We start from the raw sequence: 288,358 nt of genomic DNA, 5'->3' as shown, positions 1-288,358 counted from the left end.
CTTTCCGGAATTTCAGGAAGCAAAGTTCAGAGTGCAGAGATTGGGGTAGGGAGTTCCATAAAGAGGGCGCCAACAGCGAAAACGAGCGTCCTCCCATTTTGGCTCTGTTGACACGAGGAATCCTACATTTGTTCTGGGTGGAGGACCTAAGTGTACGGGGGGGAGTGTATTGCTGAACCAGAGCAGAAAGGTAATGAGGGGCTCTACCTGTCATAATCTTGTGCATATAGCAGAGTGCTTTGAATTTAATTCTACTCTCGATGCATAACCAGTGCAGTTTACGCCTATGCTGTGAGACCGAGGATCTCGCAGGGAGGTGACAGATAAGGCGGACTGCCATATTCTGTACCACCTGAAACCTCCTGGTCACTTCCTTGCAGGCACCTAGGAGTAAGATGTTCCCATAGTCCAGGCGTGAGATGACAAGCGCCTGGACTACAGATCTCAGGGTGTCGGCAGGCAGCATCCACGTAATTTTCCTCAGCCACCTGATGATGGTGGTACAGGTGGCTGAGACTTTCACCGCGTGTATTCTGCCAGTAGAGATTTGTAGGTGGAGAATTTGCCGGGATTGTAGTTGTTTCTCCAGCATCTTTCATGTCACCTACATTCTTAATTCTTAGCCCTGAGGGTTTCCGAAAAACATGGAGCAGGGGGTGAGTTTCTTTTATCTGTGTGTTTTTTTATAAGGGGTTCATTTGTAGGCCGCGTGTGAGAGCCAGTTATTGAATTGTAGTGAGGCTGCTTTCACATCTGTCAAAAGCTTATTTTGAGTTTTAGACAGTTGACCATTGAGCATATTACAGTCAACCTGTTTCCATCTACGGTAGGTCCCAGTAAGTTGCTTCGGACAGGTGACTGTGGACGGGTAATGCAGATCGAAAATAACAGCTGAGTGATCCGTCCATGTTAAAGGCAAGATCTCCTTGACTGAAATGAATTCATTATTGGTAAAAATGTCATCAAGGGTATGCCCAGCTTGATGTGTAGGGCCTGTAAACTATTTGTTTTAAACCTGCCATAGTCATGAGCTCAATTAGAGTGACAGTGTTTGGGTCCAAGCTATCTTACAGATGAAAGTTAAAATCACCTAAAGATGTATTGAGTTCTCTATCCAACACGATTCAAGCAGAGATCATTTTAAAAGTAAAACAGTTGCTTATTTTTAAATTAAAGGAGAAAGCTTCACAATTTGGCTAGGTATAGGCTTGCAGGATGCTTTCAAGGTGTCACTGTAGATCATCTCAATACCACCCCTTTTTTCACTGTTTCGTCGGGCCTAAATACCTTAATACCTTGAGGAACAGCAAGATAGAAATCCAGGCCTGCTGCTTTGACACCCCAAGTTTTGGTAATAAAGAGTAAATCTAATTGCTGAGCCTCAATCAACTCAGCGATCTCTAGCCTATGCTTAGGCAGAGACTGGGAGTTAATGAGAGCGCAGCAAGTTATAATAGATGTTTTTAGCTTTAGTGGTGAGGGGAAAGATACATGGGGTGCCAGGTCTGGCTGTAATACAAATCCACAGATAGGAAATTTTTCTGCTGGTTTTGCAGGTAGTTTGCTAAAATCTAAACATATACAACCGTAAGGCCTGTTTGTTGAAAAGATATTTAGCTAACGCAGGTCCCTACCAGAGTAATGGTGGCATTCCCTAGAACAAGTGGAAATTTGGACAGCATCCCTGGCGTTTAGCGCGGTCTTAGAACAGACGGGTGCAGACAGGCTTGACTTTGGCACGCCTTTTGCGCGCCCACTGAGCACGTCCTCTGCGCATCTGGTTATTATTATTATTATATATGAGTTTATTCAGCGCGCAGCTACCCGTAGGTTTCCCGGCGCTAGAGAAGCAGAGGCAGAGGAGTGAGAAGGAACAGGTTACAAAGAAAACAGCCAGGTCTTCACTCCTTTGCGGAACTTGAGATAACAAGTTTCCGACCGCAAAGGGCCGGGTAGCGAATTCCAGAGCGAGGGCGCCAAGTAGGAGAACGAGCGCCCACCGACTCTAGCCCGTTTGAAACGGGGAACACAGAATCTGCTTTGAGTTGAGGATCTGAGGGTGCGGGAGGGACAGTAGAGATGGACTAAGGAGGATAGATAGTGAGGGGATTTTCCAGCTTTGATGCGATGCATGAAGCATAATGCTTTAAATTTAGACCTAGACTCTATGCGCAACCAATGCAGGCTGCGCAGGGAAGCAGAGACAGAGGCAGTTCTAGGCAGATTGCAGAGTAATCGGGCAGCCATGTTCTGGACCACTTGGAGCTTGCGGGTGACCTCTTTGCAGGCACCTAGTAGAAGTACATTCCCGTAGTCCAGCCGAGATGTCACTAAGGCCTGGACTACTGACCTCTGGGTGTCTGAGGGAAGCATCCATGTGATCTTCCTCAGCCACCTGATGATGGTAGTACAGGTGGCTGAGACTTTGACCACATGTTGCCTCATAGATAACTGATTGTCATAGAGGACACCGAGATTGCGTGCTGTTGTTGCTGGGACTGGCAGCGGTCCCATTTGCTGAGGCCAATGTTGTGGGCCCCAGAGAGCGGAGTCCGGCCCAAACAAGAGCAGCTCCGTTTTATCGCCGTTCAGCTTCAGTTTGTTAGTCAGCATCCAATTGGCGATATCAATAAGCCCAGAACGAAGAGAAGATGAGGGGGAGTGTTGATTGGAAGAAAGAGAGAAGATGATTTGAGTATCATCTGCATAAGAAAAAATAGATAACCCAGATTGTTCGGCAAGAAAAGCAAGAGGTCTAACATAAAGATTGAAAAACAAAGGACTAAGAATAGAACCTTGGGGAACACGACGAGGGGAGTTATGAACAGAGGACACAGAAGAGGGGGAGAAAACCTGAAAAGTGCGATCAGAAAGAAAATTGGAAATCCAAGCAAGTGCGGAGCCACCGATACCGACAGACTTCAGGGCAGAAAGAAGGATGGAGTGGGAGACGGTGTCGAAAGCGGCACTCAAGTCCAAAAGGATGAGTGCCACCGTCTCCCCACCATCTACCTGGCGTCTGACGGTCTCCGTGACTCCCAGGAGTGTGGACTCCGTGGAGAAGCCCGCCCTAAAACCTGACTGGGAAGGATGAAGGGCGTTCGCCGATTCGATGTGAGATGTAAGTGGTTTCCCATATGATATATATTTCCCCCTCCCCCGACATGCTGATTGGAGCTGGACTGCTACCACCACCACAAAGATGGCGACTGTCACAGCGCAATCCCCAGAAGAAGAGAGACACTCTCTCCTCTCAATCGGAGCATGTGGCAGATCTTAGAGTGAAGAGCTCAGTGCAGGTACGTAGGGCAAAGTGCAATAGTAGTAGTTAAAAATTCAATTTGAAATACTAAGTTACATTAAAATAGTAAAAGCAGTAAAAGCAGTAAAATGTAGTTTAGAGAACTTGCCGCACACCTTTAGATTTGTTTCTAAAATCCAAACACAGGAGTTTTTAAAGGAACTTGTGGGTAGCCCAAAACATGAGCAAGGGCATACGGTATATTATGTTATGTTATCTTAACTTATACCGCGCTCAGCTGCCCCAGCAAAGGGGCGTCCCGGCGCAATGCAAGGCACCCAAAACACAACACTGTTAAAGAGCTGGAAAGATGAATCAAAGAAAAAATCAAGTAAAAAGAACTAGACAAATAGAATAGTCTTGATAGCCCGTCTAAACAACAAAAGATCTTCAAGGGCCCGAATGTGAGGGGGGAGAGCGTTCCAGAACTTCACCGCTAACACCCGGAAAGAGCGCCCACCGGCTCTGCTCAGTCTGAAGCGCGGAACCGCGGCCAAGTTTTGGCCCAGGGATCTAAGGGTTCGTGAGGGCACATATGGCCTCACCAAATTCTCCAATATTTGGGGAGATGAGCCCTTCAGGATTTTGAACACGAGGCATAACACCTTGAATTTGATTCTCTGGTTTATCGGGAGCCAATGGAGAGAGCGCAACGAATTGGCAACCGACAGTACCTAGGCAATCCAATCACTACTCTGGCTGCAGCGTTTTGAACTCGCTGCAGTCTGGTGAGTTCCGACTGATTAATCCCTACCAGAAGCGAGCTAGCATAATCCAGCCGAGATAGCACTGACGCTTGGACCACTAGCTGCCTAGTGGGGGCATCGAAGAATTTCATAATAGGTCTTAAACCTCTGATGATACCGAAACAAGTAGCCGCCACCTTCCTGGTATGGCACATGAAACTGAGAGTCGGCTCCAGCCAAACCCCAAGATTTTTTATCTCCGATGCTGAAACCGGGGTCACCCCCAACTCAGGAGGCCACCACCTGTCCCCCCATAACTCCGCCTGCTTGCCGACCACCATGACCTCGGTCTCTTTAGCGTTTAGCTGGAGACAGTTGGAGGTCATCCAGTTGGCCACTGCTAGCAGTCCGTCACGGAACCTGGGAGCCTCCATGTCAGGGTCTCCACTCAACGAGACCGCCAGTTGCGTGTTGTCTGCGTATGAGACCATCATCAGGCCCCATTCCTTGACGACCGCTGCCAGCGGCCTCACGTAGAGGTTCGAAAGAGTGGGGCTTAACGAAGAACCCTGCGGGACACCCAGTTCCAACGGATAAGATTTAGACTGGCAGGGCGGAATCGACACCTTAAAAGACCGATCGGCAAGAAATGAACAAAACCAACATAGGGCAGACCCCACGACACCTACATCTTCCAGGCGCTGAAACAAAATCCTGTGCGAGATCGTATCGAACGCGGCACTAAGATCTAATAATAATAGTGCCGCCGTCCGACCCTCATCAAGCACAGAGTGCAGATGTTCAACCATGGCAAGTAGGGCAGTCTCCGTGCTGTGGCCCGCATGGAACCCATTCTGGGTAGGGTCAAGGATGTTAGCCCTAGTAAGATGGTCAGAAAGAATTCCGTTCACATGGGCCTCAGTTATTTTCGCAGCCCAAGGTAGGAGGGAGACGGGGCCGTAGTTCTCCAGTTTAAGGGGGTCTAAAGTCGTTTTCTTCAGGATCGGTTTTACTACAGCTTGTTTCCACCTAGTGGGAACTACACCTGAAGATAGAGACAGGTTAATCAAAACGAGCACAGGGGCACGACATAGCAGGGACATACTCCTGAGCTGAGCCGGTTTCATCGGATCTGCGGGAGAACCCGATTTGATTTTAATGCTCAAGGAGTTAAAGGTCTCAGTCGATAAAAGGGGCAGAGGAGGAGAAGCTAACCTCCACCCAAACTACCACTGACCGGCTCCAGGATGTCAGTGCCCTTCGGGAAAGTTCGGTAGATGGCTTGAACTTTCTCGAGGAAAAAGGAAGCCAGGTCCTCGCTGTGAGATTCCGAGCAGATTTCCGCCACCGTAGCTCGTTTGGCCATCAGGTCCTTTAGTACCTTGAAAATGAGCTTCGATGGATTGGCACTGTTCTGAAATTCTTGGGCATAAAAGGTAGCACGTGTTCTGCACACTGCCCTATGATATATTTTAGTTCTGGCGAGGTGACATACCTTTTTCATCGGATCATACGACTTTCGCCACTCCCTCTCAGCCTGTCTACAGGCTTTTTTAGACGTGCTAGAGAGCTGTCATACCAGGGGCTGGGCTCTTTTGTGCGACACCTAGACCAGACCATGGGGATCAGAGAGTCAAGAGCGAGGGTGATCCACTCACAGAAGCGATCATAGCCTCGCTCCACCTCTGTTAAGGGGCCCAATGGAGTCTCTTCCAGCAATGGTAGAGATTAAAAGTGATAATAAGGCTAGAAGTAGGAAAATTAATTTGTATTGGATAAGGAAAGGTAATCAAAAATGTATTAACAGTGGATATCACATAGGTGGGGGGAAGGGTGGTGTATTTTGTTGCTATAAACGTCTATCACGCAGACTAGGCCTGATTGCTCATATTTTGGGGGAGGAGGAAAGGTGGATTGAAGGGCTTAGCAGGGACAGTTTTTTGGGGGGGCTCGGGGGGACCCACATGCTGGCAAGAGAAGATTATAGAGTAAGGGATTTCTTAAGCTGAAAAACGTAGGGTTCTGCCTCTTAATGATCCTAATGCTGCTCAAAAGTTGTACACAAGGTCCCGTATTTAACATGATTTAATGGGAGGTCAAGAGAAGCTGCGGATTGCTACCATTAATATATGTCCGCTGAAAGACGCCAAGAAAAGGTCAAGAGTATCAATCAGTCTTCAGACTTTGAAGGCAGATGTTGTCTCTTTTTATGAGACGCACATTGAAGGATCGCGGAGAGATGTAATAAATTCATTTAGATGTAGAATGATTAGGAGGACCTCACAAGGTGCGCGTATAGGGGGTGAGGACACTTTAGCGCAAAATATTGATATACACTTCTCTCAAGTATGGGGAGATAAACAAGGTAGATGAGTTATGGCGGAATGTTATTCTACAAATGGAGTTAAATTCACATTGTGTTCTGTGTATGGGAGCATACTGGATGATTCCTATGTTGTTGATGAGTTATCCAATGAGATGGCACACTGGTTGTTACCAATTATTTTATGTGAAGAGCTGAATATTAATCTACCCAGTAATTGGAATATGGAGAGCATCACAATTATATCGGTCAGGAACCCAAAGTATATCGAGGCCTAGAACATATCTGTAGCAATCATGAACTAGTTGATATGAGGAGTAAGAAGAGAACTTTAGAACATGGGTGTACATATTACTCAGCACCGCATCAATCACATGCTCGATTATATACATTTTTAGTGTCAAATGTATTTACATACAACTGTAAAATTGGGCGATACCCTCATTTTTCATTGGATCATAATCCTCTAGTATTAAAGGAGTAAATGGGTTTAAAATTAAAACCTCATGTAGCTTTGAAAGTACCCTAATGGTAAACGAGGACTACTGTAGACATATGAGTAATTGGATTCCTATATTTTTAAGGAGAACATAGGAAGTGCTCCAATGGGTGTGGTCTGAGACACATTGAAGGCATGGATACAGGGGGAGACATTACGGTTAAGTCTGACCTGTGGGAAGGAGGAAAAAATAATTACTCAGGTTAAATAAGATAGCTTATCTGCAGCAGAAGGAAATCTGGTAACAGCAGTTCAACAGGGAGGAGAAGTCTGCAAGTGCAGCATTAAATGAGATCTTCTCATTAGGGCAGCAGATAAGCTAAGGGCATGGATGGAAAAAAAACATGAGTGTAGTGAACAAGCAGAGCAGCTTTTAGCTGTAAGAACGAGACAGAAAAACACAGCTAGTGAAGTGTGAGAAATGAAAGATTCCTTAGATGGCTTAGTTTCCGACCCTATTAGGATTATGGCTGCATTTCAGAGTTATTATCGACATTTATATTCCAAAAGTACTAAAAGTAATATCGAGCAAACAGCTGACTTCCTAAAGTCAGTTCCCTTCAAAAAGTTTACAATAGAAGAGAGGGAACTTCTGGAAGGGTCATTACAATGGGATTGGTAAGGCCGTAGGCACTGACTCGTCCTTCAAAATTTTATAGAACGTTTGCGGGCCAACTGAAAGAACATATCATGATAATATTTAATCGAATATATTGTGGAGCTCTCCATCCCAAGAGTCTAGGACTATGGCAAAATTGTTGTTTTTCATAAAAAGAACAAACCTGTTGTAGAACTTGGGTTACATTGCCTGATAACTCTAATTAATTGAGATTCAGAAATCTATTTTACAGCCTTAGCCATGTGGCTAGCGCAGGTGATACCAAATATAGTCTCTAATCGACAACGACTTCATCTCTGGGATAAACACTACAGATCACATTAGGAGAGATATCTCTTTTCGCTTCAGTGCAAGTGTCAGGGGAACCTATGGCTTTGATTTTGCTTGATGCAGAGAAGGCTTTTGATGGGGTCTCCTGGCACTACCTTTGGGACACAATGCAAACAATGGTTATCAGACCAAGGTTTATATATGCAGTAAAGACACTGTATTATAAACCTGTAGGTAATATTTTTGTTTCAGGTGATATAACTGAACAATTTGAGATCTTACAGGGGACCCAGCACTGATGTCCGTGTTCTCCACTTTTGTTTGCATTATACATTGATCCATTTATACAGAAATTAGAGAGAAATGCGGAATCTCACTGGTCATAGCGCAAAAATATGAAACTAAAGCCTTAGCATACGCAGATGATATTGCTCTTGTGACCCCCAAACCAAAAATAGCCCTTAAGATAATTTAGTAAGAAACATTATAAATTAGGGAGATTTCAGAACACTCATTAAACAAGGACAAGGCCCAAATTCATACTAATGATAAGATATTAATGGTTGATAACCTAGTGGTAAAAAATGCTGTATAGTTGGGCGTTAGCATTACAGGTGATTTAGATGAACTTATTAAAGAACATTTGGATACTCTTATTGGGAAGAGCAAAAAGGAGCTGCTAGACTGAGAAATTTACACCTTACAATAGTGGGTAGATGTAACATAATTAGGATCTTCTTTCCTAAAATTGTGTATTTCTTTAGAGCTACTCCCTTAGAATTTCCAAATTATGGACTGAAGATATTTAATGGTATATTTACCAGGTTTCTTTGGGCTGACTCCAAAATTAGAAAGGCACCAAAATACCTTTGATGAAGCAAAGCTTCGCATTTGCGATTTTGCTGTAGTCATGAACCTCGCTCATGTGTAACCAAGTAATAATTTGTACGTCTTACTAACCTTTATTTCATGTTTGAACGAGGTAAATGAAGCTTGCACATGTGTATTTCTAATACGATTAATTCGAGTCAATAAAATGGCCGCTGCTTTGAAATAGCTTCTGCGCATGCGTCAGTCACACTCACGTGTCCTGACGTGTTTGCAGGTTTGGAGGGAAATAGTTGCGCATGCGTAATACATAGCTTTGGCAATAACGTGGTACTGCTCGTGCCATTGCTCTTGTGCCTGTGTATATGTAGCTAACATTTATACTGCATGAGTATATTTTTTGTGATAAGTTGAAAGTACAAAACCAATGATGTGTTTTCATAACGTTATTTCTATGTATTAATTTGTTCTCGCTTACTTTTCATGTACCGCGGGAAATGGGGGTCTGACTGAGCCGAAATCCATCTTGGAGGTCCTTTCTGCGCAGGACCGTCCGCCTGGGGAGAAGTCAACCTTGGCTGGTGGAACTCAGCCAGCTGGCAGGGATGGGCAAGATGCTCCTGAGAAACTGACCTGCGAACTCAGCAGGACGGAGTCATGTGTCCCTATTCTGAAACAATGTTAATTTGTCATTGTATTTCCCTGGACTTTCTCATGAGAACCCCAATCTCGCTAGGCGGTACCCAGAGATGCAAAGAAGGCATCGAAATAGTGTGTTCTGATTGGTGTGTTACCCAAATCCTATCTTAGGACCAATCCAAATTGAGGGATTCTGACACTTTGCAACATTGGGGGGTGGTACACCGTCCCTAAACTGTATATCTACCCTGGGTTCACCTAGGGAAATCGTCCGACTTGTCTGGTTTAGCTGACCTGTCACTGACCCAACGCACTCAATAGGTGACTGAAGATACAGAGCACTGCGGAGTACTCTGTCCGAAATTGACCATAGACTAAGGTTCTACTGAACCTTAAAGTGCTGGCAAAGCACTTTGCTGGGAGTTCGCTGACCCAATCGGGGTCTTGATCGATAGCTGCAGAGAGGGTGGAGCGCTGGCGTTGCTTCCGAACTGCGGGTGCTGGTCCTGTCCTGAGGGTTTCCTGTCCTGTCCTGAGGTCCTGTCCTGATTCCTAATCTGAGGGTTTCCTGTCCTGCCCTGGGTGTCCATTCTGCACCTGCTGTCCATTGAGGGGTATCCTTCTTTGAGGGTTTCCTGTCCTTAACTGACCCGTGGCCAGGGTTTGGTTTCCACACCAGTCTAGGTAAATATTGCTCTGAAATCCTTTAAATTTGCACCTTTCTATTTTTCTGTCTTTTGCTTCAATAAAGACACACCTTTGCATATGTTGATTTTTCCATGCTTTTTGCCGCAAATTATTGAAACGTAAAGTTATTGCATATTTCCATAACGTTTCTCATGTTACCCTACCTGTTAGAAATCATATTTTGCATTGCAGTTTGTCATTTCCTGATATGGTCTAGAACGGCCTTTCTTAAACTGTCCAAAGAACTTTTGCCCTAAATGCATAGCGTTTCCTGTTGCATCCCATATTAGCATTTCCATGATTACCCTGACTTTATTTCTCTATAGTTATGTACTTTTCATTATCTTGATTATCGATTGTCTTATCCTTGTAAATCTAATGCTTACTGAGAACGAACTTTAGATAAAGACTTTAAACCTTCCAGTTGTCCGTGGTCATTTTACAAAGGTATTGAATGTCATTTTGAGTTGTATTTTGCTGCCTTCCTTTTACAGCTAGCTCCCTGATCCATTGTGGTCATAGGTACCCGTGTCGGTCGATGGTAAGTCGGGTACGCTGAGGAATATCAGTAGGGAATTCACACAAATTGGTAGCAGCCCGTGAAGTCACCCGGTCAATGTATATGGTGAATTGAAATATATGGGCCCGAAGCGGCGAAATTATTGGTTGGGTGACCTCGCGCGCTCTATCAGTTTTTCTGGTAGCAGAGGTATGGTTAGGGACTAGTTAAAATTTTAGGTAGGACTAGTTAGTCTAGTCAAGTCGGTAGCTGCTAGTATATTAATGCTGCTACAAGAGCGGCCGTTCCGAGGGACCTGATCATTCTCTTGAGAATACGCTGCTTTGAAATTTATGAATTGTTTTATCATTGTTATTCTTGTTCTTATATTGTTATATGTATTAATCCATGCATTTGTAAATCATCTCGTTCAATGTTGTCCGAACTCCCCGGGGAATTGAATGGCAAAGTGGTGAATAGAATCCATTTGCCTTGAGGTCGCAGGCTCAAGGAAAGTTAGGTGCAGGTTAGGTACAACCGGGAAGCACTAACTAGGGTTTTTCTGAATACGTATGTGAATAAATGTCAGTAACGAGGTTCATTGGCAAAATTCCAATAGTGGCGTAACCTAGTAAGGGTCACATCGGAAGAGTAGCAGGTTCATCGGAGCTTGGGTGAAAGCAGAGGGGTCCGCTGGGAAACCTTAGACTCGGATATATCCCAGAGAAGTGGATGAGTTTAGGGAAGTAACAGGTTCACTGATGCTAGAGTGAAGGGTAGGCGGAAGAGATCTACCCGCAGCGTGTGAAAAGTAAATGGAAGTAGTTTACTTGCAGTAAAACAAAACTCTTTTCTGTCTAGACACTTGAGCACTGTGGCGAATGTGTATTCGTTGTAAAATAACCAAGCACTGAGCACTTTTAGAAAGAAAGAAAGTTTCCGTTACCTTGTGAAGGGAGGGAGTCAGTCGCGAAGCGTCTCTGACGTCACTCCGTGCCGCGCTGGGATTGGTAGAAACAGCGGGCGGGTAGCGGGGCTGGAATTGTGAAGGAGGGGTGAGCGCCGAAGCGTGAGAACTGTCTCACGAAGGGGCCGCGCACCCATTGGTCGAAACTATTTGAACGCGTGCACCCCATTGGTCGCACGGAATTGCAAGACGCGTTCTGATTGGAGGTAACTTTGTAAACAAGGTTAAGCGTAGAAATCGTATGTGGCACTCGTATTGTCCAGAGACTAGACCCGATCCAAGAAGCCAAGGGTTTGAAAGGGATCAGTGGAAAGCCAATAGATACGATATTATGTACGGAACTAAGAGAAAAATGTCTCTTGTAAATAAGGTAAAGAATTACTTCAAAACGGACAAACCGATTAAATCAAGAGAGGGCGTTATTGTTCCACCACCCAATACTCCCGCCTCTTTCATGATGTTTGATCGAGGGTACAATACCTGTGTGTGGTTGGAAAATTGGGTAAAGTACACAAAAGATGACGGAATATTGGCTTTTCCGTTAGACGGTACCTTCAATGGTAGGATTTTATTTAATTTGAGAACCCGAATGAATGAATTGCATCCCAGACCGAGACTAACGCAGTATGAGGCATTAGAGGAATGGGAAATTGAGGCTTTCGAAAGAGAGAAACCCCGAATGGACAAAGGTCTGACCAAGTGGTACCCAATGATTTATAAAAAAGGGGGTAACCCTGTGTCCCTCAGAACCTGGGTATATGCGATTAACAAACAAAATGGTTCTGTTGGGTAGCAAAAACAATTCCTTTGGTAGAGGCTGAAGACAGCTCCAAAACATACAACAAGCACACACTCTCTGATAGACAAAGTTTTTATATGTATTAAAAACAGAAAAAAGAGACAATATCCTGGAATTACTTCATTCCACTACATTGCTAGTCAATACGTTAAATTCGTGAATAGTGACAATAGTGATTAAGGTGACAAGTGCAATGTATATGGTGACACTTATATACACAACAATTATTTACAATAAAACCACAAAGGGAAAGGACCGGGGGAGAGGAGGAAAACGAGGTATTTTCTGTCGTTTATGAGGCCAGTCTTTTACAAGTAAATATTCCAAGGAAAACAAAATGGTTAATGTCCAAGTTCCTGGAGTTTAGCTTGGCCAAGGTAATAGCGTCGACGTTTCGACCCTGATAGCGCCCCAATTGGTGGTCGCGGCGGGTCTTTATCAAGACAAGGGGAAAGGAAACGGTCAGGGGACGAGCTGTCCGTGGGTAATGCTCGGATAATCCGAGCATTACCCACGGACAGCTCGTTTTTGGCGTTCGGTGTTCAAATTCTTGAACTTTACCGCGGATTCAGATCGCGGTTGACACCATTTCGAGGGTTGACCAACGGGCGACCCTCTGGAATAACTCACCACCTGACCGTTTCCTTTCCCCTTGTCTTGATAAAGACCCGCCGCGACCACCAATTGGGGCGCTATCAGGGTCGAAACGTCGACGCTATTACCTTGGCCAAGCTAAACTCCAGGAACTTGGACATTAACCATTTTGTTTTCCTTGGAATATTTACTTGTAAAAGACTGGCCTCATAAACGACAGAAAATACCTCGTTTTCCTCCTCTCCCCCGGTCCTTTCCCTTTGTGGTTTTATTGTAAATAATTGTTGTGTATATAAGTGTCACCATATACATTGCACTTGTCACCTTAATCACTATTGTCACTATTCACGAATTTAACGTATTGACTAGCAATGTAGTGGAATGAAGTAATTCCAGGATATTGTCTCTTTTTTCTGTTTTTAATACATATAAAAACTTTGTCTATCAGAGAGTGTGTGCTTGTTGTATGTTTTGGAGCTGTCTTCAGCCTCTACCAAAGGAATTGTTTTTGCTACCCAACAGAACCATTTTGTTTGTTAATCAAGTGGTACCCAAGGCTGAAACAAGAGACCAGGGATAAAAAGATGAAACAGTGGAGACAGAGCATGATTGTTGAGGGTCTGTTTCCCATGATGCCAGCATGTACCCCTTCGGGGGAAGAGAAAAAGACAGAAAAGTGTAAGCATTGGGGAGCTCTTGGGGAGTCAGACGATGAATTATTAGATGACATCTTTACGAGAAGTCCGCCCCCTTATAATGAGGGAGCCCGACCTTCCAGTGCAGGAGAAAATCCCCAGCGTCCATCTATTAAGGAGGAGGACAGATCCCTAAGTAGGGGGGGGGGTTGTCAGATACCGCCCTATTTTGAGAATCCCGGACCCGCGGAGGTAAGAGATATATATCCTAGAGTGCCCGTGAGCCCGGAAGAAAAATATTCCAGCAAGAGAGTTTTTTTCCCCAGACCTCTTTATGAAAATGAAGAAAAAACATTAAGTTCAGGAATGCCCTTTTTACAGCCTCCATATGAGGAAGAGCGCAGGTCATTTGGCACGGGAACTTTGTTCCCAAAACCAAATTATGGTGGAGGACCAAGTGAAACGCATCCTACTGCCCCGAGCTTTACCCCTCACCTGACCCCACAGATAATACCTGACCGAACATTAGGAAGAGTACTAGATGAAAGGGAGCAAGAGGTCTTAGCTAGACAGAGAACAGAAATAATTCAGAAAATCTCCCAGTTAAATAACAGTCCTGAGGCCTTGACTATTCCGGTAACAATTGGACCAGTGGTTCCGTTATATGGGAATAATCAGGGAAGTCCAAACCCTCCAGTTATTAACCCAATCATGGCCCCACCAAGGCAGGAGCCCCTACTGATAGACGATCAGTCCAGTGAGTGCGAGTCCGAAGTTGTGTTCTTGGACCTGCCAAACAAACAGACCGGGAAGGGAATGCAGAAGAGGCATAATCCTTTTAATGCGAAAGAAATTAAATTAGAATCAACGTCAGGTACTAGGAGTGTCTCTCTGGTAACTCCGGAGGAAATTGAAAATTGGAGTCGTGAATTAGAAAAACAGACTCCGCAAACGAAACCTTTAGACCTCTACAAACTGAGGGTAGAAATAGAGGAATTAATGGCAGGAAATGTGGGATTAGACAGATTAAATACCTACTCTGAAGAAGAGTTGCTGTTTATGTGTAAAAGCCTTACCAGAAGTACCAGAGTGCTCCACGAAAAGCTGACAGACACTGCAGCTAGTATGGGGGTAGATATTTCAAGGTCCAAGCCCTTGCAAAAACCTTACAGAGCTGAATTCTCAGACAAAGATATGGAGAACTTGAATGTGTCAGGGAAAAAGTTGCAGATTAAAGAGTTGCTAGCAATTTTGCAAAAATGGGGAGACGTGGAAAAATGGAAAAGCAGGTGGGCACGAAAGAAAGATGAGGCTCGATCCAGACAAGCGACCCCTGAGTTCGCTTTGAGAGAAGTAGACAAGCCCGAACAGTTATGCCCCATGCGTGAAGTACCAGGTGGGAGGTATGTGCACGTTCCATGGTCCAGACAGGATATTGTGTCCTTTACTAACGATTTCCCGAAATTGCGCGAAAAGCCAGTTGACTGGTACCGGCAGGTGGAAAGGTTCGTAAAGGTGCAAAAATGCCTGTGGAAAGACCTGGATGGATTTTTCGATATTGTGGTCCCGGTAGATCTATGGACCGAGTGTAAAATAGCCATAGCCTGGCCTAGTGAGGATTACCCGAGGGACTCTAACACAGGGGAGCCATCGATTGAAGTGATGAAAAAATATGAACAAGTAATTCAGCATTTGAAAAATAAGGTGCCCGCAAAGGAAACTGATTGGACCAGGATAGATAGAACGACGCAGGAAAGAGACGAGACAGTACACTCCTATTATGAAAGGCTGTTGCAGGTGTTTAAAACCTACAGTGGTATAGATAACATCGAGATAAAGGATATGACGCATTTTATTTACAGGTTTGTAAACGGTTTAAGACCCGAAATTTGTCAGTGGAAAAAGGATAATAAAATCTGTTGGCATACCAAGAAGGTAGACGAGGTCCTACGGTATGCAAAATACTGTGAGGACGAGATGGCAGAAAAGAAAAAGGCTCTCAAGGAGAAGGTTTTGTGGGCTCAAGTGAAGCTCGCAGAACAGCAGGAAAAACAATTGAGTAACATGGCCAAAAACACTCAGAACCAAGGTCCTGGGGGTGGGGGAGGAGGTAAGCCCCGGCCCAAAATGAGCAGAGAAGAGGCTATGAAGAAATTTCCCTGTCACCAGTGCGGAGAAATTGGACACTGGCGAAACGAGTGTCCTTATTTGCCTAACGATAACCCCAAAACACCTGATTTAACTCCACAGACGCAGAAAGAAAGACCAAGAAAGACAAATCAAATTCAAATTTCAAAGCTTTATTCGACATTTGTCATAAAAGCATCCTTCCTAACCATATTACAATAAATACTATATTTTAAAAATATTTCTAAAACACATATTAAACAATGACAGTCGAATATTATACAATAAGAATACAATAGATTTCCAATTTTTCTAAAATGTTTCTTTTAAAAGCAATCCATACAATAGACTAATTAGATTAGAGCAACACTATTTCATTTACATTTGACTTAAAGTGCGTGTGCGGATTGTCCATGCCCAGGCAAGAAATTTAGCTACGGCAACAACCAATGGTGTTGAACAATCAGATTCAAGTATTCTAAGAGCTACCGATTGACTGCGTGTGCCGATGTTTAGACACACTGGCTTCAACCATTTACGTCTAGGGCTAGCATATAAAGGACAACAGAACAGCAAATGGGAAATGTGCTCTATTTGGTCTTTGCAGTGATAGCAATGATCATCCCACATTGGAGACCAGTGTTTTTTAAATGCATTCACTGGTAAAGTTCCTATGCGAAATTGAAAGTATAGTTTCCTATCATATGGTCGTTCTATTATGTCCCAATATGTTTCACAAGATGGATACATTTTAATATCACAAAAGCGATTTGTCAATTTTGATTGGGAACCTTTACAGAACATTTTTACCTAGACCATCTCCCAGTATAAATCTTTCAATTTCGCTTTCGAAGGGAAGCTAGCCACATCGTGGTTGCCCCAAAGGTATTCCAGCTTTAGCAGTACAAGGAGCCCCCGTAGTTCTTTCAGCCAATCAATACAATGAAAATGATCGAACTCAACAACATCTTCTAGAGCTGTAACATAATGGCTCAGCTCTGGAGTGACCATCAGACGCCTCCAATAAAGGAGTGGCCGTAGTCTGGCTATATCCTCGATGTTTTTTCTGCCCAGGTCCAATTTTAGCGGGATTACAGGTGTGCTTTGGGGAACCATAACAAGCCCTCTTAGAAATCTGTTTTCCGCACGTCCCAACTCACCCAAATTAGAAAACCCCCATAATTCGGATCCATATAAGCAGGCACCTAATACTTTCATGTTATATATTTCTAATGCACAGTTAACCGGCTTTGTTAGTGATATGCGATGTTTTAGGGCTACTGCACCAGTAAGCTGGTTAAACTTCAATAATGTCTTATTAATATGCGATTTCCACTTCATATTTTCTTGGAGGGTGATGCCTAAATGAGTAAAGGCATCCACTTTCTCTAAAGGGGTACCTTTGTATTTAATTACGCCTTTGAATGAGGACTGGTAGTTTAGGCACATGAATTTGGTTTTGGTGGTATTCAATTCAAGGCCCCTACTATCACAGAATTCGCCAAAGGCATCTACCACTTTTTGGAGACCGCTCGGTGTGCGTGAAAGTAAAAGCGTGTCGTCCGCAAACATTAGCACGGGGACGTGGGAGCCTGCTATAATTGGAGCATCGCATGGGGATTTCATTAGATGGGCGACAATTCCGTTTATGTAAATTGAAAATAGTGTTGGTGCAAGGACACACCCTTGCCTTACTCCTCGTTCTACTGGGAAAGGGTCTGTAACCTCTCCTTGCTTGCCCCATCTAATTTTAGCAAAGTTATTATCATGGAGGCGAACTAGGAGAGTGAGGAGTTCTTGGCTTAAACCTACATCAGCCAGGGTCTGCCACAGTTTTTCTCTAGGGACTAGGTCGAAAGCTGCTTTTAAGTCTACAAAAACTGCATACAACGTGCCCTTTTTAAGTGTGACATTTCTCCAATAGATGGTCATGAAATAGAGGACTTGGTCAACACTACTGGTCAATGGCCGAAACCCTGCCTGATAAGGGGACAATATGTTCTTCTCATCAATCCATTGCTGCAGCTTGTTCTGAACTAGGCGCCCCATCAGTTTTTGCGCTGTGTCTATTAGACTGATGGGTCTATAATTTTGGGCTAGTGTTTTATCTCCTTTTTTATATACGGGGATTATTTCTGCTCCCTTCCATGAAGGGGGGACTACCACTCCCATTGCCACAGCATTTGCTAACATTTTAAAATAGGAGCACCAGGCAATCCGGTCCGATAAAAATACATCAGCTGGGATACCGTCCATGCCTGGTGCTTTCCCCCCCGCTATACAATCCAACGCTATACTCACATCCTTCTCGTCGAATATTTGAGTTTTGAAAAAAGTAAATGAGGGGGGTTGGTCAAGAATGTGTGCAGGATTACGGGCATACTGTGGTTTAAAAAACTCTATCCATTGGTTTATGGGAACATTATTATTTGGCTGGGCCGCTATTCCTCCCCTCTCCCATTTTACTATAGCCCAAAAACGCCTAGAGTCTTTAGCTGCACAGGCCTCCTTCAGATCTTGCCAGCCTTCTTCATCCCAGCGTTTCCTGGCCAACTTTTGGGTTTGTCTATATACATCTCTTGCCCTCCTAATTGCTATTGCATTGCCTGTTTTCAATTCCAGGCTCAGATTATGTCGTGCCACCCTACAACTCTTGTCATACCAGCCTTGCATTGGGCGATTATTTCCCGCTTTACAAGGAACTGCGCTTTTAATGAAAAAACTTTGTATTTTAGAGAAAAGATTTTCATGAGCCTCCATCACATAGTCTTGATAGTTGGGCATCCCTTGGTGCGACTCGATGATATTTACTTCATCGACTACCAGTTTTTTAAGTACCTCTAATTTTTCTACATCCTCTATGAGCTTTCTCCATTTAAGGTGGCGTGAGTTATTCGAGCATACTACATCCTGCGTCATCATTCCGGTATTATTAGTTCGCACTATAGACTCATAGTGGGAATAGAATGTCAATCGCAGGGGATTATGATCGCTTTCTAGTCTGTCTTCTACAACCATATCTAGCATTTTACTCCAGATCCTTACGTCTAGAAGTATATAATCAATTCTGCTAGCTGATCGGCCATTGTCAAACGTATTGTGTCCTTTTTGGTCGGAAGGGGAGCGGCCATTTGTCGCTCTCAAGCCTCTAGCTAGACAGAGACTTTTTAGCTGGATTGCCGCACTACTCCATTTTTTAATGGCAGGCAACTCCAGCTGGGGTATTCCCCATTTATCATCCTCTTCCTCAGACAAAGCCCCGTCCTCTTCTCCCAGAGGCTCGAAAGTGACATTGAAATCACCTCCCACAATTATTTTACTTTGTGTCGGTAACATTTCGATGTTCTGCTCTAAGATTGTTACAGTATTAGAAGAAGAATTGCCGCTAGACACTCCTCTGGCGTAGACATTATACAGAGTAAGCTCTTAGCCATTATCCCATCTAACGATAAGTGCCATAATATCATTAGTTGGTATGGATAGTTGTTTTATGGTGCAATTCAGGGACTGCCTTATCCAAATTAACAAACCTCCAGAGGGGCGTCCCTGCCGGCTTCTAGTCGCTGGGATATAAAAATTAAGAAACCCCTCTCTAAAGGTTGGAGTAAGTGACCATGTTTCTTGCAACATGATTATATCATGTTGGTCAATATAATCGACCCATTCCAATGTGGATATCTTACTTGCTATTCCTGCTATGTTCCAAGATACAAGGGAAAGCAAGATAGAATCTTGTTGGAGCAGTCGCTGGCCATTTTCAAATTTCCGGGTTATTATTTGACTTTCTGATATTGCTATTTTGCCCTCCATTAATGTGCCCTTGGGCTCTGCCACCTCTGCAGCGCAAGCGGAACCCTCTGTAATTATTTTTTGCACTTCAGGGATAAAGTTTTCCTGTACCATATGGAATGGTCTCTCTTTGTCCATGTTCTGGTTTTCCTGGTCAGTGCATATCATGTTTCCTCTACTTGCTTGCTTTAGCAACATCGGCCTATCATGGCTTGTGAGTCAATCACATTCATAAGTCGGATAAAGCCGAGTAGTGGTTTTCCAAATTTATCCCCCAATTACAGTTTTGTTCACCCCTAGCCCTTCTAGTTCCCACTACTGACCACTTTGTCCTTAGGATGCTTGGCTTTGCCACTAGGCCTCTTCTGCTATAAAAAAAAGTCCAACGTTAATGGAATTATTTCTGCCATTCTACGTTGTGGTGGAAAAATGTTAAGCAGAATATCCGATAATACATCAGGGCCCTTAAGATTCAATACCACACAATCCCCAGCAAATTTCTTTGGTTTTGTCCCTATCCACTTTACTCTTCTTGCTGTTAGGAGATCTTCAGACAACTTTACCCTACCCCATGGAGATATTTGCATGTTGCTACCTAACCACTGCAAGGATTTATTTAAGAGGGAATCAGGGGTCTCAATCTGATCTTTTTCCAGTGGTGGGACATTAGCCAGTACTAAGACCAGTGGAGGGGCTTCCACGATCAGTTCCACAGGTTTTGATTCTAGGTGGGGGTTGGGTGTTAAGGTATCCCCTTGGGTTGTCGAGCGTACTGCAACTGTGGGATTACCAACATCATCTCTAACACAGGATACACCTGTCAGAATAGGGAGGGTTGATGGTTGTGGGATAGCAGTCATATTCACCTGTTTTTCATCTATCTTATTCATAATTAGATTTGGAATTTCGCCCATGTTATCATTTGTAGTTTTTAAGAGGGACTCCAATTTATGAACTTTATCAGACAAATGATCTATTTTGGATATGAGCGGCTTGATTATACAAGATATCTTAGCTTCTAACGTGGCCATAAACTTGTTTGATAGCAGCTCTTCAATATTTATTGCGTTGCTCCTTTCCTCCCTTGTTTCATCAGTGACATTTTTGTGTTTAATTTTAGGGGGGGTTGCAGGTTTTTTACTATTGGACCGTAGACCTAGCCTTTTCGGGGGGACCCTAGTGGATCTTTTGACCGCTCTAGGGGCCGGGACTGGCGTTGGCGGAGAAATACTCTCTTCAACTACCTCTAGGTCAATACAGGACCTATGTAGCTCCTCCCCCGTTAATAGATCAACATTTATGTCGTGATGTAAAACATTTTTAGGGGAATTTAATACTGAACAATCATTATTTCCAGCAATTTGAGATACTGTTGAGTTCACTGCTTCTAGATCCAGATCAATTAGATCTAAAGCATCACTTTGGGAACAAGGAGAAGAGTCACTAAGCCCCAAAGAAGACCTCCGGTCACTAATTATTTTTGCCACCCTGTGTACTAGATAATTGTCCATGGTGTTGGCAGGGGTGCTAGGTGTTTTTTGCTTTGACATGTTTCAGCACGATTTTGAACGCTGCGAGTTTAACGGGCAAATGTTAACAAATCAATGACCGGGAGAACAGGCGAAAGACTCACAGTACTGGAGATGTTAATATCCTGGTCCAGTCCAGTCGTGGCCAGTCTTGGACTGTCTTAGACTGTCCGCCCTTTGTCCGGGCTTCGTCCCAGGATTAGTCCCGCACACGCGTCCCGCTAACGCGCGGTCCGCCCAGGTTAAATGCGAAGCCAGGTGTAGGGGCGGAGACACGGGAAGAGGCAACAGGTGGGACACGGGAAGAGGCAACAGAGACCAAGAAAGACTCAACCACAGGTAAAAACGATTCAGGTGCCCCGAGCTCCAAAGCAAGTATATAAGGGAAAATCCACAGAGGGTGATGAGGTAGAAGTCTGGGAAAGCAATGAGAACAGAAATGCAGCAACTTCGCAGTATTTGTTAAATGATACCTTCCTTTGTGATGACCAGTACTGACGGGGCCTGAGAGGGGAGGACGAGGAGTGCGTACTTGGCGCCTCCTTGCCGGTAGACCAGTCCGGACCATACATTGAAGGAAAGGTTGACGGAAATGATGTCACTTTTCTGTTGGACACTGGTGCTACCCGTTCTACTGTGAGAACAGTGGACGTTCCAAACCTACCCCTCTCGGGAGAAGCCATCCAAGTAGTGGGTGTATCTAATCAATTGATTAGTACTCCTGTTACCAAACCAATGGAGATATCAATTGGAAACTTTAAGGAAATGCATAGATTTGTCGTTTGTGACACCAGTCCAGTGAACTTACTGGGACGTGATTTGCTGTGCAAAATGAACTGTACCATCTTTTGCACACCAAAGGGAGTTGAAATTCAGACCCCAGATGAAGATGGCATCTATAAATTAATGCTAATCAGACCTGACTCAGAGATTAAACGAATGACTATGCAGGATTTGCCCAAAGAACTCCAAGAAGCAGTGAAGCCAGAAGTATGGGACTTTACTGGGAAAGATGTAGGGTTAATGAAAAACGTGGACCCCATACAGATAGCAATCAAGGACAATGCAGTATACCCCAATACTAAACCCTACAGAATGAATGCAGAAGTGAGAGCAGGTGTTACCCTGGAAATACAGAAATTGCTAGAAGGAAACATCATACAGGAAGTATTGAGTAGCCCATGTAACTCACCGATTATGGGCATCAAGAAGCCTAGTGGCAAGTACAGAGTAGTGCAGGACCTACGAAAAGTAAACAAGATAGTGGTCCCCGGCTGCCCTATTGTCCCGAACCCAGCAGTGATTCTGTATCAGATTCCCTGGGATGCTGAGTGGTTCACTGTGATAGACCTGTGTCATGCATTCTTTTCCATTCCCTTGCATCCAGATAGCAAATTTCTTTTCTCATTTGCCTTCAATGGTCACGTGTATGTCTGGAACAGGGTCCCCCAAGGGTACACAGAGAGCCCCTCTATCTTTAATCAGATCTTGAAAAAATGTTTGGAAACTTTGGTCTTACCTGAAACTCTGTCCTAGTGCAATACATTGACGACCTCTTGGTGGCGTCTAAAAGTCATAGGGATTGTGTGATTGACACCATTGCCCTACTGAATCACCTGAGTGAGAAGGGACATAAAGTGGCCCCTGAGAAATTACAGTTCTGTACAAATTCAGTGAAATATCTGGGGCACCAGATAGAGAAAGGCGTCAGAAAGGTAACGTCAGAAAGAGTGAGAATAATTCAAAAGATGCAGTTACCTCGTACTCAGAAAGAGATCAGAATGTTCCTGGGAGTGATAGGATACTGCAGGCAATGGATTCTGGGATTTGCAGTCCTAGCTAGGCCCCTGATAAAAATGACCAAGAGAGGAACACCGGATGTGGTACAATGGGATGATGAAAGCTTAACAGCCTTCACAAAACTACGGGATTGTCTGTGTACAGCCCCTGCGTTGGGAATGCCAGACTATTCTAAAGAATTTGCCCTATTCTGTGACACTCGCGATAATTGCGCGTTGTCAGTCCTAACACAAGAACATGGCACAACCAGAAGGCCTGTGGCATATTCCTCTGCCACCCTGGATCCAGTGGCTGCTGGATTACCAGGATGTCTGAAAGCAGTAGCTGCTACCTGCGCAAGTTTAGAGCAGAGTGAGTCCATTGTCATGGGACATCCTGTAACTGTGTATGTTCCACATGGAGTGGTAATTTTACTGACCAGAACGAAAACTCAGTACCTCACCCCTAGTCGGCTGACTAAATACGAGAGGATTCTTGTGGGTGCTGCAAATGTAAACATTGTCAGGTGCAGTATTCTGAACCCCGCCACTTTGCTCCCCGATCCAATGGATATGAAAGATGGGGTGGATGATGAGCATAATTGTATTGATTTAACAGAATTCAGCACCAAACCACGCCCAGACATTAAAGAAACACCATTGCCTGTGCATGACAAGGAATTATTTGTGGATGGTTCATGTCTAAGACATGAGCAAGGAGGCCTGAGTGCCGCCTATGCGGTAGTCTCCTTAACCAAAATTGAAGAAGCAGGTTATCTATTTGACGTAAAGTCTGCACAAGTAGCCAAATTGATTACTATGATAAAAGCTTGCAAAATTGGGAAAAACTTACGCATAACAGTGTATACTGACAGTCAGTACTGTTATGGAGTTGTGCATGACTTTGGCCAGTTGTGGCTACAGAGGGAGTTCCTGACTTCATCAGGTACCCCTATTCGAAATGGAAAAGTTGTTCAAGACCTTTTAGAGGCAATCCAGTTACCAAAGGAACTGGCAGTGGTAAAATGTGTTGCTCATAAGAAGGACATGGACACTGTATCACTGGGAAATGATTTTGCTGATCGAGTGGCCCAATGGTGCGCCAGAGATCGATATATCATAAATCCAAAACGAGGGGGGCCTGGAACCAGCTGCCAACTTCAAGTGTTTGAAGAAGTGCCTACATGGGATGAAGTGAAAGAGTGGCAGCAGGCGGCACCTTGGCAAGAGAGAGAGAAGTGGAAGGAAGACGGGTGTAGACCAAGACGTGTGGATGGTGTCATCTTGGGCCCAACTGGTATGCCTGTGTTACCTAGACACTTACTTGGCACAATGGCGAGATTGATACATGAAGGATCACACATTGGTAGGGACGCCATGATTCTAGTGTTCCAACAGACTTGGTACAGTAAAAAGTTCAGGAAAGTAGCAGAGTCCCTCTGCCAGAGGTGCCTGCCATGTCAAAGGATGAACGCAGGCAAAAGAACTGCGGTGGAACTGGGAAAATTGGGAGGTCAGGGGGTCCCTTTGTGAGAATACAAGTTGATTTCATCACCATGCCACGTTGTGAAGGGAAGCGATATGTCCTTGTCATGGTCTGCCTATTTTCGAAGTGGGTGGAAGCTTTCCCTACTCCCCAAAATGACGCACTGACAGTAGCTAAGTGTTTGCTGAAAGAACTGATACCTAGGTTTGGGGTTCCAGTCACTATTGAATCAGATAGAGGCCGACATTTTCAGAATGATGTAATCGACGAACTCTGTAAGGCCTTTGGAATCACACAAAAGCTTCACTGTGCGTACCGTCCAGAAGCTTCTGGAATAGTGGAACAAATAAATGGAACTATCAAAAACAGACTAGCAAAACTGTGTGATGCATCTGGCATGACCTGGGTGAAGGCCCTGCCCCTGGTCCTGATGGGACTCCGAAGTGTTCCTGACCGCAAGACAGGCCTAAGTCCCCATGAAATCCTGATGGGAAGAGTGATGAGACAAGCATGGGTACCAGGAAGCAAACTGTTGAGTATTACTGATGATTTGGTGCTTGAATACTGCAAGAGATTAGGTGACCAAGTGCATTCTATCTCTCGCCAGATCGGAGAAGACGCCATCCTCAATCCAACGACTCCTCTCCACAAACTGGTCCCGGGGGACTGGGTCAAGATAAAGAAGCATACTCGGAAGAGCTGCCTGGAGCCAAGGTGGGGAGAGAAGCGTCAGGTGATTCTGGTAACAACCACAGCAGTAAAGTGTGCAGGGGTTCCACATTGGATACACGCCAGCCACACCCAGAAGGTATTACCAGACGAAAAGCCTGAAGAAGAAGGGCGTCCAGCAGAGGACTCTGCAGGAGCCAGACCAGAAGTAGCTGACGACGTACAGCCCAGTACCAGTCAAGCTGCAGGATCAGCAGACGTTGGCCCAGGAATAGTTGATGACGAACTACCCAGAGTCCAGCCTGCTGAAGGGGTCCAAGAAACTGAGCCAGAAGTAGCTGAAGACGAGCTGCCGAGCATATGGCCAGAGGAGTGGATACCATTGATTGATCTCACCGAAGACCCCATTCGAACAAGAGAGCGACTTTGTGAAGGTAGAGAGTGGACTAGAGAGGAAAAGCAAGGCACAGGCGAAGAACCTCAGGATCTTGAGATTCACATCAAAACTGAGGAAGGAGAAGGTCAGACAGGGACAGAACAAGTGATTGATACTCCTCCACTGACTCCTGATGTCGAGAAGGGACAGACTAGACATAGCGTAATAGTTCGAGCAGAAGAAAATCAAGAGATCGAAGTGCTTGAACAGGATCAGATAGGATTAGAAGAACGTGTTCAGGAAACAGAGACTTTTGAAAAACAAACGCAAAACTGTCCTGAACAAGGCCAGATTAGTAACCAGGCAGAAGAAATAGATGCTAGCCCTGGAACTAGTCAGATAGAAGGGGAAGAAACTGAAACAGAATTGCCACAAACTAATGAAAACAAGAGGGCAAGAGAAGAAAACGAAGTCTCGGTACCAACTAAAAGACTTAAGAAAAGAAAGCACATTGAGCCTGGATACATAAAGAAATTGAGACTGAGAATAACAACAGTAGAAGAAAAACGTGCAGAAGAAAGAAGTGCTCGCATAGCAGAACAACCAGAAGATACTTCCAAGAGAAGGAGTGATCGAATAAAAAGACAAAACAAAAAGTACAAGTCTCCTGAATGGACGCTCGTTTTAGAAGAATTTGAAGATCTTGATATAACTGACGAGAGCGACGGAGAACCAGTCGCTGAGTACTCTGCCGAAGAAGAAGACGAGCCACAATTTGCACAAAGTAAGCTACTGGTGTAAAGACACAAAGAGGGGTCGAGAAACTTCTTCTGAGCCAAAATGTCTGATTCAAACATGAATGGTAGGCCTAGTTGCAGTCGTTGCAAAACATGCTGCAAGGTATGTGTATGTAGTATAGTTATACTGATATTAATTTGGATAGGACTAACAGTTTTCATTCCTTTTGCGGTGGGCAAAAATACTAATATTGACCCTACTGAAATTGTAAATACTGAGACTGAAGAACTAACAACACAAGGTGTAGCAATACATGAGAGAGCACTCAGACAAACAAAACGAGACCTAGAAGCATCAGATGAGGGAGGACTACCTTATCATGGAGTAAAGAATAAAACGCATTTAAATGTTTTCGCAAACTTGTTAATACACTATGTAGAGACTATGGAAATTGAAGATTGCTATGTCTGCATGAAGCTACCTACCTCTGTAGCTGAAGGCGTGACATACCATCACCTGCCCCTGACATATGGAATCTCCTGTAGCATTTTAGCAAGCTTATTTTACAAAAGAGGACCGTTACAGTACTATTACTCTAACAATGACGTGATCTTTTCTGAACTTCCTATACGTGGGAACTTGAATCCTGTACATACTAAAAGTGACGTTACTCGCTATATGGGCGAATACTTCCTGACTATAGGTAATATAGACATAGGTGACGCACACAGAGATAACTTGACCTGTTCTTTGCGTGAGCAGGAAAAGATGTTCCTGAACATGGCAGAGAAAAGGAGAATAAAAATAAAAAGAAAGGCAGATGACGAAACACAGAAAAGGCCAAAATGGGCTGAGAACATGGAAGGCACCTCAAATGGTGGAGCGGGTCCTGCTCTGTTGCTGGATTTTGAAAAGAAAGGCAAGCTATGTCTTCACCGCGAGAAGACTAGCTATTATAATAACATTTTCATTGGTTCCAGTGAATGCAAACATAATTACAAGGTAATTGGAGGTTGGGGTTTCAAAAATGGGTCAGAGCCTGTGTTTCCTGGAATTTATTATATATGTGGGGACAAGGCTTATTTCAAATTGCCGGATCACTGGTATGGAAGCTGCTATTTTGGCATAGTCTTCCCGAAAATATACCATGTGAACAAAGTTGCTGGAAGCAGTGAAAATACTAATGGCTTAGTGCGTAGTAAAAGAGAAAGCATAGGTGAAATAATGGGTAGTATTTTCAGTGCACTGATACCTGGAGTGGGAGTGGTTCTGAACACTCACAGAATTTGCAAATTGTCCACTATAGTGGATGTGTTGTCTACTGACACAGCTCATGGATTTCTGCTGGTCAATACCGAAATGGTTGCGATCAGATCAATGGTTTTGCAGAACAGACTTGCTCTTGATACCTTATTAGCAAAAGAGGGCGGAGTCTGCCGGATGTTGAAGGCGCAACATTGTTGCACTTATATTCCGGACAAAAGTGTACAGCTCAAAAGATACGTGAAAAACATTACTAATTTGGAAAGGGAACTCAAACCACTCGAGGTTGACAGTGCCTGGAAGAGACTGGTAGATGGTCTCTCAAATGTAGGTCATTGGTTTGCTAGCTTAGGTAAAAGCTTATTGTTTAAGGTACTGATGCCAATTGGAATTATAGGTCTTATCCTATTCTTCATATTTGTCTGTTGCAAATGTCGTAAGCACACCCGAAAGCATCAAGTGAATGCGAGAGGAGTGAAACGAAGTGTGGATGAACTTGAATTAGAGGAAATGAATAATCAGATATACAAAAGGGTGAAGAATTCTCACCCTACCAAAAATGAGAGAGAAATGCTGAATAGCTTGCTGGAAGAGATAGAGCTGTATAAGGTGTGAGAAGTTGGCATCTGGTTCCATTTATTTTGTGATGATAGTAAATATCATCAAAGAGGGGATTGATGAAGCAAAGCTTCGCATTTGCGAGTTTGCTGTAGTCATGAACCTCGCTCATGTGTAACCAAGTAATAATTTGTACGTCTTACTAACCTTTATTTCATGTTTGAACGAGGTAAATGAAGCTTGCACATGTGTATTTCTAATACGTTTAATTCGAGTCAATAAAATGGCCGCTGCTTTGAAATAGCTTCTGCGCATGCGTCAGTCACACTCACGTGTCCTGACGTGTTTGCAGGTTTGGAGGGAAATAGTTGCGCATGCGTAATACATAGCTTTGGCAATAACGTGGTACTGCTCGTGCCATTGCTCTTGTGCCTGTGTATATGTAGCTAACATTTAGACTGCATGAGTATATTTTTTGTGATAAGTTGAAAGTACAAAACCAATGATGTGTTTTCATAACGTTATTTCTATGTATTAATTTGTTCTCGCTTACTTTTCATGTACTGCGGGAAATGGGGGTCTGACTGAGCCGAAAGCCATCTTGGAGGTCCTTTCTGCGCAGGACCGTCCGCCTGGGGAGAAGTCAACCTTGGCTGGTGGAACTCAGCCAGCTGGCAAGGATGGGCAAGATGCTCCTGAGAAACTGACCTGCGAACTCAGCAGGACGGAGTCATGTGTCCCTATTCTGAAACAATGTTAATTTGTCATTGTATTTCCCTGGACTTTCTCATGAGAACCCCAATCTCGCTAGGCGGTACCCAGAGATGCAAAGTAGGTATCGAAATAGTGTGTTCTGATTGGTGTGTTACCCAAATCCTATCTTAGGACCAATCCAAATTGAGGGATTCTGACACTTTGCAACATTGGGGGGTGGTACACCGTCCCTAAACTGTATATCTACCCTGGGTTCACCTAGGGAAATCGTCCGACTTGTCTGGTTTAGCTGACCTGTCACTGACCCAACGCACTCAATAGGTGACTGAAGATACAGAGCACTGCGGAGTACTCTGTCCGAAATTGACCATAGACTAAGGTTCTACTGAACCTTAAAGTGCTGGCAAAGCACTTTGCTGGGAGTTCGCTGACCCAATCGGGGTCTTGATCGATAGCTGCAGAGAGGGTGGAGCGCAGGCGTTGCTTCCGAACTGCGGGTGCTGGTCCTGTCCTGAGGGTTTCCTGTCCTGTCCTGAGGTCCTGTCCTGATTCCTAATCTGAGGGTTTCCTGTCCTGCCCTGGGTGTCCATTCTGCACCTGCTGTCCATTGAGGGGTATCCTTCTTTGAGGGTTTCCTGTCCTTAACTGACCAGTGGCGAGGGTTTGGTTTCCACACCAGTCTAGGTAAATATTGCTCTGAAATCCTTTAAATTTGCACCTTTCTATTTTTCTGTCTTTTGCTTCAATAAAGACACACCTTTGCATATGTTGATTTTTCCATGCTTTTTGCCGCAAATTATTGAAACGTAAAGTTATTGCATATTTCCATAACGTTTCTCATGTTACCCTACCTGTTAGAAATCATATTTTGCATTGCAGTTTGTCATTTCCTGATATGGTCTAGAACGGCCTTTCTTAAACTGTCCAAAGAACTTTTGCCCTAAATGCATAGCGTTTCCTGTTGCATCCCATATTAGCATTTCCATGATTACCCTGACTTTATTTCTCTATAGTTATGTACTTTTCATTATCTTGATTATCGATTGTCTTATCCTTGTAAATCTAATGCTTACTGAGAACGAACTTTAGATAAAGACTTTAAACCTTCCAGTTGTCCGTGGTCATTTTACAAAGGTATTGAATGTCATTTTGAGTTGTATTTTTCTGCCTTCCTTTTACAGCTAGCTCCCTGATCCATTGTGGTCATAGGTTCCCGTGTTGGTCGATGGTAAGTCGGGTACGCTGAGGAATATCAGTAGGGAATTCACACAAATTGGTAGCAGCCCGTGAAGTCACCCGGTCAATGTATATGGTGAATTGAAATATATGGGCCCGAAGCCGGAAGCGGCGAAATTATTGGTTGGGTGACCTCGCGCGCTCTATCACCTTTCACTCCCGAAAGTGATGGGTGGGTGGGCTTTGCCACATCTTAAGCATTATTATTAGGCTACCATGTTACAGTACATCACTATTTTACTCCAACACACTAGCAACGTTTAAGATTGGGTCCCCTCCACATATGACCTGTTAATTAGTATGGAAGCCTGGGGATGTTTGTGGAGGCAGTTTGAGCTTAACTATTATAAGAAAGTGCAATCCAAGTGTCTTCTGGGAGCCTATAAGATATGGGTGTCTGGTTGCAGACTGATGGGGGTAGGTAGGTTGAACTTCGATACACCTCTCTGGGATAATAGGAATCTACCAGAGAGCTCAAGGGATCAGTATATCCAAAGGTGGATTAAAGCTGGGCTTTAAAGAATAGGTGTATTTTATTCTCCCATCGGTATTGTAGCATTCGACGTTCTTAAAAACAGTTTGGTATTAGTCAAAGGGAGTTTTTTAAGCATCTTCAAATAAGAGATTATAGACAGCATAAAGTGGATGGCTTTGCAGGATGTTTTTAAATGAATTGGTAGAGAAATGAATTGCGCAGAGCAAGAGTAGTATCGGAATATTATATCATCTATTGAACTGTGAAATGAAAGACGATCTTGGAAAGTATTCTTTAAAATGGCAAGAAAACTGACAATAACGGAAACAGATTTTTTTCAGCGCTTTTACATTATCACAAACTGCTTTAATGTTGGCGAATTTACAAGCACAGTTTTATAAGACTTGTTTTTTTCTATATTATACACCATCTAGGATTGCGAAATGGGTTGACAAAATGTGCGTTGTTTAACGTAGCCATAGTACATATGTTTGTTACATGCGACCCCAGCTGAGCGGCCCCTCTGTCCCCATTTTGGATCAGGCTCTCTGTTTGGGAGCTCCGGAGATCGTAGCCAGTCGACCCCAGCTGAGAGGTCACTCTTTTTCTTCCTCGGAGTCGACCCTCAGTTTGGGAGCTCCGGCGAGCGAGGCCAGTCGACCCCAGCTGAGCAGCTTTCCCCTTCCATCTTTGAAGGAGTTCGGCGACTTAGCTCTGACGATTTCTTCTGGCTCGCCTCTGGATCCTCTCCCTCCAAGACTATGGAGGGTGTTTCAAGAGGACCTCTTCTAGCCCCTGCACGCCATCTGCTGTCAGTCATTCGAGACAGCTACTGTTCCAAGCTGCTGGAAGAAGGCAGTGGTATCCCCGCTCTTAAAAAAACCTACGCTCGACCCTGCCTGCCTCTCTAACTACCGGCCAATTTCCCTGCTCCCTTTTCCGGTTAAAATCATGGAAAAACTGGTCACCCGTGCTTTGTCCAGCTTCCTAGAAGGGAACAGCTGGTTGGATGAGACGCAATTCGGTTTCCGCCCAGCGCATGGGACCGAATCTGCGTTGGTGACCGTGCTAGACAATCTGCGGGCGCGAGTCGACAGTGGTCGGGCAGCATTCTTGGTGCTGCTCGACATGTCGGCCGCGTTCGACACGGTCAGCCATCCCACCCTGATTTCTAGGCTGGAGGAATGCGGGGTCAGGGATAAGGCCAGGGAGTGGTTAATCTCCTACTTGGACTGCCGTCAGCAACGGGTTTCGTTACCCCCCTTCAGTTCAGAGGAGCGGAGAGTGGGACAAGGAGTACCGCAGGGCTCGGCCATCAGCCCCATACTCTTTAATGTCTACCTCCGCCCCCTAGTCCAGCTCATTAAAACCTTTGGTATCTCTGCATGCAATTATGCAGATGATACCCAGCTGGTCTTCTCTCTGGAGGGACAGGACGCAGTCACACTGGAGACTTTCCATCGGTGCATGCAGGCGACAGCAGACTGGCTCCGGTTGAACTCGTTACAGTTCAACGGAACCAAGACGGAGGTTTTACACTGTTCCACTGATCGAGTTCCTCGTGACCTCCCAGTAGACTTCTGGCCTCCGTCCTTTTCAGAGACGGTGTCTGCGGCACAATCAGCGCGCAATTTAGGTGTCATTTTTGGGCCTAACCTGCAGTTGGATCTACATGTGAATAAGATCTCTTCAACATGTATGATGCTGATTCGTATGCTGCGCAAGGTCCTTCCTCTCCTCCCTGTGCAAGCCAGACCAGAAGTAGTGCGTTGTACCATCCTAAGTCGACTTGACTATTGTAACGCACTACTTCTGGAGGCCCCGGTAACACTCTTGGGCAAGCTGCAAAGGGTGCAAAATATCGCTGCTAAACTCGCCCTTTCTCGCCCCTACCACAGCTCTTCCACGGCAGCACTGCGAGAACTTCATTGGCTGCCAGTTCATCTACGGGTGCGCTACAAAGCAGCGTGTATCGTGTTTAGGGCCATTCATGACCTGGGCCCCATTCCTTTGCGGCGAATGTTTGCCTGGTATTGTCCTTCTAGAGCGTTATGCTCCTCGTCATCTAGACTATTGGTAGTCCCAAGATTCCAGAGAGTGAGGATGGGGGGCCGCTCGTTTAGAGTAGCGGCAGCCAAACTCTGGAACTCTCTGCCTATATCCTTGAGAAGCCTTGGAGATCTCCTTTCTTTGTTTTCACTGAGTATGGGTCAAAGCGCCAGGATGCCCTTGGTGGTGACAGGTTGCGCTATATAAGTATGCCACAAAAAAAAAAAAAAACATGCCGAACCCTTATCCCTTTAAAAAATTAAATCACTAGTTTTTGTATTCAAAATTAGAGCTAAAAGTGCCTCTAACTCAAACATTGATTTTATTAGGAATACAAAAAGGAGAGATTGTGGAGGACCAATAGTTTTTTCACAGTGTCTTGATGGCTATTTTTAGATTAACTATTGCCTCTGCATGGCTGGACCTTAACCCTCCATCCTTTCAACAGTGACTGGCCCAATTATTATGAGTGTATAATCTAGAAAAAGCTGTGTATGCTAGAAAGGGTAATTGGGCACGAAAGAAAGGATTACAGTTTACAGATCTGGGCACCGTTAATCAAGTGGCTGAGGTGATCCTTTACTTTAGGGACTCAAGGACCCCTGGAGTGGGCACATGGTAACTTTAACTTTAACACTATGCACTTTAAATATGAGAAAACAATGGTTTATTTGATAAGCCAAGATTTATAATGCATTAGTATTTAAATGAAATGAAGTTATACCTTAATCTCTATGTATTTAAAGCTGAGATATGGTTCCCTGATATCATTGAGCATATAGCTTTGGGTGGGGAGTTTGGGGGTTTGCTGTGTACGTGCAAGCTAGCCTGGCTGATGAGTGGTGTTTTCCCAAAACTGGTCCCAGGATGCTTGATTCCAGTCCAGGGAAGACCTGGCTTGGCAGTACAGTCTAGACTAATCCTTTGAGTCACAGGGTCAAGACTGATTTGCATACACCTGGGTCTAAACTGGGGTGGCGAAGTGAGCTAAAGACCTGGAATGAGCTCCCAGTCAACATCAGATGCTCCTCCCCCCCCCACAGCCCCCCCCCAGTGCCTTGAGTCCCTCACGGGTGAGTAGCACGCTTTACAAACCCCTGATTGATCGATTGATTGATTGAGTGCAATATATATATATTTTTTTTAAAGAACATTACAGTGTATGATAATTTCTTTTACATTAGGTTTTAGTTTAAATTATCAATAAAAACATGATAATTTAGGAAGTTATTCAGTAAATAAGTATAATTTGTGAGTTGAATTTTCAGTTTTTACAAAAGTGGCTCTTCATACAAATGTATGCCTCAAAATGTATTTGATCGGAGTAACAGTAGCAAATATAACTTCTCTCCCCAAACATATGTTCTGTCCACAATGTTAGCTGAAGTGGAGTTAGAGAAGTATAAATGACCTCCAAAATACTTGCATTCCTCCCTAAGTTGGTTAAACTAGTATCTGAAGCCTCCCCAAATATATACACTTATCTCAATGTCGATTTGTCCTGGAATAAAACAGTATTGATGACCCCTTGAGCCCCAAACAAATGCACTTTGTATAATGGTATTTAAACCCTGATTGTGGTTCTTGATATCCTGAATATATTTGGCAGATACTCAGGATTCAGTGTAAACTGGCAGAAATCCCTTCTCTATGTCCTCAGGGGAGACCTGCCTCAAACACAGTGAGGTTGCCCACTTCAAATCACAACAAAGGGTTTTATATACCTGGGAATCTACATCTCCCTGGACCGTACGCTCCGTTACAACCGTAACTTCGTCCCACCGCTGCAAAGACTCAATCGAGACATAATGAGCTGGAAAACGCTCCCTCTCTCACTGTTGAACAAAGCAGCTCTTTTTAAAATGATGTTGCTACCCCGTTTCTTATACGCTTTGCAGAACTCACTTGACCCTGTCCATAACGCATATTTTAGAGAAATTGAAGGGGTTCAGAGAGTTCTCCTGTGGGACGGTAAACCGCGAATTGCACTACAAAAATTAACCCTCAACTGGTATGATGGTGGAATCAGCCTACATGACATTAAAAAATATTATTGGGCGACACACCTCACAGCTATAAACCATGGTATCTATGGCCGTCCAGATGACCCTGGTTATACTATGGACAGGTGGCTCCTCCCTTTGGGGACTTTCAGTCTGGTGTTATACTCAAAACCTTACGGGCCCTATTAAACATTCTACTGATGTATGGCACGCAACTAATAGGTCGCTGGGATGGGGAGGAAACTCACTCTAACAACCCCGTTGTGGGACGCCCAGATGCTGGGGGACCTTTGGAAATCGAAGAGATTTGACAAGTGGAAACTTATTGGGATTTCCCGTGTATGAGACCTCTGGGACAAGAGCGAGATAATGTTGTTTACCACACTTGAGCATCAATATGAACTAGCAGACTCGAAACACTTTCGCTTCGCACATGTATGTCACGCACTTCGACCGCTCCTTCCAGCGGGGTCCTCCCACCCTGACACCTGACGGTCATTTACCGGAGAAGAGCATCTCCCAAATATATAAAAAATTGATAAATAACATGAAAAACCCCCTCCAAGCACTACGAGAAAAATGGGTGAATGACGGTATTGAAATTGATGATGAGGAGTGGCAGGAGGCAGTGTCCTCCCCGAGAATAGTTGCTATCCCTGAGCGCCTGCGACTCATACAGCTCAAAAACCTTCACAGAGTCTATGTGAAGGGGCCCCAACTGCTACACATGGGAATAGCGGGAGTGGGGTACTGTAGGAGGGGATGCATTCAGCTAGGTACATTCATCCACATCATCTGGGACTGCACCTATATACAATCCTACTGACAAAAAGTACATGAGGTAATCAGCGAGGTTCTTGCAATTTCTCTCAGCCCGGAGGCGCTTAGATGCCTCCTCAAAATTTGGGTGCACACTGACTTAATCAATTACCAAACACTATGGATCACTCTGGGAATAGCTAAAAGAAACATAGCACAGCATTGGGGGGCCGCAAACGCACCTGCGCTTACAGACTGGAAAAAAGACCTTGAATGGTGCATGCGCAGAAAGAAGACAGTCTATATAGCCCAGGGCTGCCCCCGAAAATGGTACTAAATCTGGGACCCATGGAACTCTTATAGGGGGGAATATTTGTAGCTCACCCCACGGAATTGACCTTGATGTTGCCTCTTCCCCATGATTTCCAATGGAAAGTATTGCTTCATTAATGATCGCTGTTTGTCTCCACTGTAAACATATTTGCCAAATCCTACGTACTGTATGTAAATGTCAATGACTGTTAATAAAGAGATTTATAAAAAATAAACTAGTACTCCAATCACTTCAGCTTGTGTCTGGAAAGTTTTCAGGCTCATTCGTCAAGCAGGGGTGGACAAAAAGGGTGGATCCCAAAATGTGTTTTCCCCATGCAGTTTTTTTTAGGAAGTGCAGACACAACTATAGCTCGAACCACTGAACAGAATCAAACCATATTTGGCAGAACGCTAGATCCTGGTCCAGAAAGACTACTTTCTGTAATTTGGTGCAAATCTATTGAGTAGTTTTGGACTTATTAAAGAAAACATATTTATATATATATCTACGAACGTGTATACTTCGATAGATCTCAAAATGAGATCTGATTAGCTGCCCTCACTTCAACCAGTGTTGGCAGCCATCTTGAGACTCAGACTTAGCTAAGTTCCAAGAAACAACAACAAAAAAGACAAGGGGTCATGGTAGGAATACCCTAACCCCCAAGGCCTGGTGGTGGGGTCCCACAGGGACCAAAGATGCTTTTTTAGAATTTTCTGCAAGATAAAAAATGGAAAAAAAACATTTTCTGCAAGTGCAGTTTCCCACACTCTTTGTTACTAGCCCTCCGAGTGGGCCAGGTCCTGGAGGAATAATTCAGAATTGTAATTAGGGAGGTGGGTGCACACAGCTCCACTCCTCAGGCCAATTATGGTCCTGCGGACCCCATCCGCATATTGGAAGGGTGCATATGGCATTCCCCCCAGGGCTGATTTTGGCCCCAATGGGCTGCCACCTCCCCGGCAAAACAATGAAGGGGAGTTGGGGTGCGGCCCACCTCTTGGGCCAATTTTGGCACAGTGATCACCACCCCGAGGGCTCTGCCATGAAAAAAAGCAGGGGACCTCCCTCACACTATGTTGTCAGGCCCCATAAGATAGGGTCTCTGGGGCCAAAATCTGCCCAAGGAGTGGGGCTATATGGCTCTACTCCCCAAATATTCACTGGATAGGCCCAGGGGATGGGGTTCCTCAGGTCAATATTGCCCCCCTCCTCCTTCCTAATATGGCCTGGAGATGGGGTCTGCGGTGCCCTGCCCATTTACAATACTGTCATTTCAGATGTCATCAGTGATGTCATAAATGATGTCATAGAACATGTCATGAGTAATGTAATATGTGAGGTCATAAGGAGTGCATAGCGAGGTGCATGTTATATCTAGTGCCACTAGCTATAACTTCTGAAGTTGTTTATTTTTTTTAGTGTTGTCACTGAGAAATTCACCTAATTATAATGTTTCCCTAAACTTAAGTTTTTTCAGTGAATTTCCAGGGGCCTGATTGGGGGACTCCCTCAGTCGCATTGGGATCCCTCTGTGGCTGCAGTTTCAAATACTCCAGGCCCGATTATGATCTTGGCGGGACTTCCTCTGTGCCAGTGATTTCAAGAACTCTCTGGGGTGGGAGCCCTGCCCAGGTCCTGGAACTCTCCCTGTGGCAAAGCGGCTGGGCTGGGATGGGGTCTCCCCTGCTCGGTCATGCCCAGCAGCTCTCACCGGAATAACAAGTAAGTGCAAAGGCAAACCTTTGGCCAAGGCCTCCCTCTTAGTGTATGCGACCAGGGCTCCACTGCAGTTGGCCTCAAGCTTTGACTTTGTCCCCATCAAGCGTGACCACATGTCCCAATTTGGTGCTATATGTTTATAAGCACTAGAAAGTGTTTACTCCTAAAAAATATAACCTATTTTTATAAATTGTAGTTAAATTTTTATGTTGTGTTGTGCCTTACTTATTTATTGTATTGATGTTTTTAAATGCTTAACACACCTGTCTCCTAAGTTGTGCCTCCCTGCTTTATTGCCAGATACTAAGGGCTGAGCAAGGGAATAATTTATTGAGACCCTGACTGACCGCTTTATTGTGTTTTCTGACCTTATTAGAAGTAGTATGTCACTACTTATCATTACTAATAATACGCTTTCCAACAATAATAATCAATTAGGACCTGTTTTTTATGAATGACTTTGAATTTGTAAATACTACAAATCTATACTTTATCATTCAAAACAAAGAACACATCCCCAGTTTTACAATGTAAGATATGCCATCTCTTTGCAATCATGTACATTACATTTACGGCAGACAGACGTATGTTACAATGAAATGTATTTTGATAATTTGTCCTGGAGTTATAAAAAACCAAAAAGAGATACTAATGTAACAATTCATAGATTGCACTTTGAATACGTGTCGTCAAATTCCAGTTTTCCTTACTTTGCTGGTGCAGATATGTTTCAGATATTTATCAGCTCTCGCTGCCTGCACGCATTTGTGGTGGCAGTGTCATTAAGATGTACCATAGAAATAAAATATAAGATTATGAAAATGTCAAAAGCCTACTACATTCAGTAACGACATCATTTCTCATTGCACTCATTTCTTCGAAGTTCTAGTGAGTAGTATTGATGAAGCAAAGCTTCGCATATTTTGCGACTTGCTGAAGTCAAGAACCTCGTTTATGTGTAACAAAGTAATAAGTGTAAGTCTTACTAACGTTTATATTTAGTTTAAATAAAGATTAAGACGCTTGCCTATATGTTTTACTAAAATAATTTACTCGAGTCACTTAAAATGGCTGCCGCTTGTATTTAGTTACTGCGCATGCGTCAGCCACACTCACGTGTCCTGACGCGTCTGCAGAGTTGGAGGGAAAATTATGCGCATGCGTAATACATAGCTGTGCCCATCATGTGGTACTGCTCGTGCCACTGCTCTTGTGCCTGTTTCCATGTAGCTAACATTTAGACTGCATAAGTATATGTTGTGATGATAAGTTGAAAGTACAACCCTGTGAATGTGATTTCATAACGTTATTTCTGTGTATTAATTTGTTCTCGCTTACTTTTCATGTACCGCGGGGAATGGGGGTCCAAACTGATTGGGAGCCATATTGACGGTCTCTTCTGCGCATGACCAGGGAGCATTGAAAGGTGGCCACTTTGGACAGTGGAACTCAGCCAGCTGGCAGCCACAGTCAAGATGCGCCTGGGAAAGCCACCTCTGCGCTACGAGAACGGCGAATGTTGCTCCTCATGTGTTACAATGTTAATTTTCACTCGTATTTCTGCACAGTTTCTCATGAGAACCCCAATCTCTCTAGGCGGTACCCAAGTATGCTAATATAGGCTCAAATTAGCGTGTTCTGATTGGTGTGTTACCCAAATCCTACTTTAGGACCAATCCAAAATGAGGGATTCTGACACTTTGCAACATTGGGGGGTGGTACACCGTCCCAAAAGAGTATATCTACCCTGGGTTTACCTAGGGAATTGGCCGACTTGTCTGGTTTAGCTGACCTGTCACTGACCCATCGTACTCAATAGGTGACTGAAGATACAGAGAGCTGCGGAGCACTCTGTCCGAAATTGACCATAGACTAAGGTTTTACTGAACCTTAAAGTGCTGGCAAAGCACTTTGCTGGGAGTTCGTTGACCCAATCGGGGTCTTGATCGATAGCTGCAGAGAGGGTGGAACGCAGGCGTTGCTTCCAAACTGCGGGTGCGGTCCTGTCCTGAGCGGTCCGGTCCTGAGGGTTTGCTGTCCTGTCCTGAGGTCCTGTCCTGATTCCTAATCTGAGGGTATCCTGTCCTGTTCGGGGTGTCCATTCTGCACCTGCTGTCCTTTGAGGGGTATCCTTCCTTGAGGGTTTCCTGTCCTTAACTGACCCGTGGCCAGGGTTTGGTTTCCACACCAGTCTAAGTAAATACTGCTCTAAGTTCTTTAAACTTGCACCTTTCTATATTTCTACCTTTTGCTATAATAAAGTGACACCTTTGCATGTGTTGATTTTCCATGCTTTTACCGCAAACTATTGAACGAAAGTCATTTGCATATTTTTCATGATATGTTCCCATGTCTCTCAATCTTTTAGAGATTATATTTTGCATTGCTGTTTGTCATTTTCTGATATGGTCTAGAACCTCCTTACCTAGACTGTTTAAAGGTCCCTTTACTTTAAGTTTAGCGTGTTACTCTTTATAGGCCTTCCTATAGTAACCCATGCATAGTCTGTCCAGGCTTAAACATTTCTGAGATTTTAGTATTTTTCCCATTTGCATTCCATATTACATTTGAATGGTTACCCTGTCGTTATTTCTCTATAGTTATATCATTTACATTATCTTGGTTATTGATTGCTTCATTCTTGTGTATCTAATGCTTGATGATAACGAACTTTAGATAAACATTTTAAAACTTCCAGTTGTCCGTGGTCATTTAAACAATATTGAATGTTATTTGAAATTTGCATTTGTTGCCTTTCCTTTTACAGCTAGGCCCCTGATCCATTGAAGTCATAGGTACCCGTGTCGGTGGATGGTAAGTCGGGTACACTGAGTCATAACAAGTAGGGAACACACACAATTGATAGCAGCCCGTGAAGTCGCCTGGTCAATGAATAGTGTGAATTGAAAGTATATGGGCCCTGAAGCCGGAAACGGCGGAATCATTGGCTGGGTGACCTCGCGCGCTCTATCAGTTTTCTGGTAAGCAGAGGTATGGTTAGGGACTAGCTAAAGGTTAGGAGGATTAGTTAGACTAGTTGAGTCGGAAGCTGCTAGTACATTAATGCTGCTAAAAGAGCGGCTGTTCTAAGAGACCTGATCAATCTCTTGTGAATACGCACGAATAATATCTTGTAAAAAAAAACAATTCATGAATTGCTGTATTGTTATTATTCTTGTTCTTATATTGTTATATGTATTAATCCATGCGTTCGTAAACCGTATTGTTTCGTGTTGTCCGAACTCCCCGGGGAATTGAAAGGGCAAGTGGTGAATAGAATCCATTGTCCTGAGGTCACAGGCTTAAAGGAAATTTAGGTGCAGGTTAGGATAACCGGGAAGCACTAACTAGGGTTTTCTGAATACATGTGTGAATAAATGTCAGTAACGAGGTTCATTGGCAAAATTCCCAAAGTGGCGTAACCTAGTAAGGGTCACATCGGAAAAGTAGCAGGTTCCTCGGAGCTTGGGTGAAAGCAAAGGGGTCCGCTGAGAAACCTTAGACTCGGAACATATCCCGGAAAGAAGTGGATGAGTTTAAGGGAATAACAGGTTCACTGATGCTAGAGTGAAGGGTAGGCGGAAGAGATCTGCCCGCAGCGCGTGAAAAGTAAATGGAAGTAGTTTACTTGCAGCGAAACAAAGCTATACTGTCTAGACACTTGAGCACTGTGGCGAATGTGTATTTGTTGTAAAATAACCAAGCACTGAGCACTTTAAAGGAAAGAAAGTTTCCGTTACCTTGTGAAGGGAGGGAGTCAGTCGCGAAGCGTCTCTGACGTCACTCCGTGCCGCGCTGGGGTGGTAGAAACAGCGGGCGGGTAGCGGGGCTGGAATTGTAAAGGAGGGGTGAAGCGCCGAAGAGTGAGGACTGTCTCACGAAGGGGCCGCGCACCCATTGGCCGAAACTATTTTGAACGCGTGCACCTCATTGGTCGCACAGAATTGCAAGGCGCGTTCTGATTGGAGGTAGCTTTGTAAACAAAGTTAAGCGTAGAAATCGTATGTGGCACTCGTATTGTCCAGAGACTAGACCCGATCCGAGAAACCAAGGGTTTGAAAGGGATCAGTGGAAAGCCAATAGATACGATATTATGTACGGAGGAAAGAGAAAGATGTCCCTTGTAAGTAGGGTAAAGAATTATTTCAAAACGGACAAACCGATTAAATCTAGGGAAGGCGTAGTTGTCCCGCCACCGAATACTCCTGCCTCATTCATGATGTTTGACCGAGGGTACAACACCTGTGTGTGGTTGGAGAATTGGGTGAAGTACACAAAAGATGACGGAGTATTGGCTTTTCCGTTAGACGGTACTTTTAATGGTAGAATTTTATTCAATTTGAGAACCCGCATGAATGAATTACATCCCAGACCGAGACTAACGCAGTATGAGGCATTAGAAGAATGGGAGATTGAGGCTTTTGAAAGAGAGAAACCCCGAATGGACAAAGGTCTGACTAAATGGTACCCCAGGCTGAAACAAGAGACCAGGGATAAGAGGATGAAACAGTGGAGGCAGAGCATGATTGTTGAGGGTCTGTTTCCCATGATGCCAGCAGGTAACCCTTCTGGGGGAGAGAAAAGGACAGAAAAGAGTAAGCATTGGGGAGCTCCTGGGGAGTCAGACGATGAATTTTTAGATGACATTTTTACGAGAAGTCCGCCACCTTATAATGAGGGAGCCCGACCTTCCAGTACAGGAGAGAACCACCAGCGTCCATCTATTAAGGAGGAGGACAGATCCCTATGTAGGGGGGGAGGGGGCCAGGTATTGCCCTATTTTGAGAAGCCCGACCCCCCAGAGGTACGAAATATATATCCCAGTATGCCCGTGAACCAGGAGGAAAAATATTCCCGTGAAAAGCTCTTTTACCCCAGACCTCTTTATGAAAACGAAGAGAAACCATTAAGTTCAGGAGTACCCTTTTTGCAGCCTCCATATGGGGAAGAGCGTAGGTCATTTGGCACGGGAACTTTGTTCCCGAAACCAAATTATGGTGGGGGACCAAGTGAGACGCATCCTACTGCCCCGAGTTTTACGCCTCAACTGACCCCACAGATGATACCTGACCGAACATTAGGAAGAGTGTTAGATGAAAGGGAGCAAGAGGCCATAGCTAAACAGAGGTCAGAAATAATTCAGAAGATCTCCCAGTTAAATACCAGTCCTGAAGCTTTGACTATTCCGGTAACAATCGGACCAGTGGTTCCGTTGTACTGGAATAATCAAGGAGGTCTGAACCCTCCAGTTATGAACCCGATAATGGCCCCGCCGAGGCAAGAGCCCTTACTAATAGACGATCAGTCCAGTGAGTGTGAGTCTGATGTTGTGTTCTTGGATCTGCCAAACAAACAGACCGGAAAGGGAGTGCAGAAGAGGCATAATCCTTTTGATACGAAAGAAATTAAATTAGAGTCAGCAACAGGTACCAGGAGTGTCTCTTTGGTAACGCCAGAAGAAATTGAAAATTGGAGTCGTGAATTAGAAAAACAGGCTCCGCAAACGAAACCTTTAGACCTCTACAAACTGAGAGTAGAAATAGAGGAATTAATGGCAGGAAATGTGGGGTTAGACAGATTGAATACCTATTCTGAAGAAGAGTTGCTGTTTATGTGCAAAAGTCTTACCCGGAGTACTAGGGTGCTCCATGAAAAACTGACCGACACTGCAGCTAGTATGGGGATAGATATATCAAGATCGAAGCCCTTGCAGAAACCATACCGAGCTGAGTTTTCCGACAAAGATTTAGAAAGTCTGAATGTGTCAGGAAGAAAATTGCAGATTAAAGAGTTGCTTGCAGTCTTGCAAAAATGGGGAGACGTGGAAAAATGGAAAACGAGGTGGGCTCATAAGAAAGAGGAGGCCCGCTCCAGACAAGCTACCCCTGAGTTCCCTCTGAGAGAAGTAGACAAGCCCGAAACTTTATGCCCCATGCGCGAAGTACCCGGTGGGAGGTATGTGCACGTTCCGTGGTCCAGACAGGATATTGTGTCCTTTACTAACGATTTCCCAAAATTGCGGGAGAAGCCAGTTGAATGGTACCGGCAAGTGGAAAGGTTTGTAAAGGTACAGAAATGCCTGTGGAAAGACCTGGATGGGTTTTTCGACATTGTGGTCCCAGTCGATCTATGGACCGAGTGTAAAATAGCTATAGCCTGGCCTAGTGAGGAATACCCGAGAGATGAAAAAACTGGGGAACCATCGAAAGAAGTGATGAGAAAATATGAGCAGGTAATTCAGCATCTGAAACTAAAGGTCCCAGCAAAGGAAACTGATTGGACCAGGATAGATAGAACAACGCAGGAAAGAGAAGAGACAGTGCACTCCTATTATGAAAGGCTGTTACAGGTGTTTAAAACATACAGTGGTATAGATAACATCGAGATGAAGGACATGACGCACTTCATTTACAGGTTTGTAAATGGTTTAAGACCTGAGATTTGTCAGTGGATAAAAGATAACAAAATCTGTTGGCACTCCAAGAAGGTAGATGAGGTCCTGCGGTACGCAAAGTACTGCGAGGACGAGATGGCAGAAAAGAAAAAGGCTCTAAAGGAAAAAGTGATGTGGGCTCAGGTGAAGCTCGCAGAGCAGCAGGAAAAGCAGTTGAGTAACATGGTCAAAAATGCTAAGAATGAAGGCCCGGGGGAAGGGGGAGGAGGCAAGCCCCGGCCCAAAATGAGCAGGGAGGAGGCTATGAAGAAATTTCCCTGCCATCAGTGCGGCGAAATTGGACATTGGCGTAACGAGTGTCCTTACTTGCCCGAAGATAACTCCAAAACTCCTGATTTAACTCCACAGACGCAGAAAGAGAGACCGAGAAAGACTCAACCACAGGTAAAAACAGTTCAGGTGCCCCGAGCACCAAAGCAAGTATACAGGGGAAAACAGGCAGAGGGAGATGAGATAGAAGTCTGGGAAAGCAATGAGAACAGAAATGCAGCAACTTCGCAGTATCTTTTAAATGATACCTTCCTTTGTGATGACCAGTACTGACGGGGCCTGAGAGGGGAGGACGAGGAGTGCGTACTTGGCGCCTCCTTGCCGGTAGACCAGTCCGGACCATACATTGAAGGAAAGGTTGACGGAAACGATGTCACCTTTCTGTTGGACACTGGCGCTACCCGTTCTACTGTGAGAACAGTGGACGTTCCAAACCTACCACTCTCGGGAGAAGCCATCCAAGTAGTGGGTGTATCTAATCAATTGATTAGTACTCCTGTTACCAAGCCCATGGAGATCTCAATTGGAAACTTTAAGGAAATTCATAGATTTGTCGTTTGCGACACCAGTCCAGTAAACTTACTGGGACGTGACTTGCTGTGCAAAATGAACTGTACCATCTTTTGCATACCAAAGGGTGTTGAAATTCAGACCCCAGATGAAGACGGCATTTATAAATTAATGCTGGTCCGCCCTGACTCGGAAATTAAACGAATGACCATGCAGGATTTACCCCAAGAACTCCAAGAAGCAGTGAAGCCAGAGGTATGGGACTTTACTGGGAAAGATGTAGGGTTGATGAAAAATGTGGACCCCATACAGATAGCAATAAAGGACAATGCGGTATACCCCAATACTAAACCCTACAGGATGAATGCAGAAGTGAAAGCTGGTGTTGCTGTGGAAATCAAGAAATTGTTAGAAGGAAACATCATACAGGAGGTGATGAGTAGCCCATGTAACTCTCCGATTATGGGCATTAAGAAACCTAGTGGCAAGTACAGAGTAGTGCAGGATTTGCGAAAAGTTAACAAAATAGTAGTTCCCTGTTGCCCTATTGTCCCGAACCCAGCAGTGATTCTGTATCAGATTCCCTGGGATGCTGAGTGGTTCACAGTGATAGACTTGTGTCATGCATTCTTTTCCATTCCTTTGCATCCAGATAGCAAATTTATTTTCTCATTTGCCTTCGAAGGTCACGTGTATTGCTGGAACCGGGTCCCTCAAGGGTATACAGAGAGCCCCTCTATCTTTAATCAGATCTTGAAAAAATGTTTGGAAACTTTAGTCCTACCTGGGAACTCTGTCTTAGTGCAATATATAGACGACCTCTTGGTGGCGTCTAAAAGTCATAAGGATTGTGTGATTGACACCATTGCCCTGCTGAATCACCTGTGTGAAAAAGGACATAAAGTGTCCCCTGACAAGTTACAGTTTTGTGCAAAATCAGTGAAATATCTGGGGCACCAGATAGAAAAAGGTGTCAGAAAAGTGACATCGGAGAGAGTGAGGATAATTCAAAAGATGCAGTTACCCCATACTCAGAAAGAGATCAGAATGTTCCTGGGCGTGATAGGATACTGCAGGCAGTGGATTCTGGGATTTGCAGTCCTAGCCAGGCCCTTGATAAAAATGACTAAGAGAGGAACACCCGAGATTGTAGAATGGGATGATGAAAGCTTAACAGCCTTCACCAAACTACGAGATTGTCTGTGTACTGCTCCTGCATTGGGGATGCCAGACTATTCCAAAGAATTTGCCCTATTCTGTGACACTCGCGATAATTGCGCATTGTCAGTCCTAACTCAAGACCATGGCACGACGAGAAGGCCTGTGGCATATTTCTCTGCCACCTTAGATCCAGTGGCTGCTGGATTACCAGGTTGTCTGAAAGCAGTAGCTGCTACCTGTGCTAGTTTGGAACAGAGTGAGTCAATTGTCATGGGACATCCGGTAACTGTGTATGTTCCGCATGGAGTGGTAATTTTGTTGACCAGAACAAAAACACAGTATCTCACCCCTAGTCGGCTGACTAAATATGAGAGGATTCTTGTGGGTGCTGCAAATGTAAACATTGTTAGGTGCAGTATTCTGAACCCAGCCACCTTACTCCCCGACCCAAAGGATATGGAAGGGGGGGTGGATGATGAACACGATTGTATTGACCTAACAGAATTCAATACCAAGCCACGCCCAGACATAAAAGAAACGCCCTTGCATGAGCATGACAAAGAATTATTTGTAGATGGTTCATGTCTAAGGCATGAACAAGGAGGCCTGAGTGCTGCCTATGCAGTAGTGTCCTTCGAGAAAATTGAGGAAGCAGGTTATTTATATCACATCAAGTCTGCACAAGTAGCCGAATTGATTGCTATGATAAAAGCTTGCCAAATTGGGAAGAACATACGCATAACAGTGTATACTGACAGTCAGTACTGTTATGGGGTTGTGCATGACTTTGGCCAGTTGTGGCTGCAGAGGGAGTTCCTGACTTCATCGGGTACTCCTATTCGAAATGGAAAAGTTATTCAAGACCTTTTAGAGGCAATCCAGTTACCAAAGGAACTGGCAGTGGTAAAATGTGCTGCTCATAAGAAGAGCATGGACAAGGTATCACTGGGAAACGATTATGCTGATCGAGTGGCCCAATGGTGCGCTAGAGATCGGTATATCGTAAATCCGAAACGAGGGGGGCCAGGAACCAGCTGCCAACTTCAGGTGTTTGAGGAAGTGCCTACATGGGATGAGGTGAAAGAGTGGCAGCAGGCGGCACCTTGGCAAGAAAGAGAGAAGTGGAAGGAAGATGGATGTAGACCAAGACGTGTGGATGGTGTCATTATAGGTCCAACTGGTATGCCTGTGTTACCTAGACACCTACTTAGCGCAATGGCGAGGTTGATACATGAAGGATCACACATTGGTAGGGACGCCATGATTCTAGTGTTCCAACAGACTTGGTACAGTAAGAAGTTCAGGAAAGTAGCAGAGTCCCTCTGCCAGAGGTGCCTGTCATGTCAAAAGATGAACCCAGGGAAGAAGACTGTAGTGGAACTGGGGAAAATTGGGAGGTCCGGGGGTCCCTTTGTAAGGATACAGGTTGATTTCATCACCATGCCCCATTGTGAAGGGAAACGATATGTCCTTGTCATGGTCTGTTTATTTTCAAAATGGGTGGAAGCTTTCCCCACTCCCAAAAATGACGCAAAAACGGTAGCTAAATGTTTATTAAAAGAACTGATACCTAGATTCGGGGTGCCAGTCACTATTGAATCAGATCAAGGCTCACATTTTCATAATGACGTCATCGATGAACTCTGTAAGGCCTTTGGAATTGCACAAAAGCTACACTGTGCCTACCGTCCAGAGGCTTCTGGAGTGGTGGAACAAATAAATGGAACTATCAAAAACAGACTAGCAAAACTGTGTGATGCAACTAAATTGAACTGGGTGAAGGCCCTGCCCTTGGTCCTAATGGGACTCAGAAGTATTCCTGATCGCAAAACAGGCCTAAGTCCCCATGAAATAATGATGGGAAGAATAATGAGACAAGCATGGGTACCAGGAAGCAAACTGTTGAATATTACTGATGATTTGGTACTTGAATACTGCAAGAGATTGGGTGACCAAGTGCGTTCTATCTCTCGCCAGATCGGAGAAGACGCCATCCTCAATCCAACGACTCCTCTCCACAAACTGGTCCCGGGGGACTGGGTGAAGATAAAGAAGCACACTCGGAAGACCTGCTTGGAGCCAAGGTGGGGAGAAAAACGTCAGGTGATTCTGGTTACTACCACAGCAGTCAAGTGTGCTGGGGTTCCGCGTTGGATACACGCCAGCCACACCCAGAAGGTACCACCAGACGAAGTGCCTGAAGCTGAAGGACGTCCAGCAGAGGACTCTGCAGGAGCCAGACCAGAAGTAGCTGACAGCGTACAGCCCAGTACCAGTCAAGCTGCAGAATCAGCAGACGTTGGCCCAAGAATAGTTGACAACGAACTACCAGGAGTCCAGCCTGCTGAAGGGGTCCAAGAAGCTGAGCCAGAAGTAGCTGAAGACGAGCTGCCAAGCATATGGCCAGAAGAGTGGATTCCATTGATTGACCTCACTGAAGACCCTATTCGAACAAATGAAAGACTTTGGGAAGGTAGAGAGTGGACTAGTCAGGAAAAGCAAGGCATAGGCGAAGAGCCTCAGAATCTTGAGATTCACATCAAAACTGAGGAAGGAGAAGGTCAGACAGGGACAGAGCACGTGATTGATACAGAACAAGTGAATAAGACTGAACAAGTGCCCGATACTGAACAAGTGAAGGATCTTGAACAAGAGAGGAATACAGAACAAGTGATTGATACTCCACCACTGACACCTGATATCGGGAAGGGACAGACTAGACATAGTGTAATAGTTCGAGCAGAAGAAAATCAAGAGATCGAAGAGCTTGAACAGGATAAGATAGGATTAGGAGAAAGTGTTCAGGAAATAGAATCAGAGACACTTGAAGAGCAAACACACGGTATACCTGAACAAGGCCAGATTAGTACCCAGGTAGAAGAAACAGATACTGGCCCTGGAATTAGTCAGATAGAAGAAGAAGAAACTGAAGCAGAATTGCCACAAGCTAATGAGAATAAAAGGGCAAGAGAAGGAAACGAAGTCCAAGTACCAACCAAGAGACTTAAGAAAAGAAAGCATCTTGAGCCTAAATACATAAAGAAATTGAGATTGAGAATAAAAACAGTAGAAGAAAAACGTGCAGAAGAAAGGAGAAGTGCTCGTATAGCAGAACAACCAGAAGACTCTTCCAAAAGAAGGAGTGATCGAATAAAGAGACAAAACAAAAAGTACAAGTCACCTGAATGGACACTTGTGTTAGAAGAGCTTGAAGATCTCGACATCACTGACGTAAGCGACGGAGAGCCCGTCCCTGAGTACTCTGACGAAGAGGAAGAAGAGCCACCGTGAATTTACACAAAGTAAGATACTCGTGTAAGGTCACAAAGAGGGGTCGAAAAACTATTTCTGAGCCATAATGTCTGATTCAACCGTGAGTGGTAGACCTAGTCGCAGCTGTTGCAAAACTTGCTGCAAGGTATGTGTCTGTAGTGTAGTTGTCCTGATATTACTCTGGATAGGACTAACAATCTTTATACCCTTTGCTGTGAGTAAAGATACTAACATTGTCCCTACTGAAATTGTAAATACTGACAGTGAAGAGCTGACAACACAGAGTTTAGCTATACATGAAAGAGCACTGAGACAAACAAAACGAGACTTAGAAGCATCAGATGAGGAACTACATTATCATAGAATCAAAAACAGGACACGCTTAAATGTTTTCGCAAACTTGTTAATACACTATGTAGAGACTATGGAAATTGAAGATTGCTATGTCTGCATGAAGCTACCTACTTCTGTGGCTGAAGGCGTGACATACCATCACTTGCCACTGACATACGGAATTTCCTGTAGCATTTTAGCTAGCTTATTTTACAAAAGAGGACCGTTACAGTACTATTACTCTAACAATGACGTGATCTTTTCTGAACTTCCTATACGTGGGAACTTGAATCCTGTACATACCAAAAGTGACGCAATACGATACATGGGAGATTATTTCCTGACTATAGGTAACATTGACATAGCGGACGCACACAGAGATAACTTGACTTGTTCTTTGCATGAGCAGGAAAAGATGTTCCTAAACATGGCAGAGAAAAGGAGAATTAAAATACAAAAGAAGGCTAATGACGAAAGTCAGAAAAAGCCAAAGTGGGCAGAGAACATGGAAGGCACCTCAACTGGTGGGGCGGGTCCTGCTCTGTTGCTGGATTTTGAAAAGAAAGGCAAGCTATGTCTTCACCGCGAGAAGACTAGCTATTATAATAACATTTTCATTGGTTCCAGTGAATGCGAACATAATTACAAGGTAATTGGAGGTTGGGGTTTCAAAAATGGGTCAGAGCCTGTGTTTCCTGGAATTCATTATATTTGTGGGGACAAGGCTTATTTCAAATTGCCGGATCACTGGTATGGAAGTTGCTATTTTGGCATTGTCTTCCCGAAAATATACCATGTGAATGGAGGCGCTGGAAGCAGTGAAAATACTAATGGCTTAGTGCGTAGTAAAAGAGAAAGCATAGGTGAAATAATGGGTAGTATTTTCAGTGCACTGATACCTGGAGTGGGAGTGGTTCTGAACACTCACAGAATTTGTAAATTGTCTACTATAGTGGATGTATTGTCTACTGAGACAGCTCATGGATTTCTGCTGGTCAATACCGAAATGGTTGCGATCAGATCAATGGTTTTGCAGAATCGACTTGCTCTTGACACCTTATTAGCGAAAGAGGGCGGAGTCTGCCGGATGTTGAAGGCGCAACATTGTTGCACTTATATTCCGGATAAAAGTGTACAGATCAAAAGATATGTGAAAAATATTACTAATTTGGCAAAGGAACTCAGACCACTCGAGGTTGATAGTGCCTGGAAGAGACTGGTAGATGGTCTCTCAAATATAGGTCATTGGTTCGCTAGTATAGGTAAAGGCTTATTGCTCAAAGTACTGATGCCAATTGGAATTATAGGTCTCATCCTATTTTTCATATTTGTCTGCTGCAAATGCCGCAAGCGCACCGGAAAGCATGAAGTGAATGCCAGAGGGGTGAAACGAAGTGTGGATGAGATTGAATTGGAAGAAGTGAATGATCAGATATACAAAAAGGTGAAGACTTCTCACCCTACCAAAACTGAAAGAGAGAAATTGGAACGCTTGCTGGAAGAGATAGAATTGTATAAAGTGTGAAAGAAAGTTGGCATCTGGTTCCATTTAATTTGTGATGATAGTAAATATCATCAAAGAGGGGATTGATGAAGCAAAGCTTCGCATATTTTGCGACTTGCTGAAGTCAAGAACCTCGTTTATGTGTAACAAAGTAATAAGTGTAAGTCTTACTAACGTTTATATTTAGTTTAAATAAAGATTAAGACGCTTGCCTATATGTTTTAATAAAATAATTTACTCGAGTCACTTAAAATGGCTGACGCTTGTATTTAGTTACTGCGCATGCGTCAGCCACACTCACGTGTCCTGACGCGTCTGCAGAGTTGGAGGGAAAATTATGCGCATGCGTAATACATAGCTGTGCCCATCATGTGGTACTGCTCGTGCCACTGCTCTTGTGCCTGTTTCCATGTAGCTAACATTTAGACTGCATAAGTATATGTTGTGATGATAAGTTGAAAGTACAACCCTGTGAATGTGATTTCATAACGTTATTTCTGTGTATTAATTTGTTCTCGCTTACTTTTCATGTACCGCGGGGAATGGGGGTCCAAACTGATTGGGAGCCATATTGACGGTCTCTTCTGCGCATGACCAGGGAGCATTGAAAGGTGGCCACTTTGGACAGTGGAACTCAGCCAGCTGGCAGCCACAGTCAAGATGCGCCTGGGAAAGCCACCTCTGCGCTACGAGAACGGCGAATGTTGCTCCTCATGTGTTACAATGTTAATTTTCACTCGTATTTCTGCACAGTTTCTCATGAGAACCCCAATCTCTCTAGGCGGTACCCAAGTATGCTAATATAGGCTCAAATTAGCGTGTTCTGATTGGTGTGTTACCCAAATCCTACTTTAGGACCAATCCAAATTGAGGGATTCTGACACTTTGCAACATTGGGGGGTGGTACACCGTCCCAAAAGAGTATATCTACCCTGGGTTTACCTAGGGAATTGTCCGACTTGTCTGGTTTAGCTGACCTGTCACTGACCCATCGTACTCAATAGGTGACTGAAGATACAGAGAGCTGCGGAGCACTCTGTCCGAAATTGACCATAGACTAAGGTTTTACTGAACCTTAAAGTGCTGGCAAAGCACTTTGCTGGGAGTTCGTTGACCCAATCGGGGTCTTGATCGATAGCTGCAGAGAGGGTGGAACGCAGGCGTTGCTTCCAAACTGCGGGTGCGGTCCTGTCCTGAGCGGTCCTGTCCTGAGGGTTTGCTGTCCTGTCCTGAGGTCCTGTCCTGATTCCTAATCTGAGGGTATCCTGTCCTGTTCGGGGTGTCCATTCTGCACCTGCTGTCCTTTGAGGGGTATCCTTCCTTGAGGGTTTCCTGTCCTTAACTGACCCGTGGCCAGGGTTTGGTTTCCACACCAGTCTAGGTAAATACTGCTCTAAGTTCTTTAAACTTGCACCTTTCTATATTTCTACCTTTTGCTCTAATAAAGTGACACCTTTGCATATGTTGATTTTCCATGCTTTTACCGCAAACTATTGAACGAAAGTCATTTGCATATTTTTCATGATATGTTCCCATGTCTCTCAATCTTTTAGAGATTATATTTTGCATTGCTGTTTGTCATTTTCTGATATGGTCTAGAACCTCCTTACCTAGACTGTTTAAAGGTCCCTTTACTTTAAGTTTAGCGTGTTACTCTTTATAGGCCTTCCTATAGTAACCCATGCATAGTCTGTCCAGGCTTAAATATTTCTGAGATTTTAGTATTTTTCCCATTTGCATTCCATATTACATTTGAATGGTTACCCTGTCGTTATTTCTCTATAGTTATATCATTTATATTATCTTGGTTATTGATTGCTTCATTCTTGTGTATCTAATGCTTGATGATAACGAACTTTAGATAAACATTTTAAAACTTCCAGTTGTCCGTGGTCATTTAAACAATATTGAATGTTATTTGAAATTTGCATTTGTTGCCTTTCCTTTTACAGCTAGGCCCCTGATCCATTGAAGTCATAGGTACCCGTGTCGGTGGATGGTAAGTCGGGTACACTGAGTCATAACAAGTAGGGAACACACACAATTGATAGCAGCCCGTGAAGTCGCCTGGTCAATGAATAGTGTGAATTGAAAGTATATGGGCCCTGAAGCCGGAAACGGCGGAATCATTGGCTGGGTGACCTCGCGCGCTCTATCAGTATCAATAATGTGCTACTGCCTCACCAATAGTATTGAGTATTCATATTTCTACTATTGGTTTGCATCCCGGGCCCATCAAGATTATGAGTAATTCAGAAACACTGCAGCCCTGTACGTTTTCTTGGGGGCTCTGGCAGATCCAAGAATATGCCATCTCCAGGTGCATATGGAGTTGAGGATGCCAAAAAAAACAGTGGAACCTGATGAGATACATCCAATTCCCCAGGTTCTTTACCAATTCTAAGTGGGGTCTCAGCGTCACCTTTCTCTGGTGGCTGTATTGGCAACAAACCCTGCTCTGGTTCTGGTTGTGAGAACTATCTTTCCTATTACTGCGTACCTTGCCTTGAGGCCCAATTTGATATTGATTTCTTGTTTTCATGCATCTACATGCACAGCCTGTCATCAGTAGCGTTAGCCTCCATTTTGGCTGCATTTGTTGTTTTTTCCTGTCTTTCCTTTGTACTAACTTTACTACCACTTTGCTCACAGTAGTTCAAGAGAGTCTCAGGTCTGCCTTGACAAAATCATCACTTTGTTTGATCAGCTTTTGTCCGTAGTAAATCCTTCCCATTGTGCTGCACCTAGGTGAAGTAGGACAATTGGGGGCATATTTATCAATGTGTTGTGTCGCTCTTGCAAGAGCAACACAACACTAAAGTAAGATTTATCAAGCCACGCAAGCCCACTTTGCATGGCCCTGCATGACTTGATAAATCTGGAGTAACGCAACACAGAGCAAATCACTGCCCTGCGCAGTCATTCGTCAGTGGAGCGTGGGTGTTCCCACTCATCCATCCATGGATTTAGACACATTCCCAGATTTACCATCACTGGTGTACCTGGGAATGTGTCACACTGCTAAGCCTCATCAAAGGAGGTGCAACAAGGACAAATATCAGCAATCTTAGGGAGAAGAAAATGCCTCTGAGAAGTGGTTTTGTGCAGGAAGGTGCACCTTTCTGCACAAAAAACAAACTTGCCTACAGTGCAGGCACCCGTGTGATGTATAATGTTAAATGCAGTGCATTCCTGCATTTCCCTTTCTTGCAGTGCAGCAAGGTGGCTTACTGTGATGTGCTGTATGAAAAGTTTGAAAATATGCCAGTTGGGGTCTCATTCAGTAACAATTTGTCTACTGCTGTCATGTTCCATGAACTCTCTGTTTTCATGTATCCCCGTTACCTAGTTGGACTCTTCTGATCTGTTCTAGAACAATGTCTCTGCCATAAACTTAGGCAGTCTCTTTGCAGTTAGGAGGAAAATTATTTTACTTCAGCGAGACTTTGTGCTTTGTATGCTACAAAAATATTCAAATAATGACCACTTACACATTTTATGTTTATAAATGTATTTTTTTTAATGTATTCTGGTGCACTCTTGCTTAAATACTGTAAATATATATTGCACAACTCACCAAAAATAACAAATGGACAAGTGAAAAATTTCAAGCTAACCATCTCCTAGCAATTGTGTGTATTTACATTCTATAAAATTGTACGACGTTTTAGTCAAACATCTTCCCTAATAATCATTTATGTAACAATACATATCTTCCACTTTAAGTATAGGTTTATAAATGCTATGATATACTGTTTTATACTTTTTTGTTCTTTTAACCACTCATTACCGCCTCAAGGCACTTGTCACACAATCTAAACAATACACAAGACACCTTCAGTTCTTTACGATTTGACCCAATTATTGAGAAAGAGGGCTTTTTCCATTTCTGTCTCAAGTTGAGGTGACCTGCTACTAATTTAAGTTCTCTTTGCTGGCAGATGCAGGCTTCCACGTTTTGAACTACAAATAGAAGTTAAACAACAGGTCGTATATATTTGTGATCCTTAAATATTGTTCATTTTAAAATTGTCCTCATTTAGAAATAGGATTCTTTATCAAAGCCCTTGTTAATGTATGCAATTTTCTCGTCACTAAAACCAATTTCTTTTTCGTTGGTAATTTGATTGTTGAGTCCATTTCTGGATACTTGTTCATTTCCAGGTTTATCTGTAATATCCATCTGAAATGCAACGTCCTCATTTTTCTCCTGTAAAAAAAGTGTCACAATTAGTGGATGCATGCTACAACCAACCCGCCCACGTTATTCCGTTTTAAAATTGTTTTAAGATGGTGTCAAATGCTCCATGCTTCCAAACAGACAAGTCACTGGATTCTACAAAAAGTGAATCGACTTTACTAGACTCGTAGCTCACTTGGATCACCATACATAGATTAAAATATGAGATTTATACATACTGTTATTGAATACATAAATAAACGCATCTATAAAGTCAGCACTAAATAAACAACATAAATAAATAAAGGAATTTTCGACACTGTGATATACGTTTACCTTTTGAATACCAATATAATGGCAGCCACACACAGTGAATCTAACCTCACATCCTTTTAGGTCTCGGACCAGACTGTGCATGCGCTGTCTCGTCGAGAGATGCTGTATACAGTATGGTGGGGGAAGCTCCGCCCACTTTCTGGCTATCTTTTCAATTGGCTGAATTTGTAAAGGTTGCATTCTGATTGGTGCTCGGCAAGTTAGTCCCGCCTCCTGACAGCCATGATGTCATTTTTGTCCCTCCATGGCTATCGGCCCCTTTACTTTTAAAACAGTTCTGTTCCCTTGCCTCCCCCATTCCCTCCCGCAGTCTGTCACTTCTCTGCCCACCACACCCCCCCACTCACTCCCGTTCCTGCCTCTTGCACGATCGCAGTTTTGTTTACAATTCAATAGGGCTTGCGTAAATACGAGTCCTATTGCATTTGTAAATGCTTGTCTTCTCCTCTGATTGGCTGAGTAGATTTACACTCTTTTTTGCCTGATCTATCCCTCTAGTCTCTTGTTTAAGTCGTGATTCACACGGCTCGTTACCCGCAAGCGGAAGCATGGCGGCAATAATGCCCTCACCATCCCTCTGAGATCGCTGTTTTTTTTCACCCTTACTGCGCATGCACACCACTCATGGAACGCTATACTTTTATTTACATTAGATATGTTTCCTGTGACTCGGGCAGAGAGCAGCATGGCAGGGTTCCCGGGCCTGCATCATCTCTCCAGGGCCCCCTCCCTCCTGGAAACAAACATGCCACAGGTGGTGCCGGATCAGCGCAGCAAGTTTTTTAGGAAACAGAGCCGAGAGTGCAAGGTGAGACCCGGGAGTCTGATCCCCAGACCCCTCGGTCCCGGTGCAGTGGGAGGGGGTATCTTGAGGGAAGATGGGGCTGGCAGCAGCATGACGTGCTGTGAGGAGAGCCCCTCGGGGGCCCGGAGAACAAACCCTCTTCAATGGATGAGGGTCGAGGAGATGGATGGAGGGGATGAGAGAGCCTTCCTAAAACACATGGAACCTGGCACCAACAGAAGTGCCTACAGATGATTAGAACATGTCTAGGTTTGAACCACACAATTCCCACATACACACATTCATACATCCCTTTGAATTAAACATTTCACACAGCGGCGGGCGTTGTATTTCATTATTTCCTTCATCCACATAATCACCTTCTAAGCATAACGATGCATTTATATAGTGCAAGCATCAAGCTCAGCTGCAGCAGTGCCCTTTGTAAAGTAGCGATGGATTATGTTTCGGGGTTTCTTTTCCTGGCACACACCGCACTCTGGCGCACGGACAATTCTTAAGTGAAACTGGAAAGGGCAGCATTCCATGCTTGTTGGGTTTCAGCGCTAAATTCGCCGTCCCCTTCTCCCTACAAATACTTCACGGGACGAGAGGATATAATAACCTGCAGACCTGTTTGTGGAAGTAATGAGAAACCACTGGGTCACCTGGATATTTTATAGATCCCAAGATGAAGCCGTGATCTGATTAGTTTACGGCACGCATGCAAGATTCTGCACCCTGCCATTCCTGAGAGAGTGCTCTTGCAAGGTTCAGCCTAGCACTGCCCTAGACATATGTGGCACCTTCAGGCATTTCTGGTGTTTTATCCCTCAACCCTGCACATGCAGGGAACTGTGAGCGCATGCTTATTCATAGTTATAGAAACACTACATCTCCTAGAAGGCAATGTACTGCCAGGGCCGGGACTTGGAACCAAAACTGGCACTGGCAAAGTGCTCGGCCGGGCCACCCTCCCCTCCCCCCGGGGGGAGGGAGGGCCAGCTGCGCTCTTTGCCAGGGCCGGTTTTCGATATGCTGCAAAAACGGTCCTGTAACAAAAACGGCCCCCAGGGGCCCCAAACCGGCCCCCACCCGTGCGGCCCACCAGGGGATTGCCCGGTGCCCGCAACAGCCAGTCCGGGCCTGTGTACTGCTGGCTAAGAATCCTCTACTGCATGAATGTGTAAACCATGATGTGGTGCGACTTTGACAGATGTGTTTTGCCACATCCTAAAGTATGAAGACTTTCTTCCCTTAACATGAACGGAAATGTGCCTTACTCTCAATATAGCTTCTGAGGAGCCGTCACGTTGAGATGAAAGGGCAAGCACGTTGCGATGCCAATAGTAAAACAATCAGAGCCTACCTTGTAAACCAACAACACTTGGCATTCTGGGACTTGTAGTTTTACTGCTATTTTTAGGTCTCGGGTGCTTTGTCTGGGATGTGCAGGTATCGGAAATTAAACCAGCAGATAATAGGAAGCCAGCTGGAGTTGGTGCAGAGAGGAAGTAATGTGAACCCAGAGGCTAACGCTGTTGAAAGTCTTGTGGAGCATCTTGGACTCCATCATTGCAGGTCAGGGAACCTTGTCTATATTCTGAAGAATAGTTAATCTCATATTTAAAGTCAGGGGAAAGTTCTTTTAAAGTAGTTGGGAGAGAAAGGGGGAATGAACTGCGATCATAAAGTTTTTTTCTTTTCTATGGTCCGGCTTGACAGCGCAGCTATCCCCAGACAATTATGTGAGCATCTTTGGAGAGGGGTTTTGGCTCCACTAACATGTTGGGAGGCAAAAGTACATGGCCTGCCCTGTTCTCGTCACCATGTGACGCTGTTACAAAACACATGATGACCCTTGGGCAGGAGCTTCACACATTTCACTGCTTATATTAAAACTCCGTAGTCAACAAGTTGCATGACATGCTTTCCTGCAACATTTCAATGTGCCATGCATGCTTTTACTTTCCAATCAGCCTGGAAAAATGGTGGCCGCTTCATTGAAAGGAAATAGGTCTCGCATTTACAAGAGTTTGGCCTATCAGCATTGTAAATGAAAATGCTTTTTATTTATGAGTTAATTATAAAAACACATAAATAAAAGGCATTGTCATTTACAATGCCAATAGCTTAAACTCTGATAAATCCGAGACCTATTGCATTGTAAATGCTTGTTTATCTGGCAATCCACCACTGTGGAAATTTAATAAGTGTATGTGCGTACAAACATTTAAAGACACATGCAAACACATGTCTAGCTAATGCACAAAAAAAATCTGTAAAAAGTGTTTGCAAACTACCCACCGACTTCTTGCAAATTAATGCTGATTTTGCAAACCAACCAATGTGCCTGAATATTTATGAGGTAGGTCGAAAATTGTAACCCACTCCAAGTAGATGCCATTACATGAATGGTATTCTGCTGGAGTGATAGACCACCATGCCTGTGATTGTGTTTACATAAAGTACACTTATCTGGTTTCCTTAAAGGATGCATGTCTGCATTCAAGAAAAAAAACAAGATTTTTCATTCATAAATGTGAAGGGATTGCACAGGGCCCCTTTTCCCTTTGCAAATGGGTTGCCACCTGTTTGCTGATGAATCGTTAATTTATCAATGGTTTGCAAGTGAAAATTTGGTCACAACCAAATGATTCGTAACATTTAGGATTGCAGTTTTAAAGAGGTGGCCTTAATATGCTGCTTCCAAATTGAGATTTGGTAGGCATTTCTAAAACTAGTTTCCAATTTGGCAAGTACATATTGAATTACAAAATGGGTTTAATCCATTAAAAAAGCCATTGAGCTGTCACAAATCCTGTGATTTAGTAACTCATGGGATGTTGGTGACTGCTAAATGGCTTTGTACATGTGGCTCCTAGTTTGTTAATACATACATGATAGTACCAAATAAATTGATCATTACCACTGTATAGCATATTGGGCTAAATCTGATGTTCTAATCTATTCAGTAGCTAATTTTTTTGTTTTGTCGTTCTCACATTTTAAGTCCCAGACTCGCTATCTGGTTTGGAACCCTCTATACCTTGTTGATATGGATGTGGGCGGCTAATGTAGACAGTGAGGCACTACAACTCAAGATTGCTTGGTCATTGATAGTTAATTTTTGGGACAGAAAAACTTGGATAGTTGACACTCCGTTGCTTTACTACCATATTATCAATTGCTATTCCCAGTTTCTTCACTTTTTCAGCCTTGATTTGAACCTCATATCAGGACAAAGCCAATTTTATCTTGGTGATTTCCCTTTTATTTTCTAGTGGTTACACTCTGCCAATTGTGCTGGGCCTTTTAAAGTGCTGTTTTGCATGGGAGCGCCCTTTATGAATAGGCACAGCCACGTAAGACTCAATAAGCAATGAAATTCTACCTTTACTCATAGGCCTGTGTAGGGTCATCAGATTCTTCTGTCAGAAAATGGTGACCTAGTTATGTTGGAGAGTAACAGAGTGATCAATCCATGAATTGTTTGTTTGTTTAAAGTGAATGTTTTTTTCCCGCTGTAAATCAATGTCAAAGGCATGATTAGCTGACTATTGAGCAGCTCACTTCACTAAATCAACAATGTCCAGGAAGCATGGAGGTTAATTGGTTTCCTTACAGCCAACCTCTCCTGTACAAGTGCCACACCAGCAACATGTTGATGTACTGTACATGTGGTGCTAATATGAAGATTGTATTCCTGCATGTGGTATTGTGTCCTATTTTCTTTGATATCACAGCCATGAGGAGTTGTGCTGGTTGTGCAGCATATCTCGGGGTATTATATCAGAGTATGTGTACCAGTGATACCGGTGAGTAGCATACCTTCACAGTAATTCAGAACCAGGTGTACTTCTCTTTCAGACTTACTAGTGTTACAACTTATTTCCTTGCTTGGGGCTTAGCATTTCATCGCATTCATTGAGATTGAGCAAAGGTGAATTTGATATATGGGAAACCTGTTTGGGTAAATCAATATTTTAAATTGCAGAATTCTGGCAGAACATGTGAGATTTTAATATTGCTACAGAATGAGGTTTGAAACTGTGCCACAATTTTCTCAGGGGCTTAATGCAAATTCTTGGGATTGTTGGATTTTACTGATGTTGGCAATTTAGTCAGAGAAGGGTAAAATGTGTTTATTGTATGCTATTGTATGCTGGGATTGTAGGACTTTTGTTATTTGGTCCTATTACACAGTTTTCAACCTGCCAGGTTGAGTTTTGTCTTTTAAGGCTGCAGGAGATTGGAATTTGCCGTAGGATGTTAGGTTTGGATACAAGGGTGTCATGTTGTTTTCTACATAGGAACAAGCGGCTGCTTTAGGTATTTTCTTGTTGCAGGTGAGTTTTTGAAACTGTTATTGAATATTCCGTGCTTGATGGCTCCTGCCTCTCAGGCATCACAACATACATTTCATTTTTTCTTTGGTGTTGGTGGAAGCGCTTTGCTACTTATGACTGAGATTGTTGTTCATTTTTGCTGGCTATGTAAGCATTTTGTGGTCACTAAGCCATCTTCTGTCTTGCTGAAGATTATTTAAAGCCATCCCTGCCATGTTGATCATTCATATCAGCTGACTCACATGGTACAGGTTAGATTTCAAGAGACATGGACGAAAGTGTTTTCGGTCTACTCAATTCAAGATGAGATAGGAATGTTCAAATAAGTGACCTTTAAAATTAAGGCCCCAACGTGCGTGCCCAGCTTGCACTCTTCCTAAGAGCAAATCATTTTCCTAATACACAAAACACTTTACAAAAGCTACTCACATGGATGTCATCCTTGTCATGTTGCACGCCACACCAGCATAGAGTTTTCATCTTTGGAGACCAGAACCACAGGATATTGCAGACAGGTCGAATTAGTAAAGGTCTTACTTCTTCTGGTCGTTGGTAACCTGAGGAGGTAAAACATGTTATTAGACATTGATCAGGCAGGCAAAGAAGAAAGGAGTTTAGGAAGTGATTATGACATGAAAAGATACTAAATGCCTGATTTAGAGTTTGCAAGATACCCCATCAAAAATGGGAAGGGTATCTTGTAAGCCTAATTACAAGTGCATAAAGATGTAACCGTCCACTAAACTCTAAATCAGGCCTTACTTGAGTGAAGGTTGCCTCTAGTAACGTTCAATTTGTCAAAGGGGACATCTTTGAATGAGGGTGGTCCTGTAAAAAGTGCAGTACAGATACTACACCATTTAGTTGAGATAACTATACCTGAAAATTAAAGTGGCAGCGTGCACCAATGGACTATTTACTGCACTCCATGAGATAAGTGTGGGTAAGCAGAGTGGACCATTCACGTAGGCAGGTCCTCCAGCCCTAAACCCAGATGGATCAAAAAACAATGGTCCTAGACATTCATTTGAAAAATGACATGAATCAAGTATCCTTCTAGTATATTTGGAAGATAATTTCATGAGCATCTGTACAACGATTTATCAGCTCTCAGTACTCAATACATTATTTAAAAGTAAAGGAAGAAGTGCAACAACCATAGTCTACTTAACCAAGCTTTTTATTCTCATATCATATGGTGAGTAATCTATAAATTGACTGCATAATATTAATATTAATATTAAGAGGAAAGGTAGGTTGCTTCAGGTGGAACGTGCAAAAGAGAAAGTGTTCTGATGTAGAGGTAGTGAAAGAAAATTCCAAGGCAGTGACATAAGGGAAAAATTCCTTCCTGGCCTGGCCACGTTACAGTAACTAACCTTATTTAAAAACAATTTTGGTTTACACAGAAGTGTATTCTTATGTGGCACGTTGGGGATGGGCTCGTGGTCCAGGCTACTTAAGGGGGCGTCGACGTTTCCACCTGTCTTATGGCCACGAGGGTGGTTTGAACCTTGGCCTTGCGGGTCTTCTTCAGGACAGTCTGGGCAACCTGAATAGGTATGGGGCCCTGTCACATACCCGCAGTGGCTTGCGGGATGTGGATTCCTTGTCAATCTAAGGAATTCTAGAAAGAGACGGTCATCATAGGTTGCCAGGACCGTGTGAGCAATTCCGTGGGTAATTGCACATGCAGGCAAGGATTGCCAAAACTTCAAGTCAGCTAAGCCGTTGGTGTGTGCCGGATTAAGGGTTCTTGGCGAAGGCTGTCAATGTAGTTGGAAGACCGCTGTACATTGCCATCGGTGAATGCAGCAGTATGCAATGAATGCCGAAGCATCAAGTCGGCTGAGTCGGCGTCCGTGTTCCGCCTCGTACGGTGGGATGCTTCGCCTAGAACCCTTAATCCGGGATACACCTACCGGCTTGGCTCTAGCATCAGTGGTGCTGGGTGGGACAATCTTTGGAACTCCACCCAGAAAGACCTCCTTTTTCTCAGACAACTGTCCAGTGTTGCTCCTCGTCTCTCCTTAGCCCCTCTCACATTGATTTTATAGGGTACTCATCTCAATCTAGTGTCAGAGCGCTTTACATCACACACATATTGAACAGAGACATTGAGTCATACAAGCACATAAATCAATCTAGAGGCAATGTTACTTAAGACAAGAAAGAGGACAAGGTGTTAAGTCACGTCATCTATTCTGGTAGACAATATGTGTCAAGAGTGCTTGGTCTGGAGAAAAGAAGGGGCAGATTTACTAAGTTGTCACAAAGCACAGTAACAAAAGTTGCTGTACTGCGCTGCATGGAAAAGAGAGAGAACAACAGCAACATATCTACCATGATATGATGGTGTTGCTCTATCCTCTAGTACTTTAGGTTATCTTGCATCAATGTGCACACCCTTGCACCATAGTACAAGGTTTTGTATGTGTGATGTCAAGCATATGTTTTATACTGAAAGGATATGCTTGCAGCAGAAAATTCTATGCTTTTACAAAGTTTACCACTGTTCCACTTTGTATGTGTGCTAAACAGTGTAGCAAGCTTACAAAGTGTGAAAGATTTGGTGCGAATACATGTTTTCTCCAGCTTTATGCTTGTCTTGGAGGTGTAATTTGTGATGAAAATCCCTTTCTACCATGGTTAGTACATATGGATTAGCATCCAATGCCATGAGTGGGTGCATGAGAACATTAGCGTACCAACCAAGGAAACCCTCTTGGATACAAAGTACCCCAAAGTGCGTCCCCTCGAGCTTGGTGTCCAGTGCAGTGGCACCTGTTGCACCGCCTAGAAGCTGGCCTGGTAATTGATATGATGATATGTGTTCCCTTATATCACATCACAGTGGATCTCATTTGGGAAGGATAGAAGCTGTTATATTGAACCACCTGCATCTTGTGTGATATCCGAATGGATTTTCCATGCAAAAGGTCTCCCACCTATTTCATCTGGTGGTGGTGCTGCTTTCAAGGACAACAAAAGCACCAATAGTGCCTGACTCTATGAGTGCACTTCACCTGCACTACAAAGCTACTATCTAATGCAACCTTAATTATAACAAATGTCTGTAATCCTTCATCATAAGCATCCATCTTTTAAATGTATTCACCCACCTGTTATAAAGCTTATAAGGAGTCCTGCTATAATGCATGACAGGCAGCCCACAGCACTGTAGTACAGGTAAGATAAAGAATACCAGGTATCTGCTAGTTCAGGCCTATGAAGGAAAACAAAAAAGACAGACATTACAACTCTAGAACTCTTTATAAACAACGCATTACAAATAAATAACAAGAATTTTTATTAATGTTACATGTACACTATTTGACACTCAACTGATAGGTTTGATATGCTAACTCACACAAAGAAGCACTCAAGTAAAGAGATGGCAATTGTAACTTCACTAAGAGTTTTTTTAAATACTCTCTCACTCATCCATTTATTCACCATTCTTAATATATTAAAACGGTTCCTAAGTCACACTTTCAGCGTATGTGAGTGTGTGATAAATGCAGGGCAGCATAGAGAACATGAGCTGAGGTCTTGCTGGTGGCATATAAATATACATATATAAATATTTTGAGCACTGTGGTGCAGTATAATCAACAGTCTTTACTGCATAAAATAGTGACAGCCTCAAAACAATAAAACGAGCAGACCACAGGTGATTGATGTCAGTTTTTCTACCGAGGTGATGTGGTGAGAACCTTTGCACTTGACATCTTTATGGGCCAGACATCCAGCTGTGAACGACTTCCTTGATTGATCTGTGTACTAATAAGGCTAACTGAGTATGGCTGTAATTGGCTCAACTATCTCTAAGTACAAGTCGACGTCCTTGCTGTAGTTAGCTGCAGGACAACAAAGATGAAGGTAAGCAGGAGCTGAGCTGAGCCAGGGCCTCTCTGTTGCTCACTTTCTCACTTCTCCTCCTTCACTCCACACTCTCCTTCCTGCCTGTGCACCGTTTGGGAGGTCAGAAAATATGTACCACAATGGCAGGATGTTATTGCATGCCCCCAGAACTTACTTAAAAAAAAAAAATTCCATAGCTTCAATGAGTCAGGAAGAGTAGAGAGGAGAAAATAGGAATGGATAAAAAGTGCAACGTCAGAGCTGAATTCACCGGTTAGCATGGGAGTGGCTGCTTAATTGATGGGGTCAGCAGCTGCATGAGGTATGACACAAAGGTCTTCCATATCCTAGAACTCCTCGACCAATGATGGTTCACAGGAACGGCCACAAGGCATATGGAGTTATTAGTTGGATGTAATCACAATATTCATCTGTTCAACCAGTAATCATAGACCCTTTGCTTTAGGCTTATAAATATAGTTTTACATGGTATATTGGGATATTTATCTGGTGACAAGATCTCACAAGCGCCTGATCTCGGTGACAAAATCCGGATGACATTGCTCTCCTTTTTTGATTTGTCTACTTCTATATCTTCTCTTTTTGTGAAAGGTCATGGTGTCATACCGTATTTGTTGATGATAAATCTTCAGACATAATATATCTTGGTTTGAAGTTTCATTCCGAATATGAGTTCTGCTGGATATGGCCTCATTGTGCTGGGTGGCGTGTCCCTGTAGTCAGGCAATATCAGGAACAGGTGTTTCAGAGACTGGTTAACATGTGGCTTTGGAGAATTATAGCCTCTTTTATTAGCCTGTCACTAGGTACTCTACAATACCGTTGGGCGATGGTCATAGGGGTGTAACCTAGTGAAGCTTGAAGCTTAGGCTAACAGAAGCATCCTTGAAATACTGTCCATTGAAAGGAGACCTGTTGCCGGATATCAATATAGCTGTTATGTAAAAATGGATAAGACTTCGTTATGAGCAGATATTACTATTTCAGAGATAGTATTTGTAGGACCTGCAAGCCTTAAGGTAGTGTTCCCCAAACTTTTTACCTTTACCCTCCTATTTTTCTGAATACTTTTTGGGCTGGCATTATGACTCAGTGTACTTTACCACTGTAACAGTCATTTTGAATTTACATATGAGTCCCTTTTAAAATGCTTTATCATATACCCAGGGCCTGTAAATGAAATGCTACTTGCAGTCCTCCAGCACTTAGTGTGCCGCCCACTTAGGAAGCTCCGCAAACAAGTCCCAGGTCTGCCATTGTAGCCGGAATGCAGTTTTAAAGTGCCAATTCAACTTAACAAAAAAGCTGCTTGCCAAGTCCTAAACTCTCCTTTTATAACATATGAGTCATTACTAAGGTAGGCCCAAGTTTGCCTTCGGGTAGGATGCATTATAATTAAAAGGCTGGGCATGTATCTTTAAGTTTTACATGTCCTGTTAGTGAAAAACTTCTAAATTAATTTTTCACTACTGTAAAGTGCACCCCTTATATGTGATAACACTGGGTTGCCTTATTACATTTAATAAGTGCTATCCTTTGATTGGTAACAGGATACTATTTCATGTTTGGTGTCTGAGAAATTGTCATTTAAAACCCTCTTTAATGGTAAAGTTTGATTTTAAGTTAAAATTTAGAAAATGTCTCTTTCAGAAAGTTGGCATTTTCCCACCCTAGCTATTTGGTGCCTGCAGCCTGTTCCTGCACCACATGACTGAGTGCAGTTACCAACTTGGCAGTTGGAATTTGTTTATTCATCCCAGACAGCTACACAATAGAGGCATTACGTGTGTCTGGATGGCCATTACTGGCAGATCAGGGGGCAGAGCTGGGCACAGACCCACTTGCATCTGAAGAGGTTGTGCCCTGCCTTTACACAAAGGACTTGCTACCACTGCATTGTTCATGCAGCCAGCTTGGAGCCAGGGCAGGGGAGGGAGGAAAATTTCTCCTAACTCAAAGAAGGCACCAGATATTAAAAATAAGACCCTCCGAACCAGTCTTCAGTTCACCTTCTGCCTGCTACTGTGGCTTGATGTACTGCGGAAGACTGCTTTGATGCACCTGGAAGGACTGCTTTACTGCCTGAACTCTTGCGTTGAATCCTGTCCTGCTGTTTGAACCCTTTACTACTTCTTAAACACAAGACTACTAAGTGACTCCAAGGGCTAGTTGGCTTACCTACTGATCAGAGCCCCAGGGACAAAAAAGGATTTATCCATCTTGAACCTGCACCTGGACTCAGCCTAAGTGAGTCATAGCCCCCAACCCCTCAAGTGGTGTCACTCCAGTCCTGGAACTTTTGTGATGGTGATAAAAGGTGCCCAGATAGCCAAAACCCAAAACTTGGGAACCATGTTTTTCTATCCACAAAAGGGGCATCTTTCAAGGTGCAAGGAACATTCTTCTCTGCAGCAGCAAATCTTGTTCAGTGGTCTTTCCCACAGGCTCCCGCCACATTTCACTGAAGATTTTCGCCTTCCGAAAAAGAGACAAAATCTGAACATTGAAATCTTCACAGCGACTTCATACAATGGCTCCCCGATGATGACGCCTCCTCCTCGGATACCACCTGCAGTCTTGCCCCGCTGAACTTCTACCATCTCAGAGATTTTTTCTTCAACTTTCCACTAAGTTTGAAGGTAAGCGCTGACTGGACTCAATCCCTTTTTTGTTTCTGACTCTCACTCCATCGCAGTCTGCCATATTTTTCAACTTTGACCTGGACTCGTGCAATTAGATTTCTGCGGTTAGCGCTTTGATCTTTTAGGCGCTAGTTTTAAATTAAAATTAACAAATTCATAGCTACACAACTGATTGGGTTTTTCATGTCAAATAATACAGGACTTTTCTTGTATTTTTATTGTATGTCGCTTTGATCTTTTAGGCCCTAGTTTCTACCTTAAAATTTAAACATACATTACTCTGCTATTAGTGAATGGATTTTTGTCTTTTTGGTGTCATGTATTAAAATTAACTATATTTTTCTAAATTGGTATGGTATGGTATGGCATTTTTCTTCTGTTATATTTTTACTGTTATTACTGTTAGTGTGCTGCATAAAAAATGTATATATTGCCTGTAAGTCAAGCTTGACTTTGTGTCAAGGTACCAGAGGGTTAAGTACATCTTAATTTAGAAACTTTTGTGGTCCACCCTTACATTGACTGTGGTCATTGCTTGAGCAGTGTTAGGACCTTACTCAGCGAACAACCCATTTTCTCACAGTATTCAAAACAGCCATGATAGCACCTAGAAGCATTGACTCTCATCAATTACTATCTGTGGTTATAATCAGCGTTAAAAGTTATACCATGTTCTGAATCTCGCATATGTTTGATAAATCACTTCGAAAACGGACTAGCATTTTTTTGACTTTCCCCTATTCTTTAAATTAACGTTCTTAATGAGGCACTGTTGTATGATGAATCTGGTATGTAGCGGCAGAGTAACATGTTAGAGCAAGTAATGACCAAAGTGATCAAATATTACCAACCTATCCGGATTTATAAAGTGCTGCTAAACACCCAATAGGATATCCAAGTGCTTGTAGCTCCCAGAAGGCCTAATCGAACAGCCACGTCTTGAGGGTCCTTGGTAATTCTGGAAGTGAGGTGGTGGTCCGGTGCTGTGTGGAAAAGCTGTGACAGGTCTTTGCTGCAATGTAGGAGAACAAGCTTTTTCAACTTCTGCGTTGGTAGAGGCAGTGAGAGTGGGCAAGTGAAAGGGAGACTTAGTTTAGTCCTTTCAATGATTGGTGGCTGTACAGGTGGTGGTTGTGTGGAAAACGACAATGTATATGTACATAAGTGGCGTTCATTTGTGTTCACCCTCGCCACTGTTGAAGGTAAAGCGAAAGTCACGACACAGTGGCCCCGCCATCTTGTCCCCTTTTAGGCCCCATCACGAACATAGATAGTAGCCATTTTGTGTGTCATGACCTCTCAGGCCACTGCCAATAGCCTGCGTCTCTCTCTCTCCCCCCCTCCCCAGCCTCGCGAGTATTCCCCCGCGCCCCGACAGCCCCCGGTCTCTCCTGCTCGGGCCATAAACGCACCTCTAAACACGACCCTGTCTCCGTGCTGAACCCCTGCCCCCTCGCTCTTTCATCCTACCCATAGAACAGGCCCTTTTGGTAACCTCTTCCTCCCTGCCCGATTTCCCGGCCTGATCCCAGGCCATCACCTAGTCCAACAGATGCAGTTTATTGCTCCCTACAGTAGGACCTCGCCTCACATCAGAGGAGCTGTGATTAATCAAGGCCTTCACACCCCTAGATCTGACCGACACCCCTGCATTCCTCCCAGGAACACCCTTCCTCTCTTCTGATGACCCCCCCCCCGGCTACACCTGGCCTCTCGACCCAGTCCCATGTCATAAACCTAGGTCTCGTGGATGTACCCCCCCCCGGCCCCGCATAGCGAAACGTGATCTTATCGCCTGCCCAACCTTAGATCTGACCACCCCCTCTTGCCCTCGTGTCCAGTTGGAATGTCCGGCTGCAGATTACAATCACATGTTACATTTGGGAGGGGAAAACAACATCAGAGCGACCGGTATGGGAATAGGCCTGAAGCTGGGATTCCAAACATGCCTTTTCGTACTTCAAAGTGTCTTTATTACAATAAGGAATGTTTGTGCATCATAAACCTGTGTATAAAAGACGGAGCCGTAGAGAAACTTGTTAAAGCACCTCGAGAAGATACCCTGTTGTCTGATTTGACGTGTTCTGTTCCGTCGGAAATAAACTCCTGTTTCCTGCCTTCCAGTCTCCAGCGCCTGCCTCTTTATTTGGTAATTGTGAGTTGGGTGAGAAGCAAATATGGGAAAGGGGTAATCGACCTGACCTGCCTGAACCCTTGATTCCACAATTGGCGTCCCAAACGTGGGGCCCATCAGCGACACGTGGATCCAGTGAGAGAGGTCCCAACGACAGAGTGAACGACTGCAACGATCGGGAAGAGCTCCTGCCCGATAGACCCTTGTCTGGCAGCCGATCATCCGAACTTCACTGGTTCCGAACAGACCTCTCTTGAGTGATCTACGGTCCTGACTGGGAACCATCAGGAGTGCCACAACAATTACGGAGAATAGAGGACAATCGGGCGCTGGAAGCGGAAGACGAGAAACTGTCCATACGGTCCGGGTAAGGTCGTGTAACACGACGAATTGCGAATTGATTGTTTGATTGTCATTGGAAAATACTAGTATTACGCATTTGATTGTTTTGTCCTGAGAGATTCTCTGTCTACAAACGGGGAAGGATAGGAGTATTCTCCCTTTGCAGATAGTGAAGGGTGGGTAGCGCAGGCTTTTGCCCCCGTTGTAACCCGTCGCGCCTACTTCCCTCTCCATTTCATTGATTGTTATCCAAGCATTTATTGTTTTGGAATTGGTTCTCTTTGGATCATTCTCTATTTGCAAACAAGCACAGAGTCACCATACTCTGTTTAGTCTTTGCAGATAGTGAAGGATAGGTAACGCAGGCTTTTGCCCCCGTTGTAATCCGTCGTGCCTATTTTTATCCCCCACTGATTGATTGTTTGACCGGACATTAATCGTTCGGAATTGGTTCTCTGAAAGGATCTTCTCTGCCTACAAACAGGGAGGAACAGGAAGATCTCTCTCTTTGCAGATAGTGAAGGGTAGGTAGCGCAGGCTTTTGCCCCCGTTGTAACCCGTCGCGCCTATTTTATTCCTCATTTGATTGATTGATTGTTTGTCCGAACACTGATTGTTTGGAATTGGTCCTCTCTTTGGGTATTCCCTATTTGCGAATACTGTAGAATAGAAATATTCTATCTAGTCTCCGCAAAGTAGTGAAGGATAGGTAGTGCAGACTTTTGTCCCCGTTGTAACCCGTCATGCCTATCTTCTCCCCATTGTTCAGTAGTTGGTTCAGCCCGGACCATTTATTAGAGGTAGACCATCTGGCTCCACCGGAGGACACCCCTAATAAAAAGGACATATATAAAGAAAAATGCGGATTAGCCGCTGTATCGTGCTAGCAAATAAAAGAACATAAAAATCGTTAGGAATAACAAAAGGAATCGAGCAAAATCAGTAGGCCACTGATGAGATCTGTTTTCGACCTCGCTGAAATGGAACAATTAGGAACAACCCCTCAGGAAATATGAAACTAGTGAGAAGAGCCAAACTCGACGCTATGACTGCAAGACAGCTCGGCTCCACCGCCCACCCCGCCCAAATAAGGACAAACCCGAGGCAAATATTAGAAATATACAACACTCCAGCAAGGGAACATGTTAAAACGTTTTATTTTACAACTATATATTAAACAACAATTTACATGGCAAACGGCTGCAACACCAAACCCACAATGCAATTCGCCGCCTGCTTGACGCCGTTCCTGTCCCTCCTTGCGAAAAGTAGCAATGTTGGGCTACTTTGGGCTACTTTTTAGTAGGTTTTTGGGCGTTAGAAAGTGTACAAAAGCCATCAGCTGGCGAGGTAGCGTCGGTGGCGGCCTGGGGTAGAGGGCCATTGCGCGAACAGCCCGGAGGCGACACCACACGCCAAGGCCTGTCCCCAGGATGTCCGGAGGTGGCGCGGATGACCCCCCCATTCCCCCTCCGGGTAGGGGGTCGCCTCCAACACTCAGCTTGCCATCAGCCGGAGAAGCCGTGGGGTGAATGGCCCGGCCCGGAATGTACTGGTCTTCCCATTCTCTTCTTCTTCCGGCGCCTTGCAGGCCACGGGGGGGATGTCTTGCTTATGCCTCCGACCCCCCCCCTCTTTCATCGCCTGGTCCAGCCATAACGAATGTCAGCGAGATGGCGTGGGGTGCACTGGGAAGGAGAGGTGGCGCGGACGAGCCTCTCCCGCCTCCCCAGGTAGAGGCCCCTCAGCTGCACCCCCAACGCTCCACGCACCCGGCAAAGGGCTCGTCCACTCTTGCGGTGCAGCGACGCTCCACTCACCCAGCAGGGTCTCGTCCACTGTGGCGGTGCAACGACGCTTCGCCCGACAGGCTGGAGTCCGTCTGTTCTTGCGACCCACTGACTGCCGGTAGCTGCAGATCTCCTAAAAATGGCGGTCGACTCTGCAGGAAGGGGCCTGGCGTGCAAGGATGGCCTGGTCGCTGGCCAGCTAGAAAACGAATCCCCCCCGTACAGAAGCGTTCTCCTCAGCTTTGAAGATTGTACGAGAACTGCAGGGGCCCCAGGCCCCCCGATGGGGAACGACTGCCATGATTGCCCGCAGAACAACCAAGACGTAGCCACGAGACGTTGGCGCCCTCATGCTAGCGCCAGCCTCAGTTTGAATGACCAAAAATCCTGCAGACTACCGATTTGATCAGTTCCGGTGGAACACCAGTATGACCCGGTAAGAAAGATTGTTGCCCCCTCCCTTTTCTTTGATTGATGGTTCATGTCACCGGTCCCTTCTGTTGCCCCTTAACGAAACTTCTGGACTGCCGAAAGAGGTTCTGGTCCAACCCCGAGTTGGTGGAGACATTTTGACTCTACTTGGACCCGCCTGACCCCACCCAAAATGGCGCCGGTACAAACGAGACTCGCAACTCCCCGTTGTGTTCCGGATGCTCAGACTGGATATCATGAGATATGTATGCAGTTTTTGAAGCACATGGCGGGAGGGGATGAGTATTGATTGAACATTCGGACAATGATTTGATATTAAGTTCTGACGCGCCATTGATTACAGTATTATTGAAAGGTCGAATTTTCAACACTTATGGTACTTGCCCACAATGAATTTTCGATATGATTTTATTGCACTTATCGTACCTTTATGAAATAAAACGACCACTGACTCAGTTACGTTTCCCTCAAATAAATATGCCCTCATGTACAGTTTCAGTCTGCTCCGTGGCCGGCCCACGTGGTTGTAGGCCTGCATTTGTACGTCAACATTTTTTAATAAAGGTTTTGTGAAAAGCAAATATAGTCGTCGCTCTTGGATTGGTAAGTTCGAATACATGGCCATTGTTTCCGATATACGTAAAATACAGGCGAAATAAAGCAATTCGATTACTTAAAGGTTAAAAAGCAAAGTACCCAGAAATATTGAAAATGTGAATGGTTCAAGTTCGTTGCGTGTGTTTTTTTACTTTTGTGCAACATAAAGCAATCGATAAAGGTCCCGGTGTTCTGTTTTACTTTATATGCCACATATCTCAGGGAAATTGTTTCAGATGCCCCTAAGCCAGACCCGGTACCACTGTAAACCAACCCTCCTCCTCGAAGGAGAGCACGAGTTCACCCCACTTTACACTGACTGCCTTTTTGTTTCGACCCTCCCCTACACAAGATCCGCAACACCACACGTGGGCGATCTATGCAATATACAGTCCATCAATGATTATGCCTCCCGCACTACCAGTCCCTCTGGGCTTAAAACGCCAAGATGGAAGGGACTGCACCCCGCGGAGATAGGTCGAATACGTGGTAAGTAAAAGCCTTTTGGGTTTATGCGCGCGGATGTGTTTTAAAACGCTGCCCCCACCCCTTCCTTTTTTTCCCCTTCTTTCTGCAGGTCACATCGGAACATCGACTAAAGTATGGAGAAGACCTAAGCAACGCGCCATGGTTCCGCGGGGAAAAATGATACATTATCCATGGGGACTGCCCCTGAGGACATGACGAATTTGGGTGATATGAATGCACGCGTGTATGACCGGATGTGTATAACTCGACTGGATATACGTTGCATGCGTTGACTTGATAAGAGAGCTGTTTTTGTACGACTTGAGTGATGATCGAACGGCCGATGGAATGGGGAAAAAGGGGGGTCTGAACATGGTGCCTATACACGACGAACAAACATAGATATAACACTCCCTTACTTAGAAACGACCATCTCTCTCTCTCTGAACCCAACGACTGGAAGGGTGGCCCGAAGCAGAAACTTGACGGGTTATTGCAGTATGACAAAAATATGACTCCAACCGGCCCCCGAATAATGCAACCAAGAATGACGTGCACCTACGAGTAGGTTCATACGATAACTAAATAGGGGAAGGTTCAGGACTATTCCGGGGTGAGGTTTACCCAAGTACCCTCCTCCTGGAAGACTAAGAATATTGTCAATGTTTAAGATTTACCACCTCCTTCTTGCACCCTCATAGACATGAAACTCGAAGCTGCCCATTGTTCCCCCGACTGACACCCTTCGTTGCCTCAGCCTGGATACCCATTCGCTAAAAAAACGATTCAAAGATCCCACCGTAAGTACTAGCCCGACCAGGTTAGTTCCCGAACAATTGACGAAAGTGTAAGTATTTACAACAGAGGCCAACAGCAAAAGACAGCCAGGCGAATTAAATAGGATACTAAGGATGCGCAGCATGCAGGAGGAAATATCTTTGGCCAAGTACTGTTCTATGTTTTGTCTTGAGTTCTGTATATAATACATGTACCCCCCGCCTGAATTCATGTGTACGTAGTATATGGATTTACGTTGTCCCTCAGTCTGTGTTTCTATATAACATGACCCCTACTGTTTTGTGTTGTGTGCGCATTAAATGGCTTATTATTGTACACGTTTCTCTCTCACTCTCTCTCTCTTTTTCTCTCTCTTCATGTTGTACGTGTACCGAATAGTTCATTTAAAATGCGGACGACTCTCCCTCTGAGGGTCCCCCTGTTCCCTCTTCCTTTGTATGGTAACGTTGTGCCCCGCCGGCACGAGCCTAATTGGTTTTCGAACACAAAGGTGTTCGGCAAATTGACAGAAACTAAACCAATTGTAATTTGCCATATTACTACCTCTCCTTTCTGTAAAATAATGGAACTTGAATTGGCTATGAAGGAAAGGACAGGTAAGACGACTGAAGTCCCCTAATCTGGCCTTCTTATAGGAGGACTATATGTCAGTGGCTTTCTGTTCTCAGCTCGTTAGAAACGCAATCTCCAATGCCCAGATTGCCCCACCCCTCTGCACCCAAGCACGGATGTCCAAAACGTCCCCGTTTCTCCCGATTGACCCCAGCTCCATAACCCGAAGTATAACTGATGACCCCGATTAACTGTTGCTCCCCGAGAAAAGAATGTTTAGCCTCTATCTCTCTCGCTCATGATGATAGAAGACTGCCAGGGCTTGGGTTAGAAAGACGAGTCTCTACCGAAGGATCCGATTTCGAGATTCATGAAGTACACAGTCAATAGGAGTCGGATCTCTCCCTGTACGTCATGAATGAATGCCAAATAGGCTTAGTACATACTCAGTAGAAATGCCTGTTTACATGCTCCACAGTGATAACTTCTGACCGTGACCGATGAACGTACCCCCAACTACTTAGATTTGGGACAGAATTGAAATGTATAAATGTCTTCTCTTGCCAGTTCTCTAAAACCTGTTTTGTACCCATTCAAAGATACACAGTCACCGGAGGTGAGGGGCCGGACGTGACGCACAGCCTGGCCACAGATCATGAGGCACGTGTGACCTCGACCTAAGATGGAGCCGCAGAGCAACGGGACGCGGGACGATGCACCACTCTCAAACACAGAAAATGAAGGAATGGAGGGCTGCCTTGAAGCCCTCTACTTGTTGACCCACGCGTGCCAGAAGTCCCCGCCCCTTTGAGCCCGATTGATGGACCTGCCTGCGCATCACCCTTTGCTCCCTTGGTTTGTCTCAAAGATCTGGTCCCACTCCGCCCTCTCTTCCCTCGATTATCCGACAAAACCCCCTCTTTTCCTTTTCACGTGGATTTTGACTCAGAAAAAAAGAACAGCATTTAGGTAGAATAGGGTTTGCCGCGAAAGGAAAAAGAAATGCAGGTGCCCAGCATGAGGCACCCTTAAAAAGATTAGTTAGGAAACAGGACTGTGGTCTAACAGCAGAGGACAGATCACACCCTGCGACGTGTAAAGAAGGACCCGAGCTGGACCTATAGCTCCACCGCCGGTGCTCAACAGCGCCAACGGAAGAAAATGAACTACCAGAGCCTACCAGTGATGGCTCGCTACAAAAAAAAAAAAAAAAAGACACTGTGACGAAGACCCTCCCCCTTTTTCGGAACTTTCTACACCCCCTTGACTAATTGCTTGTATTGGACTAAATTCCTCACTCAACCACTTTTTGCCTGTAAAATGTTTCATCGGTCACTTTTTAAATACGACAAATGTAAATTTATATGTATTCCACCTCGTATGTCGCATCAACTGCACACGGTTATATGCAAATCCACCAGTATTGACAAACGCTATTTCATTGACAACACACGACTATATGTACACCCCGTCAGTTATGATAAACACGGAAATGACCTAACTTATGTTAAAAAGCGGCGACTGTGGAAAACGACAATATATATGTACATAAGCGGCGTTCATTTGTGTTCACCCTCGCCACTGTTGAAGGTAAAGCGAAAGTCACGACACAGTGGCCCCGCCATCTTGTCCCCTTTTAGGCCCCATCACGAACATAGATAGTAGCCATTTTGTGTGTCATGACCTCTCTGCCCACTGCCAATAGCCTGCGTCTCTCTCTCTCTCCCCCCCCTCCCCAGCCTCGCGAGTATTCCCCCGCGCCCCAACTGCCCCCGGTCTCTCCTGCTCGGGCCATAAACGCACCTCTAAACACGACCCTGTCTCCGTGCTGAACCACTGCCCCCTCGCTCTTTCATCCTACCCATAGAACAGGCCCTTTTGGTAACCTCTTCCTCCCTGCCCGATTGCCCGGCCTGATCCCAGGCCATCACCTAGTCCAACAGATGCAGTTTATTGCTCCCTACAGTAGGACCTCGCCTCACATCAGAGGAGCGGTGATTAATCAAGGCCTTCACACCCCTAGATCTGACCGATACCCCTGCATTCCTCCCAGGAACACCCTTCCTCTCTTCTGATGACCCCCCCTGGCTACACCTGGCCTCTCGACCCAGTCCCATGTCATAAACCTAGGTCTCGTGGATGTACCCCCCCCGGCCCCGCATAGCGAAACGTGATCTTATCGCCTGCCCAACCTTAGATCTGACCACCCCCTCTTGCCCTCGTGTCCTGTTGGAATGTCCGGCTGCAGATTACAATCACATGTTACATTTGGTAGGGGAAAACAACATCAGAGCGACCGGTATGGGAATAGGCCTGAAGCTGGGATTCCAAACATGCCTTTTCGTACTTCAAAGTGTCTTTATTACAATAAGGAATGTTTGTGCATCATAAACCTGTGTATAAAAGACGGAGCCGTAGAGAAACTTGTTAGAGCACCTCGAGAAGATACCCTGTTGTCTGATTTGACGTGTTCTGTTCAGTCGGAAATAAACTCCTGTTTCCTGCCTTCCAGTCTCCAGCGCCTGCCTCTTTATTTGGTAGTCGTGAGTTGGGTGAGAAGCGGCTAACGCCGGGCAAATATGGGAAACGGGTAATCGACCTGACCTGCCTGAACCCTTGATTCCACAGTTGATGTAGCTGGGTCCTTGTTTGTGTAGAGACATTTGTGTTTTTTGTGTTTATCGGGGGATGTTGAGGACGAGACTGGCTGTGGCGTTATGTATGGTTTGAAGTCTCAGTGGGAGGGATGCACCAATTACTATATAGAGAGTGTTGCAGTAGTCTAGTCTACTGGTGATGAGGGCCTGTGTCACAGTGCATCTCGCGTGCAGGGGTAGCCACTTGACGATCTTACGCTGTAATTGCAGAGCAAGGAAGCAGGTTGAGGAGAAGATATTGATCTGTGATTTCATGGTGAGCTTGTTATAAATGTTCATTTTCAGGTTTCTGGCATGGTCAGCAGGTGTGGGTGAGGATTTCTAGATCTGATGGACCCCATGAGTCATTTCATGGGTTGCTGTTGTTGCTGAAGATAAGTACTTCTGCCTTGTCTGTGTTCAGCTACTGGCAGTTGTTCTTCATCCAGTTAATGAAGCTTTTCATGCAACTGTGGAAGTTGGTCCTAGTGGTGGCAGGGTCGTTGGTGAGTGAGAGGATGAGTTGGGTGTCATCTGCATAGGATGTTATGTGGAGACCGTGACATCTGGTGATCTTGGGCAGCGGGTTCATATATGTGTTGAAGACCATGACACTGAGGGATGAGCCCTGGGGGACACCACAGACGATATCTTTGGGTACAGAGGTGAATGGTGGTAGGCGGAACCTCTGTGTTCTTCTAGAGAGAAAAGAGGTGATCCTTCTGAGGGTGTCCTTTTGGATGTGGATGGGTGGAATCCTTTGGGCAGCGTGCAGTGGGGTACAGTGTGGAAGGCTGCCAGGAGGCCTAGGAGGATCAGCGCTGTGTTTCTCCTTGGTCAGGGAAGGTTAGCATTCAGTTGGCTGCAATCATGGTGGCCTCAGTGCTTCGACTACTGCACATGCTGGATTTGGAGGCGTCAAGTATCTGGTTCTGCTCTAGGTCTGGCATCAGTTGCTTGTTGAGGGTCTTTTCCAGTATCTTGACTGGTTTTGGGAGCAAGGAGATTAGCTGGTAGTTTTTGAGTTCCCTGTGGTTGGTGGAGGTTTTTTTGAGTAGTGGAATTACTTTGGCGTGTTTCCAGGCATCGAGAAAAGTGATGTGCCAAATACTAAGAAGTTGTAACTGTAATTCCCAAAGCTTGGCTGCCTTATGTTGCTCTATGGATCTGCTCTTCGAAAACCTTGACCTCCAATATCAAGCAAATCTAATGTGCTGAAATCATAATAAAGCAAGATAGACTATAAAGTGTCAAATATAGCAGGAGTTGTTATCCAGTTCAAGTTAATGTTTACCTTTGTCATTGTTGTGAGGAGCCAAATGCCACTCTCTTTTGATGGCAATGTTTAATTTACACATGCTCACAAATATGCAGATGATACTGGCAGATTGGTACTTGGGCATAGAACAGTAGGCAAACCTTATAGTGAAAGTTCCTGTTCAGTTTCAATGACCTCTTGCTGTGAAAGATTTTTGGTGGAAAAGTGAGCTTTTATAAATGTACTTTTTGAGCCATAATTAGCTGAGAATCAGTTTTGTGTCTCATCTCACCTCTAGAGACCTAATAACACGCTCTCCATAGAACAGTAGCCTGGCCTCTATGCCCTCAAAGGCAGATATGGGTGTTGTCAACAGCTGCCCACTTAAAAGAGATTAGCAATCTGAGGGGGTGACAGGAACAGTTAGGCTTAGAATAAAACAGCCCTCCCACTTCTGCTTGTGACAATGAGATATCAAATGGAGCTGACTGGATCTGCATCCATACATTCTTATGGTCCTTCAGACTTCCTGGCTCCAGACCCACTGTGGAGGAAACAGTTCTTTGATCTATCAGAGACATCATCATTTAAATAAAAGAGTGGCGTAGGCATAGCTATAACCACTTTTGATGAAAGAAGGGGTTAGCCGTTTAATACTTATGGCTTCTGGGAACTTTTACAGTAAAGCAAAAAGGATTTGCTACAAAAGGAATGAGGACAAACCCCATGAAAATAGACAGGATTGGGTTATAAAAATTCTTCAATCACTTGCTAGTGCACAAGATAAGGCTACCTCCTCAGAACTTTGCTGAGCCTAAGATTACAACACCGGAAAAAAGAAGCATAGGCTGCATGGAAAGATTTGAAGGGCTTCTGACTTCCGCTGGTGGTTGAAATTCTGTTGGCCTGACCTAGGGGCACAAAAATCAGAAGGGTTCGACTCCCAGTGGGCCCATTTACTAAATGAGAATTTGACCCTGCAGGAGCCCTGACTGAAGAAAGATCTAGTGCAAAGGTGACTTCTAGATGGCCTGGCAGCTACAGGAGTGACCTCAAAGACCATTCCTACAAGTTAGAGGAAAGTGTAATTTTGTTTTTTTTTCACCTCCAGAGGACCGGTACAAAATGCTGAGGCTTTCCAAGGGAGGGTGCAACTTCAGTAGAGAAGAAAAACAGATTCCTACATCTCATAGCTTTTTGCTGTGTTGAAACTGAAGTCCGTGAAACCTCACAGTAAAGGGATCTGGCCTTTTGGGGCCCTGACTGACTATAGCTTCCAGCCTGAGTTATTTTGAGAACCAAAAAAAGGGTTAAGTCAAACGGTAAAACCTTGGACCAGGGAAATGTACCGCTCAAAGCTTTTGGTGCCAACACCAATACCTTCAGTAGGACCCTGACAATAGCATCATCAACTTCAAGCTACATTGTTGGGATTCAGCGTGAGTCTTGCTCCTCTAGAAAACTTTGACCACCTAAAAGTAGATTCAGTTAAAAGGTTAAAATCTTTGATTGGTGCAGCCAGCTTTGTATGTCTACCTCTTCTTCATCACAGTCGGCCTGCAATCATGCATATGTCCCAGTGAACTGTGAACTGAGACTTAACATTTGTGAAAGGGATTGGTATTTTTAAAACATTTGATCTTCTTCTTTCATCACTTTTATAATGGGTAATAGAGCACGCTTATTAAAGTGTGGAGCAATATTTACTATACTACTGTAATGAGGTGCAAGATAATTGATCTTATTTACAAGTTGCTGACATTTTTTACAATGTTGTTCATTGAACTACAAGAGTGTAATCCTTCTTTAAATTGCATGGTTTCAAATACATCTTTCCATCATCTCCTCATGTTGGTTCTTTGCATTGTGCAGCTACTAATTACTTTAGCCAGGTACAGTAGCATAGGTAACTTGCTTCAGAATGTTTACATCTTTCAAAAGTTACAACGAAGAAATTTGCTACTGAATCAAAATCAACTTGTATTCCATTTTCGTATAAAATAAAGTTCAATCAACATCTTGTTATCTCCCAGTGCATAGTTTGCCATTTAATTTTCAATGATGATTTAGAATTCAATTTGTGATAACTCATCGGACGAACCCAGTTGAAGTTGAATATTCATTCTGTTTTTCATGTACCTTACCTAAAGCCATATGTTCCACATCCTTATCTTTGACTTCCATCTGAACTTACACCAGTTATGATACAAGTACAACCTGTGCATAAGATACAATACATTTATGACTCTCTGTTTCGAGTTAAGTTTTAATTTATGATATACTAGCTGCCCATCCCGACGTTGTCCGGGTATAAAAAAGATTTACCTGAAGGACGGCAAACTTTACCGAACGCTACCCCACCGCTTTCCAATGCAGCAGGCATCTTAGAATGCACACGGCCACACACAACAATGCTGAAGGGCACGCACACGTCACGACGTGTACGAACGCTAATCTCATCACAGTGTGATTAGCGTTCGTGCACGTCATGAGGTGTGCGTGCTGTTCAGCGTTGTTGTGTGTGGGCGTGTGCATTCTGAGACGTGTGGGCGTGTGCATTCTGAGACGCCTGCGTTTATCCCCGGTTGAGATCGGTAACGCTTATGCCCACAAAGTTTGCTTCGCAACATGTGTTATTATCGCCGCCTGAATGGCAATGTGCGTGAATGCGGCGCACCTTGTGAATTCTATACGGACGTGATTATAACTCGTGAATGGAAAGGCGCTCTACTGAATGACACGGACATTTTTTTGTTATAAAATTTGTGGCACGCCCCTCTGAGAAAGCTGTTGTGGTACGCCCCTCTCACAAAGTATAATGTGTGTACTTTGACACGGCTACGTCCACACCCTCGACACGCCCACGGCCCTCTGAGTGTGTAGTTTGACACACCCACACCCCTCTGACAACGGTTACGGCCACAAAGTAAAATGTGTGTAGTTTGACACGCCCACGAACACGCCCCCGACACGCCCACGCCAACGCCCACGCCCACAAGGGACTACTTTATCCCTAAGGTTCTTTGAAGTTTCTAATATATATGGTGGCCACCTGTATAGCATATGTCCATCTGCTGCAACTCCCCTTTCCAATGCTGTATTGGGTGTTGTGATTGGTGCTGTACTTTTTGAGTTTACCCGCCTCAAAGATTTCAGCTCTCTCTTTATAATAGTAGTATAGACTAATAAGTTTACTCTCCCTTTTTGAGTGTTCTTGGGAATATGCTTCTTCATTCGATATCCTTTACTAAAATGCTGTTTTATTCAGCAATATCCTAATAAACACATAGCTTCGGGAGCGGGCATACTGTTACATTTATACCAAAAAAAGAGGAGAAGTGATTCACAGCCTCTTCTCCAGCAGTTTGTCAGACGCTGTACTCAAATCGCTGCTGAGAATCCTCATTGCCAGAGTCATTATAGCACTTCTGCCCTTCTGGAGACCCTGAGGGGTTCCTGGAAGCCCTATGGAGCATGGAGCATGAAGGGAGGAGGCAGGAGTGCAGAATTTTTCAACATGTGCAGAATGTCAAACTTGGGTGTCTTCTTCCTAATCAAATAAAGGTGATGAGCTCCTGAGAAGAGCTTGAAACTAAACGTACATAGCCCTCTGCGTGATGGTGTTCTGCATAGTGGAGGATATGTGCATTTCGCAATTCAGAATGTTTCGGAGTTTTTTCTTGTGATGTCAGTTCTGAGATGAAGATGCATCACAATGCATATTGTTTCTTTTTATTTTTCATCACACTCTTCACCTTTTGATGCCATTTTTGTCCCTGACTTTTTGTTTCTAGCAAGTTGGATCATTTTCCATCTGGCTTTATCTTTTGGTTTATCCTAGAAGTTTAGGGCCTCATTTATGAGGCTGTGCGTCACTTTTACGCCACTGGTGCATCACTTTTTGTGACGCAGCAGTGGCGTAAAAAATACGCCTTGTTGCGCCATATTTACAAAGTGACGAATCTAGGTAGATGCGTCACTTTGTTAACCCCTGCACCACATTATACCTGCGCTAGGTATAATGTATGCAAGGGGGGCGTATTGACGCAAGAAAGGGTCGTAGAAGTGATGCAGTGAAATCTATAAGAGTACACTGCGCCACTTCTAGGATGCAAATGCGTCAATATCTTACGCCTGCCTCACAGCAGGTGTAAGACTGATGCAGGCCCTTTCACATGGGGCTTGCCCCATGTGAAAGGACGCATTGCTGGAGTTGCGTCACTTTTGCGCCATACAGATACGTCAGAAATACTGACGTATCTGTAACTCCTTGCGCAATGATGCGTCATACTTGCGACTGGTGTCGCAAGGAGGGCGCAATGGAAAGTGACGCATCGCTGTTTTCACGCAGCGATGCGTCACTTTTCATAAATTAGGCCCTTAGTGTCTTGCTGATTTGTCTATCAGTATTTTTATCATTATTAGGACTAAAGATATTGGCAACGGTAGTTTTTACCACTTTGCAGGATTTTACTCTTAACTTTTACCCTCTTAAGAAGGAATTTGTCATTTTTCATGCATGTTATTCTGCACAAAGTAGTCCCGTGCCTCTTGTAAGGAGATATCCTTTCCATGCACAATCTAAAAGAATACTCAACTGCACTTCTCATTGTCCAGTCCTTAAAACACAAGACAAACTTCATCAATGAGCAAATGTAGGGAAAGTGTTCTGACCAGAGCTCGGGTACCCTTTGAGGCTTGAATTGTTCAAGAAAATATTACAGACCTACCTGCTTAAGACGACTTGCAATTGCCAGGTCAACGTTCCCACGTTTAAATAAAGAGATCAAATGGAATGCAAAATGATTTCATACAATTCCTGAAAATGAGTTGACCTCAATGAGGTGCCTGACCCACCTCAATCATGTACCACACCTCTGTCAGAAAGGGAAAGATTTTCCATCATTTTCTTACTACAAACTATTTTCTGCCAAAGGCGAGTTTTTAATAAAGCAAAAGTAATAAATACATAAATAAATATTTATACCTGAAAGGTTGTGCAGCTGTTGGTGCTACCACAGTGGAATACATCGACTCATTAAATACTTGGCACCCATCTGTGTCCAGGTCCAAAGGGAGTGATTTTGTTACCGGTGCAGGGTAAATGAAAGCCCCAATCGCAACCCAGAATGCAAGGGTTATTCCAGTGAGTAGACCACCAAGTGCGCCCTGCATATAAAAAGATAACTCTCAAATCAAAAACAGACAAATCTACATGACAACTTTTAAGCATTTACTCTGCATCCTAAACAGCATTCTGTTTCCATCATTTGGAATTATTGAAACGGATGGCGTATTATTAACCTCAATTTGCTTTTGCTTCAGTAGTATGCATTCTCTCAGAAATAAACTTTCCATTGTCCATTCTCTGCACCATAACGCAGGCTGGCTCTACCTAGGTACATTTTGATTAGCTTGAAGTCACAAACAAAGGGTAAATTAACACTTGCTTAACCCTTTGGTAGTTTGGCACAAGTAGTGAGGCTTAACTTAGAGGCAATGTGTAAAGTATTTATATAGCACTTCAAAACAGAAAGACAAAACACCACACAAGCAAAGTCCAACACTAAATTAGAAAATATCGTAAATGTATTTAATTATTTGACACGAAAATGACAAAAATCCAGTCAGTAGAACTGGAGATATGCAATAAAAAAAACAGTGCCTAGAAGCACAAAGCACCAACTGCGCCTATGTGGTAGCACCGAAAAAATTACAAGTTTAGGAGCTTAGGTCAGATACAGGGAACAAGTTTGGCCCCCTGAATAAAGTACCTTGAATCTTGGTTTGTGAAGCCTTGTAAGATCCTGCATTGAGGATGCGTCGCACAGAGGTGGATCAGAGGAGCTGCTGGGCTGCAATGTGGAGTCATGTATCATCATTGATGAAGCCATTGATGAGGGATTTGTGATGAGAAGGCCTGCATCGAAGATGTGTAGTGCTGTGGCAGTTCAGTAGAGGTTTTAAAATGCATCATGCTGCATTGGTTCTGCTCACAGGACCATCGCTAGGCTGGCAGAGCACCTTCAGGCACACTTTCAAGGTTCCAGGACTGGTGCAGTACCACGTAAGGGGCAGGACACATGGCAGACTGATTCCAGATGCTGGGTACAAGGTGGTTGGAGAGTTTTCTGTTCCCACGGCTCTGATTGAAAGGCCGGCTACCTAACCCTTGGAGTCACTCTGGAGATCCTGGGATCAAGATGCTAGTCCAGTCCTTCTTAGTCAGGCAGCAGGTAAGCAGGGCAGAAGGGGAACAGAGAAACAACCATTCTTGCAGAGCAGCACAGCAGTTCTTTTGAGTCTTCTACACGTTCAGAGGTGTACTGTAGAGTTGGGCCTGAGGGTCCACTGTTTATAACTGGTGCCCATTTGAAGTAGGAGAAGGTTCTGGAGGTATCCATCCCCTAAGGTGCTTGGGATGCCATGCCTCCCTGTCCTGGCCCCAGCTTATCTGGTGTCAAAACCCTTTGAGAGTGTTCTGGCAGACTCTTTATGATGTGCAAGTATGGTAGGTTACAGAATATTTTCCTCAATAAGTCAGAGATGGTCCATCCTGCCAACATCTATTCCCCCTTTGTCTCACTGTATGGGAGCAATACACATAGACCAACTGGCAGCTACACCTAGTCATGTGTTCCAGGATACTGGGTGCAGGCACAAAATGTTTGAGACAATAAAATGTCAACTTTTTAAAAGTGGCACTTTCAGAATTGTGACTTAAAATCTGACTTTACAATTAAGGAAGGTTTTAAATTACAATTCTTTAGACACCAAACTTGAGATTCCCACCTGCTCTCCATTGAAAGTTATCACTCATTAAATGTTATAAGTTTACCCAGTGTTTTACTATGGGAAAGGAAGGCCTTGTAATAGTGGAAAACAAATGTAAGTGTTTTTTACTACCAGGACATGTAAGAGTTAAATGTATATGTCCAACCTTTCATATGTAGTGCACCCTGCCTACCCTACCCTAGCGGTGCCGTGTGTATTAAAACGGGAGACTTAGGCCTGGCTAAAAGGTTCATTTAGCCTGGTCAAAATGGCAACTTTAACTGCACACACAGGCTGCAAGGGCAGACCTGAGTAATGTTTAATAGAACTACTTAAGTGGGGGGCATAATCAGTGCAGCAGGCCTACTAGTAGCATTTAATTCACAGGTCCTGGTACCACTTTACTAGGATCTTACAAGTAAATTAAATGAGCTAACTAGGTGTAAGCCAATTTCACCATGTTTAAAGGAGAGAGTACTTTAGCTCTTAGTAGCAGTGGTAAAGTGTGCATAGTCCTAAGGCCAACAAAAACAAAATCAACGATAATGGAAGAATAAGGCAAATAGTTTGGGGGAAGACCACACTTAGGCTAACAGGTTTAACTCTTGTCCTTATTTTTGAGAAACAAATAAAGAATGACAGCAACACCTTAGTCATTTTGACCACCAGGTATTCTGGTAGTGACAGACAGAAATAGGGTGGGCAGTCTCAAGTCATTACCCAGTTATGCTTCATAGACCATCATAGTAAACTTACTGATGGCAGATCCAGGGGATCACCGCTGTACAAAAACTGACGGTCTGCTAAATTCAGAATATGTTTGTGATAGAGTCCCAAACTCTAAATTGGGCAATTCCTTTAGCCACCCAGATTGAGGCCCTAGATCTTCAAGGTACAAGAATAATAAGATCACCCAGAAAATGATTACAGTATATAATGACATTTTTCACATATACCATGGACAGTTCCATCAATGAGACCAACTAAGAGACAATTTCAGATTTCTTTAACAGAAAGCTTGTTTATAGCGCTTTCATACAATTGAGTTAACTAGCATTTTATCATTTTGTCTGGGAGTTACCATTTTCTCACTTAGATTTCTCTACCTAGATTTGCATGTATGCAGTATGCCTGCTTATACATGCACCGGAGTACCCTAGAAAAATAATAGATGATTTAATTAAATGAGCTAATCAATTCACTGCACGAATGTTTTCATTTTACCACAGGCATGAGAATTGTGGGTGTTGATTCACTTAAGGAAGTGGCACATGCAATATAACTCAATATCTTTAACTAAGAGGCCCAAGAGACCGAGCACCGCCTCTCTTCGTAGAAGCCAGCGTCACTCCTACCCCACCGGCCGACACCACCCCATAACCACTAAGATGCCTCCTGATCAGTGCCAAATCACTCTGCAAACATGCCACCGTAGTCTGGGACACCATCTCCACCCGTGCCCCGATGTGACCTTCATCACAGAGACAGGGCTCAATCCCTCTTCAGCCCCCTACATCACCACGCAATGCTCAATGGCCACAAGATGAAACACTGGGACTGCACCAACAAACACAGAGGTGGCATCACCATCATCCACAAAGATTCAATCAGCTGCACCAACATTGAAGACGAACCCACGGCGATCATGGAAGACCTGAATTTCTAAATCCACAGTAATGCCAAAACAATCATCAAAGGCACCCTCATCTACAGACCCCCAGGACCATGACCCATCCTCTGGGACACCAACATAGACTTCATCACCACATTCACCATTAAATCCAAGCACTACATCTTCCTCAAAGACCTCAGCTACCACCTGGATAGCCACACGGAAACAAACTCCGCCAACTTCCTGGAATGACTGGACAACATCGGCCTCAGCCAGCTGGTCACAGGCCCAACACACAGAGCAAAACACACACTAGACTCTACATTCACATCCAGCAACAGAGTAAAATGCATCCACACCATGCAAATCAGCTGGACCAACCACTCCATTATCCACTTCACCATCACTGGACCACCTCGCACCACCTCCATCTCCCCAGTGACTCCTTCTGCAACTAGAGCAAAGTGACACAGAACCAATGGGTGGACATCCTCAACACCACCCAGTCGGGTGCCACAACTAACCTCAAAACAGGAAGTTTACCAATGCCGCCGACCGAGTTGCCCACACCAAACCAGCCAATACACGCAGATCTATCAAATGAGCTAGCTGGTACACTTCGGAACTCAGCACAATGAGATGCAGTTGAAAACAACAAGAAAGAAGATAGCACACCAGCAGACATGATACCGACTGAGCTACCTTCAAATCAGCCCATAATAAATACCACAAACGACTCAAAGACGTGAAAAAGAATGGTCTTATAGACCACATCAAGGCTAGCGTCAACCACACCAAGGCACTCTTCAGCATCGTCAGAGAGTTCTCCTGTCCATCAGCCACGATAACATGATCCCACCTCACAGGAATTCTGTGGCGCTCTAGCTGTCACTTCCACTACAAAATATCTACCATCTACTGGAACTTTGACCCCTAACCAACCGACCTCCTCAGCCTCCCCACTCCTTTGGAAGCCTCCCCAGACCGACATCTCACCACACAGGAACAGCTCACCGCACTGGACACAAGGCTACAATGAACTCCATCTACTCAGGAGCACCCACAGACCCCTGACTCCACTGCCTCTACAAGATTAGCCATATCCTCGCGGAACGTACACAGAGAATCCACCCCTTCACCTTGCAACCCAAGAGCACCATCTGCGGTGTCCCCCAAGCTCCATCCCTCAGCACCACCCTCTTCAAAATCTACACGAGACCGCTAGCCAAGATCATCAGAACCCACAACATTAACAATTTATCCTGCACCAATGTTACCCAGCTCATCCTCTCACTCTAAGCAAACCCCACTACAACAAAGACCAACAGAGACCAACTTCCACAACTGCATGAAGAATGTCATAACCTGGATTAAGGACAACTGCCTAAAGCTCAACACGGAAAAGACCGAAGTGCTGATCCCTACAACCTCTGCATCATCCTGGACAGCAAACTCACCATGAAACAACAGATCAATACAGTATCTGTAGTCTGTTTCCATACTCCCCACATGTTCCAAAGAATCTTCGTATGGCTCTAGAAAGCACTAGAAAAATAGTCATGCAAGCCCTTATCACCAGCCGTCTAGACTACATCAACGCACTATACCATCAAATTCATGAGAAGTCCCCAGAGGAAACAGAACTCAGTGGCAAGATTGATCCTCAACCTGCCCAGCACCTGAGGAACCACCACTGGCTCCCCGTCCAGAAAATATGCCAATTCAAACTAGGGTTACACGCCTACAAAGCCCTCCATGACCAAGTACCGGCATACATGAACCACCGACCGAACTTCCACCAACCATCCATAAACCTCCGCTCCGCCTCCCTTGCCCCGGCACAGACACTGTTAGAATTGGGGGTCACTAGTTTGCACAGATAGGTACCTGTGACAAATAGGCACCCTCTCCTCTAGTCAGAGTAAGGGGGATTACACTCATAAAATAACCCCTACTCACCCTCTAGGTAGTGTGGCGCGAGCAGTCAAGACTTATTTCAGAGGCAGTGTAAGTTAAGCATTTGTGACCACATACAGTAACCCAGGGACAACACTACAAATGGACACCACACAAGGTTGTATATTAAAAATAAGTCTATTTTATATAGAGTTACCACAAGACCAATAAACGACAAAAAGAATCCACAGTACTATTAGATTTCAAGAGCTCTTGTAAAAAGGCTTAAATCAAGGTTCTGTGCGAGTCGGTAGCCTGTACAGACTACAGTGTCGTTGAAAATAACAGAGTCTAGCAAATCCAGCGGACCCCGTCGGTACGGGCCCACTCAAATGTCGACAGACTCAGTCACAGTACCTTTTACTTGGGGTAGTCGGCAAGGATGTGCAAGCCAGTTCCGGTGATCGTCGCGGTGCAGAAAGGAAGCATTGCAGGACGCGTTGTCCCTCCATGCGGTGCAGGCAGCGGCCCATTGACAGAGTCGGTGGATCCAACGCTTGCGTTGCAGGGCGAGACGGTGCTTCGTTGCGGTGCTTGCAGCTTGCGGTGCAGCGAACGAGCCGGAGTTAGGGAGCTGGCATCGATCAGTCCAGACAGCGGTGCGAGATGGGCAGGGCGTCTCGAAGCGTGCGAGGCGGTACCTACTTCTGGTGCGGTCACAGGACTCAAAGTCAGCAGCAGTGACCGCGTCGGTCAGACCAGTTCGATTCGGTGTAGCGAGGCGACGGAGTTGGTGAGCGCAGAGCTTGCAATGTTCTAGGCAGACGTTGCTTGATGCAGTGCCTACAGGACACCGGCCGGTCGTGAGAGTCGGTCACAGCTCCCTGCCTCTGTAGCCACTTGTTTCCTGCAGCAAATCACAAAGGCTGGTGAAGTCCACTGTTCCTGGGACTTCAGTCAGGGGGCAAGCTCTCTTCCAAGCCCTTGGAGATCTTTGCACAAGTTGAAAGAAAAGTCCACAAAGTTCTGCAGGCCAATCCCCCAAGCAACACTTCAGCTTGTGAATAGTCTCTCCTCAGTTTCTTCAGGTTCCTTCCCCTCAGCAGAGGCATTGTCTTGTAAGTCCAGAAGTGATCTAATTTCATGGGATCAGGGTCCCAATACTTATACCCCAAAATCCTTCGTTCTCTGAGGGGAGAGGGGCCTGTGCCCAGTTCAAGCCAGTTTTGAAGCACTCTGTTTACCAGACTTCTTCTTTCCTTTCACAGCGCAGGGCAGGCACATCAGACGCCCCACAGGAGGTGGAGCCAGCATTGTGGAGGGCAAGTACAGTCCTGGAGCACTTTGTTGACAGTCTTCCTTCTCTTCTTTCAATGTGCAGGGCAGCAACATCAGACGCACCACAGGGGGTGGAGCCAGCATTGTAGAGGGAAGGCCCAGCCCTATTCAGGTCCCAGGTGCAACTCCTCCCACCCATCTAGATGCAGATCTCCCTATTCACCACCGGGCTGCCCCAGCCTGTCTCTTGGAATCCCCCAGCCCTGTCACTCACAAAACCAGACAAAGGAATACACAACCTCGCAGAGGCAGGCTCAAATTGTTAGGCAAGCAAACACCTACTTTCTAAAAGTGGTATAGGCACAGAATATTAAAATAAACTTAAAAGAAAACACTAAAAGATGTCTTTTATTATTCTGAGTCAAGGCATTCTAAACTCGAATTTCTAACATGTTCTCTGAGTCTGCTAGAATTATAAACATGTAACAATCCAGCAGTCCATTCTGGCCTATGGAGAACAGGTAGCCTTGCAATAGTGAAAAACGAAAATGGCAGTAATTCACTATTAGGACATGCCACACACATCAGGGCTTGTCCTACCTTATACTTACAAAGCACCCTGCCCTTGGGCCTACCATAGGGGTGACTAATATGAAGAAAAGGGAAGGTTTAGGAACTGGCAAGTGGGTGCACTTGCCCAGTCAGCATGACAGTACCAGACTGCATGCAGACTCTGTAATGGCAGACCTTAGACACATTTTACGAGGCCGCTTCTGTGGGTGGCACAACCAGTGCTGCAAGCCCACTAGCAAAATTTGGATTTACACGCCCTGGGCACACTCAGTGCACTGTAATAGGGTCTGACAAGTAAACCAAACATCCAATCAGGGAACCACTAATCAATACATCAATTTACAGTAGGGAGCACTTGCACTGTGGCACTGGATAGCAGTGGCACAGTGCCCAAAGCATCTAACACCAGCAAAAACCAATGGTGCCAGGTCTAACAGACACCATGCATCTGTCAAAACCACAGCGGAGGACGCTCTTTCTCCCTCAACACCTCCAAGACCTGAGACGCCCTCCCCCTTGTCCTTCCAACAACATTCTCGCTGACGAACGTCAGAAAGAAGCATAAGACCTGACTCTTCAACTAAGCTGAGCTACACAGCGCCTGGATACCCTCACAAGTGATAGATAAGCTGCGCTCTACAAATATTGAGTGATTGATTGAAAGGGCATAGGCATTTTATCAATTTCCTATATATTTTCGTATCCTAAAGATTTAAGCTGGAGGTGGGCAATATTCCAGCATTTCACGACAGCAAATATAATGAAATATAGGTTTTGCATGCCAAAGATCCAGACATGTACATTTGCTTTCGTCATCAAAACTGGTGAAGCAACCTAAATATTCCTAGTTTTTTGTGATAGATAAAAACACAGTACAAGCATTACAGTAACAATAATGGCTCATTTCTTCAATTTTACAATTGAAAAACCCATAGCCTTCCAGTCAACAAAATCAGTGTAACAACATATTATTAACCCCTAGCATGCTCATGACGTGTGTGCACGACGGCCGGGAGCCGTCCAAATCCCACCCACCGTTTATTTCTCCCGCACAGTGCGGAAAATCAACCCACGTCCAAGGGGTTAACGAAGAGAGCAGACAAGGTTCAATGAAGTTATGTTTAAGACTTGCAAAAACAACAATTTTTATGTTCAACCACGGAAATCATCTTACCTTCCAATTTGTCCAGGGAAAAACAATCCCTAACGTAAATAATCCCAGCATTGGGCCCCCGCACATCCCATGAATGCTTAGTGCAGCCTGTTAACACACAGGAAAAAATAATAATTTTTATGTGAAAAATACGGGTGGCATTTCTTATTGTATGATTCACTTTTTATTAATTTACACTACAGAATGTGTACAGTGGCTTCGTTCTCTTCAAAGGGTGGATTATGCAACCTTTCTCCCTTGTCTGTAGTTTTTGTACAGGTGTTGTATAGACAGAGATATATTTCTTACTGTTCTGACCAATATACCTGGAAGTGGGAAGTCAACGTTGGTTGGCAGCTTTGCTGAAAACTTGCAAAGATGCTCTAGAGCTTTCATCCAGAGCCTTTGTGTACACACTCTCCTTTTTCTTGCATTGTCTGATAAAATATCAGAAGTTAGTTTGGAAGTTTACAGCTATAGTTCTTGCCCCAATAAACTCTAGTAAACGCAATTTTGTTACACTAGGATGCTACTGAGTTGCAAACTTGCACTACGATGTTCATAAATTAGTTTTTATAATAATATATCATTTTAACTGAAGTTTGCCTCCACCTCTGAAAACAGGCCAACTCTCCTGTTCTGGACAGTGGCTTACAACAATATATAGATTATATGTGTTTTGTCAGTGTATGTTTTGTAGTGTTTATACCAACTCATTTTATCTGTCTGTGGGTGCAGATATGCATTAAAGTGAAGGGGGCTATGGTCGGACTGTTGGTTACTGAAGATAAGATATTTGATTGGTCGAAGTGGAAGTCACTCATTTTGTGCCACTTTTAAAATGGCCAATTAAGTCTTGTGTTATGATGAATTTGTAGTATGAATATGTATGCTGGCATTGAAAATACACCTCTTTGCATTACACATTCTAAGCTTACTTCATTTTCTAATTTTATAGAAAATATGGTGTGTGTGTCAATGGCACACTGGCGTGTTTATGGTGTTCAGGCAACATTCTGATTTTAAGAAGTGTCTACAGATGTCACAGAACAAGAAATCCAAGAAAATGTACCACACTCCATAAGATATGGCCATGGTCAGGAAAATCGCCTTCAAGTATTCACATTAGATGTTCATTTTGAATTTACCAGCTTTCATGGCAATTGACAAGCTATGGTGAGCATGTTCCATCTATAAAGCATACCCATAGTTTCCACCAATATTGACCAAAACTCATTTTGATCATGGGAAATAGGGCCAAACTAGAGTTTTCTCTGGATTTTCCAGCCACTATTGTTGTAAGAGTCGCTCATCCTGCAAGGCAATGTGGGACAATTGGCTCATTTTCTGTATTCTGCCAGGGTGGCACACACACTTTCCACTAAATGCCGCTACCTGTTTTGGGTTTACTGTGTTTTCTGGAAAACACTTCCAGATGAATAATTCACCAGTGTTTGTCTCTGCTGATGGAAACTTTTAGAAACCGTGCTAGCAAAATAGACACTAGAAATATGAGTGTGGGATATATTTTAGTAGGTACTTGTCTATATTCCCAAACATACTGGGAGATGTTCCACCATGTTAAGGACAGTCTTTCTTTAGTGAACTATAACAGGCATCAGATATAGTGACAGATCAGCCTCTCTGTATCGGTGAGTTGAACAGTCACCATGTTTGCTAGAGATACAGTTGTATCGTTGTGTGGATGTAAGACCCAGAATAGATGCTGACAGCATGAAGTACATCAGATTCAATGGAAATGGAGAACACATGCCACCAGAAGCCTGAAATATAAATACACAATCACTATGCTTCCCCTAGTCTCTAAGGGCACTATTGACTCAGCAATGTTTGCTTGACTTCGTAGGCAAGGTAACGCGCTAGGAGGAAGTTTAACAAAAGGGACAGAAGGCACAATTAGACAACTAGGAATATTGCAGTAAGCTATTAAAATGACAAGTCCTAGTTAACTTAAAGTGACGTATAATATCTTAAGATATCTTTGCTCATGGATAGCTGTGTCTAGAGCTTTGTGCTTCACTGTGTCTAGTTATTCGGATGTTCGGCTATAGCATTATACATCTTAATCCCTTTACCCTATCCGCACAATTCATAGAGTTTCTTGGTTACCACATTACATTTGAAACACTTTTTAGAACGTATTACTTTTAGTAAGAATAATATATTTGCAAAGAAAATGTATCTACTAACTATAAGGAAACATCAAAATAGAAAATGGAATGTATACCTGAACAACTCCACCCATAAATGAGGCGACCACAGCCATGGTTGTGCAGAGTACACCAAACAGAACACCTGGAATCGTTTTTACAAATTATTGTATGCATAAAATTTCAGCAATAAAAACAATTAATATGATGAATAAAAACAATTAATATGATGAATAAGACCCACATCCGTGGAAACTGTGATTCTAGAATTGCTAGACTAGCTATAATCACACATTTTCATGTAAGCACACATGGAAAGTAGAAATAACATCATACAAACAAGATAGATGCTGTAAAATACATAGATCCAAAATTGAAGCTGTAGTATGACAAAGGCAAATAATATTTTTTGACGTGCAAAAGAACAACAAATTAGACTGCACAGTTACAAAAAGTCAGTTTTCGCAAAGGACTAAAGACCTGGTTATTTGCAAATTAATACTGTTTTCTGATGTCAGAGTCTGCTGCAGGCACCATGAGACTTCCTGAAAGTGATTTGTGCGCCATATAAATATCCATGACTTGACTTGACTTGACTTGACAAAATGTATCAGCTTTTTATAGCTAAACATTTATTAGTGCTAATGCACAATTGAATTCGCAGTAAATATTGTGGTATACAAACCCATCCATAAAATGGCACCAAAAAGCCACGGACAATCTCCACGATAAGGAACTAGAGGCTATTAAGCCTCAATGGTGAGCCTCCTTGACTTTAGGGTGTGGGCCCGCTCTCTACCAAGCCGAAGTTTTTGGAGAGCTTGCGGATATTCTATGATGAAACATGACACCTTGAGGTGTGTGAGAACATCCAGCAAACTTTTGTGGGTGTTTAGGAAGAGTTTGGTAATCATGCAATAAAAAATGTTTATAAAGTTGTAAAATATATACATTCACTCAGTGGCTTTTTTGTGTGAGATAAGGTCCATGAACCTATTCATCTCTAACATCGCAACCGTTACTATTTAGAATACTAGCTTATGCACACCTACGTGAAAACACTAACAACCCTCCTTACAACTCCAGACACACCATCCCCATCTGCTTCACACCAAAGGCACCAGGGAAAGAGAATGTGATGTATCATACCAGTAAAGAAAACCTATGGAATTGCTGGACCTCCTTGATGTGCAACTTCAACTAACTCACATATTGATGCAGGAAATCAGATGATACAGGAGAACATAAAAGAAGGTTAATGCAGAGGGCTAACCAGGGCTTGGAGAAATGTAAATACTCTAAATATGGCATACAGGATATTTGCCTGTTTTTGATGATTGTCCGGCATCTGACAATCTCTAAAAAAACACAGCTAAATGGAAAACAAAAGCAGACATTTAATGGCCATCAACACATCCAAAAATATTATGTAAAAAAATCCATTCTGAACATTGCCCTGAACATATTACTATATACATACTTCTTTCACAAAATGTTTAAACTCATATTTTTACACAAAGTTCATTTAAACATTCTTTCAGACCTAGTTTCTCTTTACGCGGTTATTCAGGACTTCGCGACGATGCCGTTACCCATGACATTCAGCATTTTCCATTAAGTAAAAATACATCTATGCACACATATAACAGTATTTTACACACTAGGGGTTTATTGATGTACACTACAAACTCATGTTTTTGTGGTGTATTTTTAGAACAGCCATCTCTAAAACTTATTTTCCGTTTTCGCTCTGAGGCCGGAGGTCGCAATGACGTCGGTAATCGTGATCCCCGCGGTTACGTCATGAAAGCAGAAAGCAAAAGCAAGAATTCAATAGCCACCACCAGAGTAAAAAATTATAACTAAATAATTAATCCTAACCATCACAGTAGATACCTCACTATATAACTATGCATATTAATGATTCATTGATATATTTTTTATATTTCCCCCAATATTCACGACGACATTAATAGTTGTAATGTCCCTACGATGGTACACAGGGGGTCGCTCTGGCGATTGCGGGCGTTGTCGGCAATATCGCCTGCGATAAAAAAAAAAATTTAGCACATAACTTGGTCACTAAAACCCCCAGTATCTCCACCCTGACCCCTTATGTGGGCTTTCACACAGATTTTCAGCCCCGGAAGCCAATCCCAATAAAATTGCGCCTGCAACTTTCTATTTAGAATGTGTCAAACCAATCAGAGCTTTCCTGTTGGCGGGTGCATTCATGAAGAGGTCTCATTTTATAAGCAAAAATAAATATTTATATCTTAATATTTATAGCATACATTTTCATTTCTCCTCGTTTTTCTTCTTTCTATGCATTCTGTATTCTGCAGCACATATAGAACGAAGAAATTAACTCTGGCGATTGTTTATATGCAGGAATGTGTCCCTTCCTGCACATAAAAAATCATTTAAAAAATGACATTTTGCAAGTTCTATGTGTGCTAATGCAGCACACATAGAAGTTGAAAAACACAATTTCAGATTGTTTATGTGCAGGAAGGGACACCTTCCTGCACATAAACAATTAACCCTGTGACTCAGGCACCCTTAATCCATGGTGCAAGGGTGCGTGCATCAGCGCATGGCAGCAAATTGTGCACCAGAGCAGGGCAGAGCAAAGGCATCCATGATATCCTTATAGAAAGGACTCTCCCTGTGCTTTGAAAGTTCTACAGTGTGGCGCAGCCAAAGGGCTTGCGGTGCCGCTCTGTGGGACTTTCTTGTAAATGAGGCATGACATGTGTAATTTTTTAGGGGCTGCACGGGCAGCCAAAGAGCCCCATTCCATGAGCTCATGCCGGAGAGAGACACGCTTTTTAATTACATTTTTTTTTCATAGGGAAGCCCCAGTGCCCATCCCCATATCCCACAACATATTTTATGTTGGGGGGTGCAGGGACAGTTCCAGGGCCACTGCTGCCCCACTAGCTAACTGCTAGTGCAGAAGGTGGAATCTTTATCTATATTTTATGGTGTCCCCAGTAGCCATGTTGGAGGCTGCAGGTGGAGCACAAAGGCCCCTGTAAGTCTCCCCTGCCTGCACCCATCCTGGGTGCAGTGGAAGTTAGGAATAGTCCCACCCAGTGGAGAAGCTTTTCTTTTGCTCCCGCTGGGTGGGACTAATGCTGTGTTTCCCTTCCAGAGAACATTGGCTCTGAGCTTTCTGTTCTACAACCCAGTGGGAGCAGGTTTCTGCTCCTGGTGGATGAGAGCACATTATACTTCCCTGTCCGCTCTCTAGGGCAGAGAAAAGACAGTGTCCTGCGGTTTGCGGTTAAGGGACACCGTCCCTTAACCAGCCCAGGGGATCAGGTCATTAGGGCCGTATCATGGCTCAAGTAGAGGGGAGGCGCACATCTTTCCCTTCTTTGGAACTTCCAGCCCTGGGGATGCGGCCCTTTGGGATTTATTTAGGCTTGGGGTGGGGGCAGTACACCTCCCTCCCTGTTTTAATAATGCTGGGCTAAGACATGAAGTCCCCAGGGCCTCAATGAGGCTTGGGGTATAAGGGACACACACGCCCCTGCCTATTTATAAAATATTGGGCCCTTAGAGCCTAATGATATTTCGGGGAGGAATAAGGGACATCACCTCCTCAAAAAACACAATGCACCATGCCAGGCTCAATAAAAAAAGGCGGGAGGCCACCGGATATTGTTTTTTAATTGCTGCCAGGATTCACAGATTCTTGGCACTGATTAATAATAAAACCATTTTATGGCGAGGGAGGGTCCCTCTGGATATCCCTTCCAGGCCTGGGCGGTAGAGTATCACTACCCTGTCTCACAATATGTTCTTTTTTTTAACTTTCTTACAGGACAGGGGAATGAATACCCTAGTCCTAAAACCACAGCCATTACATTTTTGATGACCTGTCGGCTCCTCAGATCCTACATGGCATTACATATCTATATTTTTTAAACCTTAATTATTAAAAATCTACTGAATGGGTTTATTTAAAATCACAAAAAAGCAGTCTTTTTTGGACCAAGAACAATTTATTTGTCAAATTTGCCATAAATGCATTCAGCATTATTTTTCAGAAATGCTGTTCATGTTTCCAATGAGAAAATGAATAGGGCAAACACGTTTAGGGACCCCCTTTTTCTCGGACACCACTTAAGAGATCATCAAACACCACCAAAGGTTTAAGCAATCCAAAAAATGCTTTTCTTAAGGAACTGTGGTTCTAACCATAGCTACCCAATGGTGACCAAAATATCGATTGTTAAATATTGACCTACATTAATATTGAGTTTTTAATATTGTAGGGACAAAATATCGAAGTCAAGTATATCGTTGAAAAGAATATTGACCCCAAGGTAACTAATATCATTTTTTTTAACATCGAAGTAAGTAATATCGTCAGCAAAAATATTGTTGCCAATAATCTCGGGAAAAAAAATTGTGTTATGTATTTTATATGTATGTTAAAAAAATGTAATGTATTTTCATACTTTTCAAAATAAATGTTTAGAAAATAGTAATTTAATTAAAGTACATTTTGCGTTTTACTAGCTGGTTGTGGGTTTATAGGGGAATAGGGTGGGAAGTAATTTAATTACAATTAATTAAATATTATGTTTTTATTATTTGATTATTAATTAATTGTTAATTCATTATTTAATTGGTAATTAATTGTATTAATTAGTTACTTATATTAATTATAATGGATGTAATATGATTTTATTTATTTTTATTGTTAATTACGTTATTGTTAATTAATAATTAATTGGTGATTAATTTGTATTAAGTGATTAATTGATAATCACATTAATTATGTGATTTGTTATGGGTTGTGGGTTTATGGGGTGGGAAGTAATTAAATGAAATTAATTAATGAGATTGTTTTTATATATTAATTATAATTATAATTAACTTATTAATACTTTTTATTTACGGTTATTGTTAATTCATGTATTTTATTAATTTGTGATTAGTTATTAATTGGTAATTAATATTTGTTAATTAATTATTTTATAATGATATTCATTATTTTTAATATATTATTAATAGTTATTAATTGATTAATGTATAGGTAAATTAATTTTGTTTTCTGTATGTGTAATGTGGTGTCTGTTAAAAGGGGAATCGTTTGGGATGTAATTTAATGTTATTTTTGTAAAAAAATAAAATAATTTATTGATATTTATTAATAATAATTTTTTTGTAAATTAATGAATGTTATTTTTAATAAAAATTATTTAATTGATAAGAATGTTAATTTAACCCCTATGCTATCCAGCGCTTTCCCTACTGTTGCACTTACTGGAGTGGGAACAGTAATTTTTACCCCTACGCTATCCAGCGCTCTCCCTACTGTTGCACTCTCTGGAGTGGGGATAGTAATTTTTACCCCTACGCTATCCAACGCTTTCCCTACTGTTGCACTCACTGGTGTGGGAATTGTAATTTTTACCCCTACGCTATCCAGCGCTTTCCCTACTGTTGCACTCACTGGAGTGGGAATAGTAATTTTTACCCCTACGCTATCCAACGCTTTCCCTACTGTTGCACTCACTGGAGTGGGAATAGTAATTTTTAACCCTACGCTATCCAGCGCTTTCCCTACTGTTGCACTCTCTGGAGTGGGAATAATTAATTTTAACATTATATGTATTAGTTATTATGTTTTAAATATGTTTTAATATTGACATCTATCTTTTTTATATTTTATTTTTACATTATTATTAAAACATTTTTAAAAACAATATTTTTAACATTGATATGATGTCAGTATAAAAGGGAAAGGCAGGGATTGGTTGAGCGAAGGATTTCAGTTGCCTCCTCTTTCAAGTGATGTGGAATTTGGATCCTGTCATATTTACCTTTGCATGAGGAGAAACACTGTAGTAAAACAAAAGATTGCAATGCATACATACTACATATATATCCATAAACTAACCACACTGATACTCACATAAACCTTTGCTGATCCAGGCACCTTTTCTATCAGAGATATTCTTGAAGCAAGATTTTACAAAATCCTCATAAGTCACTGTGGCAAGAGCATTTATGCTGGCCGCAACTGTGCTATAATTACAGATAAAAATAAAATAAAAACCAAGCAACAAAGCATGCAATCACTGAAGTTCAGGTTTGTATGTTCAGAATTCCTTAGCATATTCTTATAGTTTTTCATTTATCAACAGAAATAACACAGTAAAACCTTCCCTCGTGTAAGTTAACTTCAAAAACGATATTAGTACACATTGGGCCTGATTTATAAAAGTAATTTACACATTTGAGTAATTTACACTTTTAGGTAAGTTTACTAATTTTCGGTATTCCCAAGCTCGTAGTGTAAATTTACTACAAAGGTTTATGTAACATGTCTCCACCTCCTGGGCCTGATTCACAAACTGAACTTTGCAGTATGTTTTGTAGAGCTACAAAATGAACTACAAAGTGTAAATTTGCATATATTTATTGCCACTTTCCAGTCGAGTATAACTCGACTGGAAAGTCTTCGCACATGTAAGTATAGATTTTAGTAGTAAACGTGGGACAGACACAGGGGAGTGGGTGGGAAATTGTGCAGGCTTACTCCTAAAGGTGGTGAGAATTGGGAGGAGTAAGAGGTATTTACTTACCTAACTTAGATATATTAAACAGGCATATGACAATTGCATCATGTTAAAAGATGGATACTACAGCACTTTATCACTGATTAGCAGGGGTAACGTACATAAAGTTCTATAACCAGCAAAACAGTCTAGGTAAAAACATTGAGTGGTGTGACATAATAGATCGCCATTAGCAAAATTAACAGTATGTATATTTATTTCATGCTTAATTCGGGGTGGTTAGCTTGAAGTGGTTTTCTTCAAACTGCAGTAAACATTCAGCACTTAGGTTTGTTTGCCTTCTTGAATAAATAGTGGGCAAGGGAGTGGTTCAGTGGATTTATTTGAACCCATGATTCGAGAGGTTATTGCATACTTATGGATATGCTGCATTTGCCACCACATAATTAGCAGATTTAACCAAAAACGTTTTTTGCAGCTCAAGTGGATTAAAATATTGCTGTATAGAATGAGGTGCATCATTTGTATTTTTTTCACATAATTTAGATAATCTTTCCAAATATTTTGTCTATGATGCTGCATAATCTTATTGGGCCAGAGAATGTTAGAGCTTTCAAGAGTGGTATGAGCTTGTCTTTGTGATAATGTATTACTTATTTCAGAGGAAATCATTCAATAATAAAAAGTAAAAGGTTATAGGGATGTTATAGTTAGGTTCAGAGTCTAAAAACATAAAACTATAGAGTTCAGCAATTATAGTTATAGTGATCTCAAAAAACTATAACTCTTGCCAAAAGGGACCAAGCAGCCAACTAAACAATGTGCATGTCCAAAGGCCGTGCACAGTGGGGTGTTGGAGACAAGGCATGGCCTGTGGCAAACACCCCACATGCAAAAAACGCCACACTACACCCAGCCTTCGGCTGTGCACAGTAGGGGTTTGGTCACAAGGCTTGCTCTGCATCCCGGCCCTGTGGCCAACACCCCCAAAGGCATCCAACTAGCAGGCTGCCTCTCCAGGCTGCTTTTGGCTTCAGGTACCACAGACCCTGGGGACCGGCAACATATTTCTGGTAGAGGGGGCCACAAGGCTCTCTTACCCAGGCTGATTTCAGGTCCGGGGACCCCATCCCCTATGGCCCACATCATATTTAATAGGAAGGGGGCACATAGCCTCCCTACCCAGGCTAATTTTAGTTTCAGGCCTGGCATATTTTGGTCCTGGACCATGACCTTTTGGGGTCTGGTGCATTTGTATGGGAAATGGGGCACAGGGTGGGTGCCCTGGTGCTGACTCAGGGCACCGACCGCACTGGTTGGGTGTCAAGGAAGGAGCCCCAAGCCCCCAGCTGCCTCTAGCGGGAGCCGGCATTGCTCCCGCCCGCGGGGAGCAAATAAAAATGCTTCTCCATGTGGGCTGGAGCAATCTTTTCATCAGTTTCCCTGTCCACTTATGTGTGGTCAGGGAAACAGATCAGAAGTACGCTCCTAGCTGACGGGAGAGGGGTATTTCTCCCACCTGTCAGGAGTTTTGAAATTGCTCCCGCAAAGTGAAAGCAAACACAGGTTTCCCTGCCTGCTCCAGTGCAGACAGGGAAACCACTAAGTCTAAAAAGTTGGCACCCCAGAGTATAACATATGAGCTGGCACTGGGTGATGGGTTTTCGCGGCCCAATAATGGCTAAGGGAGGGGGCCATGCAGCCCCCCTTTGTAAATGTTGCCGGACCCCAGGGCATAAAGGTCCCGGGGAATTAAATTGGCCCAGGGAGGTGGGCCGCATGGCCCCTCTTCTTACAATTGTCAGAGCCTGGGGGAAGCAGGTCCCTATGGCTGAGATCGGCCTTGGGGGATTGGACAATGCGCACCCCCTCTCCTGAAAATATATCTGTTGTTCCCCCCCGGGACTTCGGCCGCAAGAGGGGCATAAAAAACAAGCATGGGATGCAGATGGATTAGGGTATCTTCTGTGAATTTCCACCAAAATAGAAAGAAATTAGACCCGGATAGGGTCCCTGTGGGACCCGTTTGCCAGGCCTAGTGACTGGCAAACTTGTTATGAAAATTTCGTGAAGATTCATCAAACAGCGCTAAAGTAATTATTAAAAATAAAAAACGCTTTTCCTATGGAAAGTAGGTCCTAATTTGAATTACCTACTGGCGAACCCTGTGGAAAAAATCAAGGTTAAAGTAACGTTATAGTTAGGTGTCATAAAAAGAAATGCTTTCTTTTTTTTAAAACCTCAGAAATGCACTGAAAAAAGCAAAGGTTAAAGTAACTTTATAGTTATGTGAATTTTTCAATGACAACATTAATATTTTGAACACAAAAAAAAGAAATTCATTAGTGATAGTTAGCAGCGCTACCTAAAACTTGTGCCTTGCCCAGCCATGCACTCCTTATAACATATGCCAGAGATCCACAGAGTCTAACCGACTCTGTGGATCCCATCCCCCAGAGCCTTTTCTAAAAATAAAGGGCAGGTCGGCCCCCCTCCCTAAGCCTCCTTAGGCCCTAGTTATCCCAGCCCCAAGGCGTGTATTTTTTTAAGGAGAGGGTTGCCGTGCTGCTCACTTCCTGAGCCAATATCAGCCCCGGGTACCCCATCCACTGGGGTCACTTATTTGAATGAAGGGGAGGGGCAGTGTGGCTCCCCTCCAGAGTCTTGTTAGGAACAGAGGACCCCCTATCTACCAGGGTCACTCTTTTAAATAAAGGGCGGGTTGTGGCCCAAGGACCTAATTCCCCAGGGCACAGCATAATTTGTAGAACGAGGGGGCATGCATCCCCCCATCTAGGGCAGATTTTGTCCCTGGGGGACCTCATTCCTCATGGCCCGGCCTTCTGTTGATGAGGATGACGGTGCATATGGCCCCTCTCCCCCTTTCAAATTCGGCCCCAGGGACCCCATCTACCGGTGAGTGTCATCATTGTTAGGGCAAGGGGCATAAGGCCCCTACCTGGACTGATTTCGACACCAATGACTTCATCTGCCCGGGACCCAGTGTTATTTTTCGGGGGGGAGCATGCAGACCCCTCCCTGTATCGATTTCGGCCACATTAACCCCCTCACCTGGGGCTCAGCATAATTTATGAGGGGGATACCTGGCCTCCCTACCTGGGCAGATTTTGGCCCAGTGGAACCTAACCTTCCCGGTTAGGGGCCTCGCATAATTTGTCATGGGGAAAAGAACATGCGGCCCCCACCCCAGGCCGATTTCTGCCCCATCCCCGGGGGCCCAGCACAATTTTTATTGGGAGAGGGGCATGTGGCCTCCTTCCGTGGCCACCTTTGGCCCTGGGGACCTCGGCTCCCTGGGCAGGTGCAATAAAAGGTGGGTGCCCTAGTACCCATGCAGAGCACCCACCATACTGTCATTGGGGGGCCTCTGGGGGGACCCCAAGGACCCTGTGGCTCCAGTCGGCTTCATGTGGGCGGGAGCAATAGTTTCATCTGTTTCTCTGCCTGCTTCTGTGCAGGCAGGAAAACAGATGAAAAGCCTGTTCCTAGTGGGAGAGAGATTTTTTGAATCTCCTGCCTGCTTCGAGTGGTATTTGCTCCCGCTTTGCAGGAGTTTTGAAAATGCTCCCATCAAGCGAGAGCAAACACAGGTTTCCTTGCAAGGACCGCTGTAGATAGGGAAACCGATATGTCCAGGAGATGGGCTCCCAGGACATAGCTTGCATACCAGCCCCACTGGATGGGGTCCCGGGGCCATAATGGCTGAGAGAGGGGGGCTGCATGACCACATCCCTTCCAGTGATCTGTCCTGTGGGGTGGACTTCCCAGGGCCTTTCAGGCTTAGAGAGGGAAGTTGTGTGACCCCCCTCCTCACCTTTTTTTGGGTGCCAAAGGTGGGTGTCTCCGGCCCCCCCATGGGGCCTAACGGGTCAGGGTATCCCTACCCTGCCCCCTTATAATATATTTGTTTTACTTCAGGACAGAGGACTAATTGCCCCAGTCCTGTAATGGCTGAAAGCAACATATTTCTCATGTTGCTGACAGCCAATCAGAGCCCTCGCAGGAGTGTGCCTACTGTGGGAGTGATATGGTCCAAGGTCCAATGGTCCTTGGGCCAATCTGAGACTCTATTTGAAATTGGCGCCCCCATGAGAATATCTTGAGGCTCTCATGGAACCAACAGGAAAATTATACAATAATTTTTTACCCTTCATTTCTCAAAAACTACTGAAAGGATTTAGACCAAATTACAAAAAGCACAAGACCAAGATCTAGTTTCCTACCAAAGTTGGCGTAATTCTGTTCAGCAGTTTTTGCTACTGCCCGTCTTGAAGTACTCTATGGAAAATGCATGAGGTTTTTTGCATTTGGGCACTCTCTTTAATCTGTCCCTGCCTGACGAATTACCCTAAAACTTTCCAGGTAGATGAACTTTTTTTCAGAACTTGTTGTGGATATTCGCCAAACAGGGCCAAAGTTATTAGCCAACCATAAAACGCTCTTATATCTAATTACAACATAAAAAAATAAAACAATGCATTTTGACTATTGTGATGTGGCTTTCTTTCAAACGCATGCTCATCACCCTATTTCCAGTTTTAAGTTCATCAAGGTATTGCAGTTCATTAGAGTGCTCCATGTACAAACTAAAATGTGTTTCCTGAGTGACTTGCCTCAAAACTATGAATATATATATATATATAACTTACCTTAATGTTCCACTGAAAGCACATGCCACAAACAGCCCCGGGAGTCCAGGCATATTTGCAAAGATCTCCATAACGAAGTAGGGCATCAGCTAGAAAACAGTTTTAAAATACTTTTTTTATATTCAAGACACAGAATGTATTATAAATGCACATCAGATCTCTCCTCGAACATGGAGAAACGGTGGTCCTGATCCTCCTCAACTTCTCTGCTGCATTCAATATCGTCTCCCCCCACATGCTCATAACAGACTGTGCATCAACATTCAACAAAAGTAGGTGCATCGCCTCTTTCCTCACAGGTTGCACTCAGAGCATTCAACTGCCTCCCTTTAACTCTGAACCCAAGGACATCGTATGCAGCATTTCCCAAGAATATTTCTTTAACCCTACTCTGTTAAACATCTACATGATCCCCCCTTGCAGACATCGTCAGATATCAAGGACTCAACATAATCCCCTACGCAGACAAAGCTCAACTAACCCTCTCACTCACTGAGCATTCCTCCAATGTTGAAAGCAAGTTCCGCCATGCCATGACCAATGTAGCCAACTGGATGCAAGACAACTGCCTTAGACTCAACTCTGACAGAACAGAAGTACTGATCTTCGGAAATAGCACCGCCATTTGGGACCACAGCTAGTGGACAGCAGAAATCAGACCAAAACCCAAACCTACAGATCATACATGCAACCTAGGCATCATCCTCGACAGCAAACTGACCATGAAACGACAAGTCAGCGGAGTCACCTCCTGCTTCCACACTCTTCGCTTGCTCTGCAGAATCTTCAGATGGATCCCAGTCAACACCAGAAAATTTTTCATCCAGGCCCTTTTTAATCAACGCTCTCTATGCAGACATCTCCCATCAGTTCCTTAAAAGGCTCCAGACCATACAGAACGCAGCATCCAGACTCATGTTGGACCTCCCCAAATTGACCCACATCACACCGACCTCAGAAACCTGGCTCCCCATCCAGAATATATTCCAGTTCAAGTTCCTCATGCAAACCTATGAAGCTTTACACAATCAAGGACCGTCCTACATCAACCATCGATTGAACTTCTATCTACCCACAAGGCACCTGTGCACCTCCTCTGTTGCCTTTGTGCACAGTTCCCGCATTTGTCGCACCCACAGTGGGGGTCGCTCCTTCACCTACATTACTGCCAAGGCCTGGAACGACCTGCTCTGCCACCTCCGAACAGCACCGTCCCTGGCAGACTTCAGAAAGAAACTGAAGACTTGGCTTTCAGACTGAGACCTGGCACCATTAGCACCCAGATAACTCTAGGGGTGATAGTAATACGCGATATAACTTCTGATTGATTAAAGATTGGCTATTGTTTCAAATTAGTGCATCTAATCTTATCTTGAAGGCCTTGAAAAAGTAGGTTTCGAATTGGAAAGATAATGATTGAAAATTAATTCTATCACATTTTAAACATGTTTTATGCATTTCATCAAAGACACTTTCATAAAGGGAGTATGGTTTGAAGTCGCTATGAGAAGAGGGCTAGTACCTGATCAGGCGCTGATATAAAACCTGCTGTCCAAGGATCACAGCCTCTGAAATGTGCATACATCACAAGACCGGAAAATACTGCACAGATGAGGATGATCCAGAGCCCTAACAAATTTAGATATAAAGCTCTTAAGGGGAAGGAACAAAGAAAGAAAAATGGGTTAAACGTTGAGATAAAAATGCAAAGAATCAACGGTGTGCATCTTATTGCATTTATGTAGATGTGAATGCAAACAGATATATTATCAGACAAGGCTTGTGCAAAATATGTTTACATGAGCATAAACTTGTGTGAAACCCCTATGATCTTGTTACTCTATGTTCTGTGGATTCTAAACAGGTAACTTTTTCTCACTCACGACTCGGTTCCACCAAACAATGTCTTCATAGGAATATGAAGCAAAACTAAATCTGTGCTGTAAGCATATGCTCTGTGCTAACAACGCTTACCTTGTGACAGAAACTGGAAGGAGAACTTGTAATCTCACAAGAGTTGTTGTATGTGTGTGAATAACTCGCAAATGTTTGCCTCATGAGTAACTGAATCAGGGCAGGCTTGAGCGCTTGTGGCACCCAGTGTGACAATGTTTGGCGGCGCCCCCAATTGACCTCCTTCTCCATGGATTCCCTCATTGCCACCCTTTATAGTGCCCTTCAAGTCTCCACAAACACTCTCATGCATTTCTTTTCTTTTATGGCCCCACTCATGCCAGTGTAAGAAATTAGAGATTTACATCACATAGAGACAATGAATCATAAGCGAGTAAATCGGTGTACAGGAAATGTTAAATCAGACAGAGGACTACAAGGTGTAGGAGTCACAAGGCATCTGATCTGGTAGACAGTATAGTTTAATAGTGCTTGGCCTGCAGGAGCACAAACTCAGAATTTAAAATGTGGCAGCCCGGCTAGGGGATGGCTTTTCTAATAAGAATTGATTTCCACTCAAGTGAACCCTTTTTGCAACATTAGGGTAATGAAATAATGGAGGAAAATATCATAACCTCTAATATATACCTTGCAGTTTGCATGCAGCTCCTTGATGATAGTTAATAGCTCATTGTTCTAGATTAGGATTTAGATTTATGAACTGCACATAACAATAGAAGCTGACTGACAGAAGCAGTAACACACTGACTATTTACATTGTATGCACTTTGTGATCTGCATGGTGCATTGCTTTGAAGCAGGCATTTTAACCTCCTACTTTATGATGAGTCAAAACCCCGATCTCTCTGCAACAGGTCCATCAATCGCCATAATAATAATAACAATAATTATCAGAGTTATTTTGACATTTTTATGATTGCCTGAAATTTGCTGGAGGTAAGGAACAGCAGCAAGTGCTTTTATCACCATATTGTACCTTAAAACACAACATCTACGGTCAAAGTCAGCGCTTGGTGTAGTGGCACTGATCACACCAGCCTAGAGCCAGTCTTGAGCTGAACATTGGATGGTTGGAAGGAAAAGCTATGGCATAATATTGACCTGTGAGCAGATGCTGAAACTAGGGTAACCAAAAACATGGTAATATGTGTGCCTGCTTGCATGTGTTTGTGTGTCATGATAGAGATACAACAAAAAGGTAGACATAAAACACATAGGATTCTACAATCCCTGTAGTAAAAGCTTATCTTTAATATCTTTATAATCAGCAAATTGTGACGCACTCAGTCGCTAATTATGAAGAAATCATGTCAGAAGTCAACTGTTGTTACTGATGAATTCTGACATTCGACAAACAGTGACAGTCTTCTGCTCTATGTGTTATTTGTACAATGACAACCTGAAAGGGGAGATTTATGGCACATGTTTTTTACACTCCTAGGGGAGTTATAGAAAAGATAAATCTTTCTGTCTGTTTTCACTTTGCATTCTTTTTAAATTATTATCTCCTAATCGCAATTAGGACATGGGTATTCCTAATGTAGGAAGTACTTCTATTCCCAAATAGTGATTGCTAGTAGGCTGCAAATTGACCTACCTCCTGAATATTAAGGAGGTAGGTCACAATGTGCTACCTAATTGGAATCACAGCTATCACTGAGGTCAGCAGACCATCATGCCTGTGATTGTTTTTTAATAGAACAATCTTTTTTTAACCCACTGCATTTTCCTTAAAAGAAAGCAGGATGTGTTTAAAAAGAAAAAAATTAACTTTGAAGTTATATTATTTAAGATTAAGCAGTGGCTCATGGGACCACTTCCTGCGCTTCATAAAAAATATTAGCATTCTTAAAGAGGAAAGGGTACCACTTCCTATTTGAGAATTAGATACCACCTGTTGGAAATGGGATTCCTGGTTGGCTGAGGAAAGCCCCTAAGCTAGGCAAGAACCACCACTCTAGTCATGGTAAGCTTAGATACATACTAAAAGATAACCTGTGCTCATCCTCTGGTAGCTTGGCACAGAACAGTCAGGCTTATCTAAAGAGGCAGTGTGTAAAGTGTTTGTGCAACACACTCACACAGTAACACAAGGAATACACCACAAAAAGACCCCACACAGGTTTATAAAAATAGATTAATATATTATAAACAAAACAAGAGCAAAGCAACAAAAATCCAATGTAATGAAGTTCATATGTTGAATTTTAATAGAATAAATGCAATAAAATGCTTAGAAGAAAGTAGCTCTGAAAAGGTTAGTGTAGGTAGCGCTGTTTAGAGGAGAGAGCATATGCACTTTAGCACTGGTCAGCATTGGAAAAGTGCCCAGAGTCACAAAACCAACAAAATGGTCATAAAAAGAGAAGGAAGAAGCCAAAAAGTTTGGGGTGACCCTTAAGACAGGGCCATTTACCAACATCACCTGTTTTATACTGGTGGTAAAGTCTGTTTTGCAACCAGAATTTAGGCGCGAATGAGTGATACAAACCATACTGATTTGGTATTTGTAAGGGACGCCCACAACAAGCCCCCTCCAAATACTGAATTTTAAATGCGAATTGCAATTCCGTAACAAGTTACTGAATCAAATTTTGCATTTTGTACATTTAAAAATGTATTTTTTCTGTGAATAAGGCTATTTGCAACCACAAATATGCTTTGTACATCTGGCCTTAGTTACTACGCACAGTAGGATGACAGAGTTAATTTTTTTGTAGATGCTGCAGCAAGTCTCGAAAGTCTTGACAGAGCCAGTGTTATCCTGTCATATTTTCTATTATGTTATTAATTATGCGGTGAGTGTCATCTATAATATTGCTGGAGTAAGGATAATATGTAAAACATTTAAGCAAATGTCCGTGCCGCAATTATGCAAACACTTTAAGAGGAATAAACATCTCACAGAATGGTGAGGTTCAACAAGCAACTATGGTCAGTTGCCACATGGCTTGTGGTGTAATAATTTGTAATTACCCTTGGTAACAGAGATCATGATTTGGAGTTTGGTTGATTGGGTACTCCATCACAAATGAGACAGATATCCTGTCTGCCGTATTAATAGTGCCATAGGATACAATGTATCCTATGACGTTTATGAGTTGTCCATCTACCAAACTCTTAATCAGGCCCACAATCTGTAACACATTTAATGAGATACATGTTCCTCATTACTGCAGAGTACTCCATAGTTGATAGTAAGGAACAGCTCTTTCTATACTATAAATGCAGTTTCGCTCATTGGTTGGTAAAAAAGGGCCTCTTATGCCATGAGTGGCTATCATTGCGGGGATATCACAAAGCATGTGGTGGTCATCATAATGCTAAGAATGGTATAATTATGTACCCAATTAATCTCCATTTGCCATTGTATGGGGGTCACAAGCCGGAAAGACACATCTTTACCAATATCGAGTGCCAATATGTCAAATACTGAGATAAGAAATATAGATGATGCATGTGTGCTATTGAGAAGCTAACACTTGTGTCTCAGAATGAGTGTGCTTTGCTAAATTGTCATCGTAGGATGGCAATGTTTATAAAAAAATCGTGCTCTACTGCCATGTTCTAATGCTCGGGGATTCATATTGACTGAGTGGATGTGCAGCATCCTGACAGAGACCTTCTGTGGGCAGCCTTAGAAGAATTCATGCTTTAATTTAAATACGTCTTTTCTTTTGTTCCCACTTCCCTTACCGTCATTTAGCATTTCATTGTCTCACCCTTGATTGCAGTCGTGATTCAAAGGCCAGAGAGTGTTGTGGGTCCATGTTGCTACTCTGACAACCACACCACACATAGAAAATGCATGCCCACTATGTCGTCAGGTACTCAGTGTGTACCCCTGACAACGACTCCCACAGACAAGCAAGCATGCACACTCTCGCCATGCACCACATCCGTAAACTCCTGTGCATGCACAAACACACAGAAAAACACTCATACACACCAGGCACACATATAACCTCAATTATACACACATGCATACACGTGGACACATTCACACAATAGTGCCTAACTTTACCCTTCATGTAAATGAGTGATAGTAGTTTCAATGATTGTATTAGAACAGGAACAAACGGATGGTATGGATTTTATGCATTAATCACACATATGACACGGATTATAGTATATGTAATTGTCATCCACCCTTCGTTTTCTTGGAAAACACATATGGTGATGATTAGGTATATTGTTACTACTTTGTATGCATATTTGAAAATACATTGATCATGAAATTCCATAATTAGCTGTGGCTCGATTTTTCCCCCTGATAGGGACACGTTTTCAATGTAGTATGGAGAATATGACAACAACATATTTTTAAAGTTGTGTTATATTGTTTATTGCTTTCAGCTCTGTAAAAACTCTTTTTGACAGGTGTGAACAAGTTGGTGAAAATTTATAAATTAAGAAGGTCACATGGAATATCGCATTGGGAACATTCTTTTTTAAATCATTTGAAGGAGGATGGTTAACCTTATATGAATGTTTAACTATTAGTGCATCTTCTATTTTTGGTTAATTAGAAAGATTAAAGCTCAGGAAAACCAACTTTTGGAGATGGCCACATCAATTTACAAGGCAACATTTTGGTTGGTGCGGTTAAAATCCAGTAGTTTTTCAGTGGTAGTTGTTTTGTCTGGTGCCTGAAGACTATCTGAGGGTCTCTGAAATATTGTAATGGTTTTCAGGGCTTATTAGAGGTGCCTATAGGCCCAATATGGATCAATAAGGGCCAACTAAGGGAGTGTAAGGGCCATCGGTGGGTACGCTAGGGAATACTGAGGTCCTCCAATGGCAATGCTAGAAGTTTCTAGCCCAACCACTCCATGAGTCTCTGACTGTGGGTCTGTGTGGGTAAATAATGGCAAGTTGAGGGTCTCTGATGAAGTGCTGATGGTCGCTAAGGGAAAACCGGGGATGATTAAGGGCAAGTTGATAGAATCTAAAACCAAACAGAGGGTCTCATGAGTCCCGTCAGTGCTCTTTAATCATCCACTGGGGATTTGTAAAGGTGGACCAATAGTCGAATGGACAGATAAGGAAGGTAGGCTGAGGGCCTGTGAAGTTTGTCTAAGAACAAGCTGAGATTACTCAAAGATGGGCAGAAGGTTGACTTGGAGTAGTTATTGATCAATTGAGTTGACAGAATGATCATTTCAGAGAACTTGCTTGCAATGTCTAAAGGTATGCTGAGAGATACTGAGGGACAGCTAGGGGTGTCTGAATGAGGGTGGGTGAGCTGATTGTTTGAGGGCTCATTTTTGGGGATATTTATTGATCAAATTGGTTGTCTGAGTACTAGCTGAACATCTTTAAGGGGCTGCTGCCTGTGTCTCAAGGAAAACTGAGAGATTCAGTGGACATGTGGTAGGGTCTACTGACTGTCGAAAGAGGGCCTGTTGATTTGAAGGTCAGATGAGTCTTTTAGGTCATATTGGTGATCTCTACAAGCTTTTCCAGAATGTCTAGGGTGGCAAAGAAGGCATTGAAGTTGGCCAGCAATGTTCTGGATGAAGATAAAGGATATCAGTGCATGATGCAGGTGGTGTTCTCATTGATGATAAGGGATCTCTGAAGATCTTCTGAAAGTGTCAGAGACATGCCAAAGTTTAACAGATTTCGGAATATCTATGTGTGTCTATTGTATCAAAACACGTCTCTGAGCTTAAGTGCCATGGAATATTGAAGAATCTGCTAAGTGTGTTTGGTAGTTATGGGCCTCAGATGGTGACACAACTGTGTCTGGGGGCTATCTCGGGGTAACTGACAGCTAGGAGGACCAGGACAGGGTGTTTGAAGCATGGCTGTTCTAAGACAGCAGCTAGGTCATTTTTGCCAATGCTGGAGCCTTTTATGGACCAAGGTAAATGACTAATTACTATTTTCAGATTCAGCACAGCAACTGGAGATTAAAATATATGACTCCAGCCCTTCTCTGGTTCTCGGTCTGTGTTGAAAAAAAACGTGTCATAAATCAACAAATGTTGCTCAGACATAGGCTTTCAGTTTCTCTTTCATGTGGAAGCCCTTTGCCAGGGACGCTACTCCTCTGAGGTATGTTTCTATTTGATAAAATGTAATTTGATATATTTTAGCACTGAACTAATTCGGGGGGGAGGGGGGTCAGCAAGAGAGCTTCAGAAAATTAGTTCTGTATTTTAATTTGGATTTGTGTGCAATATAAAGTCTCCAGTGCATCCCTTTACTTCTGATTTTTATAATCTGATTACATATTTTATCTGTTTTAAAGGGCTGATGAACAAGTAGATATTGTTCATTTACATGGCATCACGAGCAATTTAGGTGTGAGAATCCCGATTCTTTAAATACGATGTTGTTCTAGCTTTCTCCCTCCTAAAATGTCCTCAACATCAATGCAACTTGATATCCTAATTTCCTTCACAGTGATCATACGGTTCCTAGATAATGAGACACATATGAGAGCTATACCTCTGTAGTGAAACCCTGTCCTGTTTAGATTTGAGTCCAGCAACTTTTGGTCTATTTCAAAAAGCACACACAAAATAACTGGTTATGGGGCACAATTCCACTTGCCAAGTGGCCACAATCCATATGCGAAACTTTCAGCCATGTGTGGCTTTATTTTAGTCAACATTTTTTTATAAACGTAGATTTTTTAGGTCATTAGTTATAATGACAAAAGTGACTGAACTGACCTGAATGCAGAAGCATTTGAAAAATAATCAGGACTGAGCAGGTAAGTGGCATGGTATTTCCGTGTCTTTGCAGGATCTTCTCTACAAAGGTAATTGCCTCATGGGAACATATCAATGTGTTTATGTGTGTACTGGGCTTTTTGCCATGATGCCAGAGTCCATGTGTATTAGGACCAGAGTAAATCTACTTGTGTAGCAAAGACACCTGTTTTAGTGGGAATAAGAGAACTACATAGCAGCGTTTGCATTAAATTCGCCCTTCTTCTCTGGTGATGCTTTTTCTGTAGTTGTTAGTTTGAGAACTGTTTTATCATTTCTTGTCATTGGATAACGTGGCAATGTCATAATATCTCCTCATTTGCTTGTGTATGCATTTAATCCTGATAATCAAATATAGGCCATTGTTGGAGAGGACTGTTTTACTCTAAAGAGCAACTGCTAGCAGAGAAAGCTATTTATATAGTTTGAAATGTTAGGTTCATGCCCGGTACAATGTAGCAAGGTGTGTGCATTGTGGCACCATGAAATGGCTCAAAATTAGAAGAATAGAGGCAACTAAATGTTGATTTATGAGTGAATGGGAATCACTCCAGCACCATACATTGTATGTATCAGAATTGTATCTGTCTCATTAATAGATAGTTATGGTTATAAAGAAGGATCTTTCAAACAGATGGCCATATTGTTTTAGAAAAGAGGTGTCTAGCCAGATCAGATCCTCGATAAAGATACCAGTGAATTTAGCGGCTGGTCCTTTTTCTTGCCAAACAAGTAGAACATGTAAAAATGTTGGCTGCCATGTGTGGTCTGTTCTTATAAAAAAGCTTTGGAAGAACTTGAACCCATATGCCATCAGGTGCTAATATTCACTAAGTCATCCTTAGGAGATCCACAGTGTGTCCTCAGACGCTTCCAGCAGGCCCTTGAAAGAATCTTTGACACACTCGGAGACCCTCCACCAGATCTCATATCGTGTCTCCGGACATACCCATATGAACTTTAGAGAGCATCATCCAGTGTTCAGATACTCCCATTTCACTAGGTCCTAATACCCCATCCCAGATCCAGTCCTCAACTGACCAATTATGTCCTGGACTTCAGTGGATTGAGATGACGACTGCCCCCGAGTCCCCTTCTACCTGCCTTTAATTAAAGTACATTGTTCTATAGCATTTTCAATTGTTGGGATTTTTTGTGATGCTATACAGCAATTACACTGCGCAAAAATCCAAATTCTAAAATCCACATATGTGTATTTGAGCATTTGATGACTGCTTATACAGCTATTAAATTTCAATTCAAATATCAGTGTTGTTTTACCACATTGTACTGGTTTACTCACAATTTAGCATGCAGTTCTGATTTGCAAGATATGCATCTCTGTATTGTTGATTGGTTGACTCCATAGATACCTAACCACGTAAATGTGCCTCCTACCGCAATTGTCCAAAATGTATGTCTTCTCAATGGATCTGTATCAAAGCTGAAATATTTTAAATGAGAGAAATATTAATAAAATAATTTCCAAGTTGCCACACATGATCTCTTTTAAAGCACTATCATTTTAGTTACATGTCTGCTGAATGCTTTTACTACAATCGCAAATTCAGATGTGTTAGTTATTTACCTGTATTGTTCTGCAGGATTGTGGTTTTAGTTTACTTTCACTTGGCAACATAATGAAAACAATGTTAATTCAATAACAAACTGGATGCAATTAGCATCTTTGCTGCACACATTTTTCAGTCTGCTAAAGTTCCCGACTTGGAGAAATTGGGTTATTGGTTTACTGGGGTGTGAGCCCTGGTCACACAGCAACCATAATCCTAGTCAGGGTAAGGCTACAAGCATACTCTAAATTAACCTGTAAGTATTTGTGCAACATTTCAAACACTAAAACAGTTGAAAAAAGCACACATAATGATCCCACACTAGGGGGCATATTACCAAGGGCCTTATCGCCGCTTTAGCGGGAATTTTTCACACTAAAGCGGCGATAATTTTATCGCCCTATTACCTAGCTGTCGCTAACACCAGTTAGCGACAGCTAGTAGGAGATAGCGAGCTTCTGGGGGCCCACTTTGCATGGCAGCGATATATATTGCTAATGACATGCAAAGTGGGCGTGCCAAGATGTTAGCGACTGGAAACAGTCTCTAACATCGCTAACTCCTATTACCAACTTTTGGAAATAATCGCGCTAAGCGCGATTATCTCCAAAAGCTAACACCTGCCCAGAGCAGTTCTTAGCCAAGTTATCCAATGGTAGGTGGATAACATGGCTAAGAGCATTGTCACGATAATGATGAATATCGCTGACTTTTCAGCGATATTCATGCATTTCCCACGATTTTTACCGCTTTTGAGATAAACCTTGATAATATCAAGGTATCTCAGCGGTAAAAATCGTCGGAGCGCGGCGATATTATTATACCCGCTAACCAAGCTTAGCGATAATTATCGCTATTGCTTGGTAATATGCCCCTAGGTTTGTAGAATAGATCTGAAATTAATAAATAAAACAAGACCAAAACAACAAAATCAGTAGAACCTGAGGTATACATTTTTAAATAATAAACTAAAAAATAGCTCCTAAAAGCATAAAGTACCAACTGTGGCTAACTGGTCGCGCTGGACCAGGTCAAAACTAATAGATGAGACTTACCAGGATGGACCGAACGTTAGATAAATGATCCAGAGTTGTCCAGCTGAAGGCTTACCTTCTCAAGTTTTGTGTCAAATGTCCTGTTCATATTAGAGATGGTCGCAGGGAGCAAGGAGAGCACTGTGTGTGGTGATGGCGAGAAGCAGATCGTGTGTCACGGAAAGGTGGGATGGTGCTTCGTGTTGACAGTCCAACTGCGATCGATGCTTGCTGCTCAAAGAAACGGGTTGGCAGTGGCTCACACTGAAATTTTGTGTGAGCGATGCAGTTCCGGTGCAAACTGGCCCATTCGGGGTAACAAAGAGCCCAAAAGCTTGATTTCAAGAGCATGTGAGCCACACTACGGGTCCAGGACCTGAAATGGCACCTCTTGGGGGTCAGTAACTTGCTGCAGCTGGATCCATGAGCTGGTTGTGGAAAACTCTTATGTCTCTGAGGCTCAGAACAGGAGACCAGTAGACTAACCCTTTGAGTCACAGGGCTCCTCGGTTCAAGATGAAGTTGCAGGTCCAGTTCCTCTTCCCCAGCAGAGTGGCAGTCCTTGTAGCAGCACAGCAGTCCTTCTTCCTGGCAGAGAATCCACGGGTCCAGCAGTGTTTTGAAGAATAGTGCCTGAGGTACTTCTTTTATACCTTGGTACACTGGCTCTGGGAGAAGCTTCTCGACCCTCGCTTTGAAGTGTACAGAATTTCCTGCCTCTCCTGCCCTGGCTCCAAGCAGGCTGCAGTGAAAATTGTGTGAAGTGAGAGCACAGTGTCTTCAGGTGTACGTAGGGCAGTGCGCAGCTCCGCCCCCCCATCCGGCCAGCCGATGGCCCATTCAGGCACGCCTAATACCTCTGTTGTGTTACTGTCTAGGAGGAATTCACATAGACTGTCAGATACACCTACTAATGTAACACAAGAGTCTACAGGCACAAATGTGATAAGGGTTGAAAAATGGCAACTTTCTAAAAGTGACATTTTCTAAATTGAGATGAAAAATCAGACTTTTCCCTTAAAGAGGGTTTATTATTGCTATTACATAGGCACCAAACTTGAAATAGCTACTAGCTCCCAATTGGAATTTACAGCTTATTAATTGCAGTAGGTAATCCTCAATGTTATCCTTGGGAGGGGTAATCCTCAAATCAGTAAAAAACTAATTTAGGAGTTTTTCATTATCAGGACAAGTAAAACTTTATAAGTACACGTCCAACCTATTAATTACACCACACCCAGCCCTACAGGCTTGAGAGGGCCTAACTTAGGGGTGATGCTTATTTAATAAAAGAGCAGTTTAACTCCTTCCATGCTTTTGATGGAACCACTCCGTCAGGAGCCACGGGTGGCGTGTGCTCATGACGGAGTGGTTCCGTCACGCCACGGCCACTGCGCCCATGCGGCACGGATTCCCCGCCTGTGCTGGGTAATTAGTGAGTGGGTGGAGCCGTGACGGAACCACTCCGTCAAAATCACAGCGTGCCCGTGGCTCGTGATGGAGTGGTTCCGTCACAAGCATGACTGCGCCGTGCGACCCCCCTCCCCCCAGCACCGAAGCCGAATTACTGCCACGGCCGAGGGGTTAAGACTTTGCGAGGGGGTTTAATGCCAAATCAACAGGACAGTTCAAGCTGCGGTTGCAGGCCTGGGACATGTTTTAAGCGGCTACAGAAGTGAGTGGCACAATAAGCGGTACAGGCCTAATAGTCACACAATTGATGGACATATGCAGAACAAATCAAAATATGCATTCACAGTCAAGAGATCTGTGTTAAATCCATCAATATTTTGCTCACCATGCCTCCCCAGTTTAGACCTGGCCATATGCAAATCAGTCTTTACCCTGTGCCTCATGGGAACAGTCCACCTCGAAGTGCCCTGGGTACGCCCAGACATAGGTCCCAGGCTCACTGCGCTACTGGAGTCAAGCTATCCTGGCTGATGAGGGGTGAAACCCTGAAACCGGTCCTATGATGCTTGTTTTCAGTCCAGGGAGGACCTGGCCTGGCAGTTCGAGCTGGGCTGTTCCCATTGGGTGCAGGGTCAAGACTGATTTGCATATGGCTGGGTCCAAACTGGAATGGCTTGGTGAGCACAAAAACCACAGATGAAGGCCCAGATATCTTGACTGGGGTGAATGCATGACAGTGTTCTGCATTCTGTCCACCAATTGTTCTTTTTGCATTTGTCACCCTGAGTGGGACGGGTATGCCCAGACGTGGGTCCCGTGCTCTCCAGGTCACTGAAGTCAAGCTATCCTGGCTGATGAGGGGTGAAACCCTAAAACCGGTCCTAAGATGCTTGTTTCCACTCCAGAAAGGACTTGGCCAGCAGTTCCGGCTGGACTTTTCCCATTGGACGCTGGGTCAAGACTGATTTGCATATGGCTGGGTCCAAACTTGAATGGCATTATGAGCAAAAAAACAATGGATTTAGGCCTAGATCTCTATACTGGGGTGCATGTACGACATTATTCTGCATTCTGTCCATCAATTGTTCTTTTTGCAGGCCCAATAGTAGCATTCAATTTAACGGCCTTGGGTATATGGTATACCTCTCTCGAAGGAACTTACCTAATCAATTAAATATGCCAATTTAACAATGTTTAGGAAGAGAGCACAAGCACTTTAGCACTGGTTAGCTGTGGTAGAGTGCCCAGAGCCCTAAAGCCAACAAAAACGAATTCAGCAAAAAGTGGAGGGCAAAGGCAAAAAGTCTGGGCATGACCCTGAATAGAGGGCCAATCCAACACACCCCAGCGCACACAATCACAACAATGATGGATATCTTACTGTATAAATGACATCAACCCATTTTAAACTCCACATTTGGTTTCAAGATAGAATCACCTGCTTTTGTGTGTTTAACCTCTAATCCCACTTTAAGGCATGAGCTGTATATTACACTGAGGAGCACCAGCAGCACTACAGCTACTAAAGATACCTCGTGTTACAAGGATAAATCTCAAACCCTGATCCTCTGGACGTTTCTGAGTTATCCTACACTACTGATGTCTTATGACCAGTAAACAATGCCAATCCTTCTGGATTTCCCTGTATTGTCCTCCACCACTGATGTGATAACTCCATCAAACCAGTGCGATGTTTATGTTATTTCTGGGTCTGTGTCTCCACCTCACCTATGCTTTACTTTCAAACCACAAAGCCATCAGACCTAATTCTGATGTGGTTTACGTATTATTATATTGGGTTAAATAGCTTTCAGCAGTATTCATTTCACACACAAAGAACTCTCCACAGAATAAAAACATGCAAAGGTGAGCACACAACACAGTGCAGTCTGCAAATATATTCAAAGAAACATGACTAAAATGTTATTGAAGAATCCACTGATTGCAGTTAACTCATTTAGGACCTCAACAGTCACTTTTAAGTTCTACCAAGGCCCCATCTCAAGTCTTTCCCCACCAAGTCTTCCAGAGTGGCTGTTTCATTTTCTGTAAATTTAATTTCCTACCAGTTTCTTTTCAGTTATTCTCTATGACACCATGTTCCTTCCAAATAATTAATGCAACAGTGAAAAAAATGTCTTTACATCTTGTTAACCAAACTGTCCTCATCACACAGCAGGAGAGATATTACTGTCAATGACTAACGCTTTTAAAAATTGGGGTCTCTTGTTGGCAGAGGTATAAACCTTTGTACAAGTAAGGACCCTTGTTTCTAGTCAGGGTAAGGGAGTTACACACTTTAGGTAATCCCAGTGTATCCCAAAGGCAATGAGTAAAGTAGTTGTACCCAAACACACAGTACAAAGTGAAAACATCACAAATGGATGCTACACCAGTTTGGAAAAATAAAGAATCTTTGTCTAAACTAAACAAGACCAAAACAACAAAAATACAACATACATGTATTAAAATATGACTTTTAAAACAGTTACTTTAAAAATAGCACTTGTAGAAACAAATAGCTCCACCTGGAGGCGATTACAAAGTTGGGACAACCATAAATGCAAAGTAAGGCGCCTATCGCAAGGTGCGCAGTGTTGGTCACAGAGTCACACGGACCCCCCCAAACAACAGTATCTTGAAAACAAAGTCAGCAGACGATGCACGCTGTCGTGGAGGTGAGGCGTTGGAGCTGAGGGGAGGGCAGTTCCTGGTTGCCACAGGGGAGGCGAGGCATTAAGTCCGTCAGGAGGCAAAGTGCCGAATCCAGGACAGGGGAAGTTAGGTGGCACCAGCGGTGATGTGATGCGACGTTGAAGAGTTTGTGAAGTCACTCTCATTGGTTATCAGCTCTGTGGTAACAGGATGCAGGCGCTGGCAGTGACGACATCAGAGCGAGTGCTGGCATCGGGATGCAGGTAACTGCAGGCGTCCGCAGGCATCAAAGGGTGTCAGAGCTGCGATGCAGGCCCTTCACGAGCAGTGTCCCCGGCCTTGGTGCAGCCCACGGCAGAACTGGTGGCATCGGTAATGGCGTATGAGTTGTTATTCTTGCTTTGCAGTACCACAACATAATTTTAAGGGCTCAGGTACTGGAATTGGTACCCTTTGAATGCAAGAGTCACAGAGGAGTCCAGGTGCTGGTCAGTGGGTTGCAGGTGAAGTCTTTGTGGCCCTGAGACTTTGGAACAGGAGGCCAGCACACACAAGCCCTTGCAGAGTCTTTTTCAAGCAGGTACACAGCAAAGTTCCAGTCTTTGTCCTCCTTTTCTTGGCAAAAGAAGCAACTGCAGGCCAACCCAACTAAGCACACACAGCAAAGGGGCAGTACTCCTCCTTACAGCGCTCCAGCTCTTCTCCTTGGCTGAGGTTCTTCTAGAATCCAGAAGTGATCTAATTTTCTGGGGTGTAAGGTCCAATACTTATACCCCATTTTTTCTTTGTGGCAAAGGTCATTCAGCCCAGACCAAACCAGTTCTGTCCTCACTGGTGCAGTATGACCACAAGAGGCGATACAGCCAAGGTCTACTCAGCCTAGCTATGAATCACCCAGGAAAAGCAGGCCATACCTCAGACCCAGTTGTGGCTGTCTACATTGAATGCAAATCCCCGCCCCAGCCAAAACCAGACAGTCAACACACAGCAGAGGCACACATGATGGTTAAACAAGAAAATGCCTCCTTTCTAAAAGTGGCATTTTCAAACACATAATTTAAAAACCATCTCAATGAAAAGATTTGTTATTAAATTCTGAGGTCAGAGATCCTAAACTCAATCTTGTCTCAGTGGAAAGTTATACTTGTAAGATGTTACAAAGCAACTCCCATGTTAGCCTATAGGACAGATAGCCTTTCTATAGTGAAAAACGAAATTTTAAGTTTTTCACTATTAGGACATGTAAAATACACCAGCACATGTCCTACCTTGTATATACACTGCACACTGTCCATGGGGGTATACTGGGCTTACCTGAGGGGTACCTTATATTTAGGGAAAGGGAAGGTTGGGGCCTGGCAAGTAGGTGCATCTGCCAGGTTGACATGGCACTGTAAAACTGTGTGCTCCGACATTTCAGTGTCAGGTCTGAGATACATTTACAAGGCTACTCATGTGGGTTGCACAACCAGTGCTGCAGGCCCACTAGTAGCATTTGATTTACAGGCCCTGGTATTAAACATGCCCTTTCTTAGGGACTTAGCAGTAAATCAAATATGCCAATCATGGATAACTAATCAAATCATAATTTACACCGAGGGCATATGCGCTTTAGTACTGGTTTGCAGTGGCAAAGTGATCAGAGTTTTATAGCCAACAAAAACAGGTGAGGAAAAATAGGAGGAAGAAGCAAAACTTTTGGGGATAACCCTGCAAATAGGTCGATTTCCAACAAGTGCTAAATGTGTTGAACAAGGTACTGTTCTTGTCTTACACGCTGCTTTATATTGGTCACAGAGCAAAAGGGAATGTTCAAAGCTTTCTGGCTGTTTTATTTGACACATAAAATGTCATCTCTATGTTACCTTCCATCTTTCAAGGTCATCTGAGAATTTAATACCATCTTCAAATAGGGCTGTTGATAGCTTGGTACATTGTTGCTACTTTCCATTCCAGATATAATACATTAAAGCTTTCTTCTGCTTCCGCTTTTGTACAGTGCAGAGTAATCAGTTATAGTTTAGTGAATTTAGAGCTCACTTTTGCTTTGATTTTGGGATCTTGTTGCTTTCAACAAATTTCGCTGGTGCTTGTGTGTGGATCGTTTCTAATGTTCTTTATGTTAAGGAATGTACACACATTTAAGCTGCCATCACCTTGACTATAAAATGTTTATTAAACTCTTCGCTCTCTCAAAAGAAGACTGGTATGCCAAGTCGGCTGCAAGTGAAATTGAAGAAAAGCTCTACAGAAGAGTCACTTGCAGAGCAGATCCCCATGAAAGTCAGTCTATTGAACAAAAACTCAAATGGGTGCAATGCTTAGAAGGCGCAGCTCTCATTATCTTTTTATCTTTTGTGGCCTGAAGTTCTACAAAGAAACATCACCTAGATGATGACTCTACAGTAACTGGGGACTACCAAACTTCGTTTGCAACCAAAGAGGATTGAAGCACAGAAAGATCTAGCAACCTAATAGTGATCTGCCCAGTCCCCACAAGATTCCACTTCTGGGGAAGTAACATCAAACAGCACAGCAGAGAAAGAGAGAGTCTCTCCTCAATTAAATAAAGAAGATATACAGTGCTGCCTGAGTAACTCCCATAGCAAAATCTCAAATATGGTAATTACACAGATGTAGGTATAGAAACGCGAAATGGCAGAGGCCCTTTTAGACACGCTGAAGGATTTACAAGCACGGGATGAGCAGCTGTCAGCATCTGTAGAAGAAGCATAGACATAACTACGAACTGGAAAAGACTCAAGATCAGCAGACCAAGATGGAAGAGGATATTAAAGCAATATACTGCAAGTGCGCAGACCTAGAAGATCCTTCACAATGTATTATCAGGATCTGAAACATGAGAGAGAATGAAGACAAATGGGATATGGTCCGCTACTGCCAACAAGTTTACTTTTTTGCTCTATTTTAAAGGAGGACCTGGTCATTGACATCCCAATTGTTAGAACCCATTGGGTGAGAGCTCACAGAGAGGCACCAGGACCCTGCCCACCAGACATTATTGCAAAGCTGGGATGCTGCTCCATCACAGACAAAATGATGAGAGCAGCAAGGAAGATGGATATGATCATTTTCTGTGACCAAACCATACATTTTTATCGGGACACCTCACAGAACACATATAAAAAACACTCCCTGCAAGCATCAATAACAGTGGAAATGTGGATCAGGCAAGTGCGATACAGCAGGACCTTCCAGTTTGTGTTATGGTTTCAACTGAACTCCAGATCTCATATGGTCCAAATAGTAGAGGAATTGCAGGAAATATTGGGCTGGGCAAGCGCCTCCCCATAATCACAACTGTGGAGGATGATTGGAACGAGGTGAGAACAAAATACTAATAGGAAAGACCAAGACCCTCAAGAAAGATGATTAAAAAATGAGAATATGGCATATTAAGGGGTCGATTCCGATTCGGGAAATTAATCCATACGATGATTCGAATTCGTAGCCCTTTCTGGACGAATCGTACAAATCTGTCCGAATCGCGTAGTACAATCCATAGGAAAAAAATACGTCTGAATCTTTGCGAACAGTACGAAAAGCAAGGGAAAATCCGTACGATACGGACCCTCACGGTGAACCGTACGAATCGTAAACATGCTGTACGACCCGACAAGTACGATCTGAACCGGGGAACGAGAACGCGTTTCGTACAGAAAACATCATTTGAGCAATTCGTACGGAGAGCCACACAACCACATTCGCATCGTATCCCTGCAATCATGGGGGTACGCACCTTACCCCTATGCACCGTACCCCTACGCACGGTACCCCTACCTCCTTACCCTTACGCATCATACCCCTACGCACCGTACCCCTAAGCACCGTACCCCTAAGCACTGTACCCCTAAGCACTGTACACCTATGCAATGTACCGAGTATGGTCAAAATTTGCGAATTCGCGGTCCGCAAATTAGCGCGAAATGGCAAAAAAACCTGCTCGTGAATTTTTTTGCCATTTACACAAATATGTGACCACGTGTGCCTGTAACTTTGCCTGCGCGCCAAAATGCGCCGAGGTCCCTTGAGTGAGCTGGCCAATATAGTGGGGACAGGCGGGAAGACGTTTCATACTGCTAGTGTGTGGTGGACGCGGCCAAACGGGCGTGTCTTCTATGCGAGTTCACATGCATCTTGTTTATAAAGGGTCAGAGACCGAGCAGAGCAGCAGATGAGGAGAAAGCAGCCTCCTGGTCACAGGAGCTACACGGGGATGGCACTCGGGAAACTCATGGATGCAAAAATATGTTTGGTACAGGACCCCAGAATCCTTCAGATGACCAAGATAGCTCTGCTGCACGTTTTAGTACAAAGCCATTCTGATCCTGCTCAGTGGGTTCAGGCTCATGCAGCTGCTGTAGCTGGAAAATATCCCATCTCATACTAAACTGCCCCGTACAGGCATATGCTGGTGCTAGGCAGTAGGGTGCAGTGGCATGCGGGTGCTGCACGCCTGGTACATGCGCATACCGGTGCCAGGGGGGACACATGTTTATTGGTGCTGTGTAGCAAGTTATGACTTTACATTTTGACTGCACCAGGCGGTGGTACCACCTGCATGGATCAGGAGCATCCATCCACCAGACTTCATGGTGCAAGAGCATAATGGTGCTGTGAGGTACGCTTATATATGTACTGGGGGCAGGGGGGCACTTAGCACAATGTGTGCTCACACCCAGAGGGCTCCCAGGCAATTGAGCACAAATGATTTTCAGACTGAGAGGGCTCCAGGGCAGTTCAGCAGCGTGGGGGCTCACAACCTCTTGGCAGCTCAGCAGCGCGGGGGCTCACACCCACAGGGCTCCCGGGCAGTTTAGCAGCGCCACCCTCTGGGTTATCACTGCCACCCTCTGGTTCACCACTGCCACCCTCTGGTTCACCACTGCAACCCTCTGGTTCATCACTGCCAACCTCTGGTTCATCACAGCACCCTCTGATTCACGACTGCCACCCTCTGGTTCACTACTGTCACCCTCTGGTTCATCACAGCACCCTCTGGTTCTCCACTGCACCTTCTGGTTCATCACAGCACCCTCTGATTCATCACTGCCACCCTCTGGTTCATCACAGCACCCCCTGGTTCACCACTGCCACCCTCTGGTTCATCACTGCCACCCTCTGGTTCACCACTGCCACCCTCTGGTTCATCACTACCACCCTCTGGTTCACCACTGTCACCCTCTGGTTCACCACTGCCACCCTCTGGTACATCACTGCCACCCTCTGGTTCATCACAGCACCCTCTGGTTCATCACAGCACCCTCTGGATCACCACTTCCACCCTCTGGTTCATCACAGCACCCTCTGGTTTACCACTGTCACCCTCTGGTTCACCACTGTCACTCTCTGGTTCATCACTGCCACCCTCTGGTTCATCACAGCACCCTCTGGTTCATCACAGCACCCTCTGCTTCACCACTGCCACCCTCTGGTTCACCACTGCCACCCTCTGGTTCACCACTGCCCCCCTCTGGTTCATCACTGCCACCCTCTGGTTCACCACTGCACCTTCTGGTTCATCACAGCACCCTCTGGATCATCACTGCCACCCTCTGGTTCATCACAGAACCATCTGGTTCACCACTGCCACCCTCTGGTTCACCACTGTCACCCTCTGGTTCACCACTGCCACCGTCTGGTTCATCACTACCACCCTCTGGTTCATCACAGCACCCTCTGGTTTACCACTGCCACCCTCTGGTTCACCACTATCACCCTCTGGCTCACCACTGCCACCCTCTGGTTCAGCACTCTCACCCTCTGGTTCACCACTGCCACCCTCTGGTTCATCACTGCCACCCTCTGGTTCATCACAGCACCCTCTGGTTCATCACAGCACCCTCTGGTTCACCACTGCCACCCTCTGGTTCACTACTGTCACCCTCTGGTTCATCGCAGCACCCTGTGGTTCACCACTGCACCCTCTGGTTCATCACAGCACCCTCTGGTTCATCACAGCACCCTCTGGTTCACCACTGCCACCCTCTGGTTCACTACTGTCACCCTCTAATTCATTGCAGCACCCTCTGGTTCACCACTGCACCTTCTGGTACATCACTGCCACCCTCTGGTTCATCACAGCACCCTCTGGTTCATCACAGCACCCTCTGGATCATCAGTGCCACCCTCTGGTTCACCACTGCCACCCTCTGGTTTACCACTGTCACCCTGTGGTTCACCACTGTTACCCTCTGGTTCATCACTGCCACCCTCTGGTTCATCACAGTACCCTATGGTTCATCACAGCACTCTCTGCTTCACAACTGCCACCCTCTGGTTCACCACTGCCACCCTCTGGTTCACCACTGCCACCCTCTGGTTCACCACTGCCACCCTCTGGTTGATCACTGCCACCCTCTGGTTCACCACTGCCCCTTCTGGTTCATCACCTCACCCTCTGGATCATCACTGCCACCCTCTGGTTAATCTCAGCACCCTCTGGCTCACCACTGCCACCCTCTGCTTCACCACTGTCACCCTCTGGTTCATCACTGCCACCCTCTGGTTCATCACAGCACCCTCTGGTTCATCACAGCACCCTCTGGTTTGCCACTGCCACCCTCTGGTTCACCACTGTCACCCTCTGGGTTACCACTGCCACCCTCTGGTTCAGTACTATCACCCTCTGGTTCACCACTGCCACCCTCTGGTTCATCACTGCCACCCTCTGGTTCATCGCAGCACCCTCTGGTTCATCACAGCACCCTCTGGTTCACCACTGCCACCCTCTGGTTCACCACTGCCACCCTATGGTTCACCACTGTCACCCTCTGGTTTACCAATGTCACCCTCTGGTTTATCACTTCCACCCTCTTGTTCATCACAGCACCCTCTGCTTCACAACTGCCACCCTCTGGTTCACCACTGCCACCCTCTGGTTCACCACTGCCACCCTCTGGTTCACCACTGCCACCCTCTGGTTCATCACTGCCACCCTCTGGTTCACCACTGCCCCTTCTGGTTCATCACCTCACCCTCTGGATCATCATTGCTACCCTCTGGTTCATCACAGCACCCTCTGGCTCACCACTGCCACCCTCTGCTTCACCACTGTCACCCTCCGGTTCATCACTGCCACCCTCTGGTTCATCACAGCACCCTCTGGTTCATCACAGCACCCTCTGGTTTACCACTGCCACCCTCTGGTTCACCACTGTCACCCTCTGGTTCACCACTGCCACCCTCTGGTTCAGTACTATCACCCTCTGGTTTACCACTGCCACCCTCTGGTTCATCACTGCCACCCTCTGGTTCATCGCAGCACCCTCTGGTTCATCACAGCACCCTCTGGTTCATCACAGCACCCTCTGGTTCACCACTGCCACCCTCTGGTTCACTACTGTCACCCTCTGGTTCACCACTGTCACCCTCCGGTTCATCACTTCCACCCTCTGGTTCATCACTGCCACCCTCTGGTTCATCACAGCACCCTCTGGTTCATCACAACACCCTCTGGTTCACCACTGCCACCCTCTGGTTCACCACTGCCACCCTCTGGTTCATCACTGCCACCCTCTGGTTCACCACTGCCACCCTCTGGTTCAGCACTGTCACCCTCTGGTTCACCACTGCCACCCTCTGGTTTATCACTGCCACCCTCTGGTTCATCACAGCGCCCTCTGGTTTATCACAGCACCCTCTGGTTCACCACTGCCACCCTATGGTTCACCACTGCCACCCTCTGGTTTACTACTGTCACCCTATGTTTCATCACAGCACCCTCTGGTTCACCACTGCACCTTCTGGTTCACCACTGCACCTTCTGGTTCATCACAGCACCCTCTGGTTCATCACTGCCACCCTCTGGTTCATCACAGCACCCTCTAGTTCACCACTGCCACCCTCTGGTTCATCACTGCCACCCTCTGGTTCATCACTGCCACCCTCTGGTTCACCACTGCCTCCCTCTGGTTCACCACTGTCACCCTCTCGTTCACCACTGTCACCAACTGGTTCACCACAGAACTTTATTTCTCTATCTTGGGCCAGTGGGATGTTATATTTATAGGATGTTATAAATAAATTACCATGCAATCCCATTGTGCAAGATAACCTTTCAATAGTGAAAACAAAATTGGCAGTATTTCACTATCAGAACATGTCACACACACCAGTACATGTCCTACCTTTCACATACACTGCACCCTTACCAGAGGGGTACCTTGGACCTGCCATAGGCTTGTCTTACATGTACGAAAATGGAAGGTTAGGGCCTGGCAAGTGGGTACACTTGCCAGGTCGACATGGCAGTTAACAAACTGCGCACAGACACTGCTGTGGCAGGTCTGAGATAACATTTCAAGGCTACTCGTGTGAGTGGCACAATCATTGCTGCAGGCCCACTAGTGGCATTTGATTTACAGGCACTGGCACACTCAGTACACTTTAATAGGGGCTTACCAGTAAATCAGATATACTAATCATAGAAAACAAATCATGTTCACAATTTACACAGAAAGCATATGCACTTTAGCACTGATTAGCAGTGGTAAAGTGCCCAGAGTCCTAAAATCAAAAACAACAGGTCAGGCAAAAATAGGAGAAGGAAGCGAAAAGTTCGGGGATAACCCCTCAAAAAGGGCCAAGTCCAACAGGAGGACAACTCTTTTCAAGTGTAAGTTCACATTTTCTGGAAATAGAACATGAATTCAGAAATTTAAAACAAGCCACAATCTCACAGAAGTCCAACCTAGGTACCAAAATGCTTTTATTGGGCCCTAATACTTGTGTCATCCCTTCTGTAGCAGGGGCACACTGGAAACCAACATCAGCCCTGCCCAAATGTTCCATAAGGACCACAGTGTAGTAGACAGAGATTAGAAGGGAGCCTGACAGCCCATCCAGTTCAGAAAGCAACCCCTGAGCCTCTAGCTCAATGGGGAAATACAGAAGGGGCAGAATGGTCAAGCCATTACGAATGCACAGTTTGTCAGATAGCATTTATTTTATTTTCTATGTGCTTTTATATAGCGCGTACCAGACTCAGATGGGTATCAGAGTTCTATACAATAGTCCTGGCTCCCTTGTATCAGAAGACAGGGTTTCTTTTTATGAGATGCAGTAAAATATATAGGATAAAAAGAAAAAAAAAGAAAATATTCTTCACAATTCAATATTACAGATTAAGCTGTAGTGACTCTGTAATTATGATTAAGTCAGAGCTTCAATTAAAAATCTGTTTTTTTTTACTAGAAACTCTGGAAAATGTGCACAATACTTTCCTAAATCAAAATATATCTAGTTTAGGTTTGCCATGGAAAGTGTTTTGAAGATTCATCAAAAGGCATGGGAGGGGAAGCAGGGTTTCATAATTTACCTCACATCGAAATGTTTTCTCTGAAACCCTCAACGGAATCACACCAAGCTAGAAATGAAACTAGGGCATTTACGAGCACACTGCCTGTGCATGGTTTATTGTGAATCCGTTCAGTAATGTATATAAAGAATAAAGATAACAGAACCCTTAGCAAACGAGGACATGTTTTGGCCTTCGTTGGTCGAAGGAACTTCTTCCCCATCATCCTTTCCGATTTGATAACTCAGGCCTGGCTTTGTGGACCTAAAGGCTTTGATTTACAAGCCTCAAGTCAGTGTTTTCTTTGATGGTTGCCATTTCAGGACGTGGGATGCGATCACATTGTACTGATTCCAAGTTCATGCAGCGTTACGCAATGCACATGATTACCTCCATACATTCCATTTATAAAAAATGTAGGAAGAGCCAAGGCAACGCAATGCAGCTGGTATACTAGTGGAATGCCGATGTGAATTGTAGTAGTTTGAGACCTTTTATAAACAAAGATCTAAAAAACCACACTATTAGTAAATCCCTTCATTTGCAGTATTAGGGATTTTTTCAGTGTACTACCAGGGCCCTCATTTATGAGCCCTTGCGTCAGTTTTGCGCTTCCGATGCGTCACTTTTTGTGACGCATCGGCGGCGTAAAACATGCCTCCTGTTGCGCACTATTTACAAAGTGACGCATCTAAGCAGATGCGTCACTTTGTAAACCCCTGCGCTACATTATACCTGCGTCAGGTATAATGTATGCAGAGGGGGCGTTTCCCCGCAAAACGCTTCGTAATAGTGACGCAGTGAAATCTATGTGATTTCACTGCGTCACTTTTAGGATGCTGTTGCGTCAAAATCTTGCGCCTGCCTCACAGCAGGCGTAAGACTGACGCAAGCCCTTTCACATGGGGCTTTCCCCATGTGAAAGGACGTATTGCTGGAGTTGCGTCACTTTTGTGACACACTCCAGCAATGTGTGACTTTTGCGCTTACAGATCCGTCAGAAATACTGACGTATCTGTAACTCCTTGCGCCATGATGCGTCATAGTGTAAATATGACGCATCATTGGTCTCGCAAGGAGGGCGCAGTGAAAAGTGACGCATCGCTGTTTTCACGCAGCGATGCGTCACTTTTCATAAATGAGGGCCCCGGATCGTATCACCTGTTAGCAACACTCTTACTCCTGTTACTCCACTAAGGTACTCTCAGAACAGCAAGCTAGCAAACTTTCCTCACCACCCTTCTACTCTTAATCTAATTTTGTGCATGTCTTCTTCCTACCCGCTTCCCATGCGAGCTCAATGCCCTACTCCAGTCCATTAAACCCTGCTGTACATACTATGACCCACTGAGCCCTCCATCTTATAATCACTCACATTGTTCCAGAAGTATTTCTTCGACATCAACTCTTTTACTACTCTGTCCTCTCCAACATCTATCCACAATGCTTTAAAACGAGTGGCCTTGTCTCTGCTCAAGGAACAGACAGCCACATCCCTTTGTCCCATATTGTCAGACTATAACTTCTCACCTGTTTTTAGATGAACAGCTTGTGTTAAATGTACTTACCCTCTACTTCACCTCAAAGAATCCTCTCTACTCAGAGGCATGTGTGGATCTAGAAGTATATTTGGCAAGCACATTATGAGGAGTACTAGGAAAAGACCATCTTAGAAAAGACATCACTTGAATTCCAATAAACTCAGAAATGTACTACAGGTAGCCTCGATTATTGTTTGGATTGACTTCGGCCCAAAGAACTATCTACTTGGGACCGTTCCACATTCAATGCAAAATCAAAACAAACTATAAAACTGCAGCCGTCAAAATACACGTAGCGACCTGTGAACAAACTGCTTACAAATCCAAGCTTGGAAAAACATGGTAATGGTAATGAAAATGTTACTATGAAATATAGGATTCATTGTTTTCTAAAGCGTCACGATATTTCAAATGCAGACATTACACATGTACATTGCTGGTTTTCAAATATATAGCGATAGCAGTCATGTTTTATTTTGCTTACTCAAATACGTTTAGACGCGATCCATTAATATTACTATTCCAAATGTTGGCTGTTCCATTATTGCGAATAGTTCCTTGAATCAGAACGCTTAAAAACCCCACGACCATGACAACCATTTGGAAGGCATCAGTCCAGACCACTGCTTTCAGTCCCCCCTGAAAAATGAAAAAAAGGAATTGCAAAACATGTTTTGATAGTCCAGCAAGGGTTTGCAAATAGCAAGACAGCATTTGAAATAAAAACACCTTTTGTGTCTCTGCTTTAACATTTAGTATAACATATGAACATTTTAAAATAGAAATAATGAAAAAGTGAAGCTTTTGTAAAAGGTAGTAGAGGGTGTGTGGGGGGGGTTGGGGGGTTGGGGGGTTGAGGGAAGCGGCCTCCTTGAAGCAAGCACTGGCAAGGAGAAATTTATTAATTAAAAACATAAAGCCCATGCATGTGTACAGTTCGCAGCACACATCCATTGTGTGGGACCCTTCCATGTTTGTCTAGACTAAGGAATTTGCACTGGAAGGTAATGCGTCCAGTACAAATCGTATGCTACAGTGCACACCTATCTATGTGAGGCTGTGGAAGGCAATCTTTAGGAGGATTAGTTATGGGAGGCTTGAGCCGCCGGTGTGTCACTTGTTCTGAAGCTCCAGCGGTGCAAACCTCTCAGTCATATCTATGAGGCCACGGAAGCCACTTTGCGTGGCCTCATAGATATGGAGTACGGCAATACTGTGCAAGTAGCTGCACTGCCTTACTCTGTACCGAGGCGCTGTGGTGGATTTTCCCGTGCAACACTGATAATTTTAGCTGTCCCAGATTTACCTAATCACATAAACCTGGGGCAGCGCCAAACCTACGCCTCATCAGAGCAGGCATAGCGAGGAGAAACATTTGTATTTCTCCTTGTTTGTTCCTCTTACCATGTGTGCAGCAGCGCACAGAGAAAGAGTGAAACACTTCTCTGGATTCACAAAAACAATCATGCATGCAGTGGTGCAAGGGTGCCTGCATTGGTGCAGGTCAGCAAATTGTGCGCCAGTGCAGGGGGAAAGAAAAGGAATTCACCGTATTTGATTAATACGGTGCATTCCTGCCCTTTCATAAGGCCGTAAGAGTGCCACAGCTGGGGAAGACAGAGCAGCTAGTTAATCTTACTAGTTATAGCTCTGTGCTATTTGGTGCCCCTTGTGCAGTGCAGCATAGCCAATCCTGTTGCTATGAATTTGAATTTGAATTTAAGGGTATTTGTTGAGCGCACGTTTACCTGGCGGTTTCATGGCGCTGTTGAGGAGGGACCCTGAGTTAGATGGTAGGCGGATTTGATATTAAAAGCCTGTGAAAACAAAGTAGTTTTCAGGGTGCTGCGAAACTCCAAATAGGATGGCATTGCTCTCATTGGGAGAGGTAAGGAGTTCCAAAATTGCGGATCCAGGACAGAGAACTTAGAGCCTCCCACTCTGCTCTTCCTGAACCTGGGGACCACCAAGAGGGACAAAGAGGAGGAACGCAGTTGTCTGCTGGGAATGTAGGGTTCAATTTTGGACTTAATAAAAGATGGAGCTGTTCCCGCAAGGGCCTGGAACGTAATACAGCCCATCTTAAAAAGGGCCCTTTCTCTGATAGGGAGCCAATGGAGGGATCTTAGAAGGGGTGAAGTGTGGTGTGATTTAGGTAGACCGTAGACCAAGCGAGCGGCTTGGTTTTGTACCAGTTGGAGGCGCCGGAGGGCGTAAGCGGGGGCACTATTGTACAGAACGTTACCGTAATCTAAACGGGAAAGAACCATAGCCATAAGGATCAATTTGAGGGCTGTGAAGGAAAAGAACCGTGAGATTTTTTGGAAAGTGCGCAAAATGAAGAAACAGGAAGAGACAACCGTGCTGATCTAGGAGTGTAAGGTGAGATGTTGGTTGAGCGTGATCCCCAGGGTTTTGACAGAGGGAGAAGGAGAGGGGGGAGGCCCAAAAGAGAGGAGCCAAAAAATAGAAGACCAAGGGTTAAGTTTACCACCAGTGAGGAGAAGCTCGGTCTTATCAGGGTTGAGCTTAAGATGGTTAAAGCTCATCCAATCCCTGATAAAGACCATCACCGACTGGAAATTGTGGATAGAGTCAGGAGAATCAGAGAGGTTAAAAATGAGCTGGAGGTCATCGGCGTAATTAAACACCGTGACCTCCATCCTCTGCAGGGCAAAAATAAGAGGGAAGATATACAAATTAAAAAGAAGAGGGGAGAGAAAAGATCCCTGGGGGACGCCACATTGTACTTTGCGAGCAGGGGAGGAGAAGTTCGCCAAATTGACTGCCTGTGAGCGGTCGCTCAAAAATGAGCTGCGCCAGGCCAGGGCAGAAAGTCCAATGCCTGCCACCTCGATACGGGAGAGAAGGATGGTGTGGTCCACCGTGTCGAAGGCGGCCGTCAAGTCAAGAAGAACCAGTGCCTGTGGAAGGTTGGCATATGGCCCCTCTCTAAGTGTGTCCATGACGGAGACCACCACTTTTTCGGTGGAATGGAGAGGGCGAAACCCTGCTTGGCGCGGAGCAAGGTAGCCACTGTCCTCAACAAAAGAGCTGAGGACTTTAGTGGCGTGGCGTTCAAGAACTCTGACCAAGTAAGGGAGAAGAGAAATAGGCCGATAGTTTGCCAACGCTGTTGAATCTGCGCCTGTTTTTTTTAAGATTGGGATAATGGTGGCTGATTTGTGACAGGAAGGGACAATTCCTGACTTGAGGGTCTCATTAAGAGAAGTAAGAGGAGGGGAAGGGCAGGTCAGGAAGATGTCGCGCAAGATGTAAGCCGGGCAGATGTCGGAAGGGGATCCAGATTTGACGCAGGGTAGCAAAGAAAGGAGAATTTCTTTAGACAGAGGAGTTATAAGATCGAGGTGATTGGTATTGGGTGGTGAGTCGGGTTTAAAAAAGCTGGGGAAGGAGGGGGAATGTTGGCCTTAATGTCTGCAATTTTTTAAATAAAAAAAGTATTCAGCGAGTCGCACAAGGGCTGGGAAGGTACAGGCTTGGAGGTGGTCCTGTCCGGAGAGGCCAATTCAAAGACAGCGGCAAAGATTATTTTGGGTTGGTTCTCTGCACGGAGGATCTTATTGGAGAAATAGCTGGTTTTAGCATCTAGAATGGCTTTCTTGTACTCAGCCTGGATGGAGGAGTACAATGATTTAGAGGCAGGACAGTAAGTGCGTCTCCAGGCACGCTCTGCTCGGCGGGCAGCCAGTTTTTTCTCCTTGAGCTCCGGGCTGAACCATTTGTTGACGTCGTGGGTGCGTCTTACCCTAATACACCTTAGGGGGGCCACCTGATCACAGGCGTTGGACAGCCATTTATTTAAGGTTTCTGCTTGAAGCGGTGTGGAAAGTTCCTCTGTAGCTGGACTAGAGGCTAATAAAGAGGAGCAGAGAGAGGGAATATCAACTTTGCCCCAGTTGCGAGCCCAGGTGTTCTTGGGCAGGGGAGGTTTTGTGGCTAAACTTAAATCCAAAGAAAAGGAAATCAATTGATGGTCGGACCACAAACAAGGGGTGACCGTAGGAGTAGGGATAGGGATATTGAGAGACCAGACTTGGTCCAAAATATGACCCTGAACGTGGGTTGGAGTATGAATATGTGATGTGAAGTTCAGACTGTGAAGTGTGTCCGTGAAGTTTCTGGAAGGGGTGTCTTCAGCCGGGTCAGACGGCCAAAAATTAAAATCTCCAAGTACCAGGACCGCCGAGTTATTCACCGCCAATGTAGCTAACAGGTCCTGAAAAGCCGAGAGGAAATGAGGCATATTTTGGGGAGGGCGATACATCAGCACACAAGTGATTGGTGTCTGAAAGGAGTTAGAACGTACGACCAAGTAGTCAACTGCTGGAATTAATGCTCTGTTGGAAATTAGTAAACCTGTCCCTATGTCTTCAGTTTATTTTATTTTTTTACTAAGGTAAAGGAGGGGTAACATTTCTTTCATTTCAATAACTTTTGATTTTCTCATACACAAATAACATGCAAAAACAGCTACTGTGACTGCTAAAAAGACGCATACATAGTCTGACTGGAATGCTATAGCAGGACATTGTAGAATGTATCAAAAAGAATACAGATGGATGACATATGATGCGTGACTTAAAGCTGTGAGGGCCTGCAACGTCTCGGTTCTTTGGTGAGCACTTTAGAAATGTCAGCATTGCAAGACTGAAGAAAGCAGTGAGTTGTTGCTCTGAGAATGAACTAGTTAATTTTTATCTTAGACGATGAAGTAAACCAAACAAAATCTGTTTGACATTTTCAAATAAATTGTTACTCATGTACTAGGGGTTTGTTGCTACGAGCGTTATGCCAAATGTAAGTTGATTGTGTGTTACATATGTTCAGCAACGGTCCATGATCCGATTAACGATTTTTGCCCGGTGCAAAAATTCTTCCATGACCTGCTCTGCGGCAAAATTAGTTTTTTGCAATTCCACATTGCTAAATGGTGCAAAACGGCTAGAAGAGTACTAGAGGGCTGCCTCTTAAAAGTTGCATTGAAACCGAAAATCTCTGAATGTTATCATAACAGAGACGGCATAACTATGTTTAGAAAGAGTACTCTGTGGTAAGTGTAAATGCATAGATTCTATTCCTTTACATTTTGGTTGTTTCAGAGACATACCAGGGTGCAGTAGAAAGTGCAGACAATCCCTGTAGCGAAGACAGCACCCCACAGATCGAAGCCTGTCACTGTGAAAGAAATAAACGAACGATATTTAAATACAATGTATTAAAAATCTCCCCTCAATTAGTTACATTTACTACTACCATAAAGTCAATTTTTGGTCGACAGCAGTTACTGAAAATCCAACTAGTTATGTCATTTTTTGACTTCAAAGAACTAATGTATGTAGTAAAGGGCACACCTTAATTGTGATCATGAATAAAAATAAAATATAAACATGAGAGAAAGGAAAAGGAAAAGCAGAAGAGCCAGTTACGTTGCACACTATAACAAAAACAATATTTTTAATGTCATTTTCCTTTATAAGCACAGTGAAATTACAATGCATAATGTGACATTACAAGTTCATTGTTGTAGTTTTGTCTAGTGGAAGTTTTGATTCCTCATAAGGTGGTGCAGAGGGTTAATATGCCTGCTGCAAAGAATGTGTACCATGCAAATCAAAAAGTGAATATAACATTAATAGATTTATTTATTTTATTTTATTTAAAAAGTTTTATATAGCTGGCTAGACCCGGAGGTATCAGAGTGCTTTACATGAGCATAGGATCATAGATCAGTGGGTTACTGCTTTCGTCAGAGACTTTCTTTTGTTACTTGTAGTTTGCAAGTTAAACTCCTAAATGTAAAACAGTGATCTACTAACTGTCATCAAAGAACTGAAATGCAGACTTCAAGTATAGATTAGAGCGCATTGATTTTTTTCCCCAGACTTTCATTATCCTAATGCTTCACAAAGGGTTCATTTGGGTAGAAATCATTTCTGATTACTAAAGAGAACCCCCCTACCATGGTGTTACGTTTCAAATTCTGAGACCAAGCCCCCCTACACTATACTCCTACCAGTATGGATGACATATACATCCTACCCCTGGTAGTCCTCCATCTTATATAACGTTTCCTATACATTGATTTACATGCTTATGATTCATTATCTCTGTAATGTGTGTGCAATGTAAATTGCTCTGACAGCTTTCACTTTTATGCGTGACTATAAAATGAATTAAATGCATCTGAGAGAGAGTGGTAATGGAGACAGTTAAAGGATGGTAGTGCAAGAATCCATTGTGGAGGTGGTCATTGGGGGGGGCACCAAGAATCACTGTCGCACAGGGCTCCACCAGTGCTAAAGCCAGCACTGACGGTCCATACTGTACATATAATACATGTGTTTGATCTACAATTTAGGGACTTCAGTAATACACAGTCTTTGCAGGACATTCACCGTGTATAACAAATGGTTCCTCACCGACCTCTGCATAGAGACGCAACGAGGCTGGGGTGAGCCATCAATGTGTCCTTGACCTGGGACCAGCAACTTTATCCTTTTGAATGAGCTCAGAGGGCCCTGTGTATGTTTGCAATGGAGAACACAGCTTGAAAAGGACCAAACAGAATATGACATTTATCATATTCTAATTTAGTACACATTGTCTTTTAGATTTATTGGAAGGACACTCCCAGTCAGATTGTTTCTGTTATATCACAGTTTCTGTCTCAGTTACATTATGCTGGGAGCGTGCACTCACTGTTTGGTGTTGAAGAGTCACAATAACCTTGCTTACGTCTAGCTTAGAGAGAGTCACATTAACCTTGCTTAGGTCTAGCTTAGAGAGAGTTTTAGTTTGTCGTCTGGCTCATGCGACCAAAACAATTCATAAAATACAATATACATAGATATATAAAGACTTATAAGGGCCTTAGGCTGCTCTCTTCATACGTTGCTACATCTAGCTGTCATTCACATTTTGCTTTCACCCACCACAGCCTGCAGCACGATGCACTGACTCTCTTCACTGTGAGGAGTTATGAACTTCTATTACCACATGTTCACATCCTTCTAAAGAGAAGTGCACTTCAATGCCAGGAATGGTGAGCCAATTCTTTAATTCGCCAATGTTTTCGCTTTCTATTCTTTATCCTTTTTTATTTCTTGTCTTTTTCTCATCATTGAGTTTTAAAAAAAAATTCTGGTTACAGCAATTCAAGGGGAATAGTGCCATTCCTTTACACCAAAAATACTCCTATTTTTTTTAAAGTTCACGTGCTTAAAGGGGGCGGGTGATGAGCAGAGACGGTGAGGAGCATAGATGCCACAATCGGGACGTTGGTTGGAATCCCGAGTTTGAACAGGCCAGAGCCGCACTGAGCCTGAGCCGTGCCTTATCGCATCCTACTGCAGTGGAAGTCCAAGCAGTGACAGCCTTCTGAGGCATGTAGCTAATGCACACTAGACATGGCAATTAAGTCGGACAAGCCTGGGGGGGGGGTGGGAAACACTGCTGCTGTTTTGCAGGGGGCCCATATTGCAGAACTGCTGCTAAACCAGGCCCCAGTAACATTAACGGCACTCACCCATCCAAAACTGGCCCCCACCATTCTGGCCCACTGGGAAAATGCCCAGTGCCCGCTATGGCCTATCTGGCCCATGACCAGTTCAACTACTGTGGTGCTGCGGAGGCAGCCGGGCTCTCGTGCCGCAGCAGGGCATTTGGGCTTCCTCCAGCACCCTCATCTAGGCTGTATCAATGCTGCACCACCCAGGCTTTCCATTTGACTTACAGCCTTACCATAAAGTTGCTAGAAGAGGAAGGTGGTCAGAGGAGGTGGTGGATGGGTGTTATGATGGTAGTTTTTAGAATACATCTTGCCTCAATTGGTAGCCAGTTGAGTTTCTTGAGAGTGACAATGATTAGCTCATAGAGACTCTCCTGTGACAGTAGTCTGGCCGTGGAGTTTAGCTATCAAAGGGGCAAAATTTATTTTTGGGAAACCCGTGAGCGTTGTGTTACTGTAACCCAGCTTGGAGAGGAATGATTGCACTACAGTCTTTAGGTCTTCAAAGGGTGTGAAGAGTTTTTTTTGTAAGGTGCTTCAAAATGTATAAGGCACTTTTAGCTAAGGCATTGATGTGCTCTTTCATGGTCAGGTTTCTGTTAAGTGTACTCCCCAGAGATGTGATACTGTTGGAGATGAACAGTTTGCAGCTCAATGCAGTGAGGTTGTTGAGCTAGATGTTTCTGAGGGACTTTTCCTTCGGTTGGATAAAGAGGAGTACGGGTTTGTTAGGGTTGAGCTTAAGATGGTTGTTGATGAGCCAGGATTGAACCATGTAAACAGTGTTGTTTAAGTGCTAGATGTCTTTATCTGATGACATTTTAATGTAGAGCTGGCTGTCATCTGCACAAAGATGATGGGCAATTGTAGCTTGTGTCAGGATCGTTGGACGGGTGTCCATGTAGAAGTTGAATAGGGCAGAAGACAGGATTGACCCATGTGGAACTCCTTGTGAGACTGATGTTGCTTTTGAGGTGTAGTTGTGTAGTTTAACTAATTGTGAGCGTTGGATCCGAAACGAAGAAAACCACTGAAGGATGGTTCCATTGATGTCTGCATGCTGTGAGAGAGTGGTTCCGAGGATGTCATGGTTGACAGTATCAAAGCTCGCCGAGAAGTCCAGGAGGAGTAGGACTCAGGCCTGGCCTACATTTTGAGATCTGTGTAGGTCATCTATGATGTTCAGTATTGCAGTTGCTGTACTGCGGCCTTTCCAGAACCCAAATTGGAAGGTGTCATGCAGGTGACATTTTTTTATGTGATTATTAAGTAGTGCAAGCACACATTTTTTGATGGTTTTGGTAAGGAGAGGGAGGATAGTTATAGGCCTTAATTGTTAAGATCGTTTTGATAGGCTTCCATGTTTTTGGTGAGGGGTTTGACTTGGCTGAGTTTAAGGGAGAACCGCTTGGAGCCCCTCGATAAAGGGGAGATACTGATTTTGGTACGTGCTTAGAGGGCCCCCTGGAGCTCCGGCCTCCCCCTGCTCTGCAGGGGCTGGGGGCCTATATTATGCCACTGCACCTCTCACATGAACAGAGTGTGCAGTTGTAGCACATGTAACACCAGTAACCACTGGGCAGGCTGAAGTTCCAATTCGGGTAGGACAGAATACAAATGGGAGTCTAAATTCACCTAACCCATTGTTGTTGATTTTAAACAAAGAAATAACAGATGTCATGACACCGGAATTTAAACACTAGGGGGTAGATTTACAATAACTGGTGCATCCCTGCATATCAGCAGGGATGCGCCAGTTATTGCGCGCCATGCCTCCGCCACCATGAATGCGCCGCATTTACAATGCGGCTCACCATGAGGCAAAAACGGCACAGATGCGTGACGCATCTGTGCCGTAAAAGCGGCGTATTGCTGGAGTTGCGTTGCAAGCGCGACGCAGCTCCACCAATGCCTCAGGGGCCCTATTCTTACAATGCTGTGTCAATCCTTACGGGGTTTGACGCAGCATGGGGCCAAAAGTGACTGAATGAAATCTTGTAGATTTCACTCACCAAATTTTAGGAGGCGTTCCTGTGCTGGAACGCCCCCCCCCCCCTGCGCAGGAACGCCTCCTTCTGGCGCAGGGCTTTACAACGTGATGCATCTCCCAGATGCGTCACGTTGTAAGTACCCTGCCCCATGGTGCATCTTTTGCGCCGCCGCTGCATCACAAAAGTGACGCAGCAGCGGCGTAAAAGGGGCGCAAGGGGCTTGTAAATCTGCCCCAATGATTCCCCCTGGAAAAGTCCTAAAAATACACTGAGCATGCAGATCTCAGTGTACAAGTTGCAAGGTGAGGTGCAAAGTCATGATAGAAACACAAATAAAGGACGGAGGGGGAAGCAGGACCAAATGGGCTACCAAATGCTCTTTTCAAGAACGCATATGTGTAAACATCTCTCCTAGGCAATAACAACAATATACAGGCAATACTTTGTGGAGGACTCAGAAACAAAAAACTATGACAAAATATAAAAAATAGGTATTGTTTTTATTCAGTATCACAAATGTATATAGTTAAAATTCAGTAAAACTGAACAGTACATCAGTAAATCATAATAATCAATAGCAATGAGTTGGTCCTTCAGAACAAAGAAGCTCCTCTCTCCGATGGTGAAACATTTTATTGAGAAGCAACATAAACCTGATGATTTCCAGTGGAGAATCTTTGAAAAGATTAGAATCCCAGATCAGAAAGGAGGTCTGAAAATCCGAATAAAACGGGAAGTGTTCTGGATCTTCTCTCTGAACACTCATAAGAAGGGTCTGAGAGATGTTTACATATATGTATTCTCTCTGTCCTAGGATTTGATTTACTTAGAATTCAGGGGGCCTTTGATATTCACTAACCTTTTCAAGAACGCACCAGAGTTTTGGGAAAACTATTTCACACCCCTTTTCAACTATATTTACAATCAGAAGATCGTACCAAGTTCCTGGAGAGGGAATATAATCCACCCAATATTTAAAACTGGCATTCACAGCAAGCCAGAAAATCATCGACTGATATCTGATTGGCGTAGAAGCCAAAATATACACATCATGTCTACTTGTTCACCTACAAGAATAGATGAATGAGAAGAATATAATCCCAAAGTTTCAAACAGGTTTCAGGTCAGGAATGGGAACAACTACAAATTTGACAAATTTGGCTCTTTTGAGCGAGAAAGCACTAAAAAGGAAGACAAAATTATTTGCATGCTTCATCGACCTGAAAGCCGCGTTCGATAGAGTAACTAGAACTCGACTATCGAATAAACTAAAAACCTGGGGGCTACCGACCAATCTACTGGACGCAATGATTGCCCTCTACACGGAAACTTGGGCCATAGTGAAACTAGGTGACGGAAGTAGAGTATCCGCAAGAATAAACACTCAGCGCGGCTTAAAACAAGGCTGCGTCCTGGCACCAAGCTTGTTCAATTTGTTCTTAGCAGACATAACCGAGCACATGCAATCAGCAAAGAGCCATCCGTTGGCCAAAGAGCCCATACCGTTTTTACAATACGCGGACGACATCGTAGTGCTAAGTCAAAGTCCGATTGGGCTGCAAAGAGCAATCAACAGCTTAGCACTTTATCTGGACCAGGAAAATCTAGAGTTAAATAAAAAGAAAACAAAGGTGGTGCGCCTAGTCAACCCCAAAAATAATAAGTTTAAATGGTATGTCAAGGGAGATCAAGCGAAAGAGCAAGCCTCCTTTAAATATCTAGGCATAAAACTGGGGCGCGGTACCACATACAAGGACCACAAACAGGATCTAAGTGCTAAAGCCCAATCATTCATTTTCGCTTTTCGACTGCTGAATAAATAATTGAGCTGTCCGGCTTATACTCACCTTCTAAAAGTGATGGCAGCACAAATTTTACCTACTCTGTCTTATGGTTTAGAAACATGGCATGGCCAAGAGGCAGAGTTATTGAACAAGCTCCAGACCAAGATATACAAAGCCATCTTGAATATTCCCAAGTCAGCATCCCCAGCACAGGTACGGCTGGAATTTGGCCTTCAAAATCAGAGGTTCCGGAGCATGAATTCTTTTTAGAAGCTCTGCTATAAAATTCGATCATCAGAGCCGGGCACACTGAATGATCTATGCTAGGATGAAATAAACGCACAAATGGTGCAAGAAGTACTTATATCTTGGGGAGCATTTTTGAGGAATCACTGGTGGAGCTAGAGACCCAAGCAGTATGGGAGAGCATGGCAGAAAAGTCAACAATTAACAAAGTTAGTAATCTGTCCGCTAAGAAGAAATCATTCCTGGAGGACAAAAACATCTTGTCCAAACGAAGCCATGCATGGACAGTAATAAATTCCTATACTCATACAAAACCCCAAGCATACCTAGCAGCCCATTTTAGCTCCGAGATAAAAAAGAGCTTTATTTACTATCGGCTGGGAATCCATGACTCGAAGGACTTAATGCCATCTTGGAAACGCAACTATCAATTAGAGAACTGTCGTCTATGTCGTTATTCGGCTGAAACATTAATACATCTGTTGTGCGTGTGCCCAGCTGTAAAACCGGTTCTTAATGAGCTACATATTCGCACATGCAGACAAGTTGTGATAAGATGGATGGAGGGCTCATCAATCATTCTGTCTTGTCGAAGTGTAAAATATCTTGCCCGAATAAGGAAACTACACCGACAAGCAGATCAAGCGAATTTGAACACTGGTTGAAAAAAAAAAAAGTGATTATAGGCCGTTCGTACATTTAAGGTTACAAAGTACTTGGCACTTAGAAGCCATTTTAACCGGTTGGTTGTTTTAAATTGTAAGTTTTTTATTTTTTTAACCACTTTATATTTAAAAAATATATATATATTTATCAAGTGCCAATGATGCTTTTATGTGATACCACAGTTTTATCGTGACTCTTGTTTTATGCAATTTTGTAATGATTTGAAATAATCACGCAATAAACTACTGCGTAGCAATAAAAAAAGTTGATTCAAAAACTTTGACCGATACTCTTTCTAAATATACACAACTATCGGTTTCTCATGGTGATTTAGACCATGATTACACGGCTATAATGCGAAACCATAGTCATGCCATTGACCAGATAGCACCCGAAAGGGAACAGAAAATAAAGGGAGTAGAAAAAGGGGCTCCATGGTTTTATCTGCCTCTGAGGGAACATAAAAGAAAGCTCCGCCATCTAGAGAGATGCTGGAGGAAAACCAAAGATGGCATAGATCGGGATCATTATAAAACATTCCTTAAACTATACAAAAAGCATATCCTGTTAGCAAAAGCAGAGTATTATGAATCCCGAATAAAGAATGCAGACAATATCCAGAAAGAAACTTTCAAAAACAGAATTGAGTAAGAAAGTGGAAAAATCAGAAACGCTGGTAGATTGTAACACCTTTCAATGCTACTTTCTGGATAAAGTGGAAGCTATTCTCTCTGATATTAAGACTACTGCCAACAGTTACCCCCCTCTGCAGGATTTCCAAGCCTTTCAAGTCATCCCTCTAGAATGTACCATCTCCAAGTTCCCAGAGATTGACTCTATAATCCTTGGCCAGCTTGTTAGTCGAACCAAGTCAGGTTCCCCAGCGGACCCATGCCCCCCCAGTGTTTTCCGTCTGGCGCTTCCTACCTTAGAAAATCATATCATCCCCCTCCTTAATAACTCACTGGACACTGGACACTTACCATCTAGTTTTAAAGAGGCACAAGTCAAGCCCCTGATAAAAAAGCCCGGGGCTGACCCTGCTATGCTGAAAAACTATAGGCCAATATCCCAGCTGCCTTTTTTGTCCAAGATCCTGGAGCAGCATGTCCTGAAGTCTCTCTCGCTATTCCTGGAGTTACACCATCTTCTCCAGGAGCGTCAAGCAGGGTTTCCTGCGCTTCACAGCACCGAGCTTGTGATGCTCTCGGTGCTGGATGAGCTCAGAGGTATGGCTGACAGTAAAAAACCAAGTGCCCTGATACTTTTAGATCTGTCAGCGGCATTTGATACTGTCAGCCATAACCTACTTCTGGACAGACTGGCTTCTTTTGGGATACAAGATTTAGCCCATCAGTGGCTAAAATCTTTTCTCTCTGGCAGGACTCAGAGGATTCAATTGGGGGAACAGATATCTGATGTGGGTACTCTGGAGTGCGGAGTCCCGCAGGGCTCTGCACTGTCCCCACTTCTGTTTAATTTATATCTGCAACCCCTGATTGACTCCCTGGTTAGCATGGGGTGTAGAATTTTTAACTATGCCGATGATACTCAGTTGTTACTTAGTATTGATAATACGGCATCCGCACAGACCCTTGCTCAAAATAGTCTTCGTCGTGAGGTGGATGACAGCTAATTTGTTGAAGATTAACCCGGAAAAAACAGAGGTCCTGGTGCTCTCAACTGCTGTCTCACCCTGGAGTGACCTGTTTTGGCCTCAGGAACTCGGCCTCGCCCCTAAACCATGCCCCAATGTCAAAAGTCTCGGCATAAAGATTGATCAGGAGCTGTCAATGGCCAGCCAGATTTCTTGTGTTGTTGGAATTTGTACCAACTTAATCAGACAGCTGCGTAAGCTGGTTCCCTTTCTCTCCTCGTCCATGCTTCGCACAATTGTTTCTGCCACAATAATCTCAAGACTGGACTATGGGAACGTTCTTTATCTTGGTCTACCAAAAACCCTGATTAGTCGACTGCAAGTAGTATTGAATGATGCAGCTCGATTAATTTTCAGGTTGCCTAGATGGACCCACGCTTCCCCATTATTGTGTAGGTTGCATTGGCTCCCCATGAAACAAAGGGTGGAGTTCAAAAGTCTATGAATTGCCCATAAGGCAATTTACGGGCATGCATCTGCCTATATTAAAGAACGCCTTGAGGTCTATAACCCTAAACGAACACTGAGGTCCTCTAACACACAGCTGTTGTCCTGCCACCGATACAAATTGGCAACAAAAGGAGGTAGATCGGAGGGGGCTTGCTGGATTGCTGGGGGTAGGGTGTCTGAAGAGTCTTAGGTGGCCAGAGTTGATCAAATTTGGGAGGAAATAAACCTTGATTATGGGAATCCTATTTCCAGTTGGAACTAATCTACAAAGAGGATTATTGCCGCATGTCCTCACATATCTAGTCAAAAACACCAGACCATTGGCATTAAGAGTAATGCTCCATAGTTTACACCTACACTATGGAAACGTAAGAAACAATATCTCCAAGCTACTACCTCGCTTAAGGGTGGAACGCCAAGATCAAATTCATGTAGCCAAAATTAGATGCCTTTGGCGGCAGTACAAAAATTACATTTGGGGAACAAACAAAATGCATCAAGATGGCTTCTGGGCTAAACAGTTTTGTGCTATCAAAAAGAAGAAACCATGCCTCTTCTCGAAAATCATTAATTCAATTGTATAAGGAAGTGGAAGATCCTTCAATGCTAACATAAAAGAATTGCCCTGGGTATCCCACCTACAAACCCTTTATGCTCTTGCTGATACAGTATACCCCAATGCTTCAACTGAAACTTCATACAATAAAGTTCCCATCTTAGAAGACTGTACGCCATTAAATGCAAAAGTAGATGGCCAGGCAATACAGGCCAAGCAAGATGACGGTGATGAGTCAACCACCCAACAAACTTTCTCTGAAGAACAATTGCTGAAAGTTATCAAGAAAGCCAAAACAGACCGTGCTGCAGGGTCCAATGGTCTACCAGATGTCTTTTTTAAAGCTGCTTCTGACTTTTGGGCAGCCAATCTGTGTCCTTTGTGTGAGGCAGTTGTGAGCAGGAGTGAAGTTCCATACTCATCGAGGGGGTCAATTACACACTCCATGTATAATGGAGGAGATAAGAGTTACCCTGGTAACAATGACTTAATAGCCCCGCTGCATATTGAGTAAAACATTTTACTAGCCTATTACTCCATGACGTGGACCAGGGACCCTGCCAAACTTCATGGCACATGCTCCATGCATGGAAAAGACCTTTATGCCCAAAACCGCATTACACACATGCTTTGTCAACTACAAAGCCGTGATCAACATAGTGCAGGGAGACACCCTGTGGCAGAAACTAGGAGATGGGGGCACCCCATGGAAGCTACTCAATACAGATATTGTATACAGACACGTGGCTACAGGTATAACCAGGAGTCAGAAATAAGTTATCAAGTAAAGTATACACATAATCAGGGGGGAGTCTTTGCGCCTCCTTTTTGATCTGTTTGATGCATTTATTTTGAGAAAGTTGGATCAGGCGAATGCAAACTCACTAAAATTGGGTGATAAATTCACCTCGGACCTTATAATTGCCAATGAACTACTCCTGATGAGTAAGACCAGGGTGGGACCTCAAAGACTGCTATACCAACTACATTGTTTTATAACTGCAGCCAGGATGGTAACAAAATATACCCAAATATACAAACCTATGCCTGGAGTATGAATGGGAAACCCCTAGTTAAGGAAACTGAATACAAATACCTTGGGCTCGCCACCAACACCTCAGGCACCTGTCACCAGCAGAAGCTCCTTCTGACGGCCAAAGATGGATCCCTCAGTTGAGTTCAGCATTTGTTCTACTTTCAAAGGTGTGGAAAGGTCAGACCTGTGGTCCATGGCTCTAGTGATGTTCTGCCAGGTGGTGGCGCTGTCCGAATTGTGCACAACAACCATGTTTATTAGGTCAAATGGTATGGAAAATTAACAAAACCAGCCTCTCACGCCATTATAATAGCTTTGTGTGTCCTGAAATAGTTGTTGTGTTCCAGCTTATGCACGCCTGTGATGTAACAGGCGTGCAGCGTGAGTCACACGTGACCTTGTTTAATAAAGAGGGGCCCCGCACGCACGTTCGCCACTTGGCGGCGGTGCGCAGAGCCATAATCATCACTTAGTGTCCGAGCACTTATTAATGATTGGCCACGTGTTAGGCCTAAGTTTAACCCCCAGGTGCCCCCTGAGAGTAGGCCCCACTAGCATTGGCCCCTAGCTGTCACTGGCCCCCCAGCGACACAACAACTGGCGACGAGGGTGGTCGCGCCCTTGCTGTGTGTGCGTGGCGTGCACCCTGGTTCGGGGCGGCTGCGAGCTTCCAGCCTCTGCTCGTAGTGCTCATGCCCCTTCGCCGCACACGCTGCGTGCGGGAGAAAGAAGCTCTCGGCCTCCCGCTGGTGCCACAGGTGAGCTGCTGCCGCCTCCTGCGCCCCACTCACGGGCACGACGGCCTACGGTTCCTCCCACTGCTGGCGTGTGCTGCGGCACTTACCCTGTGCCGGCCCCCATCCCTGCCGTCTGCCGGACCTTCCCCGCGCCTCCATCCGAGTCCCGTGCAGCGCCGCACACGAGCAACTTGCCGGTGCGTGAATCGCGCTGCCCGGGTGAAGCGGCGCCGCGGTGCGTACAGGCCTTGACCACGCCCCTTGCTATCGCGCGGGCGGCGCACGGCCTGCCATATCTCACGCATCGCGCGGGAGTGACTGCACGTGGTGGCAGACACGGCCGACCTTCACAGGGGAAGCGCAGTCGGGTTGTCGCGCCCCAGGGTGGGCAAGAAGAGGAAATCACAGGTCTGTGGGCACTGCTAGGAGGACGAAGAACGGGTCGGCCCCAGAAGCTACGCACTCAAGTTGTGCGGTCACTCACCAGCACCAAACAAGCACTGGTCGCTGCGCAACCTATCACCACATCGAGTGGTGCAACCAAGAGAGTCCACGATCTATCGCTTGGCACCCCGGACACGGTGATCCTACACCTGAGTCATGGCTACGATACCCCCCATTGAACCATTCGTGGTGGAAGGTTCGCCATCGTCGCTAGCCCCTAAATGGAAAGACTGGGTAGACTGCCTACTCATATTTTTCGAGGCCACAAAGGTTCATAAAGAACAAAAGAGGGCCATGGTGCTCCACTTAGGAGGCAAGGACGTTCACAATATTGCTAAAACGTTGGTTGAGGCCACGCCAAGGACTCATCATTCACTCATCAATGCCCTGAACGTGTACTTCGAGCCCATGGCCAATCAGGACTATGAGAGGTTTATTTTCAGGCAAGCCAGACAACTGCCGGAGGAGTCGCTGGACACGTATCACGCCAGGCTGAAACGGTTGGCATTGTCATGTGGGTTCGGGGACGCCACTGAGGAAATACGGGGACAAATAATTCAGGGCTGCGCCTCAGCCAAGCTACGGGAACGAATTCTGGAGGAATCTGGAAAGCCCTTAGCCGACATCCTGACTCTGGGCCGCACAAAAGAACTGTCCAAAGCCGAGCTGCTCACATGGAGGCGGCCCTCCAAGCGCCGGTAAAAGCTGAACCGGTTAACATGATCCAGGTAAAATCACCGGCAAAGTGGAACAAGAAGGCCCCTGGGAACTCGGCGGGAGCAACAGGGAAGTCCTGTGGATACTGCGGAGGCCCACCCCATCAAGCATCAGAATGCCCAGCTCGAGGATGTGGTCGATTTAATCACTTCGAAAAAGTATGTCGCTCAAAGAAGTTTCGCAAGCCACGGCAAGTGGTGAACGCCATATCAGAAGGTGACCCCAGCCAGAGTGATATGGATGACGATGAAGAAGAAGAAAGGACGGTGCATAAAGTGCACATGATTGGCACGGCTACTCGACGAGCCAGGAAGCTTCCCCAGTGCTGTATCAGAGTAGCGGAGCAAGAGATCATGGCTGTGGTCGACACAGGAGAAACTATCAACCTCATGAGTGCGGCCCTATACCGGACAATGAATCGTCCACCAACGTTGAGTCCCTCTCCCATCACCGTATTCGCATACGGTCAGGACACTCCTCTCAAAATCAGAGGAAAATTCAAGACGGCAATCAACCATGGCGACAAGACTGTCACTGCTAACGTCTTCGTGTCGGAGGATGGGCAGGGCATGCTACTCGGATGCCGGGCCGCGGAAGATCTTGGAGTCGTTACGTTTGCATTCAGAGTTCACCAAGAATCGGTACAGCAGCTCATAGCTGACTTCTCAGACATTTTCAAGGGCATCGGAAAATTCACTGGTCGCGAAATACATCTACACATTGACCAGGCTGTTCAGCCAGTAGCCTTGAGACATCACCGCATCGCCTTCCACCTCCGACCCCTTGTAGAAGAAGAACTCAAGAAGCTAGAGGCAGCGGGTATTATAGAAAAAGTGACGGGCCCCACCCCGTGGGTATCGCCCATTGTGGTCACCCGGAAGCCGAAACAACCGGGAGCTGTCCGGATTTGTGTGGATATGCGTCTTCCCAACGTTGCCATCAAAAGGGAACGCCACATCACGCCCACCATTGATGACCTCATCGGAGAAATGGCGGGAGCGTGCTGGTTTTCGAAACTGGACCTCCGGTCCGGATACCACCAACTGGTACTCGATGAGGAGTCACGGAATATAACAACCTTCTCGACCAACGTGGGACTCCGGAGGTACACCCGACTCAGCTTCGGCGTGTCCAGCGCCGCAGAGGTCTTCCAGAATGTGATCCAAAAACTGATTGCTGACATACCGGGTGTAATCAACGTCAGTGACGATATCATGATACATGCCCGCACCATAACAGAGCACAACCAGCGGCTGGCACAGGTGTTCCGGAAATTGAGGGAAGCTGGTCTCACCTTACACCGGGAGAAATGTGAATTCTTGAGGCAGAAACTAGGATTCTGCGGGTACACGTTCTCCGCTGAAGATGTCAACCCTGACCCCAAGAAGGTAAAGGATGTCAAAGAAGCTGCTCCCCCCACCACCATCACTGAAGTCCGCAGTTTCCTGGGAATGGTCAACTACTGCCGGAGATTCATCCGAGATCTTGCCAATCTTACCCTACCACTGAGAGAGCTCACGAAAGACTCCACGCCCTGGACATGGGGACCGGAGCAAGAAAAGGCATTCAAGGACATAAAAGCAGCCCTTTCAGACACCACCACCTTGGCATTCTTTGACCCCCGGAAGCTAACCCTAATGGCGGTGGACGCTGGTCCAGCAGGACTAGGTGCGGTGCTCATGCAAAAACAGCGGGACGAGATGGACTGGGCTCCAGTCGCATTTGCTAGCCGTTCACTCACAGACACTGAACAACGGTACTCCCAGATTGAAAAAGAAGCAATAGCCATACACTGGGGGTGCAGACATTTTCATCTATATCTGTACGGGAAGCCATTTACAGTAGTCACAGATCCCAAACCACTGGTCGCCCTTTTCTCGGGGACCTCGACGAAACCCCCACCTCGCATAGAAAAATGGATGCTACAGCTCCAAGATTACAACTGCCAGGTGGAATACCAACCAGGGTCACGAAATCTGGCGGACTACCTCTCACGGCATCCAAGGGCAGCCACACCGGCGGAAATGGAGGATGCCGAGGATACGGAAGCCTATGTCAGGTGTGTCACTGCGCGATGATGCCCGCGGCCCATATCCATCAGCAACGTCGCGGAGGCTACCCTGAAAGATGACTGTCTACAAAGAGCGCGGAAGGCCCTTCAGAGCGGAAATTGGCGCCGGGCCAAGGAGGAATGGAAAATACTCACACTGGATGCCTAACGCATTTTGGAGAGCCTGCACCATGTGAGAGGAGAACTGAATGAAGATAGTACAGGATGCCTGCCACGGGGTCACCGGCTGGTGATACCCTCTGCCTTGACAGATCAGGCGGTGCAATTGGCCCATGTCGGCCATCAAGGAATGGTTAAAACCAAAGCAAGGTTGAGGACCAAAGTGTGGTTTCCACTCATGGATGACCTAGTTGAAGCTACCGTAAGATCCTGTGCTGCCTGCCAAGTCACGGGGGATGTCCCGCGGGAAGCACCAGTCATAGTCGAGCCTCGACCTCAACAACCATGGGAGTGTGTCAGTATGGACTTTGGAAGTCTTCCCGATGGGCGACACACCATGGTTGTAATAGATGATCACTCAAAATATCCTGAAGTAGAGATAATAACTACCACCAGTGCCACCGAAGTAATACCCAAACTGGAGAAAATCATAGCGGCTCACGGAGTGATACGAGAACTAAGAACGGACAATGGCCCGCCGTTTCAAGGCCAGGAATTAGCCAACTACTTGAATGCCATAGGAACCCGGCATCGCCGCATTACCCCTCATTGGCCACAAGCCAATGGCGAAGCTGAGCGCTTCATGCGGACTCTCAACAAGGTAATCCGAATCGCGCACGACAAAGGACGGTCGCTGGAAATGGCGATATTTACATTCCTGCGAAGCTACCGACAAACACCCCACACCACCACGGGGGTAGCTCCGGCACATGTTCTCATGGGACGGGTGGTAGCAGACTCCATTCCCCATCATCCCCAGTGGACACCTGCAATGGTCAATGAAAGCAAAATTGAGGCGAAGCGACAAAAGTCATATGCACAGGCAAGCCGGAGGAGGAGAGCTGTCCCTACCCGAATCGAACGAGGTGATCTTGTGTTGCTGAAGAACAGAATAACCAGTGGAAAGTTCAGACTAACATATGAAAAGAGACCATGGAAGGTTATTAGTGTGAAGGGCACTCGCATCATTGCTGCCAGAGGTCGCGAAGTAGTGACCCGCAATGTGTCCCACTTTAAGCTATTTCACCCGGAGGCGGAGACAGCCAGACGTCCGGAGTGTCCTGCTTCTCGAGTGACTGCAAGTCCAGTGGCCGAGGAAATCCAGGAATCTCGAAACGACCATCTGAGGACCAACTTTCCTGCCGTGGCAAGTGAAGGCCCAGATGACGCTGAGAGCTCCAGTGCGGAACAAGAAGGTCCTGAGTGTGATCCTGCCAGCCGATGTCCAACCTCCCCGGCCAGGGGTGATGTCCCCAAGACTCGGGGGACCTCTACCTATAAGCTGAGAAGCAACCCAGAACCTTCCCGTCGACTTCGTGACCATTTCATGTAAGACTGTTCCAATATATATATATGTACTTTTATACCGCTTTCCCATGTGTGCTGATCGTGAACCAGAATATTGCAGTCTCATCCAAAGACCAGAACAGTCAATTCAAAGACTGCACTGAAGTGCCTTTCTGTGTTTGCATGTTTTGTTTCTTTTATATTTTAGGAGGAATGTTGTGTTCCAGCCTATGCACGCCTGTGATGTAACAGGCGTGCAGCGTGAGTCACACGTGACGTTGTTTAATAAAGAGGGGCCCCGCACGCACGTTCGCCACTTGGCGGCGGTGCGCAGAGCCATAAGCATCACTTAGTGTCCGAGCACTTATTAATGATTGGCCACGTGTTAGGCCTAAGTTTAACCCCCAGGTCCCCCTTGAGAGTAGGCCCCACTAGCATTGGCCCCTAGCTGTCACTGGCCCCCCAGCGACACAACAATAGTCTGAATTGTCGCACTTGTATGAGTGCAGTGGTTGGATGTTATGTTGGTACTGCCATTGGCAGCGCTGGCAGGGGCAATGCGGGGTGCAGGCTGGAGCGGCTTTCCAAAAAGGGCACTGGCACTTCATTTTACACATATTAAGCACTGGTGGCCACCGGTTAAGAATCCTTAATGTTAAACGGGTCTCAACTATAAGCCACGGAGATGAGTAATGAGAGGGAAGGCCTCTGGCCTTGTAGTTAGGGCTGGTGATGCACGTCCCAGCCTTGTACACCTTGTACTGGATTATATGATAAAGACAATGACGTCAACAGACACTCTCAGTGGAAGTATCCGCATTTCCGCAGGCAACTGTTACACAGGATTAAAGTCAGGCTTTGTTGTCCGAATCACCCGTGGGCTCGCCTCTGTTTGTTTGCACCATACATTCTGCACTTTGAACAGCACGATTAGCACTTCAGGCGTGAAGAGGACGGGTCACAGCTTGTGCGCGTGGTGGTCGTTGATAAGAATCAGCTGGCTTTTTAAAGCTGTTAACCACGTGCCTGTTTTGCGCTGTACAAAGGTATAGACTTTATAGTCCATATACCTTTGCACAGCACAATAAGCACTTTACTGCCTGAGGCTTGTAAGAGATAACACGACATCCCTAGCGGCACAGCGCCCCTCTGCTCGCGCGGCATGTACTGCAGGCACTTCACAGCTTGAAGCTGGCGTTGGTAAATACTGCAGCTTGTGGCATGTGAAAGATAATAAGCTGTTCTAGGGACGCAGGCACTGCCGAATCTATACCGAAGTGCGTGCATGTTGCACTTAGTGGGGAACTCGCTTGCTCCAATTTGGATTCCGAACAGCAGTTCTTTCTCGGATTCTGCGAGCTCCAGCTTGAACACCCTGTTAACTGCTCGTGTATTTCTAACGCGTCATCCAATAAGGTTCGTAGTTGTCTCAATCTGTTTGATCTACGTCATTTAATGATTTTAATTAGCTATGCATGGCAAAGAAGTACATTTGGAAATTTGAAGTACACCTTCTTGATATGAAATGTAAATACTGTTTAATGAACATTATTTCAAGTGGTCAATATTGTCATTTACGATTTTTATTGCTCGTGTACAGCTACCATGTTGGCATATTTTTATTTTTGTAACATGTGCTTGCAATAATAAAAAATAAATAAAAGAAACAACTATCACATCTGCTTGCCAAAGCATGCCTACTGGCTTTGCTAATGCACGTTTGCAAATAGAGTGACAGTGCTGACTTCACACCCAGAACTAGACATTTGAGGAAGCTTATGTCATAGTCAGTCATCGGGCAAATTAAATGATTTGCCAGAGAGTGTTGGGCCACCTGAGGTACAGGAACAATCAAAATAAACATTGGCAAATCTAATAGGGCTTACTCCTTTATAGAAGCATTGGCATTCACGGTCGATGCATAAGTACTACCTTAGGTGATTCAGAAAGTCTCTCTCACACACAAACACACGCACACAGACACAGGGCCACGCATGTGTCTATAATATGCCTCCAATTCTATAACATCACGGTACTCTTTTTTTGCGCCAGGTAAGCAATTAATTTGATTAATATACGCCCATCTACTGCGGTCAAACATGGCATGGCCAACCATGGAGATATAAGTCCTGCAAACAGGCATACTGGGACTGTCTTATGTTTCCAACCAAACACCTCGTTGCCATCCAGAAGCACTATCTTCTGGTCTATTACTGCGGCCATGTGCATAGCTCTATCAATGGAACCCAGTCCTGACAAGAAGCACTTTTGTCTCTTCCAGTACTGAGCCCTATTGTTACAGCTCTGTGTACTGTGTCTGGCTTAGTACTGAGACCATGTGCATAGCTCCATCAATACACCTCGTTGCCGTCCAGAAGCCCTATCTTCTGGTCTAGTACTGTGGCCAGGTGCATAGCTCTATCAATACACCTCAGCCCTTAGAAGAAGCACCTTTGTCTCTTCCAGTACTGAACCATAATGTTACAGCTCTAGAAATGCATGTCAGTACCCTGCAGTACCATAGTGTGGTATTCTAGGGCAGAGGCCTTATGCACAGTGCCACCTAAGTGCCTCTCTCCTTACCTCCATCTTGTGAAGTGCAAAAACGTCTAATTTAAGGGTACAAAAGCACTGGACTAGACTGTTATATCTGACAATATTTCTTTTACATATTGAGCTGTGCATCCTTATGAAGGTCTGGTGTATCTGTTGCAAACATGTAGCTAGGAGGCTGATCAAAATATGATTGAAGCAAATCATCACATTACTTGATGGTTAGCAATTGGGGTTGTTTGTAGAGGTGTGCACCCTTTCCAAGCAGGAACCACCGTCCTAGTCAGGGTATGTTACAATAACACCATACATTATCCTGTGCTCACCCTCTGGTAGTTTGGCACAGAGCTTAACTCAGGAAGCAATGTATAAAGCATTTGTGCATCATATCAAACAGTAACACAGTGAAAACACCACAGAAAGATTCCTAACCAGTTTAGAACAACAGAGAATACTTTTATAAATAAAACAAGACTAGATTGAGAACAACCCAATAATCAGAATTTGATATAAGATTTTTTAAAGATTAAATGCAAAAAATGCACTTAAACGCAGGAAGCACTTAAGGAGTTATTTGATCTCGCTGGACCAGGACAAAGTGAAGAGTTCAGGCCGACCACAATAGATGTAGGACCTGCGCAGGGCATGCTGATCAAAAGTAGCTTGATCTTGGTTGCAAACAGCAAGATGCAGGGTGCAGCCGAACAATGAATTGTTGAACCCCAAGCAGTTGGGTTGATGTGCTAGGTTTCTCCACGCAAAGGCAGTGATGCATAGGTTCAGTGAGCGATGCACCAGTTCTGAGGTACAGCAGTTCCTAATACGATGCGGCAGGTTTCTAAATGCTGTAGAGATGATGCGTCTGTCTTCTCCACGTAGTGGCGGTGATGTGCAGTTCCGAAATGGCGATTCTGAAGGCGATGAGGCTGTTCTAAGTGTGATTTGTCAATCTAGTTCCCCCAACTGTGGTAATGTGTCAGTTCACATTGGCACAGCAGAGTTGATGCACGTTTTTGGGTAAGTAAAAGGTGAGACATGTCCTATTAGTGACAAACATCTAAATTTGTTTTTCACTAATGTGAGGCTTACTCCTCTCATAGGCTAGCATAGGGAATTTGATAAAACACTTTTAAGCTGTAATCACTGATTACAAATGAGTAGCTAAATCATGTTTCATATTTTTGGAATTTTAAGGAAAACTCCTCTTTAGTGGCATAGCTGGATTTGGCATTAGTATTTTAGAAATACCACTTTTAGAAAGGGATCATTTCTCTGCTCATAACTTTGCATTGTGTGCCTGCAGCCTGTCTGCAATACACGTCTGGGCTGGGTGACAGCTACACTTTGTGCATTCCTTTTAGACAGTCATAAACACAAGGAGGGTGGGTGTGACAGAGGACTCATCTGCACTCGTCTGCATCCTGATAACCTTCCTTGCCTGGAACGGGGAGTGGGAGCTAGCATTTACACCTGACGGTGTTCTGTGTCACACACAAAGGGCCGATTACCCCCACAGATAACATAACAGACAGGGCTGGGATGAAAGAGGACCTGCTTACTTCAAGGATCTTTTATAAAGTCACCCCTACTTCAAAGACACAATTGATTGGGTTTAAGTACTGGGGTTCTGACCTTAAAAATACAGAACACTACTGGATCTGGTAAAATCTATGCTGGAGTAAAGACTGTTGTGCTGTAAGGATTGACACTTTGTGTAGACTGACTGTTTTGAGGAGCTGTTTCTCTGCTTTGCTGAGTTTACCAGCTGCCTGCTGATCTTTGCCCTGCTGAGGACAAGGACTGGACCCATCTCACTGGAACACAGAGTGATTCCAAGGGCTTTCTGGCCTGCCTCCTATGTTCTGAAGTCCCACGGACCCAAAAGACTTCCTACAATCCTGATGGTGCTGCTGGATTCTGCAATCGACGAGTCCTACCCTTGCCTGTGGTGCCCCATCCAGTCCTGGGCATCAGAAGTGGATTCTGCAGCTGATTTGCTTCAAAATCGACTCAACATCACCACTGCACCTGTCAGAACCAATGCATCACCGTTTGACTCCGACGTCGACGCAGAGGCTGTTCAACGACAGGGGTTCACCAGCCTGTGTGTCCTGACGGCAATGCTCTGAGCAACCGGATAATGAGTCACTGCCTACATTTCAACGAAACTCAATGACGAAGCAGCAACTTGACAGCGTGGAAAAAATTAATGTATCTTGCCCTCAGCATCGGCACTTTGCTACATCCAAGGTACTCTTTCTGTGGGACCTATGTGAGTCTATTAGCCGACCTACCCTCCGTTGCAGTCAGCCTGAACTTTGGATCTCCCCCGTCCCTCACGACCTCAATTAACCTTTTAGTGCTATTGACTTCTAAACACAGTTTTTTCATGTATTCTTTAAAAATTCATTTCTTGACTTCAACGGATTGGATGATTCTCATTTTGGTATTGTTTTACTTGGATAAAGATTCTCTATTATTCTAAACCTGTATGAAGTCTTTCTGTGATGTTTTCATTGTGCTTCTGTGTGTGTGGGTTGCATAAATACTTTACACATTGCCTCTTAAAGTGAGCACAGGTATGTTTTAAGTGTGTATCTAGCTTACCCTGATATGGATTGGGGTCCCTACTTGGACAGGGTGCAAACCTCTTCCAACTAGAAAGTCAATTTCTAACACCAGGCAAGAGGGCAGCAGGCCAGCACAACAAAGCTGTCCAGCAGAGTGGCAGTCACTCTAGCAGAACAGCAGTCCTTCTTCCTGGTAGAATGTCCTTAGTTCTAGAAGTGTTCTGAGTTTGTGGTGTCAGTGGTCGAATACTTATAACCAGTTGGGCCTTTGAAGTGATGCCTTTGAAGCACCCACGTTCCTACCGTTCCTATCCTGGCTCCATACTCACTACAGGGGGGTTTGTCACCCTTTGTGTGGAGACAGGACACAGCCCTTTCAGGTGTACATGTCATGGCCCATCAAGATGTGGTTAGCCCATCAGTCACAAGACACGATTAGCACAGCCCAATACTATATTTGCAACGTAAAGATGATTTAAGAGGTCTCTTTCTTGTTTGATGTAATTCTTTTATTCAAATTCTTCCAAAATGTCAAAGACAGTTATGCACAGCCAAGGCATTTCACCAAATATAAATAAACACATATATTGCACAGCGAAACATACACACGGAACAAACTGTGTACCTTTGGGGCCCGTCATTTTCCTTCCTGACACTCCGACCCCTGCTTACCGGCGTCACCACGCTAGCCTGCCTGCCTCCCGCTGCCGCACACTCTCCCCACCAGAGTGCGGCCACCGAGCGGAGAGCGGGACTAGGTGTCACAGGGAACTTCAACCCCCAGCAGCCCGCGCGGAAGCCGCGCACCAGCCAACCGCGCCTCGCGGGACCGCGCGTGGGACTAGCCGGGCAAAGGGCGGGACGTCTGTGGACGTCCGGGGCAGGCCGTGGCTGGGCTGGGCCATCCCCTTAACAAGTCATCCTCTTAAGGTACTGTACTGTTCGTTTTTCCATGACCCTTTGAGCACGTCTCGGGAGCTGGACTGGTCCGGATTCTATTTGCATCCATTCAAGCCTATTTTCTCCACGGACCTTGGGCCATTTGGGACATCTGATTGAGGAACTATAGAGATCTCAAATTGGTAAAAGGAAGTCCACTGAAGAGGGGGGGGGGCAGTTGGCAAGCAAGAAAGGGAAAAGGGTAAAAAAAAAGCATACATGCCGCAAGCAACTGTGTTCTGGATAGAATTGAGATCTTAGTCTCAGAGTGCGAGGAGATAGTGGGGGCTAAAAAGGTAGGCCCTGCAGATAGCACTAATCTACCACAACTAAAAAACGCAGCTGCAAACAGCATGTAATCCCTTCGATGTTCCAGAAAAAGGCCCTATCAACAACTCACCCTATCGTGCAAAGCACACCTTTGGTCGATATTGATATTGTAAATATTCACAAGGCCCCTACGCCCTCTTCCTTGCCATTGGCCAATACTGTCAACCAAGAAACTGACAAGGGTCCCCCTACCGCCTGTATCAATAGATTTGCGATTCTTGAGCATATGACGGAGGGATCCACAATCTTGGAGGGACAAAGCTGCACTGAATTAGGCTCTGATCCCACGTCAGATAGATGCGGCTGCAGGGAGTCAAACCGAGGGATATGGAAGATAGTAGAATTTCTCCAAAAAGAGGTAGAAGGTTTAAAGAAGTTGGTAGCGACTCTGAACCCCAGGGGGGGCCATGCGGCAGCTGTGCTCAGTACGTCAGCCCATTCTCCCTCCCCCGGTGCCTCCCTCCTACAAAGATGTTCTAGCTAACAAGCCTTTAATGAATAATAGTCGGGGATCTGGCGACTCCATATCACAGAGGCTAAAAGATATCAGGGCAACACCCGCACCAACTGTTTCTGAGGCCAGGGCGGGAAGATCCATTGTCAACACACCCAACAACTCTCCGGTAATTGGTGGGTGCCATATCCCTTATAATCTGAGGCCCACTAGCCAAGCAACCAAAGTTCCAAGCATGGGCTTAACAAAAGAGGGTAGGGCGACAGTGTATATGGGGAAGGTTCCTAAAACCTCAGGTAGCCAGAGCTACGAATCGAGCGATTCCCTCCGCAATAAGGTTATACATTGGCTCAGACACGTAAGAGGCTGCAGATCGATCATTCGCGAGGATATCGAGGGGGTTAGGCGAATGACACTGTATAATTCAGCTAGAGATTGTATCGAGGTGAGGCTCAAAGATACTGTCCTAGCTGATGATCTCATGTCCCTGGAGTTTCGCACCTCTGCCCCTGATCATTCCCCTATCCAAATCAGACACATGCCCGTCTGGGTGGAAGCCAGCTGCATGGGAAGAAAGGTCTTAGGGACCAAGGAGGGGGGTCAGGTCTGAATAGGGTTGACTGACTAGTGTCTCGGGATGGGGAGGCCAGCTCCGAACTGGTGACGTCCCCGAACCCAAGAGTTGAAAGTGAATCAGCAGCACCAGACAGCCCAGGCACTGCTGGGGGCCACTGTCCTGTTGCAGAATGCCCCCAGGTAGGACAGGGCTCCTCCAACCAGAAGGGCGACTTAACTACCATCAGAACTAATGTGGCAAGCTTGAACATTCTGTCATGGAATGTAGCGGGTCTAGAGAGGAAACTGAAACTCCCAGAATGGCATAACTTTGTGGATAAATTCGAAGTATGCATATTCCAGGAGACATGGAGCTTAGCCCCACTCCATAAATGAGGCTATACATCCTATTGTATCCCCGCTATTAGCTCAGGCAAAGGCCGTCCGTCGGGAGGCCTACAAATTTGGATAAGAACTCCCCTTAATTGGGTGGTCAGCCCACATACTGTCGCTTCTCCCGATTTACTTCATTTGACCATCAAAGGGCAAGGTAAGGGCCCGGCAATCGAGCTATTTAATGTCTAAGCCAGAGGGTCACCTGGTGCCCAAACCTCTCCGGTCATTTCCACCCACGAGAACAGCTTAGAAACCATATTGCCCCCAAAATACATAATTGTAGCTGGGGACTTCAATGTAACCTTTGAACCTTTGAGTTCGGGTGATCAAGCAGGAATCATAGAAGAGGATGATAAATGGGGCATCCCGTCCCTCAACCTAGACCCAGTCAAGAAATGGTCACAGAGTGCGATACAAATTAACGCTCTCAATCTGGAATATGACTTGAGAGCTGTTAATGGTAGATCGCGCTCTGACCAAAATGGAGCTTTTACCTTTAATAGACTGGGGTCCCCTTCTAGGATAGATTACATCCTTTTGGATGTTCGGTGATGGCAGGATTTGATCGATATGGATGTTGTGCCCACACTTGATAGCGACCATAACCCACTTTGCCTTCAAATGAATAATATTTTGCAGTGGGGGGGGCCAAAGAAACTTAACCGCCCTGATATGGTAAGCAGAGAGGTAATACCATCAAACTGCAAAAGAGGCCTCAAGTGGAACAAAGTCTCACATCAGGAAGGGCTATTAGCAAGTGTGAGGGAAGAAGTTGTGTCCAAAAGTAGTGAGCTAATGGCATTGTATAATGGCCTGGGGGAATCTAATGATTTTAATTTTAAAAGTTTTTACCAAATGGCAATAGATAAGCTGAGTTTGTTTTTTTATCACTGAAGGCAAACCAGCCAAAAAACATGACCATTCAAAGTCTTGTCGGCCATCGCACGTAGTATTAGGTCGAAAGATGCAGCTGCTGTCAGAATTGCCAGGAAAGAGAATACAAGGGCTTTGGTGGAGACCAAAAGGTGTTGGGAGGAGGCGCACTGGCAGGAATTGAAGGCAGCTGCAGTGCAGAGAGATCCCATTGTATTCTGGGATTTAATTAATCATAAGTACAGGATATTAACGGACCCCATGCCCAATCACATTACTTGTGCACAGTGGCAGAACCACTTTGCCAATTTATATTCGGGCGAAGTGATATCCGAGCCTCTCCCCACTGAGACCAGCCTGTTCACCAGGGAAGCCAATGGAACACCAGACAGGTTTGACCTTCTGGAAGTGGAGCAAGCAATTCATAGCATCTCTCCAGGGAAGGCAGCGGGCCCAGATGGACTGCCTGGAGACCTGCTCCTACATGATCCCATGCCTTGGGCCCAGCTCATTCACCATATCATGAACTTGATAGTTAGAGGGTTCGCCATCCCGGACTCCTGGAAAGGAGCCGAGGTGGTCCCAATATTCAAAAAAGGGAATAGAGAAGACCCTGCTAACTACCGGCCAATCAGTCTTATAGACGTGATTCAGAAGGTTGTTGGCAGGGTTCTTCTCTTGAGGATTAGAACCTGGTTGGAGGATGGCAACATCCTATCACACTTCCAAGCAGGGTTCCGGCAAAAGGTGGGAATAATGGACCAGGTCCTCAGATTCTTCATGATCTATTGAAAGTCAGTCCTCTTGGGTAAAGGGAGTTTGTACCTGGCTTTTTATAGATCTGAAGACTGCTTTCGACCTGGTCCCCCGGGGTAAGCTCTGGCAGGTACTTGGACATCTAGGCATGCCACCATACATTTTAGATTTTATACAAAGGATGCACATTGATAACTATGCAAGAATCAGGTGTGGGGCCCAAGGGGAGCTGACAGAGAGGATCGCGGTAGGTAGGGGGGTACGCCAAGGCTGTGTGTTGGCTCCCACCCTATTCTCAATATTTATTAACGGGTGGTGGCCCACCTCAACAAGGAGCCATATGTCGCTCCAGTGTTGGCAGGAGAGAAGGCACCCACCCTCCTATTTGCCGATGATATTCTCCTAATCTCCAAGTCCCCATGTGGCCTTCAGAAATTATTGAAGAGTTTTGACTCATTTTGTAAAGAACAGGGGCTAATCATCAACACTAGCAAAACCAAGTTGATGACTATCAACCCCTCGAAACGTTTCAGGAATAACATCACCCTAAACGAAGTCTGACTAGCGATGGTTGAGTCTTTTGATTACCTGGGGATCAGAGTTGCAAAAAACATGAAGTGGTCCTCACACCTTGATAAAATGCTTTTAAATCACAAGCGGGTGTCTGGCGCAATTGCCAGAGAACAGTATCTTTCGGGTAGTAGACCGGTTGCACCAGCACTCACAATTTACGACGGGAAAGCCCTGCCCTCGGCCCTCTACTGGGCAGAGCTTTGGAGTATGGAGAATATCACTGAATTAACCAGGTCAGAAAATAGATTTTTAAGAAACCTTGTATAACTTCCCACCTCCACCCCTCTGAAGCCCTTGTTTTATGACACTGGGAGGAGACACATTCAGGACATCGCCAGGCTTCGTCCTTTGCTTTTCTGGGCCCGGCTCAAGAGGACGGAGAAGCTGTGTAGGTATGCTGCGGGGTTTGATGAAATAGTGGCGGCAGACAAGGGAGGCAGGATAAAATGGTTGGCTGACCTGACGCACCTTTTGGGCCTCATCGGCCTAAGCGAGGCATGGGCGACCCAGATTCCCCCTTCTAAGTTGGACTTGAAGCGGGCATATTGGGACTGGGTGTCAAAACGCGAGCTATCATGCCAGCATGCAGGGAAACTCACGAAGGGATTCTATGAATTTAAAAGCATTCGCAGACTAGAGCCCTATCTCGACTTTATACAGGTCCCTAGGGACAGGACCCTGTATATGAAGCTGAGATTTGGCATCCTACAGGTCAATTCAGTGATATCCTCATGGAAGGGGTCGCACTCGGTTCCTGCACCCTGTCCTAGCTGTGGCCATTCTGATGAGTCCATTGCCCACTTTCTCCTGGCATGCCCTGCCTATACAAAGGCCAGAGAAAAGTGGCTTAAGCCAGTTTGCAAAGCGCTAAGCCTCATGAGCCATGTAGCTGCCCTACGAATCATGAAAACAGATACCTCCTCATTGACACTGATCTGCGGACTAGCAAAATACCTGGGGTGGGCCTGGCTACTCAGACTAAAGGCGGCAGGCAAGAGTTTGGCAAGTCCCCAAATGGAGGATTTGGGATGAATAAATGACCTGATCCAATAGCACAATGACTGACCTGATCTAATAGCACAATGCAGGGGGCAATAAGTGGGTGTCGCCCCTGATCATAGGAAATGGTGATTAATACTCATGAATGAAATTATTTTAAACTATATATTTTATGCTGATTTTATTGGATATAATGGACTAACCTTTTGATATGTGCACTCTGCTCCTTTTTTAACTGTGGTTATATACTGTATTCTTGCAATGCTTTTATGATAATGTTTTTTATCGAATAAAGCTTATCAACTCAACTCATTTAATGCTGTACAAAGTCTAAGCTCCAAACCTAATATTCATTGTGTGCGTTACAAAAACCGAAAACAAGTTACATACTGTATTTATTATTGCCAGAGAAACCAAGTGTGATTTACAGGACATGCAGGACCATCAGAGAGATGGTCTGCCCCAGCCATTCACAACCGAATACTAGGGGGCAAGACAATTAGTCACAGTGTCCCAAGTGTGGTTTTTTTCGGTTTGGGGGATGTAACATCTGCCATTTAGGACAAAAAACTAAACGTTTTGAGTACAACACTAAGAAAACTTATGCAATCAGACACTATATCAATGGTCAGTCATGTTTTGGTGTGTTTGTCATTATCTGTGTTTGTCGCAAGATATGTGTAGGTAGCACGATACGTCCTTTGAAGACATGTATTCAGGAACATCAAAGGGCATGCCTTGATCTAGTACAACATAACCGGAGGGGGAGCAACTGGGAGTTATTCCCTCGACAATTGGAGGTGAAATGGATTTGTTGATTAAGATTGGTGAGAGAGGGGCTTAATTTAGATACTGAACTCCATTATTTTCTGTAATACATCTGTGACCAAGTGTTGTCCTGATTTGTACCGAATGCATCACAATTTGATACACAGCTGCTGAGTTCCAGAAATTGGGTACTGTTATTGTGTCTGTATGAGCGATTGAGTAATTGCTGGTTTAGGGCTGGTACTTCATGTTCGAGTAATCTAGGTAATTGGAACAATGTTAAAAATGTTGGGTTTTGAAAGGTAATGGTGAATTTTTAAATAATAGGTGAATGAATTTATAAAAGAGTCTTCTCTTGATTCTGTCTTATATTAATACAAGAGGAATAATAAGGTTAATCAAAAACTTAAAAAACATGCTTTTTAACTGACTGAAACATTGTAAGTGAATTGAGTTAAGAACCAAAATCTATTAATATTGTCTAACGCAGGTTGGTGGTGTTTTTGGATAGTTTTATATATATATCACTGATCACTGGAGGAGGAGGTTAACGTTCTAGAGAAAAATGACCGTCAGTGTTAACCTACGTTTGGATATGTTGGTTAAGGTGCAATAATGAGGAGTATGGTATGCAAACATATTCCGATAGTGGAGGAGGTAAGTGGGCTAGACATAAAGATCAGAAGTTACATCAGACGTCTAGACACATATATTTCCGTGTAACGGGGAAGAATTAGGTATGCGAACAGAGGACGCAGTCTTGTTGTTTTTAAAGGATGATGATACAGGGGTATTTAAAACCACCACAAAAGAGATTGCGGTTTTCTTTGATTTGAGGAGAACACCGACTCAATGCATCACATTATGGTTGGACAGTGGTGAGTGTTAAGAACACCTTGGTGAATGATTAAGGGTATTAGTAACAGATTTCAGGGACAAGTCCTTTTTTGCTTGCTATTTCATGTATAGATGTATATTTTTTTGTGTCTTTCAAACAACTGTCATAGACTAGACGCAAGACACGACAAAGCGTACTTGAACCCGTGCGTGTTGTTGGGAATGGATAAGTGCCCAGTTCTGTGAATGATGAAGGGCATTAGTAATAAATTTTAGAGACAAGTCCCTTCAGTTGGCCATTTCACGTAGCATGGGGAATGGGGAGTTACCCAGTTTTGATGTGTAGAATACCTCTATTAAACAGCGATGTATCTGTTTGTGACTCCAATCAGAACCCGCTCGGTATGTCCCTACGGTTCCAGACGTGTGGATTAAACAGCGATGTATCTGTTTGTGACTCTAAAGGAAATCAGACTATATGAGTAAAAGAATGGGTTAAGGTACGAATTTACACTGATATCAACCACATTTTATTATAGTTTATACCTTTTGGTAAATGACATAGACACGGTTTGTGGGATCTGGGAATTATGTACTGCATTGATGTCTGACACACACCCCTTTCGGGTGTGCGCATGTGCGACTTCTGTCATGGCTGTTGAGATATTGTCACAGTATTTATGGTATGTAAGGGAATATCTGTAGTAGGTGTATGTATCGCATGCAGTAATATATGCCATGATGCATTAAACACGCCTCGCAATGACCTTTATATCTGGCACACTTTGGTTACTCAGCTAATGTAGCTTTGTGATTGCGTACTATTTTTAGATCCGTATGATGGTTATAAAATTAAGCGGTGCACAATAGAAGATAAAAGACATGATTACCCTATATCTGTCACATTAATGATTGAATTAAGTCAATTACGGTGGGTAAATGATAACGAATACACGCATATGAGAAACTACTAAATGGATGCTCCTCCACTTTTTCGCTTTTCTCATACTTCTGTACGCCTTTCTTCCTAATCTTCTTTAGATTTAGTATGACAAATAGACCTCATGTATTCAATTGTATGATAGACTAAAATACATTTTGCATCCAATATTGATGGATCATCTCCAATGCTTTACAAACATGGGACTAACATAACATAGTGAAATACAGGAAGCAATTAGAGCAATGTTGGGCTACATTCTTTTCTTCCTGGTCTTACGAGGTATAATTGGAGAAACATGGTGATTCTCTCCCTCTCTGAGCTGTATAACATAGGAAATATAGAGTGTATAGTATATGGATCGGGATTGCTGTATGCCTCAATCAATTTCAGAGGAAATAATAAATACAGTATGTCATTGTTTTCGGTTTTTGTAACACACAACATTAATATTAAGTTTGGAGCAGAGACTTTGTATAGCGTTAAGTGTATGTGTATGTTTGTCTGTGCAATATATGTGTTTATTTATAAATGTTGACAGTCATTTTTGTCATGCTTACAACTTTGAAGAAGCCCAAATGTTGGGCGAAACGCTTTGGCTGTGCTAAACTGTCTTTGACATTTTGGAAGAATTTGAATAAAAGAATTGCATCAAACAAGAATGAGACCTCTCTAATCATCTTTATGTTGCACATATGTTATGTTATTCTAAACTTTTTAAGCGCACGGGCACCCAGGGGTTTCATGGCGCTGACAGTGAGGAAAATTGAAAAGCAGTTAACCTATCCAGAAGCTTGCTTGAATAGTAAGGTCTTCAAGGCTCCCCGAAACTCCATAAGATTAGTACATCTCCTGAGCGTCAGAGGAAAAGTGTTCCACACCTTTGGGGTAAGAAAAGCAAATCGGCACCCACCCTGACGCTTCCGTTTGAAAGAGGGTGGGGTGAGGAGGGACAGGTGGGCAGAACGAAGATTACGGGTAGGCTCATGCTTGACAATTAGGTTGTTGATAAACATGGGGCTTTTCCCGTGAAGAGCCTTAAAAGCCAGACATCCTACTTTAAATATTACCCATTGGGGTATGGGTAACCAGTGGAGAGCAGCCAGCAGTGGTTTCGCCGATCTCCCACCGCGGTGTTTGAAGATCAGTCAGGGCGCTTGGGTTTGCACAATTTGTAGGCGTTTAGACAAAAACAAGGGGAGACCTAAGTAAATAGAATTAGAAAAGTCTAATCGGGACAAGACCAGGGCGAGTACCACTTGAATGATCGCAGAGTGGGTGAGCAAATGAGCGATTTTTCTAATTTTGCGCAGTTGATGGAAGCTGGAGGAGATCACTGGATGAGATATAGTATTGGACTGTGCTAATTATGTCTTTTCTTCTGGATGTTGCCTCTCTATTCTTGTGTATATCTTAAATTATAAAAAGCTAATATTGGTGGCTAACCTTTAGAGGTGGGGAATCTCTGGAGAATGAGTGATCTGCAGTAAACAACACATGTAGTGGAGCGGCAATTAGTATCCCTTGCTACTAATACTTGTTCAGTTTTCTAGCTCATCAGTAACACTGATTGCCCTTTGTGTCTGGCAGTCCAGAGGGAATGCACAGAGCCTTCTTTTACCCACCCCAGACGTGTATTCAGATACAAGCAGAAGGCACCAAATGGTTATAGTAGAAAATGCCAACTTTCTAAAAGTTTTCAAAAAAGGGGGGTTATCTCCATCTACAGGGCCTGGTAGGACGTGATAAAGTTAAAAGTGGCAGTTTCAGAATTGTAATTTAAAATCCAAATTCACCATAAGTTGCGTTTTTAAATTGATTTCAGGGACACCAAATTTGAGGGTCCCATCTCTTCCTAATTGAAAATTACACTTTTAAAATGTAAAAAGGTAAACCCATTGTTACCCTATGGAGAGATAGGCCTGGCAATAGTCAAAAACAATTTAAGAGTATTTCAGTACCAGGACATGGAAAACGTACAAAGTACATGCCCTACTTTTTAAATACACTGCACCCTGTCAATCAATCAATCAATCAATCAATCAATCAATCAATCATAGACATTTATAGAGCGCTCTACTTACCCGGAGGGTCTCAAGGCGCTAGGGGGGGGGGGTGCTGCTACTGCCCGAACAGCCAGGTCTTGAGCTTCTTCCTGAAGGCGAGGTGGTCTTGGGTCAGGCGCAGGTCGGTCGGGAGGGAGTTCCAGGTCTTGGCAGCCAGGTAGGAGAAGGACCTTCCTCCTGTTGTCGTTCTTCGGATGCGGGGGACGGCGGCGAGGGCGTGACTGGCTGATCGGAGGTGTCGTTTGGGAGCGTAGAAGTTGATGCGGTTGTTGAGGTAGCTCGGGCCTTGATCGTGTAGGGCTTTGTGTGCGTGGGTGAGGAGACGGAAGGTGATTCTCTTGTTGACCGGGAGCCAGTGCAAGTCTCTTAGGTGTCCTGAGATGTGGCTGTGTCGTGGGGATGTCGAGGATGAGTCTGGCCGAGGCGTTCTGGATCCGTTGGAGTCTCTTCTGGAGCTTGGCGGTGGTTCCGGCGTAGAGGGCGTTGCCGTAGTCCAGTCGGCTGGTGACGAGGGCCTGGGTGACAGTCTTCCTGGTCTCGGTGGGGATCCACCGGAAGATTTTCCGTAGCATGCGCAGGATGTTGAAGCACGACGAGGAGACTGCGTTGACTTGCTTGGTCATGGAGAGGGAGGAGTCCAGGATGAAGCCCAGGTTGCGTGCGTGGTCTGTCGGTTTGGGTGCAGTTCCCAGGGCGGGGGGCCACCAGGAGTCGTCCCAGGCGGAGGGCGAGGATCCCAGGATGAGGACTTCCGTCTTGTCCGAGTTCAGCTTCAGGAGGCTGGTCGACATCCACTCGGCTACTTCTTTCATTCCTTCGTGAAGGTTGGCTCTGGCGGCGGCGGGGTCGTTGGTAAGGGAGAGGATCAGCTGGGTATCGTCGGCGTAGGAGATGATGTTCAGGTTGTGTTGGCGTGCGATGGCCGCGAGGGGGCTCATGTAGACGTTGAAGAGGGTTGGGCTCAGCGAGGATCCTTGGGGTACGCCGCAGATGACTTCGGTGGCCTTTCATTTGTACGGAGGTAGGCGGACTCTCTGGGTTCTTCCGTCGAGGAAGGAGATGATCCATTCCAGTGCCTTCTCCTGGATTCCGACGTTGTAGAGGCGCTGCACTAGGGTGCGGTGGCAGACGGTGTCGAAGGCCGCAGAGAGGTCTAGAAGGATGAGGGCCGCTGTTTCTCCGTTATCCATCAGGGTTCGGATGTCATCGGTGGCCGCGATGAGGGCGGTCTCGGTGCTGTGGTTGGCTCGGAAGCCAGACTGTGAGGGGTCGAGGGATCCGTTCGTCTCGAGGAAGGCGGCCAGTTGCTTGTTGACGGTCTTCTCGATGACTTTGGCTGGAAACGGGAGGAGCGAGATGGGGCGGTAATTCTTCAGTTCGGTGGGGTCCGCTGTTGGTTTCTTGAGTAGAGCGCTGAGTTCGGCGTGCTTCCAGCTCTCAGGGAAGGTGGCGGTGTCGAATGAGGTGTTGATGATGTCCCGCAGGTGGGGTGCGATGACAGCGTCGGCCTTGTTGAAGACGTGGTGAGGGCAAGGGTCGGTCGGAGATCCGGAGTGGATGGAGTTCATCGTGCGGACGGTGTCTTCGGTGCTGATAGTAGTCCAGGCGCGGAGGGTGGTGGTGGGGGGCGGTGGTTCGGTTGAGTCGGACGTGGCGTTCGTCGGTTGGGTGTTGAAGCTGTTGTGTATGTCCGCGATCTTGTTGTGGAAGTAGGAGGCGAGGGAGTTGCAGAGTTCTTGCGATGGGGTGATGTCGTTGTTTCCGGCGTTGGGGTTGGAGAGCTCTTTCACGATGTTCAAGAGTTCCTTGCAGTTGTGTGCGTTGTTGTCCAGTCGGTCCTTGAATGCAGTTTTCTTGGTGTCGCGGATCAGCTGGTGGTGCTTCCGGGTGGCAAGCTTGAGGGTGGTCATGTTGTCCGGTGTTGGCTCCCTTCTCCAGGCTTTCTCGAGGGCTCGGCAGTTCTTCTTGGAGCTCTTGAGTTCGTCGGTGAACCATGGGGCCTTCTTGCTGCCGGGTCTGCTGGGCGGGGTCCTCAGAGGGGCGAGTTCGTCCGCGCAGTTGCTGATCCACTTCGTGAGGTTGTCGGCGGCCTGGCTGGGGTTCGCTGAGCCGGCAGGAGGGTGCTGGCTCAGGGAAGCGGCGAGCTGGTCGACTGTGATCTTGCTCCAGTTTCTGCGGGCGACCTGTTGCTGGTGGTGGTGGATCGTCGTTCTTCTGAAGGTGAAGTGGACGCAGCTGTGGTCCGTCCAGTGGAGTCCTGTGGCGTGGCTGAAGGCGATGTCTTTGCAGGATGAGAAGACGGCGTCGAGTGTGTGTCCGGCGAGGTGGGTGGGGGTGGTCACCAGTTGCTTGAGTCCGAGGTTGGCGAGGTTGTCGAGCAGGGTGGTGGTGTTGCGGTCGTTGTTGTTCTCCAGGTGGAAGTTGAGGTCCCCCAGGAGGATGTAGTCAGTGGAGGGGAGGGCATGCGGGCTGACGAAGTCGGCGATGTCCTCGCTGAATTGTGTGCGTGGTCCCGGGGGTCGGTAGATCAGGGTGCCTCTGAGGGTGGTCTTCGGGTCGGTGTGGATCTGGAAGTGTAGGTGTTCGGCGGTAGTCAGGATGTCGTCGGTGTGGGTCGTGATGCGGATGGTGTCCCTGTGGATGATGGCGATGCCTCCTCCCATCTGGTTGGCGGTGCGGTCCCTCCGGATGATCTTGTAGCCGTCCGGGATGGCGATGGCGATGTCGGGCGCTGAAGAGGCGTTCATCCAGGTCTCCGTGAGGAAGGCAACGTCAGGAGCAGTGGTGTCGATGAGGTTCCAGAGTTCGATGGCGTGTCTGTGGACTGAGCGGGTGTTGAGCAGGATGCACTTGAGGTGGTTGGTGCTGGTGTTCGTCTTGGCGGGTGCTGGTGCGAGGCAGGTCCGGATGCAGGTGAACTTGCAGGCGGTGCAGCAGAAGGGCCCGTGGGAGCGCCTCGGGGTAGCACGGTAGCATCCCGGGGCTCGTCCGTCGTTGAGTGCGATGAGGGTGGCGGCGTCGTACGTCCGGCGGGTGGGCTGGGATCTGCGGGGGCCAGGGGTCCTGGCACTGGGCGCGGTCCAGGCGCGGACGGGCGCAGACGGGCTTACCTTTGGCGCACCTTCGGCGCTCATTTGGTGCTCCCGCTGCGCGCGTCCGCTGCGCGGTTGCTGAGGGGGCGTCATAAGAAGGGATCCGGGAGGGCGGGTCAGGCGGGAGGCAGGGAGCGCGTGGGCCTATCGGTAGGCGGGGGGGGCGGGGTCGCGTCAAAAAGCGGCGCGAAATCCAGGCGGCCGGCCCTGCGGCGGCTGGGGCGCCGGGCTGGATCGGCGATCAAGGCGGGCGGCCCTGCGGCGGCTGGGGCGCCGGGATGGATCGGCAGCAGGCAGGCAGGCAGCAGGTAAGTGGCAGGCAGCAGGCGGGGAGCGAGGGGGCAACCAGGCCGAGGGCACAGTGGTCGCTGCAAGTATGGGGTCGGTGTCCCCTTAAGAAGGGATCCGGGAGGGCGGGTCAGGCGGGAGGCGGGGAGCGCGTGGGCCTATCGGTAGGCGGGGGGGCGGGGTCGCGTCAAAAACCGGCGCGAAATCCAGGCGGCCGGCCCTGCGGCGGCTGGGGCGCCGGGCTGGATCGGCGATCAAGGCGGGCGGCCCTGCGGCGGCTGGGGCGCCGGGATGGATCGGCAGCAGGCAGGCAGGCAGCAGGTAAGTGGCAGGCAGCAGGCGGGGAGTGAGGGGGCAACCAGGCCGAGGGCACAGTGGTCGTCCATTGGCTGTCCAGGGCCTACCTTAGGGGTGACGTATATGTAATAAAAAAGGACGATTTGGGCCTGGCAAGTTGGTTAGCTTGCCAGGTCGACATGGCAGTTAAATACTGCACACATAGGCCCTCCAGTGGAAGACCTGAGGCAGGTACACAGATCTGCTTGAGTGGGTGTCACTAACGCGGTGCTGCAGGCCCACTAGTAGCATTTAATTTACAGGCCCTGGGCACATGTAGTGCATTGCACTAGGGACTAAAAAGTCAATTGTGGCTAAGCTAATGTTACCATGTTTTAAGTACAACACACATGCACTTTAGCACTGATTAGCAGAGGTAAAGTGCACAGATTCCTAAAGCCACCAAAAACGAAGTCAGCAAAAATGGAAAGGGGCGACCGCTCAGTCCCCCCGAACGTATGGATGGGTGCCCTGAACCCCCCGGGAAACCAGTTTTGGCGGGGTGGGCGTAGCCCGGCTGGTATGCCCAAAGCGGCGTAGCCGGGGCGCGCCTTCCCCCGCCCAAGAGGGGTTGTCCTAGACACCTCGATGGAAGACCACGCCCAGTAGGCGTATCGGGGACGGGTACACGCCCTCCCGCAGAAGGATAAAGGAGCGGGAATCCAGAAGATCGTCCTCTTGTTCCTCGGATCGGAAGGCTGCACCCACTCGTTGCTCGTGAGCCCTCGACGGAACAAGCAGCAATTTCGAATGTGGTAATCTTGTTTTTTCTCTTTCAGTTTCGAGGGCCCACAGATTTCAGGACCTCGTGGATCGACCAAGGGCAGAAGACTCGAAACCATGCCTAGCAAGAAAGCAGGAAATGGTTCCGAGACAGAGAGGATGTTACGCCTGTTGTCGAATCGGATGGCTTGTATGGACCGAAAGCTCGGACAAGTCCAATCGCTCGGGAGAGGTTTAGCGGAGGTAAAGAAGCACTTGGCCGCATTGAACGACCCAGGTCAGCCAAAAAAGGTTATAGGCCCGGCTTTGCCGGGAATAGTCCCCGGGGGAAGAGGGAAGCGGGTCAAGGAAAGGGCGGTTTCGGGGGGGGTCCCAGTTCCAGAGGTACCTCTCATCGCCCCCCTCGTACCGGTCGATAACCCGGTTCAGAACCCAGATGTAGGCCAGCCTATCCCGGTGGTGATCACTTCTGTCGAGGACGATGAAATACCCCCAGAATTGGCCGCACAGTTGACAGCATGGCTCAAAACAAAGGTGGGGGGCACAGCGACCCCGGGAGATCCGGCCGAAGAAGCCAGAGTGTTAATAAAGCAGTTGCGGCAATCGAGAGATGTCGCGAAGGCGAGTGTTCCTCTTGTTCCCCCACAGGTGGTGCCGGGAGTAGCCGCAGCTGGTCAAGAAAAGACGGCGGCAACAACAGCCAATCCGGGTAAGCTCGCATTGCCGATGGTGGGGGAGGGCTCGATACCCTCAAGGCGGGAAAAGGTTGCACAGCACATTCCCTTGGCCACGAAAGAGTTAATATGGGGAGACAAGTATGTCAACATGTTTTCACTGTTAACGGACCATCGTGAGATGGAGTATGCTAAAACGCAGAAAGATTTGTGGCACCCTAGTGTCTGGCGCGCCAAGATGGCCGAGTTCAGGGTGGAAGAGACAGTGACGAACTGGGTTAAGGCCTTCTCTATATTTACCGCAGTTATGGGGGAACGTAAACCTGAGGTTATGACTGAGTTGGTTTGCTATCAGAATCGCATTATGGATTTTTATTCAATGTATGAGGGGGAAGAATGGAAAGGCTATGACATGAAGTTCCGTAAAGCAAAAGAATATGATGCTTCTTTGTCTTGGGATTGTTTGGACTCGGTGTCATGGCACAAGCAACTCCTGCCAGGGGCGACAGGTACGTCCTCGCCAGGCGGGAGCGGGTCCGGAGTGGTCCGCCAAAAGCCCGGGGTGCCCTTTCGAGCAGGCACAGGTGGGGGCTATCAGCCTAGAGTTGGCGGGAATGGCGGAAAAGGAGGGGTCTGTTGGGGCTTCAATCGAGGCAATTGTAACAGACCGCAGGGGACATGCAAGTTTAAGCATGTGTGTGCCGGCTGTGGGAATTCCTCACACCCGGAAAGTGCATGTAGATCAAAAAATGGCGGGACGGGAGGAAAAGGTGGACCTAAGCAGGAGTGAGGTAGACCTTTGTGACCGATTGCCTACACCCGTTGATCTCATGGTTATGATTCCGTGGTTAAACAAATACCCTGATCATGTATCCGCTGGGGTGTTGAGGAAGGGATTCTTACATGGTTTCCACATCCCGGCGGGGGAAGTTCGGGGGAACTCCTTTTGTAGAAACCAGTTATCGGTACGGCACAACCCAGGCGTGGCAGAAAAGAGAATAGCAAAAGAGGTCAGTTTGGGACGAGTGGCTGGCCCCTTTTCCTGCCCGCCGGTGGCCGAGTTCATCTGTTCCCCGTTAGGGGTTGTCCCGAAGAAAGATCCGGGGGAGTTTAGACTCATACATAACCTTTCTGCTCCTAGGGGTTCCTCGGTGAATGATGCCATTGACCCAGAAGTTTGTTCGGTACGATACGCATCGTTCGACGATGCCGTGGCCATATTGAACCACCTAAGCCCTGGGGCGCTGATGGCGAAATGTGATATTGAATCAGCATTCCGGTTGCTTCCGGTGCACCCGCAGGATCAGCGCCTGCTAGGTTTTGCATTTCAGGGAAGTTATTACATGGATAAATGCATGCCCATGGGTTGCTCCATTTCATGTGCATATTTTGAGATGTTTAGCTGTTTTTTGGAATGGGCATTTACCGAGGCTACAGGGCATAGACATGTTATGCATTATCTGGATGATTTTCTGTTTTTGGGGGCAGCCGGTGATACGAACTGCGCACAGGCGCTGTATGATTTCTGCATCCTCATGAATGAATTTGGTGTCCCATTGGCACCAGGTAAGACGGTCGGACCATCTACTTCACTGGAGTTTCTGGGAATTGAGCTCGATTCTGTGGAGGGGTGTTTCCGACTACCAGTAGACAAAGTGATCAAGTTCCAGGCTTCCTTGATGCAATGCCTGGGTGGGGAGAAAGTGACCCTGCACCAGTTACAACAAACAGTGGGTCAGCTTAATTTTGCATTGAGGGTGATTCCTATGGCCCGCCCGTTTTCGCGCTCTATCGCGCAAGCTATGGGTGGTCTCAAAGAGGCTCACCACCGTACGAGACTGTCTGGAGAGGTTCGCCAGGATATGCGTATTTGGTTGGCATTTCTGGCGGACTTCAACGGTCGAGTCGTCTGGAGCTCCCCGCCAGAGTCTTCGGAGGAATTTGGTCTATGGACCGACTCGGCAGGGAGCGTGGGTTTTGGCGCCATCTTAGGTGATCGATGGTCGGCACAAACATGGCCAACATGGTGGCACTCCAACGGTCTCACAGGTAACATTGGGTTCCTGGAGTTATTCCCCATCTGGGTTGCTCTGATGACATGGGCTGACGACTTCAGGGGCCGCTCAGTGGTGTTTTGGTCCGACAATATGACTGTTGTTGATTGCATTAACCAACAGGCAGCACACTGCAAAATGATCTTGAGATTGTTGAAAGAGATTGTGCTGCTTTGCATGAGATTGAATGTACTGTTCAGGGCGAAACATGTGCCAGGTGTACTGAATCATGCGGCTGATGCACTCTCTCGTTCACATGTACAGGCATTCAGGGGTTATCTGCCCACAGCAGACCTAGAGGCAGCACCATTCCCAGAAGCAATGTGGCTAATCGGTGCCTCGGATTACAAGACCTCGTGGCAGCGAGTCTAGCCCCCAGGACAAGGAAAGCATACGAAGGAGCGTTTCGTTCCTATTGCACATATTTAGGTCCCACGGGGAGTCAGAATTGGGGTCAGGAGGAATCCTTCCTGGGGTACCTGGTTGCACTACACAGGGAGGGCCGATCAGTGGCAACGGCCGGTAGGCATAGGGCGGCCATTTCCTTCATGGCCCAGGTACACGGCATAAAAGACCCTACAGGTTCTTTTTTGGTGAAGAAAGCCCTTCGCGGCTGGCAGCGCCTTGAGGGTTGCAAGAAAGATACGAGGCACCCGATTGGCTTAGACAGACTATCTCTGCTTTTAGCAAAGCTGGATGAGACGTGTTCCTCCCATTACGAAGCAGTTCTGTTCAGGGCAGCGTTCACATTGGCATTCCATGGGGCCATGAGGGTGAGCGAACTTGTCGCAAGGAACAAGAGAGATATGGAGGGAGGCTTGTGCAGGGATCACATCCAAATAAGGGGTGATTCAATGATAATCACGATAGCCAGGTCCAAGACTGACCAGGGGGCTATGGGAGATAGTGTTGTCGTGCAGCGCAGACGTGGGTCCCCCGTTTGCCCGTTGAGGGGTGTGGAAGACTATTTGGCGCTGAGAGCGGCCGCATGGGGGGGGAGTTTGCTCCGACACAAGGATGGCACCCCACTGACGAGATTTCAGTTTCAGAGGGTGCTAGCACTGGCAATCGCTGACGCAGGCATGGACCCGTGCGATTTTGGGACCCACTCCTTTAGGATAGGGGCTGCTACTGAGGCTACAGCCAGGGGTCAGAGTGCTGAGGAAGTGAAACAATTGGGCCGTTGGTCCTCGAATTGCTTCAAGAGGTATGTGCGCTTGCACATGTTGTAAGTGATCAATTGACATGCACTCACGTTTTCTGTCTTTTGTTTACTTTGCAGTTTCGCGAGCCTGCCACGCAGGGCGGAATTGGAGGTCGACCCTGCATCAAGAGACCAGCAGTCAGAGGTCACCGACTGGAGAGAGGATGGTATGGGTCGTGGGCCACTCATACGTGAGGCGCGCCGGTGACGTATTCAAGGAAGGTGACGCGATTCACGCACCTGGGGAATACGGGTTCAGAGTGGCCTTCCATGGGAAAGGTGAGCTCGTTTTTGACAAATTTGAGTCATTTTTCGAGGGACTTTTAGGGCGGCATAGGTCAGCGCCATCTGTAGTCATAGTACACCTGGGAGGCAACGACTTGGTGACACTGGGTAGACGAGTGTTACTTGAACGAGTCTTGTCGGCTGTTAGCTGGTTGGCTAAAAGAGTCCCGGGGTGCACGATTGCCTGGTCCCACATGATTCCTAGAAGGAGGTGGCAGGGGGGCCTTTCGGTGTCAGCTCTGAACCATTCGGTTAAACGGGTCAATAATAAGATTGGTAGATTGTTCCGTTCTGCACAGTTGCATGTCATTCCTCATGGGTGTATCCGGGGTGACCATATGTATCTGAATGATGGGGTTCACCTGTCCAGGGAGGGGAATGATTTACTCATAGGAGACTTTGTTGCATGGCTAAGAGGTTTGAGGAAGCAGGACCTATAGGAGGAGTTGGGGGGGACCGGATCGTCGGTCAGCTATCCGGTCTGTGGCGGTAAGGTCATGATCGGTGAGCAGTAATTTCAAGGTCCCTAGAGTGGGGCGCCACCCACAATGGATGGGAGCGCCCGGGGGAAGACGGCCATTGGCCCCTTCCACGGGGAGGCGGCACCCACTAACGATAAGGCGCCTAGGGGGAGATGGCCATGGGCCCCTCGCAGGGGGGAAGGCGGTTATGTGCCCCTCCTTACTAATTTCCCGGGGGCCGGATATCCGCGACGGCGGATAGAGAGTGTGGGATTGGGGGGGAGAGTCCACGCTGTCCTTCCTACAGAGACCTCATACGGGAACTCGGATGACCCTTAAGATGGCGTCGAGTAGAAAGGGGGCCCCCACCACGACAAGGGAAGTTACAGTTGGCAATGAGGGTAGAGCCCTCTGCGCATGCGCCGCTCACACAGTGAGGGCGGGAGTTTGGTAGTAGGGATCTGACACCGGTTAAGACCTTGCCGTTGGCCCTTAATGCTAGGGTGTACAATTTGAATTAGAGTATATGCATTTTTAGGATGTTAGCCAAAAGTACATGACTGCATCGAAATGTAATAAAATGACAAATTGTACATAATGCATAATGATGAAACTTTTATTTAATGTTTTAAATTTGTTTCATATTTTAATAAATACGGCCGGGAGGGTGACTCCCTCCCATCTTCCAAAAGTTCAACTATTGTCCGACTTCCCATCCTTGGGGATATGTGTTGGGAGGGGGTGGCGGGCATCCCGGCCATATGGAAAGGGGCGACCGCTCGGTCCCCCCGAACGTATGGATGGGTGCCCCGAACCCCCCGGGAAACCAGTTTTGGCGGGGTGGACGTAGCCCGGCTGGTATGCCCAAAGCGGCGTAGCCGGGGCGCGCCTTCCCCCGCCCAAGAGGGGTTGTCCTAGACACCTCGATGGAAGACCACGCTCAGTAGGCGTATCGGGGACGGGTACACGCCCTCCCGCAGAAGGATAAAGGAGCGGGAATCCAGAAGATCGTCCTCTTGTTCCTCGGATCGGAAGGCTGCACCCACTCGTTGCTCGTGAGCCCTCGACGGAACAAGCAGCAATTTTGACCCACCCACCAGCCCCTGATAGCAAATGTTTGGAGGAAAATAAAGTTTTTTCTGAGTGATGAAAGTTTAGGCCTTTTTTCCTTGGTACAGTGAATGAAGGAACTTTGAGAATAAAGATTTGGTTTGCATTAGAGAAATGTCTTCTTGCAGGAAAGATCAGTGATAACAGTAAGATGATGTGAAATTTTTTCTTTTCGTAGGTAAAACAACTGTCGTATTTATTTGTCGGGCGGTAAGGTCATGATCGGTGAGCAGTAATTTCAAGGTCCCTAGAGTGGGGCGCCACCCACAATGGATGGGAGCGCCCGGGGGAAGACGGCCATTGGCCCCTTCCACGGGGAGGCGGCACCCACTAACGATGGGGCGCCTAGGGGGAGATGGCCATGGGCCCCTCCCAGGGGGGGAGGCGGTTATATGCCCCTCCTTACTAATTTCCCGGGGGCCGGATATCCGCGACGGCGGATAGAGAGTGTGGGGTTGGGGGGGAGAGTCCACGCTGTCCTTCCTACAGAGACCTCATACGGGAACTCGGACGACCCTTAAGATGGCGTCGAGTAGAAAGGGGGCCCCCACCACGACAAGGGAAGTTACAGTTGGCAATGAGGGTAGAGCCCTCTGCGCATGCGCCGCTCACACAGTGAGGGCGGGAGTTTGGTAGTAGGGATCTGACACCGGTTAAGACCTTGCCGTTGGCCCTTAATGCTAGGATGTACAATTTGAATTAGAGTATATGCATTTTTAGGATGTTAGCCAAAAGTACATGACTGCATCGAAATGTAATAAAATGACAAATTGTACATATTGCATAATGATGAAACTTTTATTTAATGTTTTAAATTTGTTTCATATTTTAATAAATACGGCCGGGAGGGTGACTCCCTCCCGTCTTCCAAAAGTTCAACTATTGTCCGACTTCCCATCCTTGGGGATATGTGTTGGGAGGGGGTGGCGGGCATCCCGGCCAAATAGAAAAATAGGAGATCGGCGGGAAAAAGGTCAGGGGAAACCACATCAAGGATGCCAGGTCAGACATTGACTGTTTATTATTTCCCTGATCTAGCATGAGAAATGCTTAGAAGGGATTAAGGGCCCGATGTAGGTAGCCCTTTACCGATCGGAATCGGCCGAAAATACCGATTTTCGGCCGTTTCCGATCGGTAAAGGGCTATCGAGATGTAGGGGCACATTTTCGGTAATTTTACCGAATCGTTATCATTTCCGAATCGGTAAAGTTACCCAATCGGTAATATTTACCGATTCGGTAATGATGACGATTCGGTAGAACTACCGAAAATGCAATGTAGGTAGCCAATGTTCCATCAGCACATGGCCTACAGAATCGGTATTTTACCATGGAATACAAATCCATGGTAAAAAACCGATTCCTGTGTACATGCACATCTGTGCATGTACACATGTGCCATGTGACAGACAGACGTGCCCTTAGGGCATGTCTGTGTGCCACATTGCACACATGCCCGTTTTGGGGGTGCTAGAGGGTGTCAAAGTGACACCCCCTGCACCCTTGTGAATTCTTTAATTACCGATTCGGTAAATACCGAATCGGTAATGCCTAATCATTCCTATGGGCTTCAAAGCCCATAGGAATGAATGGGCATTACCGATTCGGTATTTACCGAATCGGTAATTAAAGAATTGTTAAGGATTCGGTAACGAATCCAGATGTTGGGACCTACATCCCATTTACCGATTTTTGAATACCGATTCGGTAGGATTCGGTATTTCAAAATCGGTAAATGGGATTTACCTACATCGGGCCCTAAGTTCCCAGTGAATGCTAAACAAGCATATTCAGTAATTTAATATTAACGCTTTGAAGCAGTCAGTGCATTTATATCAAACTGTGAGATAAATGAGGCATTGGCTTGAAAACAAAATGTCAATAACATGTCAAATAAACAGGCAGCGCAAGCATTTTGTAAAAACCTAGGACAGAATGTAGGCACTTCCACTGCTTGTTCCACAGACCTCCTGAACCAAGTCAGCTATCATGGCATCAGTGACACGAAGACACAGCAGAAGCACTGGTTTAAGCCTCCTCAGCAATGTGAACTTTTAAAAGTAAAAAGTAAAAATGAGCTGCCGGTAATAATGCCGCATGCTCAAGCAACATATGTTGTATTTTCGGCTTCCAGACCCTCCCTTCGGGATGTTTAAGCAGTTTGGGGTTGCAATGATGCCACACTGTTAGTGGCGCTTTGAATAAGTGTCGCAGCTCCCCCGCCCCCGCATTAATCTTGAAGGAGAATGGCAATAAAATAAAGAGGTCTTCAAATATTTTTCTTATGGCAGAAAAACACTGTTGAATATCCCTTATGCCTTTCGTAAGGTGGCATCATTTGCCTGCACCCAGACTCTAAAAATGGTTCCAGCACCAATGGGCACACTGTGGACCTGGGCGGAGCCCCACGTGCCTGGCAATATTACTATCAGGACTGCAATCCTGGCGCTTGTGAGAGGACGCAATAGTGGTGGCAAAAGAAGTACCACCAGAACTTCGGGTGTACCATAGATGCTCACCTGCCAATGGGATGTAAGGCAGGTGATAAGAGAGGGAAACATGGATACGTGGTTAAAATGGGGAGCAAAGGAGTCAGACATGAGTGAAGATGACTGACCAAGGGAGGCAGGGATGAGTGGACTTAAAAGGGGGGCAACTGGCAAACAAGTGAGGATAGAGGGTCACAGTGGGGATGTAAGACATGACAGATGAGCATGAGAGCACCAGATCATAGCTCACGAGCAGCAAGGCGGCAACCAATGTGTGTGTTGGGGGGGCAGGAGGATGTAAGACATGACAGGTGAGCATGAGAGCACCAAATCATTACTGAGTAACAGCATGTTGTGGGCAGCCTGTGTATGTGTGTGTGTGCGCGCATGCCCGTGTGTGTGCAAACATAAGTATGTGTACGTGTGTGTATGTGTGTGTTCAACAATCTGTGTGTGTACGTGTGTGTGTGTGCATGTGTGTGTGCAGCAATCAGTATGAGTTTGCATGATACAATGAGAAGATCTATTTTAGCATGTTTGTGTCCAAGTTTGTATCCATGGGGTGATATATATTCTGATTGACAGCCCTCTTTACCAATGCCTAAACACAGCTGAACCACAGTAGCTAACTGCTAGCATATTTCTGCAAGGGAGAGTCCCAAAGCCCCTTAGTGTATATGTATGTTGTAATATGTACGTTACGTGATGGCAATAGAACTCACCAGACAGCTAAAGTTGTCTGTAGTCTAAACCTAAGAAACAAATGTTGCTGCATAGGTCTGTATGGAGCCCTGGCAGGACTAATGGACACTTTGAATAAGGGCAAAGGTGGATCTCCCAAAGAGTAATGGGAATTGCACTTCTGTGTTTTTGTTTCCATGCATGCATATATAAGTGATATTTTAATTGTTTCACAGTATCCCAGACCGGTAAACTTAAAACTCACCTTGGTTGAGAGCTAATGCTGGCGCATACACGACAACTCCAGTATACAGAATCTGAAAAGAAAATTAAGACTTGAAGCTTGGATGAAACATCCTCATTTTTCATTCACATATTTCTAAAGGTATGGTATAATGATTCCACTGTAACAGTTCCAGTTGTGCACAGTTAATCAAGACTACCTAAAACACACATGAATTGAAGCAAAAGGAGATATGCTGTTCTGATAATAAAGATAAAATACCTAACATGAGGATTGCTGCCCAGCTCATCTTTTTGTGTATTTAATTGTGATCAGCAATAGCCTTACAATATATATTCAAAAACCCATATTATATAGACCATGATTCGAATATCAATAAAGTCCCAACTCTGTACAGCATTACAAATGTATTCCAAAAATCACCTAAGGACCCTACTTGAGGACGGGGCCTATTCATAAAACAATCACGAACTACATTCAATATGAAAGCTAACACATAATATTACTGTATGATCAATTCCCGACAAATATTAGTACACTAGTGTACTAGCCCAATAAAACAACTGGTCCGTATTTCTATGCCCCCATTGAATGCTTAAACAATGCTCTGGGATACTTGCTGTTTTGAGGAACTGCACTCACTTACTGCCGCCACCGCCGAGAGTCTTGCAAAGCGGAACCAGGGTCTTGCCGCCACCGCCAAGAGTCACGAAGGCTCCATCTACCGCGCCGCCGCTCCGGGGACTACTAATCCCGGCAGGCCACGCGGCGGCGCACAGGAACTGACGCCAAAGGCGGGGAGAACGAGCCAGGAGGCGCAGATAAAGCCCAGAGACCCCGGCAGAGCGGGGGGACTAAACTCACTTACTGCCGCCACCGCCGAGAGTCTTGCAAAGCGGAACCAGGGTCTTGCCGCCACCGCCAAGAGTCACGAAGGCTCCATCTACCGCGCCGCCGCTCCGGGGACTACTAATCCCGGCAGGCCACGCGGCGGCGCACAGGAACTGACGCCAAAGGCGGGGAGAACGCGCCAGGAGGCGCAGATAAAGCCCAGAGACCCCGGCAGAGCGGGGGGACTAAACTCACTTACTGCCGCCACCGCCGAGAGTCTTGCAAAGCGGAACCAGGGTCTTGCCGCCACCGCCAAGAGTCACGAAGGCTCCATCTACCGCGCCGCCGCTCCGGGGACTACTAATCCCGGCAGGCCACGCGGCGGCGCACAGGAACTGACGCCAAAGGCGGGGAGAACGCGCCAGGAGGCGCAGATAAAGCCCAGAGACCCCGGCAGAGCGGGGGGACTAAACTCACTTACTGCCGCCACCGCCGAGAGTCTTGCAAAGCGGAACCAGGGTCTTGCCGCCACCGCCAAGAGTCACGAAGGCTCCATCTACCGCGCCGCCGCTCCGGGGACTACTAATCCCGGCAGGCCACGCGGCGGCGCACAGGAACTGACGCCAAAGGCGGGGAGAACGCGCCAGGAGGCGCAGATAAAGCCCAGAGACCCCGGCAGAGCGGGGGGACTAAACTCACTTACTGCCGCCACCGCCGAGAGTCTTGCAAAGCGGAACCAGGGTCTTGCCGCCACCGCCAAGAGTCACGAAGGCTCCATCTACCGCGCCACCGCTCCGGGGACTACTAATCCCGGCAGGCCACGCGGCGGCGCACAGGAACTGACGCCAAAGGCGGGGAGAACGCGCCAGGAGGCGCAGATAAAGCCCAGAGACCCCGGCAGAGCGAGGGGACTAAACTCACTTACTGCCGCCACCGCCGAGAGTCTTGCAAAGCGGAACCAGGGTCTTGTCGCCACCGCCAAGAGTCACGAAGGCTCCATCTACCGCGCCGCCGCTCCGGGGACTACTAATCCCGGCAGGCCACGCGGCGGCGCACAGGAACTGACGCCAAAGGCGGGGAGAACGCGCCAGGAGGCGCAGATAAAGCCCAGAGACCCCGGCAGAGCGGGGGGACTAAACTCACTTACTGCCGCCACCGCCGAGAGTCTTGCAAAGCGGAACCAGGGTCTTGCCGCCACCGCCAAGAGTCACGAAGGCTCCATCTACCGCGCCGCCGCTCCGGGGACTACTAATCCCGGCAGGCCACGCGGCGGCGCACAGGAACTGACGCCAAAGGCGGGGAGAACGCGCCAGGAGGCGCAGATAAAGCCCAGAGACCCCCGCGTCGCGGGACGCGAACGGGACGCCCGGGGCTAAGCCCGGGCAAAGGGCGGGCCCTCTACGGCCCTCATCGGCAGGGAGAGGCAGGGGCAGGGCCAGAAACGCTGTCAAACTGTATCCAAGTAAGTGAAAGATTCCCCCCAAATCCTGTAAAAGCCTGGGATACTACATTGACTATAACCCCTTGATTTTGCCTTATTGCCAGCTCGTAAAATGTCTAAAGCTAAAGCATCTTCAGCTCCACTTAATACAATTGACAATTATATGGTACAGAAGGTTGCTAAAATTAACCAGCATAGAAGATCATCTTTGGGTCTTAGCTACTCGCCAGACATGCTTATTGATAACACGCCACTATCTACTTCAGCTCTTGATATTAGTAATGAGGTCTTCCAGGCTCCAGAAAGTAACCCATTAACGCAACTATTAGTTGCTATCAACGAACCCGTATCAGAATGTACAAGTGATACTGACATTATTACGGTAGAAGAAGAAACCCCTGCACCAGTCCCAGCTCCTAGAGTAACAAAGGGAGGGTGGAAAGAATGTACCAAGAAGGGGGGGGCTTCGATCAGGCAAGAAGTATACTGACCCCTCACCCCAGAGGAACATTGAAGACAAAACTGGGAATAAGGGGGAAGTAAAGGCATATCTGGACGAAGACCAATTCAAGAAGCTACTGAATGCTATAGATAACAAAATCAGATCTATCACAAAACCACTTTTAAGTAAAATTGACCAGCTCACAGAGGAGGTCACTAGATTGGGGGTACTGTGGAAAAGTAAATTTTGCCATGTTCTGTGTCCCTACGCCCCATCCATCATACGTTATGTATGCATGATCAATATGCATATGTTATTCCCCATTCTGATTAAAGACGCAATTACAGTTGTGTCCACCTCTGGTATGCTAGTTTCCAGTCCTCGTGAATACTACGAATATCAGGCCTATGTAAGTAATGTTGCCACGTTTCTCAGTGTGCACGTTATTCCATTATAAAGTCCCCGTTTCTAGGCCTCAAAAGGGCCCGGACCACAGATTCAGCTCCTGTCTCCTGAAAGCCTCGCTGAGGAGCGATACAGCCCCCACCTGTATCCTCGACCTTTCACTTACTTCCTGCCTAGCAGTGCCCGGTGCACCCCGGCTCTGCCTCTGAGTCTGCCAAAAGTATGTTATAGTTCCTGCTATCAGTTCAGTCCTCCTCTTCTGCATTCCTAAGCTACTGAACTGCATCAATAGTTTCCGTCATTGTCTAGCCTTCTCGTCTCCATGTTAGAGAAATACTGTATTTAATGGTCATTTTATATTCCTCACGCACTACATGTAGAATAATGCCTGGTCCAGTCTTAGAATCAGGTTAGCTTTTCCCCTCATGACTTCTAGTTTATATCAACATGTTCCCTAAACATTAGATATCAGATAGGATTTAGGTACATGTCGCTCCGACCCTCCAGACTTTAGTCTCTGCTCCTAGCACAGAGTTCGTAGCCCCCAGCTTCTCCTAGTAACACGTCATTGCTAGTTTTCGCGCACCATTAGGTTAGAGGTCCCGGCTCCTTAGGTAGCCCCCTCCTATGTGTCCGCCCATTTATGACATATTCTGTTACGTTCGCATCACATGTCTATGTATACTCCCCGTTACACCCACTTTTACTGTTATCTCTCGCGACTGTTACACGTCACGCCTTCTACTCCACCCACTGTTACGCCTACTGCAATGTAATGCTATGTGTTTGCGCTATGTATATATGCCTGTATCTTGTTATTGAATACTAGCGCGCTCATTCCAAGCTCATCCCTGACCCAGCCCCAGCAGCTGCTGGGCATCTTTTTCCCCTACTGGGTCCCAGTTGTCCTGCTGGGCCCTGTCATTCTGCTCATCCTATGCAGGTTGTCCTGATCCTGTCCTTATGCTGTAATAAACCTGCAGAAACTCCTACTACCTCGAATCTTGACTCTTATTTATTTGAGCTATCTGTTATTCATTCAAGCATTCAAAAATAGGGTATTATTTATTTATTTACCACATAATGGCGCCCGAACAGGGACTTGCCCTTTCCCCACGCGTCGGTGAAGCCACGCCGACCCCCTGACCCTCTGCAGTCGTGACGGAACTCTTCTGGCCAAGTGCAGATATTTCTGCTTCAAGTATCCCTCAGGCCCACGGAGGAGACGGAGGAGGCGGTCCAGCATCCGAACGAGACGGTGGAGGAACGCGGCGAGTCCCGACCAGAGCCCAAGCCGAGAGTCCAAGGTCCGAGGTATCCGGAGGTCCACCCGTAACTGAAGTCCGAAGTCCGAAGTTCGTCGTCGTAGTCCAGTCCCGTCCGAGGCCTTCCGTTCCGTGCTGCCCGGTGAGTACCATTGCTGGGGTAGTGTCTCGACAGGGTCAGTCTAAATTGACTCTGGTCTGTGGGTTGGTGGTACCCAAGCCCGCAAACGAAGTGTTCACCTAGGTGGATACGGGTCTTGATGCGTTCCTTTATGGGACCGGTATGTTCCGTACTGTTACAGCAGTGCATCCAGTAACTCTAGTCTGTTCCGTTCTCGAGAATTCTGTTCTGTTTTTGTTTTCAGTATTTTCAGGTAGTATTCTGTTCGAATTGTTATGTTATGATATTGTTTAATGTATTCCTAATGTCGTGGTATGCCTGAATTGTTTTCCCAATTGTTATTGTTTTTCGTGTATTGTATTGTGTTCCGATTCAAGTTTAGAATGCCGCTCTTTTCCAAGTTACGTCAGTTAAAAACTAGAAAGGGTCTGCTAGAAGCAGCCGTTCCTGTTCCGCCTAGGGACAGTCCAGGTCACTTTATGTATCAGAAACATGGCATAAGCGCCATATTGTATTTGGATTTATGGGTAGAGTATACCAAACAGTTAGAAGAAAAGTATAGATGGCCCGTATCGGGTACATGGGATGCCGAATGTATCATGCGAGTAGAAGAAGTATTATGGAAAAAGAAAGCCAGACAGTCACAGAAAGATGCCATCGAGTTATGGCGTAAGGAAGCGCATAGAAGAACGGAAAAGGAAGTCAGAAAGTCAGAGTTATGTAGAGAATCCCAAGAACGAGCCCAAGAAAGAGAATTGATCGAGATAGGTGAACAAGTCAAAACCGAACAGTCAGACAGACAGAGGCATGCCCTTATTAAGGGTATGTATCCTCTCCTTGCCGAGGGTTTGCCAAAAGCGACCCCAGAGGCATCCAGTAATTTCCCGCTACCATTAGTTCCGACCAAGCTACGTCACAAACCGACCGCAGCTGATATTTTCATTTCGTCCTATTTGGATGACACAGTCCCAGAATATGCCAATCCTGTTCGCGCTCCACCTGTCCCTGTAAATCAGGCACTTCCCGCTCTTCCAGGCACCGGAGTACCTGTCTCGGTACCCCCGGGTCAGCCCGCCATACAAGTTCAGCCCACGTTACAATTACCGACCCTGCAAGCACGAAGAATGTCAGTCGAGGATTCTAGTCTAGGGGCCGCAGGAGGAGGTCCTCCTCAAACCCCGCCGCCACACAAGCGTTTGTCAGCACTTGAATTACATGCTCAAGCATCACAGCGTACTCCCAAGAGTAATAAGTCTGTCGCAGAAATCAGGCAAGCCCTTAACGAATGTGTTTATGATCCAGTTCCAGGCGAAAATACTATGGTTTTATATTCCTTGAGTGTAAGAAGGGTGACCGAGTATCTAGTCACCTTGCCGAATATGAAAGAAGATCTAGACAGAATATATCGTTTCATCCGTACAGGGGATGATCCAGAAAGTATTGGCGAGATTATGTCCCAAAGGAAAGCCGAGATTCAGCTCATGATATTAAAGTTCCTGATCAATTGCCTAATAAGAGAACAAGATTACCAGTCTAAAGATCCCGCCGACATGAGAATCCTAACAAGGTGGAGTGATAATATAGCCGAGGGTAAGCACAAGACCATTAGTGCTATGGAAAGTATGTACAAGAAAATTCGTAAAGAAATAATAAGGTTACACGAACAGCGTAAAGCAGCACAAGTAAGCGAGAAAGAAAGTGCTTCTGATCCTGAGGAAGAAGACGAGACTCCCGTCCGAATAGCGTATGTAGGCAAATCTAGATTTCCAGATCGCCATTTACGTCCAGAACCTAAGTCCATTTTTCATCATCCAGAACGAGAGCCTTGCTCTCTAGAACAAGTATTTCAAGCTACCGATCACATTCTGAAATCACGAGTCGGTTATAGCGAATTAAGTACTATGCATGAACAAGAACTAGCCCGATCAGCAGTCCGATGGATTACTGATTCTACCACTTTTCCAGACGAAATAGTGGCACAAATGTTTCTGAAATTGCCCCCAGCCGAGCAACGATTGGTGGGTACGTATATGATCCAGCACCTCATTACCCTGTATGAGGGTCAACATTCTGATCCAGGCCCGTTACATGATATCCTGAACGAGTTACTCCAGTACAGATGGAGAGGTCTAGGTACCGATTTAATTAGTGTCATTCTAGAACAGCGTCACAAGTATAGAACGTTCCTGAACCCGCATTTTGTTCATGTCTCACCCCCAGAAAGTAAACCATTCTATATAGACAGACAGAATCCGTTACGAGAAGTCCACCCAGTCCAAGGGGCGGGTGGCGACATGCAACGAGTGTTCGTATACACTCCGATATCAAAGATGGAACTCCTCGAGATGAAGAAATTAATTCCCTGTCATGACAAAGATCCAGCAGGGTTCCATAGAGAATTAAAAGACATGCTCCGTATGGGAGAATACACTTACCCAGATATCATTAAAATGTTAAAAGTTCTGCTACCCGCAGGGGTGTATGAAAAGTTAAAGGAAAAAGAATGGGAGGTGGGAGAGAAAAAGATCGATTGGACAGCTCTAGAAGCTGAAGACAAGGCACGAGTACCAGGTACCGGTCTTGGAGATAAATGTAAAGAATTACCAGAATTATTGATTCAAGTTTTACCCAGATTATTGACAACTAGAAAAGAAGACTGGGATGCAATCTCAGCCTGTAAACAGAAACAAGAAGAAGATATTAGTGATTTTTATTCTAGATTCGAGAAATGTTTCAGTATTAACAGTGGTCTCAAGACAAGTAGTGAGTCATACCCTCATCTTTTCGTTACCAAATTAGTCGAGAATTCAGGTCCACAAATTAAAAACCGAGTTTTGAAAGTCGAAAGCACCTGGCAAGCAAATAGTCCGTCCCAGATGCTCCAGATGCTTCAGTATCACCAGAATAGAATCAGAGAAGAGCAAGAACACGAGAGAAAACGTATGAAAGACACGAAAATGAAAGTGCTAGTTGCACAATCTATTCCTCAAGACAGTCAGAAGAGGGGTCCGAATCAAGCCAGTCATCCTGCAGCTCCCGTTAAAGGGAACTGCAATTATTGTAAACAGCCAGGTCATTTTATAAACGAGTGTGCAGTTCTGAAGCATAATATAGCTACCGGTAAGACTAAAGAAAGACCACGTCCGCCGAGACAAGAACAAGTTTCACAGATTCCTCAGTCACAGAATGCACAACAGACAGTTACAGTACCGCAGCCTATTGCTGCAACACAGCACGTTACATCGCAGATGTACCAGTATGCACAGTCTGAGTATCCAGAGTACCAGTCATATTCATGAAACAGCCTAGAGAGGGAGGTAGGCTTGCCTCTCATCGAGATACCTGTAGACCAAGAAGGTCCCTATGTTCATAGCCAAGTATTAGGGAAAGACAGAAAATTTCTGATCGATACAGGGGCAAGTAGGACCACGATTAGTCATGCCGAAGTTCCAGGGGCTCCGCTCTCAGGCTCAAGAAATGTTTCCCTTGGATTTTCAGGAAAACCCATCGTTAACGAAATATCTCAGCCAGTTACTCTAGAAGTAGGTCCATTGTCCCGTACTACTGATCTGTTACTTACTAAGTCATGTCCAGAAAATCTGTTAGGTATTAAAACACTGAAAGAGTTAGGTGCAGTTATTTGTTGTTCCCCAGAGGGAATACGTCTGTTCCTACGTGACTTTAAGGGTCACTATGTATTACGAGATTTTGATTCAAGATTGTCTAATGTTCCGCAGCATTTATGGGCGCAAGGTCCAACTGATGTAGGTTACATGCAAATCACACCCTATCGTGTGACTCTCAAACCAGGTGTAGTGTTACCCCGAATCAGACAGTACAGATTGCCACCTGAGGCTGTAGCAGCCTTATCCAAAATTATTAACGAGCTCATGGTTCAAGGAGTAGTTGTAGAAACTGACTCCAATGTATGCAATTCCCCGATCATTCCTGTTATGAAACGTACTGATCCGAATGCACCCCCGGTATATCGATTAGTGATTGATTTACGAGAGCTTAATAAATGTATAATTCCTCAGTACCCAGTTGTTCCAGACATTTCTTCTCTGTTAACTGCCATTGATTCCGAAGCCATGTTTTTCACTGTTATTGACCTCAAGAATGCATTTTTTAGTGTTCCAATTCATCCAGACAGCCAGTTTCTTTTCGGATTTAGTTTAAATGGAAGGAGCTATATGTTTACACGCGCTCCTCAAGGTTTCACAGAAAGTCCTAGTATTTACAGTCAAGCACTCAAGAGACAACTAGACGATATTCACATGCCAACTGACACTGCCCTGCTCCAGTATGTCGATGATCTACTGATCACAGCCCGTTCTGAACGTGCTTGCGAGCGAGCATCACTTACAGTTCTGTATTTTCTTGCCGAGATGGGACACAAGGTGTCACCTTCGAAGCTTCAATTCTGTGTCCAGCAGGTGGTATACTTAGGCCACTTGCTGTCCAAGAGGGGTAGGCAGTTGACACCCGACCGTATCCAGTTAATAGCGAGTCTTCCCCAGCCCAGAACCCAGAAGGAGGTACGTGCTTTTATCGGCCTTACTTCTTATTGTAGACAATGGATTCCCCAGTATGCATTTCTAGCCAAGCCACTGATACAGTTAACGACACAGGAGGCAGCCGTATCGACTGTCCTCCCTTGGACACCTGAACATACACTTAGTTTCAACGAGTTAAAGAAAGCCCTATGTCAAGCTCCAGTTCTAGCTACACCGAACTACAGTAAGCCTTTCACACTTTTCGTTACAGAACGCGAAGGTACAGCATTATCTGTTCTCACACAAGATCAAGCAGGTCAATACAAGCCCTGTGCTTATTTTTCGAGCACATTAGATCCAGTCGCCCAGGCGTTACCTGCGTGCCTGAAGTCAGTTGCAGCCACAGCACTAGCTATCAGACAAAGTGATTCCATAGTTTTAGGACATTTCCTGACAGTACAAGTACCACATTCAGTAGAAGTTCTTTTAAACCGAACACAAACTCAGCACTTGACAATTGCACGTTTAACAGGTTATGAATTGACACTGTTCCAGCCACACATAGAAATTAGACGCTGCAACGTCCTGAATCCTGCTACACTGTTACCATCAGTCAGTTCAAATCCAGACACACATGATTGTGTGGAAGTAGTTAACATTACGACAAAGCCAAGACAAGATCTGACAGACATTCCGTTACCAGATCCTGACCTGACACTTTATGTGGATGGTTCATGTATGAGAACTAGTACAGGAGAACTAGTCGCCGCGTATGCAGTGACTACTGACACTGAAGTTATTGAAACACACCGTATTGACACTCTGTCCGCTCAAGCAGCAGAGCTAGTTGCTCTGACACAAGCCTGTATACACGCCAAGAACCTGAAAGTTAATGTTTACACAGATTCACGTTACGCATTCGGAGTTGTACACGACTTCGGAGTGCTCTGGCAAGAAAGAGGTTTTATGACTTCTCATGGAACCAAGATTCAGCATGGTCTCCTTATTCAAGCTCTGTTAGATGCCATACATTTACCGACATCTATTGCTATCATGAAGTGCAAAGCACATACGAAAGTTACAGACATTATTTCCCAAGGTAATGATTTAGCAGACCGCACAGCCAAGCTTACAGCACAGACACCAGACATTCCAGTTAATCAGACACAGACACATACTCCAGATCCAATTACATGCATGACAGTTAAGGACCCTACTCAAGATGTCATAGATATCCAGTTACATGCTACTCCCGATGAAATCAAGAAATGGTCTGTACAAGGAGGGGTCCAGACAGATCAAGGATGGTTAACGAAGGGTAGAGCCACATGGTTTCTCCCCGATTCTATGGTTCAAGTCATTATCAATACCGCACATAGTCCAGCACATTTAGGAGAAAAAGCTATGTTAGACAGTATCCAGAATATTTGGTTCAACAAGCATTTACGAGCTGCAGCCAAGCAGAAAGTCCGTACCTGTATGATATGTTGTCAGTTTAATCCAGGTAAAAGCGTCCCGGTGGAACAAGGTGGTTTCCAGCCCCCTGACCACCCTTTTGAGGTCCTCCAGATGGATTATATTCAAATGGAGCGATGTCGAGGTTTCAAGTATGTCCTTGTAGTTGTATGCGCTTTGTCCAGATGGACAGAAGCCTATCCAGTCCCAGATTACACAGCCGCGACCACTGCCAAACAGTTGGTTCGTGAATTTTTCCCTAGATACGGACTCCCTAGAGTCGTATATTCTGATAACGGTCAGCCATTCTCATCAGAACTCATGAGACACGTTTCCCTGTTGTTAGGGTACCAGTGGAAGTTTCATTGTGTACGCCATCCAGAAGCAGCTGGACTAGTAGAGAGACATAATCAGACTCTGAAAATCCGTATAGCAAAAGTCTGTAAAGACAAAGGTGTAGACTGGTTAGTAGCTTTGCCAGTCGCTCTGTTCTACATGCGCATGGTCGCACATTCCAGATCAGGTCTGTCCCCGTATGAGGTCGTATTCGGCCGCCCCCCTAACATGTGGGGTACTCCTAGACCCCGAAGTATTACCGATGTTTCATGTAATATGCTGACAGATTACCTAGCTTCCTTGATGTCTGCCCTCAACTCATGTCGTTCACAGGTTGCCGCCGCATTTCCAGACAATACCGAGGTGGCACCGCACGAGATCGTTCCAGGATCGATGGTTCTCGTCCGCAACTTTGACAGAACAAGTCCGCTGGAACCACGTTGGAAGGAACCACGTCAAGTCCTTTTGACCACCCGAACTGCCGTCAAGCTAGAAGGCAGGAAGGGGTGGATTCACCTCTCTCATGTAAAACTTTTCAAAGGACCGAGAACAGACTTTAAAGACATTACCAAGAACATTTCCCCGGACTCGAAGGATTGCCAGAACATTGTTTTAAAGGACTGTCCCGCACCAGACTTTGTTACAACCCCTCCCTTGTTAGAGAAAACTCCGCAACAGGAGTATAAGTTAAAGCTCAGGTCTAATAAGTCAGCCAGTTTGATTGTATAAGTCCTCCCCTAGGTGAAACGGTTAGACTGTTTCTGACATGTATAAAATAGACCCCCATAGTGAGAGAGTTAGTCGCAGTTCACTACAATGCATCGTTTTTCTGAGTTTCATATTATTTCTCAGTCTAATGATTTCCTGCACCAGCTACGCATTTTTTCTGTATTTACCAGTTCCTCATGTAAATATGTCTGCTAATGCTACAGTAGAACACACGTTTAGTGATCTGCCTCCTCACGAATATGCATACCGCCTTGCCATGCGTAATAACACATTCATCCGTATGTTACATTATTCACACCAGACCAGCAATGCCACTAATTGTTGGGTGTGTGGTCGACTCCCCCCTTTCCAGACATCGAAGGGAGTTCTGCCACTCTTTCCTTATCCATTCTCACACAATGGTTCGTGTGGAGCATGGTTCACGTTAACGTCATCTTCCACAGATATGTCTTTTCTTAATAGTACATGTTTTCCAGACAAGCAAGGTTTCCCCCACAGAACAGGTTTAGATTTAGAAAATGAGGTATATAATTTAGGGAATTATTCGTCGAATTTCATGGTCCTGAATGTTCAGTCTGATACTACTCCAGACTTACCTGCTATTTCAGTACTACCAGTTAAAGGCGAATTATGTGTCCGTAGTTATGGTTCTATACATATAGGTCATAGTGAATGTACTACTGTTATCCAGTATAGTGACAGTAGGAAATCTATTTTTAAAGCTTCACGTCATTCTTATTTTGTTTGTGGTCAAACTGCATATGTCCGTCTGCCCCTCGATTGGGAGGGAACCTGTTACATTGCCTTCCTACTGCCACCTGTTTTTCTAGCCCCACCTGATTATCATAGGAATTCTTTCTTAGTACACACTAGACATCGAAGAGAGTCCCCAATTGTCGATCAAACTGAAACTACTCTAGAACAGTATACAGATTTCAATAAAGGTTTCTTCTTTTTCATAGGACCTGTCCAGAATAGTAAACTGATCCGTAGGCTAACAAGAACCCTTGAAGCTGTAGTAAATGAGACTGCCTCTGCTCTAGGTAACCTAACCGAAGAACAATCTGCTATGAGATTTGTCGTTTTGCAGAATCGTCTCGTCCTTGACGTCATACTGGCCGATAGGGGCGGGGCCTGTAGAATTCTCGGATCCAGTTGTTGCATTTTCATTCCAAATAACGCGCCGTCTGTTTATTCAGCTATAACCAGACTCCATAAAATTGCCCATCTGTTACATCAAGATCCAGGCACCTGGACATGGTCCGGTTGGTTCTGGAATGTAATTTCCGCATGGGGATGGAAAGTCCTGTCCTTCCTAAGTATTGCAGTAGCGATCATATTTAGTTGCTGCCTCTGTATACAATGTGGCCCTGCGATTTGCAGCATGTGTGCTACCTCTTGTATTCCTAGTCCCAAGCCCCGTTCTAAATCCCGTTCCAAGACAATTCGAGACGAGCAAATGGTACTGTATGAAATGATAGACGGTATCATGAATATTGATGTTTCCTGATGTAAACGTAGTGACAAGGAGGGAATGTGGAAAAGTAAATTTTGCCATGTTCTGTGTCCCTACGCCCCATCCATCATACGTTATGTATGCATGATCAATATGCATATGTTATTCCCCATTCTGATTAAAGACGCAATTACAGTTGTGTCCACCTCTGGTATGCTAGTTTCCAGTCCTCGTGAATACTACGAATATCAGGCCTATGTAAGTAATGTTGCCACGTTTCTCAGTGTGCACGTTATTCCATTATAAAGTCCCCGTTTCTAGGCCTCAAAAGGGCCCGGACCACAGATTCAGCTCCTGTCTCCTGAAAGCCTCGCTGAGGAGCGATACAGCCCCCACCTGTATCCTCGACCTTTCACTTACTTCCTGCCTAGCAGTGCCCGGTGCACCCCGGCTCTGCCTCTGAGTCTGCCAAAAGTATGTTATAGTTCCTGCTATCAGTTCAGTCCTCCTCTTCTGCATTCCTAAGCTACTGAACTGCATCAATAGTTTCCGTCATTGTCTAGCCTTCTCGTCTCCATGTTAGAGAAATACTGTATTTAATGGTCATTTTATATTCCTCACGCACTACATGTAGAATAATGCCTGGTCCAGTCTTAGAATCAGGTTAGCTTTTCCCCTCATGACTTCTAGTTTATATCAACATGTTCCCTAAACATTAGATATCAGATAGGATTTAGGTACATGTCGCTCCGACCCTCCAGACTTTAGTCTCTGCTCCTAGCACAGAGTTCGTAGCCCCCAGCTTCTCCTAGTAACACGTCATTGCTAGTTTTCGCGCACCATTAGGTTAGAGGTCCCGGCTCCTTAGGTAGCCCCCTCCTATGTGTCCGCCCATTTATGACATATTCTGTTACGTTCGCATCACATGTCTATGTATACTCCCCGTTACACCCACTTTTACTGTTATCTCTCGCGACTGTTACACGTCACGCCTTCTACTCCACCCACTGTTACGCCTACTGCAATGTAATGCTATGTGTTTGCGCTATGTATATATGCCTGTATCTTGTTATTGAATACTAGCGCGCTCATTCCAAGCTCATCCCTGACCCAGCCCCAGCAGCTGCTGGGCATCTTTTTCCCCTACTGGGTCCCAGTTGTCCTGCTGGGCCCTGTCATTCTGCTCATCCTATGCAGGTTGTCCTGATCCTGTCCTTATGCTGTAATAAACCTGCAGAAACTCCTACTACCTCGAATCTTGACTCTTATTTATTTGAGCTATCTGTTATTCATTCAAGCATTCAAAAATAGGGTATTATTTATTTATTTACCACAGTACTTTTGCAAGAAATAACAGAGGAAATCCCAAACACCGCTTTATTGAATCCAGTTATAGCTGACCCACAAATTACCAACATCGTATCTGGGTCAGATTTTCAACCAAGTACTTCCCAGAATACTATGAGGAGGCCAGCCCAAGGGGGAGTAGGGCTAGGAGCAACAAACCAAGATATTATTATTAAGGACCTTGCAGGGCCTACTTCTAGAAGCATAAAAGATCTAGACAACGTAGAGAAAGGCCCTGTTGAACTAGTAGTGGAAGCTTCCCCACTAATTTTGGTTCTAGCAAATGTTCCCCAACTTGAATCAGGGCACTCAGAGAATACTTCGTCTTTGATAAATAAATCACTCCACTGGTTATCAAAGAATATGGCATTTAAACCAGGAGGCAGGGATCAGCTGGCACAGGAAGTAGTAAAAGCTAGAAGGGTTGCATGGATCGGGGGTGGCATTAAAAAGTTTAAGGGGGACTGCGTGGTGCTGCACTTCTCAGATCCTGAGGTTCTACCAAACATTCTAGCTAATATATATCCCCCTCAGCGTAGATCTACTGAAATAGTGCCACTAACGTTGGATTTCTTTTATATAAAAAAGGGAACTATTCTAAATCCAACATTATTAAAAACAAAATGGAACCCTGTAATAAGAAAAGCCAAAATCCCTGAAAACGCTAATAATTGGGGAATTGCAACAGAAAATAGGTTCTTGGCCCTTTCAGGTCTAAGTCAATGTGATTGACTGGAAAAAACAATGACCATAGGGAAATCAAAGAAGATCATAAAGGCTAAACACAGAAACATTAGCATCCCAACAACATTAGGATTGGACTGCTGCGAGGGACAGACTTCTGACCCTAGGGATCATGCCTCTAATGTAGCAAATAATAAATCTTTAGCTGATTATAGTAGTACTAATGTTGTGGTACCTAGTTCTCTACCCCGTCCGTTTTCCAATAATCTGACTATTCCCCCAAAAAAGAGGAGTGTGGAAAGTGGAGGTAGCATTAAGTTTCTATCATGGAATATTGCGGGTATCCTACATAAAATAGAGACCCCAGACTGGTGTGAGTTCATTGACAGTTACGATATTGTGTTGCTACAGGAAACATGGTCAGTGTCACCAGTCTTTCGACAGGGCTTTTTGAACTTTTATGTGCCCGCGAAAAAGAGTACTAAGGGATGCCCTTCAGGGGGTCTACTTATATGGATACGCCAATCCCTGCAATGTACAATCAAGCACACCCATATTATCAGTAGTGATCTATTCTCTATTGTGCTCAATTGGGGCGATGGCCACAAGATGGCAATATATAATATTTATGCAAGGGGAACCCAAGGGGGCACATCTTCTGATATAATAGGTGCCTTAGATAATGATTTAGAGATGTTAGCTACCCAGTATATCATCTTGGTGGGAGGTGACCTAAATACAACATTTGAACCTCTAGGCTGTGAGGATAGTGATCTGACTCAAGAGGAAGATACTAAGTGGGGAATTCCCCAGCTAGATCTTCCGATAGTAACAAAGTGGACGGAAGTAGCTGTCCAGACTAAAAGTTTATGCCTATCCAGAGGACTGAGGGCTGCCAACGGCCGCACCCTTTCTGACCTACAGGGTAGGCATACCTTTGATAACCTAAGATCGAGTAGTAGAATAGACTATATCTTGGTAGATGTTAGAGGTTGGAACAAAGTTGTCGATATGCAGGTTATCCCCAGGTTGGAGAGCGATCACAACCCCTTGTCATTGCTGCTCAACATAGAACAAAAAGCAACCTGTGAAAATCTAGCTAGGAACCTGACGACCCTAGATGTTGTTCCAACCAACAATCTCCGCCATATTAGATGGATAACTTTAGTAGATAATTTAGAGGCTAGGCAGGCGCTCGAGGGGCTAGTCATTGATGAAGTAACCAGACTACAGGTTTTAACGAATGATATAAATTTTAAATCATGGATTGAAGAGTCTCAGCCAAAGTTTTTTGCTAATATACAGAAGCTATTCTTCAAAACAACCAAGAAGAGTAAGGGTATTGGACCACCCATAAAAAGGGGTTGGTATGATCAATCCTGCAGAATTGCAAGACAAAATCTTAGTATAGCATTAAGATCTAAAGTAGGAGTTTTAAATGCTAGGGACAAATATAGGAAAACTCAGATCCAGGCAAAAAAGCGGTGGGATGAGAATCTTTGGCTGGACCTGAAGAAAGCATGTGCTGAGAAACACCAGAAAGAGTTTTGGGCCATATTAAAGTGGGGATCAGGGGGCATAGCAGACTGTCCAAAAAATCATGTAGCAAAGGAGTCCTGGGTGGACTTTTTCAAACCCCAATACGCAGACAATTCAGGGTCGCATACTGATTTCCCCATAGAAAGGGTATTTTTTACTAATGAATTATTCTCAATGAAAGATGTACAGGAGGCAATGGATGGAGTGACCAGAGGTAGGGCGCCAGGTATTGATGGAATACCGGCGGATGTTTTCTTAGCGGACAGAGAAAGCTGGTGTAAATACTTTCTGTGGCTTGGAAATGCCATTGCACAGGGGGCAAAGATACCAGCAACATGGAAAGGTGCGGAAATAATACCAGTCTACAAAAAGGGGGATAAGGCTTTACCAAGTAACTATAGGCCCATCAGTCTTATTGATTGCGCCCAAAAACTGATGGGCAGGATGGTACAAAACAAGATACAAGCCTGGATAGTCGATAAGGACATCCTTTCCCCATATCAAGCTGGTTTTCGCCCCTTAACTTCCTCTGTCGATCAGGTATTCCACTTTTTAACCATATACTGGAAAAATGTAACCCTGCTAAAAGGTCCCCTCTTTGCTGTTTTTGTTGACCTAAAGTCAGCTTTTGACCTGGTCCCTCGACAAAAACTTTGGACTGTCTTAAGGGAACTAGGAATAAGCCCCGAACTATTGACTTTGCTTGTAAGGTTGCATGAGAACAACTATGCCCGGATTAGGTGGGGTGCCCAGGGCGATGTCACGGAATCCTTCCCTGTGGAGAGAGGCGTGAGACAGGGTTGCGTCCTGGCCCCCACCTTATTCTCTCTCTACATCAATGGCATAGTTGACTTCCTGAAGCAATCTCCGACGGATGCTCCACTATTAGACGGGAAACGAGTCCCGGTACTAATGTTTGCAGACGACACCTTGCTGGTCTCGCGGACCCCTAGCGGCCTACAAAAGACATTAAACGCCTTTGGTGAGTTCTGTCGGATTCGGGGCTTGGAAATAAATACATCTAAGACTAAATTCATGAATTTGAATCCCTCCATGAAATTCAAGGGGAAAATGGTCTACAACGGGGCTTATTTGGAAGAAGTGGATGCTTTTATCTACCTAGGCATCTCTTTAAATGCTAATATGAACTGGAGATCACATATGGACTCTGTAGTGCTAAAATTCAATCAGCTGGCAGGGGCAATAGCCCAAAAACATAAATCTTCATTCACCAAACCAATCCAGCCCATATTGGAGATTTATGGCATGAAAGTTCTGGGTGCATGCCTCTACGGTTCAGAATTATGGGGTTTTTCCAACTTGAACACCTTAGCAGTTGCAGAGAACAAATTCTTACGGCGCATAATTGGTGCTCCTCAGAGTACTCCCTCGACCCCACTCCATTACGATCTTGGGAGGAAAAGGATCGAGGATATGTCCAGACTGCGTCCCCTTTTGTATTGGAGGCGCATAAAAACTACTCCTGAGTTGAGCCATTACGCAGCTGCCCTCTTGGATGTTGATAACTCTGATACCTTTCACAAAGTACTTTGGCTTAAAGAAGTGAGGACATTACTTCAAAAGTTGCACCTTGAACACTTATGGTCTGCAGTAGACCCAGACGATTTTCCGTCTAAGATTATATTGAAAAAATTGTACTGGGACATGATAAACAATGCTGCATTGACTTCTGATCAATCATCTGCCTTGACATCCCAGTTCTTGGAAGTTAAAACAATCCCGAAATTTGAACAGTTTTGGGATTTGATCTCCAAGCCCCTAGATAGGAAACTGTATTTTCAGTTTAGAATTGGCTCTTTACCCTTAAATGCTTTCACAGCCAATTGGTGTCCGGATAATGTAAATACTTGTTTTTATTGTAAAATTCATGTAGAAGAAATCCCACATTTTTTATTTGTATGCCCCTTATATGCTGCCCCAAGGAATAGATGGTTGAAGCCTGCTTGCAGAAATTTGGGCACTAGGAAATGTTTGGATGCCTTAAGGATTTTAAGATCAAACTGTGCCCCTAATCTTGCAATTGCAGTGGCTAAATACATGGGGTGGGCATGGATAATACGCACGCGCACTTTAAAACTCCTACGAACTAATGAACTACTAGACCCTGTGATTTAAACTTTGTGCTGTGTCTCTATTTTAAAAATGATTATTTTTTGTCTTATTCGCCAACAAAGTATAAACTGCTTAGAATTTCATACTTTTTTATTTTTAGACTAGTATTTATATTTGTATAGCTTAGGGATATGCTTTTATGACAATGTTGTCGAATAAAGTATTTAAACTTGAAACTTGCTTAAATGAGGTACAATAGCACCTGCTATCTGATTTTTGGCCACACTGACCATAAGCAGGTGGTATGTGGTAGTAATTGAAGGATTATCAGCCCTAGCGCAGAGTATCATGGCTTTCTTGCTAGCTGGGTACACTTAATCCTAAAAAGAGGGAGAAACTAGCATCTGTGCTCCTGGGTAAATTTTATGCAAAACAGCATAAAGCGCATCACAGCATCTTTACCACCCACTAAGCAAACACACTAAGTGCACACCTTTTAATTTCCTAGAAAGATCTTAGAGGGGAAAGTTCCCAATTTAATTCATGGATATGTAGAAGATTTCAACTCTGGATATATTCTATCTAAATACTTCTCGAAACCAGGAGTCAGCTTGCGGGCAAATTAATTCTCACATCTCAGTTTCCAGATCCCCTTAACACAGTACCAATACCGCTTCTTGACCAGTTCAACTGAATCTGGGGCTATTAGTACGGGTTTCGTCCAAGACTGAGCTTACTGTAGATGGGATTGAAGATCGTGAACATGGTTCAACTTTCTACCCCACATTCCAGAGAGAGCAACCATTTTTTGGATTGATTTGAAATAAATTGATACACACGGATTTCTGTGCATGTGAATGTAGTAGCACAGGGTTCAAGGCAGCCTGGGTTTCAGTAGTGGGCATGCCTAATTCTTAAAAGAGGGGCACCAATGGGGTTCTGGGTCCTAGGTCTACAGGGTCCAAAGAATGTTGTTTTCTAACACTTGAAGCTTTTTTAGTCTATAACATCTGCAAAACTCAACCCCACAACCCATATAGAGCAGCAGACACAGCTTTTTGCAGCTAGATTCGCAGGATCAAACCCAAACATTGGCCACCCATCTCTCGTTTCAGGTAAATAATTGCCCTGTGAGTATGTAGTAGGCTAGTGGTAGCCTTATCTGTTCTGCTCCTTAAAAGGGATCCCCAAGTGATCAGACTCGGAGATCCGCTCCAGGGGAACGCCCTCGACCCTAGTGCTCTTTCAAAGGCGGGAAGTTGGCTTGATAAGCCTCACCTTATTTTTGAGGTATTTAGAATAAGATCCTTCTTAGATTAATAATCCAGAAAGGTTATTTTTTTTAAGAATGTACCCCCTTTAGAACAAGCCCACAAGTTAATCTTTGAATTCTTTTCAAAAAGTAGAGTAACATCCCACGTCTTAAAATGTAGTGACATGGTACCACTTCTGTGGAGTATATATGGACTACCTGCTTGCTATTTTCTATTTAAAGACGTGTTCCACGTAGATCAGCACAATACTATTTGATTTTCACCAGACGTAGAAACAACCGCAATCATACCAGGCTTTTATAATGGCACATTTTTGCATTTTAAGTAGGGTTATAAAATTGCTCCAGAGGCTATATTGGTGATGGCCTTGATATTGTTTACTGAGATTAAAACCCTTGGCAGTTCTACCACAAATGGATTACGGATTTTTCTTTATATAGTTTATAGATAGAGTCGAATTGGCTTTGAATGCTTATGGTTATTATGATTATATTTGATCTGCAATAAAAACAGGATGATATATTGACAGCGTGAATGACTGTTTTTTTTACAGAATACAGACTGGAATTTGCATGATAGGTTTAGTTTTTTTGGAAGTATGAAATGTGCATTTAACACCTTTGTGAAACTAGCAGTGGAAATAACACAGATAACTACCTGAGAAATACTACTGTAATGGGTTTTAAAAGGACATTGGCAAAAACCTGCGCTTCCTGTTATTTTCGGCTCAGAAGTTAGAGCATTGAAAACACATACAGTTTTCTACCGCTGTATTTCAGCATAGACCCAAAGTTAAAACGGGGAACTGGGCTCTTCCTTCAAAAAATAAGATGCTTCATTCAACCAAATCGTAAACTGGTGAGCTTTTTAAAGAAAAACACCGTTAATTAAACAAAAAACTTCAATAAACCCCTCAACATATAAAATGAACGAAACATTTCTGTAAAAGCACAGAAGAAAAAATTGTGTAAAAATGTTTCAATTCATAACAATTAATGTAATATTATTTGAATTCACATACAATCAATGTTTTTTAAAATGTTATTATGCCTATATAAAAATACCATATATAGCATCCGTAATAAAAAAAATTGGTTCCCATCGAGCACACAGCTTGAATTCAGTCAATGCCCACAATCACTACTGACCACAGCCTCCTCCGTTCCTGAATGGCCCTATTTACCTAACATTGTAAATTTGCAGTTTGTAGGACATTCCTAACAGGAGTTAACAAATCATTTGTATTCATGTGACAGTCATATGAAAGCAGGAACTATATTTACTTTATGTTTGCATCTCATAGTGGAGCTTTGTGCAAGGCCCTAAAACATTTGGGCAGTTACACTTGCCCTCCTAAAATGCAATTATAAATAGAAGTCAGAGCACCAAAGGTGTTATTTTTGTAAACAATATTTAGGACAAAATGTTTATGTCAGGTGACAATTTTCAGTGATATTCTGGCATACAACTTAGAGCCAAATAGAAAAGGCCCAGCTCAACTTTGCTTGGCAGTTGTAACACCCAGCTCTCATTTTGCAGAATCAGTTTACTGTCCAATACTTCAATCTCTTCCTGTGGCAGTATTTATTTCCTAGCTATGAATCAGCCCGCAGTCATCTATGGGTGCTTAGGTCCTTTTCATATATTATCCCTTGTAGTTCACTCTGTGCTTGTGAAAATACAGGTCCACAGGTCCACCAGCACGACGAGTTAAGTCCCAGAGGTACATGTTGGATGAAACTTGGAAGCAACCTTAAGCAAAATGTACTAACATACCCAAGAAGGAACCATATAATAAAACACAGCCTTTATGTGAAGAGATGGTCAATATCTGCAGACTTTTATAAGAAAGGAACCGTAGACTAGGGAAATAATTGTTCATGTAGCAGAGAGGAAAATAAAAAACCTGATATTGTAAGGTTGCTGTTGTCTGTGTTCCTCCAGGGCACAGCTATTTAGGAGGGCTTCTGAGATGTAACGGTTTGCAGCTAGGATGCATGCAGATACCAGCCTCCAAATCTGCTAGACACCACTTTCCTAGAGCATTGCCTCACTGTCACTAAAGTGTTCAAGTGCAGCACAAATTCCTTCTGCTAATCAGCGATTGTTGGTAGTATCTAGGAAGAGCTTTTCAGTTGAGCTAGAAAAGCCAGTTGTGTATATATTATCCTGTATCTAGACATAAAACTGTTAGTAGACATATGTCGGTTACAGTATTCACACAGTTCTCCTCATCTTTGGACCCCAACCTTGCACTTTGTGGCCAGGCCGTCCATGCCGCAGCGGAGTTTCTCCTGTAAGTAGTAGGTAAAAGTGCTGCAATATTCAACCTAGGAATTATTTTCAGAAAATGGGACTGATAAGATTCATAGTTCAAAAGACTGAGGAACCCTGGACCAAGGGTGACCACCTCCTTTTAGGTCATTTGGGACACTTATTCTAGATCTGAAGATGTGAAAATAGTTCCAAAAAGAAGTAAGCACTAATTGCGATTTATAGTCGCAGTAGGCTTGGACTGAGACGACGGAGCATGTTTCGGATACACCAAAAAAATGGCCCTGCTGGGGCAAGGAATTATGGAAATTCAAAAAGTTTCTAAGTTCCATTCTGAAAAGGTATTTTGTTCTTTTTATGGGAAAAACTCTTCTAGCCATGAGAAAAAAACAGAAATTCAGTGCAATGTCATCGAACTGCCGGATGGATACTATTTGCAATCAGTCCCCTTGAAGCCCTGGTGCTCTGAAGCAAAAATACAAAAAATGTTTTCAAACTTCAAACAACAACAGAAGTACACTTCTTAGGCTGCCAGAACCTCAGTGGGAGAACATAGAGACCTTCAGTGTATCAGACAGAGGTCACAGCAAAGTCCAGTCCAGGTTCAGGTGTAATTGGTCAACTGCAATTCTACATAGAAATGTACTCCTCTGCTTTTTGATGTTCCTGGAGTCACCCAGGAGTTCAGTCTTATGATCCTTTGAGATCTTTCTGTCCTTGAATTGTAAGTGAATAGGGGCTCCAACTTCCTCAGTCCCTTCTTACAGGTCACAGATCCCAAGTGCAGAAGGTTTTGGCTGCCTGGTGTCCTTTCACATATCCAGCGGTGTTCTGATTGGTGCCACATTTGGCGAGGCACTAGCTAGTTGATGGGGATGATTTCTGGGCACTCCATAATCATTTGGATAAAAGTTCCCAGTGGCAACCCAACCACATTTTCAGTAGTTCGTGTTTGCCTTATTGCAAAAATTCCCAAAATGTCACATGCCAGGATATTTTCAAGATGACAAAAGTATTTTCACACTAAACTTTGGCTTTGAGGCTTGGGTGTGTGTGTGCAAGTGCCATAGGAAAATGTCCAGTGTCCTCCCATATGTAATGTTGAACTCCAGTTTGAGGCATGCACTTAGTCCACAACATACACCGAGTCTGGTGTCTGATAGACCAAAAGCATGTTCTTCAAGCAACTATACAGGGGATACACAAGATTCGTTTTGGCATCCTGCTTCCAAATACGCCCCTAGTTTGGCATGTGACTCAACTGACCTGTCATCCAGGATTCTACAGTGTGGTATCAACAGGATGCCCACAGCCCCAACCTTGAATATTCTGTTGATTTCAGATGAGCCATCCCATCCAGACCAGCCTATTGTTTGCTCTGAGTGGGCGTTTCACAGATATTCCCATGCTTGAATAAAGGGGCGGAGCAGGCAGTGGTTTATGTTGTGGAAGGGTAGCTTTATAAAATATTAGTTTTCGGTAATATTTTTCAAAAATCCAGCTTCATCATTGAATTGGATTTTTTAATATCTATTTAGTTGTTTTTCTATGTGGCGCCATTCCTGAGGTACAATGTTAGCATTTTAATCTGCACTCTGATTTTCTACATAGGGCAGCTAGGCCTGCCACCCAAAAAATACACGTTAGTGCCTAGTCACTGTAAGGACATGTTAACATTAATTTTTTACATGACTTACTTTTAAATCCCATGCACCCTACAATGAGGGCTTCAAGATTTATTTCAGAAAGTCCAGCTCCCCAGTCAGTTTACATTTTTTCGCTAGACAGCCAAGAGATGATTTCTAGTCCCACAAGAGATGTAATCAGGGAGTAACATATAGCCATATTGTTTTTCCTCAAACAACTTCTGCCAGATTATACCTAGAAATATTTGTGCAAATAAAAATGTGTAAATTATGTTTACTAGTTTATACTGGTTTGGCACAAAACCCTTTTTGTGTTCAAATCAGGATTCACATGGCACACAGAATTCCAACTTTTTTTTCAATTCACGTGTCTTGTAAGCACATGGATACCCGAGATGGACTGCCCAGTGCTTTCATCCCTAGATGGAGTGGTGAGTGTTTAGGCGTGCAGATAGGTTTAAAGTTGCTTCCTGAAACTTAGTGGTTTGTCTATAGTCTCAGGCTGGTATGTAGCGAGTTCCAGAGTTCAAGGGCAAGGTAGATGAACAAGCAACCATGAACGGTGACTTACTTTGTATTTTGCTCGCTGTGTAATGCTTAGTGCTTTGAATTGTATCCTACTGCTTTTTGGCAGTCAGGGGAGGGAGGAAAGGACCAGGCATGCTGAATAGGTTTAAGGGCTGGTATTCCTGCCATGGCATTTTGGATGTTATGCATTTTTTGATGAGGGAGTGTGGGCTACCCAAATAAATGAAATTGTCCCAGTCGAGGTGAGATAGAATATAGCCTTGATCTGTTCTGTGCGGATGTGTGACGTTTCAACGCATGCTTTCACCACGCTTGCCTTTACAACGCAGGTTTTACAACGCAAGTCGTTACAACGACTTGCGTTGAGGGGGCGCTGGATAGTGAATAGTTTAATTTACTATTCCAACTCCAGTCCCCGTGGATAGTAGGGAAGGTGTTGGATAGTAAATTAAACTATTCCCTATCCTAGAGCGCCCCCCAGCGCAATGCATTGTAATAACTTGCGTTGTAAATGTTGCGTCGTAATGGTAGTGCGTTGTAAAAGTTGCATTGTGAAGGATGTTCCACGTTCTGTGCACCTGCATGGTATGCCATTTCAGGGTCTTCCTTAAAGGAGGCCAAATCTGCTGGCTGCCATCTTCTTGGCCTGGGAGGCCATGGTGAGATGTTTATCCAATGTGATACTTAAACTTTTTACTTCTGATTTGGGGGGTGAATGGTCGCCTAGGGACGTAGGCCAGTTGAGTAAATTTGGTCCGATCGTGATTGATTGTTGCCGCCCACCAGGACCTCTGTTTTGTCCCCATTTAACTTTAAGTAGCTAGCTGCAATCCAGTTGGAAACCTGCTCTAAAGTCATGTCTAGACTTTGAGAGGAGGAGCCTACATTCGGAGAGAGAGGGAACCGATAATCTGCGTATCTTCCATGTATGATACCATGATGAAACCTAGCAAACAAATGATATCAGATAGACGACGGACATACAGATTAAAAAGTGTGGGGCTTAAGGAGGAGCTCAGAGGCACTCTGCATTTTAGTTGATGGTTTGTAGAGGAGAAGCACTATTGCTTAAGAATAATGAAAGACATTTTAAATCACTGCCTGTAAAGCCTACTTCTTCCAGTCAGCAAAGTAGAGTGGGATAAGAAACAATGTCTAAGGCCACACAAGCGCTGCCAATTTGCCACAGTCTAGTTTCTACTGTGGACATCAAAAGTCCTGTTTCAGTGCTGCAGCCTGGTCAGAATCCGATATGAGTAGGATGAAGCATGTTGTTCAATTCCAGGATTTTTGAGATGTGTTTGTTTATCGCCTTCTCTAGGATTTTGAATACACCTGGGAGTAGCAAAATAGGTCTATAGTTTTCAACCAACTCCGGGTTCAGTGAAGGTCTCTTTAAAAGGGGACGTATGATAGCTTGTTTCCACGCATAAGGGATGCCACCGCTGTGCAAAGAGAGGTTATACATGTCTGTCAAGGCTGAGAGAATAAATTTCTCCCTTTTCAGTAAAATGTCTAGCGATGCAGGGTTGAGCCGCAAGCCTTATTTTATCATGCTTGCAACAGCAAGGACTTCATTTTTGCCTACTTGAGGGAAGGTGGAGACTAGAGCACAGGCGTCATTTAATTGCCAATGGACATTTCATCTGTCCTGTTGTTAAGGTCTATTGGTACCAATGATTCTAACTTTCCCAAGAAAGTTATTGGCAAGTAGGTCACACCATGCTTTGGAGGGTGTTGGGCCTGCTACTGATGTGCAGTGTATTTAAAAGGCAGAGCATGTACTTTTAAGGTTTACATGCCCTTATAGTGAAAAGTCCTAAATTAGTTTTTCTACTGCAATACTTCTCCCATAGAATAACTTTGGGGACACCTTATTAAATTTAATAAGTTTTAATTTCCAAATGGAAGCAGGTGACCAGTTCATGTTTGGTTTCTTTGGAATTACAATGAAAAACCCTAACTTATGGCGAAGTCAGATTTAAAGTGACAATGTTGAAATTACCATTTTTTTCCCGAAAGTTTGAATTTTCCTGCCTTAGCCATTTAGTGCATGTAACATGTACCTGGGTCACATGGCTGGGTGTAGCTGACAGTTGAGCTTTGTGTATTCCTCCTAGACAGCCACAAATAATAGGGAGTTTAGGTGTTCCTGGCTGGGCATCACTGGCAGGATGTGAGGGAGGAGCTGGGCACAGCCCCACGTACTCTTGAATAGGCTGTGTCCTGCCTCTACAGGATGGGCTGCATACTCTATGTTGATAGTCTGGAGCCAGGACAGAGAAGGCAGGATGCATGGGGACTTCAAAGGGAAGCAGCTATAGAAGTTTATTCACCACTTCAAAGCACAACTGAGTATGAATACTAAACCTTAAACACCAACTCTTCAGTTCATTTCTCCATCTGTGGATGCTCTGCCATGAAAACAGACATCTGTGATGCTGAAGGACTGGCACTCTGCTGGAACGCTTCCCTACTGGACAACTGCCTTGCTGGACTGCTGCTTTGCTCTGCTGACCTGCTGCCCGCTTTCCTCTTGCCTGGGTGAGAAGAACTAGACCAGCATCTCTTGCTCCCCAAATCCCACAGTGAATCCAAAGACTAGTTGGCTGTCCTCCTGACTTGAGCTTCAGGGATAGAAGGCTCCAACAACCTTGCACCTGTACCTGTACTCTGCTATCTGTGAGTCTACCTTGCCACGTCGTGCCACCCCAGTTCTGGACCCTTGGAAGTGGACTCTTGGAAGTGGGCCTATGGCGCTCTGCCAACCTCTGTGAATCCAGCGGAACGGATGCATCTTCTCTGCTGAGTGGCGCAACCCCAAGCAAAACTGATGCATCGCCGCTGCTGTGTGGATCAGAACCGTCGCAAAGACCTGCATGGCATTGCAGCCCGTCGCCACTTCAGAACTAACGCTTCTCCGCGGAGTTCCGTGAGCACCAGAGTGTGATAAGTCTCAATGCTCATACTGATTTTTAGCACCAGGAGTTTGTACCGTGCCTTAAAAACCCAGCGACTGACATCTAACCCGGAGGAGGTCTAGTGCATGATTTTTCTCGCTCTCTCTCTCCAACTTAATGATGGTGAACCACGTATGAGAAAAAACTCTGCTCTGCGGTACTTCGCATCTATCTATCCATCTATCTGTCTATCCAACAAAATGTATTTGATGAGGGCCTGGCAGCTTCGCGAACACAAAGGTTTTGCAAAAACCATGACAGAACAAAACAAGAATTTCCAAAGCCAAAAGGTTGGTGGCCTGCACCAGACTTGTTTGCTTTGCCAATGCTTGTGTAAAATAGGATTAGGACGTAGGACAACAAGGAGAAACACTGAAACTCACACTGAAGCCACCTTCTTGCTTGTCTGAAGGCCACATTATGCCCTTTCTCATTTCATATTTTAATGTGAAATGTTTGTAGAGTTTTGCATGTATAAAGCTGGAAACAAACATTTGAAATTTAATATATATCTGTTTGTGTTCCTTGACTTTTTTTAAATGTTTCTTGTTTCGCTAATTATTATTATATCTATTTAGAATACCTTTAATTGTTGAACATCAGAGGCAGCTCTTCTGTTCTGTTAAGAACATCCCTCAGTGCTTCCTTTTCAAAAATCTTAGACATTTTAGAGATTGATTCAGTCAACCCCAACGATGTGTCAACAAATCTGCAATTCAGCACCATTTCTTCTTTAGGTGACTTCTTGGTTTCTTATCATCCTTGGTCTCGTTAGTGTTTCTTTGCGGTGAGTTCCTTAGTAACTGTCTCAGAATATTACATCATGTTCCCTATTGATGGATAGCTATCAAAGCAAGAAACTAGCATGAGATTGGTACTTGCATGGCAATATTGCAGAAGACATTCAAAAGTCATAGTAGCCTGTACTGAATTGGCTTTCCAATGCTGGTGGACATATTTGAAAAAAAATTCCTGTGACTGTACAGTTCCTTACAGCACCGATCAATCATCAGTGGGCTATTGATAATGGGTGCAGGGACAATCGACCTGATTCTACCAGGCACAAAATCCAACTGAAAAAATCATGTCTGTGTTTAGTTGCCACGCCCAACCCAACCCATTTCCATGCACTAGGAAAGCATGTAATGCTCCTCTCTGCCAAAGTCCTCTCCTTTCCTCGTCCTCCTCTTGCACCTCACCAGCCCTCCTGCTCACATGTGTCATCTGCTCAGAGCACGTGGAAAATGTGAATGTAGATTCCAACAGAAATTGATTTGATTTGATTTGATTTGATTTGATTTTAAAACATTTGTAAAGCGCATCATATACCGTGCAGTTTCTTGGCGCTGTATAGACAAAGTCTCGGCAGAAAAAGGGAATTTGTGGCAGACTGGCCCTGAGATAACATAGGCCAGATTTACAGGGAAAATGCTTGTTTTAACAAAAAAGTTTTAAGGTCTTTGCGGAAAGAAAGATAATGGGAAGCAAAACGTAAATGATCAGGGAGGGAGTTCCAGAAGGTGGGGGCTAGAGTTGAGAAGTTGGCACCTCCCCACTTCTTTCGTTTGAAGCGCGGAACTTGGAGGAGAGATTTGGTCGAAGAGCGGAGTTCCCTGGCAGGAGCGTATTCGTTGATCAAAGAGGAGATAAAAGCAGGAGCAGATCCCTGGCGAGCCTGGAAGATCATGCAGCCAGTTTTAAAGAGGGAACGCTCCTTGACAGGGAGCCAATGAAGCTCTTTAAGGAGGGGTGTGGAGTGGTGAGAGCGTGACAGACCATATACCAATCGTGCCGCTTGGTTCTGAACCAGCTGGAGCTTCCGCAGGCTGTACGCGGTGATGCCGTTGTAGAGGGCATTGGCGTAATCCAGCCGCGAAATCACCAAAGCGGACATGATCAGCTTAAGTGCCAGAGGAGAAAAGAAACGGGAGACAGTGCGAATGGTACGGAGAGTGAGGAAACAAGAGGAAACAACTGAACTGACTTGTGAGTGTAAGGTGAGTTGGTTATTCACCCTAACGCCTAGAGTTTTGACTGTGGAAATTGTAATACTATGCAGAATACTTAAACCTGAAAAACAACAGTGGTTATGCCATCTAGCCCTGCACATAGATAGTTGCAAAGAGATATCATAGCAATGTCAGTAGTGAAAGCAAAAGAAGTCTTTTTAGCATTGTGCTATTTCGGTAATGGACCCCGCCACCTGGGGTGTCGTAGCCAGCACACAGGAATCCTGGTTGGCAATATTCAATACGAAAACCCAAGCACACACATTCAGTCCATGGTTGAAATATAAATTAGACATTATAATCTTCTTGTTTCAGACTTGTAGTGTGTTGTCAAAGATGCTTTATTCTCCGCACAGACATATGGTGGTTTTAGTAGAAGTACTTTCTTCATTACAGATAGGCAGTCAACATGTGTTTCGTCCGAAGACTTTTTCAAGGCTGTATAATTTAGATACTATTAGGCCAACAGATTGCCGAATTGAGCTATGCCTGGAAAGGTAGTAAAGTCCAAAGCAACGTCATGCAGGAAAAATATAGGCAGTGCGGATCCTGATAGGTCTCGTAGCCAGATGGGGAGAATGCATTCTCTAAAGTGAAATCCAACCTATGAATGGGACAGACTGGAAGGGGTAGTATTAAAAAGACTTCTATCACTCCCACAATGCACCATGGTCCAGGCTATAAGGAGAGAGTTCAGTCTGGTATCTTGGAACATGGCGGCCGCCACCCGGGCTCTAAGGTACTTCCACAACCTGTTGGAAAATGACGAGGTGGCCAAAGTATCCAGACGTAGTTCATGAAATCTATCCAACTCTTGATTTCCAAAACTCTACTTCATGCGTAAAACATCTGTATTTATTTCTTTCACAATGGGAAATATTTTCTCCATGGAGAATTCATTTTTCCTACCCTTCTTTCAACACTGGGGGGATCATTTCTGTTTGCCACACTCAATCTATTCAAGTCTCGGCAGGAGTAAAAACACATTCCCTCCCAGGTTGGAAAGTACCCATAGAAGGGATGCGCAAGGCCACAGTTTTAAACAAATGCTGGTCTTTATCACTTTTTGCAGGGTGCTGCCCACATAAAGATCTACAATACACCCTATAATGAGACAAATCTAATATTCCTGAATCAGTCAATCAAAATGTGAAAGTTATGTTTGAATCTGTCAATCAAAATGTGAAATTTACGTTTGTCAAAGTATTTCCACCTAGGCGAACATAATGGTTTGTTACTCTGGTTCTGAGTTCGCCTGTTAAAACATATTCTTGCTTGCTTTTAGAAGAATTCCAGTTGCTGTCATGTGTACATTGATTTCAGTTAAAATCATTCATCAAATTACAAATTACATAAAATTTCAACTTTAAAAATGTGCAAGACGACAATATCAATGTCAACATCGAAACCAGCATAGAAATCATTCAATTCCTGAAATGATAAATATTTATAGTCAGTTTTATGGTATATGTCTAGAGAATGTCTCTTACCGTCTGAACTATGTAGATTCCTGTTGCAGCAAAGCGCACTACCTTGTTAAACCGCATCTCAAGATACTATAAAAAAATTAAATAAGAATTACTGAAAACAGTATCCCAAAAAAGTGAACAATAGTGGCATTGATGCGGCATTAAATAAACAAGTTACATCAGTATGCATGTCATGTACGTTAGTTTCCAGGGGTATATTTATAAAGTGAACCATTTGTACATTTACAAGCATAATTGACTAAGAGTTTAATGTTTATTATAAGTAAAAGCCATCGCAAATGTCATATGGGACCTCATACACTCATAAACTGAGACGCAATACTGCTGTCTGCTTAGCGAATCACATAATTAATACACATAAGTAATAATTATTGCACTATCAATGTTTCTTTCTATATTTGTTTACTGTGTTTCTGTGATTTTCCATTGGACAATGCAACAGAATTTCTGGTCTAGAACATGGGCCAGGACATGCAAGAAAAGTAAGCATGACTATTGTGAGGGGAAATAAAAATAAAATGTTGCCCTTTGAAGTATTTACTACAAAAAGTTAAGTTCTTCTTTTTCATTAAGAAGTCCACAGTTTTATATGGGGATCCAACAGCTATTTTATACTACTCTCATAGTTTTCAAAGTTTTTATTAATTCTGGGCTTATTACTGACAGTATATTTGTTTTGTATGTCAATTCATATATCTATCCAGTAGGAATGACAACTATTAGCATAGGCATCCCTTAGTGAATTAAGGAATTACCAGAGATGAGTTAAAAGTGTATTTTAGGAATATGTCCTTTATAACATATTATGGCTACTAAACATTGGGCAAAGTGCATTGAGTATGGAGGGAGCAACTACAGACTATGCTACAACCTCCTTGCCTCTCTGTCGCCCTCTGAACTGCCTAAGTGTATGTGGCCACCTGGTTTAAAGTCACCATTGGCTGTATCTACTCCAGCTCGACCTACACACACGATTAAGCGCCTGGACACACTCATCTGCGCTCAACAAATTAACAACCTGACCTGAATGAATTTATTAACTATTTGATTAATTAAAATCATTGCAGTAAAAAAGAAGCTACATCTATTTAAAAGTAAACAATAGTTAGAACAATTTCACCTCAAACCCCTTCCCGCACCCCAGTCCTTCAGGGCCATTGTGCTGGTGAGGGCTTGCGTTCCTCGATTCATTTGAGCACGTTCTCGGGGTTTTACTTTAAAAGTAGTTCAAAAACTGGGGCAATAAAAAGTCTAAAGTTGTGAAATGGACTTTGGGTAAAACTATTGACCCTTCTGCTGCCTCCTGGGGTTCCCACGGCCACATCGTTAATTTTATAAAAACCCCGATTGCAAAAATTGGAAAAGGGCCATCAGACTAGCACAGGAGCAGCCTCTTCTTGTGACGCCTCCTTTATGGCACTCCTGATTCTCTATGCCACACTATTGGCTGTAGTATAGAGAAGCTACACCTCGGGGGGAATATTGTACAGGCATTTGTTCTGAGGTGGGGCTCTGACTTTGGTCTGGTCTTAGTAACTTTTTATAATAATGATTTTTCAGTTAGGAACCACCAGAATTTTTTTATTTGTGGATAAAGTAGGAAACAGGATCTCATGCTTAAACATACCATTAAATCTCAAGCTGTCTGCTGATTTTAATGCAACGTTGGGTGCCATTCCTATTCTGTCATCTTTGACTTTTTCGCCTTATTTCTTGGATTATGGGATGAAGGCAGAAATGTATCCTAGGTGTGTCTTTTACTTAGTTTCCTAGCGACATATTATCCGGAGAGTGCTGTTACCAACCTCATGTCATCTACATTCCCAACATATATGGGTAGAGGGTATGGATCCATAATTGATTATATTTTTATTTCTGGAAGTATGCCATCTTTTGCCTCCAAAGCGGACATCCTGCCCACCATATATAGTGATCATATCTGCATATCATATGCTCGTTATAAATATCCCTGTGAAAGGGCTCAAAGAAATAGATGTTTGTAAGCTGCCTATTTCCATGAAACTTGCATGTCGCAGACTAGTACAGCATTTTGTAAACATGAGGATAATTGTGTGTAACATTGTTGATGACTATGTGATGTGATTAACCTTTGTTTAGCAGTATATGCTGAACCTAAAGTAATTTTAAACAGTTTTGCAGAATTAAACTCCTATATTAGGGATTTGCTGAAAAGGCCGATAGGCAACAAAATGGACCATAGCAAATCCTAGTTTGATAAGGGATGCAGAGAAACCAACAGTAGGCTGAGAAGGGAACTGAATCATAACACCAGGGACAAGGAAGCACTAAGTTTTCGTAGAAAGGCTTATACCCAGACGCTAAAGATGAGAAAGACCGCCTGAAGATTGTAAAATGGGAAATCTAGGTGCACGTCTACCAAGCCAAAGACCCTCAGTCTTTTTGGAAGCCAGTACATGCCAGACTATTTCAGGGTCGGGTTCCCAGCAAGGTCAGAACTCAAATAGGTCCTGTGGAATGGATCAGCCGTTTTAGTAGAATGTATCCCTACGATGATTCCACCCAAGAGCAAGGACCTGCCGATGGCACAATGTCCCCAAATATTCAATTCTCCTCTGAGGTGTTTTATGGCATTATTAATAGCCCCTCCAAAAAAGCACTAGGTCCTGATTGGATTCCCTTCCATTCAGCCAAGGAAAACCCAGGGTTCTGTTCTCCTCTGCTACCAATGTTATAAATTCCGCTTGTAAGGTAGTCATTCCATCCACGCGGCACTCTTTCACAATTGTACCAGTTTATAAAAAGTGTAACACGCAGCACTCCACATGCTGTTATCCAATCTCCCTTTTGGACTCTACTGTTAAAATCATTGAGGTTATCATATTGGACAGACTGCTTCACTGGTCTTTGGACAAGAACATTCTTGCACAGGTTCAATTTGAGTTTAGAAAAGGTCTTAGAACTAAGGAACAATGTCTTAACTTACAATTCTTAGTGTCTAAATGTAAGTTTGACAAGTGTGGTCACTTCAATCTTCTTTTATAGATCCATCAAGCACTTTTGATTGTGTAAATAGATCCAAGCTTTGGGACCTTTCCTCAGGTATTGAGGAGGTCTGAGTTGCAAAAAGGGGGACCCTTGGCAAAATTATCTTGATGACTCAAATTCAAACACACTTCATACAAACTAGTGTCAAATGATCAAAAAGCTCTAACATAAGTCAAATGTAAAACATAAGCAATTAAGAATGTATAATAGGAGAAATTATAATTCTAATACAAATTTATTGATACAAGTAATAAAAACACTGAATTAAAATCATTCTTATGTAATTGCACACCACTAGGTCAATAGAATGTGTTATACATCAGAGACAAAAAAATGCTTCATATACATAAACATCAAAGATTATTATTTAAATTATTAATCCGATTAGAATCAAAAACAGTGTCACATAGATGTCAGATAATGGCACCCTAATAGTTTGTCGGATTTAAGACACAAGAGCGTGGATGCGTTTCAGTGTTGAAGCTTGATGGGCATCACCAGGAAACGATTGTCCAAATGATACAAATCTTTTTTTTTAAATAATGGTAAAAACCAATCTCCTGCTTAAAATCCCAGGTCTTGGTATGAGCCTCACGCTGTGTGTGTGTAACTGGTAATAACTCTTAATGGATTTACTGCCTAATTATTGATAGATCCAATGTTTAGCATGACTCATCAGTATGCAGATCGAAGACGAGTTAACCAGTTGTGGCGAAAACTATATCAGCATGAAGTTTAATCTGATGTAGAATTAGGGGACCGACCTGGTACCGGCCGTGTTCTATATTTGCTCTCCAGGATAGGGAAAGGATGTCCCACAAATCCGCATAGGTTCCCAGATACGGCGAACCTTACTGTATGAAGGCTGAATGCGAGACGGCCGGTGTGTTCTCCTCGGGGTTTCAGGATGAAAAGGTCTGAGTGACATTTTTTTGAGGTGCTTCCATCTGGACCCAATTGCCTCTGTGAGGTAAGGGGGATGGAGGAACATGTCCAGCCCCCTTCCTGTTTAAACAAGAATTACGTTTGGGGTGTGTGCTATTTTGCTTTTACTTTACATAAATGGTTTGGATACCCCCATTGTGAATTCAGGGGCACACATCCCAGTGGTTTACAAAAACCAACACATCTGTCCCTGCACTTCTTTAAGCAGACAATGCTGTGCTGCTTTCTAGGATAGCTAATCGCCTAAGACATTGATTTCCACTTTTGCCTTGAACCAGTTAAATCTGGAAAGACATTGTGTGCCAGCAATAGGAAAATCATTTTCCGCATGCCGTTGGTTACATTTTTACTCTTGCTTCCTCCCAAGGCAATTAACCCATAGACGCTTTAAATCTCTAAGAGGTAGTGTCTTTCTATAATGTCTGACTGTCCTATGGAGCAGGTGTATTTGCATATAGCGATGTGGGTAGTATTCAAACCAAGTCGGGAAGTGTGGCTCAATGGTTAGAGCGGCAGACCCTGATGCAGAGTTCTACCCCGGGACCAGGGTTCAATTCCCGCCTCGGCAGGGTCTTGGGCTCAATTTCCTCGGACCTGATATTTTTCGCCTCGGTGCCTATTCTAATCATGGGTCCCACTCTGCAACTCTGGGCAGTAGCTTGCTTAATCTCCACAATGGCCCCAACAACGCTAGGATGCCTGGCTTCACCTTGGGGGTGCCCAGGAGTGTGCACTTCACATGGAAAAGCCAGGAAGGGTTCCACAGTGGTATGTGTACAAGCGCCTGAGATACCCCTTCGGGGGTCGATTTAGGCGCTATACAAGTACTACTACATTTACAAGGAAACAAGAGAGTGTCGCAATTTGTAGAGGTCCCCATATCAACGTCACATTTTGTGATCCGCCAGAAACTGGGTCTTGAGTATGTCATGGATCAGATTAACCTTACACCCCTGATGTTTTGGTGCTCAGTTTGGTATAATGAGGAAGGTAGTCTGAACAGGGAAATGATTTTGGATTGTCTCTCCTGTTGTTATGGGAACAAGATACGCTGGCTTAAATCTATTAGGAAGACAACTTCTTCTCTAGGTTGCCCTTCTATTAATGAAAAGCCATCAGATATTTGCAAAAAATTATAGAGGGCGGATCAGAAAGTGCTTTCTCTCCCATAGAAGGGCCCAGAAGGAGTAAGTAAGTAAAAATGTTATAAAGAGTAATAATATTGAAGTATCTTGGCGCTAAACAGCAGGAACCTCCAAAAAGGCGGTACGGACCGGATAAGGTACGCTACTCTAGTTGACAAGTCTTAAGTTGTTTCTTAAAAGTCAGCAAGTTTGGCTGTACTCTCAGGGCCAGAGGGCGTGAGTTCCATAGTTTACCTCCCAGATGTTGTAGGCTTCTTCCACCCACTTAGTTCTCCTTATCCTGGGAATTTTCACCAAGTGGGTGGTTTTCAACCCTAATGTTCGCTTTAGGCAATATCTACGGAAAATGGTCTGATGATACTGCGTACCCTTTCCATGCAAGGCATTGTGAGTTATAAACAGCGTTTTACACCTAATCCTGTCCACTACTGGTAGCCAATGCAGGTCCCGTTTGTATTTGGTGACTGAGCAAAACTGGGGCGCCTTCTGCAGGAGCTACACCACCACATTTAGTAATGATTGCAATTTTTGTGTGGCAGCTTTTGTACCGTCTAAAAACAAGGTGTTACAATATTCTTCTATCCTAGAAAGGATGAGGGCGGCTATGACAGTTTTTTTAAGAACTTGTGCGATAAAATGAAACCCTTTTTTAAGTAGCCTAATAATAAAATAGCATGTGGAGGTGTTATGGTTGTTTGCTCAGTAAAACCGAGTTGGTCATCAGAGATCACCCCAAGATTTTTAACCTTCGATGCCAAGGTGGGTAATGGGTCAAAATCAGCAAGGCAGCAGGTAGGATTCAAAAAGTTGGTATTTTTTCCAAAGAGGATCACCTCAGTTTTTTCAATATTCAGTTTAAAAAAATGATTACGCATCCAAATTAATACTTGGTTTTGACAACTTCTAAGCTTTAAGGACCTACTTCCGAAATGGCCACAATATTTTGTGTATCATTGGTGCAAGAAACCGCCCACAAGCCACAAGCCTGAATGAGTTTTAGCAGAGGCGCTATATAGATGTTAAACATATCAGGGATAGAGATGACCCGTGCTGAAACGTCACATGGCAGGGACTGCGGTTCAGATTTAAATCCATTCACTTCCAGTCTCTGGAATCTGTCTGTTAAATTACCTGAGGAGGGACAGAGTGACTCCATCAATCCTGATTATCCTCAGTTTCCCAATAAGGACCTTGTGGTTGACCTATCAAGAGCAGCTGAGAGTTTTACCCTCCTAATCTACAACTCAACGAATTTCTTCGGAGGCCTCCACTAAGTCTGATTCTGTGGAGTGCTCAGCTCTGAACCCATGTTGACCCTGATTAAGGATTTTATTTGTTTCTAAAAAGACTGTGAGCTCTTTATTCAAAACGTTTTCAAAGATTTTAGCCAGGAAAGGCAATTGAGAGATCGGTCAATAATTCTTAGTATCGGTTGGATCCAGATTTGGTTTTTGCAGAATAGGCAGACCTGATGCTAACTTCCAAGTAATTGGGAAAGTTCCTGCTTCTAAAATCAGGTTCATCAGTTTTGTAAGATGTAACCCCCGTATATTCCGTACCAGATGCCAAATGCACGGGGGCATGGGGCATATGAGTAACTCGACTTTGTGGTAGTAGTAAGATTCTCAAATTTCTCCTACGATATCATGGAGAAGTTGTACACCTGTTCGCGATTACATACAACCACTGGAGCAGTACCGTCCGAGTCGGCCGCCTGAGAGGGTGGAGAATTATTGAGGCCATCCGTCAGGTAATATTGTCTCTTACAAACTACACTTGGAGTGGGGGCACCTTATCTGATTGTGGTTCTGGGCACTTGGGAATGTATGCTGTTATCCTGATTGAGGTTAGGCTCAATTAGGTGGCTACTATGTTTTCCACAAGGATAATCTGCTTCCTCTGATATATGCAGATGCCTGTGTGATCAGATTTCTCCCCAGACCCTGTTACATTTTGTTTTCTTATGTAAATGTGTAGAGTAGCGTTGCTACATTTGCAGAAACTAGAACGACCTGATGGATATATGACAGTAGGCCCCTTTCTAAAGAAATGCACTTTGCCCCTGTAATTCAGTGATGTGTTGCTATTTGGCCAATTAAGGTTTTTAAGCAGACAATTTTTATTTATGTTTTCACTGCTTTTGGATGCCCTTTTCATCATTTTATGCTTGTTATAGATATTTATGAATCTGTGTGCTTATCTGGTGTCTTTTATGATCTAATTTGTAAGTGAGTGAATAAAGATTATTATTGATTGCTGTCGGGCTGTATTGCACTTCACTGTTGGTCAACTTTGAGAACTCCACACCAAGTGAATAAACACTGCAGCCATGGCAGTCTGCCACTGGAACTTGAGCCAAGGAATGGGTGTAGTCAGATAATAAATAGCTAATGCAATGATCTCATGACTTAACATTCGATGGAGCTGTAAAAACCCTAAAAACATGGCCCTTGTCTGGATTATCATTTTGTTCTCAAGACTGTTGTTACTGCTTCCAAAGTTATTCTGCAGAATTGGAAGTCCATACATAAGGAATATGAATTGGAAAACTAACAAAACAGGATGCTTAGAGAGGATTAGTATACATCACTAGCGTAATGAAACTTTAACACCCCCTTGCAAATTACATGGAGGGGACCCCATCTGGACTCAGTGAGGAGCTCTCAGACAGATGCTGTACTAAGGGGGAAACAACCTTTACAACGCAACTTTTACAACGCACTACCATTACAACAAAACTTTTACAACGCAACATCCATTACAACGCATGCCATTACACCGCAACCATTACAACGCATGACACTACAACGCACACCACTACAACGCATGTCTTTACAACGCAGTCATTACAACGCATACCATTACAACGCATAACCTTACCATCCAACACTTATCCTACTGTTGCACCCCCTGGAGTTAGAATAGTAATTTTTACCCCTACACTATCCAACACTTACCCTACTGTTGCACCCCCTGGAGTTAGAATAGTAATTTTTACCCCACACTATCCAACACTTACCCTACCGTTGCACCCACTGGAGTTAGAATAGTAAATTTTACCCCTACACTAATACTTACCTAAACATGCAATGTAATGTTATGCGTTGTAATGGTATGCGTTGTAAAGGTATTATGCCAGAGACAAAAAAATGCTTTTGTAGTTTTTCATTTTCGTTGTAATGGTATGCGTTGTAATGGAATGCGTTGTAATGGATGTTGCGTTGTAAAAAATGCGTTGTAAAGGTATGCGTTGTAAAAGTGTGCGTTGTAGTGACATACAACCGTACTAAGCGTACCCACTGTAGCTCGTGGCCCCCCTGCTTCGGGGGGCCTATGTTGCACCACTGGTACACAAGGTGCTAGATACCTTATCAAAGCTGGTTCTGGGTATGTTTTATAATTTATTGTTTTCATCACAAGAGTTGGTTTGGGCATTACAGACAAAAATACATATCTAGGTGTGCTTTGTGAACCTTTCTTGAATGTACTCCTGATGGGGTGTTTTGTGTTTTTGTATGCTTAATATGTATTGTAATGTAAGGTGGATTTGTAGAGCACTGCTTGTGACCCGTGAGTGTATCCTGGTGCTGAGTAGGCAGTGTAGGCTTGTGACGAGGCAAGGCCTTTGTACAGCCAGTCTGGATAGTCCCGTCATATCCGTAATGTTTTATAGGTTCAAATAGTTCCTTCATACATTCTATTATATCAGAGTAAAACAAAATAATTGTAAAGAAAAGGGTGAGAGTTTTCAGTGGAGTGATGAAAGAATTTCTTTAACGGGGCTTCATGCCGTAGATTTCTTCCAGAAAACGATTTAAGTGGCTTGGGAGTTACTTGTGTTTTAAGCAACGATAAACTTCTGAGTGTTGGGTTGAATATGTGTCACAAATTACATACTCTAGTGTGTTCTGTGATCCTTCTTATTTGTAACGCAGATGGGAGTTGTGTTTCTGTTTGTTTTGTAAGGTGTTTTGTTCATGTTATCTGATTTTATATCAAAGATTGGTTTCTTCAAAACATTCTTCAATGGTATAAGAGTAAAATCAAAAAATGTAGAAAGAAAAAATTTGACTTTTCTAGAAGTATTTGTTTAACAGGAATTCAGCCCACAGCGAATCACATAATTCCCCCTTTATTCTTAATAAAAAAGGAAAGATCAGGAAGCCATGGCGATTGTGCTGTGCTGGGGCCTAGTATACTAGCAAGATTAGCCGATTACAATTCCTGAGGTATTTAAGCAGCACAAGTTATCTTTCACTGCATCCAAATTGAGATTAGTTGAGAGATTTGCAACTGCTTTATTTTCGTATTTTCTAACCAGAGCCTATCATATAACTATATTACAAATAAGTATATGGGCTTCATGCCTTGAATCGTATTCTATACCAAGCTATAGAATTTGGGGGCATATTATCAAGCCCCTTATAGTCGCGTCATCGGCACTTTTCTGCTGATAACGCGGCGATATTTGCATCGCCCTATTATCAAGGCAGCGTTAAGTCAATTAACGTGGCTTAAAGTCACGTTAATTGATTTTACGCTGCCTTGGTAATAGGGCCCCTTTCACGATAAACTCATCTTGAAAGGGGGCGTGCAGTTCGTGTTGCGGTGGGCGTTCCACCGCAACACCCACTCACTACGATGTTGCCACCTATTATCAAGAGAGGCGACAATAGGTGGCAGCTCCGAATTTAAGAACAGGAAAGACCAGTTCTTAAGGTGGCGAAACGAGGAGAAATGCTTCATTTCTCCTCGTTTTTGCTTTTTCCATGTGTGCTGCCTTGTGCAGCACACATGGAAAAAGCAAAATGCCAAGGTTTGTTTATGTACAGGAAGGTGTCCCTTCCTGTACATAAACAAACCTCTTTTTAAAAATGCCAGTTTGTAAGTTACATGTGTGCTGCATGAAACAGCACACATGTAAGTTATAAAATGGCATTTAAGCTTTGTTTATGTGTAGGAAGTAACACCTTCCTGTACGTAAACAAACCTTCCCTGCCTGCGCTGGCGTTAAGTTGTAAAACCTATCGCCATCGCAGGGGGAAACGCTAGGCTGCACCATATCCTTGATAATATGGTGCAGCCTAGCGTTTCCGAAGTGGCGAAGAGAGGCGTTAAGCCAAGGCGGCTAACACCTCTCTTCGCCACTTTGTTGGTAATATGCCCCTAGGTCTTTAAAGTTTTTAAGCAATTTTTATTTATGTTTTTACTCCTTTTGGATGCCTTTCTTATCCTTTTATGCTTGTTACATACTAACCTCAGCCCTACATAGTAAGCCTTTAAAGAGAGGTGCCTGTAACTGGTTTTGCGTAGTTGGTGGGGGCTTGCTCACTGTGTGTGCATGTGCACCGGTAATGTTATGCTAAATTCTAAACTCATTGCACAATAAACACTAAGGGGCAGATTTACAAGCTCCTTGTGCCGACTGAGCGTCATGTTGTGTGACACACCGGCGGCGCAACCTGCTGAGCAATATTTACAAGCACACAGATAATGCCACCCTGCGTGACTTTACCTGTGTTTGTAAATATCGCCTCTTTTCAACCAACACTTTGTGTGTTAGGGGCGTGACATGGCTGTTGCTGTGGGTGTACCCAAGCAACACTCATGTCCATTGATACATTTCCAGAGTTATGAGGAATCAGAAATCTGTAAATGCGTCAGAATGCTACGCAACTCTAGGGGTGGCGTAGCGAGGAACAACAAAGAGAAATGTTTTCATTTCTCCTAGTTTTTTCCTCTTTCAATGTGTGCTGCATTCTACAGCACACATTAGAAGAGAAAACCACCTCAAATTATTGTTTTTGTGCCCCTTCCAGCTCAAAAATAATCTCTCCACCGTTCTATGTTGCAAGGGTGCCTGTGCTGCTCCATGGCAGCAGTTTGTGTGCCAGCGCAAGGGGAAGCATATTTTTGTAAATATGTTGCATCCCTGTGCTTCTAAACAAACGCAGCGCAGAAAAATTACTTGCAGCACCACGCTGCGTTAGTTTCTTGTAAATCTGCCCCTAAGTTCCCCTGTAATGATACCATAGCTGTCTATGTTGGCCAGTTAAAACCATGCACTTATGCACACACAGGTTGTAACACTTTCCACACACCGTCAGCCTGACTTTGCACCATCCTTCGCTGTTGCATACATAGTTGTAGTCCGCACATGAAACTCCCTCCATAGTAGACAGTAATGTCTGAAACTGCAGCCTCAGCTGGGTCTGTGACCTAGGCAAGGACATGCATACAGTGATCGTGTGTGCGTGCAGCACATCACACTTCCCACCATACTCACAGCACATGAAACACTACCCTTTGCACAGGTACAGCATGCACACAACCACCCTGACACTTCCCTACACTTTCCACCCTGTGTGCACATGTACAATAATAGTATTCCCTTCTGCTCACTCTAGTTGTGCCCAATTCTTAGACTTGACAGTGTTGCCCTTCATTTGGTACCACTTTAGGAAAATCAAAGCTCACAACCACAGGGACTACTAACTCCCCCTACCCACTGAGCTGGCCTTCCCTTCACTAACCACTTTCCCACTGATACAGGTCTACTCTGCCCTCAACATATCCCCATACACAATCAGTCCCCCATGCATGTGCTGAGACCTCTGCCTCCCACAACTGTACCTTAGGGCTGGCACACGTAATGAACCCAGACATATATACCCAGGCTGACTTGCTCTGTTTCTAGAAAAACTGCATACTCTGCAGTAATCTATGGGGCCACAGGACATACTCTTCCCAGTTATTAATTAGGTGAACATGCATTTCTTCATTATCACACACCAGTGTCATATTTCATGGCCTGCTACATGCTTGTGTAAGTGTACTTGGATGCAGTGTCACAACCTGCTGTAAACATCAATCTTGTTGGTGCTACAGCCTCATGTGCACAGTGATTCTACATGACCTGCCTAAGGGGCGCTTACTAACACTGCACGTCAGGCAGCAGTTTTACTGGCTTGCAACCGTGCACAAGTTGTACGTCACCATCCCTGTGCACATGAATACTGCACCGTGGATTTACCTCCCTTTGCTTGCCCCATTAGCAGAAAGTGCCCTATTCAGAACACTATTTGAGGAGCACACTTGTCTACCTGTGCTAATTCAGTGGTGATCATTAAATATACACCATAGCAGGGTCCCAGGGAGGCCACTTGTCTCACACACACTGGTGGTGAGCCTGGCATATTGTTCATGTTTCTTTCATAAACATGGCCTTGGCCTGTATAGTCCGTTGAACACATAACATATTTGAGAGGCCTGCTTCATGCTCTGCCCCGGGACTTTCTATATTCCTTTGTAAAACAAGGGATCTGATGATGGGCTGTAAGGAACCCACGTACTGCCTGGTGCTTCAATTGCAGATCAAGTAATACAAGGGAGCTGCATTCCACACACAGATTCCCCTGCCCTCTCTGAAACACGGGTACCTGTGCCACCTGGACTTGTTTTGTATACTATGGAACACAAGGGGCCTCCACTTTGCCTAGTGCATCACATAGTTGCACATATGGAACGTTATGCAATACAGTTTTTTATTTCTTTATTGTTTTCATTATTCAATGCAGTTGTGCATGTATATATTTATCACTTTAGTCCTTCATAGAAAAAAGAAAAAAAAGTAAACTCCCTCCAATGCATTACTCTGTCTCATCCTATACCACTCTCAATATATCCTCTACCTCCACTCTGACCAATCCAAAACCTTACTGTACTACTACTATGATCTACCTAAGATCCTATCATGAGTCTTCCTTAATAACCCTTTCTAGACTCTTCCCTATCAGCCATTCTTTTGACTCATCCCAAGCCTCATCTAATTAATATGAACACCCACATACAACTATCTAGACTCCTCCCTCCTCTATCTATCCTTTATTCCATTCAATCGAACTAACAGACTCACATGTCCACAGGTCAAAATAGCAACTTATATTTCCCTACACTAATCCACCACTACCACCCCCAATGTAGTAGCATCTTTATTTCAACTAAAATCCAATAAAGGCACATATCACAGATAACAATAAATACATAGATAAAATATTTACAACAAATTCATCCACAAGTCAAAGGTAATAGAATGGGTCCAGTATAAAATTACAATTATAAAAACAACAGTTAGTTATGAGCAGATAAAAGCATAGATCGATCATCGCCCGTCCAGCTATGGTCAAAGCGATCCATAGTTCATTATACTCAGCATGTGAGCCAATCCAAAAGCCATTGTAGGGAAGACTAGTTTGCTATATGAGGCTAACATAATTTCATTCAAAATGATGCTGTAATAAGCTTAAATACGGAAGTCCTTCGCTCTCAATTTCCATGCCCACAGTAAAAATCTAGATACCACAAACACAATCAATTCACGTGTGTTACTTTTCAAGATTCTAAATGTGTTCTGGTAGTTGCTAATCCTCCACCAATTCTGTGGGTTCTGGAGTAGCGCACTACTTGTTGAAAAGCACTTCAACACCTCATCAGGGGTAGTAAGGTAGTAAATACAATTACAATTAGCTCCCGGTCAAGAAGAAGTCTATGTGTAAGGCAGCTCTTTGCCTCTGTCCTAAAGCTATTTATCTTATTTCTCCTCAGTATATGATGAAGTCTTTTAGTGGATGGATTACGTTAAGTACTCTAGAAACACTACAAAATAACTCAAGCATGAGCTCGAGAGGGTGGTTGTGTGTTTTTTGTTCCAAGGTCTACAATTCTCTTCCTCAAGAGCATTGATCCACTTCCAATCTCATATTTTTCTGGAACCTCTTGCAAACTTTGGGACGCGATAATTTTTACGCCGTTCCCTGATTATATGCCCCTTTATTTTTTCATCAGTGCCGTATTAAACCCTCAGGAGGCCCCTAGGCAGTTGAAATTTCGGGGGTCCCCCGCTCAAATTATCTCCAGATACGTTTTTAATTTTACCAGCCAACAATGTTAATAAATAACTTCATTAAATTAGTACATTATTTTCTCGCTAGAGTCCTTAATGTAATGTTTTCGTTTCTTTGAGTGGATTCATTTTTTTCTATGTTTTGGAAACAATTTAAGAAAGCTTGATTGTGTTGTTCATTCAAGATCAAATCAATATTATTTTGATCGCAGGGCCCCTAAAGGGAGTGAGGCAGACAGCTGGGGCCTACTTTGCCTATTGGTAATTCGTTTTCATTCATCATTATGATCTTTTGCTTTTAGTTTTACAGATACTCTTCCTTAACCCCAAGATGCCGTTCTGGGAAGAGGTTCCCTTGCTACACTAGAATGCCGATTACACATGCTCTTTTGAACTTTGGAGCATGGGTGGAACGGCATTCAGTGATTACAGAGCATCTGACAGTGTCAGATTTCATTTACGTTGACTCTTTCAAATTGCCTTTTAATCCAAGGACGTACAAAGTTCTTCTTCAAACTATACTCCTGTAAAATCTACCATAAATAGTTTGGTAGGAGAAGAATTTATATTTTAGGGACGACAGAATTGTTATCTTGCTTTTCAAGATATATTGGACGCGTGGTGTGAAAAATGCAGTGTCACGGTGTTAGAGATTTCAAGGGGATGTACTTGACTTCTCGCGCCCTTCTCAGAGGGAATGTAGATAAATGTATCCCATTACAGTACTTGGCAGTTCTGCCTTTAAGCTGGAGCGATTGGGAAAGCCTCCCTGTTGGGAGCCCTGTTCCTTTATGCCCTAAGAAAGTATTCATTTCCTAGTCATTGCACTTTGTGGCGATATCAAAATCCAATCATTGTTATGGCTAAATTGAGAAAGTCGCTGTTGGGAAGCAGATATTGAAGGCAGTGAACATTTCAGCGTTTTGCCACGTAACATTCCACAGTTTTATTACTGTCTGTGTACAAATCCATTTTTTGGCATTTAATTTCAGATGAAAGAGGGCGGAATTAGATTAAGAATAAGCAAAAAAATGGCATTTACATTTCATTCTACACCAAACATTCAATTGCACTTGTATTCAAGAGGAGCCAAGGGGATTGCTTTAATTTTAAATCAATATAGCAACTTGGATTACAATTACATAATGTATTGCCTATTGCAATTAACTTTAATAACAGACTTCCAGTAATCATAAATCTATGTATGTAAGTGTAAGAAATTGGGGTATTACTTGAGAGGGGTCGACCACAGTACAGCAGTGTCAGATACAGGACCATGTTTTTTCTCTGGAGGTATTACCCTCTGACTTTGATGCTGGGTCTACGTGGCATTGCCTTGCGCAGCTCTGAGGAGCTCGGCATTGGATTTGGTGGATCCTATGTTGAGAAGTAGCATTTGTTCGGCATGACCCTTTGGGCTCTGATTTGCTTTACATTGGATCCAGTGGAGCCTTAAGTAGAAACAACTTGGTTCTGTGGGAATTTGCATTGCTTCACGTTAGATTCGGTGAAACTTGTCTAGCAGAGAGGAGTACACTCTGAACCCAACCAAGGCAACAGGACCTGCAGGACAGCATGTGGGGGTTCCGGACATACTTCCACAGTCAGCAGAGGGGCCAGATCAGGACCAGTTAGGTCTGGTCAGATGGAAAGCCGGAGAGGCCTCTGGAAGCTTGTGTCCCTATAGCTGAAATAGGTCACTTGAAGTCACTAGTGGGGGTCCTAGGTGCAAAGCAAGTATATTCAATCTTCCTTCTACAGACAGCAGGCAGTCTATCTTCTGTATGTTCTCAGATCCAGGAGTGAGAGGTTCTGGGGTTGCCACTTTTATAGCCAGTGACAGCCTGTGGGTGGAGGACATCCTCCCTGTCTATCCTATAACTGGTTCTGGTCAGTTCTTCTCTTTCCCCTGGGTTTAGCTCCGGTTTGTAAACTTAAGGCATGCTGTCCTAGGTATGAGAGGCATTTGCAAGGGACAGTTAGGCACTCTCCGAAGTTAGTAAGGGGCTGGTTGCATTTCCAGTCTACCCATTAAAGAGTAACCAGGGCAGAGGACCAGCTCCTCCCCAGCCATTCATTAAGGAAGTCCAATTCCCTTCTACACCCATGCCCATTTATCCACTCTCTGGCCCAGTAGACATTTCCCTGTGGCAGAGACAAAGCAGGCCCAAAATCAACTGCCTACTCACAGTAAGGCCCTGTAAACTTCAGGCAGGGAAACACTAATGTCATAAAAGTCACATTTCCAAAATAATAATTTAAAATCAAACTTTACCACTAAAGAGGATTTAAAATGATGATTAACATGAGTAGAAGAAGAATCTCTCTAGCTCTTCCCAAACTGAATTTAGCACTTAAATGTGATAAGGTAAGCCAGTGTTAGTCTGTGGAAGAGCTAGCCCGCCAGTAGTGTAAGACAACTTTATGGGTTTTTCAGTGCTAGGATATGTAAAACTTACATACACATGTCTTACTTTTTAAATACCATACACTCTGCCCTTGGGCCTTTAGGGCCTTACTTAGGGATGATTTATAAGTATTAAAAATGAAGGGTTTGGCCTGGTAAAACGTTAATTTGGCCAGGTCAAAATAGAATTCTAAACAGTTGCACTGATTGCAGTGGCAGGCCTGAGACCTGTTTAACTGTGCTGCTTTAGTGGGTGGCAAAATGAGTGCCACACACTGGACATGAAACCTTGTTTGTATTGTCCAGCATCAGCGGAGGGTCGAGGACTGAGTTGGACCCTTTTCAGCAGCCCACTACTTGCGGAACCCGCTTCGCGGGTCCCGCTGCGCACCAGAGGCACAGGAGCCTGTCTGTGCAGCGTGTGAAGGCACAGGGCTGCGAGCGAGCGGGGCAGGACTTCGTGTTCCAGAAGCCTCTGCTGACCGCGCCTCCAGTCACCTGGCCGCTCTCCCTGGCCTCCACGCCCCGCCTGTAATTTTAAAAGACTGCGAGGACTGCACGTCATTGGGAAACCTTGTTTGTATTGTCCAGCATCAGCGGAGGGTCGAGGACTGAGTTGGACCCTTTTCAGCAGCCCACTACTTGCGGAACCCGCTTCGCGGGTCCCGCTGCGCACCAGAGGCACAGGAGCCTGTCTGTGCAGCGTGTGAAGGCACAGGGCTGCGAGCGAGCGGGGCAGGACTTCGTGTTCCAGAAGCCTCTGCTGACCGCGCCTCCAGTCACCTGGCCGCTCTCCCTGGCCTCCACGCCCCGCCTGTAATCCCACGGACTACCTACTTAAGGGAAGGTTAGCACCCGCTAAGCGGGAGCGTGCGGGAGTGTCCCGGGAGAAGCCCGGGACAAGGGCGGGACCGTCTGTGGCCGTCCGGGGCCGGAGGAGGCCGGGCTGGGCCATCCCCCCTTTGTTTTTGCACTCGATCTATAGTCCCACCTTTTTGTTACAATCTACGGCGGAACTTAACCCTGTATTTGTATAATGCCATCCCCTGCAAAGGAGAGTACTCCGTTGAAGCGGGGAGGCGCTAAAAACAGGACATTGGAGAATTATTTCTCGCGGGCTGGGGGGGAGGGGGACAAAGAGTGTAACCTGTCTCGACTAAGAGCAGAAAGAAGACGCTCAATAGACAATTTGAAAAATACCCCCCTTGGTGATCAATCTACTATGCCCAGGGAAGAGCTGTCTTTAATAGATGATGTCCCGCTCCTGTTGAGGGATCACATGAACACCACACCAGTTGAATCTATGATGATAGCTCCAGTTACTAGCCCTAGCCCCACTAGAGTGACCATTGATTTAGTGTCCCAATCACTTCCGGACTCCAAGGCCAACAAAACTCAACCCACGCCAGTAAGTGTGCAAAGCACACTCGGGCCTCCCCCTAATAAACGTAGAAGGAAGTCGAAGGGCGTACAGGGAAGGAATAAATCTAAACTTTCCCGTCTGGACTTTGGGAAGCCTGCTGCTAAACCCCCCGTATTAGCGGCTAAGCCACTGGTTGATTCTCACTCTAAATCTACTACCCAGGATAACTTAGCCCCCGCCCCGATAATAAACGTGGGATCCAATATCGCTAACCTCCCCCTTTCTGTTGTTCCAATGGGGAACTTGGAATTCTTGCTAAGGTCTCTATTATTACCAATCAGCGAGAGTCTAAAAAAGATCGAGACCAGACTAACCATACTGGAGACCGTATTAGGTAGTCTGAAATTCCCGGCGGATCACCAGGACAGGAATATAGAACCCGCCCCTATTATTTTAGCCACCGAACAACCTGTAAATAGGGCTGCTAATATACTCCCTTTACATGCAGTAAATACGGCGGTTTCGCAACAGCCCGTAAAGAATAACCCTGTTACAACTAGGCCCCCTAATTTCAACATCCCCATTCCCCCATCAGGCCCTGCTAATTTGGTACAGCAGGTAGACAGTACCACACTGATCCCCCTAATTAAGCTTCCCCCAAGACCACGCAGGCCCAATCTACCCCCCGAGACCAATGACTTTACTGTTGTCTTGGCAGGTGTTCCCCCACTTGAAGTAGGGGAAACTGAGGATTTTTGTGCCTTGAAAAGTAGGGTCATTAAGTGGCTAAATATGAATAGACCTCTCCCGTTACACCTTAATAATGAAATTATAATGGTAAGAAGGGTGCCATGGGTGGGGAGAACCCATAAATCTATCATGGGGGACTGTATATTGACAAGTTTTAGGGATACAGACACAGTGACCTATATTTGCCAGGGGGAAAATAGATCTAGGGAATCCACTATTCAAACCCTTCGGGTGTCTTTCTTTTTTCCCATCAGTCCAGCCCCATTGCAGCCGTTACAAAAGCAAAACAATTGGGAAAGGGTTGGTAGGAGGGGGAGACACCAGGACCCTAATCATAGATCATCATTTGGCCGCCCAGAACCACCTTTTCACACCTATAATCGGTTCAATTGTCTGAATGATTTAGAGGGGGTTGATTGACAGATGGATAATGCCCCTCAGGGTCATGTGGAAGAGAGTGCTCAGGCAGAGGCGCCGGGAGTGCGGAGCTCTCACGCACAGATAACTGTAATGTCTGGCGCAGGGAAACCAGGGTGTGTTGAACCCAAAGTTACAATCATAGAATGTACAGGAGGGGGACATGGGTTGGCCATGCAAGGGCCATTACAGGAGATTTTATTAAACCAACAGGAGGGTTTGAAAGTGCGGGGGAAGGCATGAGACTGATTTCCTGGAATGTTGCGGGGATAGCGGGCAAATTCTCCAACAAGGAATGGGTTGATTATGTTAGGAACTTTCATGTGATATGTCTCCAAGAGACATGGGCTTTGGTGAGCGATTACTACCTACAGGGTTATAAGTGTTTTTTTGTTCCTGCTCGAAAACCTAGATCTGGGAGAGCAATGGGTGGGCTGTCCATTTACGTTGATTTAGACCTCCCAGGCACCTGGTCTTCTCCAGACTGGAACTCATATGGGATCCAGGTAGTTCGGTTCCATGGGAAGGGGCTAAAATTCTCTGTCTTTAACATCTATAACTCTGAGTCAGTAAGTAATCATACCCCGCTATTAGCAGATTTAGATCAGAGGCTAGAACAAGAAACAATATCCCAAAATAAGGGGCAGCCCTATGGGTTGCTATTAATGGGAGATTTCAATTGCCATCCCTGCCCAGCACTGGTCAAGGCAAACTCAGACTGGTCACAATGTCCATTGGAAAAGGGGCCGCATTTCTCTCATACACCCACTGGATCTGCTTTTGGTCTACTTCTGCTCAAGTATGACTTGGAACATACTATTAACATGATTGATCCTCAGTCAGACGGTACACTTCCTCCAACCTTTAAAGGCAGGGGCTGCTCGTCCATTATAGATTATATCCTGGTTTCAAGATCACTGATAAACAAAATAGCCAGGGTAGGGATAGAATGGAGCAGTTTTAGCGATCACAACCCTCTTGTGTTGGTGCTCTCGTATAGGGTGGGGGCTGGAACTAGCACCCGTGGTATAGCCGAGGAGAAGGTTACAGAACAAGGGAGGCGACTGAAATGGTCCAAAATAGATGGGGCAAAGTTCTTTAAAACACTGGGTGACAAGGGTTTACATGCCATTAACAATTGCCTAGACCTAGAAGTTCAGGGAGTAACGTTACTGGATGCATTTGAGCAGATTGCTAACTTGATAGATGGCCTATTAAAGTCCAGTGCACCCTTACGCAACTTGGTCAATCCACGGTGGTTTGACAAAGACTGCTCTAAGGCACTAAGGGAGCTGAAATGCTGCCTAAAGCTAAAACCGAGGGACCCCCAAAAAATTAGGGCGTGCAGAGCGAAATATGATAAGGAAGTCAAAAGGAGGAAACTTGCCCTGCAGGCCGAAGCTTGGGCAGACTTAAGAGAGGCAGGGGAAAGAAAGGATCTGGAGAATTATTAATAGTCCAACCTTTCAAGAAAAGGATTCCCCAGACATAGGGGCTAATATCCTTCCGGAACAGTGGACAACACACTTTAGAGGCTTATATAATTATGAGTCTGGTACCTCTGTAAAACCACCGGTAATCATAAGTCAGGTCTCCCCGGTGGTATTTTCCCTTAAAGAGATTATAGCAGGGATGGAGGGTTTGACTAAAAATAAAGCTCCGGGTCCGGATGGGATTCCCCCTGACCTATTCCTTAGCAATATAGATTTATGGGCCCCTTTGATGACCAGGGTCATAAATACTGCCATCACTTGTGACCTCCCACCATCTTGGTCAAAAGCAATTATTGTGCCAATTTTTAAAAAGGGCAATAGGGACGACCCTAAGTGTTACCGGCCAATTTCCCTAATTGACGTATCGGCCAAACTTTTGGGTAGGGCAATCCTGAATAGACTGTCCGAGTGGACCGATGAGAACAACATCTTCTCGGACACTCAATACGTATTCAGGACAGGGAGGTCTACTAGCGACCAATGCCTGAACCTTTATATGCTGACTGCAAAATACACTCTGGCCAGTGATGAACCAATCTACATGGGTTTCATGGACTTGGCAGCAGCTTTCGACCATGTCAACAGAGGAAAGTTATGGGACCTGATGTCAAGTATGGGAATTGAGAGTGGTTTAATCGCTATATTAAGGGAACTACATAGCGATACCTCGGCCAGGGTTCGTTTTAACAGGGAGGGAGGTGTGACTGACTCTTTTCCATGTAAGAGTGGAGTCAGACAAGGTTGCATCCTTGCCCCTTTTTTGTTTTCCCTTTATATCAATAACTTGGAGCAGTTTCTCTTGGGTTTAAAGGCTGATTGCCCCAGGGTTGGGCAGAGACATATTCCCGTCCTGCTTTACGCGGACGACGAGGTTTTGCTCGCCCGCACCCCGCGAAGTCTACAAATTCTGATAGACGGGTTCGTTAAGTTTATGAGCACTCTGGACCTATCTGTCAACCTGGGTAAGTCTTATGTGCTCCTGGCCGGTAAAAAAACGTCCTCTAAGTTCACCTATACAATAGGTACCCATATTTTAGAGGAGGTCAAAACGTTCACTTACCTGGGAGTGACCTTTGATGGTGCTTTACAGTTTCACTCCTTGGTGACGGAACGTTGTAGCAAAATGATTGCCTCTAACCGGGCAATAGCAGGTTATGGCAGGAGATTAGGTCGATGGAGCCCGGAACAGGTAGTGAATTTGTATCGCTCCGTATCATGCTCCAAAGTAATTTACGGGGCAGAAGTATGGGGCTTCGTGAACACCATCAGAATCCAACAGGAAGAAGATAAATATCTGAAATCTGTCCTGAGGGTACCACCCAGCACTGCTGGATTTATTGTACATAGGGAGCTAGGGAGGCCATATTTGGATGACCTGTTAAAACTCAGGCCAATTGTGGCCTGGTTAAAAATATGGGCTAATCCAGAGGCGTACCTAAGTAGAGAAATCTTACTGGATTGCTTAGACAGGACCAACTGTATGCGTATCCCTTGGCTCAAATATGTGAAGAAAACCCTCGAAGATCTAGGTTTTGGAAACCTCTTCACGAACCCAACAACAATCTTAGCCCAGCACAAGAAACAAGTAGGGGACATTTTTCTAGAGCGGAAAACCCAAGAAAGAGCTGAGGCAGAAACACTTAAAAAGACTGTGAGGGCTCATAGCCTGGTGAAGAGTGTGGAGGGTATGGAGCCCTACCTGTACCTTATGCATAATGCACAGGATTGATTCCTCATGTGTCGCTTTAGACTGAATTTATTGCCTTTTGTGTTGGCTTCACCAGCAGGCTTTTCTATGTCAATTGAGCAGAAGGGACCCTGCGGCTGCGACAAAAGATCTCCGCAGGATTCCCTTCATTTTGTTTTGCTCTGTCCCTACTATTCTATGCCTAGGCGCAGTTTCCTTGTAACTATTTTAAAAAATGCCCATCAGGAACATGCTAGGGATGCATTAGTCTTTTTGCAAAAAGCCTCCGATCCCCTTACCTTGTGCTGTGTCATGAATTTTATTAAGGTTGCGGTCCGATTAAGGATTACCAGGGGTCAGATATGAAAGTTTTTACTCTCATCTGTATGCTTATGGATTTGTACATTGATATTTTTATCTATGTTAATTTTGTATAAGGATCTTGATCAATGTTTAATAATTTTTTTACCGTGTATATATGCTTGTGCTTTTATGGTGTTTTTTAATCACCGAATAAAGATTCTTGAAATGAAAATGAAATGAGTGCTGCTGCCTAGTAGTAGCAAATTACTCAACAGGCCCTGGTTTCATGTAGTACCATATGTGATGAACATATAAGTAAATTAGATGGGTCAGTAAGGTATATCTTACTTTTACCACATTTGAAAGGGCAAGCACAAGTACCTCACCACTGGCTAGCATGAGTGAGGTGCAGGAGTATAGTCCTAATGCCAAAAAAAATAGATTCAGATACAGAAAGCACATATCTTGGGCCCACCACATAAAATGTGGTCCTCTTCAACAGTATGTATGGTATTTCTATAGTGCAAAAATAGCAAAAAGTCAACAGAGCGGTGTACATGGCCAAATGCACCCAAGAAGTCATGCAGGGGAACAGCAGCACTCATCTTCCTGGTTCTGTCCGCCATGTTTGATACAGTCTCCCACCACATCCTGATCAAATGCCTCCACTACATCGAGTTTCAAGTAAATGCCCTCAAATGGATCCCCTTGTACCTCACCGGCAGAATGCAAAGGATTCGTCCCCCACCATTCACTACAGAGCCCAAGAAGATCATCTGCGGAGTCCCCCAAAGTTCATCCCTCAGCTTGACCCTCTATAACACCTACATGACCCTCCTGTCTGACATCGTCAGATCATACGGACTCAGCGTCTTCTCCTTCACCGATGAGACACATCTCATCCTTTCTCTGGCCAAAAATTCCTCGATCACATGCCAGCTTAGGAATTAGCAGAAAAGCATTGATAAATCCAATAGTATGCTATTATTGAATTTAGGCTCAACTATACAGAAAAGAAGTTATAAGACGTTCTTGACTGTAAGCCAAAATTCAGCCTACCTGCCCTCTTCCCTGATTTATCAGAGTTAACAAGATTAGCTAGGCTGCTTTGATGAATTTATAACGGGGCAGCCAGGGAGAAAGGCTATCTAGTTGGAGCGGGTCCTGCAACATAGGAATGCCAGAGCAGGGAGGGAGGGGTCCTAAAACATGAGCTTCAAAGGAAGAATGGGATAGGCAGAGCAGACCAGGCTTGTCTTCTTCCATCCCTCTGAACCCAGCTAGATGGCAGTCTTAAGGAACACATTTGCTGATGTCATGGGGGAGAGCTATGAAAAGTAGCCATATTGGAGATTGGTTTAACTAGTTCTTGCTCCTCTGCTGAGATTTCAGCCTTATTGAATTTTGGAGGAATAGTGTTTTCTGGGAGACCATTATATTACACTTTAGAGGAAGTGGTCATGATGTGAGGTGTTGCCCTGTTCCTCATTGGACAGGAGCCTTCCTGCTTGACCCCAGACAACACTGAATAAGTATCTGAGAGGGACAGAGCTTATCGGATCTGCTGCTTGAAACTAAGCGTAGAAGAAGGCTAAACTGCGAGAGTCGAGCTGGTGACCTTCAACAGCAAGCTAGGTTGCCCTGCTGGTTTGTCCTGCTGAAAAGCTCTGGGGGTATGCTTGCAAAATTTGCCCCGGGGCTCCCTTGAAAAAAAGCCGGCAGAACCCGGACCTGGAGAAGAGCATCGAGGGACACTGGCAGAAAACGCTCAAGAAAAGTTTCTCAGTCCTACGGTAAAAATTTGAGCGAACCTACCATGAGGGCTAGCCATACAGAGGTCCATAACTGTCGGCCTGAAACTATGACTTTGTCCCAGTCTAGTGTGTACAGATGTCCCAATAGGCGCAATAAGTTTTTATGTGCTATATAGTGCTAAATCTTTTTAAAAATCATTTCTCTGGTTCACTAAATTGGATGTTTTTAATTTTGGTGTCATTTTAAAGATGAAAATATTTCCTATTTTTAAAAATTGGTGTGGGATTTCTATTGTGTGTTATGTCTTATTTATTTACTGAATTTGTGTTTTTGAATGTTGTACATACCTGTTTCTGAAGGGAAGCCTGCCGGCTTGCAGCCAAGCTTCAATCAGCATGGAAATAATTTTCTGAGACCTATTCTGAGCTCTAGGCTGTGTTATCGCCGATTGCCAGTGGTAGATATATATTTACCACTGTTAATAATCAATTTTACAACACAGTGGCACAGCGAGCAAGGGATTCACATTTGAGCATCCTTTTGGCCACTTAGGGCGAACATAGCAAACACAGCAAGATGATGGATGGAGTGCTAAAACCTTTTAACCACTCACCCTCATTCAAGAGATCTAGGTTGAATCTAAAATTATTTTGTTCACTTTGCCACCCCAGCTTGTACCCAGTCATATGCAAATCAGCCTTCACCCTGCTCCTCATGCGAATAGTGAAGCCCAAACTGCTAGGCCAGCTTCTTCATGGACCAGAAACAAGCATCCTGGGACCAGTTATGTGGCATCACCCTTCATCAGCCAGACTCGCTTAAATCCAGTGGCAGAGTGAACAAGGCACCCACATCTGGGCCTACCCCTGGCCACTTGCGGCGAATATAGCAAACGCGTCAATATGATGGATGGAGTGCAGAAACTTTTCAACCACCTACCCCAAGTCAAGAGATCTGGGTTGAATCCACCAGATTCAAGCTTGCCTGGCTGATCTCTGGTGGTTCTCTGCACATATGCAGCCAAGTGCAGCAGTAAAAACAAGACAGCAGGCCTTTTCGTTTATGCACCCAGATCTGGAACATCCTTCCTGTACAGTTGGTGGAAGGTTAGGCGTTTGTCGATGCATGCTGGCCATTTGCTTTGTAGGGGCTTTAGGTGTGGGTCAGTATCTTGAACCAGTCCTCTTTCCTGAATCGGGAGCCAGTGTATTTTCTTGAGATGGGGTGGAATGTGAATTCTTCTGGAGAGGCTGAGTATGAGTCTTGCCGCTGAGTTCTGTATTGTTTGAATTCTCTGCCGGAGGCGTGCAGTGATTCCTACCTAGAGCATGTATCCTTAGTCCAGTCTGCTGGTGATGAGGGCCTGGGTGAATAGGGGATACATGAAGAACTTGCAGAGCATGCGAAGGATGTGGAAGCAGGCAGAGGATAATGTGTTTACTTGTTTCTGTGTGGATAGCTTGTTATCCAGGATGATGCCGAGGCTGTAGGTGTGAAATGCAAAAAGAACAGATGATGAACGGAATGGTGAAGAAATCACAAATTCACTCCCAGTCACAGATCTGGATTAAATCTATCGATTTTTTCAGCCAGTGAAGCTCTGGACAGTATAAGATTGAAAGACCATGAGGCCGAGTAACTAAGAGACTTGGTGGGAAGGAGATCCCCATCCTGCTGTTGTGTGAATGGAAAAGGAGGATAGAAACCTTCAAACGCTCTGTGATGGGAATCATTGCCCTATTCTAGGCTGGGTGTAAATGGCTATAAAATGACTGTTACGGTCTGATTTCCTCAGCCTGGGAAGTTAATTAGGCAATCTATGAAATTGTGATACACTTCAATGTTGGATTGCGGGTCAAAAGAAACTGGTACTTGGTGATTAATAGCAGTATTACTGAACTGTTGTATGTTTTGTTATTGTGTCATACATATTTAGACAAAAACACTGATTCAAATTGTTACCTACAAATGCAGACAAATTCCACAGAGTATTGCTTGCCCACTCCTAATGACCTCACCTTGGATGTTGGGTGCCAAGAGCCCCTATTGTTACCATGAGTAAGTCTCATTTAGCGAGATTACTATGACCTCGTCCGAGACCCCACACCCTTTCTCATCCACTCTGGCAATGCACCTCCTTGTCCTCTACTGGTTGGGGGATGAAGTCACCTTTGATGCTGAGGGTCATTGGGAGCGAAGAGCCCCTATTATTACCACCAGTAATCCCACACAGTGGGTTTACTGAAACCTCGTCGTAGGCCCACCTCCTTTCTCAACCACTCTGCAAAGAGGCCTCCTGTCACGCTACTGGTTGTGGATGTAGTTCCCTTAGTTGCTGAAGGTCGGTGGGGCCCGAGCGCCCTATTTGTGACCACCAATATGTCCCACACTGCAGGATTGTTGAGACCTTGACAGAAGGCCTGTACCCTTTCTCAACCACTCTACAAACACGCCTCCAGGCCCAGTACTGGTTGCTGGATGAAGTCCCCTTAGCTGCTGTGGGCCACTGGGGCTAAGAATTCTATTGCTACCACCAGTAAGTCCAACACAGCGGGATTGGTGCAACCACATTGGAGGCCCGCCCGTTTCTCAACTACTCTGCAAACGCAGCTCCTGGTGCACTACAGTTTGGGGATGAAGTCATCTTGCCTGATGGGGGTCGTTGGGGTCCAAGAAGTCTTATTGGTACCACCAGTAAGTCCCACACAGTGGGATTACTGAGACCTCATCTGAGGCCCTGCCTCCTTTCTCAATCACTCTGCAAACGTACCTCCTGGCGCACTACTCATTGGGGGAAGAATTCTTGGGGTGAACACACTAGAAAATTCTGACCACACTGCCGAACTCTGTGTTCCAAGTGGAGCACACTATGCGCTCTTTCTCCCACCTAAAGTGAGGTTAGTGTTCCTTAACCGCTGTTATAAAAACTCTTCAGCATTTTATCCTTTTATATTTTCAGGTACCTCCACCAATATATTATTGTGCTGAGAATGCCTTCTGCCCTGCAATGTAGAAGATGAGCAGCACCTTTTAAGGCGTTCACTGGGACCTGTAACTTGCAAACAGTGGGATGCAGCCCTGCCAGGGTAGACTCATTTTCAATTACACTGAATGTAAACATCTTGTAATCTGCGTGAAGTTACCTCTATCACATTTCACAACTGAGTCAATTGAGTCAAACTGAGCCTAATTCTAATTTCCTGATGACACACTCTCATTTTAGATCCCTGAGTTACATTTATCTACTGTAATGGTATTTATACTGATGCCCTCTATTATCGATGCTTAAATCCTTTACTGTCCAATCCCAGTTAGCAAAACTGGTCTGTGATTTTGAAAAATGGCATGACCTAGAGCATGTTGCCCTCCGTGTTATATCCTATCTTATACTTTAAATGCTTCTCTGCCTGCTGCTAGACAATCCGTATCCTACGCTGAACAGCTATTAGATGCATTTAACCTAATGCGCTACGTGCACCCAAACTGATCTACCTCATTGTGGGGGTTTTTACCTTAAAAGTTTCCTAATTAGCTGCTGGATAATTTGTATCTTAGTTGGAATTGCTCCGAGATGTTTTTAACTTAGTGCGCTATGTACTCTCAAAATGATCTACCTCACTGTGAGACTGTTATTTTTTATATGGTTTCTTACCTGTTTGCTAGACAATCTGTAATGTTTGCGGAATTTGTGGCTGGTTGTTTCTAACCTCATGCACTACATGATACCAAATTGATCTTCCTCACTTTAATGCTTTTGTTTCAAATGTTTCTTTGCCTGCTGCTAGTTTATTTGCATTGTTAACCTAATATGCTATGTGCACTTAAAGTAATCTACCTCATTCTGATGCTTTTATATTTTAAATGTTTATCCTCCCAAACTGTGCTACCTCATCTTGATATTAAATTGCCTTGAATGTTGAACCGCTCTATTTGGCATTCTTTATTCGCCCCGTACTACTTACCTTTATCCCACGATCCGGAGCCCTAACTTCCTGTGGGAAAAAGATCATTGCGATCCTGCTCTCCCCTCTCGCTAAGACCAATCCCCCCCACTTGGTTTACAACAGTGACTCCCCAAGTCGCTCAAACTACTCTTCATATCCCCCCCTTCCTCACTCCCCCCTAAACTCCTTCTCATGTCCCAGCCATGCCACCCACCCTCCCCTCTCTCCTCCTGACCCAGCACTCTCCACACATGGCCCCAACTCATGCAACATCCTATACCCCTCCAACCTTTCAAATAATGGCAAGAAAAATTTCAAGCAAAACTTACGTACTCGTTACCCAGAATCCGTAATAGCCGATACCTACCTTAGTCTCACCTCGCCCATTAAATCGAACTACATTTTCTTCACCAAACGCCCCACTCAATGGAAAAGCACTTTCCTCTACCACCTTAAAATCTTGAAATCCACTAACATTCCATACGGTTTTAAACGGTCTACTTCCTCATCCCCCCTCTTTCTCGGTGATATTGACATTTCCATCTTCAAAACTGACAACATCATCATACAAACCTCAGACCACCACCTATCCCTCTTTGAGAAACACTTCAGTACCTTGAGGTACTAACTCTCTCTACCTACTCCAAATCCCACCCAGACCCAACTTCCAGACGACCCCATTCTGTCCCCTCCCCCACTAGGTCTACCCCTCCTGCTCCTACACATCAACCTAGTACAGTCTGGTATGCCTACTCTCCCGCTCACCCGCGACCAACCTTCACCTATCCTTCTCCCTTCCTCTAACCTTGCTCCTCTCACCCTGCCCCTACAAAACCTACATCATACCCCACCGCTCCCTCTGCTAATCTCTCCCTCCCTGAATGGCTTCCGCCTCCCACTGAAGTAATCCTTCCCCTCACCCCCAAACCACACTCACGACCATCCTCTGCCCTAACCAATCTCTATGCACAGCTTACATCCTGCAAACCTGCCGGAAGGTCTTTCCTACCACTCCCACAGATCCCCCTCCCCCTGCACACACAAGGCATCCTCCCCAGACAAAAATGAAACTCACTGCATCCTTACACACCCTTACAACCGAACCACCCCCTATTCTTCTAACACAGACGCTTACCAACATCGAGCGCAATATATCAAATGTGACCACCAAACTCTCACAGCTCAGAAAGGACTATAACACCCTCAAATCCCTGGTCCTCCCTACTTACAAGGATTACCCCTGTACCTGTGCCCGAAGCACGCACCTGCCCAACAAGTGGAGAACTATACCCGTGACCGAGCACGTAGGCCTCTCCGCACTGTGAGTGACCTATTCTCTTCTGACCTCTGGGACCTCTGTAATTCCTACCTTCCTAATCTGTCGGATCCCTACCTCCCCCCACATGCCAACCTTCCTGTGATTATGAGACAGAATCCCATCTACACACCCTTCCCCCGTCCCCCTGTTCAAATCACCACCATCCAATGCAATCCTACATTAGACAGCCCCAATACCCTCTCCTGCATGCTTGTGAACTGCCGCTCGGCTGTCAGACATGCAACCAAATTATCCGAAACTATTCTCATTGAAGACATTGACATCGTCTTCCTAACAGAAACCCGGTTCAAGGACCACTCGACAGCTTTTCTGGACCTAATGATCCCACCCGGCTTCTCTATCCTCAGGAAAGATAGGCCCATTAGGAAAGGTGGCGGCCTAGCTATAATATATAAAAACATCCTTAATCTCTCCCCTCTAATAGACTCTGACCACCAAACCTTTGAATACTTTGGTGCCGAACACTTGCCACAGGGCGCACCCCCCATCCGACTACACAACATCTACCACACTCCGGGCGAACCTCCTCTCTATGCCGATGAACTGTCCGACTTCATCTCACTATCCTCTCTTTCCAACTCCAAAAATCTCTTCTTAGGAGATTTTAACATCCATTGGAACAATGTCGAGGATCCTATAGTCATGCGTCTCATGAACCTCCTATAGATTAACGATCTCAAACAACTATGTCAACATCCAACCCACATCAAAGGAGCAACCCTTGATGCTATCATTTCTAGCAATGACCTTGCGTTCCTTTCTAGCATCACCCCCACTGACTGGTCAGACCATCACCTCATTCTTTTTAGGATTCTAACCAATCCCGCTTCCCCTACAAAAATCTCCAAACCCTTAAAATGGACCAGAAACCTTAGTCAAATGCCCTCTGAAGTACTTGAATCCGAACTCCAAGCCCAACTCCTTCTCACCCCTCTCTCCCACAGTGCCAACGAGCTCACCAAGCATTTTAACAAGACAGTCAAAGAGATCACTTAGCTCCTCCCAAACCTAAAAAAAACAAAGAAACATCCCATCCAAATCTTGGTTCAACTCTGATCTGAATAGCGAAAGGCGTTCTCTTACACAGACTGAAAGAACATGGAGACTTCACCCCTCTCCCTCCCATCTAGCCCTCCTCAGATCAGCAAGATCAAAATACAAGAAACACATCTTTAGGGAAAAGGGCAGCTTTTTCTGAGCACAACTTGATCGTGCCAAAAATCAGCCCAGAGAACTTTTCAATATTGTTAGAAAACAAACATCATCTGCACCCACTGAGCTGAAGGCCTCTTCTGAGAGATGTGCAGAAATTGCTAACTTCTTCTCTGAGAAAATCACCAATCGAGCTATTTTTCCTCCCGACCCAGGCTTTGCCTTCCCCTGCTGATAATATCTTTTCAGACCTGCCACCCACGTCGACCCTGCCCCTTTATCCCAACACTCCAACACATTGTCCTGTCTCTACCGCTCCTGATTCTATCCCCTACATCTAAAAAATAATGCCTCTTGGCTAAGTTTTCATCCGGTGACTGAACATGAAGTCCTCAACATCATCTCCAACCTAAGCCCACATTGCACTCCAAAGATCCTCTCCCCTCGAGCCTCGTCCATGACCTAAAACACATCTGTGCCCCTTACTGGACTTCAATCATTAACTTCTCTTTTGCAACAGGGTGAGTCCCCGACTCTCTACAGCTCGGTCAAATCACACCCATCCTCAAAATCCCACTGGCCGACCCGAATGACCCTAACAACTTCGCCCCATTTTGAACCTTCCTCTGCTATCAAAAGTACTGGAAAAATGTGCTCTCAGACAACTCGACAATCACATCTACAATTTCAACCTACTTGACCCGCTGCAATCCGGTTTCAGAAAAGGATGCAGCACGGAAACCATCATGCTTAAGATTGTCGATGACCTCCACCGGTCCCTTGACAATGGTGAGTCCTGTCTTCTCATTCCCTTTGACCTCTCCGCTGCCTTCATACGGTTCTTCTCCAAACACCTCAAACTGAAACCGAAATTATTCTCTTCTCACCTAAAAACAACAAGCTCCCAATCCAAGGCTGGCTCCCAGACCTCAATGCCCTTAATTGCTCGCTCTCCTTATCTAACTCAGCAATATCACTTGGCTTTAATATCGACAACAAACTCACTCCTAACAACCACATCAAAAATGCGGCAAAGGGAGCTCTCTGCACACTCCGACATACAAAAAAACCTCAAACCCTTCATTCCTGCTGACGACTTTAAATGGGTTGTCCAATCCCTTGTCCTCTCCAAAATAGACTATGCAAATGCTATCCCCACTGGAATTCCCAAAATACACCTTGCCCCCCTCAGATCGGTGCTCAACTCTGCCGCCAGGCTAATCACCGACTGCAAACGCTTCGACCACATCTTCCGAGCCCTCAAGGACCTAAACTGGCTACCCGTTGAGGGAAGATCTGCATACAAGATTGCCTGCATAACACACAACGACCTCCACCAACAATACCCACTGTATCTCTCTGACAAACTCAAAAAAGCTGGCTGCTCCAGGCGGACGAGAAGCTCAAATACCCTACTTCTCCCCCCCCCCCCCCCATCAAATGGAAGCACCACACACTCCCGCTCCTTCTCGGGAACACCTGGATCATCCGGAACGCTCTCCCCAGAGACCTGTGCTGCAACCCCTCGTACTACAGCTTTAAAAAAGAACTCAAATCCCACCTTCTCTCCAAATACTGGGGTCATTAATCGCTGCATCCAACTCTTTATTCATTCCTCATTATTCATACCACCCTTGATAGTCTTTTCTGTATGACTCTTCTCCCGACTCTTCTCCCCTCCGCTCTCTCTCTCTCACCTAGACTTTTTTTCCCCACTCTAATACTACCCCCCCTTTTTTAGTGTTTCTGTGTTAACTGTCTGTTGCGACATGTTTGTTCTCCTCATGGCCATAACTATTAGCCTATTTGTTAATTTAAGAAGTGTTTTCTAATGTGCAATGTCTGTATATTTTTTTGATCCCGTTGAAACGACTGTACTGACTGGAATTTTAATGCTCATGTAAAGCACTCTGTTACCTCTGGTCTTGCAGCGCTAGATAAAACTTTTCAAATAAATAAATAAATCACACAGTAATTTGTAATGAGCTGGATATATTCTAAGAAGCACAAAATGGCCACTCAGCTGCAAAGGGCACATGCTAGGTCTGTTCCTTGGGGAACACTAACCTACTGAAATACGCGAACCACAATCACCCCCTTCTGTTTCTTCCTGATGTAATTTGATTTAGTTTGTACAAGTTTGAGGTTTCAAATAGTCAGGTTTTCTTTTTCCACTCTTAGCTGGAGGGAGGAAGCGGGGAACTCAGCATCAAGCGTGTGAATTGCAAAATATTAGTACTAGTCCAAAACCTGGTTTCGTACATCAAGACCTAATGATAGCAACCATTGTAACTAGCTGTGTCATGTTCATTGCACAAGGGAATGTATTTCAGTTCCTGGTGATCATTTTCAGGTGGTTGGGATAGAGCCTCTCAAATAGGAGCAAATGTTGGGTCACACCGTATATAATATAATAACATAGAAAGTTTGGGGGTTGGGATCTCCAGCCAAGTGCCATCAATATTTTTCCCTTATGAAGCTTTGGAAAGTGCAAATTTACTACCTCCAGGAAACTAACTTTGTGGGTATAGAGTTGGAGAAATTAGAACTGCTGGAAGCTGGAACTTACTCATGGGGAAAGTTAATATGGATTGCGCCCAGGGTACCATATTTTATTTGAGATTGCCACAATATCCTCCAAGTTAAATTCTTAGACTTGCAAGAGATACACCTAGTCTGTATAGTGGAAACAATGAGAATATGGGGTGAAATTTCAACATGGTGTCAGCGTTAACAAATACTGATATATCCAGCTGGTATGGGGAACAGGGTGAATCCCATAAATGTATATAGATCACCTGGGTGAGACAGTGGCAATTCCTTGATGTTCGGGGTAGTTGCCTCTCAAAAGACATGAATCTTCATTTTATACTCTTAAGGTTGGATATCTTTCTAATCCAAATGAAGAGGGAGATCGAGTCAACCTAAGGTGAATATTTGAGCTGCACTAAGTTGGATCATAACTCACTGCAGCTACTGGTCTCACGAGGTGATCTGTGTGGAGTAATTCCCACATGGCATATACAAGTGGAGGCATTTATGGATCCTCCATTTTGCTCTCTTATAGGGGAGCAGATTGAGAATTACTTCAACGAAAATTAAGGTATATGCTGGATCCACTTTACTAGAGTGTGAAGCCTTCATGGTTGTGAATAAGGGGCATGCTTAAAAATACTAATAGTATTATGTTGACCGTCCGTAGAAAGTTAATCAAGATTGAAGAGGCGTTACAAGATTTCAAAATAAGTGTAAAATCAGAGACTGATTGTCACGGGGCATAGGTGATTAAATAAATTGAGTCTGCTGAATTAGTAGATAGACTTGAGGGGGTCACTTCTAAAGAATACATGAAGCAGCAACATGGAGAAGTGAGAGAGTAGGCAGGTTATTGGCATGATTACAGCGGGTAGAACATGAAATGATGCCTATCTTTGTCATTGAGGGTAAGATTGCCTTTGTACTGCACACACAGACAGGTATTATTGATACTTTTAAAAGGTATTATACATGACTGTACTTCGTTTGCAACAGTTTTGAGCCTGCCTGTGTTGAACAATTCTTGGTGTGAGACATCATTACTGACATATATAGGAAGATTTGGATGAGGATGGCAAGGCCGTACTAACTCATCAGTGGCCTTTGATACCATCCCCCATGACCGACTCCTGTTGAGCCTTCAGGAGTGTGGGTTTGGGGGTACGGTACTTAACTGGATTGCCTCCTTTATTAAGGATCGTCAGCAAATAGTCTGGTCCCCACCTATTGTCGCTCCTATCCCCTCTCTGAAGGTGGGAGTCCCTCAGGTCTCAATCCTGAGCCCCACTCTTTTTAATTTATACATTGCCCCCTTAGCGACTCTGGCCGAGGGGGACGGAGTAAAAATTGTATCGTATGCAGACAATATGCAGTTGCTGTTCACCTGCGAGAAAGACATGGATTTTAAAGGAAATATGATTAACTCCTGCTTATCAGAAGTGTTCTCCTGGCTCCAGTCTAATCAGATACACCTAGTCTGTATAGTGGAAACAATGAGAATATGGGGTGAAATTTCAACATGGTGTCAGCGTTAACAAATACTGATATATCCAGCTGGTATGGGGAACAGGGTGAATCCCATAAATGTATATAGATCACCTGGGTGAGACAGTGGCAATTCCTTGATGTTCGGGGTAGTTGCCTCTCAAAAGACATGAATCTTCATTTTATACTCTTAAGGTTGGATATCTTTCTAATCCAAATGAAGAGGGAGATCGAGTCAACCTAAGGTGAATATTTGAGCTGCACTAAGTTGGATCATAACTCACTGCAGCTACTGGTCTCACGAGGTGATCTGTGTGGAGTAATTCCCACATGGCATATACAAGTGGAGGCATTTATGGATCCTCCATTTTGCTCTCTTATAGGGGAGCAGATTGAGAATTACTTCAACGAAAATTAAGGTATATGCTGGATCCACTTTACTAGAGTGTGAAGCCTTCATGGTTGTGAATAAGGGGCATGCTTAAAAATACTAATAGTATTATGTTGACCGTCCGTAGAAAGTTAATCAAGATTGAAGAGGCGTTACAAGATTTCAAAATAAGTGTAAAATCAGAGACTGATTGTCACGGGGCATAGGTGATTAAATAAATTGAGTCTGCTGAATTAGTAGATAGACTTGAGGGGGTCACTTCTAAAGAATACATGAAGCAGCAACATGGAGAAGTGAGAGAGTAGGCAGGTTATTGGCATGATTACAGCGGGTAGAACATGAAATGATGCCTATCTTTGTCATTGAGGGTAAGATTGCCTTTGTACTGCACACACAGACAGGTATTATTGATACTTTTAAAAGGTATTATACATGACTGTACTTCGTTTGCAACAGTTTTGAGCCTGCCTGTGTTGAACAATTCTTGGTGTGAGACATCATTACTGACATATATAGGAAGATTTGGATGAGGATGGCAAGGCCGTACTAACTCATCAGTGGCCTTTGATACCATCCCCCATGACCGACTCCTGTTGAGCCTTCAGGAGTGTGGGTTTGGGGGTACGGTACTTAACTGGATTGCCTCCTTTATTAAGGATCGTCAGCAAATAGTCTGGTCCCCACCTATTGTCGCTCCTATCCCCTCTCTGAAGGTGGGAGTCCCTCAGGTCTCAATCCTGAGCCCCACTCTTTTTAATTTATACATTGCCCCCTTAGCGACTCTGGCCGAGGGGGACGGAGTAAAAATTGTATCGTATGCAGACAATATGCAGTTGCTGTTCACCTGCGAGAAAGACATGGATTTTAAAGGAAATATGATTAACTCCTGCTTATCAGAAGTGTTCTCCTGGCTCCAGTCTAATCAGCTCAAATGCAATCCTGAAAAGTCGGAGATCATCATCTTTGGCCATCCCCCCAGTAACGTGTGGCGGAATTGGTGGCCAGCCGATATATCTCCCCCTACAACTCCTGTAAAACATTTTAAAAACTTAGGGGTGAAGCTGGACGAGAAGGTCTCCATGCAGGCTCAGATTCACGCAGTTGTTGGATCCTGCTTTGCCATGCTGTAAATGTGAAAACAGTTTCTGGCTCTCCTGTCTATCAATCACAGGAAAACGGTAGTCCAAGCACTGATAGTCTCCAGGCTGGACTACGTAAATGTACTGTACCTAGGGCTGCAGGAGTATCTATTGGCAAGGCTGCAGGTGGCCCAGAATGCAGCAGCCAAAACAATACTCATGCTTGGTCCAAGAGCACGGATGTCCGCTCAGTTGAAATCCCTACATTGGCTACCAGTCCGCAAGAGGATCAATTTTAAGGCCAGGGTCCTGTCTTTTAAGGATCTCTACGGCAGAGGTGCCGAGTACATCAGGAAGGGAGTCCAGTTTTACTGCCCTCACCGCACACTTCAGTTGGCACGCACCCCCAAATACCACAAAGCTCGGATAAGGGGCCGCTCTTTTCTGGCACAAGCGACTCAACTGTGGAACATTCTGCCAGTGGAACTAAGACTGATGCAGGACCTTCTTGTACTTAGGAAGTCATTGAAAACCTGGCTATTCCACCAATAATATTCAATCTGGTTTTCATAGTACACAGAGAATGTTGTTATCACGCCTCAGCGCCGGGACACTTGATTAAGAAGCTGCACACTTTACAAGTATCCGTTTAATATAACATAACAATAGATATGCCATTTAGAGATGGTATTATCCCTCATTACCACAGACAGATTGCTGCGACAGTAAGAGAATTGGCCAGGAGCAAGGAACTGGTGAATGGATGGGCAAACACCAGAATTCTACGTGAACTTTAAGGTTAAGCTTGCCTCAAAGCTGTTTTCTATGTTTAACGACGAATAGAGTAAGGGTTAATTACCGTCATCGATTAGAGAAGCCATAATTGTGATACTACCAAAAACATGGCGTGACCCATTGCTGGTGTCCTCAAACAGATCATTTTAAACCTACTTTTCACACGTTGTTGTCTCTTAGTTCGGTCCTCTAGAGTGCAGCAATTCAAGCAGGTTAAACGTTTTGCTTAAAACAAGGGCAAACTTTATCTGCTTGAATGAAAGTCAACCGCTGTCTTCACCAGCACTGAGAACATCATACGGTAGCAAGACAGACCGGCACACACACAAGCTGGTTTTTGGTGGGCTGTGAAAGTCCAAGCAATGAAGATGCCTTTAAATTCTGTATTCATCTGGTCACATTTGCTGCAGATCAAAGATCAAGGTCAGATGTCAGATCGGTCAGAGATCAGGCTATGTCTTCTGACAAATGACTGTTTTTTAACACGAGGATTGGACTTCACAAACTCCTCTCACTTTGCGGTCAGAGAAAGAAAAGTAAAGCGAGGTTATATGACAATCTTGCTGGGGTACAGGTGTTTGAAAGGAAAGGCTGTGTGATGTCTTATTTTTGTAACACACAACAAAATGTAACCGGTTGTACATTAACTGTTCACATTCAGTAATTAGGAAAACAAAATTGAAGCCCATTTTTTGTAAATTCTGATGTGTGATGGAAACAAAGATTTTTAATAGGATCAAAAAAATCTAGACGCTTTACTTGGTGGTGATAAATATTCCGTAAAACCAGATTTCCACGCATTTTCTTTAACATGCTATGGCATACATATGCTGATAAAAGATGTAATTATTAATGTTGTCACCCATTATTCTCTTCTGACCTTACCTAAAGCTAATGTTTGAAGACAGGGTGTAATCTATTGCCTCAGACAGATGATGCAATACTACACCTCTGTTCTGTGTAATGAGTCGTATCTCTCCAAGTTTCACCTGCCCCATCAGCTTTGAAGCTTTTTCACACTTGTGCATTAGAAACAATAAATCACTTAAAATAGCAATGTATAAAATGCATCATCTGTTGGGGTAAGTTCACCCTGTGATGGGTATATATGGTAATACATTTTAGACTGTCCTTTGAAAGTAGCAAACTGATATAAAATGTTACTCTCTACATCCAAGGGCCGTCAAATGGCTACAGAAACATATAACAGGATATTTGCCTTCTATACCTTTTCAGCACACCAATGTAGTAAGATATATTTTATTTCCTTACCTCATATGTACTGGTAATTCCAGACCTGTAGAACACTGGCACAAAGAGTTCTGATGTAAATATGATGACAAATGTATAGGACAAAAAGAAAATAATGTAAGGTGCCCCAAAGCGATAGACCTCTGAAGGTGTCCCCAAAACTGTAACGGCGGACATGAAGCTGGCGGTCAGGGAAAGAGCCACTGGGCCACATGTCAACTGCTTACCCCCCACTAGAAAATCGCCAGTGGTTGTCTTCTTTCTCTCCTTGATAGCAAAAAATACTCCAATGCTGGCAGAAACCACGAGAAGAGCAGCGAAGATAACATAGTCCCAAACTGCAAAGGATATTCTGGCCGGTGGTATGAAATTCGACATTTTGAGTAACTTTAAAAAAAATCTAGATCTTCCTAAATGTTAGAAAAACAGCCAAAAGGATGAGAACTGCAAGGGCAATGTGGAAAGGGTTTTAAAGTAAATCCAAAATGAACATGCAGGAGATGTGCTCACCGGCCAGCTGGCACATTTAAGAGCAACACTGAGTTGTGTTCGCCATATATCACTTTCAGGTGATGTAATATATTGACCAATAAATCATTCCCTTTTCATGCAACCTTGTTTTATTGTGCCCAGTTAAACATTTAGGCAGTTCATTGTCATTGCAGGTGTTGGAGCCACTTATAATTTAAAATGTAATAGCTTAGCTTCATAAGGTTCTAGCATCTGAACTATGAGGTTAAGAAGTCAAGTGTTTTTAGTTCAGAGTTTTTATTTTAGTTCTTTATTATAGCCTTATAGCCCACTGCTGATGTCTATCCCTGTTGTTAAAGGCCCGAGCAGCATGCAAGGGCCTATACCGAAGGAGAGGGCTTTTAAGAACTGGAATGGCCTGAGGCATTAGGGCTAGGCTATTAAAACATTCCACCCACTGAGGGAAGACATTTTTTTAAATAAAAAGTGAGAAACATAAACACAAACATTGGAATGCTGGAGTGCCGGGCTTACACCAGCCAATATATGCCCAGAGCCACTCCATTGTCTTCAGCTTAGCTCTCAAGATTCCAATGTTCTAATAACCATTCCTCAAGATTATCTGTAATTACCTATGCAGCTATATCATGAAAGTGTGGGCTCCTGCAGGTCTAAGCTATGCACCTTTTTTATGCAACTGCTCTCTCTAAAGCAAAAGAATCACAGATGATAGACGGAATGCAGAGCAAATCAAACATTAACCTCCAGTCTAAAGATCTTGGTAAAATCCATTGTTCCTTTGATCACCATGCCATCCCAGTTTAGACCCAGCCATTTTGCTCATGGGAACCGTCCAGCTGAACTGCCAAACCAGGTCCTCCTTTGACCGGAAACAAGCATTCTGCGACCGGTTTCAGGGCATCACCCCTCATCAGGCAGGCTAGCTTGAAGCCAGTGGCACAGTTAGCCCGGGTACAACAGCTAGGCATAGCCAGCACACTTAGGGCGAGTAAGCAAAACACACACAGATGATGGACAGAATGTATGCCATTGTTCTGCATTCTGTCCATCAATTGTTCTTTTTGCATTAGTCACCCCGAGTGGGACGGGTATGCCCAGACGTGGGTCCTGTGCTCTTCATGCCGCTGGAGTCAAGCTATCCTGGCTGATGAGGGGTGAAACTCCAAAACCAGTCCTAGGATGCTTGTTTCCAGTACAGGCAGGACTTGGTCTGGCAGTTCGGGTTGGACTGTTTCCATTAGGGGCAGGGTCAAGACTGATTTACATATGGCTGGGTTCAACCTGGAATGGGATGGAGAGGAAAAAAACGATGGATTTAGACCCAGATCTCTGTACTGGGGTGAATGTTTGACATTGTTCTGCATTCTGTCTATCAATTGTTCTTTTTGCATCTCTCGCTGAAGCTCATAAATTTAACATGGAATAGGTCCGTTAGTTCATGAGCTGCAGACTGCACAGTTTGGAAAGCAACTACAAGCAGTTATCACTTGCTGTTTCCAAGCTGTGCACTAACAAGAATAAATTATTAGTTAAATGATGCTCTTTGGACAGTGCCTCACAGCTTGAATCCAGTGGCACAGTGAGGCTGGGACCCAAGTCTCGGCATACCCAGCGCACTTAGGGCGAGACAGCAAAAGACACACAGATGAAGAACAGAATGTATGACATTGTTCTACATTCTGTCCATCAATGGTTCTTTTTTGTGTTTGTCACCCGAGTGGGACGGGTATGCCCAGATGTGGGTCCTGTGCTCTCCATGCCACTGGAGTCAAGCTATCTTGGCTGATGCGGGGTGACACCACAAAACTGGTCCTAGGATGCTTTTTTCCAGTCCAGGCAGGACCTGGCCTTGCAGTTTGTGCTGGACTGTTCCCATTGGGTGCAGGGTCAAGACTGATTTGCATTTGGCTGGGTTCAAACTGGAATCGCATGGGGAGCAAAAAAACAATGGATTTAGGCCCAGATCTCTGTACTGGGGTGAATGTATGACATTATTCTGCATTCTGTCCATCAATTGTTCTTTTTGCATCTCTCTCTAAAGCGCATACATTTAACATGGAATTGATCCGTTAGTTCATGAGCTGCAGACTGCACAGTTTGGAAAGCAGATACAAGCAATTATCAGTCTGTGTTTCCAAGCTGTGCACTAATAAGGATCCATTATTAGTTAAATGATGCTCTTTGGACTGTGCGACACACGTTTATGACAAGGCCATTAGAATATAGGTAGAGAACATAATTTGTATAACTTATGAAAAATATATACACATTCTGGATGTACTGATACACACAAAAGGCACCAGACGGTGAACTGGCAGTATGCATTCATTAAACATCTATGATCCCTGGATATACATTGATAGAAATGGGATTCCTGGTTGGCTGAGGTAGGCACCCAGGCCCGGCAGTAACCACCTCTCTAATCAGGGTAAGCTAGATACACACTAAAAGATAACCTGTGCTCACCCTCTGGTAGCTTGGCACAGAGCAGGCAGACTTATCTCAAGAGGCAGTGTGTAAATAGTAACACAACAAATACACTACAAAAAGATTCCACACGTGTCTTAGCAAAATGAGACCAAACAACAATAAGTAGAAGCCAAGATATGAATTTTTAAAGATTAAATGCAAACATAGTGCTTAGAGGTCACTAGCGGTCAAAAATGTTACTTGAGGTCGCAATGGACCGGTCCAAATGCAAATATCAGGCCAGGCGTGATCGACGGAAGGAATACAGGACCCAAACAAGTCCATCTGATGAAATACATTGGATGGAGCTTTTGTCGATATCGAGAGTCTACTGCTTCATTGTTGAGCCACACAAAAGGGGGGACAGTGTTGGCATCGATCTCTGTTGAAGTGAACACAATGCGTCGTTGTCAAGCTGCACAGAGTGTCGTCATCAAGCTGTGCAGGCTGTGGAACCAGTGTCGTTCGACAGCCACTGCATTGGCATCGAAGGGCAATGTGAAGGAATTTCTCACACAGTCGATGCAATGCAATGAACTTTGATTAAAACAGCTGCAGAACTCACTTCTGTGACCCATAGTGTTGAGGAGGCACCTCAGGCATGGGTAGCACTCACAGAAGGTCCAGCAGCACCAGCAGAAATATAGGGAGTATTTTGTGCCCCTGAGACCTCAGAAAACAGGAGGCAAGCCAGCAAGCTCTTGAGATCGTTATGGGGGAAGGCAGAGTCCTTCCAGCAGAGTCAGGGTAAAAGCAGCAGGCAGCATAGCAACAAGCAAAAAAGCAGTCCTTCCAGAAAAGCAGTCCAGTTGAGTCCTTTAAGCAGCACAGCTGTGGTTCTGACAGAGGTTCGGTGGAAGATCTAGAAGTGTCTGATATTAGGGCATCAGAGACCCAGTACTTATACCCAAAAAGGCCTTTCATGTAGGGGGTGACTTCAAAGCACCTCTCCGAAGTGGACATGGATCCCTGTCAAGCCAGGACTATCTGCCAGGCTATATTTGGGGGTAAATCAGTGCTTTGTGTGACAAGACACTATCTATTGAAGTATATGTGTCAGTAACTCCCATTCCCCATGCCCAGGAAGACCCATGAGAATGAAGATGAATGTAGATTAGTGCTCAGAAAGCAGTTGAGCCTCACCTTTCTGTGTTTGTGACTGTCTAGAGAAAATGCACAAAGTGTAGGTGTCACCCAACCCAGACATGTACTGCAGCCGCGGCCCGTGGAGGGAGTTCAAGTGGGGCAGGGAGGCGGTGCGGGGGAGGGGCAAGGTGGGGGGAGGTAAACAATGGAATATGGATAACTGCAGGTAAGTAAACAATTTAATAAATAAAACAAATTTCGTAGTGCACCCTGCATCGCAAAATGCGATGCAGCGCGCGCTACGAAATTCATATTCAAAACACATATTTTGTTACACAATAAATTATTAAATATCTGGAATGAGACATTTGTAAAAATGCTATATGATTAGTGCATACAATGCACATAAATCATAATTTCTCTTTATTAGCAGTTTAAGGAATAATCCCATAAGTACATGCAGCGATGAAAGTTAGGTCTCTGCTACCATCTAGTAAAGTATGATATACAACCATAAGCAGTTACAACAGGGTTTAACAATGCGCAAGTTGGGTAGTTAAAGAGTTTAGAGCGGTTTCCGGTAATGAGGCAGATTATTTTAAATCTTCCCTCTTCCGGGGTGCAACCCCCATGAACATGATTAACTGCCGATTTATAATGCCATATTAATTGCATTGATATATCGAAAAACACTAGAGCACATTTAAAAAAAATCTTCTAAGGATCTTGAAATATGTGGCAAAGTCTAGCAGTAGAGTATATATGGAAGCACTGCAGCTGAGAATCCCTGAAACCTTTTTCAAGCAACTGCAAATGCACTGCAGCTGATAATCCCAACAGATTTAACTCTACCATTAAAGATGATTTACAATTGCATTCCATAGGTACTTAACATAACAGATCTATCTTCTCTCTATTAGGAATGTCAGCTTGTTAAATGTATTAAGGAAGTCACAATATTAACGTATGAGAGGGGTAGGCCTCATAGTGGTGAAAGACAGGTTTGGGGGTTTCTCTACCAGGACATGTAAAACATAAAAGGACATGTCCTACCTTTTGTTTACATAGAACACTGCCCTATGGGATACCTAGAATCTACATTAGGGCAGTAGCGGCCCGTGGAGGGAGTGATGTAGGGCGGTGAGGCGGGCAGGGGAGGGGCTGGGTGGGGGTAGTAGACACCAAAATGTGGATAAACTGAGGTAAGTAAATATTTAAATAAATGAAAATAATTTCGTTGTGCGGGCTGCATCGCAAAATGCAACGCAGCACGCTCAACGAAATTCAGTTTATTCATTTAAATGTTTACTTACCTCTGTTCATCCATATTCGGGTGTTTAGTACCCCCCACTCTGCCCCTCACCCACCCGCCTCACTGCCCCACGGAACTCCCTCCGCGGGCTGCTACTGCATTAGGGCTGACTTATATGTAATAAAAGGGGAGTTTAAGGCTTGACAATGGGGTTTTAAATAACAACTCGACGTGGCAGTGTAAACTGCATGTACAGGCTTGCAATGGAAGGCCTTAGACATGTTTAAACTCAACTGGAGTGGGTAGCACAAGCAGTGATGCAGTCCCACTAGTAGCATTTAGTTTACAGGCCCTGGGCATATGTAATGTACTACACTATAGACTCACAAGTAAATTAAATATGCCAATTGTGAATACATCAATCAAACCATGTTCGGGGGAGAAAGCACATGCACTGAAGCATTGGTCCGCAGTAGGAAAGTACTCAGAGTCATAAGGCCAACCAAAATAAAATCAGCCAGATATGAGGCAAGCAGGAAAAACGTTTGGGGGAAGACCACCGCTAAGGATATATGGTCTAACACATCACCAAAGCAAGGATTGCTTAAACAAAATTTTGTTAATTACCCTCAGAAATGTTTGAATTGTAACAGATACATTTAGGTTGAAGGTCTGCTGTTTATTTTAATAAGTTACAGCCTAATTTACAAAGGTAAATATACATGTGTAGATTTCCTGGTGTACAAAATTACACCTAGCCCTAGGTATGATTGTTTACATTTTTGCTTCTCAACAATTTTGAGTGGAGATTTAGACCTGCCTGTAGACTTGTATGTATCCACCTCCTTCATTGAGTGATTGGAGCCTTATGTATACAGAATTTATGAGTGTGAATTTATTACTAGTAACTTTTCACCTGTCGGTGGGACTATACACCACTTGGGTGGACAGAACCCTATGTAAAAAAGTATACATTTTTAAATGACAATTTCAAATATTGTAATGGAAAATATACATTGAAAAGAATGTATTAGCATTATTATTAACTTGAAGTTAACTGTTAAACAATAATTTCAAAAAATGCAACCTCACTTACATTATTTAATTTGGAATAAATTGCATTAAAAGTTCCGTACTCGGAGGGCAAGATGGCCGCTAGTGCGCTGTAGAGTAAGTCGCATTTACTCCCTCTCCCGACCGGGAGAATGAAGAAGGATTATTATCTAAGGCGGAGATGTGGCTGGTTTACAGGATAATACAGAAACTCCTAAAGAATACCGGACACAAAGATCCTCATCTTCAACAGCAAGTGTATACTGCGTGCACGACTTTGAAGGAGTGCTGGAAGCGTGTATATGGCGGCGTGAAGATAATGTCTCAGCGTACGAGACACGAGAAGGACAAGGATAGAGAGAAGCTCTTTCCGACAGTAAATGGTGCGAGTCAAGCACTGAGTGATAGCTCCCGGACCGGGACTATACCGAAAATGCCACTACCGTACAAAAGATCAACACACGCTGTGAGTGCGACTCAAGAAGCACAGCAGCGGAAAGCAGAAAAGGAAAAGAAAATAGGCTTAAAAGCAACACAAGCTGCAGCAGTACACAATGAAACATCGCAAGTAACGCAGAGTTTAAATAAAGACAATGCCAGGAGCGTACGGAGTATTGGTGGGACGGCAACCAAGGACGCCAGAGATGCAAACCTCAGAAGCCTACCTTGACAGAGACATTTAACATGAAGATATCGACTGGGGCTACAGTCAGACCCCCTGTGAGCCGCTCTCCCATGGGCGACACCCAGCTCGATGCGGGAGGAGAGAAGGCCGTCCTCGAGGACGTCGGCGTCGGGATTGCTAAGCAACCAGGAAGAGCCGCGGTGAACGATACGCTTCCCGCTGGAATAGACGGAGCGGCAGAGAACCTACAGAGCCGGAATCTGAAGCAGTCAGCTATTGGTATGAACACCACGGAGTTAACGGTGATGGTTGAGACGGAGGAGAACTTGCAAGGCACAACCCAGACCGGGAAAATACAGAATCGGAGCTCGGACCAACTAGTGACTGGCATGCCCCCTGGGAATTCAGCTGAGTTTGAGGAGACGGAGTCTGCGGGGACGGAGATTGGGAGGCTATCGGAAGTAGGTAGCGATGCCATCGCAGGGGCTGAAGGTATGAATAACGCCCAGATGATGGATGCATTGTTACAGGTAGAGGCGGAATTAAATAATGATGTAAGGCAGAAGCAGTGTGCAAAATGGGGGAGTCTCGCAAGTCTGGACTCACAGAGAGAACGTGAAGGGGATACGTTTTACTCAGTTAATGAGGGGTCAGATTCCTCTAGTGAGGAGAAGGAAGATATAGAGACTAGTGATATAAGTTCGGACGCCGAGGAAAGCAGTGGCTCTAAGGATATAAACACTCAGAGAAGGAGGAAATCTGCAGCAAAACGAGGCTCTCTAGTAAATATAAACAAAAAACTTGTATGGGATTATTCTGCAACATCTGGCATCTATCAGGAGGGCATTCAGGGGAAAGGCATAACAGGAGGGGAGGAGAGTGGAGCCGCACAGCATGCTACATTAGACCTGCTGGTCGATATGTTAAAACAAATACAGGGGGAAGCCAGGGCAGAGAGCCGTAGAGCAAGGCATGACACTAAAAAAATACAGGCTTCTATAAGAAAAATGAATAAAAAATATGAAGAGGTCGAGGAGAGAGTAGTGCTGGTGGAGGAAAGAACAGGAAGGTTCGAGGATGAGGTAACGGACTGGCAGGTGTTTAAGATGGAGCAGACAAAAGTCGTGGAGGATCTGCAGTGGAAAATCGAGGACTTTGAAAACCGCCAGCGGCGTAACAACGTGAGACTTCTTGGACTGGAGGAAGGTGTAGAGGGGCAGGATGCAAGAGGGTATGTCATTAAGTTATTAAAAGGAGCATTTCCGGAAGCACAGTGGCAGTGGGAGGTAGAGGTCCAAAGGGCACACAGGTTTCCACTAACAATAAGAAAGAAACGAGGTGGGAATCAGGATACTCTGCCAAGAGCCATGATGATCTTTTTGGCAACTTTTCGGCAAGACAAGAAATCATGGAAAAAGCCAGACCAGATTCTAAGAAAACATTTGAGGGGGTCACGTTCTTTTCGAGACCTGACTTTTGTCATGTGACTGTGGAGAGGCGGTGGCGCCTTAGGCAATTAATTGCTCCTTTTCGTCTGCAAGGTGCAGAGGCATACTTAATGTTCCCGGCGAAATTGAAGGTTATCACTGGAGGATATACTAGAATGTTTTTTTCAGAAGTAAAGGCGGGGGAATATCTAGAAGAGTTGACTGAACAACGTAGGGGGAAAAATAATACAGTAAAAGAGTGATGTATTGGCTTTAAAATTTGCGGGGAGGAGAGGGAGGACGATACTACAACGCGAGCAGTCACACATAGGTCATGCATGACCTATTTGCCTGTGAAAGTGGGGGGAGGGGGAGGGATGACTGTGGGAGGGGAGGGCAGGGGAGGGGGAGTGGGGGGAAGGTTTGGTGATGGTTGGGTGGAGAAAACAGCACAAAATGACAAAATACATAAAGAAGAGGAAGCATGGGTATATATAATGAAAGAAGAGAGTTTTAAGTTGGCAGGCAGTATGGAAAATCCTTGTAAATATACAAGGCGTTAAGGGTGGCCTCTCTGAACATATGTGGATTGAATAACGGAGGGAAAAGGCAGAAGGCTGCAGCTATGCTAAGGAGGTTAAGGATGGACGTGATATGCCTCCAAGAGACTCATATTGTGGGGAAGGACAAATTCATGCTGGAGCAAATGGGGTATGATGTTCTTGCTCATACAAATCAGGATAGTAGGACAAGAGGAGTAGCTATCTTAGCTAAGAAAGGGGCTGTCAAAATAAAAAGAAAAAAGGAGGATCAGGAGGGGAGATGGGTAATAGTGGAAGTGGAAACATCCGCTGGGCACTTCACAATTGTTTCTATTTATGGCGCTACTGATGATGTACCGGAGGTTTTTGAGTATTTGGATTTGGAACTCGCATTGTGGCCAGAGCCTGTAATATGTTGTGGGGATTGTGGGCTGGGAGAGACGGGCGGGGGAGGGTATGCTGGGAGGAAAAGGAAAACTTGTAATGCGATAAATAACTTAGTGCAACATAATGCACTGGTAGATGTGTGGGCTAATAACAATCCGCTAGGGACAGGGAGTACTTATTATTCAGCGCCACATAGGATGGTCGCCAGGCTGGATTTTTTTCTTTTGTCAAGTTCTAAGATAAATGGCGCCCAGATAGAGCGGCTGCCAAGGATTATATCAGATCATAATCCATTGGTGTTAATCCTCCCGCTGGCTAGCAGAGACAGGGTAAAACAGTATGCCTGGTCGTTTGAGAGAAGGCTTTTAAAAGAAGAAGGATACCTTAATCGGATGCAGAAATGGATTGTACAGTTTTGGGAGATAAATAGGGTGTCCGCTCCAGCTTATATGGTCTGGGATGCGTTCAAGGCCGGAATTAGGGGGGAAACCTTGAGCAACACATTACAGAGGAATAAGAAGGAGAAAATTAAGATGGATATGTGGCTGAAGGAATTGGAGAGGCTAGAAGAACGTTTAACCCAGGCACTGCTAAATCATGAAGCAATAGAGGGGTTATTGCTGGAAATAGAATTAAACAAAGCAGAAGCAGTGGAAAGCTTGGCATAGAAGGCGGCGGGGCACTTCCTGGCTAAAAAAGAAAAGTGCTATGAATATAATGAGAGAGTAGGACACCTATTGGCAATCCGAATCAGACAAAAACTAGCAGCAGGAGAAATCAAGGAAATTAGAGATAGCACAGGCAACATTGTAGATAAGGTGGAAGAGGTACAGGAGGCATTTAGGGAATTTTATGGGAATTTATATGCACAGGGTTTAAACAATATAGGACTGGGGATTATGGAGTACTTGGCAGGAACATCACACAACAGGTTACATGAGGAGGAGAAAGAGAAGTTAGATCTCCCTTTAACTCTACAGGAAATAAGAGCAGCAGTGACTAATCTCCCCGCTGGGAAAGCTACAGGGCCGGATCAAATACCGGCAGAGTTTTATAAAACATTCTGGGACACAGTGGGGGAGGATATGTTGGAGACTTTTAGACAGTCGCAGATGGGTAGGTTAGCGCCACCGTCTTGGGCAGGGGCAGATATAGTGGTGATATTGAAGAAAGATAAATCCCCATTAGAACCTGGGTCCTACAGACCAATCACCCTTTTAAATGCGGACGCAAAAAAAATTTCTAAAGCATTGGCACAGAGATTAAGCAGGGTTATAGAGGGGTTAGTCAGTAAAACACAGCATGGATTTATTCCTGGAAAGGGGACCACCCAGCATACTAGACAACTGATCACCGTTTTAGATGCTGCGGAGGTTGCCAGGGATCCTGTCGCGGCCATATTTATCGACGCAGTTAAGGCTTTTGACAGGGTCTCCTGGGACTATTTGTGGAAGGTTATGGAGTGGTTTGGGATAGGCGAGGGTTACATCAGGGCAATTCAGGTCTTATATGAGAAGCCGACAGCGAGGGTGAGAATTAATAAGAGTCATACAAGGGCAATACAGATAAGACGTGGGACCAGGCCGGGTTGTCCCGTTTCACCCTTGCTGTTCGCTTTATACCTGGATCCCATGCTAAGAAGATTAGTTTGTAATAATAATATCCCCCCGGTCAGGTTGCACGACATGGATTATAAATTATTCGCCTATGCAGATGACGTGGCGCTCATTACTCCGGAACCAGGGAGGGCTATAACTGAGATAGAACAGGAGGCTATGAATTTCGGGGCAGTATCAGGGTATCTGATTAACAAAGGGAAGACTCAGATAGTTCAGAACAGATACACAACACACCAAGATGCTAGAGTAGTCCCCGAGGCGTTATATCTTGGGATTAGGGTGACAGCGGACTTAGATACCCTAGTGGGGGTGAATATGGAACCATTATTAGCTAAAGTTAAAAAGAATACTGAAAGGATTCACAATCTACATTTGACACTAATGGGACGCATAAATGTGAACAAGATGGTCACATTGCCGAAATGTCTTTATATTTTTAGAGCCATTCCTCTTCTTTTTGATCAGAGTTGGTTTAGTAGACTGGAAGTAATTCTTAATAGACTGATTTGGGCACAAGGGAAGACCAGGAGAGCCTATAGATTCATGACACTTTCTAGGGAAAAAGGGGGATGGGGGACCCCAGACTTTAAACTCTATTATTGGGCTGCGGCCATGCAATATTTTCAAGGGCTGATAGGTGGTAGGGGAGAGACAAAAAGGGATGACAGATCTACCTTCACAAATGTATATAGAGTACTGATAGGTGGGGAAGCTGAGAACGCTTTTTTAAATACGATTGATTATAGTTATTATAAACACACCAGGTTTAAGACCCTAAGAGCGGCCTATAACATTTGGAAGGCGGTAACTAAAAAGCTTGGAATGGGGAGATACAGTAGATATACTCGACTGTTAAATAACCATTCACTCCCGGGGGACATCTTTAGGGATGTAACTATGAGGGTTTGGGACACTAAGGGTATCAAGTAGATCGGAGATTTAATGGACAGGGAGGGGGAGATATTACAATTCCAGGAGTTACAAAAATAAATTCGATATACCTACTAATAGTTTCTTTAAGTATCTACAGGTGAGAAGCTATTTGGTAAATAAAAAGGGAGGTCCTACAGGGTTTAACCATTGTAGATTATTGGATTATTTAGAACAGAGTAAGCATTGTACAATCCGACATCTGTATGTAGAACTGTGTGCCCTTAAAAGTGACGACAGGGATAAACATGCTAGTAAGTGGGTGGAGAAAGTGGGGTCTAGCCTGTGAGGATTTCAGATGTCTTTGGATTTAGGAAGTTCAGTTCTGTGTTCAGCAACGCTGCAATCACAGCATTACAAAACAGTGTATTCCCTCTATCATACCCCGGCTAGAATTGCACAGTGGGGAGGGATGTCAGGAATAACCTGTCCACGTTGTGATGCAAGTAACGCTGACATAGTACATATGTTTGCGCAATGCCCACAACTACATACTCTGAAGGGAGCAATCGAGGAATTTCTGGAGGGCTCATTGGGGATCAAGATCAAAATGTCTGATGAATTAATAATGTTGGGGGTGATGGCAGGCGCAGAGGAATCCCATATAGAATTTTTGTTTATGACAGCTGCTGTCTTTCGGATCGGTATTGCGAGGGCATGGCTGGATAGGATACCTCCAACATTTCAAATCTGGGTAGCAAGATTATTGTCCACGTATAATTTGGAGAAAGCGATATACGACAGGAAGGGCAGAAGGGCAAAAATACGGGGAGGGAAGATATGGCAACCCATAGCTCGGTGGAAAGCTGGGCAGAATGGGGAAGGGGATTAGGACACGGGGCGAAAAACTGCATGCATTATTGGAAAATGTAGTTTGCTTCTCTTTATTTTGTACTGCTTGAAAGTATTTTGTATTTTGTGTTTTGTGTTTTGCTTACTTGTGCTGTAACATGTACTGGGGGGAAAATATAAAATAATAATAAAAAAAATAAAAAGTTCCGTACTCATTTAAATCATTTGTTGTAAATTAGGACATTTAAATAACTAATAAAAAATATGTATTTCTCACACATATACAGTCACGTGTGTGTGTTTATAGCTATAATTTAGTATTATATATATGTATATATAATTTGTTGTAAGACTGTTAAAATAAAATGAATTCCTATGGGTTGTTAGTTTAATAAACTGCCTCCGTTGTTGCTTCTGGTAGTGTGTTGCAGTATCAGTGGCTGGCTATTGTGTGGCGTTAGATCTGGACTTGTGTACGGTTAAGGCTGTTTTGACACTATTTAGGCTCTAGAATGTTTAAAAGTGTATTTTGAGAAATGTAAGGTTGTGTGTTCCCTCTTTAATTTTCTCAATACCTCTGTTATTTTTTTGTTATTATCCCCATTTTACCAGCATTGTCCTAGTTCCTCCACATTTACTAAAAAAGTAGTTTACCTACATGTTTCGAGATCTCTGCCACTGTAGTGGAGACATGGAGAACTTTGGCTGTAGATTTGAGAATTGGATTTTGTGGTACATGAGTAGCACTACTGGAGTACTAGTTTCCATACTACAAAATGCAGTTTGTGAATCAGTCCTCTAATGTTGATGGTTCATGTCTAATACATTTATTATGTTAAAGCCAGAACTAGTCAGGCTATCATTGTTAATTGTGAACTTGTTCAGATCATTATTAAGACCCAAAGGGCACATATACTGCTATCCCCAAATGATTAAGTTTGTTAAGAGCTTAGGTGAAACATAATATATGCTGCTCAATTTCCTAAAGGCATAAGGGAGTTGTTCTTTAATTATGCAAAGTACTTTGTTATTGACACATTGGTAAGGCTGCAGATTAGTGCACATCGCCTACATATTTATTGTTGGAGTGGTGAATGAAAGGTGTTTCTTCTATAGATAGTTAAAATAGATTTGAAAAAGGTATGGTACTAGTATACTGAGGTCTAAATATCATTAAACAAAAATATAGTGTTTGAAGTATCATTTACAAAACTATTTCCCTAAATGAGTTAATCATAGGAAATCTACACATTACTGAAAAGTATTTTGTCCACAATGTTTATGTCACACAATACTTTTATTATCGATATTCTGGCAAACAACCTTACTAAATAAACGTTCAGCATATAACTATTGATAATCAATATCTGATGCACCAGCTTTTGAACTTTTCAGGCCTGCATAAAAAAAGTTATTGATTGAGAGCTCATGTAAGTGGATCAACTTCAGCATACAGGATATAACTCGGTTCCACAGGCTGAGAAATCTACTCTCCTAGTAATACATGATTATCAAAATGTAATCTGTGTTAAAATATATATTCAATATTCCAGGAAACCAGTATAGGCAATTGAGTGGAGAGTTACTGTAGTGACTGATTTAACCTAATCACACCTCTCATCTATGAACAGACGTATACAAGAGACAACCTGCTTTCACTCCAAGCTTCCGGTAAGAAACCCTCCTGGGTCATCCTTCATTCGCAAGTTGATCTTAAATGCTCCTCGTGTAAATTTACGCTTAGTAACTTAAAAAACAAAGACATTTCCATATTAGAATCAGGGATAAGGAAAGATTCAATACACACTGATTCCCTTGGTTTGTTCATTAGTAAATATGAGATCCCTAATCAAAAATAAAGTAGAATTTAATGATGTTATCAAGTCCAACAAAATAGAACTCATTTTCATACCAAAAACATGGGCTGATCCATCGGCAGGCCCTGACCTTGTAACTGCTCTACCCCTAGGCTATTCTATTCACAGATACGACTAGCCTAATCGAAGAGGTAGAGGCCTCGCTAATATTTATAAAAATGAGCTTATGCAGCCCTCTCCCCTCTCATTCATAATGCCGATTTTGATATCCTAGCCTTTAAAATCAAACTAAATGCTAAAAACACGTTTACCGGTCGCCTCATCTATTGACAACTAAACCCTAGGCCATCATTGATCTGACAACTCAGTCTTAGTCTTAAATCCAGATTTGATAACACTAACTATTCAGTGCTTTCTGATTTTAATTTTCCTCTTCAGAACAAATTAAATAAAGAATCTGAATCACTTATTAAAACCATGGCCAGTCTAGGCTTAAATCAGATGATTTATGTGCCCACCCATGTGGCGGGACAAACCTCAGATGGGATCTACACTGACATCCTTGACTACAATTCTGTAAGGACTTACCACATTCCTGGTCAGATAACTCAGAGCTGTTGTTTGACATCTCATCCACTGATAAAATGCCCCTCCCACATCACCACTTGTGATTTAAAACATTCTCACATGGCAAAAATTAGACTCTGGAAGCCTAGAATCTACTCTCAACAAAACAATACCAACTCCTGCCGAAAACTTAGACCAAACATTTGTCAACTACCATTGTTGGCTGAATAATGCTGCCAATCAACTAGCTCCTGAGAAAGATCAGAACCATGGTACTCTGACTGGCTAAAATCTCAAAAATAAGTGTGCCACAAACTAAAAAGAAAATGGAGATTTCACTATAAACTAGTCGATAAAGAATCATATAAAAAATCCTTAAATGATTATAATATCATGATGCTTGAGGCAAAATCAACTTCCTTCACACAAAAAAATTGTATTTGCAAAAGACTCCGCTAAGGAACTCTTTAAAATGGTAAAATTGTTATTGAATATTGCCGAAAACAGAAATACTAATGCTAGTCAGACTTACTGTAATACATTTTCCTCCTTCTTTCAGTCAAAAGTAAAGGACGTCATGCTGTTTGAGGCAAAATCAACTTCCTTCACACAAAAAATTAATTTTGCAGAAAACTCCACTAAGGAACTCTTTAAAATGGTGAAATTGTTATCCAATATTGCCGAAAACAGAAATACTAATGCTAGTCAGACTTTCTGTAATACATTTTGCTCCTTCTTTCAGTCAAAAGTAAAGGACATTTTCTCAGCCTTTTTAACAAAATTTAAAACGTCAGCTAGAATGACCTCAGATTTAAAACTTTTAGCTTCTTTTTCCCCACTTACCACTGTACAGGTAGCCAAACAGATAAATTCCACTGAATCTGCTTCTCCCAAGGACCCATATATATATGTGGGGACGTTTCTAACAAACCTGACTCAGCTGGGCTCCAACCAATGGGGGCAGGATTTCTATTTAAAAACGGACTGATGCAAGTTACTGGTGCAAGGGCATATGATTAAGGCAGTATGCCGAAACGCATCATGCCGACAGTGCATCAATCAATGCATTCTCCGGTGTATCCCCGATGTGTCCCTCCGGTTTTTCTTGGGTGGAGAAATCTTGTTTTGGACATTTTGCGCGCTAGCCCCTGGCGCTCTTGGGGGACCTGCCTGTCAAGTAGGCCAGAGCTTCATGGGCAAGAGCTTCCGCTCTACTTTATTTTCGCCAAGGGATTAGATCTGCTTTGGCCCCTGCATCCAAGGATCGCCATGTACTGCTGTGAGCATATACAGTCTGTGACTACACGGGGAGACCGGCTCACTGTAGCAGAGTCTTCGGTACGACATGAATTGGACATTTGCGGTAAGGCGTAAAGGGGACCCAGGAGAGGTGTTATTTTAGCACTGATACCAAAAGATGAAATTTGCATGCATTTACGTACATTTTAAATAACCAGCACTCTCCATGAGATTCAAGGAGTCAACAGAAAACGGGTTCCCCTTCAGCCAAGATTGTGCAGAATGGGATATGCAGTCCGCCGAGACGGACTGTGGGGACGTTTCTAACAAACCTGCCTCATCTGTGCTCCAACCGATGGGGGCAGGATTTCTATTTAAAAACGGACTGATGCAAGTTACTGGTGCAAGGGCATATGATTTAGGCAGTATGCTGAAACGCGTCATGCCGACAGTGCTTCAATAAATGCATTCTCCTGTGTATCCCCGATGTGTCCCTCCAATTTTTCTTAGGCGGAGAAATCTTCTTTTGGACATTTTGCACGCTAGCCCCTGACGTGCTTGGGGGACCCGCCTGTCAAGTAGGCCAGAGCTTCATGGGCAAGAGCTTCCGCTCTACTTTGTTTTCGCCAAGGGATTGGATCAGCTTTGGCCCCTGCATCCAAGGATCGCCATGTACTGCTGTGAGCATATACAGTCTGTGACTACACAGGGAGACCGGCTCACTGTAGCAGAGTCTTCGGTACGGCGTGAATTGGATATTTGCAGTAAGGCGTAAAGGGGACCCAGGAGATGTGTTATTTTAGCAGTGATATCAGAAGATGAAATTTGCACGCATTTACGTACATTTTAAATAACCAGCACTCACCATGAGATTCAAGGAGTCAACAGAAAACGGGTTCCCATTCAGCCAAGATGGTGCAGTATGGGATATGCAGTCCGCAGAGATGGACTGTGGGGATGTTTCTAACAAACCTGACTCAGCTGGGCTCCAATCAATGGGGGCAGGATTTCTATTTAAAAACGGACTGATGCAAGTTACTGGTGCAAGGGCATATGATTAAGGCAGTATGCCGAAACGCATAATGCCGACAGTGCTTCAATAAATGCATTCTCCTGTGTATCCCCGATGTGTCCTTCCGGTTTTTCTTGGGTGGAGAAATCTTCTTTTGGATATAATATATATATATATATATATATATATATATATATATATATATATATATATATATGCATTTATCATTTTTAGTATGTGTCTAACATTTTATAATTTAATAAAGTAATTATGTATCAATATTAAGTCAATATATAATCATTTTTATATGTGCATGTTTAATTGTGTTTTATATTATATGTATTATTTTATTAATTACATTTATTATATTAATTATTTTATATTATTTTTAGAACATTTAAAATAAACGATATTTTGAACAACAACATTTTAAACAACGATATTTTGGTTTAAATATTTTTTTACTTACCTTTGTAGAGATAGGATGTCGATATTTTGTCCATCGATATTCTTGACACGATATCCTGGTAGGTCGATATTGTTGTTTTCGATATTATGTCAGTGATCCTTTGAAAGCACTGCATAATATTGGCCAGACTACCTAATTCAAAACCTTTCCTGGTACACCTCCACCAGATCTTTACACTCTATGGCCGCAAAAAATGTGGTAGTCCCCAAAGTAAGGAGGCAGACGTTCCGTGGTCTGTATTGCAAAACTATGGAACTCACTTGAACTTAAAGAATCAAAGAATATCTTGCATCTCAGGCAATAAATTCTTTCATACTTTAAAAACTCAACAGAAAACAATTTCAGTCTGAAATAGCTCCTATCAAAGCAGCACCAAGACACCATTGGGCATTCGAGCACTTTATAAAATGAAATAACATTACATTTCTTAGATCAAAGAAGAAATTACGGCCAAATGAAACAGTGTAAATGTTCATGGTCGGCCGGGAAAGAATATTACATTTTTATTTTCTATTTATGTTGCTTGCTTTGGTATAGTTTGACAGTGAGTAAATGAAACCAGCTACAGACAGAGATTCATTTATGATAATGGGTGTAAACAATGAAGGGACCATTGAATGAGCTGCCATTTTAGAGATACAGGCTTGAGTTCAAATTGGCTCAGCATTGGAATAGGGCGCCTCGCTCACTCTGCCTGGTGGAAACATGCAGGGCAACTGACTGACTAGTGTAATGTTTTCAATCATTATATATTTTTAGAAGCAGCTGTTGGTAGCTTGTGAACATCATAGTAAATCCGTATGAAATCAACTCAAACTCAAAGTTATTAGGACCTCAGCAAGAATTCTGATCTTTTACAATGTAAACAGAATTGTTTGTGCTTAATTTAAATGTCAATCTTCAACACAATTTTTATGAACATGCAACAAGTGATGAACGGAACACCAATAGAGCATGATTAAAGATATTTAAGAGCTAGGGTGTGATTTAAACTAACTCACAAAATATAATCATTGCCTACAATTTGATCAAAAAACCACCACTAATATTAAGCTTGCTGCTTTATTAAATAAATTGGGTTCAAGAAACTGTATCAAAATGACTGGAAATGTATTACAACTCGGATTTTCAATTAGAAGTTTTCACAGACATATAAGAAAGCAAATAGGGATTTTAAAACATACTAGTTTGAAACATGCGTATGATTTTAAACTCGGATTTGCATTTCAAATTGTCTACAAGTTAATTTGGTAGAGTTTTCTGCAGTTTGTAGTTAGGATTCGTGCCTCATCATCGCTGCTTCCCGTCCCTTCAAGCCCAAAGACTTCTTGAAACATTTCTGTTTGTATAACATCAGTCCAAGGACCTTCTATTAGACCCCTTTGTTTTCACTCGTCAGTAAGATAGGTTAATAAGTTAATCTTTCTCTGCTGACATTTGCTTATGATATGTGGTCACAATTTTCAACATGACTAGTGGTATGTGAAGTGTAAGATCCAAGCAAATCTATGGAAAGGGCAAAACATATGAACATTTCAAAAAACCTTGAAGGTTTCTGTTGCCACTTAGGGTGTCAAACAAACCAGCTGATAGGCGTTTATCATCTGCATGCTGTTGCTACCACATGGATTCACAGTTGCTGGAAGTTTCAAGCAGTAACATCTGGCGAGGGACAGGGGAAGTGCAAAACTGCTGAACCACAGCTGTTGTGTTTCCCTGCTGACAGGCGGGGCAAGGACAGCCCTAAGTTACAGTAGGGAAACAAAATTCCCTGCAGCCAGCAGTTCTGTCATTTTGGGAGAAACATCTAGTGGCAGGGAATGTGTCTGGTGAAGCGAAAGCAAAAGTTTGGAAACGTCACCCTTCTGTAAGAATGTTTCCTATTTTTCCCAATTTCACTGACAAAGGTCTTCCCTTCTGAGGATGCCAAGTTGAATTACCATTTTAAATCCCCAGGGTCAATGAGGAAATAGGAACTAATAGAAGTATAAAAGAATATTGTATGTTTGGACTTGGTGAACGTTTTATATAAATAATTCTTCGATATGCTTTATGCTACCCTGAAATACGTTCTTTCACCCTTCCAAACCGGATATTAGTCACAAAGCAATTACAGAAGTATGGCAGTTGTAAAACAAAGAAAATCTGTATAAGAATCATGTTGAGTTATTTTACACCTTTATGTGATTTTGAAGGCAATTTTGCTTCAAAATGTGAAACCACAATGCTGCTTATTTTGCACCTAAAAGTCCTTTACACCTAAAGTCAGTTTACCATTACTGAGGATTTGAGGTTCTTAACATTTTCCACACTATTGCTGTAGTTGCACCAGGGGTGATTTTTCAACAAAGGGGCATATTTATCAAGGTTTTGAGTCATCTTTGCACCACGCAAGGGAACGCAAGGGCAACGCAAAACCTAAACGAGATTTATCAACACAAGCAATTCCTCCTGAGCTTGATAAATCTAGAGTCAAGCAAGGCAACGCAAATTGCTAACTTGCGTTACTCTGCTGCAGGGAGGCGTGCCATGGGTTGAGCGTGGGTGTTTCCACACATTCACCCATGGATTCTGACACGTTCCCAGATTTACCAACATTGTAAGACCTGGGAACTCGTCAGAATTGCAGGTGGCCCCAGTAGTTGATGAAACAAGCTGGAGTGGGAGATACATTTAGGAGATGGAGCGTAAACAATGAATGGACCATTGAACGAAATGCAATTTCAGAGGCAAAGGCTTGAGTTCAAATTGCCTCAGCATTGGAATAGGGTGCAACAAGGAGAAATATCTTTATTTCTCCTCATTATTTGCTCCTTCTAGATGTGCTGCATTCTGCAGTGCACGTACAAAGGGGGAAATGCACTAAAATAATCCTGCATGCAACGCAGGCACCCTTACAACATGAGGCAGTGATGCCCTTCAGTAGCTCTAGGTAGCCAAATGTGTACTAGGCCTGCACAAGAATGTGCCGTATACTGTTAAATACGGTGCACTCCTGCCCTTTCCCTTTCATGCAGTGCAGCAATGAGATTTGCTGCGTTGCGGTATCTTTTCATAAATTTGGCCTTACTTGTGTCATCAAACGAAAGTGTTTGTTCCAATAGATACAAGTGTGGCAGGTATTCTGAAACCTTGTCCTGCACTCAGACTAGGATTTAGCTGATGAGGGCTAAGTAGACGAAACTGGCAAGGGATTGGTTTTATTTTGATCTGCAGGGGGCCTTGCTGCAGTGTTCCTACTAGGACAGGTCTCTGGCTGGTGACATAATGGATGACAAACGATAAACCTTAATATGGCCCAAGTGATCGCCATTGGCTGAGATTAATTCAAGCATTCCTTCCATCAATGCGTCAGTTTCTTAAAAGAGTACCTAGATGGAGTAAAATGTGTGCAGCACAGTAAAATGCTGCAGTGCCGCATTGTACAATGGGTAAAATAAAATTGTGAAACTTTAAATGCTCAAAGGGTTTCACGCCAATTATGTTTCTGGGGGTGCTCGAACAAACTGGTGCTTTTAGACAGTGTCAAGCCTTGTCTCTCAATATAAGGACTTGGAAGCCCTGTTTTAAGAGAGATTTATACCTAAGGGGCCAGGGGAAATTTCTGTATGCACGCTACAAACCACGGGTAAATAAAATAATATGTGTAATCTCTCAGAAATGAGACATACTATGCATAGGAAAAACTCACGATTTTACTTTTGCCCGGTTTTTGCGCCTGCTTTGATTTCATGCTAAGATTTAATGCAAAGACAGATCACCGCATTTTAGGAGTTATTTTTTTTTTGAGGAATCCAAAGAGAATGTTTATGGTTCTTAAAGTGGCTTTGGTGCTACGCTCTGCAAAGCCCTTTTGTGTTGCACTTGCATCACGTTTTGGTCATAAATACACCCTTTTTGCGGATAAAGGTTGAGCAACGCTGACATTTAGGCTAGTTTGTGTTGCCAGATTTTATTTATGTCCCAGTGAAAGAACTCTGAATTTAGGCTCTGATGTAATTCTGATCCACACCATTAAATTCTAATGTGAAATTTGACTACCATATTTTTCCTGTGTATTGAGTGATTCCCCATGGCTGAATATTGCAGCTGTCCCATGAATGTTCTTTTTCTCAAGACCAATGGCCCACATGTTTTAGTGAGATCGTTATATGGCCATCAGATTTAAAACAAAAGAATGTTTAATATCAAATGAGATGCCAGGAGGCATGAAACAACTCCTGAGAGATCATATTCACCCCTGACAAGTTTAAAACTAGCCTCAAATTCCACAAACATTGACCTCTGTAGCCAACTCAAACACCATGATCAATGACAGATAAAATAGTGTCATATTGTTCTTCATTAAATCTGTCCTACCCTGCTTTAAGAGAGCAGGACAGTGCCATATACACTAAGATGGGCCTCTGTTATGCCCTCTCCCTGGAGAGGCACAATGTTGAGAGACATCTGCAAACACAGACACCCTTGCTCGCCATAATGGAAGGGTGTCTACTGTGTATGAAGCATGGGGTTTATACTGGAAGTTCCTTCCAGTATAAACGCTATACTTTAGGGCTTTTCCCACAAAGAAATAAACATGTTTTGCCTCTTTTAGCGACCCTTTAGAAGGCATAAGATGTTGGCATAAATCCCTGTCTACAATAACTTATTTGTACATGGGTAACTACGTCAGCACCCATGAGTGGTTGCATTGAATGTCCTGTATAGTGAGTCATGATTGTCCAAGTTTACAAAGATTCTCAAAACATGGAGGTTTCACCTGTCCCATCTGCTAGGAAGCTTTTTCAAACATGTGCCTTAGAAATAATAAATCGTCTAAAATAACAATGTATAAAATTAATCATCTGTTGAAGTAAGTTCACTATGTGGCGGGTATAAGTGGTTCCTCAGTTTAGGCTGTTCTTGAAAATAGCAGAACTGATAAAGTTACTCTCTACATCCAAGGGCCATTAAATGGCTACAGAAACATATAACAGGATATCTGGCTTCTATACCTTTTAATCACATCAAAGTAGTAGGATATATTTTATTTCCTTACCTCATATGTACTGGTAATTCCAGACCTGTAGAACACTGGCACAAAGAGTTCGGATGTAAGTATGATGACAAATGTATAGGCAAAAAAGAAAATAATGAAAGATGCCCCATAGCGATAGACCTCTGCCGGTGTCCCCAAAACGGTAACTGCGGACATGAAGCTGGCGGTCAGGGAAAGAGCCACTGGGCCACATGTCAACTGCTTACCCCCCACTAGAAAATCACCAGTGGTTTTCTTCTTTCTCTCCTTGATAGCAAAAAATACTCCAATGCTGGCAGAAACCACGAGAAGAGCTGCAAAGATAACATAATCCCAAACCACAAAAGTTTTTCTGGTCGGTGGTATGAAATTCGTCATTGTGATTGAGTGACTTTTAATAAAATCTTGATCTTCATAAAAGTTGGGAAAACAGCCAAAGGATGAAAAAAACAAGATTAATTAAAAAAGGGTTTTGAATCAGATCCCAAAGGAACATGCAGGAGATGTGCTCAGAGGTCAGCCAGCACCTTCAAGAGAAATACTGAGATGTGTTCAAAGTATATCACCGTGAGGTGATATAATTTATTGACCCATAAATCATTCCCTATTTATCAAGCAACTTTGTTTTATTATGCCCAGTTAAACATTAAGACAGTTCATTGTGATTGTAGATGTTGGAACAACTTATGATTTAAAACGTTAGTAATTGCTAGGCTATGCAGTTAGGCATCACCAAAGCAAAGATCCCTTAAATTAAGTTTTTGTTAACTATTCAAAATATATTAAGAATAGTTTAAACTGTAACAGATATATTTATGTTGACGGTCTGCTGTTTATTTTGATAAGTTACTGCCTGATTCACAAAGGTAAATATACATGTCTAGATTTATTGGTGTGTAAATGTACTCCTAGCCCTAGATATAATTGCTTACTTTTTTGCTTTTCAATATTTCTAAGTGGAGATTTACACATACTTGTAGACTTGCATCTTGCCACCTCCTTCAATGAGAGAATGGAGCTTTGTATAACAGCATTTACTAGTGTAAATTTATTACTGGCAACTTTTAGCCTGTTGGTGGAACTCCCTGTCCCTCCGGGTGGACAGCTCCCTAGGGAAAGCATATGGATATTTTATACAGTTAGTAAAGTTTTATTTTTAAATATTTTGCATAATTTAATAAATAATATACATTTTGAAGAATGTACTAGTATTTATATTATCTGGAAGATAAGTGTTTATTGTTTTTATTTTTATTTTTTAATCTGTTTTTATTGTTTTATAAAGCCACACATAGTCATCATACAGCAACGAATAACATTATACCTTACATCATATCATCAATGTCTGTGCTCCAATAGACTCACATAATGAGCCATTCCTCCTTCAAAAGCTGGTGCAATATAAATTAAGTCTCAATAATCGTCTCATCGTACATTTACCTATCATAATAGGGGCACATTGTCGACACTGTTACGTCTACTTTTTTAGCAATGTAAGTCAATAAATGAACAATAGACCAACCTAATCAAACTGCCTACCCGCTCCCTCTAATTCCGGTGTGCCCATCCTTCCAATATCAGACTCCACTATGTACATCAGGTACTCCAAATCTTGTTTCGGGATATCTTGGGGACCATACCCGCCTATCGCCATGCATTTCACATTATCACATTCACTCATCACCGGACCAGGCCCCTACCACCTTCCCTACTCCAGTTCTGATCCAGGGGAACCCACTGGAGTCTCCTCAGTAGTGCCCACCTCAGAGTCAGTTTCAAGTATCTGAAGTGCTACCACTAGCGATTCCCACGCTCTGGCTGCCTCCATCGCCTTTTCGTTTTTAGTACGTTTAGCCAGCTGAAATCTAACTGTACTCTCAATCTTGGCCCATTTAAGTAACTCCGAATTTCCTCTTTCCTATCGTTGGCCCCAGTCGCAACTTCCATTGTGTCATGATCTCTCTCTGCTTGGCAGTTCGGGCTGGACAGTTCCCATGAGGCACAGGGTCAGACTGATTTCCATATGGCCATGTCTGAACTGGGGTGGCAGAGTGGGCTAAAGAACGGTGATGGATTAAACCCAGATCTGTTGACTGAGTGTGAGTGTTTGATTGGTTCAGATGCTCCGTCCATCACCACCCCCTTTTGTACCACTTTGCCGCCATAAGTTGGCAAGGTATGCTCAGACGTGAGTCCCTTGCTCACTTTGCCAGTGGATTCAAGCAAGCTGGGCTGAAGTCGGCTGAAATGCCATAAACCGGTCCTCGGAAGCTTGTTTCTGGTCCAGGGAAGGCATGGCTTGGCAGTTCGGGCTGGACTGTTTCCATGAGGCACAGGGTCAGACTGATTTGCATATGGCCATGTCTGAAGTGGGGTGGCAGAGTGGGCTAAAGAACGGTGATGGATTAAACCCAGCATTCCGTATGCTCTTCCAGGCCCTTCGGATCAATTGAACCCATGTTGCTTCTGGTATTTCCTTCCCAAAATCCACCTCCTATTTTCCTCGTTACTCCGTCAATGGGCGCAGGCCTTCTGTAGAGACATGTAATCGCCTTAAATGCTTAAACGTCCCAGCGCGGTAGATCATACCTTTCCTGTAATGTTTGAAAAGGCAGTAGCATCCCATCTTCATACAAATCTCCCATGACCTGGATTCCCAAAAATCGCAGTCTGCTAGTGCTGACCAATCTCCCCGATGTAAGAGGGCAGTGCACATGCCTAGGGGAATCTCCGGTACATATGGGTGACTGAAGTCATCCCACTTATTGTTACACATGTCACTGGCTATTTCTCACTGATGAGTCCTGAGTAGGTAGAAACTGGTCAGGGGTTGTTCCGAACTGAAGGAGACCTTGTCTGGCAGTTCGTGCGGCACTGTTTGTACTAGGGGAGTTCTCTGTCTAGTGTCATAGTGAATGAAAAATGCTAGACTGGAATGTGGCCTGGGTGATCGTTAGTGACTAAGATTAATTCAATTATTTTTATTTCATCAAGTTATTTGTTACAGTTGATCAAATGGGCATCTAGATGTACTACAATAAGTTCAGCACTGTGAAATTCTGCAGTGCTGAATTGTACAGTAGGTGAAACAATTGTGAAGCATTAAATACTCAAAGGGTCTCATGACAATAATGTCTCTGGTGGTGCCCATACAAACTGCTGTTTTAAAATAATGTTAAGCATTCTGTCACATCATAAGGCCAAGCAAATACAGGTTTCAAGTGAGCTTTATACTCAAGGGAGACTCTCCAGTGCAAGTTTCTATTTGCACACTAGAAACCTCAGTTAAATCATAGAATATGTCTAATCTCACAGCAATTGGACACAGAGGCCCTCATGGCGATGTTGGACGGATGCCGTTGCTTGGCAGGAACCACCCGACCATAGGTCAGCGGTTCCGAAACCCTCATTTGGATGTTACCAACTATAGTACGGTCGGAAACATCAATGTTCACATGGGAGCTTGTGCGGTGTGTGAAAACACCTGCAGCACAAGCTCCCATTGGAAAATGGAAGTTTATAAACATACTTGCACTGTGTGGCAGGCACTGTGAAGGATGCTGAGGGCCAGGGGGAAAGGGGGCCTTTCCAGGGGCCCCCAATGTCAGTTTCCGACAGGATTAGGTGTCAGGAATCCAGCGACGGCCTGTGTAGGGCGTTACACCGGGCGGTGATGTGGGGCGGGGGTGGGGCAGTGAGGGGGTGTAAAATACGGGAAAAGGACGATTACAGGTAAGAAACGTAAAAAATAAATAAAACTAATTTTGTTGCGCGCGCTGCATTGGCGTTGCAGCACGCGCAACGAAATTAGCTTTATTTATTTTTAGGTTACTTACCTGTAATCGTCCGTGTCCCCTATTTTACAACCCCCCGCACTGCCCCTCCCCGCCCCACGTCACTGCCCGGTGTAACGCCCTACACGGGCCGTCGCTGCAGGAACCAACATCACAATCTAGACGGTGGAAACACTATCCTTAAGAGATTATTAAGAGTTTCTGAAAGCGTCAGTCTCTCCAACTGGTGCCACCGACCTGTGGAAAAGTAAATTTTGCCATGTTCTGTGTCCCTACGCCTCATCCATCATGTGTTATGTGTGCATGATCAATATGCATATGTTATTCCCCATTTCTGATTAAAGACGCAATTACAGTTGTGTCCACCTCTAGTATGTTAGTTTCCAGTCCTCGTGAATACTACGAATATCAGGCCTATGTAAGTAATGTTGCCACGTTTCTCAGTGTGCACGTTATTCAATTATAAAGTCTCCGTTTCCAGGCCTCAAAAGGGCCCGGACCACAGATTCAGCTCCTGTCTCCTGAAAGCCTCGCTGAGGAGCGATACAGCCCCCACCTGTATCCTCGACCCTTCACTTACTTCCTGCCTTGCAGTGCCCGGTGCACCCCGGCTCTGCCTCTGAGTCTGCCAAAAGTATGTTATAGTTCCTGCTATCAGTTCAGTCCTCCTCCTCTGCATTCCTAAGCTACTGAACTGCATCAATAGTTTCCGTCATTGTCTAGCCTTCTCGTCTCCATGTTAGAGAAATACTGTATTTAATGGTCATTTAATATTCTTCACGCACTACATGTAGAATAATGCATGGTCCAGTCTTAGAATCAAGTTAGCTTCTCCCCTCATGACTTCTAGTTTATATCAACATGTTCCCTAAACATTAGATACCAGATAGGGTTTAGGTACATGTCGCTCCGACCCTCCAGACTCTAGTCTCTGCTCCTAGCACAGAGTTCGTAGCCCCCAGCTTCTCCTAGTAACACGTCATTGCCAGTTTTCGCGCACCATTAGGTTAGAGGTCCCGGCTCCTTAGGTAGCCCCCTCCAATGTGTCCGCCCATTCATGACATATTCGGTTACGTTTTGCATCACATGTCTAAGTAAACTCCCAGTTACACCTCCTTTTTACTCTTATCTCTCGCGACTGCTACGCGTCACGCCTTCTACTCCACCCACTGTTACGCCTACTGCAATGTACTGCTATGTGTTTGCGCTATGTATATAAGTCAATGTTATGTTATTAAATGTTAGCGCGCTCATCCCAGACCAAGCCCCGGCAGCTGCTGGGCCTCTTTTCCCCTGCTGGGCCCCAGTCGTCCTGCTGGGCCCTGTCATTCTGTTCCTATGCAGGTTGTCCTGATCCTGTCCTTATGCTGTAATAAACCTGCAGAAACTCCTACTACCTCGAATCTTGACTCTTATTTATTGAGCTATCTGTTATGCTATAAGTCTAGTCAAAAATAGGGTATTATTTATTTATTTACCACATAATGGCGCCCGAATAGGGACTTGCCCTTTCCCCACGCGTCGGTGAAGCCACGCCGACCCCCTGACCCTCTGCAGTCGTGACGGAACTCTTCTGCGCAGTGGCAGATATTTCTGCTCAAGTATCCCTCAGGCCCACGGAGGAGACGGAGGAGGCGGTCCAGCATCCGAACGAGACGGTGGAGGAACGCGGCGAGTCCCGACCAGAGCCCAAGCCGAGAGTCCAAGGTCCGAGGTATCCGGAGGTCCACCCGTAATTGAAGTCCGAAGTCCGAAGTTCGTCGTCGTAGTCCAGTCCCGTACGAGGCCTTCCGTTCCGTGCTGCCCGGTGAGTACCATTGCTGGGGTAGTGTCTAGACAGGGTCAGTCTAAATTGACTCCTGGTCCGTGGGTTGGTGGTACCCAAGCCCACAAACGAAGTGTTCACCTAGGTGGATACGGGTCTTGATGTGTTCCTTTATGGGACCGGTATGTTCCGTACTGTTACAGCAGTGCATCCAGTAACTCTAGTCTGTTCCGTTCTCGAGAATTCTGTTCTGTTTCTGTTTTCAGTATTTTCAGGTAGTATTCTGTTCGAACTGTTATTTATAATGTCGTTTAATGTATTTCCAATGTCGTGGTATGCCTGAATTGTTTTCCCAATTGTTATTGTTTTTCGTGTATTGTATTGTGTTCCGATTCAAGTTTAGAATGCCGCTCTTTTCCAAGTTACGTCAGTTAAAAACTAGAAAGGGTCTGCTGGAAGCAGCAGTTCCCGTTCCGTCTAGGGACAGTCCAGGTCACTTTATGTATCAGAAACATGGCATAAGCGCCATATTGTATCTAGATTTATGGGTAGAGTATACCAAACAGTTAGAAGAAAAGTATAGATGGCCCGTATCGGGTACATGGGATGCCGAATGTATCATGCGAGTAGAAGAAGCATTATGGAAAAAGAAAGCCAGACAGTCACAGAAAGATGCCATCGAGTTATGGCGTAAGGAAGCGCATAGAAGAACGGAAAAGGAAGTCAGAAAGTCAGAGTTAAGTAGAGAATCCCAAGAAAGAGCTCAAGAAAGAGAATTAATCGAGATAGGTGAACAAGTCAAAGCCGAACAGTCAGACAGACAGAGGCATGCCCTTATTAAGGGTATGTATCCTCTCCTTGCCGAAGGCTTGCCAAAAGCGACCCCAGAGGCACCCAGTAATTTCCCGCCACCATTAGTTCCGACCAAGCTACGTCACAAACCGACCGCAGCTGATATTTTTATTTCGTCCTATTTGGACGACACAGTTCCAGAATATGCCAATCCAGTTCGCGCTCCACCTGTCCCTGTAAATCAGGCACTTCCCGTTCCTCCAGACACCGGAGTACCTGTTACGGTACCCCCGGGTCAGCCTGCCATACAAGTTCAGCCCACGTTACAATTACCGACCCTGCAAGCACGAAGAATGTCAGTCGACGATTCTAGTCTAGGGGCCGCAGGAGGAGGTCCTCCTCAAACCCCGCCGCCACACAAACGTTTATCAGCACTCGAATTACATGCTCAAGCATCACAGCGTACTCCTAAAAGTAATAAGTCTGTTACAGAAATCAGACAAGCCCTTGCCGAATGTGTCTATGACACAGTCCCAGGCGAGTATAATATGGTTTTATATTCCGTACGTGTAAGAAGGGTGACCGAGTATCTAGTCACCTTACCAAATATGAAAGAAGATCTAGACAGAATATATCGTTTCATCCGTACAGGGGATGATCCAGAAAGTATTGGCGAGATTATGTCTCAAAGGAAAGCCGAGATTCAGCTCATGATATTAAAGTTCCTGATCAATTGTCTAATAAGAGAACAAGACTACCCGTCTAAAGATCCCGCCGAAATGAGAATCCTAACAAGGTGGAGTGATAATATAGCCGAGGGTAAGCACAAGACCATTAGTGCCATGGAAAGTATGTACAAGAAAATTCGTAAAGAAATAATAAGGTTACACGAACAGCGTAAAGCAGCACAAGTAAGCGAGAAAGAAAGTATCTCTGATCCTGAAGAGGAAGACGAGAATCCCGCCAGAATAGCGTATGTAGGAAAATCCAGATTTCCAGATCGCCATTTACGTCTAGAACCCAAGTCTATGTTCCAACATCTAGCACCAGAACGAGGTTCTTTAGAACAAGTATTTCAAGCTACCGATCACATTCTGAAATCACGAGTCGGTTATAGCGAATTAAGTACCATGCACGAACAAGAACTAGCCCGATCAGCAGTCCGATGGATTACTGATTCTACCACTTTTCCAGACGAAATAGTGGCACAAATGTTTCTGAAACTGCCCCCAGCCGAGCAACGACTGGTGGGTATGTATATGATCCAGCACCTCATTACCCTGTATGAGGGTCAACATTCTGATCCAGGCCCGTTACATGATATCCTGAACGAGTTACTCCAGTACAGATGGAGAGGTCTAGGTACCGATTTAATTAGTGTCATTCTAGAACAGCGCCACAAGTATAGAACGTTTTTGAACCCGCATTTTGTTCATGTCCCACCCCCAGAAAGTAAACCATTCTACATAGACAGACAGAATCCGCTACGAGAAGTCCACCCAGTCCAAGGGGCGGGTGGCGTAATGCAACGAGTGTTTGTATACACTCCGATATCAAAGATGGAACTCCTTGAAATGAAGAAATTAATTCCCTGTCATGACAAAGATCCAGCGGGGTTCCATAGAGAATTAAAAGACATGCTCCGTATGGGAGAATACACCTACCCAGATATCATTAAAATGTTAAAGGTTCTGCTACCCGCAGGGGTGTATGAAAAGTTAAAGGAAAAAGAATGGGAGGTGGGAGAGAAAAAGATCGATTGGGCAGCTCTAGAAGCTGAAGACAAGGCACGAGTACCAGGTACCGGTCTTGGAGATAAATGTAAAGAATTACCAGAATTATTGATTCAAGTTTTACCCAGATTATTGACAACTAGGAAAGAAGACTGGGATGCAATCTCAGCCTGTAAACAGAAACAAGATGAGGATATTAGTGATTTTTATTCCAGATTTGAGAAATGTTTCAGTATTAACAGTGGTCTCAAGACAAGTAGTGAGTCATACCCTCATCTTTTCGTTACCAAATTAGTCGAGAATTCAAGTCCACAGATTAAAAACCGAGTTTTGAAAGTCGAAAGCACCTGGCAAGCAAATACTCCGTCCCAGATGCTCCAGATGCTCCAGTATCACCAGAATAGAATCAGAGAAGAGCAAGAACACGAAAGAAAACGTATGAAAGACACGAAAATGAAAGTGCTAGTTGCACAATCTATTCCTCAAGACAGTCAGAAGAGGGGTCCGAATCAAGCCAGTCATCCTGCGGCTTCCGTTAAAGGGAACTGCAATTATTGTAAACAGCCAGGTCATTTTATAAACGAGTGTGCAGTTCTGAAACACAACATAGCTACTGGTAAGACTAAAGAAAGACCACGTCCGCCTAGACAAGAACAAGTTTCACAGACTCCTCAGTCACAGAATGCACAACAGACGGTTACAGTACCGCAGCCTATTGCTGCAACACAGCACGTTACATCGCAGATGTACCAGTATGCACAGTCCGAGTATCCAGAGTACCAGTCATATTCATGAAACAGCCTAGAGAGGGAGGTAGGCTTGCCTCTCATCGAGATACCTGTAGACCAAGAAGGTCCCTATGTTCATAGTCAAGTATTAGGGAAAGACAGAAAGTTTTTGATCGATACAGGGGCAAGTAGGACCACAATTAGTCACGCCGAAGTTCCAAGGGCTCCGCTCTCAGGCTCAAGAAATGTTTCCCTTGGATTTTCAGGAAAACCCATAGTTAATGAGATATCAAAGCCAGTTACTCTAGAAGTAGGTCCATTGTCCCGTACTACTGATCTGTTACTTACTAAGTCATGTCCAGAAAATCTATTAGGCATTAAGACATTAAAAGAATTAGGTGCAGTTATTTGCTGTTCCCCAGAGGGAATACGTCTGTTCCTACGTGACTTTAAGGGTCACTATGTATTACGAGATTTTGATTCAAGATTGTCTAATGTTCCGCAGCATTTATGGGCGCAAGGTCCAACTGATGTAGGTTACATGCAAATCACACCCTATCGTGTGACTCTCAAACCAGGTGTAGTGTTACCACGAATCAGACAGTACAGATTGCCACCTGAGGCTGTAGCAGCCTTATCCAAAATTATTGACGAGCTCATGGCTCAAGGGGTAGTTGTAGAAACTGACTCCAATGTATGCAATTCTCCGATCATTCCTGTCATGAAACGTACTGATCCGAATGCACCCCCAGTATATCGATTAGTGATTGATTTACGAGAACTTAATAAATGTATTATTCCTCAGTACCCAGTTGTTCCAGACATTTCTTCCCTGTTAACAGCCATTGATTCCGAAGCCATGTTTTTCACTGTTATTGACCTCAAGAATGCATTTTTCAGTGTTCCAATTCATCCAGACAGTCAGTTTCTTTTCGGATTTTGTTTAAATGGAAGGAGCTATATGTTTACACGCGCTCCTCAAGGTTTCACAGAAAGCCCTAGTATTTACAGTCAAGCACTCAAGAGACAACTAGACAACATTCACATGCCAACTGACACTGCCCTGCTCCAGTATGTCGATGATCTACTGATCACAGCCCGTTCTGAACGTGACTGCGAGCGAGCATCACTTACAGTTCTGTATTTCCTTGCCGAGATGGGACACAAGGTGTCACCTTCGAAGCTTCAATTCTGTGTCCAGCAAGTGGTATACTTAGGACACTTGCTGTCCAAGAGGGGTAGGCAGTTGACACCCGACCGTATCCAGTTAATAGCAAGTCTTCCCCAGCCCAGAACCCAGAAGGAGGTACGTGCCTTTATCGGCCTTACTTCTTATTGTAGACAATGGATTCCCCAGTATGCATTCCTAGCCAAGCCACTGATACAGTTAACGACACAGGAGGCAGCCGTATCGACTGTCCTCCCTTGGACATCTGACCATACACTTAGTTTCAACGAGTTAAAGAAAGCCCTATGTCAAGCTCCAGTTCTAGCTACACCGAACTACAGTAAGCCTTTTACACTTTTCGTTACAGAACGCGAAGGTACAGCATTATCTGTTCTCACACAAGATCAAGCAGGACAATACAAGCCCTGTGCTTATTTCTCGAGCACATTAGATCCAGTCGCCCAGGCGTTGCCTGCGTGCCTCAAGTCAGTTGCAGCCACAGCACTAGCTATCAGACAAAGTGATTCTATAGTTTTAGGACATTCCCTGACAGTACAGGTCCCACATTCAGTAGAAGTTCTTTTAAACCGAACACAAACTCAGCACTTGACAATTGCACGTTTAACAGGTTATGAATTGACACTGTTCCAGCCACACATAGAAATTAGACGCTGCAACGTCCTGAATCCTGCTACACTGTTACCATCAGTTCGTTCAAATCCAGACACACATGATTGTGTGGAAGTAGTTAACATTACGACAACGCCAAGACAAGACCTGACAGACATTCCGTTACCAGATCCTGACCTGACACTTTATGTGGATGGTTCATGTATGAGAACTAGTACAGGAGAACTAGTCGCCGCGTATGCAGTGACTACTGACACTGCAGTTATTGAAACACACCGTATTGATACTCTGTCCGCTCAAGCAGCAGAGCTAGTTGCTCTGACACAAGCCTGTATACATGCCAAGAACCTGAAGGTTAATGTTTACACAGATTCACGTTACGCATTCGGAGTTGTACACGACTTCGGAGTGCTCTGGCAGGAGAGAGGTTTTATGACTTCTCATGGAACCAAGATTCAGCATGGTCTCCTTATTCAAGCCCTGTTAGATGCCATACATTTACCGACATCTATTGCTATCATGAAGTGCAAAGCACATACGAAAGTTACTGACATTATTTCCCAAGGTAATGATTTAGCAGACCGCACAGCCAAGCTTACAGCACAGACTCCAGACATTCCAGTTAATCAGACACATATTCCAGATCTGATTACATGCATGACAGTTAAGGACCCTACTCAAGATGTCATAGATATCCAGTCACATGCTACTCCCGATGAAATCAAGAAATGGTCTGTACAAGGAGGGGTCCAGACAGATCAAGGATGGTTAACGAAGGGTAGAGCCACATGGTTTCTCCCCGATTCTATGGTTCAAGTCATTATCAATACCGCACATAGTCCAGCACATTTAGGAGAAAAGGCTATGTTAGACAGTATCCAGAACATTTGGTTCAACAAGCATTTACGAGCTGCAGCCAAGCAGAAAGTCCGTACCTGTATGATATGTTGTCAGTTTAATCCAGGTAAAAGTGTCCCGGTGGAACAAGGTGGTTTCCAGCCCCCTGACCACCCTTTTGAGGTCCTCCAGATGGATTACATTCAAATGGAGCGATGTCGAGGTTTCAAGTATGTCCTTGTAGTTGTATGCGCTTTGTCCAGATGGACAGAAGCATATCCAGTCCCAGATTACACAGCCGCGACCACTGCCAAGCAGTTGGTTCGTGAATTCTTCCCTAGATATGGACTCCCTAGAGTCGTATATTCTGATAACGGCCAGCCATTCTCATCTGAACTCATGAAACACGTGTCCCTTTTGTTAGGGTACCAGTGGAAGTTCCATTGTGTACGCCATCCAGAAGCAGCTGGACTAGTCGAAAGACATAATCAGACTCTGAAAATCCGTATAGCAAAAATATGTAAAGACAAGGGTGTGGACTGGTTAGTAGCTTTGCCAGTCGCTCTGTTTTATATGCGTATGGTCGCACATTCCAGATCAGGTCTGTCCCCGTATGAGGTCGTTTTCGGCCGCCCCCCTAATATGTGGGGTACTCCTAGACCCCGAAGTATTACCGATGTTTCATGTAATATGCTGACAGATTACCTAGCTTCCTTGATGTCTGCCCTCAACTCATGTCGTTCACAGGTTGCCGCCGCATTTCCAGACAATACCGAGGTGGCACCGCACGAGATCGTTCCAGGGTCCCTTGTGATGATCAGAAATTTCGACAGATCAAGTCCGCTGGAACCACGTTGGAAGGAGCCACGTCAGGTCCTCTTGACCACCCGAACTGCCGTCAAGTTGGAAGGCAGGAAGGGGTGGGTCCACCTTTCTCATGTAAAACTTTTCAAAGGACCGAAGCCAGTCTTCAAAAACATTTCCAAGAACATTTCCCAGGATTTGAAGGATTGCCAGAACATTGTTTTAAAGGACTGTCCCGCACAAGACATTGTTACATTCCCTCCCTTGTTAGAGAAAACTCCGCAACAGGAGTATAAGTTAAAGCTCAGGTCTAATAAGTCAGCCAGTTTGATTGTATAAGTCCTCCCCTAGGTGAAACGGTTAGACTGTTTCTGACATGTATAAAACAGACCCCCATAGTGAGAGAGTCAGTCAAAGCTCAATCAAGTATATCGTTTTTCTGAGTTTCGTATTATTCATCAGCATAATGATTTCCTGCACCAGCTATGCTCTCTATCTGTGTTTTTCAGTTCCTCATGTAAATATGTCTGCTCATGCTACAGTAGAGCACACGTTTAGTGATCTGCCTCCTCACGAATATGCATACCGCCTCGCTATGCGTAATAACACATTTATCCGTATGTTACATTATTCACACCAGACCAGCAATGCCACTAATTGTTGGGTGTGTGGTCGACTCCCCCCTTTCCAGACACCGAAGGGAGTTCTGCCACTCTTTCCTTATCCATTCTCACACAATGGTTCGTGTGGGGCATGGTCCACGTTAACGTCATCCTCAACAGATATGTCTTTTCTTAACAGTACATGTTTCCCAGACAAACAAGGTTTCCCCCACAGAACAGGTTTAGATCTAGAAAATGAGGTATATGATTTAGGAAATTATTCGTCGAATTTCATGGTTCTGAATGTTCAGTCTGATACTACTCCAGACTCACCCGCTATTTCAGTACTACCAGTCAAAGGCGAATTATGTGTCCGTAGTTATGGTTCTGTACACATAGGTCATAGTGAATGTACTACTGTTATCCAGTATAGTGACAATGGGAAATCTATTTTCAAAGCTTCACGTCATTCTTATTTTATTTGTGGTCAAACTGCATATGTCCGTCTGCCCCTCGATTGGGAGGGAACCTGTTATATTGCTTTCCTACTGCCACCTGTTTTTTTAGCCCCACCTGACTATCATAGGAATTCTTTCTTAGTACACACTAGACACAAGAGAAATTTCCCGATTGTCGATTATACTGAAACCGCCGCAGAGCAATTCATTGATATAGATAAAGGTGTTTTCCCTTATTTAGGTACAGTTGTAAATAGTAAGCTTATTCGTAGGTTAACAAGAACCCTTGAAGCAGTAGTAGATGAGACTGCCTCCGCTCTAGGTAACTTAACTGAAGAGCAATCCTTTATGAGAATTGTCGTTTTACAGAATCGTCTCGTCCTTGACGTCATACTGGCCGATAGGGGCGGGGCCTGTAGAATTCTCGGATCCAGTTGTTGCATTTTCATTCCAAATAACGCGCCGTCTGTTTATTCAGCTATAACCAGACTCCATAAAATTGCCCGTCTGTTACACCAAGATCCAGGCACCTGGACATGGCCCGGTTGGTTCTGGAATATAATTTCCGCATGGGGATGGAAAGTCCTGTCCTTCTTAGGTATTGCAGTAGCGATCATATTTAGCTGCTGCCTCTGTATACAATGTGGCCCTGCGATTTGCAGCATGTGTGCTACCTCTTGTATTCCTAGTCCCAAGCCCCGTTCTAAATCTCGTTCCAAGACAATTCGAGACGAGCAAATGGTACTGTATGAAATGATAGACGGTATCATGAATATTGATGTTTCCTGATGGAAACGTAGTGACAAGGAGGGAATGTGGAAAAGTAAATTTTGCCATGTTCTGTGTCCCTACGCCTCATCCATCATGTGTTATGTGTGCATGATCAATATGCATATGTTATTCCCCATTTCTGATTAAAGACGCAATTACAGTTGTGTCCACCTCTAGTATGTTAGTTTCCAGTCCTCGTGAATACTACGAATATCAGGCCTATGTAAGTAATGTTGCCACGTTTCTCAGTGTGCACGTTATTCAATTATAAAGTCTCCGTTTCCAGGCCTCAAAAGGGCCCGGACCACAGATTCAGCTCCTGTCTCCTGAAAGCCTCGCTGAGGAGCGATACAGCCCCCACCTGTATCCTCGACCCTTCACTTACTTCCTGCCTTGCAGTGCCCGGTGCACCCCGGCTCTGCCTCTGAGTCTGCCAAAAGTATGTTATAGTTCCTGCTATCAGTTCAGTCCTCCTCCTCTGCATTCCTAAGCTACTGAACTGCATCAATAGTTTCCGTCATTGTCTAGCCTTCTCGTCTCCATGTTAGAGAAATACTGTATTTAATGGTCATTTAATATTCTTCACGCACTACATGTAGAATAATGCATGGTCCAGTCTTAGAATCAAGTTAGCTTCTCCCCTCATGACTTCTAGTTTATATCAACATGTTCCCTAAACATTAGATACCAGATAGGGTTTAGGTACATGTCGCTCCGACCCTCCAGACTCTAGTCTCTGCTCCTAGCACAGAGTTCGTAGCCCCCAGCTTCTCCTAGTAACACGTCATTGCCAGTTTTCGCGCACCATTAGGTTAGAGGTCCCGGCTCCTTAGGTAGCCCCCTCCAATGTGTCCGCCCATTCATGACATATTCGGTTACGTTTTGCATCACATGTCTAAGTAAACTCCCAGTTACACCTCCTTTTTACTCTTATCTCTCGCGACTGCTACGCGTCACGCCTTCTACTCCACCCACTGTTACGCCTACTGCAATGTACTGCTATGTGTTTGCGCTATGTATATAAGTCAATGTTATGTTATTAAATGTTAGCGCGCTCATCCCAGACCAAGCCCCGGCAGCTGCTGGGCCTCTTTTCCCCTGCTGGGCCCCAGTCGTCCTGCTGGGCCCTGTCATTCTGTTCCTATGCAGGTTGTCCTGATCCTGTCCTTATGCTGTAATAAACCTGCAGAAACTCCTACTACCTCGAATCTTGACTCTTATTTATTGAGCTACCTGTTATGCTATAAGTCTAGTCAAAAATAGGGTATTATTTATTTATTTACCACAGACCACACGCCTTGTAATGCATCGTCAGACCGCAGCAGCAGATGACGATCGGGCTGCTATCATCATTAGGCCCTCAATGCTTTTGAACAGTTTTAGCGCCTGCGTTCATTTGGTGATAAGATTTAATGCAAAGCCAGATCACAGTATTTAGGAGATTTTGTTTGTGGAATCCTAAGCGAATTTA

At 44.5% G+C, this 288,358-nt stretch overlaps 1 protein-coding gene across 2 annotated transcripts; it reads right to left on the bottom strand.

The window, feature by feature from the left end:
- Window positions 1–53,932: 53,932 nt before the first annotated feature.
- Window positions 53,933–273,389, bottom strand: LOC144825992 (sodium-coupled monocarboxylate transporter 2-like). Of its 2 annotated transcripts, none has more exons than XM_078684210.1 (15): window positions 272,827–273,389; window positions 211,843–211,908; window positions 181,063–181,114; window positions 135,591–135,658; window positions 130,944–131,098; window positions 114,230–114,370; window positions 105,813–105,942; window positions 104,291–104,379; window positions 99,014–99,126; window positions 93,156–93,223; window positions 90,929–91,015; window positions 82,609–82,790; window positions 63,210–63,313; window positions 60,517–60,644; window positions 53,933–54,648 (listed from the first exon to the last, which is right to left on the bottom strand). In XM_078684210.1, exons 1-15 carry the CDS (start codon window positions 273,181–273,183, stop codon window positions 54,478–54,480), a joined length of 1,911 nt encoding a protein of 636 aa, XP_078540336.1. In that variant the 5' UTR covers window positions 273,184–273,389; the 3' UTR covers window positions 53,933–54,477. The 2 variants fall into 2 exon arrangements, with proteins under 2 accessions (XP_078540336.1, XP_078540337.1); XM_078684211.1 differs by lacking the exon at window positions 272,827–273,389 and adding an exon at window positions 250,029–250,539.
- Window positions 273,390–288,358: the final 14,969 nt, after the last annotated feature.

This window comes from Lissotriton helveticus, chromosome 3_2, assembly GCF_964261635.1.
Source record: "Lissotriton helveticus chromosome 3_2, aLisHel1.1, whole genome shotgun sequence".
Classification (NCBI taxonomy): domain Eukaryota; kingdom Metazoa; phylum Chordata; class Amphibia; order Caudata; family Salamandridae; genus Lissotriton; species Lissotriton helveticus.
Note: the sequence above shows the minus strand (reverse complement) of the source record. Positions and strands in the feature narration are given on the sequence as shown.

Excerpts from the sequence above, each read along its gene's own strand:
- LOC144825992 (XM_078684210.1), bottom strand. The coding sequence starts at position 273,183 with ATGACGAATTTCATACCACCGACCAGAAAAACTTTTGTGGTTTGGGAT. Across the intron at positions 105,943-114,229 it reads TCAGAACTGCATGCTAAATT|AGCTTTATATCTAAATTTGT; the intron begins GTGAGTAAACCA and ends CTTCCCCTTAAG. Across the intron at positions 63,314-82,608 it reads ACAGCTGCACAACCTTTCAG|GCCTGAACTAGCAGATACCT; the intron begins GTATAAATATTT and ends TTTCCTTCATAG.